We start from the raw sequence: 288358 nt of genomic DNA, 5'->3' as shown, positions 1-288358 counted from the left end.
AAAAGCCAAATATTACAACGGTATGTACTTATGAAGGCTAAATTTCTAGAACGATTTGTAAGTTTGAATTTAACAATGATTTATACATTTAATGCATTATCGATTTGTAATATATTATGCCGAATTATCGTTTAGCGATTTGTAAGATATTATGTATTTTCTAGTGTCAATTTGTGAGATATTATTTTGGTTGTTAATATCGAGTTGTAATATATTATATTGAATTGCCGTATATCAATTTGTAAGACATTATATTGAATTGCCATATATCGATTTGTAAGACATTATGTTGAATTGTTGTATACCGATTTGTAATATATTATACTGAATTATCGTATATCGATTTGTAAGATTATATGTGTTTTCTAGTGTCGATTTGTGAGATGAGGTTCTTTTGTTAATATTGATTTATGTATAAGTGTAGCACACAAATGCCACTGAACAAATCATTGTAATGATAGGCGTTCATAAATAAAAATCAAACAAGTGTTTAGTGTTGTATACAATGAAAATGCCACTCATTTGATTTTACGAGTTGTGTTCTTATCGTGATTTATATAATGATTGATAAACGTCTGAAACGATTTGCACAAACATTGATAAGCGGATGAAACGGCTTGCATAAACATTGATAAACGACTAAAACGATTTGCACAAACATTGATTGTGCACTTTTACCATGATTTGTACTCATGCACAGTGCGATTTTTATCCAGATGTGGCCGACATAGACATCATTGTGTAAATTGTTATATCATCGTGATTTACACAATGACGTTTGTCTTTTAGACAATGAGCTTTGTCTAAGTGAATGACATGTACCATCATGATTTACATAATGACGTATGAAGGCTACGTGCTATCGCGTTTTGCTTTTACAGGCTATGTCTATGTCAACAATATTTCCTAATCGCTTTTACGGTTGATTGTTATGTCTATGTCAACGATATTTCCTAATTGTTTTTACGGGTGATTGGGGTTTAGGGTTTAGGTTTAAGGATTTTGGGTTTTACTTCAACGATACAAATTGAGTTAACTTCTTAAATACAAATTAATTTAGTTCACAAAGACATATCGTTCTCACCGTAACTTCGTAACTACAAATCTACATGATTTACAACCACGTTCATATACAAAAAATATTAGTATTTAGTTACAATACATCGTGACCAATGGTTTGACTTAGATACAATACATGACCATCATAAAGAAAGAAAACTGATATCATCACCAGTATGAAACCCACTTCCAAAATAGTGATGTGCTTCTAATGCAATCTAGGTGCAGGAATGTGGAAAGCTATTTATGGGAGGACATTTTCGTCAAACGCATATCTATCATTTAGAGACTCTCATTTTTACAGAAGATATAACTAAAACATCTATATCGTTCATCGTCGAGTTCATTTTCTGTTGCAAAGCGATTCTATGTACAACTGCGGATACATCCTCTCCAAGAAAATGAGCTCATTAGTAATGGCAGCCCACTGCACCATTTTTCTCAGACTGAGATTGATAGAGACTCTAGCAATGGTGCACCTTGAGAATATGCATCACAAACTTTAGCTATGGCATTGTCCCCTTAAAGAGCCGATCTGCTACATCATAAATTGCTTTTACGTATTTGTCATGAAGTATATCGAAGACAAATACCTAAAAGTGATTTATGATGTAGCTCATCGGCTCCTTCAAGGGGACAGTGCCTGAACTGAAGTTTGTGAAGCATATTGTCAAGAGTGCACCAATGCTAGATTCTCTAAGAATCAACCTCAGTCCAAAAAAAATGGTACAGTGGGCTGCCATTACTAATGAGCTCATTTTCTTGGAGAGGATGTATCTGCAGCTATACATAGAATCGCTTTGCAGCAGGAAATGAACTTGACGATGAACGATATAAACGTTTTGGTGATCTCTTCTGTAAAAATGGGAGTCTCTACAAGATAGATATGTGTTTGACAGAAATGTCGAAGAAGAAGAAGACGAAGGCGGAAGAGAAAAAAGAAGAAGAAGAAAAAGTTGCGCTGCTGCAGAAAAGAGGAAGAGAGGTTAAATAGACTAGGGTTTTACACCTAGACAACGGGTCGGGTCGGGTAGGGTAGGGTTTTATATATATCTATATTTGGGTTTTATATTTTTGCAGGGTTTTACACCTGAGCGCCCATTTTCGACGTCTACTACCGTCGGAGCGTAGTCGGAGCATCGTTGCCACATGAGTCAAAGGTCTGCCTTGGTTATCCGTCAGAGCGTAGCGATTTATCCGATTTATGATTCATGATTTATACATTTAAAGCAACCACGATTTATACATTTAATGTAATAGCGATTTATGATTTACAACGATATGTACTTATGAAGGGTTCAATTTCTACAATGATTTTCAGTTAAATTTATGTGTTGTGCAGGTTAGCAATGACTACAATTCGTAAGACAAGAAAGCCTTCGTCGCTAAAAGAGATGACTCTTGAAGAAATCATCTGCCAATCCGATATATATGAGGGTTATGTAAAATACCAAAATATAATGAACATTGACCATGAAAAAGACATGAACAAATTATTGGATATTTATTATGCGGAGCCTGATCCATCAGATATTGAAGATGAAAAGAAAATGAAGAAAGATGAGGAAGAATGAAGGATGAATAAGAAGAAGAAGAATGACAAAAAGAAGGAAAAGCAAAGGAAGAACGAGGAGGAGAATGAAAACTACGCGCACTTATGAGGCAAAAGGATTTCTTCCTGCCGACCATGCAAAATTAAATCTACATGCACATCATTCTTTATATTATATGGCATGATTGTCAGTTGCATTGCACTATACTATGCATTGACTTGTTATTTACCATGCCAATTAAAGAAACGACTTAGCATATATGTGTGTTGATGATAGTGATTCACGTGACAGCGATTTAATGACAACTACGACATTGTGAAGTGATTTCAATTTTAATAGCTAAATGAACAGCGATTTGAATATGCAAATCGCCATTGCATTCGTGCAACAATATAAATGCCGCACACACATGTTTCAATATCATAATACAAAAATCTTACAAATTGACACTAGCAAAAACATAATATTTTACAAATCGATATACATATCGCATAATATATCACAAATTGATACAAAAATTCAGCATAATAGCTTACAAATCGCGATTTGCGTTATAGTATTCCAATATTTTCTATACAAAGGTAAATCATTATGGCCGACATATACGGCATTAAGTAAATCGCATAAATCATCAATCGGAATCCAGGTCACACAAGGCATATCGAATTTTGACAACGAGCAGGATGTGGAACGGTGTTTATTGTTGAATCCCAAACGTTACAACGATATATACTTATGAAGGTTGCGATTTATACATTGATTTATACGTTTGAAGCAGCAATTTGTACGTTTAAAGTAGGAACGATTTATACGTTTGATAAAATAGCAATGTATACTTGTTAATGATAGCGATTCACGTGACAACTATTTAATAACAAGTACGAAGCTTTGAAGCGATTTCCATAGAAATCGCTAAATGAGCAACGATTTGAACATGCAAATGGCCACCTCATGTCACTACAATGTAAATTCCTCACACACAATTTTCAATTACATACTACAATATCTAACAAATCTACATTAGAAAGCACTATATGTTTTACAAATCGATACATATATACCATAATATAAGACTATACCTAACCCTATACTCTAAACCCTAAACCCTTAATATCTTACTAAACCCTAACCCTAAACCCATAATATATTACTAAACACTAAACCATAAACCTAAATCCTAAACCCTAAATCTAAGCCTAAACCCTAAACCTAAACTCTAACCCTTAATATCTTACTAAACCCTAACCCTAAACCCATAATATGTTACTAAACACTAAACCATAAACCCTAATGCCTAAACCCTAACCATGAACCCTAAACCCTAAACCCTAAACCTAAACTCTAAACCCTTTAACTGTAATCCCTTTAACCCTAAACCTAAACCCTAAACCATAAACCTAAACCCTAACCTAAAGTAAACCCTAAACCTAAACTAAACCCTAAACCCTAAACCCTAAACCATTAAGATATTGTTTTGATTATTAATATCGATTTAAGATATTGTTTTGATTCTAAATATCAATTTTTAAGATATCAATACGAATTTCTAAATCGATTTAAGATATTAATCTGAATCTTAATATCGATTTTTATACTGATTCTTAATATCAATTTAAGATATTGTTTTGATTCTTAATATCGATTTAAGATATTGTTTTGATTCTAAATATCGATTTTTAAGATATCAATAGGAATTTTCATATCATTTTAAGATGTTTTGATTCTTAATATCGATTTAAGATATTTTTCTGATTCTAAATATTGATTTTAAAGATATCAATACAAATTTTCAAATCGATTTAAGATATTGTTCTGAATCTTAATATCAATTTTTATGTTGATTTTTAATATCAATTTAAGATATTATTTTGATTCTTAATATCAATTTAAGATATTGTTTTTATTCTAAATATTGTTTTTTAATATATCAATAGGAATTTCCATATCGATTTAAGATGTTTTGATTCTTAATATTGATTAAAGATATTGTTTTGATTCTAAATATCGATTGTTAATATATCCATATGAATTTCCAAATCGATTTAAGACATTGTTCTAAATCTTAATATCGATTTCTATGCTGATTCTTAATATCAATTCAAGATATTGTTTTGATTCTTAATATCGATTCAAGACATTGTTTTGATTCTAAATATCGCTTTTTAAGATATCAATAGGAATTTTCATATTGATTTAAGATGTTGTTTTGATTCTTAATATCGATTTAAGATATTGTTTTGATTCTAAATATTGATTTCTATCCTGATTCTTTATATAAGCTATCAACAGTAATTTTCATATCGATTTGTATGATATTTGATCATCAATTTGCGTTATACTATGACAATATTTTCATAAAAAAGGCAAATCTTTATGGTCATCAAAAACATCATTATAAAATATTTTATTAAAAAAATTAAACCACTAAAAACGTGAACCGACAAGAAATCTTTGGCGGGTCCCATAAGCATTAAACTCCTCGGCTATAAAAGGAGCTCTTCGTAATATCTCCCCTTAAACGTTCCACAAAAAATCTAATGTTGCATCTTCTTTCGCCGGATCACCCTTTGCCATCTCGATGAGTTTTTGTGTTGTGCAGATTACCAATGGCTTACATTCGTAAGAAAAGAAATGCCTCATCGTCAGCAGGGAAATCTCTTGACAAAATTGTCGAACGGTATGCTTTGTATGAGCAATTAGAAGCGTACTACAGAATAATGAAGATTGAAATGATAAAGAAAGGGAGGAATTACTGGTAAAGTATAGAGTGAAGCCTAATCCGTCAGATATTAAAGATGATAATCCAGCAAATAATGATGAGGAAGAAGTACAGATGAAAAAGAAGAAAAAGAAGAAAAAGGATAACGACGAGAAGCAAAATGAAAGAAAGGAGGAGGATAATGAAAAAAAGCAAAGGAAATCAAGGCAAAAGAATGAGGAGGTGTAGGATAGAGGAAAGAAAAGGAATAATAAGGAGGAGGAAGAGAAGTGAAGGCAAAAGGAGGAGGAGGAGGAGAAGGAAAAGCAAAGGAAGAATAAGGAGAAGGAGGAAGAGGAGCGAAGGCAAAATAAGGTGGAGGAGGAGAGGGAAAAGCAAAGGAAGCATAAGGAGAAGGAGGAAGAGGAGCGAAGGCAAAAGGAGGAGGAGGAGGAGAGGGAAAAGCAAAGGAAGAATAAGGAGGAGGAAGAGAAGCGAAGGCAAAAGAAGGAGGAGGAGAGGGAAAAGCAAAGGAAGAATAAGGAGAAGGAGGAAGAGAAGCGAAGGCAATTGAAGAAGAAGGAGGAGGAAGAGAAGCATAGACAGTTGAAAAAAAAGGAGGAGGAAGAGAAGCAAAGACAATTGAAGAAGAAGAAAGAGGAAAGGCAAATGAAGCAGATTCAGGATGAGGAAGAGAAGGAAAAACAAGGAAGGAGAAGGAGGACGAGAAAGAGAAGGAAAGACAAAGAAAGGAAAAGGCGGACAAGGAAGAGAAGGAAAGGCAAAGAAAGGAGAAAAGGGATAAGGAAGAGAAGGAAAGACAAAAGAAAGAAAAGGAGGACGATAAGGAGAAGGAAAGAGAAAGGAAGAAGAAAGACAAGGAAGAGAAGGAAAAAGAAAGGAAGAAGCAGAAGAAAGAGAAGGAAAGGGAAAGGAAAAAGGAGACGATGGACGCGAAGGAAGGAAGAAGTACAAAAGTAGAAGAAAGGAAGGGATAAAGAGGAGAAAAGTGTGACCAAGGTACGTTAATCGCTATTGTATGACGCAATGTACTAATATAGGTATTATTATGTATAGTGATTACTATGAATAGCGATTACTCTGTATATTGATTACTATGTATAGCGATTATTATGTATAGCGATTACTCTATATACAATTACTGTGATAGCGATTACTATGTATAGCGATTATTGTGATAGTAATTACTGCGATAACGATTTCTATGTATAGCGATTAATTGTGATTTGATATTTTGTGTTATAGGCAAGTCAAAAGAGAAGAAGAGCAGCAGGTGAAAAGCTAAAAGGGCAGTGTCAGTGGCTTGTAGTTCTGTCGTGGTTCAGAAAGGTGAGTGAATATCAGAATGACTGATTACGAAAGATATACTTTGGCAGCCTTCTAGACCAACATTATTTTAAAAAATGCGGGAACACCATGACCTACCTGGTCAATAAGTGGAACCATAAGACGAACATATTTCAGTTTGGGGGTTTTGAGATCACCATGACCCTAGAAGATGTGGCATGGATTACGGGTCTTAAATGCCATGGAAATATTGTCCTAACATGGGATTCAAACTATGACCCAAGGAACAATTGCACGACCATTCTAGGAATGTCAATGGAGGAATGACATGAGTGTATTTCTGGTGGAAGCAATTCTTCATCGATGAAAGTTTATTTTTTCTGTAATAAATGGGAAGGTCGGTCTGCTGCATGTGCATATGAAGCAGCTAACCAAGAGTTGCGCGGCTTCCTTTATTTTTCGATTGTTCTGGTTCGAGAATAAGTTACTTGTGGTTATAGTTTCTGGAAGACTTAGATGAAGTCAACAACTGGGCATGAGGTGATGCTATACTCACACACTTGTATAGTCAACTTTAGTGCGAGTAAGGGTACGAAAACCGTTGGGGGTTTTGGCCATTTGTTTAGGTATTTGTTTATTACATATTTGGTGCTTGTGGACTAAGCTCATTGAATGTTGTAGTCTTACTAATATATTGATTTTGTAGTCCTGGACGTGGGAGCATATTGTCGCATTGCGTCCTCAGTGTGGCCCTACGGTTTGTGGTTTTCTCAAGATCTGCCAGTGGGCTTTAATAAATGTCGAGGAAAATGCTTAGTTCATTTTAGATGGGCTGCAATTAAATGAGGTAAATGGTTTAAAATCATTGTAATGTTTAGCATTCTTAAGTAATCATCATTTTAGGATTTTGTCTTCCTTAGTACAAATCGTTATCTCATTAGCATCTAATTTTCATTAGCGTAAATCGTTATAATGTTTAACATTCTTAAGTAATCATCGCTTTAGGATTTTGTCTTCCTTAGTATAAATCATTATCTCCTTAGCATCTAACTTTCATTATCGTAAATCATTGTAATATTTAGCATTCTTAAGTAATCGTCGCTTTAGAATTTTGTCTTCCTTAGTACAAATCGTTATCTCCTTAGCATCTAACTTTCATTAGCATAAATCGTTATAATGTTTAGCATTCTTAAGTAATCATCGCTTTAGGATTTTGTCTTCCTTAGTACAAATCGTTATTTCCTTAGCATCTAACTTTCATTAGTGTAAATCGTTATAATGTTTAACATTCTTAAGTAATTATCGCTTTAGGATTTTGTCTTCCTTAGTACAAATCGTTATCTTCTTAGCATCTAACTTTCATCAGTGTAAATCGTTGTAATGTTTAGCATTCTTAAGTAATCATCGCTCCTTAGTACACATTACTATCAAAGATATGCAAATCGTTGTAATGTTTAGCATTCTTAGTGTCATTAAGAATACCTTCTAACACTGAAGCCAAGTTTTAAGGTGTAATCATTGTAAAATATGTATGCAACTTCCTCATTATTAAATTGCATTCCCTCTACATGAACAGAGTCAAGTGTACTATCATGTAGACTTGAGGTGCCTACACCTTTGTCAAGTGCACTGTCATGATCGTCTACCTCATTATCGAATTGTATTTTGTTTGTTGGAATATTCAAGTCAAGAGTGAATCCAATACTTGTACCCTTCTTATCATGTGCATCATTAGTGCATATATTCAATTCTTCAGGTGCGTTGATAGTACGATATCCGTTGCTCCATGACTTCCCAATGATTGAGATACATCATCTTCAATGCAACTAATTGATATGCTCAACACTGTCATGAGCAAAATATCAATTCAAGTTAGCCAGTGCATACGTTTACTACGATTTATTCAAAATGCATATAACAACGGCTACTGATTGGTTAAGCAAGTCAAAGAAATGATTGAATGAATCACAGTATCAAAGATTCAACATAATAACTTACAGATCGATATTAACAAACAAAACCATAACTCACAAATCGACACTAGAAAATACATAATATCTTACAAATTGATATACGACAATTCAGCATAATATATTACAAATCGGTATACGGCAATTCAGCATAATATCTTACAAATCGATATACGACAATTCAACATAATATACTACAAATCGATATTAACAACCAAAACAATATCTCACAAATCAATACTAGAAAACACATAATATCTTACAAATCGATATACGGCAATTCAGTATATAATACAAATCGATATTAACAACTAAAACAATATCTCACAAATCGACACTAGAAAACACATAATATCTTACAAATCGATATACGGCAATTCAGCATAATATATTACAAATCAATATTAACAAACAAAATAATATTGAACAAATCGATACTAGAAAACACATAATATCTTACAAATCGATATACGGTAATTCAGCATAATATATTACAAATCGATATTAACAAACAAAAGAATATCTTACAAATCGATACTAGAAAATACATAATATCTTACAAATCGATATACGGCAATTCAACATAATATATTACAAATCAATATTAACAAACAAAATAATATCTCACAAATTGACACTAGAAAATACATAATATCTTACAAATCGATATATGGCAATTCAGCATAATATATTATAAATCGATATTAACAAACAAAACAATATTAAACAAATCAACACTAGAAAACACATAATATCTTACAAATCGATATACGACAATTCAGCATAATATATTACAATAGATATTAACAAACAAAACAATATCTCACAAATTGATAGATGTGTTACTACAACCGCGATTTGGTTACATTGCATATACTAAGTGAATGGACGATACCAGATGGGGTAGAGGCCCTTGCTCGTATCTATAACCAGGCATTCTTGTCAGGAGATCCCACCGCCTTACAAATATCTTCAAGTTTCCAACCGTCAAAACTATAAAATCTACCTGCAATAACAAAACAACGTCTTAATGACACTCACGATGACATACGTTCTTCAACAATAGCATGATGACATGGAAATGTACTAACCACGCTTTAATGACACTTGTTAGAATGTTTGTGCGTCATTATTTTTTTCGTACTGCCTAACGAAAATGAAGAAGAAGAGAAGACTGTAAAAAGAGATGGCCGACAAATCCTCCTTTAACCCCCACCAATGATTGAACCATCCATTTGATTTATAGTTATCTCCACGATGTAGGAACAAACCCGAAAAAGTTTTCTATCTAACACACGGTAAGAATGAGAAGGCGGTCATGTGTTATTGCACAATCTAAAAATAAAGGCGGAACATGCAAATCTATATACGGGGAGCGGGAAGACATTTCCATCAAAAGCATATCTACTTTTTTTATATGTTATTTTATTATAAAGTCATCGTGGACAACATTGACATATGAATTATCATGGGTCCCACGATATTCTTTCGTACACACTGGAACATGTGAATTTGTTTTCGGGGAAGAACACACAACACCCTCCCTAAAGACATACATGTGGACATGCACACATACAGTCACATCCAAATGGATCAAATGCATTTGCTAGAGAAAGAAGTATATTATAGGCTTGAGCATTCCCATCCTGACAATGACACCAAATAAAAAGTTGTGCTAGAATCAGGCAATATATAAATTGCACAAGTACGCAATCAAGGTATAAGAGATTATTTATAATCAGACCATTGACTCTTTCTTTGATGTGTGACTAGAAAGCCATATTTCAGTTACGATAGATGAGTATGCTACGATCAGACAACCACTAATTAAATTATATTAAAGTAGAACACATTATTTACATACAGCCAGACTGAGACTGCGAATTTGCCTGACGGAGCACTCCACTTTCCCCTCTCTCTCTCTCTCTCTCTCTCTCTCTCTCTCTCTCTCTCTCTCTCTCTCTCTCTCTCTCTCTCTCTCTCTCTCAAAGCTTGATTTTAATAAAGCATATGATTCTGTGTACTGGCCTTTTCTGTCGCAAGTGGTGAATCACATGGGATTCGGTAGCCGTTTTTCCAGATGGGTGTCAGAGCTTATTACCAATGCACAAGCCATGGTGTCCATTAACAGGGTAAAGGGTAAGCAATTTTCTTTGCGGCGGGGCTTACGGCAGGGATGTCCGCTATCTCTGCTTTTGTTTAATACAGTGGCAGAAGGACTTGCAGTGATTCTTAGACGCGCGCAGACAAGGGGCTTCTTACAGTCATTGGATATCCAAGGCTTTTTTGGTCATATTATACAATATGCAGACGATATGCTAGTTTTTGGAAGGGCTTCAATACAGCAGATGTTTCGCGTTAGGCTTATTCTCATGTTTTTTGCAGCGTTGTCTGGGCTGAAGCTAAATGAAAATAAATGTTCGATCACGCTTCTGAATGGCGATCCGACCAGTCAAAATACGGTGGAAAAATTTTTCAACTGCGCAATAGGGCCGTTGTCGATCAAGTACTTGGGCCTCCCCCTACAAGTCAAGTCAACCTCTAAAACATCATGGGCACCCGTTGTTGACAAGGTGTGTCTTAAGCTTCAGTCTTGGCGTGCAAGATATTTGTCTCTTGCGGGCAGAATTACTTTGATCAAGCATGTTTTGTCAGCAATTCCAGAATTTTTCATGTCGGTCTGTGTCATGCCTGTTAATGTTGAGCACCAACTGAAGCGCGTATTGTCAAGGTTTTTGTGGCGTGGTGTAAATGGACCTTATAAGAGGCACTTGGTGGGATGGAACTCCATCGTTATGCCAAAGACTATGGCTGGCTTAGGAATTTTTGCTTTGCGTAAAAGGAGTGTGGCATTGGCTGTGAAGCAGTGCTGGTTGGCTCATACGTCACATGATGCATGCACAAACTTCCTACGGCTAAAATATGGTCTAATCGATTCGCTTGCTGTTCGCCGGGGGGCTCGTGGACCATACACATCGCATTTGAGGAAAATGTGGTTTAGGGCATTGCGTTTGTTTCTTGACATGGATTTGGACGTAGGGGTAGACGGATCTTGACTTTAATGGGCAGTCTCGAATGCGGGAGTTTTCCAAGTCCACAAGGTCTATCGTTCTCTTCTGCCTCCAGGTCAGGGTTGGATCTTCAACAATGCTCTATGGGCGAAGGGACCATCTCCGAGGACCAAGGTATTGGCTTGGTTGATTCTTCATGACCGGATACAGACCCATAACAATATCAAGAGGATGGGTTTTCAGTTTCCCAGTTGGTGTGTGCTTTGTCGACAGGCTGAAGAAACTACACAACACCTTTTCTGGTCGTGTGAAGTGTTTCAAGAATTGTTTTCTAAAACTTGAAGGGCTCCATCAGTTGTTGTGCGGGAGGGTTGCTTTGCGTTAGATCTTATCCTCGGCCCTGCTATAAGTAGACGTGAAAAGAAGTGGAGGACTATTTGGAGAGTTTGGTTGTTTACAGTGTGGTGGTTCATATGGATGGCCAGAAATGATGCTACTTTTCGGGATGTCCTGTTCAACCTTAACCGTTTGACCCATAGGGTCTTGGCTGATGTGTATGCTATCTTACGCATATATCTCAAAGACCTGCCTCTGCCACAAACTGATCCTCATATAAATGTTTGTGGTCCTCTATGAGTGTTTTGTTTTGTGTTATTGGTGTTCTCATGTTATGCTGTTGTGTTTGTGCTTGTAGGTCTCAACGCTTTGTTGAGTTTCACTTTTAAGTAACGTTGATGGCTTTTCGGCTCTCTCTCTCTCTCTCCCTCTCATCGTCAGTCGTCACGCAATATCCAACGGCCGGCCGTATCATGGAGGGTCGCGGACATTTGGGGTTTCGATGGAGGGGCTTTGGTTCAAATTGCACGCGGCAACTCTATTTCATGTTTGTTAGAGAAAACGAGGGTCTTCATTGATCTTGCTCACCATAAGGATAAAAATTTATGTTGACATAGGAGAAGATTGAGATTTTCTGTTTGTTTCAATGGTATGTTGTAGTGAGAGAAACCCTACTGTGACTAACCTCATGTTGATGCTGCAATTCAACGCCAAGAGGCCGTTTTCTCCCTCCCTGCTATCCTTCCTTCGATTCTCTTCAATACCCATCTCTTTTTCCTCCCCACCAACCCATCAGGACGTCGCCCATCTCATTCTCGACCAGAAATCAGCGTCCCAGGCACTCCACACCTTCAGATGGGCCTCCAGGGTCCCCAATTTCCTCCACAACCAGACCACCTACAAGGCCATCATCCACAAACTCTGCCTCTTCAGGCAATTCAAGGCCGCCGGTCACGTGCTTTCGGAGATCCCCAACGTCCTCAATTCCCCTCCAGATGAAGATATCTTTGTGAGGATGATCAAAGATTATGGCCAAGCTAGAATGTCTCAGGAAGCAGTAAGGGTTCTAGACTTGATTGCCCAATTCAGTATTAGGCCTTCTTTGAAGATTTATAACTCAATTCTCAATGTTCTTGTCAAGAATGATATTGATTTGGCTAGAGAGTTCTTCAGGAATAGTATGGTTAAGTGTGGGGTGTTGCCTGATGAGTACACCTTTGGGATTCTGATGAAGGGTATGTGCGTGACAAATAGGATTGGAGATGGTTTTAAGCTTCTGAAGTTCATGAAAACACATGGGTTTGAGCCAAACACCGTGATTTATAACACTCTTATCCATGCTTTGTGTAAGAATGGGAAGGTGGGTAGGGGTAGGAGCTTAATGAGAGAGATGGCAGATCCTAGTGATGTTACCTTCAACATTTTGATATCTGGGTATTGCAGAGATGGTGACCCTGTGCAAGCTATGGTGCTCTTTGAGAAAAGCGTGTCGCTCGGATTCGTTCCTGACGTCGTTACCGTGACCAAATTGGTGGAGTGCTTCTGTGATCATGGGAGAGTGAGAGAAGGGGTTGAGGTGTTGCAGAGGGTGGAGGAGAAGGGTGGGGCGATCGATGCTGTGGCTTATAACACATTGATTGGTGGGTTTTGTAGAATGGGGGAAGTTGAGGTTGGGGAAGGTTATTTGAAGGAGATGGCTCTTAAGGGGTGTCTCCCAAATCAGAGTACTTACAATATACTGATTGCTGGATATTGCAAGGCAGGGAAGTTGGATATGGCTTCCGATCTGTTTGTTGAAATGAGAACAGATGGGATCAGCCCCAGTTGGCATACTTATGATACATTGATCAGGGGTTTGTGTGAGGGAGGTAGGATTGAAGAAGGGTTTAAGGTTTTGAATTTGATGGAAGAGAATAAGGGGATGGATAAAAATCAGATCAATGTGTACAATACTTTGATATATGGTCTGTATAAGGAGAACAAAATGAAGGAAGCTCATGAATTTATGAGCAGAGTGAAGGTTTGTTCCCCTAGACTTGCTGATCAGACCCTGAGGATCTTGGGCTTGTGCAAGGTGGGAAAGGTTGGTGAAGCAAAAACTGTTCTTGATCAAATGATTGGTGAAGGAGATGTGCCGAGTGTAATTGTTTATAGTTGTTTGGTTGATGGCTTTTGCAGAGAAGGGAATGTGCAAAAGGCATTTGGATTGGTGAATTCAATGGTAGTAAATGGATTTTTTCCGAACGTTTCAACGTTCAATTCTTTGATTGGTGGATTCTGCAAGCATGGAGATGTGGAAAGTGCAATGAGATTCATGGAGGAGATGGATGGAAAAGGATGCTCTCCTGATACAGGAAGTTATAATCATCTGATTCAAGCATTCTTGAGGAGTGGAAAGTTTGGGAGAGCATCTGAAATTTTGATGCAAATGGTAGAAAGACGTATCATCCCTGACTATTCTACATGGAACTCCTTGCTGCTTTACCTCCAACAATGCAATGAAACTATGGACAATAACCATGGGGCTTATCAAACTGGGCTGTTGCACCAGACTTCTGGGCATTAAATCAACTGGTGGTAGCACCTCTTTTTTCGTTTTAACCAGAGGAAAGCCGCCTTGGTTACTGAGTTGATTGGCCTAAAATCCCCATTCCCCCATGCTCACTGAGGAGTACATCCAGCTTCAGCCTTGCGGCAAGGGATGCACACTTGTGGGTTTAGAACCTTTTATGCTTGCTGATGTTCACGAGTCACTCCTACCGGATAAGCAGAGCCCTCGTAGGCTTGGTGGTAACACTTTTTTGGCGTGACTAAAGTCTGAAAATTTGTGGGCGTTTACAGAAAAAGCCATTCTTGGCATGATAATTGGGTGGAAATTCAGTATAGCCATTAACCAAGCAATGAGAATTTCTTATCATTCATGTTATTATGTCCTGCTATTTCAAGGTTCAAATACACAAAATGTCGTTCCAGTGAATTTACTCAACACCAATAACCACAATTCAATTGTCAACAAGTTTCAAAGCACTAGTAAGGGTGTGTTTGAATCCTTGGGATATGAGATCCAAGGGATCAGCTTTGGCATGGTGTGGCTCCAAACCCAAGCAAATTCAAATATTGAAGCAGAAATCCTCACTTTTTGAGGATTTGAGATTCATCTTTTAGTGTAGATTGGCAAATATCTAGCTAGAGTTCATGAATCTTAGAACTTAGGGCAATTGGGTGCATTTGGCTCTGATAAAGAATCTTAGGATTTTGACCTGAGACCCTAAGATCTCAGATGAGTGGATTTCTGGTCCGACCCTTCAATTAAAATTGGGATCTCAGATATGAGGATCTGAGATGTTTCATTTGGGGGAAGGTCAGTTCTAACGTGAGCCCTCCGCCTAGATACGACTTTGATCCATCGCGGATCTTTGGGTGCATTCAAGTACACCTAACGAGATCTTAAATGATACAAATGCTTTTTGGGTACTTGACACCCAAACTAGTGCTTCAACATAATTTACCTAAATAAGAAAATAAGCCGCATAAGTAAAATGTGTGTGTGCACAGGCATGTTTGTGTGTTTCAGGCCGCAGTGAAGGGTTGAGAGTAGGCAATGACGGTCTACACCATGCTACAAGAGCTTGACGAGTGTGCACACGAGAGAGAGAGAGAGAGAGAGAGAGAGATCCCACTACTTGAGAATCTTAGGAGATAAAGTGATAAGATGCACTTTGCATCCTAGAGAATAAAAATATACAGAAAATGACTGTATTGTCCTTGCAAAATGGTGTGCTTCTCAAAATGCTTACTAATTTGACAAAATCTCCTACATATCCAAAATCATCAATTCTTAACTTTTTTTAAGATATTTTTGCCCTTCGCACTTGCAAACCTACCAAGGTTCTCGTGATATATAAGTATGTTGTAGGAAGTTCACAACCTTTCAATAAAAATGAGATTATGTAAACATCTATAAATATACAAAAAATGATTGTACTATATGTCTAAATTTGACATGTTTTTCGAAATGCTCTACAATTTTTGATATTTTTTTATGTCCAAAATCGCAAATATCTGGATTAAAAAAGAACCTTTCGCACATGCAAACTTCCTCCCAAATATGTGGTTATTTTTGTACAACAATCTTTCTTCTAATATATGTATCTCTCTAAAACGATGTCAAAAACTTATGTTTTTATAGTTGGAAAGCTGAGACACAAAACTATAACTTTCATGTTTTGAGTCAAAACCGAAAACCCTTCTAAGGCTCTCATTTTTTAGTTCCAAAACCGAAATAGAATCTATTTGCAGAGTAGAACAACCAAACAATCTATCTTTAGAGGACGTTTCGACCGATAAAATGAAGGATTTTAAAAATTATAAAAAAAAATAACTAGACAGAAAGACCTTTCCAGCGACACCTGATTCGCTGAAAAATGATGAACGGGCGTTGAGATACTACCCCAACAACGTTTCTAAAATAAGAGATGAACAAGTGTGACTACACCTTTTTTGTTTGTTTTGTGATATTTTCTGGCCAACTGTGCTAAAAATCTGGAAAAAAAAAACAGATCAGATCAGGACATTAGCTTTCCAACGCCACCAATAACACCTTGATCTAATGAACGATTGGGGAGAGACGTTCTCTAGAAGATAAATTGTTCAATATAGGCAAGGATGAAAAAGTTCACATAAAATAAGGAAGTCTACAAAAAATATATGTGAGGATGAAGAAGTCCGCATAAAATATATGTGAGGATGAAGAAGTCCGCATAAAATATACGTGAGGATGAGGAATTCTGCATAAAATAAAATAAAAATCATACAAAATATATGCATAAAATTAAGAAGTTTGCATAAAAATAAGTGTGAACATCTTGTTAAACTCAAACCTCAAAACTTCGCAAATATGTGATTAAGTTTGCATATACCTCAGATGTTCATATAAAAATAGGTAGTAACATCTTGTTAAACTTAGAAAATTGCATGTTTAGGAGGAAAATCACATATATAGGAAGAACTCTGCATATATTTAGAAGAAAATCACATGTATAGAAGAAACTCCATGTATATTTAGGAGAAAACCACATATTTAAGAGAAAATCATATGTTCAGAAGGAACTCTACATATATAGAAGTAAAATCGCATATATAGGACAAACTCTACATGTATATAGGAGGAAAATCACATATATATATTTTATGCAAAACAGTCTCTATTCTCATCTCTCTGATGTGACTTCTAAACTTGCATTTTTATAGCCTTTAGAAAGCTGAGATATAGGCCTATAATTTTCCAGTTTTGAGTAGGAGCCGAAAACCCTCTAGGGTTTCCATTTTTTAGCTCTAAAACTAAAATAAAAGCATGCTCTTCAGACTGGAACAACCGAACAATCTATCTTTCAGATAATGTTTCTCTCCAACTGCTCATCAAATCAAGGTGATCTTCGTGGCATTGGAAAGCTAACATCTCGATCTGTCGTTTTTCATTTTTTATTTTTCTCAATTTTTAGTACAAGTGGCCAGAAAATAGCATAGAATACACAAAAAAGGCATAGTCACATATGTTCTAGTTTGTAGATCATGCTTCTATTCTAGTTTAGAAACTAAAAAATGGGAATCTTAGAAGTGTTTTTGGTTCTAACTCAAAACTAGAAACTTACAGGCATGTGTCTAAACTTTCCAAGGACTATAAAAACACAAGTTTTTGATGTCGGATAAAAGAGATATAGATTTCAGAACAGAGACTATTCAGAAGAAAATAGTCACATATTTGAGAGGAACTATGCATGTGTGAAGTTAAAAAGGTCTTTTTAAAACCAGATATTTATGATTTTTAACATAGAGAGAATAACAAAAATTAAGGGGCATTTCAAAAAATGTGTTAAATTAGTAGTACAATATGATCATTTTTTGACAAATATAGTATGACCTTCACGAAGATACCTTGCAAACCTCACTTAAGTAAATAGTCCTCAAGGAGCTTTGTAAATGTGTGCTAACATTTGCAGTCATCTATTGCGAATGTCAACTTTTGAACTCTGATTTGACCTTCATAAATATAGTATGACCTTTGCGAAGAAAATCTGTGAACCTCCTTTAACTAAATACTCCTCACGTACGTCTATAAATGTCTATTGACATTCAAAAATACCATTTGCGAATGTCCTCAATCATTTGTGGACATCCTTGTGATGTTCGCAAATATCTGTTGTATATGCATATCTTATGACCTCATTTGTGGACTTTTTGAACATTCACACATTGGACACGAGATTTGCTAAATTTCTCAAGACTTTAATATGAATCTCTCCATGTTTTGTGAATCTCGTATAAGCATTAAATGTGATAATTCATTTTTTCAAAAGTGATGGTTCACATTTAAGGTTTTTTTTCATACACTAAGGTTTTTGTGGTCCCTAACCCCTTTTTCCCCAATGTGTTTCCCTTGATAAAATTTTTTGATAATTTTTTGGCGTATATTTTTTGGCAAAATTCTCTGGCGCTATTGCTTGCTCTCTGTCATATGATGGCACTTTGTCGGTGACTTTTTTAGCGTCCAGGACATCATTAGTGGCAAGATATTCCAGTAAGCACATCTTTAATGGTTGAATCAATTATTTTTTGAAATTTTTAGCATGAAACAATTGTTTTTGAAACATCAGCATGAGTCAATTATTTTGTGAAAGAATTGCATGGTTTTCAAATTATCTTTACATGTTCAATAGCTTGTTCAATTCTTTTTATTTATTTCATTTTCATGCGAGTCTATGTTTCTTGCTTTGTTTCCTTAATTTGGTCTGCCTTCATTTTCATGTGGTTGTTTATCTAATGTGGTAAAAAAATTGTATTTAGTGCATTGTTTGCCCTTGATCAATAAATTTGTTGAATATTGTTCTTTATGATAAGTGGTTGTTGGATTATGAATATCTTTATACTTATAAGCTTGTACTTTTTTATAGAACCCCTTTTAGAAAATTTTACATAAGGAAGAGTTTCTAAAAGTTGGCAAAAGGTTCTTGATCTTTTCCTGATTTACATAATTGAAACCATTTTGAACCAATCAATGTCATGATCTTTTTTGTTTTTTGTTTTTTTTTAGTATTTGCTTTTTTGTTTAGTATAAATTGTTTTTTTCTATTGTTTCATGATCATCGGATCGTATACATATTGTTATTTTGTTGGATATCCTTTTTGACCTTTTTAAGACTGATCACATATTTAGATGGTTGTGTTATATCTAAAAAGGAAAACAAAAAAGAAAAAAATATAAGTGAACCTTTTGTCTCCATTTTAATGAATATCTATTGTTTGCTTCATCTTCCTTGTGAGTTTCATTTTCTTCTGGCATTTTCATCTTGCAAATAAAAGAGTAAAAATAAACTAAAAGACATCTTTTTGAAATGCATATGATTAGTCATATGCACTATTTTGCTTAAAGAAAAATAAAGAATAACTCTTATGATTTTATTATTTTTATTTAAGTCCATAGTTTTCCTTTTCTTTCAAAAACTATTTAAGTCCAAAATTGAATTTCCCTAGTTTAAGATCACTTATTGATGTTATTTTTAATGTAAAGAGTTGATGCCTACTTTTGTTAGTTCTATGAAAATGACTTTTCAATCACCAGTTTCTCCATTTTGTTTTTATAGAAAAATCTTTATTTATTTATTATAAAATGACAATTGAAGAGATTGTCATGGAAGCAACAACACCTACACCAATACCTACTTATGGAACAGAGCAAACAAGGCAATTAATAGCTTACTCACTGGTTAATCTGTCCTATTGTGGAGTATGGAGGAGGCTTGACACGTGGATAGAAAGAGAACCTACTTTGTGGTCAAAAGTATGGGTTTCCAACATATTTCATAATAAATGCAGCATTAGTAAGCGAAAACCTATAAATTTGTGTTCAAATTAAGAAGCATTAGTAAGATAACTAGTTTGATTCTTGCAATTCAATCTTTAAAATGTTATATATGTATATGTATGTGTGTGTGTTTGTGAAACATGTTTATAAGATAACTAGTTTGAATATTGCAATTTAGTAATTAATTTAGGTGTGAATTTGAGTTTGAGTTTAAATTTCAAATGAATTTTACATTATGAATTTTAAACTTTGAACAAAATTTGGATTATGAATTAAATTTCAAATGAATTTATAATAAAATTAAATTTTAAGTAATATGTTTTTCTATAAATTTAAATGCATTTATAATTTGAATTAAGAGTTGCTTTTGAAATTGAATTCGAATTAAATTTTTTTAATTTGAATTTGATTTTTAAGGTTTTATTTGAGTTCGAAATTGAGTTATGACCTTGGACTTGAATTTGATTTTTAAATAAAATTATAGGTATTGAATTTCAAAATAAATTTTGAATCATAAATTTTAGATTTTAATTTATGCATTCCGATTTAAAATTGAGTTTGGATTGTGAGTTTTGATTTGAATTGGATTTTGAATTTAATAGTTTGGATTTGTGTTTGAATTTTTATTTGTATTTTAATTTTAATTTTGAAACTGAGTTTGGATGTAAATTAAATTTTATGCTTAGAATATAATTTGAATTATAAGGTTAAATTTGAATTTAAATTTCAAATATAAGTTTGGATTTGAATTTTGGTTTTTAACTTTAAATATGCATTTAAAATTGAATTGTGACTTTAAATTTGGATTTGTACTTAGCTTTTAAATTAAGAATTTGAGTTTAAACTTGAGTTTGAATTGGGTTATGAGTGTAGATTTAATTTAATTATGAGTTTAGATTTGATTTGAACAATAAATTTTGTAATGTGAATTTAAATTTAACTTGAGTGGGTTTATGTTTAAATTTAATTATGAATGGATCAAATGCATTTTCAAAAATTGTTGGAGCCCATACCATGAAAGATTAGTCATAGTCTCATAGATTCCATGGTGCAGTTATAAAATCTGGCAAGTAATTGTTATCATTGCAAAATTTTACTTTTGTAAGTCAAACTGACCTTTGAAAAAAAATTTAAAAATAACTCGTCTCCATTTTTAAAATGCAGGATAATTCCGATGAACGGGACTCTCCTGTCGGTACGAGGTTCAATTGTTCATAGCACCATAACTAGGGGTAATCACACCAAGGATCAATCAAGTGTTTTGCTTTGCTCAACTGTCTAAATCAGTGTTTTATTCTTAAATGCACAAAGAATCTGGCATGTGCTATGAACTTTAGAAAATGCAGATTGAAAATATGATGTATGCTTCAAAGATTGGAAAATACTTGGAAAAAGGGACACCTTGAAAATCTTGAATCACATTTGAGAAAGTACTTTGAAGAAAAGAAAATCAATTTATAAAGAAAAGGCGATCTTTTTGAGAAAATCGAGTTCTGAAGAAAGACTTAGAGAAAATCATTTTTTGTTGAAATTGAATTGGAAAACATCAAAAGAGATGGGCGTGTAGCCCTATGAAATCCTTTTCATGATGCAATCTAACCTAGATGAATGAATGAATGCAATTTACAAAAATATTTTCTGAAGAATTTGAGGAAAATCTTTGAAAAAGAGATTTTTGTGCCTTATAGAATTTAGATGAAATAAATTCTTTTCATATCCCTGACTATATCCATGAATGTACATTAAATACAACTCATTTGATTCTAAAAAGGCGAAATACTTAGAAGAGTTTAGAAAATATGCTATAATTTCTGAAAATGTTTAAGAGTGTAGGCTATTTGTGGCTTAAAAGAAGATGATAAATGTGGATATTATTCGTATTCTGACTATGGACACAAATACAAACTCAATCAAGTTTATTAACACCTTAAAAGTGAGTAAACATGTCATTCATGTAGACCATTATGAATTTGAAATATGCATGAATCATCATCCATCACACATTAACATTATTTGAAAATATATTATATGCAATGTAACCCTAATCTAAGCAGAAAATTAAATTCTTATTCTAAAGTTTACATTTACAATTTATATCAAAAGGGAAAAAAATAAAAGAAAGTACACTCTTGAATAACCTGGCAAAATTAGCAAACTCATTAGTGGATAAATGTCAGCTTTTCTGGATTTATCCAATAATATCTCAAAATTGATAAATTTATTCAGATATAAGCCTTTTTCCATGTTTTCCTAAGATAAACATAATAAAAGATGATGCAAAATTAAATAAATAATAAAAATAAACAACTTTAAAATTTAGAATTTGGGGAAAAATTTCCAAAATGCCCCTAAAAACAAGACTATGGACTTGAAATCAGGGTTTTCGGAAAAGATTTTTGTAAAATACTTGATTTTGGGATCAAACAGATTCAAATCAATACCAAATCGAGTATGAAGCACCCTAGAATGATTATGAACATGAACAAACCCTAAAAATATAAAACCTTTCCTAAAAAATTTGAAATATCATGAAAATAACAATTTTTGTCAGTGTTTTACTCGAATCGAGACTCCGCAGGCATCCTGTTTTTGTGATTTAATCAAATAAAGCCTCAAATAAATTCCAAAATCTGTAAAAATTAACATGGATACTTCTAATAACTTTAAAATTAAAATAGAATTGATAAATATAATTTTTGGCATTATTTTAATATGAAAATTGAATAAAACATAAAAAAAATGTGCAATTTTGCCTACGGGCATGTACCTGTCATAGTGTTAGGCTCAAATCAGGTATCAAATCACTATAAAAATTTATAAAATTTTACAAAGAGATACTAGACAGATAAACAAAAAAATTTCCTTTTTACAGATTAGAAAAATCATCTTTTGTTAGGGAGATATCATTCTGACATTATATACTTGATTCTGGCTTACACGTAACGAGTTGAAATAAATACATCCGGTTTCAGCTATACAGAAATATATCAAAATGTATTAAAAAATTATAAAATTTTAGAAGATGACAGTAGATATACAGATAAGGGTACAAACCTGAGCCTCCTTTGATGAGGTATATCATTTTCTGCCCAATCAGGATAAGGGTACAAACCTGAGCCTCCTTTGATGAGGTATTTCATTTTCTGCCCAATCAGGATAAGGGTACAAACCTGAGCCTCCTTTGATGAGGTATTTCATTTTCTGCCCAATCAGGATAAGGGTACAAACCTGAGCCTCCTTTGATGAGGTATTTCATTTTCTGCCCAATCAGGATAAGGGTACAAACCTAAGCCTCCTTTGATGAGGTATTTCATTTTCTGCCCAATCAGGATAAGGGTACAAACCTGAGCCTCCTTTGATGAGGTATTTCATTTTCTGCCCAATCAGGATAAGGGTACAAACCTGAGCCTCCTTTGATGAGGTATTTCATTTTCTGCCCAATCAGGATAAGGGTACAAACCTGAGCCTCCTTTGATGAGGTATTTCATTTTCTGCCCAATCAGGATAAGGGTATAAACCTGAGCCTCCTTTGATGAGGTATTTCATTTTCCGTCCAATCAGGATAAGGGTGCAAACCTGAGCCTCCTTTGATGAGGTATTTCATTTCCCGCCCAATCAGGATAAGGGTACAAACCTGAGCCTCATTCTGATGAGGTATCTCATTTCCCGGTCACGTTAAGGGTACAAACCTGAGCCTCATTTCGATGAGGTATTTCATTTCCCGGTCAGGTTAAGGGTTAAACCTGAGCTTCATTTTTACACGAGGTATTTCCCGTCCCATCCAGGTTAAGGGCAAAAACCTGAATCTCACTTCTTTTGAAGTAAATTTTTCCACTCTATTCTCCATTTCATATCTACCATTTTCATCAGGGCTAATATTTTCATATCCAGACAGATCCTTCAAACTGGGGCATTTTTATAGCCAAAATATGGTGTGTTTTTCTTTGCCACTAAGCTCGTCTTCAAGCCGGCTTAGTAGCAAAGAGGGGCAGCTGTAAACACCCCAAATTTTCCTCACTCATTCTCAAACAATCCTCCTCAGGCAATGCCAACCCTGTCAGGTCAGTGTAGGAGTCAAACCCCGAGTCAGTTTCAGAAAATCACCATTTTACCCAATTTCATTAGGAAAATTACCATTTTACCCCTAGGTCATCCCGGACCCCAGTCAGTCGGAGTCAACCAAGCTCATTGGTCAGTTCAAGACAGTTAGAATATCAGTCATCTCAAGCTCATCTGAGCTCATAATGAATAAACCATTTTCATTTCTGACCATTCCTGCCAAAATGGGATCATTTCTTCAAAAATGAGCTCATTTCTCACTCGAATCCAAGCCAATTGTCTCAAAGTCAGTCATTCCCAGTCAGTCATGTTCCCCAGAGTCTAACTTGAGCTCACCAGAAGTTCAAGTGCTCCAATTTCAGTTCAAAACCATTTCCAAGTGTCTAGGAGCCCATTTTAGTCCATTTCAGATCTTTCAGCTGAAATTGAGCCGAGTTCAGTCAGTTGAGTTAGTGTTTGAGACTTGATTTTAGTTCATCTCAGTATTACTGACTTTTGTTTTAGCTCAAACCCAGTTCAGGTTCGTAATTCACTTCATTCCAATGACCATTCCATACCATTTCTCTAAAAATGGCAGCTTTTCTTGAAAATTCAGTCGGAAAGGTCAGTTGAGTCAGTGCCTGGTCAGTTCATTTGAGTTCTGAAACTCTAAAACTCAGCTCAATCCAGCTCATTTCAGTTCAATCCAGCTCGAACCTCAATTTTCAGTGTCACTCTGATCCAGTAGAGTCCCGAAAACCATTTCTTGAGCTATTTTGCAAATTTTATCAATTTTAATGCTTTTTAAACTGGTACAGCTGCCAATCGGGGTCTAACATCTAAAATTCTCCATTCAGGGTCTGCATTTCGCATGTCATTTCTCATCATTTCATATCATTTCTTAGCATTTTATAACATTTCATCACATTTCATTTCATTTTCGAAGTCCAGAACTCCAGTTTTATAAATTTCAATCCAGATTGAGTTTTAAAAGTTTTCAGAAATCAATTTCAAACCTCGGGTTTCCAAAATTGACATTTTCACCCCGGGAGTCTAAATTTGGAAATATTTTCTCAAGAAAAATAATCTGGATTTCTTTCAAAATCAAATTTTCAAGTTTTACACTGGATTTGCTTTGCAATGAGCTATTGAACTTTAAAATCTGAGCTCGTTTCAAAAACTGCCAAAAATAGCTCGTTTTGTTGGAAGCATTTTCTCGAGAAAAACAATTTGGATTTCTTTCAAAATTACATTTTCAAATTCTACATTGGATTTGCTTCGCAACGAGGTATTGAACTTTAAAATCGGAGCTCGTTTCAAAAACTGTCAAAAATAGCTCGTTTCGTCTGGAAATTTTCTAAAAAGACTATTTTACCCCTCAAATCGTCAAAATGAATTTCAAAATCAAAATTTGGACCCGCTCTGAGATGGCCCATTCATTTGCATTTTTATTTTATTAAAAAAAAAAAAGATGCTTCTTTTTATTTATTTATTGTTGTTTTTATTGATTTTTATTTATTTTTTTTATTTTTATTTTTATTTTTATTTTTTTAGAGAGGAGGTGGGACCCACAAGGTGGTCACCCAAACCTCCAGCCCTCTCTCCTTTCCTTCCTTTCCTTTTTCTTTTCCCCTTTCTCTTTCCCTTTCTTCTTCCTTTCTTTCCTTTTCTTTTTCTTCTTTCTTTCCTTTCTTTTCTTCCCTTTCTTCTTTCCTTCTTCCCTTCCTTCCTCCCTTCCTTTCCCTCTTGCCCAGCCATTCACGTAAACCTCTTGGAGATTTCTTTTCATTAAACCTAGAAAGACCTAAGTATGGAAGGAATTAAAACCTAAGTTCTAAAACAAAAAGAAAAAAAGAAGGAAAAAAGCCATACGGCTGCTATCTCTCCCCATTCAATTCTCTCTCTCTCTCTCTCTCTCTCTCTCTCTCTTTTGGCTGCAACTCCCAGCCATTGAAGCCACTTTGAAGCACCATCCTCACCACCTGCAGCAGCCTTCTAGCAGCCCACCTTGCTGCACCTTCAACTGCACCAAGGCAGCCACCACCTTCAACCACCACAGCTACTTTGAAGCAGTCTTCAGCATCATTGGCAGCTCCCTTCCAGCCTTCCTTCAGCCCATCTCAAGGACCTCCATCACAGCAACTTCTTCCAGCCAAGGCAGCAGCCACCGGAGTGGAGAACCAACCAGCAGCCACTCCTCTCACTCAGCACCTCCCTTGGCTGCTACAGCCACAACAACCTTCAACCCCTTGTAGCAGCTGCAGCCGCCACACAAGAGATCAACTACAGCCCTCCTTGAAGGCGCTGCCATCTCCTCCATCGGTTCCAAGGTCCTTGCTCCAGCCAACAGCCACCATCTTGAAGCTGCTGCCACCTCTTCAACCTTCTTCTCCATTAGCAATCAACACCATCCAAGGTAAAACCCTTGTCTTCAATCTTGGTTTTGTTAAACTCAAAAGATGATCATGATATGATAAGGTCTTTCGTATGATATTTTCATGAATATAATCTGAAAACATTTCAAAAAATTGGACTTAGGTGATTGAATATTTCATTTGTGGATCTATGAAGACGTAAGACAGATTATTCATGTTCATGATATGTGAGTCAAGGGACCCATTCAATGAATGGATCGGGATCCCACTCACCAATATCCAACATCAAAACTGATCATACCCCTGTCATTTATCATTTTATTTCCGTTATCATAGAGTTTTTATGTTGTATTTAAAAAAAAAAAAATCACTTTCATAAGCATTTAATGTAGTTTTATTGATATTTAATTTAGGTTTGATTTATGCATTGAGTCCAATTATGATCTTATGTGTAATTTCCTATTAAAAAAATCAAAAAAATGCATATTAGTCTTAGTCATATGTCTTTGGTCTACTGCCGAAAATTTGATTCAATTCGGGTTTCGGAACCTATCTAAACTGATCAAACCCTACATCGGGTTTTCTGTCTTTTTGAACTTCCAGTTTCTTCTGTAGCAGACAAGAACCTCCGGCACCACCCTCATGGGAAATCCAAATCGTCCTCCAAAAATCACAGTAGATTCATGATTGAATCTACTAATGATCTGGAAATTTTGAGGTTTTTCCAGTCAGTTTTGACCTCTGTAAAAAAATCGGATTTCTCAGACCCCTGGGAAAATATCGATTTTCTTTCGTCAGGGTATAGACAGACCTTAATGCACCAAGTCCATCCAATCTATAACCCTTCTGCAAAAACTTTCAACACGAAAGTTGTTTATAACATAATTTCCTGTCATTTCCCAAAATTTGGAAATTTTTAGATCTGTTCCAGTATTTTTCCCGGATTTTCTATTTCTGTCTAACAGATTCCAATGTCCAGAAATCTTAGAGATTTAGGTCTCTGATAACAGTATGGCCTTTTCCAAACCGTAACCCGAATCCTAATAGTGTCAAAATATCAAATCTTCCTCTGTTTGTCAAGGACATTTTCCCACAATTTCAGCCATTTTCCCATCTGTCTGCCATTTTTACCACGTTTTCTACCGAAACCTGTCTGTTTCCTTCATTTACTAGAGTCACCGGATTCCGATCCGACTTGCCGGAGTGGTACAGCTCCGACCATAGGTCAAAACCAGAAAGTGTAAAAGGCAAAAATCCTTGTCTTACTGTCATCTGTCATCCCATAAAATGTGGGAAATTTTTATGGAAGTTTGATATCCTAAATCCCCTTTAGAATCAATATTTTAGGCAAAAATCATGGAATTTAGGTTTTTTATTTGAATTTCCATATTTAAAAATACAAAAAAATTAGATTTTCGAGCTCCATTCTATTTTTAGGGTTATTTTAGGTGTCCATGCCAAATTTGGTTTAATTTCAAGTTCATTTGCTCCATGTGTTAGTTTATCTTTAAATTCAGAAGCGAAAATCAGGTTAAATTCGATATTTTATGATATTTTCGCCATTTTAGGGTTTTTATCATGTACATAAGCATGTAGAATCATATTAGGGTTAATTTTAATCTCCTTTGCATTTCATATTTTTCAATTTTGCAAAATTTATTTCAGAAAACCCTGGTTTCAAGGCCATAGTCTTGTTATTGGGGGTATTTTGGTCATTTTGACCTAAATTTCAAAATTTCAATTTCTAATTCTCCCAAAATTTCATGCATATCATCATATTTCATCATATTATGTTTGATTTATTTCATTTGATTTTCAAATTTCCAAAATTTACAAAAATTCTTTTAGAAAACCCTGATTTCAAGGTCATCAGTGGTATTTTGGTCATTTTGACCCCAATTTCGAATTTTCAAGTTTATTTTCAAAATTTATTCATTATTTCTCATGTTTATATCAAAGGGGGTATGATTTTGGGTTTATATCTGAATAATATTCGATAATTTCTCATATTTTCGGATAAATTCAGAAAAACCTACATTTTTGTGCTAACCTTGTTTTCTAGTTTTGCAGGAATATTCAAGAAGAAGATTTTATTTTCTTATTTTATTTCAATTCAATGTAACATCAAATGTAATAATTTGGAATAAGAGTTACATTTCTGCTTAGAATAGGGTTGCATTGCATATAGTTTAATTTCTGCAAAATTTTAATATGTGATGTATGATTCATGCACATTATTTCAAATTCACTATGGTTTACACGAATGGCACGTGCACAAGCTCTTATGGAGTTTATAAACTCGGTGGGATTTGTATTTATGGCCATAGTCAGAATACGAAGAAAACCAAGATTTATGATCTTCATATTAGCCACATTCAGCCTACACACTTAGGCTAACTTCAAAATGCACCGCATTTTTCAAAGTCTTAAAAGGATTTTCCAATTTCTCAATTAAAATTCCCTTTTCAAATTCATATTCATTCATTCATATCATTCAAATTGCATTATTCTCAAATTCATTTTCCAATTTAAATTCCAGAAAAATCAATTTTCTCAAGGATTTACCAAGTCTTTCTCAGGATTTGATTTTCTCAAAATCCTAAGTTTTCAAATGACATTTCAAAGCATTTCCCAAGTTCAAATCAAGATTTTCCTATGTTTTCAAATTCTCAAATTTCAAAATCCTAAGTTTTCAGAAATCGATTTTCTCATATTTTCCAGTTTTCCTGAGAATTTATTTTCCATTTCAAAAGTCATTTTCCAATGAATTTCTTAGATTTTCTTAGAATTCTCAAATCCATTTTCTCAGCAAAGCAATTCCAAATTTCAAAATCGATTTTCCAAAGTTCAAGTTTTCCTGAGAAATCACTTTCCAATGCAAATTTCTGATTTTCAATGAACTTCAATGATTTTCCCAGGAATCCCAATTTCAAGTACTTTTCCAATCATTTTTCCAGCATATTTCAATTTTCCAAAGCAAACATCATGTTTTTCAAACTTGCATTATTTTCAAAATTTCATAGCACAAGCCTGATTCTTTGTGCATTCTAGGAAAAATAGAGCATCATTTAGATATTTGAGTCAAGTTAAAGCACATAATTGATCCTTGGTTCAATTACCCCTGGTAAAGGCGCCAGGAACGGTTGAACCTCGTACCGACAGGCGGATCCCATTCTACGGAATTTTCCCGCAAATTTTCAAAACGGAGGCGAGTAAATTTTCAAAACAATTTTCAAAACTTTGGTCGAGTTTGACTCGCGGAATTCGTTTCTCTCGCAAGGGAGGGGAAAAAATTTTGCGATGATAACAGGTTTGGCGACCGTGATGGGACCTGTCTTCGCCTGATCAATTATGTGCTTTGACTTAGCTCAATTATCAAAATCATGCTCTTTGAACTGTCAGCTTTTAATTTCTGATATCATGTGAACCTAGGAGCCTAGACTTGAACCCAGCTGACATGGATTGCATGTAGACTAGGCATGGTTTGATAGGACCATATTGAGGAGAATTATGCATGCTCACTTAGACTTAGGTCTAAAATACAACACTCTTCAATTTAGGACTTGTATGAAAACAATGTTTGCTTCTTCAAAAAATTTCAAAATTATATCTCTTTAGGACTTAGAGCCCTCTGTTTGCCTGCATGTGATCATATTTCAAAAACCACCCCACCTATGTCTACCCGGTCTTCACGTTGCTGGGCTCTCTTCCAGAACCATAGTTCGGGACAGAGCCTCACAACTGGGCCACTTATTTGGGCTAACGCCCCCCTGCCACGTACCAAGGGCCATAGTCCAACGTATATCGGCAGGCGCTCAAGGATGTTGGGAAAACACAAGCCTAGTCCCGGAGATGAATTTTTATGCAACGTACATCGAGCCTCGGTTCGAGTATATCGGCATAGCATGATTAGACACAGTTGATCTGAGCCTAGAGTCAGGATTAGGGTCCTAAAGCTCTTTCAAAATTGATGCATTTAGAGTCAGCTTCTTAGAGAATGCTGTATGTGCATAATTGTTTGTAATTGAATGTATGATAGTCACTTTTGCCTTATTTTTTCATTTTTTTTTTCAATTTTTCCAAAATACCAAACAATTTTCCAAAATACCTCATTTTTCATCTTTTATGAAATATCTCTTTTTTCTCAAAAACCCTGGACGATTTTTCTAAATTATCCACCTTTTCCTTCAAAACTCCAGGAAATTTTCCATTCTTTCGTTCCTCTGGACTTCGAATTTCCAGCTTTCATTTTATCCTGCCTGCAATTTTCAAATTTCTTATATTTTTCCAAAGTCTAATTCCAGTCTTCTTGTCTTTCAGTCCAATGGCATCCAGTCAGCTCGATTCTGTTTTTCCTAAGGGTCACATCTCCTATGAGGTGCGACAAAGTCTTCCTGAGCATCGATCTCTTAGCACCGGACCCTTCTTCCCCCGGTGGTATTATGTCTGGTTCAAAAATTTCTCTCGTATGTTTCCGGACCACTTGAGCGATTGTGGGTTGGAATTGGCATCTGCAGTGGGAAAGTTGACAGTCAACGGCAATCTGATTCATGCACTGTCGGAGCGGTGGAATCCGCGCACTTGCACGTTCTGGTTCCCGTGGGGCGAGATGACAATACTGATGGATGAAGTTTCAGAGATTATGGGACTGCCCGAGCCAGTCGATCAGCCTGGAGATCCATTAGAGCAGCAATTTCTGATCAATGTCAAGGGTCTGGACCCCAAAGATGTCGTAGCTCGCATGACAGGGGGCAAGTCTTTGCCACTGATTGAAGAAAACGAGAATGAGTACGTGAGCCTGATCGAGATCTACCGACAGCATGGAAAATTTGCAGAAGTCAACTCGCTGTCCAGAACAGCTCAAGAGAGAATTCAACATGCGATGGTTCTATGTACTGTGGGACTTGCTTTCTTTCCAGGTGGACAGAATTAAGTGGATGTCAGAATAGTTCAGCTTTTGAGAAGATGAGGAAGTCGACAGACCAGCCGTCTCTCGATAGCCATGGCTGCGCTTGCTTTTCTATACAGAGGACTGACCCGCTTCACACTTGGAGAGTCCATCTTAGTCGAGGGATGTACTTATGCTCTTCAATCTTGGTTCCTTCAGCATGTACCAACCAGAGCTAGTTCATTCAGATACAACGGTAAGGAGCTCCTTCCAGTTGCGCGGTACCGATTCCTGATCGACTATCTGCAGGAAGAAGAAGTGGTGTGGGACTATTTTGATCGAGAATTATCGCCTCCCAGATACACCTATGCATATGGCAAGAGATTCAAGTTGCTTGGTCCATTCTTCTGTGCTTACTATCATCCGGAGCGGTGTGTTCGACAGTTTTCTCAGAGACAGAAGCACATAGAGATGCGGCTGCTATCTGGAGTCGTGCCAGAGTTCGACCTTACATCAGCACAGTGGTCCGGAGCATACCATTCTGCCATATATGGCTGGGATTCTTTCATCATTCTCACTCTTTTCCTTGGTCCTCGTGTCTCTGTTGATCGTTAAGAGTGGTGACAGACTGTCTATATACTCCCTCTTTCTCAAAGTCCACTATTGATGCAATCATATTTTTCCTTCAATAAAGAAAAAAAAATCCTTCAATTTTCATTCTATCATGGTTTGATAACCTCGCCTAGGTGACAAGGCATATTTGTAGTTGTTCGTTCTCCTTGTAAAGAATGACAACATAATTGTCGTGACTCCAGCGGCGACCCAATCCCTAGTAATGGGATGTTCTTTCAATTATCTATCAAATTCTCATCAAATATTTTTATTATATTCATTTCTATCTTGAATCTTCATCATCGAAATTTAATCATCCATTCTACAAAGAGCATCAGTATTCCCAAGTGGTTCAGATCAGATCAAGCAAGAAGACACCACTGTATCAGGGCATCAATGATTTTAGAAGCAGGCAAGAAGAAATGGATTCTCCAAGATTTGCCAGAAGACAGAGTTTGAATGATAGAGATGGCATTGATCCTACTACATATCAGATGTTCAAGAAAATGATGATTAGGATGATGTCTGAGCAAGCTAAGGACTGTTTCAGAAAGGCTCCCATAAAAAAGAAGACATCTGTCTCCTTCTCTTAGAATATCACTGGTAAGAGTAACGAGCGATTTGGCATGTGTCTGCCCGATATTTTATTATTGCCGATGTCCTCTATCATCGTGGATTCAGTTCTAAATATTTCAGATGCCTAGACGAAGATGAAGCCAAAGAAGTTGTCCAGGAGGTTCACGAAGGCATTTGCAGTAGACTCATCGGCTACCAAACTCTTATCAAGCAAATCATCCGAGCAGGCTATTACTGGAGAACTATGCAACAAGATTGTTATCATTTTGTGAAGAAGTGCGTTCAATGCCAGATGCATGCACCTTCCATTCATGCGCCAGCGACATATTTGCAATCTGTCGTCTCACCATGGCCATTTTCTATGTGGGCTTTTGAGGTTGTTGGCCCCATTACTCCTTCTGCTTCAAATGGCCATAAATATTTTCTTGCTGTAACAGAATATTTTACTAAATGGGTCGAAGCTATCACTTTGCGTATAATAGAAGGTCGACACATGGTCTTATTCATCCACAAGAATATTGTTGTTTCGGCATACCGCACGATATCGTGTCAGACAATGAGAGTCATTTCAAGAATAAGAGAATGAGGACATTTGGCTCGAAGTTCAGAATTCAACATCATTTCTCCGCTCCCTATTATCCTCAAGGGAATGGTCAGGCAAAGGCCGCCAATAAAATTTTGATTCGAATCTTGGAGCGAACCTTGAAAATAGGCCATGACTGGCATGAGAAGATTCATGATGCGTTGTGGGCATACAGAACCACCATTCGAACTCCAACTAATGCTACTCCGTCAGAACTTGTCTACGGAACTGAAGTAGTACTGCCTCTACATGTTCATAAACCTGCCTTGAAGTTCGCATCACTGCTGTAGTTATCGCTTGATCAGTATTAGCAGCAGCGACTGGTACAACTTGATTTGCTCAATAAAAGAAGACTCAGAGCAGTAGAGCATGCTTTATCATATCGTCAGAGGATAGCCAGGCAATATGCAAAATTTGTCATTCAAAGGAAATTCTGAGTCAATGATCTAGTGATCAGATCAACGACCTATCTCAAGCACCGCCCAGGTGGCAAATGGTCATCGAAATGGGAAGGGCCCTATATTGTCGAGGAAGCATTACCTCACAATTCATATCTGCTCATCAATGCCGATGGTGTGGAATTATCAGACCCCATCAATGCTCAACATGTGAAAATTTTCTATACTTAAATCCTCTATTTCACCCTTTGTAATTCCTTAATATATTTTCCTCAATAATGGTCAAATCCTTCTTTCCCAGTTACACTGGGGCATTATTTTGAAAATTTGTCTTCAAAACATTCTGTATGCAGGCAGGATCAAACAAATCTCTCATTTTGCATACATGTGCATTCATTTACATCATTTTGCATACATTTGCATTCATTTACATTTACATGCATTCATTTGCATCCATTTACATTCATTTGCATCAAATTCACTTCCCCTTCAGGTTAAGGGATAAACCTGAGTTTCCCCTTCAGGTTAAGGGATAAACCTGAGTTTCCCTTTCAGGTTAAGGGATAAACCTGAACTTCCCCTTCAGGTTAAGGGATAAACCTGAATCATTTTCCATAATTCTTTAATTTCGACCTCCGGGTCATCCAATTTCTATCCCCGTTCAGGATAAGGGGATAATCCTGAAACCGTTCATAGAAGCAATCCAAGTCTATATAATAGTCCTCGTTCTTAATTGAACCAATGTTGTTCGTAGGCTGAATACCTATCGAACCCATGTCGTTCCTAGTGAACCAATGTCGTTCTCAATTGAACCAATGTTGTTCGTAGGCTGAATACCTATCGAACCCATGATTGTTCCTAGCGAAACCAATGTCGTTCTCAATAGAACCAATGTCGTTCTTAGGATGAATCCCTATAGAACCTATGTCATTCTCAGTAAACCAATTCACAATTTTGACCTTTTTAGCCAATCAATTTCCAATTTCCAATTTCCAATTTCCAATTTCCAATTTCCAATTTCCAATTTCCAATTTCCAATTTCCAATTTCCAATTTCCAATTTCCAATTTCCAATTTCCAATTTCCAATTATCAATTTTCAATTTCCAATTTTCAATTTCAAATATCAAATTTCAAAATTCCAATTTCCAAAATTTGACCCTTTTGGTCATCCAATACCAATTCCAATAAATTTCTCTTGCAAGAGACCCTTTTTATAGGGAGAGTTCGAGGGAGCTCGTTCTTTTCGCATGCTATCCAATTCGTTCACTTAGCCCCTTTTCAGGGAGAGTTTGAAGGGACTCGTGTCTTTGTGAACCGTTTGCAAAACAAAATTACAATTTCATACAAGGAACCCTTAGTTCAGGGAGAGCTTCGACGGAAGTTCGCTTTCCTTGTGACCGCAATTTCAAACTAGGCCATTTCATCATGAAGGACCCTCTTTTCAGGGAGAGTGTGATGGACTCGTTCCTTCATGACCAATTCACCGACCTCATCATTACCGGCCCCCTTTCCATAAGAGAAGCCTAATGTTAGGAAGTTTTGACGAAAGCTTAATTTCTCTTCGAAAGTTCGTTTTGCAAACACCTCCTCTTCAGGGAAGAGAGGAGTAATTCTATTTCCAATGTCTGAATCTTCTCCTTTGGGGAAAGGAGAAGAAATTTTTTGTCATGGATGCGTTGTGTTGTGCTTCAAATACTCGCTTCCACAAAGGATTTCAAGAAAATCTTGTCAATTTGTCATTAAATATTTGTTGATTTCAAAATTTTTATTGCATAAAAACATTACCTCAGAATACCTTCAGTATTATTTCTGAAAGGTCAAAGCTTTCGTGAAAAAGGATTCAAAATTCAAATTCTTTCTATTAGCCGACCAAAAGGATGAAGAATAAATCCTCGATATGGCCAGCAAAGGAAATTCAATGTTGTTGCAAAGCCATAAGTGATCGGTAGTGATCGCAGTCAATGGCACATTTTTAAAGATCATTCTTGGAAAATAAAGCAGTCAAAATATCCTGGGTGATACAGAAAAATCCATTCAATCCCAATATCTCCTCAATCACCTAAAGCTGCAATTAAATATCTGCAAAAGGGATCTCTCAACTGTCGTCAAGATGAAGGCGAATTAGGCGAGTAGACCCCCGGGGCCAAAGAAGATTTGAATCATCTCCAAGATGACGGAGTTTGTGACGGATCCTTCCAGGGAAAGTTCAGAGCACCGTCAAGATGAAGGCGACTGCGATGAGCCTCCCGACAAACCCTAAAGGATATTTAATTTCTGCTATCATCAAGAGATTTCCAACCAAAGAGCCAATAACCGTCAATATAATCCCTGAGAGAAAAGAAGGATCGGAACATCTCTGAGATGAAGGAGTTTGTAACGTACCCTTCTAAAAAAAAAAAGAGAGAGAAAAGTCAAGACATCTCCAAAATGAAGGATGATGTAATCTCCAAAAACCCAAGAGAGCTCTAATTCTGCCAAAAAAAAAAATAGTAGGCAGAAAGATCGTCATGAGAAAGAATTCCAGAATATCAGACTGCCAAATCTGCCAAAGAATCCTCTTTAAATTTTGTGAAATTCTATTATCAATATTCTTTCACAAATTGCTTTCACAATATCAAGAATACTCTCTTTTCTGCTCATATCAGGGAAATTGATAGCTTCCTTGAAAGAAAGCCAATTGCAAGCAATTTGAATTCGAATCTTGATTTTACGAAGTTAAGCCCAATCAGAGATAATACTTCAGGTAGAAAAGAGAGAATATTTTCAAAGCAATGTGCATCACTTTCAATTATTTCGAATCAACAATAATTTTCAACATTTTGACAATATTTTCTAGCTATCCTGGCGTGAAGCGAGAGCTTGAGGTCCATCTTTGGCGCATCCCGACATCAGTTGTTATCCCTTTTAAGGACTTGATAATGGGAGTTTTCAAGATTCCTTCCCTTCTGTTGGTATAATCTGAGCGCATGGGCTCTCGGATTCGCACACTTCCCTGTGTCCCCACTGTCCCACCATAGACAGTCCAATTTCGGCTTGAGGTTAAGCCACCAATCATTTTCTCGCAAAAGGTCACCAATTTCATCCTTTTGCAAAACCCCTATCGGATTCATTGTGCGGAAATCCAAAGGTTCCATCATGGTTTCTTCCTTCGAGGAATCCATTTCATTTTCTGCCCAATCAGGATAAGGGTACAAACCTGAGCCTCCTTTGATGAGGTATTTCATTTTCTGCCCAATCAGGATAAGGGTACAAACCTGAGCCTCCTTTGATGAGGTATTTCATTTTCTGCCCAATCAGGATAAGGGTACAAACCTGAGCCTCCTTTGATGAGGTATTTCATTTTCTGCCCAATCAGGATAAGGGTACAAACCTGAGCCTCCTTTGATGAGGTATTTCATTTTCTGCCCAATCAGGATAAGGGTACAAACCTAAGCCTCCTTTGATGAGGTATTTCATTTTCTGCCCAATCAGGATAAGGGTACAAACCTGAGCCTCCTTTGATGAGGTATTTCATTTTCTGCCCAATCAGGATAAGGGTACAAACCTGAGCCTCCTTTGATGAGGTATTTCATTTTCTGCCCAATCAGGATAAGGGTATAAACCTGAGCCTCCTTTGATGAGGTATTTCATTTTCCGTCCAATCAGGATAAGGGTGCAAACCTGAGCCTCCTTTGATGAGGTATTTCATTTGCCGCCCAATCAGGATAAGGGTACAAACCTGAGCCTCATTCTGATGAGGTATCTCATTTCCCGGTCACGTTAAGGGTACAAACCTGAGCCTCATTTCGATGAGGTATTTCATTTCCCGGTCAGGTTAAGGGTTAAACCTGAGCTTCATTTTTACACGAGGTATTTCCCGTCCCATCCAGGTTAAGGGCAAAAACCTGAATCTCACTTCTTTTGAAGTAAATTTTTCCACTCTATTCTCCATTTCATATCTACCATTTTCATCAGGGCTAATATTTTCATATCCAGACAGATCCTTCAAACTGGGGCATTTTTATAGCCAAAATATGGTGTGTTTTTCTTTGCCACTAAGCTCGTCTTCAAGCCGGCTTAGTAGCAAAGAGGGACAGCTGTAAACACCCCAAATTTTCCTCACTCATTCTCAAACAATCCTCCTCAGGCAATGCCAACCCTGTCAGGTCAGTGTAGGAGTCAAACCCCGAGTCAGTTTCAGAAAATCACCATTTTACCCAATTTCATTAGGAAAATTACCATTTTACCCCTAGGTCATCCCGGACCCCAGTCAGTCGGAGTCAACCAAGCTCATTGGTCAGTTCAAGACAGTTAGAATATCAGTCATCTCAAGCTCATCTGAGCTCATAATGAATAAACCATTTTCATTTCTGACCATTCCTGCCAAAATGGGATCATTTCTTCAAAAATGAGCTCATTTCTCACTCGAATCCAAGCCAATTGTCTCAAAGTCAGTCATTCCCAGTCAGTCATGTTCCCCAGAGTCTAACTTGAGCTCACCAGAAGTTCAAGTGCTCCAATTTCAGTTCAAAACCATTTCCAAGTGTCTAGGAGCCCATTTTAGTCCATTTCAGATCTTTCAGCTGAAATTGAGCCGAGTTCAGTCAGTTGAGTTAGTGTTTGAGACTTGATTTTAGTTCATCTCAGTATTACTGACTTTTGTTTTAGCTCAAACCCAGTTCAGGTTCGTAATTCACTTCATTCCAATGACCATTCCATACCATTTCTCTAAAAATGGCAGCTTTTCTTGAAAATTCAGTCGGAAAGGTCAGTTGAGTCAGTGCCTGGTCAGTTCATTTGAGTTCTGAAACTCTAAAACTCAGCTCAATCCAGCTCATTTCAGTTCAATCCAGCTCGAACCTCAATTTTCAGTGTCACTCTGATCCAGTAGAGTCCCGAAAACCATTTCTTGAGCTATTTTGCAAATTTTATCAATTTTAATGCTTTTTAAACTGGTACAGCTGCCAATCGGGGTCTAACATCTAAAATTCTCCATTCAGGGTCTGCATTTCGCATGTCATTTCTCATCATTTCATATCATTTCTTAGCATTTTATAACATTTCATCACATTTCATTTCATTTTCGAAGTCCAGAACTCCAGTTTTATAAATTTCAATCCAGATTGAGTTTTAAAAGTTTTCAGAAATCAATTTCAAACCTCGGGTTTCCAAAATTGACATTTTCACCCCGGGAGTCTAAATTTGGAAATATTTTCTCAAGAAAAATAATCTGGATTTCTTTCAAAATCAAATTTTCAAGTTTTACACTGGATTTGCTTCGCAATGAGCTATTGAACTTTAAAATCTGAGCTCGTTTCAAAAACTGCCAAAAATAGCTCGTTTTGTTGAAAGCATTTTCTCGAGAAAAACAATTTGGATTTCTTTCAAAATTACATTTTCAAATTCTACATTGGATTTGCTTCGCAACGAGGTATTGAACTTTAAAATCGGAGCTCGTTTCAAAAACTGTCAAAAATAGCTCGTTTCGTCTGGAAATTTTCTAAAAAGACTATTTTACCCCTCAAATCGTCAAAATGAATTTCAAAATCAAAATTTGGACCCGCTCTGAGATGGCCCATTCATTTGCATTTTTATTTTATTAAAAAAAAAAAAAAGATGCTTCTTTTTATTTATTTATTGTTGTTTTTATTGATTTTTATTTATTTTTTTTATTTTTATTTTTATTTTTATTTTTTTAGAGAGGAGGTGAGACCCACAAGGTGGTCACCCAAACCTCCAGCCCTCTCTCCTTTCCTTCCTTTCCTTTTTCTTTTCCCCTTTCTCTTTCCCTTTCTTCTTCCTTTCTTTCCTTTTCTTTTTCTTCTTTCTTTCCTTTCTTTTCTTCCCTTTCTTCTTTCCTTCTTCCCTTCCTTCCTCCCTTCCTTTCCCTCTTGCCCAGCCATTCACGTAAACCTCTTGGAGATTTCTTTTCATTAAACCTAGAAAGACCTAAGTATGGAAGGAATTAAAACCTAAGTTCTAAAACAAAAAGAAAAAAAGAAGGAAAAAAGCCATACGGCTGCTATCTCTCCCCATTCAATTCTCTCTCTCTCTCTCTCTCTCTCTTTTGGCTGCAACTCCCAGCCATTGAAGCCACTTTGAAGCACCATCCTCACCACCTGCAGCAGCCTTCTAGCAGCCCACCTTGCTGCACCTTCAACTGCACCAAGGCAGCCACCACCTTCAACCACCACAGCTACTTTGAAGCAGTCTTCAGCATCATTGGCAGCTCCCTTCCAGCCTTCCTTCAGCCCATCTCAAGGACCTCCATCACAGCAACTTCTTCCAGCCAAGGCAGCAGCCACCGGAGTGGAGAACCAACCAGCAGCCACTCCTCTCACTCAGCACCTCCCTTGGCTGCTACAGCCACAACAACCTTCAACCCCTTGTAGCAGCTGCAGCCGCCACACAAGAGATCAACTACAGCCCTCCTTGAAGGCGCTGCCATCTCCTCCATCGGTTCCAAGGTCCTTGCTCCAGCCAACAGCCACCATCTTGAAGCTGCTGCCACCTCTTCAACCTTCTTCTCCATTAGCAATCAACACCATCCAAGGTAAAACCCTTGTCTTCAATCTTGGTTTTGTTAAACTCAAAAGATGATCATGATATGATAAGGTCTTTCGTATGATATTTTCATGAATATAATCTGAAAACATTTCAAAAAATTGGACTTAGGTGATTGAATATTTCATTTGTGGATCTATGAAGACGTAAGACAGATTATTCATGTTCATGATATGTGAGTCAAGGGACCCATTCAATGAATGGATCGGGATCCCACTCACCAATATCCAACATCAAAACTGATCATACCCCTGTCATTTATCATTTTATTTCCGTTATCATAGAGTTTTTATGTTGTATTTAAAAAAAAAAAAATCACTTTCATAAGCATTTAATGTAGTTTTATTGATATTTAATTTAGGTTTGATTTATGCATTGAGTCCAATTATGATCTTATGTGTAATTTCCTATTAAAAAAATCAAAAAAATGCATATTAGTCTTAGTCATATGTCTTTGGTCTACTGCCGAAAATTTGATTCAATTCGGGTTTCGGAACCTATCTAAACTGATCAAACCCTACATCGGGTTTTCTGTCTTTTTGAACTTCCAGTTTCTTCTGTAGCAGACAAGAACCTCCGGCACCACCCTCATGGGAAATCCAAATCGTCCTCCAAAAATCACAGTAGATTCATGATTGAATCTACTAATGATCTGGAAATTTTGAGGTTTTTCCAGTCAGTTTTGACCTCTGTAAAAAAATCGGATTTCTCAGACCCCTGGGAAAATATCGATTTTCTTTCGTCAGGGTATAGACAGACCTTAATGCACCAAGTCCATCCAATCTATAACCCTTCTGCAAAAACTTTCAACACGAAAGTTGTTTATAACATAATTTCCTGTCATTTCCCAAAATTTGGAAATTTTTAGATCTGTTCCAGTATTTTTCCCGGATTTTCTATTTCTGTCTAACAGATTCCAATGTCCAGAAATCTTAGAGATTTAGGTCTCTGATAACAGTATGGCCTTTTCCAAACCGTAACCCGAATCCTAATAGTGTCAAAATATCAAATCTTCCTCTGTTTGTCAAGGACATTTTCCCACAATTTCAGCCATTTTCCCATCTGTCTGCCATTTTTACCACGTTTTCTACCGAAACCTGTCTGTTTCCTTCATTTACTAGAGTCACCGGATTCCGATCCGACTTGCCGGAGTGGTACAGCTCCGACCATAGGTCAAAACCAGAAAGTGTAAAAGGCAAAAATCCTTGTCTTACTGTCATCTGTCATCCCATAAAATGTGGGAAATTTTTATGGAAGTTTGATATCCTAAATCCCCTTTAGAATCAATATTTTAGGCAAAAATCATGGAATTTAGGTTTTTTATTTGAATTTCCATATTTAAAAATACAAAAAAATTAGATTTTCGAGCTCCATTCTATTTTTAGGGTTATTTTAGGTGTCCATGCCAAATTTGGTTTAATTCCAAGTTCATTTGCTCCATGTGTTAGTTTATCTTTAAATTCAGAAGCGAAAATCAAGCGAAAATCAGGTTAAATTCGATATTTTATGATATTTTCGCCATTTTAGGGTTTTTATCATGTACATAAGCATGTAGAATCATATTAGGGTTAATTTTAATCTCCTTTGCATTTCATATTTTTCAATTTTGCAAAATTTATTTCAGAAAACCCTGGTTTCAAGGCCATAGTCTTGTTATTGGGGGTATTTTGGTCATTTTGACCTAAATTTCGAAATTTCAATTTCTAATTCTCCCAAAATTTCATGCATATCATCATATTTCATCATATTATGTTTGATTTATTTCATTTGATTTTCAAATTTCCAAAATTTACAAAAATTCTTTTAGAAAACCCTGATTTCAAGGTCATCAGTGGTATTTTGGTCATTTTGACCCCAATTTCGAATTTTCAAGTTTATTTTCAAAATTTATTCATTATTTCTCATGTTTATATCAAAGGGGGTATGATTTTGGGTTTATATCTGAATAATATTCGATAATTTCTCATATTTTCGGATAAATTCAGAAAAACCTACATTTTTGTGCTAACCTTGTTTTCTAGTTTTGCAGGAATATTCAAGAAGAAGATTTTATTTTCTTATTTTATTTCAATTCAATGTAACATCAAATGTAATAATTTGGAATAAGAGTTACATTTCTGCTTAGAATAGGGTTGCATTGCATATAGTTTAATTTCTGCAAAATTTTAATATGTGATGTATGATTCATGCACATTATTTCAAATTCACTATGGTTTACACGAATGGCACGTGCACAAGCTCTTATGGAGTTTATAAACTCGGTGGGATTTGTATTTATGGCCATAGTCAGAATACGAAGAAAACCAAGATTTATGATCTTCATATTAGCCACATTCAGCCTACACACTTAGGCTAACTTCAAAATGCACCGCATTTTTCAAAGTCTTAAAAGGATTTTCCAATTTCTCAATTAAAATTCCCTTTTCAAATTCATATTCATTCATTCATATCATTCAAATTGCATTATTCTCAAATTCATTTTCCAATTTAAATTCCAGAAAAATCAATTTTCTCAAGGATTTACCAAGTCTTTCTCAGGATTTGATTTTCTCAAAATCCTAAGTTTTCAAATGACATTTCAAAGCATTTCCCAAGTTCAAATCAAGATTTTCCTATGTTTTCAAATTCTCAAATTTCAAAATCCTAAGTTTTCAGAAATCGATTTTCTCATATTTTCCAGTTTTCCTGAGAATTTATTTTCCATTTCAAAAGTCATTTTCCAATGAATTTCTTAGATTTTCTTAGAATTCTCAAATCCATTTTCTCAGCAAAGCAATTCCAAATTTCAAAATCGGTTTTCCAAAGTTCAAGTTTTCCTGAGAAATCACTTTCCAATGCAAATTTCTGATTTTCAATGAACTTCAATGATTTTCCCAGGAATCCCAATTTCAAGTACTTTTCCAATCATTTTTCCAGCATATTTCAATTTTCCAAAGCAAACATCATGTTTCTCAAACTTGCATTATTTTCAAAATTTCATAGCACAAGCCTGATTCTTTGTGCATTCTAGGAAAAATAGAGCATCATTTAGATATTTGAGTCAAGTTAAAGCACATAATTGATCCTTGGTTCAATTACCCCTGGTAAAGGCGCCAGGAACGGTTGAACCTCGTACCGACAGGCGGATCCCATTCTACGGAATTTTCCCGCAAATTTTCAAAACGGAGGCGAGTAAATTTTCAAAACAATTTTCAAAACTTTGGTCGAGTTTGACTCGCGGAATTCGTTTCTCTCGCAAGGAAGGGGAAAAAATTTTGCGATGATAACAGGTATGATTTGTGCAAGTTGATCTAGGGTTTAGACAATGCACAACAGGTTGATAGAAATAGATTATGATTTCTGATAGAGGAAAAATAGAAAACAGATATATAAAAATCTTAAAACTTTATAGAGAATACTAGACATGATAACAAATACATTGCAACTTACGGATTGTCGATCAGATCTTCGACAAGGGAGATATCATCTCGGCAAGTCGTTCCTGAATCCACATAGCGTTTTCACGGTTCAAGAAATATGGTTCAATTTTTAAATTTTTTGGCAGGGTTACAAAATACAAAATAATCTGATTTTTTTATATGAAATCACTGACAAACGCATGGATACACCGTAAAAAAATTATATTTTTTGACAGAAAATCAAACATAAATTAACATCATTCCCAAAATAAAAAATGCATATTATCGATAAAGCATGTGAGTAAATCTAATTTTAGCATGCAAAAACCATTAAAAAACATAAATATTGCAACAAATCATATTTTGATGCTTGAACATATAAAATAAGCATTAATATGATGAATAAAATAAAAAAATCAGGGAAAGCATGATTGGGATTTGATATAGCCATTAAAAGAGGAGTTCGACCATCGAACGGTCGAACCTCGATCTTTTTCGGGCGTTTAACATAAAAAATATTAATCTAATCTATTCTCATGGATTAAAATTGTAAAGTACATCATAAAATTGTATTAGATCAAGTTCTTAAATCAGATCTGTGATTCTTGAATGCAAAGCATGCTTGAATCCAATGCAAGAGGGGCGACAATGGCTAAAATATTCAAAACAAGTAATAAAATTAGTAAAAAAGTATGAAATAAAATAAATAAAACTCACCTTGGGGCTGCTGGAACAATGGAGGAAGGAAGGGTTGCTGGAGGAGAGAGGGAAAGCAAGAAAAAGAAGGGCTAATGAGAGAGAGAACATGCATGGGTCGACCCTCCCCATTGCACCCATTTAAATAGGTTTTCAAGGATTAATTAGGGAGAATTTTAGTTGGCTTGAAATTCCTTAATTGCATTAAGTAGGGGGGGGACGGTTTTGGTTTGACTTTTCAACCCTCTTAATTATGCCTAATTGAGTCCTAGTTTTTTTAAAACAAGTCTCAAATGTGGCTCCACCTGTGTGGGCCCACATTTGGTTTTTAAAAACTCTAATTATAAGTTTTAAAAATGAGGTTTTAAAAAGCAAAAATAAAGGTTATATTTTGAAATCAATTTTGATTTTTCAAGCTCCTAACCTAATTAAAACACTAACTAAATCTTAAACTAACCCTAATTTTTTCAAATGTTGTGCCACCTACTGTGGGTCCACATTTGATTTTAAAAGCTGAAATTTTAAGATTTAAAAATAAGGTTTTAAAAAGTGAAAATAAATGTTAGATTTCAAAATCAATTTTGATCTTTTTGAAATTCTAATTCAATTAGGACACTAACCAAGCTTGAACTAACCTGTTTCAAATGTGGTGCCACCTACTGTGGGCCCCATTTGAGTTTTCAGAAAATGATTTTTAAAGTTTGCAAATAAAGGGGTTAAAAATAAGATTTTCAAAAAGGGTTTAAAACAAAATGTAAAAATCAAAATTCTAAATCCTCAAGAGTCCTAGATGGATTGAAACTCTTCTAAATGTGGCGCCAATTGTGTGGGCCCCACATTAAGGTTTTGAAAAGGATTAAAATAAAGGTTAAAAGGGGTTTTTAATGCAGACAAAAATAAAAGCAAAAAATAAATTCATAAAAATTAGAGTCCTAAACCAACTGAAACTCCTGACTAGAGTCCTAAAAATTTGAAACTCTTAAATTTTGGTTTTTGAAAGATAAATAAAGAGATTTTGCAAGATTCTCTCAAAGATTAGTAAAAGTGGACAAAAAGACGAAATCAGAGTCAAAGTGCTAACCAACTGGGACTCTAAAATAGAGTCCCAAAATTTTGAAACTCTTAGAATTGAATCTATTTTTACAAAACCAGTAAAATAGAACTAAAGAATGAAATCAGAGTAGAGTTTTGAACTGACTGAAACTCTGGGACAGAGTCCTAAAATTTTGAAACTCTACAATGAAGTCCAGAAATTTTGAAATTTGATTATTTGAAAGATAGATAAAGAAGTTTTGAAAGATTTTCTGGAAAAAATGAAGTCAGGGTTAGAGTCCTGATCCAACCGAAACTCTGGAAAAGAATTCTTATTTGACTAAAACTCTAGAATTCTGACTTCTTTTGAAAGGTTTTGAAAGATTTTCTTGAAAACAGGTGAAAACAACAATGAAAGATAGAGCCCTAATCCTACTGAAACTCTGTGATAGAGTACTGGAATTTTAAAACTCTTTAACTTTGGCCTTTTTGAAAGTCAGATGAGAAGGTTTTTTGAAAACAATTGAAAAACAAGAATAAAAAATGAAATCGGGATAGCGTCCTAGTCCAACTGAAACTCTTGGATAGAGTCCTAATCCAATTGAAACTCTAAGGCTTTGGCCAAAATGAAGAAAATGAACGAGGGATAATACTACATCTGGTTTAAAACCAAAATAAAATTTTAAAAAGGGTTTAAAAGGTAAAAAGACAGATTTTCAAATCAACTAAAACTCTGAAATATCTAAAATTTTGAGTGATTTGAATGAAAAAAGTGATCCAGAAGTGATACCACCTAGATGGATCCCATCTGAGATTTGAAATTAGTTAAAAAAGATGAGTTTAAAAAAATAAATTTAGATTATTTTTCTGAAGAAAATATTTTTGAAATGAGAAATACAAAGCCCTGGGATAGGCCAAATGGCAAAATGTTGATTTAAAACCCAGGTTTTGGAAATTGATTTGGAGGTAAAGATTTAAAATTGAATCTAGATTGAAGATTTTGAAAAACCAAAGTGCTGAATCTTGAAAATGACATGCAATGGCATGCAATGCGATAAAATGACATGCAATGGCATGCAATGCGATAAAATGACATGAAATGATGTGGAATATTATGAGATGATTACAACAGGTAAACCTTGGGCGAGGGATTTGAAGTCCCAGACCCCTGGTAGAGACAAGGAATTGGAAATTTCTGTCTGAAGATGAAAATTGATAATTGAAATTAAGTCAAAATGGGGACTAAATCTTGAAATGTTTGAATTTTGGCAAAATTTGAGCTCTGAATGGCATTGGCTCAGGTGTCAACCAACTGGTTCCCTGAAGAATTCAGAGAATGGGTCCCAGTGGCAGGAGGCAGGTGTTTGGAAATGTACAAAGAAAATTTGGGGTGTTTACACTAACATGTTTAAGTTATCCGATTGTGAGATAACCATCACCTTGGATGACGTGGCATGCATCACCGAACTGAAGTGTAATAGGGAGCTAGTGAATGCACCTCAATTTAGAGAGTTCAAGCACCTATGTCAAATTTATTTAGGATCAATTAAGGCTTCATTCGAAGGTGAAAGGTTAAAGTTGTCATAGTTAAGAAACAATTATGACAATAGCAAGTATAGGAAAATAAAGGGAAATACCTTGTGTTGATGAAAAGGCCGGTCATAGGGTAGATGGGGAGTTTAGGGCATTCTTGCTCTACTTATTTGGCACCTGTGTATTCATCAATACTAGTGAAAAGTTGATCCATGCATCATATGTACAATGGTGCTAGACCAAGATCGCGTCAATGAATATGCATGGAGATATGCTTCACTTGTACACCTATATGCAAGTTTAAATCAAGTGAGGCATGGAAGAAAAAACTTTGTGAGCATGTTGGTGTTGTTGAAGGTACGAATATTGATTTGATTTGATTGATATCTAAACATGATTTTATTATCTTTATGTATTAATTTATGTATTGATCCTTGCATATTTGGATGTGTGAGCACATATCCATTGGAAAGCCCCTTGGACGTGACTCAGGCCCTCAATTTTCATGTCTTGCTATATGAAGTAGGTCACATGCTGGAGAAAACTTAGACATAGAAGAAGGGAATGATGAAAGAGGGATGGGTCCTCGGTTGGGAATGTCCCTTTGTACTACAAAGTTGTGTATGTTGACCAAAACACATGTAAGTATACTTGAAAGAAGTGATTATATTTTTATAAATAATACAATATAGGACTCTAACCATGAATAAAATTTGTGAAGGTCATACTATATTTGTGGATGTCGAATCAGAGTGTGAATGTCAAGGACATTCACAATAGGTGATTGTGAATGTCAACACACATTTATGAAGCTCCTTGAAGACTATTTACTTAAGTGAGGTTCATAGAACATCTTTGCGAAGGTCGTACTATATTTGTAGATGTTCACAAAATCTCCTTTTTATTGAAAGGTTGCGAACTTCCTATACCGTGCCTATATAGCTTGTGAACCTTAGCAGGTTCGCATGTGTAAAGGGCAAAAATGTCCTAAAAATAAGAATCAAAGATTTTGGATATGCAGGAAATTTCAGCAAATTCTTAGGCATTTTGGAAAACATGTCATTTTGCAAGGACAAAATGGTTATTTTCTAAACAAATAAACCTCCTAAAAAAACAAAAATTCAATGATAATTCTATGGTGAAGTTGGCAGAGACCGGCTATACTTGGTTGCTGCTAGAGACAACCAGTTGTTTAGCCAATCCTTTTGACACATGGAGAGGTTCTTAAGAGCCATGGTTGATGCCCTCCACACCTTGTAGATCCCACTGGGCTAACCTCATTGCATCTTATTCCCATTTAAGCATCTTATTCCCATTTAAATACGTGCATTTATATATTAAGCCACGCTTCTTTGCATGTAAATTAAAGTCGATTAGGTAAAATGGCAAGTTACAATGGTAATGAAAAATGCCAACACAAGTCATGATTGATGGATATTTTATATGGTTGTTCATAACTTTTGATGAAATCTATGGATATTCAAATATGACCTTCATTATGTTCATAAACTATTGTTTTGGTATTGCATGCAACTATGACATATGCAAGATCTTATCTTGGTTTTACTAGTTTTGGATGCAGGATAAGCTCATTTGAAACTTTATATAAGTTGTGTCAATTTGGACATGGGAGAAACTTTGTCCTTAAAACTTTGGATACCTTTGATGTATCATATATCAAGTTAGGGGTTAAATTTTGAGTGAGTTGGGGCGATGCAATGTGTCTCCTTTTGTGTTTTTTGTAGTAGGGGCTTCTGAAGATGAGACCTTTAGGAGATGAACCTAGTCAGGATGCCAATATCTAAAAATCACCCAAGGATCGAGCATGAAACCGTGGAGCATGTGGCACACATGATTGCAGTAGACTTAACATTGTATCTCTATTGATTAAGGAATTTGATATGTGCAATGACAGGTAGACCTATTAAGAGGAAATGGTTGACAACCACACACGTTAATAGCCTTTGAGATAGGATTGGCTACGCGAACTTTGGTCTTAGACAATCAATATATCCTTTATTGGTACTGTATGCCTATGTATTGAGTGAGCAAAAGTTTTCTAATGCTCATAACAGTGACTAATGTGAGCACATTATATTAAGGCTAAACTTCTATTATGTTTTTTTTGTGGTCTCGGATAATATACTAATAAATAAGTATATAGTGAGTCAAAGTCATGATTTGCCAAACAAGTTTGTTGTAAATTTTTTGAGACATTTATAAAACTTATGTTGTTGAATTTTGTTTTTGGTATTCTCAAAATCTCTAGAACTTTCTAGAGTCTTGTTTTAATTAAAAATATTATCTCATGAGGGATGAGCTTATTAATTAAGAAATTATTATTGGTGGTTGGCATCAACTAGGACTCATTTTCTTAATGGGTGACTAGAGTCCTCATACTCTATGTACAAAGGGTCTCACCTTAGGGAGAATCAATTTAAGTGCTTCTGGGTAGCCTTGTGCTATGAAGCCAAGAGGGAAACCCATGTCCACCCCATTTAGTGTGCTCCTAAACCTAGGGTGGAGATAAAATCTTCAACCCAATTTTTTTTTTAATGATGGTTTAAATTAACGAAAAATAATAGTACTATCCTTGCAAAATGGTGTGTTCTTTGAAATGCCTCACAATTTGCCAAAATGCTCCCCATATCCAAAATCTCATTCTCAACTTGTTTATAATATTTTTGCTCCTTTGCAAATGTGGTACGACCATCATAAATCATTTTTGTGAATATCACCCAAAAATGTGTAAACCACCTTTAACCAAACACTCTTAACATACATCCGCAAATATGGTACAACCTTCATAAATCATTTATATGAATATCACCCAAAATGTGTGAACCTTCTTTAAGTATATAATTCCAGCGTATGTCTGCAAATACAGTATGACCTTCGCAAATCATGTTTGGGAATGTCCCTAAAATATATGAATCTCCTTTAACTAAACACTCCCGACATACATCCATAAATATTGTACAACCTTTGCAAATATTTTTTGTGAATGTTACAACAAATCTACGAACCTCCTTTAACTAAACACTCCTAATATTTGTCCAAAAATGTGGTATGACCTTTACAAATCATTTTTGTGAATGTCACATAAAATATGTGAACCTCCTTTAACAGTATACTCCCAACCTACGTCCGCAAATATAGTACAACCTTCGCAATTTATATTTGCAAATATCCTCAAAATCTGTGAACCTCCTTTAACTAAATACTTGTGTTCACAAATATTGTATGACCTTTGCAAATTATGTTTGTGAATGTCCCCAAAATGTGTGAATGTTACACTTATTAAATGTGATGCTTCATATTTTTAAAAGGTCAGTTTCGCATTTGAGGGCTATTTTTGCATAAAATTTAGGTTTTTATGGTCTCCAACTTGCGGTCCCCAACTTGTTTCCCCCAACAATATTTTTTGGTAACTATTAACGGCGTAATTGATTTATCTTCATCATGCAGTGGCATATCATTGATGACTTTTTTAACATTTCGCACTCATCAGCGGTGATATATTTTGCATGGTTCTCAAGTTATCTTTGCATGTTCAATAGCCTATTCTGTATTTTTGTTTAATTTATTTTCACGTGTCTCCTTTGCTCATTTTTTTTCTTAATTTGGTATGCTTCTATCTTCAAATTTGGTTATTTATCTGTTGTTTATGTTGTATTATAAAGATGACTACGGACCACTTGCATGATTTTGAAGTTATTTTTGTATTTACAATAGACTATTTCATTTATTTTGTAATTCAATTTCATGGGAAATAGCCTATTTTGTTTCTCCTTTGCCCACTTGTTTACCTCTATCCTTGAATTTGTTTGTGTAGAAAAATGATCATTTATTATAAAAATGATGAGTGTCATGGAGGCAACAACACCTAAACCAACACCTACTGAAGAAACATGGCAAACAGAACAATGCAAAAATTATGTATTAGGTAATCCATCCTACAATGGAGTACAAGAGAGGCTCGACACATGGATAGAAAGGGAACCTGCTTTGTGGTCAAAAGTATGGGTGGCCGAAATATTCCACTACAAATGCAACATTAATTTACGAAAGCCAAAAATGTTGCATTCAAATAAGAAGCATCAAATATATTCAGTGGCAATAAAAAAAAGTTGTTGCATGAAAGGTTGAAAAGGTAGTGTCAAAAATCTTGTCTCCCATTCATAAAGCATCTAAGGAGGGGAAGCAGTCAGTGGTGAAGAAATGCAAGGATCCATTGACTTATGAGTCTTCAGTGGTTGCCAACATGTGTACCTGGTTGGAGAAAGCTAAAGACGTAGCCACTTGCAATGGTGAGATGGAGAGGAAGAATGTGGACATCGTGAGGGTGGAAAGGGTAGAGGAGGAATATCAACAAGGGCAGGGTGTCAAGGCTGAGGTGGAGGAGGAACCTCAAGCAAACAAAGAGGTTGATGAGAGGAAAGAGAATGAATGTCATCAAATAGAAGAGTCAATGGGTGAGGTGGAGAGTGAGAGTGTTGTCGGTGAGAGGGTAAATGAGATTCCTCAGCAAAAGGAGGAGGTTGAGGTGAACTGGATGGAGAAGGATGAGGTGGAAGATCACAACTTGAAGGAGGAAGTGAATGATTTGACGAAGAGGTCACAATGTTCAAGAAGGTCTAATGCTCATGGACAGGTACTTCCTTAATTTGTTAGTGTATGCAATATGTTTACAATCAATTGTAATGTTACATTCAATTATTGATTAAATTGTCATATATATATATATATATGTGTGTGTGTGTGTGTGTGTGTGTGTGTGTGTGTGTGTGTGTGAAACATGCTTGTAAGATAATTAGTCTAAATATTATAATTTAATAATTAAATTATGATATATGTGTATGTTTGTAAGATAAACAGTTTAGATAATGCAATTTATGGTTATATATTCAATGCAATAGTGTATAAGTTATTATGTGTAATTGTATGTAGTTTACTAAAATGAATCAGTATGAGTGTTATATTCAATGATTAAATTATCATATATGTGTGCATGAAGCATGTTTGAAAGATAACTAGTTTGAATATTATAATTCAATGATTAAATTATGATATGTGAGTGTGAACTATATTTATAAGATAAGCATACTGAATATTCTAATTCAATGATTAAATTATGATATGTGTGTGTGTTTATGAAACATGTTTCTAAGATAACTAGTTTGGATAATGCAATTCATGATCATGTATTCAATATAATGGTAGATCAATTATTATGTGTAGTTGTATGCAGTCTACTAAAATAAATCAATTTGAGTGTTATATTCAATGATTAAATTGTTATTTGTGTATGTATATTAAACATATTTGTAAGATAACGAACTTGAATATTTCAATTCAATTATTAAATTATGATATTGTAAAGCATGTTTATAAGATAATTGATTTAAATATTATAATTTCATAATTAAATTGTGATATGTGTGTTTGTGAAACATGTTTATAAGATAACAAATTTGGATAATGCAATTCATGATTATGTATTCAATATGCAATAGTGAATCAGTTATTGTGTGTAGTTGTATGTAGTTTACGAATGGATCAATTTGAGTGTTATATTCAATGTTTCAATTGTCACATATATATGTGTGTGTGAAACATGCTTACAAGATAACTATTTTCAATATTATTGTCACGGGCCTAATTCCTTCAATAGGCCAGCGCGACGCGATGACCCTTCCTCACCGCCGCAAGCCTACTTGTCAGCTCGCTTGCCAATCGCGGAAGCTTGTAATCAGAGTGCAAGAGAGCAAGAGAGAATAGAGGGAGAAGAATTGCAATCATAAGAACCAATCACAATGAGGGTGAACAAAAGAAAACTCAACACATTTAATTTATTCACAATTTTGCCCACAGGCTATTACAGTTTAAGTATACGGACTGCCCCTTCGGTATATTGATTCACCTGAACCAGGCAGCTTACATTAGAATCAACAAAAGCAAAACAGACTTTAGTCGCAACTTTACAATGTAAGTCACAAGGGAACATGCTCCCCCCTTCAACTCATGCACTGTCCTCATCGCCATCTGTTTCATGGTAAGCCCTGACTTCAGTAGGGTAACAAGTGTTCATTCAGAATGCAGGCTCCCATGTTGGTTTTGTTGTTTCCTCCCACTGCACTAGGTATTGCTTTGCTTCGTCTAAGTAGTTGACCTTGTGACGAAGGATGTAGTGCCGCCAGGTCCTGAGGCAATACACAATGACGATCATCTCACGTTCATGCACCATGTAACGCCTCTCTGCATCCTTCAGCTTGCGACTCTCATATGCAATCGGATGACCTTCTTACACAATAACTCCACCAATGGCAAAGTCTGAGGCGTCTGTGTGGACCTCAAAGGGTTTTGAGTGATCAGACAGTCACAACACTGACTCCCTCACTAAGGCTTTCTTCAAGCTGTCGAAGGCATCTTGGCATGCTCCTGTCTAGAGCCATGCCCGATTCTTCTTTAACAAATCTATAAGGGGCGCAGTAATGAGGGAATAACCTTCGATAAAACGCCGATAGTAGTTTGTCAAACTAAAGAATGACTGCAACTCTGGAACTTTGCTTGGCAGAATCCATTCTTGGATGGCTCTTATCTTTTGCCCATCCATATGCAGCACACCACGCCCCACAACGTGGCCAAGGAAGCTGGTCTCCTTCTGCCCGAAGAGATACTTCTCTCATTTGACACAGAGGTCATTCTCCTTCAACACCTGAAACACTGTTCGCAGGTGCCCGACATGTTCCTCCATGTTGATGTAGTAGATCACAATATCATCCAGGTAGACTACCACAAACTTGTCTAAGTAGGGGTAGAAGATCTGATTCATTAAATTCGTGAACGTGGCTTCGTACGCACCATAATAGGTGACGCAAGTTGTCTTTGACTCATCGCTTTCAGCAATCCTCACCTACTAGTAACCCGATCGCAGATCTAGCTTGGAAAAGATACGGGCACTACCTAGCTGATCGAACAAGTCTGCTATCAGTAGCAATGAATACATGTTCTTCACTGTGACCTTGTTCAAAGCATGGTAATCTACACATAACAGTTTGGAGCTGTCATGTTTCATTTGAAATTGGATCGGGGTGTCAAATGGGGCTTTCGATGGACAAACAATGCTTGCGTCCAACATCTCGTCTAGCTGCCTTCGCAACTCAGCTAGCCCCATGCAGTATGGAACCATTACGGAAGGCTTCGCTTCTAGGGTCAACTCAATATTATGGTCGACCTCGCGTCTTGGTGGAAGACACTTCGACAATTCTGGAGGCATCAACCCTTGAAATTCCTCCAATAATGGGTCTAGGGTCGACGACACTGCTGCTTCCACCTTCCCTTCTTTTGTGCGCACGACAACTAAGAATGTTTGTTTTTCATGCTTGACACCCTTCTTCAGCTGCATCGTCGATAACACTGAAGACTCACATTTCTGCGTAATGCACTGCACTGTGTGGGACATATCTGGCCTCATGATCGTCAACGTGTTAAACTTTGACAGCATCATAACATTCTGGCTCCATAGAAACTTCATACCCAAAATTATCTTAAAATCGTCCAGGGGCACCATAGAGAAGTTTGCTTTGCCGGCCCAACTTTCCACCTAGATAGCCACATCTCTTACTTCACCAAGGATGAGTTTGGCCTCAGAGTTTACTGTTTTGATGGTCCTCTGCTTTGGCTCGGGCTTCAAGCCTAAACGCTCTGCCTCTTCTTGCGAGACAAAGTTGTGTGTGGCTCTGGAGTCTATCATTGCTGAAGTAGACTTTTCATTCATAATAACTTCCAAGTACATAAGTTCCTTACTGACCTGCATGTTTTTAGCTGTGTTAATTGATCGCATGACCCCCATCCTTGGTTGCATGGTCTCAGTATCACTGTATTCCTTCTGCGTTGCATTGGCTTGCCCGTCGTCCTTCACGAGGTGCTTTGGGCACTGCCTGGCGATATGCCTATCGCCACAGAACCAACATGTCACAATCGCACCATTATTGTTGTTGTTATGCTTTGTGTAGTTCTGTTTCTTGTCAGATTAATGGTGTATCAACACCTCACCTTTATTGTCATGCCACTTGTCTTTCTTTCCTCCGTGATCAAGCTTCTTCCTGACTTTGGTTAATGGGGTGAAAGGCTTGCACTGAGTGTCAACTAAGCGCTCGACCACCACATATACATCTTCCAAAATACAGGGGTTGCTCCTTTCTACTTCAGACTGTGCCCATGGCTGAAGTTCCATAATGAACCAATTGATCTTATACTTTTCTGGTATGTTAGGCACCTCCAGCATATGCTTCTGAACGTTCTGACATAGTCTTATAACGAATCAATATGTTTAAGCTCACCAACCATCTGGTACGCCTGCCTTTGTGCATTCTTCGGCATAAAATAGTTACGCAGCTCCATTTTGAAGTCATCAAAGGTGTCTATCACGTATTGACCCCTCTTCACGTCACTACGCTTTTGTTCCCACCAAGCAATAGAATCACCATCCAGTAATGTTGTTGCAACCTTAATCTTGAGATTTTCAAGCGTCACACTTTGAATATCCAATTAGTCTTCTACTTGGAACAAAAAGTTCTCAATGGCCTTGCTGTCTCGAGAACCATTGAACTTTGTTGGTCTTGACACATCAATCCTTGATGGCCACTCACCATTTCTCCCATTTAGGATCACTGACCGCTGTAATGTGCGGTTTTTCAACCGAAGCTCCCCTACTTCAGTCTGCAAGTCGGCCACTATTGTCATCAACAAAGTGACCTGCCCCATCAGTAAGTTCACCTGCTCTTGCATGCTCGCCACCATATCATTCAGGTTACCGAATGATTCAACTGTGGTGAAATCACTTCCTCATGCGAAGTCATATCTTTCACCAGCCTATTAACAGTTGCAATCAACTCCTCTTGGCCCTGAGATGAACCCATCTCCTCAGCTTCGGCAACTGCCTTGCCTTTGGTGTTGCACAAGTTTTGATAAGACGCCACGATGTCTTGCTCACAAATCACAGCCTATTAGCGTGTCTATCCACACCGATTCTGGAGTCCATTCCTTAGCATGAGAATGGGCTCTGATACCAATTATCACATGCCTAATTCATTTAATAGGTCAACACATCGTGACAATCCTTCCTCTCCGCTGCAAGCCTACTTGTCAGCTCACTTGCTAGTCGCGAAAGCTTATAATCAGAGTGCAAGAGAGCAAGAGAGAATAGAGGGTGAATAATTACAATCACAAAAAACAATCACAACGAAGGTGAACAAAAGAAAGCTCAACACATTTAATTCATTCACAATTTTGCCCGCAGGCTATTACAGTTCAAGTATATGGGCTGCCCCTTCAGGGTATTGATTCACCTGAACCGGGCAACTTACATCAAACTCAACAAAAGCAAAATAGAATCTAGGCACAACTTTACAATGTAGGTCGCAAGGGAACAATTGTAATTCAATGATTAAATTGCGATATATCTATTTTATATTCAATGATTAAATTATGATATGTGATTGATTTTATGCAAATTCTATTGTGAATGCAGGATATGCAACCACAAAGAGTAGATGATCCAATTCCATATATGAATCAGTTATATTGGTTTCAAGCACATGAGTGGTTCTTAACACTATCAAATGATGTGAATGACTGGCTGGATCAAATGCACTTTTGACAAATTTTGGATGTTACATCATGGAACATTAATCATAGTCTTGTAGATTCTATGGTGCAGTTCTAGAATCCGACAATGAATACATTTCAGTTCTTGGATTTCAGAATGATGATCACCTTGGAAGACATGGTACGCATTATAGGATTGAAATGCCATGCAGAGCTAGTGGATGCACATCAGTTTGGAGATTTCAAGTACTAATGTCACGTTTTATTGAATGCACTTAATTCTGCATTCAAAGGTGAAAGTTTGAAGTTGTCATAGTTGAGAAAGACATATGACAACAACAAAGCAAAGATAATGAAGGAAAAGATGCCCTGTGTTGGAGGAAAGTTTGATCATAGGGTAGAGAAGGAGTTGAAGGCATTTCTGCACTACTTCTTTGGCATTTGTGCATTCATCGATACTGATAGGAACTCTCTCCCTTTGTGACTCAAATGACTTTCTTGCAAGTTGTGAACTCATCTTGATTTGTGGCTTGAATGACTCCTTTGCATGTTGCGGACCCATCTGGCTTTGTGTTTTGAACAACTTTCTTGCAAGCTAATTCATATATATCAAAATTGTATTTTTTAAGTTTTTTTTTTTTTAAAGTTGAAACTAGTCAATCTTAGTTTTTTGACTTAACAAAAATCATGTCATTTTGATATAGGAGCACAAAGTTATAAACAAATTAGAAATGAAAGTTTTGCCTATGAGAAGTTTTCCAAAAGATTTTTTTTTGCTTGTTTGTTTAGCATGAGAAAACAGAATGGAAATGAAAGAGATTTTTTTTTGCTTGTGTATTTGTGCATAGAAAAACTTTCTCGTGCTACATAGAAAGATGGTTATTCCACAATTGGAGATCATTAACAACAACTGAATAAAATAGTTGGTCGACCTGAACTTAAGACATCTTAACGAAGAATTCTCCCTCACTGATGCCAAAGGCCCAAAGTAACCAATTACTATTTATCTAGACCGATTCATTCATCTAGATAAAGGTAACAACCTAGAAGACTTTATTTGGAGAAGTTGCATCACAATTTTCACATTTATCATTTCAGGATACATGTATCATAATTCAAGATACAAGAATCATCATAGTTTCATTTTGAAGAGAAAAATATCCCAAATTATCGTACCTTTTGGGATAAATAGAACAACAAAAAAAATACAACAATAAAACAAGCACAATATAGTTCCTAACACCCACCCACCATTACAAATCAATCATAAAGTCAGAAAGCTAAAACCAAAATCACGATAAACACTTTCATCGTTTCAAACTAACTCAAACTTTAAAGACCGGATGCCCAAACTCCCCTTAAATAGAACAACTAAACCTAATTAGGCAAAAAATACAGCACCATTCATGAAAACAACCAACGATGGAGTGATTCCACCACATTTATTCCGTATCCAACAATTAAAAAAGTCGATTTTGATCCAGCAAATCGATCAATAGAATTTAAAGCACAAAAAAATACTCTAAACCGTTAACATCAGTCCGCCGGTGCCAAGCTCCCACAAAAGCACATGCACCTAAAAACAAAGCAAACACTAAACTACGTACTCGGTCAGAAGACTTAACCACGTCCCCCAAATTGGCACCACCAACAACGCCTAACAGGTCCAATCCGTGACAAACAACTGGGCTCGCCTCCACCGATCCACTTGCAACGGCGTGAGAGATAAGTTTGGGAAGAACCTCTCCGCTGAAAATTTGCCCGTCGGAACCACTCGACCTTCCCCCTCCCACTGCACAGGTTAGTGATCTCTCTCTCTCGCGACTGTACGCTTTCCTTTTGCCGGATTCCGCCAAATCCGGCCGTATCCGGTGGCCGGAAATGCCGTAGCATGGAGGGTGGGCGGAATTTGGGTTTCGATGGAGGGTTTTGGTCTTCAAGTTGCACTTGGCGATTCTTTTTCATGTTTGGTAGAGAAAATGATCTTGATCACTGTCAAAGGGGATCTTCTACATGTTTTTCTCGCCAGGCGTACCATTGAAACAAACAGAAATTTTGATTTTTCTCCTACGTAAACCAAACAGAATATGTTGTTTCTTCTGAGGAAAAAGAAAAAGAAAAAACGATGCGGTTCCGTTTTCATACGAAAGTGAAACCTAATGTGAAATAAATTCTAGTAGCATAAAACAGGCCCTTGAAATCAAACAGCAAGAGAACCAAAATATTCCGGCTCCTGTACCAATCTGCATTAGTTTGTCTTTCTTATTTGTTTTTTTTTAATTTCTTTTTTCAGTTGGTTATAGAAATTCGTTGTTTTTTTTTCATCAGAAAACCCAGAATTTAGCAGAACTGAGAGGTCTCAATGATGGAGGCAACACAATTCCGGTGCACCGTCTCCGATTCGCTGACTGGAAGGAGTTCTGGAGTTAATGCGGCAAGTAGTATTGAGCATGCGCTGTCATGCCGTATTGATGGTTCTGCTTTGAGAAGCAAAGCTGAATCAAGGATTGAGAGATGCTTGAAGCACCCTGTGTTGAATAACAACCCCGGGAAACGCCCGTTTAAAGCGGTCATTACGAGAAGGAACCCTAAGCGGCGCACACCCAAGATCAGTTCTTGCTCAGATTGCAGTGTAGGTCCATACGGGACCGGTGAAAGCCTTATCCATCAGGGAGGGAACTTAATTGATAGCATTAAGGAGGGTTTTAGGTGAGGTTTGTTTGCATGTGTGCGCGTGATGGATTTAGTTTTTAAGCGGTTTATTACAATTTCCTTCTTGCAAACCAGACTCTACGAATGCGATCCCTCCAGTTTACTTATGAGAACAAAGTGTATTTGGCTATGGTTTGTTTATAAATTTTCTAAAAGATTAAAAATTTGCTGCCCATATTGCACCAAAACTTTACACGTGAAGTTTTTTTCTTTGTTGATATAATTTGATCCTAAACAAGCAATGCTAAAACATCTAGAGATTCAGATTCAGTAAAAGAAACCTGCAACCATGACTTATTGAACCAGTTGATTCTGGTCCTTTACCAGTTTGTGTATGGTCGAACAATTACTGTATATACCTATATATGGACACACACATGCACATATTTGTATCTCATCAAGTCTTTTGTATTAACATAACTTTTGATACTTACATGTGGTTGTTGTGCTTGAACATGGTTTGAATGCACTGAATATGTTTCTACTCTACAATAAAGGGGCTTCCCGAGCCAATCTAATTTTCATAATCTTAATTATGTTTAAAGTAAAACAAGATTGAAACATGCATACACACTGTATTACACAATGAGCTGATCAAAGTACTATTGCTTGCTCTTTTGCAACATAAGAAGAAAAAAGGAAAACACATTGAAAGTCCATTTCTATTATCTTGCATTGGAACTATGTTACAGTGAAATGATTGAAATGATTTGAAAACATCATTTTTGAAACCACATTATCCACTATGTTGACTTTTCTTTCCTTTTTATATTCACTGACTTGTACAAGAACTTGTCTAATTTCTAAATAATTGGATTCCATTTGATGCCTGAGTACCTCTGCATCTATGTCACATGGATGTGGGAGCAGAACATGATGAGGTTACACTTGGTATGGTGTGTTAATTTTTGAAAATTAGGACACGGACACAGCCATATACACACGTAACCATGATATGCATCCGGAGTCACCATGTTCCACATCTTATTATATGCTTGTAGGTCTAGGTTCCATACCTAGACAGTGGCCAACCAAAGTTAGCAAGATCTAAAGCATATGCATGTGTGTGTGTGTGTGTGTGTGTGTGTGTGTGTGTGTGTGTGTGTGTGTGTGTGTGTGTGTGTGTGTGTGTGTGTGTGTTGCCAATCTTGGTCTTGCTAATGGTTTAGATAAACAATTTCTCATAATGTTTTCAATTTTCCATAACATATTGAGGAAATCTTATATTATCTGAAAAATTAAAAACAATACAAAAAAGTCCTTTTTTTTCATTAGTGTAAAAAGATAGAAGCATTACTAAGATATAAAGGAACAAGGGACCATATTTAAATTGTTGAAATAAATTGAAAATATCATAACAAGCATCCTGATAATATTTGTTATTTTCATGATGCATTCAAATAGATTATATTACCAGCATGTACCTATAAATATTGGCTTACAAAACAATTATGAAAATATTGTGATGATCATATAAATGTCCTTTTGTGTGCGTGTGCTTGAAAAATTGACAAATAGCTTATTTCTTTCGTATTGCTCTAGCTGTCCTCAATATATTTGCCTCCAAGAATGTGTTTTCACATTTCTCTTCAACCACAAGTCTATTTTTTCTATATTTTAAACTCTTCAACCACAAGTCTATTTTCTATATTTTCAATTCCATGGCTACTAGACCCTACTTTATTGCATGATTGCAGAGTGATATTTGAAAATCTTTTGCATTCACCATTGTTCTAATTAATGGGATCTTGGTCTTTTATTTCCAGTGTGCTGATTGGAAGATCCTATAATAGGTCAACTTTCAACTCTGTTGAAAGTGAGCTCATAGTTCTTTCTATACCTGCAATGGTTGGACAAGCAATTGAGCCATTGGCACAACTGTTAGAAACAGCTTATGTTGGAAGATTAGGTACTCTTTTTGGTCTGTTTTGTTGTGAATGTGGGATATACATTTTGTGTTGTATATATTTCTTTACAATTTATGGCTGTTCCTCATGCATTGTAAAAGACTTCCCTGCAGTACAATTTCAAAATACTCAGCAGGAGTTTTTATTCAAGGATTGTGTTTTACTTTTTCATTGATATGTTGTGTTATGACATTGATTTTTTGAAACTGAAAGCTGCTTCATGTTAGAACACAAACTCATTTTGGTAAAAGTGATGTATTGCATTATATTATATATTCAGGTAAAATTTTCACCATTCATTATTATTGTCCTTTTCTGGCCACCTAGAAACATTTTTGCACTAAATGACTGTCTTTCTTTTGGATAGGTTATCATTTCAAAATATTCTTGCAATAAATAAACGTCTTTCTTTTGGATAATTTATCATTTCTTTGTAGTCCTTGAAGAAAAGTCCTCAAGGGAAAATGCTACTAAAGATTCTGATTGTCTCCATTTGTATGTGAGTATTGTGCTTTTGTTTTTGTAATTACATATTCATCTTCATATAAGGGGTATGCATGTTATTCGTCCTTGAAGAAGCAAATATTAATATCTAGGCATGTGACACTTCATATCAATTATGTTGATGTGTTGAAAGGAGTGAATGCAGGAACTAATGGTGTTCATGGCTGCAATAGACATAAACTGTTCTTTATGTCAGTCAGAGGCTGATGATAATATAGATCTTGTCCCTAATTATCCTGCCCAATATTTCATACAGTTCTTTAATGAAGGAACATGACAACAATCAGCCAAACCAAAATGAAGGGAATATTCAGCACGATGGCAGGGGACATCCAGCTGATGGTATTGAGAAAGCAAAGCTCAATCAACTGGTCACAAAGATGCTAGACTGCAAGCTAGAAGTGTCATAACTTACAAAAGAAGAAAACTTAATGAAGCTGGCAAAATTAATACTGATGCTCGTGTTAAGTCCAGTGCAAAGAAGTAATTTGTAGCATCATGTTGATGGTGATTCCATATCCAATACTACAGTTTCTCAACAAGATCATCGAGTTACTTTAAGGTCAACAAGGCTGAAACACCCCATAAACAGGTTTGTCTCCTATGAAAGTTTCACTTTGGAGTTTCAAATTCATATTAGTGAAGTGAAAGCAAAAGAACTGACAAACTATTCATAAAAAATTAGGGACAAAAGTTAGATAGAGGCCATGCAAGAAGAAGTTCAAGCCATGTATGAGGATAATATTTGGAAAGTTGTTGAGAGACCTGCTGATAAAAAGACATTTAGCAGCAATTGGGTTCATAAAGTGAAATACAAGTTAGATGGGAGCTTTGAAAGATTTAAAGCATGACTGGTGGTGAAGGGCTATAATCAACATGGATTAGATTATGAAGAGACTTTGAATCATGTGAGGATTTTTTCTAACTCTTGCTTTCACCTTTGATAGCCATTATTTCAGTTAGGTGTAAAAAATATCTTTTTGCATCGAGAGTTGAAAGAGTAAGTGCATATGGAGAAGCCCATACTCTTCTACGAAGCTCATCCTAGTACATATGTTTGCAAGCTCAATCAATCTATATATCATCTTAAAAAAGCATCAAGGATGTGATTTGATGGTGGTGTAAGTTTTATGAAATAGATTTTTAAAATGTATTTTTGATAAAAACGTTTGTGAAAGCCAGACACCAAATAATAAAAACTGGCTCACACTAGGGTGAGATCCGGGTCAAACTCAATGAACGAGAGAAGAACTTTGTATTCCACAAAATGACAAGCTTTATTGCCTTTAAAATAAAAATAAATGAAAATAACTAACTATTACAATGTATCACCCTCTTGCGGATGGTTCAAAAATAATAATAAATGGTTTTATTACAAACTCAAATTAAAAATAAATAAATAATCCTAATCTAAAAGAAAGGAAAACGGGTCTTCAGTTGCTTAAGCTTTAGTCCCTTTATATGCACTACTTCCTTTTAAACCCTAGAGTGCTATCATGTAATCTTTAAGGTCATTTACTCTTTGCTCATTTGATGAAACATTCCTCGGGAGGCCCTTCAGGGGACCCACCCAAGGGCTCTTTTGAGGGTTTGAAGGGGCCTTTTAAAGGGGACCTTTTGGAGACCTCAGAGGGCTCTTTAGGGACACTTTTGAGAGCCTATCACACGTCTAATTGCTTCCCTGCAAAACAAAAACACAAAACGAGCAGAACAACGCAAAGAAACTATATCAAAATATAATATTTCAAACAAGAAAAGTAAGAAACTAATATAACAAACTATAACATATTATGTGGTGGACTTAAGCTCCACGGTGGCCGAATCCTTGCTGCACCAACCTGCATCCAAATGAACCCCGACCCGCATCTCTATTGTAGAACTCCCCAAGAGTGTGTACTAGGTCCCTGTAAGTCAAACCTGCCTTCACCTCAGCCCAAACCCACGTCTACACCCAATTGACCCAAACCGATTCCAAGAACCCAACATATTATGCATGCTCAGAATTCCAAATTTGACCCAATTTTCCTGAGTCATATCTCTCTAACTTGACCTAATCTAAGCTTGGGATAAGCTTGAATTTTAGAAGCTTGAGTTAGAAGCCAAAAACATTCGTAATATACAGGTGTAACCTGAGTAGTTTACAAAAACCCAACAATGTTGGTACAAAAGTAGAAGGGAAAAACATTATCCGCAAAACTTGGAGTTCGCAGACTTCAACTCAAAACAACAGGTACTAGTTTCCCTCAGGGACGGCTAGTGAACTGTCTCAAGAATTCCCTCCTCGTGCGCCTGAACTTGCGTCGAGAATAAGAGGAGTGCAGATTCTCATTTGGGACCCTTGGCTCGTGGAGGTGTGTTGTGAGTGTGTTTTTGAGAGAGGAGTCTGGTGCGTAGGTTGGTGAAGCTGGGGTGTAGAATGGAGAGTCAGGTGAAGGCGTGTATGTAGGCGAAACGTTGCCTGAAAGACCTGCAGAAGGAGGTAGTAGCGCATCAGTTCCAGGTAGTCCTGAAGCACCTGAGACTGAGGAAGATGTGTCCTCCAGATCTTGTGCTGCAGACACCTTTCTGTCATATGATTCTTTGAGTTGACAGCCACTCATCGTGTGCCCTTCTTCAGTACAAAAGACACACTCTGCCTGAGCTTGCTAGGGAGACTCTGCCTCGGAGGATTCCAGCACAGTAGGCTGGCTAAGCAGTAGATCTCATGGTACGCGACCATCATCTCGAAAATGCACCACTGCCCAAGTCGTAGCTAGTGGTGCCTGATAAACTTCTGGATCGTAAAGCCCCAAGAATCAGTGAAGGTGGGTGGGGGTGGCTTCTTAATCCAACATTCCGACCAAGTAGTTAGAGGATCATGTCCTTCCACCACATGGCCTCTACCCCTAATCGAGCGACAACGCATTCGTCGCGCGCCTCTGCTCGGCCCACTTCTCGCACCATCAAAAGGGTCCATATGGTTAGTCAGAAAACTTCAATAAAACATGCAAGGTTCTTTTAGCCTAACGATGTAATCAAATTACAACCAAGAAAAAAGGTTTACTTACAACGCGATGTGGATGCTCGATGATCAAGAACAATTGTTTCTTCACGCTCTTATACCAAGTTGTAACACCCTAAAATTTTAAACTTATAAACCTTTTCAAAAAGGTCAAAAGGCTGGAAAGTTACTCTTTTCTCTTCAGAGTTTTTAACAAATCAACGAAAATGTTTTTCTTTAATAAAAAAAGGCAAGTTGACAACCTTGGGCGCATTAGCGTAAAAATCCACACTTCCAACCCATATAACTTGCAAACGCTTTAATAAGCCATTTGTATTAGAAATAACTTCAAGTAGTACAAAATTAGGATTTCCTTAGGAAACCCTTGCCAAAAACCAAAAAGTCCAAGAAGCGAATTGTCAGCAGAAACAGTGGGATCCTGAAATCATCTTGCAATCGCGCTATCGCCTGTCTCACAACCTATTCATCACCTGTGCCCATAAAATGGGCCAGTTTCGTGAAAAACTGATAGGTGCACAAGTGCGGCGATAGAAAACTGAATTAAGTACATTTGATTCAACATGCTAAGCAGTTTAAAGCAGATAACCCGCTGAAGCAGATAAGCAGTTAAAGCAGATAACCCGCCAAAGCAGATAAACAGTTAAAGCAGATAAACAGTGTAACTGTAAAAAACAACATAACGATTTATTCAATCATAAGCTGTGAACTACCAAACAACTAGCAAGTCTTATTACCCATCAAGTAGTGTGAACAAACTTATGTTTCAATATTAACTGGCCTGCGGGTACGCGCAAACGCAAATCGTAGAAACAACTGAGACTAGTTTGGGTGTCTATTATTCTATGTATTTTCAATAACCCGAATAGCTAATTGAGTCCGCTCCTAAGGAGACGACTTTTGGCCGAAAGAGGATTTTCCAAAGGCAGTTGGCAACAGATGCATCCAACTTCTACAGAAGTCTATGGGATCTACCACCTAGGATAATGTCTGGTAGTCCCTTCCCCTAACTCCAATGACTGGGGAGGTCAGATCTTTGCCAATGGGGTGGTTGTTAACAACCTGTCTTAACAACCTGTCCATTGGAGTTTTTGTACCGATCCATCCTCTCCCTTGACAGAAACAAAATGCGAATGAGTGCATTAGGCATTGCTTAACCGACGACCCATTCTACATGCTCTGGTCTTTCAACCATTTGAGCATCTTGCCTGTAAAGGCGATCCATCACCATTTTATGTGAATACAACATTGTGCATTTAGTACTCTTCGAGGTCACATGACCGTCTCATCCGATCATCGTAGTATTAATGAGCAATGCACGTCTACAAGTACTCTATAATGAAAGAGATATAGTTCCTTAACAGGAGCCTCAACAGGTGTATTTCACAAAGATGTAATGTTTCTCAAACTTTACTTTTGACATTCTTTATCTTTCGAAATAGTCGACAACTCGTGCCAACATATGGCATGCGATTTTCTAGAATCTCTTATCCGTTATCGAAGTATCTGCATGCCTCACATGGTTTGATACTGTCCTTGATGAACGGGATACGGGTTTCTCAACAGAATCCCTGCTAAGAAGTTCGTTCGAGCCCCAATTCGGGGTTACCCAATATGTGTTGGATGCACGAACTGAAATAGACAAGCACCTCCTTTCCAAATACGTAGATTTGGGTAGTCTTTGATGTTTTAGCGTAACTCCCAAAAATCCTCAAATCTATTTTGCAGGACTGCTCACTCGAAAAGTCGGGATCCTTGTTAGGGATCCATCTCCTTAGTCAAAGATGTATCGTTTAAGCCCCCGACTCATCTCTTATTGTAAGAGGGAGAGTGGTAAATGCCTGTGCATACTCTACGAGGATGCATCTAATAGTGCATGCGATGAGCGAAATCATGAGCGTCATGTGCAATGGCAAGGCGGTAACGACACATTTGCAAAAGCAGGAGCCTGGACGCAAAGCACGACGACAAAGTAAAGACTAAAAGCATGAGTGCATAAGCAAAGCCTAGGCGCAATGCACAGCGACAAGGTAAATACTAAAAGCAGGAGTGCGTAAGTAAAGCCTAGGCGCAATGCACGACGACAAGGTAAATACTGAAAGCAGGAGTGCAAATGCAAAGCCTGTGCACAAAGCGCGATGACAAAGTAAAGACTGAAAGCAAGATTGCAAACACAAAGCCTATGCGCAAAGCGCGACGACAAATTAAAGACTGAAAGCAAGAATGCGTAAGCAAAGCCTAGACGCAAAACACGACGACAAAGGAAAGACATGACAACAAGTAAATGACAAAGATCGTGAAACCGCATCCTTGAGCTAAATGTGTACTCATATATATACACATATATATATTTAATTATCTTGTTAATTAATTGAACTTAATTTAATTGTCCAAGTCCTCCGTGCAATCGTCTCCTACCTTGGGGAGTTGCGAGCTTGCAGTCGTCGACGAGTGTATGTGATCAACGGCTCGGGCCACGGGGTGGGAACTGGATCTGTCGTACGAGCTGCAAAAGCGAGGCGTCAACAAGCTATCTCAATCAAATAAGTAGAGAGGACAGGGGCACTGCCGCTGTTCTGTCGTGAAAGAAGCAGAGGTAGGGGCAGCATGCCCTTACAGACCTACTGTCATCGAAAAAAAATAAGGAGGCAGGGGACTGCACCCCTGCTTGACGATGGTTCATACAGAGGCAAGGGTTGCACCCCTACCTTCCGAGAGATCGGACAGAGGCAGGAGCTGCACCCCTGCCTTCAGAAAGCGAGAGTAGGCAGGGGTTGTGCCCCTGCTTAACAAGGTGGAAGAGAGGCAGGGGTAAAGCCCCTGCCTAACAAAAACAACGAGGGAGGCAGGTGGGCTTCGCCCTTGCCTGTCGGAGGAGCAAAGAGGCTTGGGCGAGGCCCCTGCCCGTTGGTCACAAAATGGGGAGGCAGGGGCTTCACCCCTACCTGCCGAAATTAGTGGAGGCAGGGGTGACGCCCCTGCCTACTAGAAGAAGAAGGCGCAGGGAGGGGGCTCTGCTGCTCCCTTGCCAAACGAGGGCACCGGGAGTATGCAGGGAAGGGGCTCGACCCCTCCCTTGCATAGAGGGGGGTACATGGATGGGGCTCGGCCCCTTCCCTATCGCTGGAGGGCGCAGGGAGCAGGGAGGGGCGGCTTGACCCCTCCCCTGCCTTCAGAGGGAGCAGGGAGGGGCTTGACCCCTCCCTTGCCGACTCAACAAGAAAGAAAGGGAAGAAAAGAAGACGACAGTGAAGAGGAGGCAGTGCGTACCTAGAGGGGGTCGCCTGCGCCGATCCCAACAGCATGAGAGAGCCAAGAGAGATGTAGGGAGGTAACGGGAAGGAGGCGGTGGCGAGGGTCATCGGGGTAGCCTCCGACGAGCAGAAGAGAGAGAATATGTGGGACTGAGAGAGAAATGAGAGAGCGAGAGGGGAAAGGGTTTCGAATGTGAAACCCTTCCCCTCCTCACTGCTTTAAATAGGCGCGAGAGAGGGAGGGTGATCCGGGGGGTCGGGTCGGGTCCGGATCCGACCTGGTTCCAACTGACTTTTTTTTTTTGCATTGGATTTTATAGAGCTAGCAATCCAGATCAAAGAAATTCAGTTTCAGGATATTTTATTTATTTGGGTAGAAATCTAATATCTTGGAAAAGTTGATAATAGAAAACCATTGTCAAATTTAGCACAGAGGCTGAGTAGGGTGTTGTTACGAGTGGTTGCTGAAATTTCCTGGGTAGAAGTTTCTTACATGTTTTGGATTTGAGAGTATTTAGATTAGTTACATATTCTGATAACAAAAGTGTGGTTTCCCTTGCCACTAATCCAGTGTTGCATGATTGTTCTAAACATTTTCAAATTGATTATCTTTTTGTGAGAGAAAGGATTGACCAACCCTTGTTGATTTTCATCCCCAGGTGGATGGAACCAAAGTTTGTTAATTTTCATCCCCAAGTGGATGGAACCAAAGTTTGTTGATTTTCATCCCCATGTGGCTGATATATGCACCAAAGGTCTCTAAAAGGAAATCCACTTATTATTGAAGAAATGGTTGTACATGATTGAAGACATGCACAACTTGAGGGGAAGGTGTTAGTATGAATACTATGTCACAGGGATTCGGCTAGCAGGGTGCCGCACCCACGTTGACGCGATGCGGGTGCGGTCAACCCGACCCTGGGTGCGGTCAACACACCCAGGGTCATTTTGGTCCAAATTTTCAGACTTAAAAAAATATTTTTGCCAAGATTTTTTTTTAATATATGTCACAGGGATTCTCCAACTAGGTGCCGCATCCGCACCCGCACCCGATGTGGTCAACCTGACCCTAGGTGCAGTCAACGCACCCAGGGTCATTTATGTCCAACTTTTGGACTATATATATATATATATATATATATATATATATATATATATATATATATATATATATATATATATATTATATTTTTGCCGCACCCCCCATCCGGGTTTTTTGGAAGTGTCGCATCCCCGCACCCGCACCCGCACCTGCACCTGCACCCACGTGACATAGTATGAATATATGGAGCATTGAAGGGAAAAAAGATCCTTTCAAGTTACAAAGATCATTAGTTGTGGCATGTTTATAATTTTTATATTTTGTTATTGTTCTTTTGGGCAGGTCACGTATGATATCACTTGTTATAATTTGCTGTTATTCTTGATGTCTTTTATAAACAGCCCTATTAGGGTAATTATAATATATATGAAGCAGAAGTAGGTGCCACCCTTCACCTGGTACAGTTTTATCAGGAACCAGCCATCTCTCATCAATTTCTCTTCATTCTCTCTTATGGATTATGCAATTAGAGATGTGTTTACAGTATTTCTATCTTTTCATCCTGGAATATAGTTTTTTGTGTGTTTACTTTTACCCAGGCATTTTTGCCTAACATTTAAAGCCCTAAAATTAACATATTTTTAAAAAGAAATGACATACACCAAGTTTAACCAGGTTTAAAAAACATTCAAAAGATACTTATAGTAGTCAGTTCAAATGGCTCTACACTCCTATGAAGCAAAGTAGCTTAGACTCATTAAACAGATGCAGGAGTTGAAACCATAATAACTTACATAGAAGTCTCAAAATGAAATAAATCAATAGTGGCCTTAGCTTGCATAATGATAAAATATGAGTACTCTTAGGTCTTTGAGATGATTCCTGTTTTTTTTATCCTGTTTCCCTCTAATTTCATTTAGAAAACAGGATACTGTTTTTATCGTAGCCAATTTAACTAATTTGGACTTCTGTATAAGAATATAATTCCTGTTTCATTTGACTCTGTAAAATAGGTCCACTGGAGTTGGCTTCAATTGGTGTTTCAGTTTCAATCTTCAACATTATATCGAAGTTGTTTAACATTCCTCTATTGAGTGTCACAACCTCGTTTGTAGCTGCGGATATTGCAAAAACATCAAATGTAGATTCTATTGGAGGTGAATTTACGCGGGCAAGTTTCATTTTTTATATGCATCATTTCATTGACTCAATTTGTCATATGAATGGTTGTTTAATGGTTTGGACATTCTAGAAGTAAATGGGAGTTAAAAATGTGAAAATAATAAATTTGGACCTAATGTAGATTTTGATAGAGAGAAGAAACAATTGCCATCCGTTTCAACTGCATTACTTTTGGCAACTGGCATTGGTGCTATTGAAGCATTTGCCTTATATTTTGGAGCTGGAAGTTTCCTCCGTATTATGGGCATACCACTTGTAAGTGCTGTATCTGTCGTTGTCCTACACTTTCTTGCTTTGACATATTTCCAATTCCCCATCACCTATTTAATGAAGCCATCTCATGTAGCGCTGTAAACCAGTGTCTAAAATGCAACAATGTGTAGACCTGCATGTGGCATAGCGCTTGGTTACATGGTTGATCATGCTACAGATGTTCATTACTCTATACTTTCTGTATTATCTTGATTCTTGACTCTGTTCTTGATTACCATTCTTCTTTTCATTTGCCATTGATGTGATTTTACTCATGTTCCTCATGATCTTGTCTTGTCATGGTAATTCATACCTGTGTCTTAGGAATCTAGAATCTTATGTGATATGTATATTTTATATACATTTTGTGATTCTATGATTTCATAAGATGTCTTGACACATATTTCAATATTTATGCTAACCACTTTTCTAGCTAACTGGGCAGCAAATCGGGTTTTTGAAGGTTTTTTTTTTCCATTTTATCCTTAAATCTTTCTAGGGAATGATACGTGGATCATGTTTTTTCAATAAAAACATGATTTTTTTTATGAATTTTTTAGACTGTCTGATTTTTAAACCTTATAAAAACCTACCCGGGTATCGGAATAGGATGATCCAATAGTCGTTTCCTATAAAATCAAGCATGTAGAACACATCTGTACGGTCAGCATTAAGGAAAACATGGAAGAAACCCTTCAATATCCCGGTTAGCTAGAAAGTTGGTTAGCAGCTACCGTCTTCTCTCTCTCTCTATATAAATATGTATATATATCTTATGTGATATGTATGCTTTATATACATTTTGGGATCCTATAATGACATAATATCTTGTGCATATTTCAAAATTTGTGCCCATGCCACTGTTAAATTATATGTATATACATTTATAGCAGTGACATGGGCACAAATGTTGAAATATGTGATAAGACTTTTTGTCATTATAGGAATCCAAAATGTATATAAAATATACATATCACATAATATATACACACACACACACACTAGATCAATGGCCCGTACTCAGACGGGGCAATAAAAAAGTGCTCAATTCAAATTAAAATTGTGATCATATGATGCAAAACTTAATTCAATACATACAAAATTCAAGAAAAAGAAAAAAACAATACCTACAATGTGCTCTTACTAGTTACTCCACATACTATGAATTTTTGTTCAGTCATAATAAGTGATCCTGCACCTAAAACCCCATCAACATTAAAGAGAGTATATATATAATGGAATCAAAGGAGCGATTACAAGAGAGAGATTTAGGCACTAGGTCAATACACAATCCACTATATGTAATACAAAAGCCACTAAGGGCAATACAACAAGAACAAGGCAATAGAAGAGAGAAGAAGAACATTACATGAGTGTTAAGTTATATGTATAATATTATATATATATATATATATATATATATATATATATATATATATATTCAAGATATATGTATATATAACTATAATTAATAATGCAATTTAGGTTACCCACTAGGGGCATTTTGGTCATTTTATACATGTTAGAAATTAGGTTTTTCTTTATTCTTCTTTTAATTTTTTTGTATTTTATCTCATTATATAAGGGCATGCTTGTAAAATGCCTTTTTATAGTCATTGGAAGTACTCCCAATGGTCACAAATATGACCGTTGGGAGCCTCCCAACATCTATTTGGAGGCTCCCTCTTGGCCTTTTCTTGTCTATAAATAAGGGCTTAAGGCCCCTTGTATGTGTAAGCTTCTTTGAAGTTCCTTGATGAATAAATTCATTATTTTTAGGTGTTTTCTCTTTTGATATTGTATGCATTCTTATGCTTGTGTAAGTCTTAGTGCTTTTTGGATTGTCCCATAGTGGACTTGTGCATGTGCACTTTGTGATTGCCATAAACCCTTAGTAGTTTTTGTTCTTTGGACGATTTGTGGGTGTGATTTGTGCATCTTGAGTGAGGTGTGTGAAGACTCCTTGTTTCATTACATGGTATCAGAGCGAGGGTGTTCTTAGACCTTTGAAGTGTGATTATCACGTGATCGTGGTACCCGTGTGGTCGTGGTGATTGTGGTGCCCAAGAGGTTGTGTTATCTACATCTTTCTCTCTCTCTTATAATCTTTCAAGTTAAATAGAGCTACATGATGTGGGCTTCCGTATGTATTCTAAAATCCTTATATATATGACTATTTTTTAGTTCTCTATCTTTAAAAAGGTATTTATATATTTTTGAAAAATTTGTTTGGAATATTATGGTTTTCTTAATTGTGTAAAATGTGTTTTTTTTTTAAATTAAATTGGAACTAGAGTTTGTATTTGGATATTAACTCATAAGTAGCATATTGTTGAGCTCTTTATGATAAATCCTCCATTTTTTACTTTTCTACAAAAATATATATTTTCTATGCTCTCGTATATATCCATTAGTAAATTTGTGTATGTGTTCATTCAAAGTATATATATTTTTTTGAAAATTTTTGAACACTTTTATGATTATTGATAATTTCATGCATATGTCAAGGCATGTTCTTTGAAATTTATGTAGAGCTTTTTAAAATAAGTTAATGCTTCTTGCATGTGTTTATGATCAATAAAATCAATATTTATATCTCTTGTTCTTATTACCCCTTTAGTGGGTGTTTGTGAGTGAATCTTTTTGTGGTTGTTTGAGTATTCTTTTTGGCATTTTAGTGAAACTCTTTTGAGTATCCATTGTTGGTGACTTAGTGTGAGCCTATGTCACATGGGTGCGGGTGCGGGTGCGGGTGCGGGTGCGGGTGCGGGGATTCGGCACTTCCAAAAAACCCGGGTGCGGGGGTGCGGCAGGGGCAAAAATGTAAAAAAAAATTATATATATATATAATTTTAAAGTTTTAACAGTTTAACATTTAACAGTAAACATTGTCATAAACTCATAATATGATTCATCATGCATGCAGTATATCAACCTAAATATCAAATTATCAATCAAATAAGTAAAGCAATTACATAAATCGACCTAAATATCAATCAAATAAGTATTGCATAAAAGAACTAAATTACATACCAAAGTATATCCTGATGAAGTAATGGATGCTAATAATTTTCTTCTTCATCATCAAATGCTGTATTTTTGCTGGTTCGTTTTAATAAAAATAATAATTAATTGTATATTTAAAGAAGCACATGGTTGCATGCTTTTGAACCCTAAATATTTAGATGATCAAGACCATGGTCACAAGTTAATATATCGGCAACTTATCCTTTTCTACTCATAGCACATATCGGCTGTATATATCATGAATTTATCGAGAACCTAATTACTACAAAAATATACACAAAATCAGTAAATTTGAGGCACTAAATCTATTTCATTAACTGCAACCATCAGTTAAGAAAAATAATTTAAACTAAGAATGTGTATATAAACCATATGAAGACAAAAAATTGCAAAATTACGTCTTTTAAAAGGTAATTTTTACTACAACAAATATTCAAGTGAAACAGAAATGAAAAACAAAACCACCGAAATATTGGACGCACAAAGGAAAACTTCGATTATACCAGGAATTAAAGGAGTATTAACTTAAACGAAAAGGAATTATATGAGAAAAAAAAGATAAATATATTGCAGCAAACAAAGATTTGCACGAAATTAAGAAGACTATATACCTCCCATGTATTAATCTCCCAGGCATATATCTCCCACTACGGCAAACCCACCAAATGAAAGGAAAAACAAAGACAGCAAAAAGAAAGATAACATGGAAAACATAAAGGGGAGGGGCTCGGCCCCTCCCCTGTTGACCCAAAAAAGAAAAATATAAAAGGGAGGGGCTCGGCCCCTCCCCTGTCGACCCAATCGACCCAAAAAAAGAGGTAGATGGGGGAGGGGCTCGACCCCTCCTGTGCCGAAAAACGAGGGAGCAGGGGAGGCTCAGCCCCTCCCCAGCCGACCCAAGAAGAGAGTGAGAGACATACCTGTGAAAGGAGAGGAGGAGCCGAGAGGAGGAGTCTGGGAGGCGGAGCTGGGGGCGGCGGCGCTGGGGGCGGCGGCGCTGGGGGCGGCGATGCTGGGGCGGCGATGGGAGAGCTCGAGCTCAGGGGGAGAGAGAGGAGAGATTAGGGCAAAATTTTTTTTTTGCCCTAATCCTCCTCCTTTTCATCGGGGGGAAATTTTTTTTTCGCCCAAAATTTTGGACAAAAATGACCCTAGGTGCGTTGACCGCACCCAGGGTCGTGTTGACCGCACCCGGTGCCGCACCCGCACGCGATCCCGCGTCGCGTCGCGCCGACGCGGGTGCGGCATCTGTTTTGCCGAGTCCCTGTGACATAGGTGTGAGCCCAATTTGTGGCTTGTGAATGTTCTTTTGGTACTTTGTTGGAACTCTTTGAGTGTCCACTTTGTTGTTGTGGTAAATATCTTTTGGAGGACCTTGTTTCCTTTCATTGGTGAACATCTTTGGAGACTTTCATTTCCTTGCATATTAATTCAAAGTATATTTTGGGTATATTAATGCCTTTATGATTATTTATGTATATTCCTATAATATATTAAAAATTATGTTCTAAGTATGTGGTTTATTAAGGACTCTAATTATATGTTTTCTATGCTTCTTCCTCTTTGTTGAACAAATGAAAATTTCATCTTGAGCCTTTTACGGATGCCCCTTTGTGGGCTTTGTTGGTGTGCCCTAATGGACACTTGTTGTGCTTGTCCACTTGGATCTTTAATGAACATTAATTTTCTTGATTTACGGTTGTCATTTATAAAATGTTAAATATTATAGTAGATTTTGTGGCCTTAAAGTTATTAGATTATTGGATATGCGTGAATTTTAGAATGTATTTAGAATGTATCTACTATCCTTGTGAACATGAAAGTCTATATCACATGATGTATCATTTAAGAAGATTTGGTCCTTCATAGGAACACCTACAACATGTTTTGACATGATCTGATAATTTATTAGAAATGATAATCTCTTGAAGAATATCTTTGTGAACAGGATTCACCAATGCGAGGTCCATCACAACATTTTCTCTGCTTAAGAGCACTTGGTGCTCCTGCAACTGTGGTTTCTCTTGCTATACAGGGTGTATTCCGAGGATTTAAGGATACCAAAACACCTTTGTTATGTACAGGCATGTAACAGTCTACTTTATGGTTTCTGCATCGTGTAAGCCGTGCCTTCAGTTTATTTTCAGAAGCATTTTCAATATTCAAATAGTTTCTTGAGGCCACTTACTGTCAAATGGAGTTTTCTGAATTTCTAGTTTGCCATTATGTCAGCTTTTCTGTTTTAGTGCTTTTGGCAAATCTTGCTGGTATCCGTTGAAAACATTGGTTTCTTTAGATATCATTTTCTGTGCACGTACATTCCAGCAGCTGCTGGTGGTAATTGCCTAACAAACAACCTCTTTGCAAATCCAATAAATACACACATGCAGAGGCATGCATGATAAGCATGCATATGCAAAGATATTAGCAGTCAGACAATGTTCCTAGAGATAACAATTTACTTTATGAAAGTGGTGATTCCTTCTGTAGAGATTGTTGAAGTCATTGAAATATATTTAACCTTTGGTTTCAAAAGAATTAAAGTGCCATGACATCTCAATTCCAGCTAAATGTCTGTATAACATACAACATAATTTGCCAGGCTTGTAAAAGGAAAGTGATGTAGAGTGGCATGACGAAACCTTCTGTGTGAGATTTGAGGTACATGATCTCTATACACATTATTGGAAACAAAGTTAGAGAGGCCTTTAATAGTGGTATTCTTGCAATTGGCATGTAATATAGGGGACGTCCCCTTATTCTCAAAAAAAAAAATATAAGGGACGTCCCCTTTGTGGCATATCCTTATAATTTTTGCATTTAATATGAATTGTTTATAATCTGCCCAGTCAGCATATACTAATGAAAAGTATGAGGTGCAGCCCTTCACCAATAACAACAATTAAGGGCTAACCATGGAGTACCTCCTCATCTCTCCTCTACCTTATGTGTTATTGTGTATTAATTGTGCATTTTCATGGTATCAAAGCCATGATCAACTCATTTTTGGTTGACCTAAAGCTTCATTGTGCTGAAAAAGCTTATACTTCTCTCTTCTTACATTCTTTCTTGTTTATCCTTTTAAGTTTTATTCTCTCCCCTCAACCCTTCTTTTCATACCTTCATACTTTTCTTCTTTTTGCCTCTCTCAATCTATTTTCTCTTTCTTCTAAGTCTATAATTTTTGAATCTTGTTTAATGTTGTTGCAAGAAATCCTGATTTCTCCCCTTTTTCTTTACTTCCTATTCTAGTTTTGTTGGTATTAAACTTTGTTTAACATCTTTCTAAATTAAATTGATTTTCCAAATTGTTTAAATAAGTATTCAGATTTTTCTCTTTGTTGCTATTAAATTTGGTTTAACATCTTTCCAAATTAAATTGATTCTCAAAATTGTTTAAAAAAGCATATTTAGCTGCATCTCTTGTTGATTGATTATTCTTTTAATTGTATCTACATGTCATTTTGTTTTGATTTTATCTTCTTTGAGTTCATTAGAAATGGTGTTACTCATAAAATCAAATTTAACAGCAAAATGCAAATGAAAACTCATTTTTAAATTATTTGTAATCTTTGATTATGAAAAAAATTGTTATTAAAGTACATGTGAATTTAAAGCAGTCCATTCGGAAAATACATTGTTGGACAAATGTATAATGACCCCACTGACAACGTTTATTGGGCCTCTAATCGTGGATATTAGTCAGCCCATTAGACTTATCGTAAGGGCTTTATCAGCCCAGTTGGACTTAGTTTTGGGATTTAAATAACCCTTCAATATTGTCCTTGTAAGATGGATTTTTCACATGGTGGTTGGAGTTATCAACCATTCTAGCAGGCTAGATTTTATTGAGTTTTATTCTTTTATTTTTTTGAGATTATGAATTGTTACATATGGACCCCTCAGGAATTCGTATTATCAGCCTATCATAAGCAACATAGGGATTTTTATCAACCTAAATAAATTGTGAGTTTTATCAGCCCTTCAGCTCTAAAAGAGAATGTTTTCTAAAAGTTTAACGAAACAAGAAAAGTGTATAACTATATTGAATTTGAAATGCATGTTTCATAGTTCAATTCAAATTTTCAAAAGTGATTTAAAATATATTTTTCTGTTTTTCATAATTTTTTGTTTAATTGGATCTTTTAGAATCTGCATAAATCCTAATTACTAAAGCTATAATTAGTTGCTTACTAAGCATTATAACTCACTAATCACTAATCATTTACTATTGTCTACTAGGTCCATGTAAGTCAAACCAGCCCTCACCTTAGCCCAAACTCACGTTCGCTCCCACTTGAGCTAAACCGATTCCAAGAAACTCAACATATTCTTCATGTTGTGAATTGCAAAATCTGACCTGACTTTCCTGAGTCATATCTCCCTAACCCAGCCTGATCTAAGCCTCAGATTTTAACCATAGGTGCTCCTACAGGTTCCTATCCTGAAAGGAAACAGGGTCCTCCAAAAGATATTCACCAAAACAACAAAGTGGAGACTCGAAGAATTCCACCAAAGCCCCAAAAGAACATTCACAAGCCACAAAATGGGGTCACACACCCACTAAAGGGGCAAACACAGAGAATAAAAATAATATTTTATTGAACAAGACTATGCAAGAAGCATTACATTTGAGAGGGGTTTCAACCCCTATATATACACAACCATGAGAGTCTCCAAGAGAGTCATTGGTTGTTGGGCCTCCCAATGACTCTCTTGTTGACTGGTTCAAACAAGACCAAAAAATTAAAACTAACCCAACTATGACGCCCCAAAATTTAAAACCCGAAATTTTAAAATTTTACCGAAAATTTAGAATTTCTTTTCTTTTTAAATGTTGATAACAAAAAACAATTTAATGTTGAGCCTGGTTTTGGTAATTTCGAGCGAGCCACAGGGGTGAAGTAACACAGCTTTTATTAGAGTGCAACAAAATATTATTTACATTCCTTTTAACAAATGTACAAAAGGTTCAAAACATGGAAACACAAAATATTATGAAACAAAAAGTGCCAAGCTGGGCCTTGGATCCTCCAGAGAGTGATAGTCCTCGATGCTGCTTGCCCCGCTGCATTCACTGTCCTATATCTGAACAAAACCCATTAAAGGGTTAGACTTCTAACAGTCTGGTAAGTCTATACCAATTCCGGTAATTCAGAATTTTAAACATATTCAGACAATTCAGATAGAGTATTTGTAAGGAAACAACTTTGAATATATTAGGTTCAATAATGAACCAATACACATGCACATGAAGTGCGAATAAACCCACTAAAGGGAAAACACAAGCACATAATGTGCTAACACATAAACCCACAAAGGGGCAAAAATGCCTATAAGGCATAAGTTGATATTATTGAAAAGAGGGAGGGTGTAACACCCATTACATGGAGCAAAAGCTCCTCCATAGGAGTTAAGAATACAAGGGGGAAAAGCCCCTATTTATAAGCCAAGAGAGGAGCCACATAGGGGGCTCCCAAAGGAGTCGTTGGGAGCCCCCAACGGTCACATTTGTGGCCGTTGGGGGCTCCCCAACGACTCTTTGGGGAGCCTCCCTAGGTGGCACAAACCACAAAAAATGAAAAAAAAGGAAAAAGAAAAGTGAAATTACAAACACATTCCAAGTGGAATATGCGTAAAAAAGGTGAAATGACTAAACTACCCCTATGCCTAATAATAGAGAAATATATATTTTAAGTTGTTGTTGTTGTTGTTGTATATATTTTATATATATATAATTAGGAAGATACGTATGCATATATACCATATATGAATATGTATCATCCTTTATATATATAAAATATATATGAGATTACAAAGGTTGAACGATACATTTTAACACCCCCCCTCAAACTTTGCGTGGGGAACAAAAAGATTGAAAAATACAAGAGAAAGAATCGCAAGGCTTCAAGAGTCTTCAGTAAGAATGCCATGGAAATAACAAATGTCTTCCTCCAAAAGTCTTTCTTGGTGAGCACCTTCCATAATCTATCCAAGGTACTCCTTTCTATCTTCAAGATCCTGTGGAACAAACCAAGAAAAGGTCCAAGTAAAAGATATCTTTGCACTTTAATCAAGTAAAATATTTCACATAAGATAAATCAATCAAAAAAATCATATCATATGATTCATCAAAAGTAATGGTGCAAAAAGATATTCTATGCATACAAGATTTTGATAGTACAAGATAATTACTTATGTATGCAAGATGATTTTAGAAAACCAATTTTCATAATCATATACCATGTTTAAAGAGTGCATAATGCATTCATGAGGTCCAATATTGGACAAACCTAACCTCATAATGAGGAATAACACAATGGTCCACTAAGGGACACCACAAGAAGCCTACGAAGAGGCATAAGTTATATAAACTTCATTGAATGAGGGCCTAAAAGGCCAAAATGAGCATATGCATATACTATCATGAAATGAATCAACACTTAAAAGAAACATTAATGAACATGCTCCAAACATATAGAAAGACAAGGGTTATTGATTTTAGCAATTCCTTTGAAAGCGATTTCAAGAGGGAAATGCTTCAAGAGCATAAAAAGAGTGTATGAAGCACAAGATTTCAAAAAGATTTTAAATCCATTTAAGAGGCAAAATAATGAGTGTTATTTGAGTAGAGAACCTCACACTTTTAGGAAAATCTCATTCAAATGACAAAAAAACTCATTTTGTATATCAAAAAGTGGCCAAAAAACCATAAGCACTTAATATATAGATTAAATGCCAAAATATTGATTTGATTTTAAAATATGCATATCAAAGATATGATTCACTTGTATCTAAAAGAAAGCAAAAAATGAATCTAATTTCATAACTTTCAACAATAGTTCATCCACTACAAGCAACTACCTCATTAGTCCTCCAAACCCCATAAATCAAGTGTATAAGCTACTAGATCAAGAATATAAATATAATGTCATTAAAGGCCAAATGACACACACAAATGTGTGCAAAAGAACCTCTTGTCCACATTTAATAATACTTGAAATGAGTGCATCAACGATAAGAACAAGAGAATACACGCCAACATGGACCAAAAACATCTTTTGTCTACGTAAAAATACACTCAAGACCAAGTATGTTCAACTACTAGAACAAGAGTATCAAGTCAACCATGGGCTAAAAACACAATACATCTCTTGTCTACATAAAATGTCACTTGAATTGAGTGAAAGAAGCCAACCATGGGCATACATCTCAGCAACTAGAACAAGGACACAAATGCCAACATGGACTAAAGATCACACACCATGGTGTGAATCAACGTGCCTTGTCTACATATAATAACACTCAAGACAAGTGTGTTCAGCTACTAGACCAAGAGAACAAAGCCAACAAAGGGCTACCAACACACAATGGTGTAATAATATGTCTTGTCTACATATGATGACACTTAGATAAGAGGTATAAGAGGAGAAGACTTTTGAGGCAATAAAACTTTGTAATGACAAACATATAAATAAAACCTTGGACAATATTTTGAAAATAAATATGTGCACATACGCATAACAAGAACACTTGGAACACTTGTGCACAACAGCATGTAAAAGTATCTTTAACAAGATACTATAATCGATGGAACGATATAAATGTAAGAACATACACATACCAAGAACACTTGGAACACTTGTGTACAAAAGCACAAAACACGAAATCACAAATGTGCAAATGCACTCATAAGATTCATAAGCAATAAAAGGTTGGGCAATAATCCCCAACACCCTTGAATTAAATATACCTTAAAACATTTAAGGTTCCAAGACACCATATATCCATCACATTTATATATAAATAAGAGCATTCATAAGATCAATGGCCACAAGAGGAAACACGAGTGACACACTCATAATTAGAGATCATATAACAAATCATTTTAGAGTCCCCAAGGTGCCCATAACTCACCTCAACAACCATCTTTAATATGGCAAGTGGACAATCTAAAATGACATAAGGTGCCCATAACTCACCTCAACAACCATCTCTAATATAACAATAAGGCCATAAAAGGATTGCTGCATCATATAACAACTTGTGATGGATAAAATAAGTGCCATAAAAGGCAAAAATACCTTTTCAACAAACATAATGACATAAAGAAATCATCTTGGGATAATCAAGAGAAGATAATCAAACTTTTAACAAAGACATCACAAGAACCGTAATGGTTCGCAAAGAGAGCTTTAACACAATATCCAAGGAAAAGATATTAAAAAATACTTGAAAATTTATAGAATTAGGATTAAATCCGATACAACAAATTTTAATATTCTTTGATTGTGATGAGATATGCGGAAACGTACAAAGTGCCATAAACATTTACAATGTTTTATAATGATTCAAAAGAATCAATATCTAAATTCATTACACTTTCACCAAAAGAAATGTGCACAAAAGCTCCACAATGTAAAAATGTCTACAAAGAGACAATACGTATACAAGCATAAATACTTTATAAAAGAAGTGCACGAAGACACTCTCACAATACTTGAACAAAATACGCAAAAAGCGTAAAAGTGGCAAACATGCAATAATGCATGTATTTCATAAAAAAAGAACAAATGCTTGAGTCTCTCAAGCTTTAATTATGCAATTATATGCTTGATAAATGCAATTTAAGGCAAAGAAGACCATATTATGACCAATGTAGGCATCCTTAGAGATACAATCAAGAGGTTTTGAAACCTTATGTGAAAAATACAAACAAACATGTTTATAAAGTTGCATCATTAGAAGAAAAATAAAAAATTAATGAAATCTTTTATACCAAAGGATGCAATAGATACACTATCCATTCTATATAGTGTGAGAAGATTTTAAAAGATCTTTCCTAATGAACACAATGGTTCATACAACATATTTATCACAAACAATTTTTCAAAATTCTTTAAATAAACCAAAACCATTGAGAGACTTTTAGGAGTTCATAAATATTTATCATTAACAAGAACTACTTAGGGTTCATAAGAAAAGAGGTAAACTACAAAGATTTAGATGTGAGAAATTCTCATACAAGAATTATATCAAAATATATATATATATATATATTTTGTTTTCACAAAAAAATGCACTAAAAACCATACACAAGAGTTTTTAAGCAAAGATCATTAATTTAGCAAGAAATCATATATAAAAAGTTAACTTATAGGTTAATCACGAAATTCTTATGAAAAAATCATAAATCTCACATAATTGAAAAACAATTTTGCAAAACATAAATTACTATTATATGTGATGATGAATCGATAAATATATAACCAAGAATTATATATTTGGACAATAAACAAGTTTACCAAATTTAAAAGGAGATATTTTAAAATATATGAACACGCGAAATGTGAAAGGAAATGATTCAACTATCAAAAACACCAAATGTACAAAAAATAGTTTCATAATGCATAATATGTTAAGAAAAGAGATACATACCGAAAACTTCTAAAAAAAGAGAGGAACAATGAATACTTCACAATTTCTTGAGCACTACGCTTTCCGTTGCACCAAGAGACAACCCCATCGTAACCTTGCTTTGATACCATGTAAGGAAACAACTTTGAATATATTAGGTTCAATAATGAACCAATACACATGCACATGAAGTGCGAATATACCCACTAAAGGGGAAAACACAAGCACATAATGTGCTAACACATAAACCCACAAATGGGCAAAAATGCCTATAAGGCATAAGTTGATATTATTGAAAACAGGAAGGGTGTAACACCCATTACATGGAGCAAAGGCTCCTCCATAGGAGTTAAGAATACAAGGGGGAAAAGCCCCTATTTATAAGCCAAGAGAGGAGCCACATAGGGGGCTCCCAAAGGAGTCGTTGGGAGCCCCCAACGACTCTTTGGGGAGCCTCCCTAGGTGGCGCAAACCACAAAAAATGAAAAATAAAAAAAGGAAAAAGAAAAGTGAAATTACAAACACATTCCAATTGGAATATGCGTAAAAAGGTGAAATGACTAAACTACCCTTATGCCTAATAATAGAGAAATATATATTTTATATATATAATTAGGAAGATACGTATGCATATATACCATATATGAATATGTATCATCCTTTATATATATAAAATATATATGAGATTACAAAGGTTGAATGATACATTTTAACAGTATTTTCACCGAAAAGTAAGATAAAATATAGAACAAAACTATTTGCATAATTAGGGCATATTTTCATTTCAAACAATGATTCAAAAGGTATTTGTTTTGATAATTAACCATCCACCCTGGTACGTAGGAGAAGACAATCACTGACAACCAAGGCATTCTGGGGGTGTATTATTATGAAGTGTTTTAAACTCAGGTACTTGACTATAGCAGACCTAAAGCGGGCGGTCTGTGACTGGGAGAATCACCGCTAAGGCAGAACAAAAAGTTGGATGCATCTTGGATTGCCCCAGTAGTTAGGGATCTATCACCTAGGACACGTGGATAGCCTCGACCTCCTAAGACCTACGAGTGAGTGAAGACCACTGGGATGCCTCGCTCCCAAAAATCAGAACAAAATTACCCGAGGTTGTACCATCTACCTTCTCAAAGGTAGAGATCAGAACAGAATGTGTCAGAAGGGTTATCTTTATTATAAGGATTATTTTAAGTGCCTTATAATGTGTAGGCCACAATGGGGTTCAGTAACCCAAGTACCCATTTTTAGAGTAATGACCAGAGTCCTATATGTGTACCCAACCCAATCAACACTTCCTCTGTATATACGAGCACTTCTCCAATGTGGTGGACCAATATCTTAAGTTTTGTGTGTAGGCATGTTTTATTTCTCAGATAGTGCTTTGTTTCACACTTTGAGAGTTAATTTATTTCAAGCTCATACACTAGCCAATCTCAGAACGGAAGTATGCCCTACACACTAGTGTGTACTTATGACACCAGAAAGGTCTTTCAAAACCTTGGCCTCTTTTGGAGTACAACCATTTTCTTTTTATTCAGAGCAAACTGTTCTTTTGTTAGTAGGGTTCTCTAAACCCAGAGCTCTATTATTGAGCTAAGCAGAGACACACGTTGTTCTATGCATGCTTCAAATATTTTATCTTTGAAGAGGCGAGTATGCGGAAAGTATTATTTTATCAGAAGTATAATGCGTGCATCTTCAAAATATTTCATTCGAAGTATAATGCGTACCAAACTGTTATTTTATTCGAAATTCGCTATGCATATGTTATTTTATTCAAAAAGGGTGTATGCAAAAGCTATTATTTTATTCAGAACGGGTGTATGCAAAAACTATTATTTTATTTGAAAAGGGTGTATGCAAAAACTAGTATTTTATTATTATTTTATTCCAAATACGAGACATACTAAATTCAAAATTCAAAATTCAATATATATATATTTTGTTCAAAGTACCATGGATATATATCTATATCTATATATATTGTAATCATTCAAATATAAGTGAGCATGCACGTCTCGAAGATATATTTAATTATTCAGAATTTACATGCATTTTGCGATAGAACTTACTTCGTAGAACTTACTTCATAGAACTTACTTCGTAGAACTTACTTCGTAGAACTTACTTCGTAGAACTTACTTCGTAGAACTTACTTATATTTTGTTATAAGTACATACGAGCTTCGTTTTTGACGAACTCACTTGAGTTCTTTTCAGAATTTTGATGTGGTCGCAACCGTGCAATTTAAAATTACAAAATAGGTTATAAAAAATATCCATTTAATTCAATACTTTTGTTTGAGCAAAAAGCCCGAAAAAAAATTTGTCGAGTATTACACTAACTATCCTAACCTAGTTACACATACATATATATATATACATATATGTACATATGTATTTATACCAAAGTCACAAATATCAGTATCAGCTATATCTTGGTGCGCTATTTCTTGCGATAATATAGGTTTGGTGATAAATCTTGGGAAAATCTTGGGGAAATATAGGGGCTTAAAAAATAAAAAACTAACAAAAAAAGTATGAAAATATCATGTTTAGAAAAAATGCATAAATAATAAGAGAAATAAGTAAAAAATGTAAAATAAAGAAGAAAAACATATTTAAAATGTAAAAAATAAAAAAAAACAGAAAATATTTGATATTGTCCTAATATTATCCCGATATTATCATGATATATATAAATTCTTGATATTATGAAAATATCACGATATTTTACCTTTAATATCGTTTTGCCATTGTATCATGTTAATATCAATAGATTTTCAAAATATCAGCGATATCTGTGACTATGATTTATACTATATATATTTACATTTAGTAACACCCCCTCAAACTTATGGTTAGATAACTGAAGGTTTGTCTAAGAGAAAGTGAAATCTATGAGCAACGAAATGCTTGGTGAAGAAATCCACCAACTGGTATTTTGAAGTAACATAGGGAAGATCAATCATGTCATGTAGATACTCCTCTCGTACATAATGATAATCCATCTCAGTATGTTTGGTTCGTTCGTGGAAAGTTCGGTTGCTGGCGATGCAGATTAAACTTTTCTTGTCACAACACATTCGTGATGCTCCTTTAGGCTGAACTCCCATATCTGCCAATAATCTTCTTAGCGAGACCACTTCCATAGTGGTAGTAGGCATGACTCGATATTTTGCATCGGTTGACGAGAGAAAAACTTTCTGCTATTTCTTGCACCTCCATCAAATCAACGAGTCACCTAAAAACACACAAAAACTAGTGGTTGAGTGTCGATTATTTGGGATCACCTCCCCAGTAGCATCAATATAAACAATTAAATCTAAGGAAGAAGAAACATACAAGAAAAGTCCTCGAAAAATAGAAGTTTTGATATATCTAATAATACATAAAACTTTTCCCATATGAACAGTGGTGGGGAGTATGCTGAAACTGGCTCGTTGTGTGAACTGCATGCCCAATGTCAGGCCTCGTAATTGAGAGATATGATAGTGTCCCCGATAAGTTGTCTATAAGTTTTGGATTTTCGAGTGGTTTTCCATCATTAATCTTCATTTTGACATTGACAACTTCAGGGGTGTAAACCTTCTTATCATCTGAAATACCATACCTGACAATAATATGTAAAAAAAAATTTAGATTGAGTCAACAAATACCCTCTAGAAGAATAAACTTCTATACCAGGAAAATATTTTAAAAATTCCAAATCAGTCATTTCAGAATGTATTTTAAAAAACCTTTTAATATGTCCAACTCCTTGTTTATCACATCCAGTGATGATCATGTCGTCCACGTAGAGAATAATAATAATAATACCTGCATTAGAAATCTTAACAAACAAAGCTGTGTCAGTTAGACAAGATTGAAATCAACATCAAGTATAACCTGACTAAACCTGTCATACCAAGCCTTTGACGCTTGTTTATGACCATATAGAACCTTATTTAACCGAAGAACTTTTCGTTTAGGAATAATTATATTAGGCGGCGCCTCCATATATATTTCTTCAATAAATTTTCTATTTAAAAGCATATTCTTAACATCCGTTTGATATATAGGTCATTTCTTTATAGAGGCAATGACTACTGCAATTCTAATTGTGGTCATCTTAGCAATTGGAGCAAAGGTTTCCTCATAATCTATTAAATACTCTTGAGAGTATCCTTTGACAACTAACCTAACTTTGTATCTTTTAAGAGTTTCATCACTTTTAGTTTTTATCTTATATACCCATCGACAACCTATGTGTTTCTTTCCTAGGGGAATATCTTAGACAATCCAAGTATTTGCCTTTTCTAAGGCATCAAATTCTACTCTCATGATTTCTACCTACTCAGAATGTTTCTTTGCTTTAGTATAGTTTGAATGTTCTATATATGAATATATTGATGCAACCTAAGCTTGGTACTTAGGTGAAAAGGACTCATAGAATACAAATTTCTCAGGGGGTTTAGATAATCTAGATGACCTTCTAGTTTGTATTTCTACATTGTTTTCATTATTAGTATATTTTTTTAGGGCACATGGATATTCATAACTACTACACTTGGAATATTGAATAAATCCTATTTTTGAGATTATTCTTTACTCATCTCATTATCATGAGATTCTTCTTTACTTACCATATCATTTATGATATCCCGATCTTCATCACAATCAACATCACACTCACCAAACTTTGGAATTAGATCCAACAGAAAAGAATACTCATTTATTTTCTTAGAATTTTCAAATTCAAAGTTTTTTTTCTAAGAAAGACACATTTCTTGAAGTATACAATTTCTTATTTTTAAAATCAAAGCACTTATAGCCTTTTTGGTTATTTGTATATCCCCAAAAGACACAAAAAATAGCACGAGGACAAAGATTATCATTTTTATTAGTGAAAACAAAACATTTGCACCCAAATACTCTTAATCGGGAATAATCAAGACTAATTTTAAAGAGTTTTTCAACTGGTGATATATTTTTCAAGGTGATAGATGGCATTCTGTTAATAAGATAAACCAAGGTTGCAAGTGGAAGCGGGAAACGATACGGGAAGTGAAAGCGAGAAGCGGTACATTTTAAAATGTATAGGAAGCGAGAAGCAAGGAATAAAAAAATATATCATAATTGAATGAGAATTAAAATAAAACACAAATAAAAACTAAAATAAAAGTGACTAATATTAAATTTCATGATTTTTTTAGTGTAAGAATTAAATTTTTGACAAAATTAAAAAATGATGACTACCAATTTATAGAAAGCATATGGAAGTGAGTGAGAAGAGTGAAAGAAAACACATAAAAACATGAAAAGTTGAGTAAGAGAACATATAAGAAGAATAGATGAAGCGTGTGGAAAGCATAGGAGAAGCGTGGGAGAATTGAGGTTCTCATTTAAGTTACGGAAGCAAGGAGTATCGCGCTTCCGAAGCGAGTTTCTAGGAAGTGAGCTTCCCACCTATCTAAGAAGTTTTTGGTAACTCTGAGATAAACTGCAGTCAATATGGTTTCAGCCCAAAACTCTTTAGGTACTTGATTTGAGATAAGTAGAGTTCTTGCGGTTTTTATGATGTGCCTATGTTTTCTTTCAGCTTAGTCATTTTGTTGTGGAGTGTAGGTACAAGATTTTTGATATGTAATACCATTTGATTCTAGGTAATCTTTAAAATCTTTTGATAAAAATTCTCCCCCTGAATCAGTGAGAAAGATAGAGACATCGTTTTAAAATTTATTTTTGATCAATTTATGAAATGTTTGAAAATATAAAAAGACTTCAAATTTATGTGTGAGAAAATAAATCCACGTGTGTCTAGTAAAATCATTAACAAAGATAACATAATATGCAAACCCATCCTTAGATATAACAAGTGTTGGACCCTAAACATCTGAATGCACCAATTCAAGCGGTCGTGTAAAAACAAAATTCTTTCTTAAAATGGTAATCTTTTTATTTTGTTCAAGAATGCAGTCTTCACATGAAAAATTTTCAAGATTACAAAATGTTTCCATATTTGGAAAATGCTAGATTTTGGATACATTAAGATGGCCAAGTCTTTTATGCCATAAATCAAAATTTAATTTCTTAATATTATAATAAAAGTCATTCTTGGGTATTTCTAAAAAATTCATGTAGTATAAACCTCCTTCTCTATGGCCTTCCCCAATCAGCTTACCTGACTGACGATCCTGCACTCGACAACCAATAAAAGAGAAAGAAACATTATACCCATGGTCAGAAAATTGGGAGACCGACAAAAGATTTAGGTTTAGCTTGAGAATATATCTAATTTTTTGGAATAAAAAAACCTTTTGGAACATTTTCAAAATTTTCTGTTTCCTTTATGTCAAGAGATGTCCCATCACTAGTAAAAACATTTGACCCGCTTGAGTTACGACATTGAGATAAAATATTATCATTTGATGTTATATGAAAAGAGGCACTTGAGTCAAGAAGCCAAAGAGACTTACCAGGGTCAGAGATGCCAACAAAAGAGACCGCCGCTCTGATTGATGAAGCTCCTTTGAGAAGTGGTTGAGTGTCTCTACAAGTCGAGTTAAAGACATGCTCTCGATGTTTGATTCTTGTGTAGCTTTGAACTCACTTGACAATTGTGCAACTGAGGCTACCTTCTTCTCAAAAGGTCTCTTTAATTTAGGACAATATGTCTTGACATGTTCCGGTTCCCAAAAATAATAGCAGATAATTTTTTTCTTCTCAAACTCATTGCCTTGTTTTCCATAGTGGTCGTTGTTAGGTCTCCCATAATGTGGTGGTTTGTAATAATGGTCATTATTTTCTAGCCTTGACATAGCTAGGATCGAATGATTAGCATCTTTAAGTGTCTTCTTTTTTAGTCTATTTTCCTTCATATTTAGCTCTTCCCGATAGTGGGTGCACCACTGGTAAAAGGGGGCTCCTTAAGAGGCTTACCCCTGCAGACCGCTTGTGTGCAAAGAAGTCACACAAGTGTCGGTGGTGTAGTAGGTTGGAAGAAAGTCTGCTTAAAAATTTTCACCTTGTTCTCTCCTTCCTCATTTTTCTGTGTATGGTTGTAAGGCCCTTGCCTACTGGAACCAAGTTCATCCCATCCCTTGACTGCATCTCGGTCACATACCTAAGCCCAAGTGTATCAAACCTGAATTCTGTAGAAACTCAAAACCTTGTCAGACTTCAAAAATTCCCCAACCCAAACCGTGATGAATCTAGGTTTGAAATTTGGATCCTAGATTCTTCAAAGTCTCCTTAGCTTAACCCATGAAATTTCAAGATTTATTGAGTTCCCAGTTATGAGAACTCGACTTTATAATCTCGCTCGTCGGTATCAAAACCTAGTCTGTTCCTGCGTGGTCCCAAATTTCCCTGAACTTCGAAAAATCACAGCTCCCTATTCCCATGGCCTCTGACCTTGAAATTTTAAGTGAACCCTCCCTGGTGTGTTTATAATCATCTCCCAAAAATTCAGAAATTTTCATTACACCATTTGTGAGAACTAGATTTTTAAGTGAACCTGTTCCGAACTAAACCCAGTTAGTCCTGCACCCATCTTGAATTTTCACGTGACTTTGAAAATTCATAGCTCCATAATCCCATGGCCAATGACCCTAAAACTTTGACCCAACCTCCCCTAAGGTGTCTACAACCATCTTCCAAAATTTCATCATTTTAAGTTGTACCAATGTGGAGAACCAAATTTTTTGCGAAGTCTACCTGAAGCAGATCTGCCCGAACGAGCCTGTCCACTTAGCCTAAGACGTTGAACCTAGGTCCCCTCCCAAGTTAGACCGTGTCCAATCAATGGGGAATGATGGAATGCTTGCACCATAACTTCGAAAACCTGTGTATTTGCTTTTCAGTCTCTGACGAAGTTGTGCTTGGCGAAGAACGAAGTAAAAGGACGAGGTCAATCTTGTGATCTGCAAGGCAATGGAAGAAGGTCATGACAACCTAAAGGAACTCGTTCTAAGAAGAGTCAGAGCCAAGGTGTTAGCTGGTGATGGAGCAAAGATTATTTCCGAGTGAATGTGAGATGCACCCTCTTGTACTCTTCGCGCTATGCGGCTTGTCCTGGGAGTGCATGCAAGATGATCCTTCTCATCTCATTTGGTTTCGGCAAAGGGAGGAAGTGCTGCAAATGATGAAATCAGAGTGGCGCAACAGTGGTGTGCTGGGTGCCTCTTCGGAGTGTTCCTTGCCTAAGGGACTTGGCATTTTTTAAGGAGGGGATGATACAGATAATTCTTGCACCGTATTCGAATCCATCGAGCAAGGCCCAACTGGGCCAATCGCCACAATATCGAGAACCAGACCCGGATCCTCCAAACTGTTAAATTGTAATTCATAAGACAATGTATTTTCTATATATATTTTATATATATAGTGTTGTGAAAAACGTTGAGGCGTAGCGAGGTGTTCCACCAAAATCTGAGGCGAGGCGTAAAGCGTAAGCCTCAATTTTTTTTTAAAAACTTAAAAAAAAATATAAAATTATAAATAAATAAAAAGTGCTTTATTGATGAAGCAACAACCAACAAGAACTAAAAATTCTCAAATAAATATTGAAAAAATATGAGATTAACATGTAAAACAGTAAAAGTAACATTAATGTAACAACTTGATCTACATAAGTATCTAAGAAACCAAAATTCTCTCACAGCATGAGATCTTATTTATGTTGTTTTTCAAACATTAGAAACCAAAATTCTCTTCAATTAAATTGATCTCTTGCACATTTGCTGGAAAAAAAAGCAGAGCTAAAAAAACATCTGGAGAATAGCCATCTGTAGTAGAGAAAGCATGGGCCTCTTCTGTGTTCAATCCAATTTCAGCAAGCAATGAAGTTAACTGACACAAAACCGAAGCATAAGTGTTATCAAAATCCAAATAAAAGAACATTTACAGTTCTATACAATCATTCTGATGGAGCTGAATCATTCAACAACAAAGGAAAAAGACCCAAATACTCAAATGTGTATCAACAACTTAAAACACTCTACCAAATATGCAGCAATCACAATTGCATCAATTATTTAGATGAAAATAACATGTATACATCTATGAAGCATCTAAAGCATGTGGTTTTGATATATTTATATGTATATCTAATAAGTGAAAATCAATATTAAAAGTATATCATGTCATTTGTATTGCATCGGCTGAATTTGCTAAAGAATCTAACTTATGTCTACAGACTCAACACAATACACATGCTCTATTTCTCCAACTTCTGTCATCGTAATATATCAGCTGCAAAACACCTTGGGGTTAGCAAACTCGACGAGTTTAGTCCCTAACTAAGATATTGTTTTTTAACTCAGTTAGGGATCGATCTGATCCAACTCAGGCAAGTCACGAGCTGACTCTATGAGTTTGCTAATCATGCTGCAAAGAGCTTGAATCAACCTTTATCTATTGAAATCTATAAAGTGTAACTTTTTTCTATTGAAATCTCGTTGAATCTATAAACTGTCACATAGGTATGCATGCAATAACATAGAAGAGAAGAGGCTGACAGAGGAGAGAGGTTCATAGACAAGGCTGACAGAGGAGCAGTCTTCGTCTTCTATTTCTTCTTCTTAGGTTGATAGATGAGCAAGAGGTGGGAGAGAGCAGTGAGATAAGGGGGATACGAGAGGTGGGAGACGAGCGAGAGGTCGGAGAGAGCCGAGAGTGAGATAAAGGGGAGCAGGGAGGTGGGAGAGAGACGAGATAATGAGGGGCCCTGACAAAATAACCCTATTTTTCGGTCAAATGGGGGCTTTGACCCCCATTTGACCAAAATAAGGTGAGGCGTGTACGCCTCACCTTAAGGCGGGCCTCTCCCTGAGGCGTACGCCTGAAGGCGTATGAGGCGTGCGCCTCAGGGCTTTTACGCCTTATGCCTGTGCCTCAAGGCACAAAGCCCCTCGCCTTGAGGCAAGGCATGCTTTTTGCGCCTTGAGGCACACTTTTAATAACACTGTATATATAAAAGAAGATATATATACTTCTTTTATATATATAAAATATATATTTCTTTCTTGTATTAGCTGTAGGGGTATTTTAGTTATTTCTACATTTTACGCATATTCATGTTTTTGAATATGATTGTAATTATCCCTTTTTAATTTTTCTTTTTTTTGTAATTTTTCTATTTTTATTTTTGTTCTCTTTTTATGTAATATTTCTGTACACAACCAGTACACCAGTTAGCCACCGACTGTTGTACACAGTATGAAATTAGAGACGTTGGGCTGATTCCCAACAGCTAAGGGCTATGTGAGCCCATTGTAAAGTGTAATTGAGAGAGAGTTTTGTCTCCTCACATTTATTAAAATAGTGCATTTACTGCACTTCTTTTCTTTTGTGGTGTAAAACATTTGAATGCTATTTTATGCTATCATTTGAAATATCAAGTTATTTGAAAACTTGATTTTTTGCAAGGTCTTTTTACATGGTATCAGAGCCATTGGAAATTATTGAAGAAGAAAGGTGATTGTTGAAGAAGATCGTGTGCCTCGAAAGGCGTGCACCTACCTTTCTCTTGATCCTCGACTTAGAGATTCCTTGCAATATATATCGAAAGAATCATACTACATCAAAGCCGTTGGGAATCGTTGAAGAAGAAAGGTGATTGTTGAAGAAGATCGTGTGCCTCGAAAGGCGTGCACCTACCTTTCTCTTGATCTTCAACTTGGAAACTTCGTGCAATATATATCAAAAGAATCATACCACATCAAGTAATCTCTAAAGACTCGTTTGTGGTAAAATCCTCTTCACTTTATATTTTCTTTCTTCTCAAAATGGTGGAAAAAGACTCTCACTTCTCTCTTGGGTTCAAACTCAATGGCTCAAATTATCATGTTTGGGTCGGTAATATGGAAGCCCATATCAAGGGTAAAGTGCTTTGGGGATATGTCCAAGGCTCAATACCGGAACCGGAACCAATAATTACCTTGGTAGAAAGAGGAGAAATAAAGATTCTTGAAGGTGAAGAGCGAATCAAAGCACTTGAAGACTATCGTAAGAAACATGAGGAATAAGAGATGAGAAATTTTAAAATCCTATCATGGATCTTCTCATCCGTTGAAACAAAAATCAATGCCAACATTATCAAATTCAAAAAGGCCTCTCAAGTATGACAATATCTTGAAAAAATGTACACTTTAAGAGACTTGTCTTACAAGTACTATCTTCAAAAAAGGGCCTTGATCCTCCAACAAGGCGAAATGACTATTAGAGAGTATTTCACGGAGTTGTCATCTATTTGGGATGAGCTTGCCATGCTTGAGCCCGAATGGAGTGGTGAAGTCATTGAGCTTAGGTATAAACAATTAGAAGATGATTGTTTTTTCAACTTTTTAAATGGGCTTAGACCCGAATTTGAACAAATACGATTATCTCTTCTATTCGCCTTTACTTCCCCTTCTCTTGAGAATGTAATTACTAAATTAAGTGGGGAAGATACTCGTATGGGTATAAGCAAAAATAACCCAAGTGTTCTTGCAACACCTTCCAAGTTCCAACCAAGAAGAAGGTGAATGTGTTAATGTCGTTTTAAGACCGAAAAACAATTTGAGAACCTACAAACCTCCCCACTTCAAAAATCAAAATCAAGGAGCAAGGAAAAATAGTGGGCAAGGCAAAAAAAAAAAGATTATAGCAAAGTTGTGTGCCACTTTTGTAAAGAACCAGGGCACATCAAACTCGTTTGTCCAAAATGGAAGAAGTTACTTGCCATGGTTACCACATCGCAACCCCCAAAAGAAGAAAGTTCATATTCTTCAAATGGAGCTCTTTCTTTGTATCAAATTGTGGAAGCACTTCAATCGCTTCTCAATGAGGAAATTTTCGGAGCCGCCATGTCAACATTCTCACCTCCCGGTAAGACTTCTTGGCTTTTAGATTCGGGTGCCTCCTTTCATATGTCTCTTAGTATTTGTTCCTTTTTCGAATATTCAAAAAATTTCTCTCCATCCTTTGTTTCAACCGCGGATGAAACTTCTCTTGAAATCAAAGGAATTGGAAATTTTAAAAAACAAGGTTTTTTTATCCCAAGAATTAGATTTATACCAAAATTAAACTTAAATTTGCTTTCGGTCTCTCAACTCTCGGACCATGGATGTGATATAAAATTTTCATCTGATAAATGTTGGATACAGGATCGTCAGTCCGGGAGGTTGATTGGGGAAGGCTCTAGGAAGGGAGATCTATACTATGTCGACTTTCTTCAAATTCCAAAAAACCCTTTTTGTAATGTTGTCCAACATAAAGATATTAATGTATGACATAAAAGGCTTGGACATCCCAATATTGTTAAAATTTCTTATTTACCTTTTGTTAAACATCTTTGTAAAAGTGATTTCACTTGTAATGATTGTACTCTTAGAAAGATGAGAAGTTTATCTTTTAATCAAAGATCTATGTTTACAACAAAACCATTTGAAATTGTCCATTCGGATGTATGGGGACCGATACCTGTTTTATCAAAATGGGGGTTTTCGTATTGTGTGATTTTTGTTGACGATTACACTAGATATTGTTAGATATTTTTTCTTAAGCACAAACATGAGGTATTTACGACATTCAATACATATCATATGATGATCAAAAACCAATTTAATGGTGACTTGAAAATTCTTAGAATTGACTCTGGAGGAGAATGTAACGAAGTGCGAAACGAGAGAGGCGAAATCTCCAAGAGTAAGCACGGAAGCACTCACATACACAAGAGGCCACAAATGTGCAAAATAAACCACAAAAAGTGGTCAAATACACAAAGAGGTAAAAAAATATATTTCACTCATAAAATGCTTCATAAGAAGCTTGAAGAATACATGGGGCCATGCCCCTTATTTATACACAGCAAGGGACCCAAGGAGGGGCTCCCATAGGGACGTTGGAGCCCCTCCAACGTCTCTATGTGGACCCCTCTCAAACAATAAAAAAAGAAAAAGTAAAAAACCAAAAAAGGAAAAAGAAAAAAGAAAAAAAGAAAAAGAAGCATATCTAGGATATGCGTGTACATGTGTAATGACAGAATTACCCCTATCAGGTATTACAAAATAAATATATATATTTATATATGTAGATAGACATATAAACATATATATGATGATATATATGTGTATATGTCATAATCTAAATATATAGATATATATGTATACAACATATTTTAACACCCCCCCTCAAACACACAGTGAAATCACCGAGAGTTTGCTAAGGAGAAAGAAGAAGCGAGGCGATGGCAAGGCTTTGGTGAAGAAGTCTGCCAACTGATATTCGGTAGGAACATATAGGAGTTGAATGGTGCCCCGTAAGAACTCATCACGAACATAATGACAGACCATCTCAATGTGCTTTGTTCGTTCATGAAAGGTGTGATTGCTAGCAATATAGATAGAGCTCTTGTTGTCGCAACACAACTTTAAAGGAGTTGAGAATGAGACACCCATATCTTTAAGCAAGCTTCTTAACCATACAATCTCAGTTGTGGTAGTGGCCATCGCATGATATTCTGCTTCGGTAGACGAGAGAGAGACTTTATGCTGCTTCTTACACTTCCATGAGATAAGTGACTCACCAAGAAACACACAATAACCTGTGGTAGAAATACGATCATCGGGGTTACCCCCCCAATCGGAGTCAGTATATGCAAATAAAGTAAGAGGTGAAGAAGCGGATAAAAATACTCCCTTAGTTATGAAATTTTTCAAGTATCTGATATTCCTCATTACTGCTGCCATGTGAACAGTAGAAGGAGCAGTCTGAAATTGACTTGCACTATGAACTGCATGTGAAATGTCGGGCCTGGTGATAGACAAATATGTTAGTGATCCAATCAATTGACGGTAAGGCGTGGGGTCTGCTAAAGGAGTGCCATCTCTGGCTCTCATCTTGGCATTGATCACTTCTGGAGTCTCCACCCTTTTGTCATCTGTCAGCCCAGACCGGGCAATAATGTCAGAGGCAAGCTTCATCTGAGATAGGACATACCCCTTGGGGGAGTATGCAACTTCAATTCCTAAGAAATACCTCAGAAAACCCAGGTCAGACATATCAAAATTTTTCTTAAGAATATTTTTAATAAGGTCAATACATTTCTTATCATTACCTGTGATAATCATGTCATCAACATATAGTAACAAAATTGTTATGTATTCATCAGAAGATTTAACAAACAAAACATTGTTTAAGTATCTGTGTAACATGAGGAAAAACCATTATCAAGAACTACTTTGCTAAAAAGATCATACCAAGCTTTTGGTGCTTGTTTAAGACCATAGAGAGCTTTGTTCAACTTAAGAATATTTCCTTTCCCAATTTCAAGACCGGGCGGAGGGTCCATAAGAACTTCTTCACACAGAGTTCCATTTAGGAACACATTTTTAACATCAAGTTGATATATCGACCATTGCTTGATGGAGGCTAAAGCAATTAAGGTTCGTACACTAGTCATTCTGGCTACAGGAGCAAAGGTTTCTTCATAATCAATCCCATATTCTTGGGCGTAGCCTTTAGCAACCAAGCGAGCTTTGTATCTTTCTAGAGACCCATCATATTTGGTTTTGACTTTATATACCCATCTACACCCAATTGCCTTTTTTTCTAATGGTTAAGGAATAATGCTCCAAGTTTGGGCTTTGTTAAGAGCCTCTAATTCGACTTTCATAGCTTCAATGCAATGTGGATGATCTTTAGCTTCCTTGAATGAGGTAGGCTCATGATACGAATGTATCAACATGAGACAAGTCCTATAATTTGGAGAAAATGATTCATAAGACACAAATTTTTGTGGTGGCCTATTAGTACTAGAAGATCTCCTAGGTGGGTTGTTATCAATAGATTCTTCTAAAGAGAAGTCTTGAGAGTATCTGTCAATAGCAGGTTGATGTTCATTTCCTAACTGTCGGGTGTAAACATTTATATCATTAAGATTTTCATTTTGAGAAACATTATCATGTTGTGGTATATCGTTATAATGTAAGATGCCATCACAAGTAGTATCACAACTAATTGCCTCGAGGGACTCAATTCTAGGAGCTAAGTAAAATAGAAAAGAATAATCAATGTCTTCTTTAGATGTGTGGATATCGAAACCATTTTGTTCTTCAAGAAAGTTTACATTTCTTGACACATACAGTTTATTGTTTCGAACGTCATAGCATCTATAGCCTTTTTGATTCTCACCATAGCCAATGAACACACATTCAAGAGCTTTAGGTGACAATTTATCTTGTCCTTGACTAAGTACAAAGCATTTGCATCCAAAGATTCTTAATCTATTAAAATCAGGAGTAATTTTAAATAATTTTTCAAAAGGTGAAACATTTTTTAAAGAAGAAGAGGGCATACGATTTATAATATATGTTGCGGTAAGAAGAGCTTCGACCCAAAAGTTTTTAGGAACATTTTTAGATACAAGAAGAGTTCTTGTGGTTTCGATTAAATGTCTATGTTTCCTTTTCGCAAGACCATTTTGTTGCGGAGTTTTAGGACAAGATCGTTGGTGCAAAATTCCATTTGTTTTAAAATAATTTTAAAAATCTTTAGACATGTACTCACCTCCAGAGTCAGATCTAAATATGACTATATTGTTTTGAAATTGATTTTGAATAAGAACGTGAAATTCTTTAAAATTAGTGAATACATCGGATTTATTCTTAATAATGTAAACCCAAGTATATCTGGTAAAGTCATCGATAAAAGAAACATAGTAAGAATAGCCCTCTTCAGACATAACGGGTGCCGGTCCCCATACATCGGAATGCACAAGTTCAAAAAGCCTTTTTGACACGAAATTACTATGTGAATATGAAAGAGAATGAATTTTGCCAAGAATACAATCATTGCATGTAAATGTATTTGTATTACAAAATTTTTCCAAAAATGGAAAGAGGTACAACTTGGAAATACTAGGGTGTCCAAACCTCTTATGCCAAGTCTCAATATCTTTAGATTGAACATGATTACAAAATGATTTGGATGACAAAGACAAAAAATCCATATAATAAAGGTCCCCTCTTCTATGGCCTTGCCCAATCCGCTTCCCGGACCGGAGATCCTGCACATAGCAATGGGTTGGTGAAAAAGAGACATTACACTCAAAATCGGTAATTTGAGAAACGGAAAAAAAATTTAGATTAAGTTTTGGAATAATTCGGATTTTGGGAACAAAAAATTCTTTGTTTTGGTCATAAATTTTCTCAAGATTTCCAATGCCTTCAACATTCAAGGATGTTCCATCGGCGGTGGATACATATGATTTAAATTTATTGAGACTTCGTTTTGACAAAAGTGATGCATTTGGAGTCATATGGAAGGAGGCACCCGAGTCAAGAATCCAAGAAGTCATACCTGAAAAAGAGGAGATGGCAGCATCGAAAGTGGAAGGTGAAGAGGATGATGTAAGGGAGTTCATCTTTATAAATTGTTGAAGAGTTTCAGTTAGATGAGCGATGGACTCCTTTATGTCTCCATCCTTCTTTGAGTCTTCATTGATGATTGAAGGAGTTTCACCCACGGAAGCCACCTTCTTTTTGAATTTAGGACAATCCGGACGAATATGGCCCGGTTCATTACAATTATAACAAATGATTTTTCTTCCTCCACTGCCATTATTCTTCCAAAAATGTGGTGGTTTATATGATCTAACATTGTTGCTGGGTCTAGACACAACATGTACTTCATCAACATCTCTTTTCAAGGCCAAACGAGTTTCTTCTTGACATAAGTCGGCCAAAATATCACTTAGAGGAGTAAAGGCCCTATGAAGAAGGGATCCTCTAAGTTGCTCAAATTCAGGACGAAGCCCATGAATAAATTGAAAGAACCTTTCTTTTTCCATTTGCTCTTGTCTCATGGCAATAGCACTTCCTTCCCATTGCGGTTCGAGAAGGACAAGCTCATCCCATAAAGAGGATAAAGCACTATAGTAATCCCTAATACTTATATCACCTTGCTTAGTAGCTCTTACCTTTTCTTTTAGAAAAAAATGCCTAGCAAGGTCTCTTTGGGTGTACATTCATTTCATAAAAGACCAAGCTTCATTAGCCTTCTTGAATTTAGCAAGATTTGCACAAATCTTCAATTTGACATTATTCTTGAACCATGCTAGAATTTTAGCATGCTCACTTTCCCAATCTTCCATTTTAGAAGAGTAATCAAGAATAGCCTTCTCTTTTTCTTCTCCGTTCAAGGTTTTTTCCTCATCTCCTTCAATCTTAGTTAACTTCAATTGTGGTTCCGGAATGGTTCCACATACATAACCCCAAAGTTTTTTTTACCTTTGTGATTATTTTCCATAGCGGCCGCCCACATGCGGTAATTGGTCTCATCCAATTTGAATGAGAGATCAATTTTTGCATCTTTGTTGGCTATTTCTAGAAAAAGAATTTTGAGACAAGAGAGAGGAGAGATATTACTTGTCAAGAGAGGATCCAATGAAGCCTTCGCAACCAAGGCTTTGATACCATGTAACGAAATGCAAAACGAGAGAGGCGAAATCTCCAAGAGTAAGCACAGAAGCACTCACATACACAAGAGGCCACAAATGGGCAAAATAAACCACAAAAAGTGGTCAAACACACAAAGAGGTAAAAAATATATTTCACTCATAAAATGCTTCATAAGAAGCTTGAATAATACATGGGGTCATGCCCCTTATTTATACACAGCAAGGGACCCAAGGAGGGGCTCCCATAGGGACGTTGGAGCTCCAACGATCATATTTATGACCGTTGGAGGGGTCCAACGTCTCTATGTGGACCCCTCTCAAACAATAAAAAAAGAAAAAGTAAAAAAACAAAAAAGGAAAAAGAAAAAAGAAAAAAGAAAAAAGAAAAAAGAAAAAAGAAAAAAGAAAAAGAAGCATATCTAGGACATGCGTGTATAGGTGAAATGACAGAATTACCTGTATCGGGTATTACAAAATAAATATATATATTTATATATGTAGATAGACATATAGACATATATATGATGATATATATGTCATAATCTAAATATATAGATATATATGTATACAACATATTTTAACAGAGAATACCTATCAAACGAATTCAAAAAATATCTTGAGAGTTATGGTATTCTCGATAAAAAATCTTGTCTGAAAACACCTCAACAAAATGGATTAGCCGAAAGAAAACATAGACATATTATTGAAACTACTCGAACCCTTCTCATTTCGCAAAACATACCAAAATTTTTTTGGGCGGAGGCAACTCTCACATTTGTCTATCTCATAAATCGGCTTCCATCCAAAAATTTAAACAAAATTTCGCCTTTTGAAATGTTGTACACAAAAGAACCTGATTATAATAGGTTAAGAATTTTTGAATGCAAATGTTTTGTTCTTACGGACAAGAATGACAAGCTTTCACCAAAAGCTATCACATGTGCTTTTCTTGGTTACTCCGAAACTCAAAAGGGGTTTCGATGTTATGATATTAAAAATGACAAATTATGTGTCCAAAAATGTGAGTTTTCTGAAAAATGTTAGTGGTTTTGAAAAATGTGAACTTCTTGAAGAAAATATAGATTATTCTTTTTTATTTGAGTTATTATCTCAAAATGATGATGCTAGTGATGATGAGTTCCCACATAATGACTCTAGTGATAATGAAGTTGAGGAAAATAACTCTTTACTACACCCATTTACCTATCAAACTATTGATGAAGAAACATCTAGAGATCCAATCACATATTCCCATAGAGATAAAAATAATTTTAGAAGTGCAATAGAAAAATATAACGAATCTAGTGGAACTACCTCTTCAAATAGGAAAAATCCACGAAGAACTGAGAGAAACAGAAAAGTCCCTTCTAGGTTCATTTCTTATGATTCATTCACACCTAAACATAGAGCTTGCCTTAGTGCCATTCACTCATACGTAGAACCCAAAAACTTTGAAGAAGCAAAAAAAAATATTGAATAAATATAAGCTATAGAGAATGAACTTAGAGCCCTCAAAAAAGCGAAGACCCTGAGAATTTCAAGACCTTCCTAAGGGTAAGAAAACTATAGGGTGTAGATCGGTGTTTAAGGTCAACACCAAGAGCGATGTATCTCTAGAAAGATATAAAGCTCGTCTAGTAGCCAAAGGATATAGTCAAGAATACAGGATTGACTATGAAGAAACATTTGCCCCTGTTGCACGGATGGTTATTGTCAGATGTCTTTTTACCATCGTTTCTATTAAAAAATGAAACATTTACCAAATGGATGTCAAAAACGCCTTTTTAAATGACGATCTTAATGAAGAAGTGTATATGGATGCTCCTCAAGAAATGAAGACTCTTAAAGGAAAAGTACTTCGTCTCCAGAAAGCACTTTATGGACTAAAACAAGCCCCAAGGCTTGGTATGACAGATTTAACTCTGTAATGTTGAAAAATGGTTTCTCCTCATGTTTTACTAATAGTAATATTGCTTTTATATGTCGATGATATGCTAATAACTGGAAGCGATTCTAAAGGAATTAAGAGCATAAAATCTATTTTAAAAAATAAATTTGAAATGTCTGACTTAGGATTTTTGACCTACTTTCTAAGAATTAAAGTTGCATATTCACATAGAAGTTATTTTCTATCTCAAACTAAACTTGCTTCTGAGATTCTTGACAGGTCAGGTATTACAGATGATAAAATTTGTGAAAGTCCTGCTATAGTAGAAACCAAAATGAAAATTGATGGTGGAATTCTTCTCAAGGATCCCACTCCCTACAGATAGCTTGTAGGCTCCTTGATGTATCTGAGTATTACTAGACCAAATATTTCACATGCACTTCATACTGTTAGTCAATTTCAACATGCACCAACATCTGTTCATATGAGTGCAATTCTGCTTATCATCAGATACATAAAGGGATCGTTGAATAAGGGAGTAATTTTATCTTCTTCTTCTGAATTAAATTTAATAGCTTATACTGACTCTGATTGGGGAGGTGATTCAAATAACCGTCACTTCACCACTGGTTTTTATGTGTTTTTAGGAGACTCACTAATCTCATGGAGATGTAAGAAACAACAAAATGTATCGTTATCCTCTATCGAAGCTGAATACCGAGCCATGACGACTACTACCATGATGATTGTATGGATTCATCAACTACTAGAAGATATGGGGATTAATGTAGAAGGGCCCACTAAGCTATGCTGTGATAACAAAAGTACAATTTATATTGCCAAAAACCACACATTTCATGAGCGGACCAAACACATCGAGATGGACTGCCACTATGTCCGAGAAGCATATCTGAAAGGAGTCATAGATCTTCCATATATAACTTTAGAATATCAACTGACAGATTTCTTCACCAAATCGTTGTGCTTTCTGCGATTCAACTTCCTTCTTGGCAAACTTTTGGTCATTATGCCCTAAGTTTGAGGGGGGGTGTTAAATTGTAATTCATACGACAATGTATTTTCTATATATATTTTATATATATAAAAGAAGATACATATACTTCTTATATATATATATATATATATATAAAATATATATTTCTTTCTTGTATTAGCTGTAGGGATATTTTAGTCATTTCTACCTTTTACGCATATTCATGTTTTTGAATATGACTGTAATTCTCCCTTTTTAATTTTTCTTATTTTTGTAATTTTTTTTATTTTTATTTTTGTTCTCTTTTTATGTAATATTTCTGTACACATTCAGTAGCTGACGGTGTACAACAGTCAGCCAATGACGGTTGTACACAGACTGAAATTAGAGACGTTGTGCTGATTCCCCAACAGCTCTAATAAGAGCTGTTGGGAATAGCCCAAGGACTCTTTATCTTTAAGTGATTGTAAGCCTTATAAATAAGGGTTATGTGAGCCCATTGTAAAGTGTAATTGAGAGAGGAGTTTTGTCTCCTCACATTTATTAAAACTGTTACTGCACTTCTTTTCTTTTGTGGTGTAAAGCATTTGAATGCTATTTTATGCTATCATTTGAAATATCAAGTTATTTGAAAACTTGATTGTTTGCAAGGTCTTTTTACACAAACTACCCAAGATCCATCTGTGGTCCAGATGGCCCTTATGTGGTCCACTTATGGGGGGCGTCTTGCCCTGTTTATGCAGCTTTGTGGACGTGTTAACTGACTTTAAAAAAATCCTAAAAGTGGAAGGTGGCTTGGCTAATTTTGGCCAAGTCAAGAAGGTTTCTAATAGTAGCTTAAGTAAATTGGGTGTTATCTAGAATTAGCTCGAGTCCTAGTAGGTGATATCCAATTTTAGTTTTCAGTCTCCTAGACCTTTTATTGAATTAGTTTTTTATTTATTTTAGCTTGGTAACTTGTGGAAAGTTGTAAATGGCTCTCATTGGCCTATATATAGGCTTGTACCCCCTTTAATAAATAGGAAAAAAATAATGAAATGAATTGAAGTTTGAATCTCTCTCTCTCAAAATCGTCTCTTTCTCTCTCTCTCTCTCTCTATCTCCTTGACCTCTAGGCCATCTCTCACATGTCTCTCTTGCTGCACCAAGCTCAGACCTTTAGTAGGTTAGGAACTTGAAAACTTGGCCCAAGCCTAGTGTGGTGGACTCAAGCTCGACAGTGGTCAAACCTTTGCTACACCAACCTGCATCCAAACGACCCCCCTGACCTGCAGCTCTGTAGTAGAATTCTCCAAGAGTGTCTACTAGGTCCCTGTAAGTCAAACCAATTCTCACCTTAGCCCAAACCCACGTCTGCACCCACTTGACCCGATCCGATTCTAAGAAACCCAACATATTCTGCATGCTGTGAATTACAGAATCTAACCCGACTTTCTTGAGTCATATCTCCCTAGTTCAGCCTGATCTAAGCCAGAGATTTTAACCATAGGTGTTTCCACATGTCCCCAACCAACCCTAAAAAAATCAACCTTAGATCTTAACCCTGTAGAGAACCGAATTTTCTACTGAACCCTACCGGACCCAAAACACAGTCCAGGTCTGGTATGATCTCGGTTTCCTGCAACCTGATATCGAGCTCATAAATCCTGAACCAAGTGGAGTTTGGCTCTGATATTTTAACATGACCTACTTCCGCGTGTCCTAAACCTCTCCCTAAATTTGCAGCATTTTATTTTTTGTAATTTGGGCGCACTGAACTTTTTTCCAAAACCTGTCAGAACCTAAATTGAACCCGACCATGTTTCTAACCTAGCCAATCTACCTAGAGATACCCTTGAACCCAGACCTACCCCATGGGCCAAAGCACATTAACTATAAATTTAAAGAAGGATTTGTTGGACTGATTTCATATGATCCCCAGTGTATGTCAAAAGGTTTTGTTCGTGGGAATATAAGTCATATTTTGTCGTGTATGTAGATGATTGATCATTCTTTGTTTAATGGGCATTTATATAAGTATTATAATTTATTCTTGTAAATAGCTGATATGCTAGACTGTCAACTCCTTTAGTTCGGCAATTCTTTATTGTATTACTTTCATGAAAACCTAAATGTGAACACGGATAGGGTTCTAACTATAATTATTGGAGGTGTCTAAGCACACTTGGAATCCTATTTATGTGGAAATTTGATTTGGAAGCAGGAAGCGACCCACTTATGAAACAATAAATGGTTATGAATCACAATTCCTATGATTACGAAATAGAGGTCACTAGGCACCTATGATCAGGATTCCTGAAGAAATTGTTGTACAAGTTTACTAAATTTTTTAATAAGTTTATTAAATTTTTTAATATGTTTATTAAATTTTTTAATAGAGTACTATTCACATCACATACTATTTATTAGATATTTTAGTAGGCATTATAGATTCTTCTTTTTATTACTTCGATGTTCAAATTAGGGTTAGTATTTGGTAGATGTCATTCTTGTTCCAAATAATGAATACATAGTTATTGTTTTTGAATATTTCATGTATATTTTCATGTTATTCTATTAATTAAAGTAATCCAAGGACGTTTTAATATTGCTTACGCATTGTCTTGTTCATTTCTTTTTTTTTCCTTGCTTTGTTCCCACATTACTTCACTCACAAATCATATTCCTATACAATTCTGTGTATTGTTTCCTTTTCCCCTTTTCCCTTCTCAAATTATTTTAAGATTCAGCTTGTGTCCTCCCACTTCTGATGCTCTGCATTGCTTTCTGCTTTAAGTGTTAAATAGTCAAGGTTTCCTAGGCCTGGATGGCTTAGGTGCTAATATTCAAGTGAATTTGTAAGCATCACAAAATGAAAATATTAACCAGTCGAGGTAAATTTCCAAACAATTTTTTAATTTTTAGAAATTAACTGAGGTATTTTCTCTTGATGAGAAAATCCTGAAGATGAGATCTGTCACTATGATGAAGATCCAAGTATTTCTAATCAAGGGAGAAAGTTTAAGACCCCTGGTAGAATGTAATTTCTTCATTCCTACTCTCAGTTTCTTTGTTTCTTTCTCAAATTTTGGTATCACAAGAAAAGCCCATCTATAACGGTAAGCAGCTCCTACAGTCCAAATGTGCGGCACTACCCTGGGGACATTTTCAATTTCTTCGATCCAACTCATTGTTGATCACATTATAAGTTTTTACATCATGTAGGAGAATTTGAATGATCACATTTGTTTTATCTCAACATTGTGAAACCTAGAGGATTGGAGTATTTACCTTTTCCCGAAGTTACGGATCCGTTTTGCCGACTTACCAGCATGTACAACCATTCTGCTTGATGCATCACCTCCTAATTAATGGATTTGCATACTCTGATATTTGTTATTGCTATGATTCCCTCACCACTTTTTGGCGTTTACTGTTTAAACAGGTCTTTTCTTTACTGCACATTCCATATTTTTATTTTGATCCTTTTTCCTAATCTTTTTCAATGCTGTGAATTATACTGAATCATGTTATGCTCTGTAGGATTGGGCAACCTTGCAGCAGTCGTTCTATTTCCGCTATTGATGTACTGGCTTCGACTTGGCATAACTGGCGCTGCAATTTCTGTTGTTGTATCTCAGTATGTTATTTATGATTCTTCGCTTTACTCTCATCACCTTCACTTTGGAAATATTATTATGGGTTCAATGTTAACAGGTTGTAAAGCCTCCTCTCTCTATCTCTCCACACACACACATATATATATATATATATATATATATATATAGTTAGGGAATATGTAATATTGATGTGTATTTGGGCTAAGTATACTCAAGTATACCTTTTTTTATATTTACACGGAGAAACCACCCCAGGATCAGAGACCTAGCCACACTGACTTTGCCTGCCGTACTTACGGTCGATGTCCTGGCAGCATAAAACTCCGTGGGCTTACCCCTTGCCCCATGGGAGTCGCCACTCAAGTATACTTGTGGGATTTGTTTATTGTATTTATTCCTTTATCATTCGTCTTGTATTCTAGGTATACTAGACATATACCTAAAGTGTATTGTGTATTTTAGATTTGCAATACTCAAGGTATACCCATTTGGATTAGTTAAGTCTACCTAGTGTATACTTTTAGGCTAGTATTAGGTTTTTTCCTTTTATTTATTTTATTTCTTTATTCTACTTTTTTGTTACCATTAAGATGACCAATCATATCCTTTCTGGTCATATTTTTTTTGACCAGCTAGCTGTTGGGCTATAGCCTAACTGACTAGTTGGAGGAGGTCCAACTAGCCATTAGGCTAGTCCTTTTAAATATGTGTGTGTGTGCTACGTAAATGTGAGAGAGTGATGTATGTGCGTATGTGTGCATGTGCGCACGCGATTGATGTGAATACAAGATGTGTGTGTATGCCATGTATAAGTGTAAATATGTTTTTTTATTAAATAAATATTATATTTTTTAATTCTTTGTTGTTCTTAAAACATTTTTTTGTTTTTATGCCTTTGTTAAATGCATTTTAGTACTCATTTACAATCCTTTATAATAAAAACTTTATTGTTTTTTATTTACATCTTTGCTTCGGTTTTTGTGCTTTTTCAGGACAGTATATGTAGTTTGGAACATTTTTTTTCTTGTTCTAAGCTGTAGATATCCAAAATAATTCAAGTTAAAACTTTAAATTCCAATGTAATGTTCCAAATTCCATTTGAGAATGGCTTTCTATGGACAGGATTTAAATACGTTTATGAATTTGGGATCCATCTTGTTAAAATATATACTCATATATATATATATTGTAAACCGAAATACCCGGCAAGGGTATTTCGGTCTTTCTACTGTAATAGCATCAGCCCATTAGGGGCCGGCAATCTTTTATTCATTTTACTTTTTATTCTTTTTACTTTTTATTTGATTTACCTTTTTCGGTTTTTGTGTTTTGGGGGCAGCTCCAATATAGCTGTTGGAGCTGCTCCCAACGGTCACAAATATGACTGTTGGGAGCAGCCCAACAGCCATATTAGAGCTGCTCCCTAGTGGCTCCATTTGTTATAAAAAGGCCTCAAGGCCTTGTATTGATGTATCTCTCTCAAGAGAGTTTTTCTATTCAATAACATATATATTTGACCCTTGTGTGGGTGTTTTGGCTTTTATTCAATCAAGTGATATACCAGAGTTACCCGAAGCGCCTAAGCAAAAGGGGAAGCGCGAAACGCCGAGCTTCCGAAGCGTGAGGGGAAGCATCCCCCTTTTATGGGAAGCGCGCTTCCCTTTTATGGGAAGCGCGTTTCCCTTTTATGGGAAACACGCTTCTCCCTCGCTTCCCCATTTTTTCCATTTTTTTTCGCTTCCCCCTCGCTTTCGGTTCGCTTCCTAGGTTGCTTCCGGTTCGCTTCCTAGGTCGCTTCCGAGATGGTTCAGAATTTTCTTCTAAGTGGTCCCACGCTTCCCCGCTTCCTAAATTTTTGAAAGTGCCTCGCTTCTCGCTCCCGCTTCCCGTATCGCTTCCCGCTCCCGCTTCCTCGACTGGTAGCTCTGTGATATACTTGATTGAAGTGTGTTCTTGGAAGTCCATAGGTGACGTGTTTTGGTGTTGATCCATTTCACTACATGGTATCAAAGCTTTGGTGCTCTTGAGGCATACTTTCATAACTTCAAAGGGCGGTTCATGATAACACCACGAAGAGGATCGTGGATTGTTGCATCGGGAAGCATGCTACCTCTTTAATTGTGTATTATCCTTCTTCCTCTCTCTCTCTCTCTCTCTTTTTCTTTCCTATCATTCTCCTTTTTCTCTACTCATTGTAAAGAAATGGAAAGTGAAAAGGGAAGTAATGGTTTCTATTCCCGTACGCCTAAATGATACAAACTATGTGATGTGGGCATCCATAGTAAAATACAAAATATGGAAAAAAGGCCTGTGGAGTTTGGTGGATGGTTACGAAAATGAGATTAAAATCATTCTCACCAAGATTGAGAATGGAAAAGAAGTTGCTCTCCAAGGAGAAGAAATGTCTAGAGCCGTTTGTGACTATGAAAAGAAATAGAAAGAATGGAGGATGAGTCATTCCAAGATAATTGGATGCCTCATCAATAGTGTGGACATCCACAAATGCTCTAGTTTGGCAAAATTTGATTTCGCTAGTGATGCATGGAAATATCTTAAAAACATGTATAGTTTTAAAGATATTGCTTACATATGTAATGTCCAAAATAAGGTAAGAACCATGACTCAAGGAAAGATGAGCATTAGGGAATACTACAATGCACTATCTCTTCTTTGGGATGAATTGACTCTTCTTGAGCCAAAATGGCATTGCCCACAAGATGTAGAACTCTGCGAAAATCAAATCAAGACGGAGCATTTCTACCAATTTATTAACGGGCTTAGGCCCGAATTTAAATGAACAAAGGCAACTCTTCTTCATAGAGGAGGGGTACCTTCCATAGTAGAAACACTTGAAGAATTACTTATGAAAGAAAATAGATTGAAGAAGCCTTCTGCTTTAAATGAAGAATCCATGCTTGCCATGTAAAAGCCCGGTAACCATACTAGAAGCTATAAACCCCTTCGTTTTGTAAAAAATGAGAATGAAAGAAACCCCAACTATGAAAGGAATGACAAGAGGGGTGACCATGAATACAAAAAGAGCGAAAAAATTATTTGCTATCACTGTTATGAACCGAGACACATTAAGCCATTTTGTCCTAAAAGAAAGAAAGAAGATCATAGAGATGATAAGAGAGTTACTTCGGTTGAAAGCCATGGTGTTAATGAAGCCAAGTGTATCGGTTCACTATCTTTGGCTCAACTAATGGAGGCACTACAACCGATGCTCAAAGGTCAAACTTCTTCCTTCTCAGGAGCAGCCGTATCTACAAACGAGGACCCTGGTAAGACTTCTTGAATACTTGACTCTGATGCCTCTTTTCACATGACTCCATATTATCCGAATGTTATACTAACTCAAAAGATTCTTATGTTTCGACCGCCAATGAAACATATTTGAAAATCAAAAGTTTTGGAGTATTTAAAAAACAACCAACTTTTAACATACCAAATATTTGAGTAGTACCAAAATAAAATTTAAATCTTTTATCTGTATTTCAAATTACGGATCATGGATGCAAAGTCTTGTTTTCATCTAATGATTGTTTAATACAGGATCTCCATTCTGGGAAGCCGATTGGGCGAGGCCATAGAAGAGGAGATCTCTATGTAATAGACAACCTTGAGCTATCAAAACATAGTTTTTGTAATTTTGTGAAAAAAAAAGACAAAAAATTGTCACAAAAGACTAGGACATCCTACCGTGTCCAAATTACAATTGTTTCTATTTCTTACAAGTTATAAATGAAAAGATTTTGTATGTGAAGATTGCATTATTAGAAAAATAAAATCCTTACCATTTGGACCAAGACATTTTATATCTAAAAATTCATTTGAATTGGTACATTCGGACGTATGGGGACAGACTCCAGTTGTATCCAAAGGGGGTGTATCTTATTATGTTGTATTTGTGGATAACTATAGTAGACACTCTTGGATATTTTTTCTTAAACAAAAATCGGAATTTTTTAATTGTTTTAAAAAATTCCATCACTATACAAAAACTCAATTTAAAATCAATATTCAAATTTTTAGAACTGATTCCGAGAGAAAGTTTGTGTCAAAAGAATTTGAAAATTACCTTGGCCTACATGAGATTGTTCATAAAAAATCTTGTTCATATAGTCCTCAACAAAATGGACTAGCCGAAAGAAAGCATAAACATATCATTGAGACCATTAGAACACTTCCTTTTTCAAGAAATGTTCCTAAAAGTTTTTAGACTGAAGCCGCTCTTACGACAATTTATCTGATAAATAGAATGCCTTCAAAAAACATTAAAAATGTCTCTTCGATTGAAAGGTTACTTAAAACATCACTCGATTATAATCGGTTAAGAGTCTTTGGATGTAAATGCTTCGTTCTTACTAATGAACATGACAAACTTTCTCCAAAAGATATCCCTTGTCTTCTTAGGCTATGCCGAAAACCAAAAGGGATAAAGATGTTATGACATTGAAAGAAACAAATTGTATGTTTCACGAAATGTTACATTTCTTGAAAATGAAAATGGTTTTAGCAAAGAAAAAATCCAAGAGAGGTGATTATTCATTTCTTTTTTATCTTATCAGTGAACATGAAACATGTATTCACGATGTGCATGAGAGTGAAAATACTCATAATGCAAATGGAAATATAGATGGTTTTAGCAATGAAGACATACTATCCAAACCTATATTCAATGTACAGAAGATCATCCACCATGTGCATTGGAAAGATATTCACAAAATCAAGATGTAGATTCTTCTAGTATTAAAAGATCCATAAGAATTTCAAAAGCTCCTAGTAGATTTGTATCTTATGATTCTTTTGAACCAAGGTATAAATCATGTCTTATGGCCATACATTCATATATAGAATCAACATCCTACTACGAAGCTAAAAGCCATCAAGAGTCCATTTCATTACACACCTGACTGGATTCTTAGGTTGTATATTTTTAAATATGTATTATATATATATATATTTTCATCTTAGGTTGTATGCTAGGCATCTCTTGTATATATTTTTTCTTTTCTTTTTCCTATCTGTTTTGGTCATAAGCTTGTACACTTTCGGTATATACACTTTCCTATTGTCTATGTACACTTTCCTATTGTCATAAGTTTTGCCAGGATGACATGGCTTCTAATGTCACAGGCTGTCTGTATGCTTTGAAATGTACCTTATGTAGCTCCTACTATCTTGACAGCTATGACATAGCTGTGTACACTTTATAGTGTACATAGCTTCTAATGTCATAAGCTATGTATGCTTTGGAGTTTACCAACCTATGTGAGCTGGCCTTAGCTATCCCAAACGGCTGGTATCTTTTATGGTCTATTTATATGGGTCTTCTGTCCTCTTTGTAATACAATGCATGTTTTGTGCATTTCAAGTGATTAATAAAATGTTTATTTAACATTTTGACTGTTCCCTTGTGACTTACTTTGTACAGTTGTGTCTAGAGTCGGTTTTGCTTTGGTTGAGTCATGATGTAAGTGTTGAGTCACTTGTAACTTTCTCTGGGCCACCCTTGTACTTTGGTTCAGGTTGATCAATACCTTGAAGGGTTAGCCCGTAGATCTGAACTGTAATGAGCCTTCGGGCAAAATAGTGAATGAATGCAAATGCGTTGAGCTTTCTTTGTTCACCTTCGTTGTGATTACCTTCAAGTGATTGCAATTTCTCTCCCTCTTTTCTCTTTCGCTCTCTTGCACTCTCTATACTCTAAGCTTTTGCAACGGCAAGCGAGCGACCAGATAGGCTTGCGGCTGTAAGGAAGGACCGTCGAGTCGCACTGGCCTGTTGAAGAAATAGGCCCGTGACAAGTGGTACCAGAGCCCATTCTTGAGCTGAGGAAGGGACTCCAGAGTCAGTGTCGAGAGATGCTCCAACATGCCGCGATTTGTGAGCAAGACATCGTGGCTCCCCGATACAACTTACGTGGCACCAAAGGTAAGACAGTTGCTGAGACCGAGGAGATGAGTTCACCTCGTGGTCATAAGCAGATGACCGAGACTGTCAATAAACTGGTGACTGATGTGACTTCGCATGATGAAGCGATTTACGCGCATTGGAGTCGTTCGGAAGACTGGATGATGGGGTATCAAGGTTGCGAGAGCAGGTGAACTTGCTGATGGGGCAGGTTACATCGCTGACTATGACAATAACTGCCCTGCAGACTGAGGTAGGGGAGCTTCAGTCGAAGAACCACATGTTGCAGTAAACAGTGACCTTAAATGGCGGAAATGACGATAGCCCATCAATGATAGATGTGTTGAGGCTAGCAAAGTTCAATGGTTCCTGAGACAACAAGGCCATTGAGAATTTCTTGTTCTAGATGGAAGACTATCTGGATATTTAGAATGTACTGGCAGAGGACCTCAGGGTGAAGGTTGCAACAACTCTGCTTGACGAAGATGCTATAGCCTGCTGGAGAAGGAAACGTAGCGACATGGAAAGATGATTTTGCGTCGTTGATACTTTTGAGGCCTTCAAATCTGAGCTACAAAACTACTTTATGCTGCGAAATGTACAACATCAAGCTTATCGGATGGTGTCAGAATTGAAGCACACTGAAGCCTTGATAGATTACATTAGGACGTTCTAGAAGCTCATGTTGGATGTACCCAATATACCAGATGAAGACAGACTCAACTGGTTTATTGTGGGACTATAATCATGGGCACAATTCGAAGTGGAAAAGAGCAATTCCGAGACTTAGAAAGATGCATATGTGACAGTCGGGCGCTTAGTGGATACTCAACGCAAGACCTTCACTCCATTGACCAAGGTCGGGAAGAAGCCGGACCATGGAGGCAAGAAAGAGGATCAACGCGACAACAAAGGTGAGGCGTCGACCCAACATCACTTCGACAAGAAGCAAAATTTCAAGAAATACAAAAACGACAACAAAGGACGGGTTATGACTTATTAGTTATATGGTGATAGGCATATCGCAAGGCAATGTCCAAAGTGTTTTGTGAAAGACGACAGGCATGCCAATACGGTACAAGTAGAGAGTAGTGATACCGAGGTCGTGCAGCCCATGATAGGGTCCATGTAGACCGTAAACGCAGTCATAAGCTATGTAGTGCAAAGCATACCAGTCAACAAAGAACTCATGCACTTAGAAGTCATTGCGAATGAGAAGTCCGCTATGGCAATGGTAGACTCTGGGGTCACACATAACTTTGTTTTGCAGGAAAAGGTGAAGCGGTTGGGCTTGAAGCCCGGGCCAAAACAGAGGACCATCAAGACGGTGAACTCTGAGGCTAAACCCATCCTTGGTGAAGCAAGGGATGTGGCTATCCAAATTGGGAGTTGGGCTGGCAAAGCCAACTTCTCAGTGGTATCCCTAGACGATTTTCAGATGATTTTGGGCATGAAGTTTCTTCGCAGCCAGAATGTAATGATGCTGCCGAAGGTGAATTCATTGACAATCATGAGACCGAATTCTTCGCACACGGTGCAACGCCTTACTCTTGGAGGTAAGACTTTAATGCTATCTGCGATGCAACTGAAGAAGGGTGTCAAGTGGAGAGAGCATACATTCCTAGTTGCTCTGCGCACCGAAGAAGGGAAGGTGGAAGCAGTAGTGCCGTCGACCCTAGCCCCACTGTTGGCGGAGTTTCAAGAAGTGATGCCCCCAGAACTGCTGAAGCGTCTGCCGTCAAGACGTGAGGTTGACCACAGGATTGAGTTGACCCCGGGAGCAAAGCCCCCAACCATGGTCTCTTATCGCATGGGACCGACTGAATTGAAGGAGCTGTGCAGGCAGCTGTACGAGATGTTAGAAGCAGGCATCGTTCATCCTTCAAAATCACTCTTTGGCGCCCCTGTGCTCTTTCAGGTGAAACATGATGGTTCCAAAAGGTTATGTATGGATTACCGTGCACTGAATAAAGTCACGGTAATGAACAAGTATTCGTTGCCACTGATAGCAGACATGTTCGATCAGTTAGGCAGTGCCTGAGTCTTTTCGAAGTTGGATTTGCGATCGGGTTACTGGCAGGTGAGGATTGTAGATGGTGATGAGCCAAAAACAACTTGTGTCACTCGCTATGGTGCCTATGAATTTCTGGTGATGCCATTCGGGTTGACGAATGCTCCAGCCTCATTCACGACATTGATGAATAAAATTTTCTACCCTTAGACAAGTTCGTAGTATTCTCTCTTGACGACATCGTGCTCTACAACAGCAATATGAAGGAACATGTAGGGCACTTACGAACAATGTTTCGGGTGCAAAAAGAGAATGACCTCTGTGTCAAGCGAGAGAAGTCTCTTCGGACAGGAGGAGATCCAACTTTCTTGGCCACATTGTGGGGCGTGGTTTGCTGTGCATGGATGGACAAAAGATAAGAGCCATCCAGGAATGATGTCTGTGAACCAAAGTGCCAGAGTTACGGTCATTGACAAGGTTGCCAAGCTAGGAAGCGAAAGCGAGGCATTTTAAAATTTATACAAAGCGGGAAGCGAAGTTTCAATTTAAAAGCGAAATATGAATAAAAAATGAAGCAATATGGAATCAAACAAGAAACAAATAAAAACTACAATAAAATTGATCGTTCTTATATTTCATGATTTTTCTATTAAAGAGTTAAATTTTGGTTAAAATCCAACAATGATGGTTACCAATTTAAAGAAAATACATGAAAAGTGTGAGAGAAAATACATGAAAAAGATGAAAAGAAATGTGAGAAAAGTATATAGTATGCATAGACCATGTGTATGAGAAGCATAGAAGAAGTGTGGGGGAATCGAGCTTCCCATGAAGTTTCGGAAGCGAGGAGTATCGTGCTTCCGAAGTGAGTTTCCGGGAAGCGAGCTTCCCACCTACCTAATAAGCTTTCGGTAACTTTGGGTCATTCCTTGGCTTGGCAAACTACTATCGGCGGTTCATCGAAGGCTACTCCCTCATTGCTTCTCCCCTCACAAATTTGCTGAAAAAGAATCGGGTATGGCTCTAGACAGGAGCCTGCCAAGATGCCTTCGATGGCTTGAAGAAAGCCTTGGTGAGGGAACCTGTGCTGCGGTTGCCGAACCACACAAGACCCTTCGAAGTCGATACAGATGCTTCAGACTTCGCCATCAGTGGAGTTATCATGCAGGAAGGACATCCGATTGCTTACGAGAGTCGAAAATTAAAAGATGCAGAGAGGCGCTACATTGTGCACAAATGTGAGATGACGACCATCGTGCACTGCCTCAGTACCTAGCGACACTACCTTCTGGGTGCCCAGTTCGTCGTCAAGACGGGCAATGTCGCCACGAGCTATTTTCAGACACAGAAGAAGCTGACGCCCAAGCAAGATCGATGGCAAATGTTCCTGGTTGAGTCCGACTTCGCTTTAGAGTATAAGGTGAAGAAAACCAATGTTGTTGCTGATGCCCTGAGTCGCAAGGCGGAACTGGTGAATGCAGAAGAGGATCCTTCCGAAGTTCACTTAGAGGGCGCATTGTTAGATCACATCTGCGAAGGTATGCAGCAGGACCTGACAACACATCTTGTCTCTCTGGCACAAACGAAAAGACTTGGTGATTCTGGCTATGGGATGGCCTCCTTGTGACTAAAGGGGGATGCGTCTTCGTGCTGTTGTGGGGAAGCCTTCACCGCGAATTGCTTAAGGAGTGCCATGATACACTATGAGCCGGTCATCCAGGTCAGGAGCGGACCTTAGCACTCCTTGAACGCGGCTATTTTTGGTTGCAGATGAGAGACGATGTGGAGGGGTATGTGCGAACGTGCCTCGTCTGCCAGCAAGACAAAGGTGACCAACCAGAAGATTGCCGGCCTCCTTGAGCCTCTGCCTATTTCAGAACGTCCTCGGAAAAACATTTCCATGGACTTCATTGTTAGTTTGTCGAAGGTAGATGGCTTCAGTTCCATCTTGGCGGTGGTGGATCGTTTCTCTAAATATGCCACCTTTATCCCAACTTTGAAAAGAGTGCCCCACAGAGAAGACTGCGGAGCTGTTCGTGAAGCATGTTGTGAAGCACTGGGGTGTACTAAGAAGCATTGTGAGCGATCGCGATGCTTGCTTCACGGGCAAATTCTAGCATGAAGTGTTTCGGCTACTCGACTTCGATCTGCTGTTTCAACAAGTTTTCACCTACAGACGGATGGGCAGACGAAACCCATCAACGGACTGTTGGAGCAGTATCTTAGGCACTTTGTTAGTGCCAATCAGAAAGACTGGGCGAAGCTTCTGGACGTGGCCCAATTCTGCTACAATATTCAGCAGAGTGAGTCTTCAGGCCATAGTCCGTTCGAAATAGCCACGGGGCAACAACCGTTGACTCCACATATTCTAGCCGCACAGGAGAAGAAAATGCCATCTTTTGCCTATTAGTTCGAGACTGACACGAGCAAACTGAGCTAGCCAAGGCGTTTCTACACAAGGCGACTAAGAGAATGAAAAAGTGGGCGGACAAGCGTCGTCGGCCTGCTGAGTTTCGTGTTGGGGACCAAGTGTTGGTGAAGCTTTATCCTGATTGCATAAGCATCTTCCGTGGACGGCACTGCGGACTAATCAGGAAGTATGAGGGACCATTCACCATTACCAAGAGAGTGGGCAAGCTGGTGTACAAGCTGGACCTGCCCCTGGACTTCAAGGTGCACCCGGTGTTTCACGTGTGCAACCTAAAACCGTTCTATGCGAACGAGGGGGATCTAAAACGTAGCGTGCCAAAACATGCTCCTATCTTGCAGAGGGCCCTGACAACACAACAAGCTGAGAAGCATCTCAGCAAGATCCTTCAACACAAGGTCAGCTACTTGGGCGAAGCGAAAAAGTATTTTTTGTAGTGGGAGGAGACAACAGAATCGACGTGGGAGCCAGTATTCCGGATGAAGAGACGCTATCCAGATGAAGTCAGGTCTTACCATGAAACAAATGGCGCTGAGGGCGACACATAATTTGAATGGGGGAGCATGTTCCCTTGTGACCTACTTTGTACAGTTGTGTCTAGAGTCTGTTTTGCTTTGGTTGAGTCATGATGTAAGTGTTGAGTCACTTGTAACTTTCTCTGGGCCACCCTTGTACTTTGGTTCAGGTTGATTAATACCGGGAAGGGTTAGCTCATAGATTTGAACTGTAATGAGCCTTCGAGCAAAATAGTGAATGAATGCAAATGTGTTGAGCTTTCTTTGTTCACCCTCGTTGTGATTACCTTCAAGTGATTGCAATTTCTCTCCCTCTCTTCTCTTTCGCTCTCTTGCATTCTCAAAGCTTCCGCAGCGGCAAGCGAGCTACCAGATGGGCTTGCGGCGGTAAGGAAGGACCATCGCGCCGCACTGGCCTGTTGAAGAAATAGGCCCGTGACATTGACTGTGTGCTCTTATTACCTTTGTGAGTGCCCTTTGTGATTGCCCCTTTGTGGGTTGTGAGTGTGCTCTTGCCCTAGTAGGCATTGCTTTTGAATTCATGAAGAATCATTACATGGTATCAGAGCCATGGGCTCTTGATCCTTCTTGCTTGTAATCATGATCAAGTATTGGTTCACTTCATCTTCAAGTGCTCGTCATGCTCGAGTGTTTGTTGTGACATATTTGTTCGTGCATCTTTCATCCTTCTTCATTCTCTCTCTCTCTCTCTCCTCATCTATTCTTTTCTCCACATTCTCCATGGCTGAGAAGTATCAAGTGTCATGAAATGGGCTGGACTAGTAAAGCGTACAATAGGAAAAAGGGTTATAAATTCTGTGATCCAGTTGGAGAGAGGATTTGTTTCTCTAGACATGTGGTCTTTCATGAGCATATACCATAATTTTCTCAACTTAAGGATGAGAAGGAGACGGCGGTTGATTTTTCATTTTTGGTATCATTTCCAGTAGAAGAAACTGTTGAGAAGAGCACTAATATTAAGCAAGTTTGAAACCTCTGATAATAGGTTTGGTCAAACCTATGATAGGAGGCAAGAGGGTGTCCCGAACCTACCTTTCATAGATCACATTGAGCATAATGAGACAGATTTTTTAGGCCAATTTTATTCCTCTTTCAACTAATTCTGAGCACACGATTCAAAATCTTATATCTCCCTCTTCTCATCAAGTACGCCGTAGTTCTCGAATTTTTGGTCCTCCTACTTATTTCATATCTTATAAATCTTTTTCTCCAAATCATCGTGCATTCTTGGCTTTGATTCATTCCTATGTTGAGCTCAGTTCTTATGCAGAAGCGACCCCTAAGGAAGAGTGGCGGCAGGCTATGACAAAAGAGCTAAATATGCTGGAGAGAATGAATGTTTGAGATCTTGTGAATCCTCCACTTGAGAAGAATGTAGTTGGGTGTAAATGGGTCTACAAGATTAAAACCAAAGTAGATGGATCTATTGAGAGATATAAAAAAAGGTTAGTGACAAAGGGTTATAGCTAGCAGTTTGGGATTACTTTTGTTGAGACCTTTGCACTTGTGGCACATATGACTACCATAAGGATTTTGCTTGCAGTTGCTACGGTGAGGCAGTTGAATTTGTGGTAGTTGGATGTAAAGAATGCATTATTAAACAAAGATTTAGATGAGAAGGTGTACATGGAGTTGCCTTTGGGATACTCAAATTCACAAGGTAGAGTATGCAGATTGAGGAGAGCCCTATATGGGCTCAAACAGGCACCACAGGCTTGATTTGAAAAGTTTAGCATTGTAATTACTTCTCTTGGCTTTGAGCAAAGATGCCATGATTCCACTTTATTTGTGTCTTTCTCTCTTTATGACAAATGTATATTACTCTTATATGATTATTACAGGAAATGATGTGCAGAAAGTGGAGGATACCAAGAAAAAGCTAGCTAGTATCATTGAGATGCACCTTGAAAATTTGAAATATTTTCTTGGTTTGGAAGTTGCATACTCCAGAAGGGGTCTTTACTTGTCACAACATAAGTATGCAACTGTCTTGTGGTGAAAGCAATGCTAAACGATGATTCTAAGAAAGTTATCTCTCTAATAGAACCAAATTTGAAGTTGAGAGCGATAGATGAAAAGGAGCTAGAAGACCCAGTGGCGTACATGCAATTGGTTGGGAGCTTGATATACTTGACTATATTGCCAGATATCACGTATGATGTACATGTTGTTAGTCAGTTTATGAGCTCTCCTACATCAGTTCATCTTGCTGTAGTTTTTAGGATTATTGGTTATGTAAGAGACATTTTTCATTATGGGATGTTTCCTCCACAAACCTTAGAGTCTTTTGTGATGCAGACTTTGGAGGATCCACTCGAGATCATCTCTCTATTACAGGGTTTTATATTTTTCTTGTGAGCTCTTTGGTTTCTTGGAAGAGCAAAAAGCAACAAGTCGCTTTATCCATAGCTGAGACAGAGTATAGCTATGTCTCAGGTTACAAATGAAGTTATTTGGATAAGATGGCTTCTGGGGGAGATAGGTGTTTCGGCTTGTGGAATAACTTTTGTGTATTGTGACAATATCGAGTGCCATTCACATTGCAAATAATCTAAAGTTCCATGAAAGGACAAAGCAGATTAAGATACATTGTCACTTTACTAGGAGGGCATATGAAGATGAGATTATATCTTTGGAGCATGTGAGCTAAAAATAGCAAATCATTGACATTTTCACTAAGAGCCTTGCCCCATTACACTTTCAGTTATTCCTTTCCAAACTTGGGATGATCCCGCTTGCATCATCTCAAGTTTGAGGAGTGTTGGGAAGTGTAATGTGTTTCACTTTTCAGCATGCTACCCATTCTAATGGACATACTTTTATTTATAGGGGTATACTTGTACTTTTTCTTAGTGTTAGAGTCAACTATTTTTGTCTTGTAGTGCCTTAGAGGGGTTGAGCCCCTTTTTTATTTTGTTGTAGCTATTCTTTTCAGAAGGAATGAAGTTTTATTCCTTCATTGCTATGTCACACAGACTCTTCTAACAGGCCACCGCACCCGCGTCGCACCCACACCTAGGCGGGTGCAACACTTGGACACAACTTCCTTTGTGTTAGGTGAAGTAAACCACATTGAGGTCCATTTCTATCCAAAAGTCGATTCAGTTAACCCTAATCAAGTCCATTTTTATCTATATTATATATATAAATACACACAAATACACATAATGTTAACTAAAAACTGTTAAAAATTATATATATATATATATCTTCCCTGCACTCCTACACCCAAGTTTTTTTTAAAGTGCCGCATCGCCGCATCCGCACCTATGTGACATAGTGTGAACACCCCAAAATTTTCAAAATTTTGTAAATATTCTGTTTTTTTCCTTGACCCCCATTTTCTGAGTAATTGAGTCAATTTCAAATCTCAATTCCAGCTTATTTCTCAGATTTTACTGAAATTAAATTCATTTTATATATCTGACTCGATTTCGGATCCGGATCCAATATCAGAGTCCAAATCTGAGTTTTTTTATCCAATTTTTAAACCAAATTCTCAAAATTACAAAAATAACTTTTGAAAGGCTCAAATAGTTCGTCCAATATCCGTTTGGATCCATCGTGTTGTATTTCTCGATTCGAGGTTCAAAACTTGAATATTTTCTCAAAACCTGGATCCAAACCCGTTTTCTGAATTTTTTTTCCAAAAATAATCCCGACTTCTCAGAAAACCCTTCTTTTGTAAACATTTCTTAAAAATAAAAATAAAAATATATATATATAAATACTTTTAAATCTTTTGTTTTCTCTAAGTTTTAAAATTTTTATTTCAAAAACACAAAAAAAATAGAAATTATAAAACGAACAATATATATATATATATATATATATATATAACTAGAAAAGAAGATACAAAAAGTGGCCTTTTAAAGCCCCTTTTTGAAGATTGAGTTTTGTGAAAAACCGTTCTTTTAAGAAAATCTCTTTGAAAAACCATTATTTTGTAAAATCACTTAAAATGAGGACCCGATCAGTAAGACTCCCCAACGGTCTCTCGTTATAAAAGAGACCGCAGGGGAGTCGATGAAGGCATCCATCATCGCCACGATCGCCCTCTGATCCGCGATTCACCTATTCACTGATTTTTCTCGAGTCCCCTTTTTTTTCTCCTTCTCCGTTTCTACTTCCATTCACCTTCCCATTTGTTTTCCTCCCTCTGGTCCTCCCCTTTGGATCTCTTCTGAAGCCATTGAAAGAACCTTCACCCACTCTTTCAAAATACGAGCAGGCCAGGTAAGAGTTTCCTCCTCCCCTCTGATTTCTTTTTTTGTGAAATTTCTTTTAAAATCTTGCATAAGCCTCGATTGATACCTCGTAATACTGATCTTTATATTGCAAATGCATGTAGACGATTGTCCCTTTTAGTTCTCCTTTCTTCTTAAGACTCGTTACACTTTCAGTAATTTTAATTTACCTAGAATTTTTTATTGCTTCTGTACGTTGAACGTGTGCTTCAGGCTACTGCATGTTATACAGTATCGATATGCCTATGGCATTATCGATCTGTATGTTGCAACATTACATCAATTTCTCCCTTTCCATTTTTCTTTATGTTTTGCTATTTTATATTCCTGTCCATGACTTATGTTACTCCTTTTCATTGGTTGTAATTTCTGAGTTCATGTTTGATCTTTGTTTTGTTTTGTTTTGTGAATAATCGATTGGCATTTGTAAGTTTCCTTTTTTTGTACACATTAAGATTCGGTTTCCTGTTGATTCCTTATCATATTCTTGTAATAGGGTTTGCTCTATCATCAAGTTTCATTCGTTTTTCCTTGTTTTATTAGGATTTTGGTCACAATGCCTTATAGCAGTTGAGCATCGCATTATACCCATCCTTTATATTTGCATTTGATGGTGTGGGTTGTCCATTACACTCCAAATTCCATCCTGATTTCAAATTTCGAAACTGGAATTCAAATCCATTTCAGATTTCATTTCCCCTCCTAAATCCAGGTTCAAAATTTAAATTCAAAATCTATTTTTGACGCGGAAACTTCACTTCCTTTTCTCTCAGCTTCAAATCATTCTTTTCAAATTCAAGATTTATTTTCCCAACTCTGATTATTTTAAAGACTTAGAACTTCAAACATCTTTTCAGATCTATCCCAAGTTCTAAAGTCAAATTCAACTATTCGAAATCATTTCTTCATCACATCTTCTTCAGAATCACTTGGAAAATCTCAGGTTTCCAAAAGTGTTTTTCTCAAAAGCATACATTTCCGCATTTACATTGCACAAACATGATTCTCTGTGCATCCTTAGACTTAGGATAAATTCTTAGATAATATTTAGGCAAGGCAATGTGAAAATCTCTACAAAAAGAGATTGTGTGTAACACCACAATACAAGAAATACAAAGAGTGCACAAAGGCACAAAGGAGAACACTCACAAGTGCACGAAGGCACGGATACACATGCACAACAGCATGAAACAAAATGAACTTCAATTCATAAGTTCCCAAGAGGGGCTTTACAATATTGCATATGCACTCACAAAAAAGAATGTGTTTACAAGGGCCACTAAGGCCTATTTATAATGCAAAAAGAAGCCACAGGTGCAGCTCAATATGACTGTTGGAGCTGCACCCAACGGTCACATTTGTGACTGTTGGGGCAGCTCCAACATCTATATGGAGCTGTCCCTTTCACAACAGTCAAAAAGAAAAAAAAAGTGTAAAAAGCAAAAGTAAATAAAAAAAGAAAAAGTAAAAATGTTAGCTCATTAGGGTGGCTGACACCTATTGAGTAAAAGGACTGAAATACCCCTGATGGGTATTTCAGTTTACAGTTAAAAGAGACATAATATTTTAACACTCCCCCTCAAACTTAGGGTGTCACGACCGAAAGTTTGCCAAGAAGGAAGTTAAATCTTGGAGAACACAGCGCCTTAGTGAAGAAGTCTGTCAGTTGATATTCTGATGTAACATAAGGAAGGTCAATGGTTTTTCTTAAATATTCTTCACAAACATAGTGGCAGTCCATCTCGATATGCTTCGTGCGCTCATGAAATGTGTGATTTTTGGCAATGTAGATTGCACTTTTATTATCACAACATAATTTTGTGGGCCCTTGAACTTGAATATTCATATCTTCCAACAAGTTGCGAATCTAAACAATCTCCATGGTAGTAGATGCCATGACTCTATACTCAGCTTCGGTGGATGAAAGCGTTACTTTTTGCTGCTTCTTGCATCTCCAAGAGATTAATGATTCACCTAAAAAAATACAGAAGCCAGTGGTGGAGTGACGGTTATTTGTGTCACCTCCCCAATCAGAGTCAGTATAAGCAATTAAACTTAATTCAGACGTAGAAGATAGAAATACTCCCTTGTTTACTGTACCCTTTATGTATCTGATGATGCGAAGGATGGCGCTCATATGGACTGTAGTAGGTGCATGTTGAAATTGACTAGCAACATGTACTGCATGAGAAATATCAGGCCTGGTAATGCTGAGATACGTTAGGGATCCAACCAGTTGCCGGTAAGGTGTGAGATCTTTTAAGAGAATCCCATCATCAATCTTCATCTTCGAACCTACTATTTCAGGAGTTTCGCAGACCTTGTCATCTGTGATTCCTGATCTATCAAGAATCTCACAAGCAAGTTTAGTTTGAGACAAAAAATAGCCTCTCTGAGAATAGGCAACCTCAATTCCCAAAAAATATGTCAGAAATCCTAAGTCTGACATTTCAAATTTTGAAGTCAAAATAGATTTAATGCTCTTGATTCCTTTGATATCAGCACCTGTTATTAACATATCATCAACATATAACAATAATATAACAATCCCTGCATCAGATTTCTTAACAAACAATGCAGTGTCAGTATAGCATGAAGTGAAACCATTTTTAGTCATTACATTGTTAAACCTATCGTGCCAAGCCTTGGGTGCTTGTTTCAGTCCATAAAGAGCTTTACGAAGACGAAGAACTTTATTTTTAGGGATTTCCATACCAGGTGGAGCATCCATGTAAACTTCTTCATTAAGATCTTCATTTAAAAAGGCATTTTTGACATCCATTTGGTAAATATTCCATTTTCGAATTGAAGCAATGGTGATAAGACATCTGACAGTAACCATACGAGCTACTGGAGCAAATGTCTCTTCATAGTCAATCCCATATTCTTGACTGTAGCCTTTAGCTACAAGACGAACCTTATACCTTTCAAGAGAACCATCACTCTTAGTCTTGACCTTGAACACCCATCGACATCCTATAGTTTTCTTGCCATTGGGAAGAGATTGAAATTCCCAAGTGTTAGCTTTCTTAAGAGCTTTGAGTTCACTCTCCATGGCTTCTCTCCATTCAGTACATTGTTTGGCTTCTCCAAAATTTTTTGGTTCAAAATAAGAGTGAATGGCACTCAAACAAGCTTGATATTTAGGAGAGAAAGAATCAAAAGATACGAATCTAGAGGGAGTCCTTCTAGTTCTTTCAGTTCTCCTAGGATGAGAATCATGAGTGGAAATAGTCTCACTAGGTTCACTATATAGTTCAATAGCACTCCTAAAGGTGCTTCTATCTTTATGCGAATAAGTGATGGGTTCTCTAGATACATTTTCTTCTTGAGGGGTAGAAGGGTTAGAGTTATTGTTGATCACAACCATTTCATTTTCACTATTATATGTTGATTCATCATCACTAGAGATATCATCATCCTTAGATAAAAGGTCAAAAAGAAAGGAGTAATCAACATTTTCTAAATGAGATTCATTTTTTTCAAAACCACTATCATTTTCCAAAAAAGTTACATTCCTTGAAACATATAATTTATCATTCTTAGAGTCATAACATCGAAATCCTTTTTGAGTTTCCGAATAGCCAAGGAAAGCACAAGGAATGGCTTTTGGTGAGAGTTTATCATTTTTATCGGTAAGAACAAAGCACTTACAACAAAAAACTCTCAACCTATTATAATCCGGTTCTTTTTCATATAGAATCTCAAAGGGAGAAATTTTATCTAAATTTTTGTATGGAAGTCGGTTGATAAGATAGACGAAAGCAAGAGCTGCTTCGGCCCAAAAATTTTTAGGAATATTTTGGGAAATGAGAAGGGTTCTAGTGGTTTCAATGATATGCCTATGCTTTCTTTCGGCCAAACCATTTTGTTGTGGGGTCTTAGGACACGATCTTTGATGGACAATGCCACAATCCTCAAGATATTTCTTAAACTCATTAGAGAGATATTCACCTCCGGAATCGGTCCTAAATATCTTTAAATTACTATTAAATTGATTTTTAATCATCATATGATATGTTTTAAAACATGAAAAAACTTCATGCTTATGTTTGAGAAAATGTATCCAACAATATCGTGAGAAATCATCTACAAAAATCACATAGTAAGCAAAACCACCTTTGGATATGACAGGTGTCAGTCCCCAAACATCTGAGTGAATAATTTCAAAAGGTTTAGTACTAAACATAGTTCTTGGTTCAAAAGGTATACTTCTCATTTTTCCAAGAATACAATTATTACAAGATAAAGTATTTTTACAAAGATCTTTAACAAAATGTAGATATGATAACTTGGTAATGTTGGGATGACCAAGTCTCTTGTGCCAAACATTTATGTCTTTATGTTGGGCCACAATACAAAAGGTGTTTTTAGGAATTTGAAGAAAGTCCATATAGTACAAGTCTCCTTTCCTAGAGCCTTCCCCAATCAATCTCCCGGACCGGTGATCCTGTATTAAACATTTATTAGATGAGAATTGAATGTTACACCCAAGGTCCGTGAGTTGAGAAACGGAAAGCAAATTTAAATTTAATTTTGGTATAAGTGTAATTTTTGGAATAAAGAAGTTTTGGGTTTTAAAATTTCCAATTCCCTTAATTTCTAGAGAAGTACCATCCGCGGTCGAAACAAAAGAAGGTGACACATTTTTAGAATACTCGGAAAGAGATGAAATGTTTGGGGTCATATGAAAGGATGCACCCGAATCTAAGAGCCAAGAAGTTTTACCTGGAGGAGAAGAGGTGGATACGGCAGCACCGGAAATAGCTCCCTTTAGAAGAGGTTGAAGAGCCTCCACAATTTGATTGAGAGATAGAGCTTCTTTTGAAGATTCCTCTTTGGATGGTTGAGATGTAGTTGCCATTGCTAGAAGTTTCTTCCATTTTGGGCAAACCGGTTTAATATGACCCGGTTCTTTGCAAAAGTGACACGAGATTTTGCTATAATCTCTTCTTCCTCCTTGATTTTGATTCTTAAAATGAGGAGGTCTATATGTTCTTAAATTGTTACCGGGTCTAGAAACGGCATTAACACCATCACATTCTTCTTGATTTGTGGACATTGCAAGCACACTAGGATTTTGCTTGCTAATGCCCATACGGGTTTCCTCTCCACTTAATTTAGTTAAGACATCTTCAAGAGAAGGAGAGGTAAAAGAGGATAGGAGAGAAGATCTTATTTGCTCAAACTCGGGCCTTAGCCCATTCAAAAAATTGAAGAATCGGTCTTCTTCTAATTGCTTATGACGAAGCTCTATGGCTTCTCCACTCCACTTGGGTTCAAGCATGGCAAGCTCATCCCAAATTGAAGAGAGTTCCGCAAAATACTCTCTTATAGACATATCACCTTGAACAAGAGTTAACACTCTCTTTTGAAGATAATACTTATGGGACAAGTCCCTAGAAGTATACATCTTCTCAAGATACTCCCACGCTTGAGAAGCCTTTTTAAACTTTATAATGTTGGCATTAATCCTTGTCTCAACGGAAGGGAAAATCCAAGATAAGATCTTAAAATTCTTCATTTCCCATTGCTCATGTTTCCTAATATATTCCTCAAGAGCATTAGTTCTTTCATCTCCCTCAAGGATTTTGATTTCTCCTTCTTTAACCAAAGTAATTTTAGGCTCGGGTTCCGGAATCGAGCCTTGAATGTAACCCCAAAGCCCTTTCCCTTTGATGTGAGCTTCCATATTTCCGGCTCACACATGATAATTTGAGCCATTTAGCTTGAAACCAAGAGAAAAATGAGAGTCTTTCTCACCCATTAGAGAGGAAAGAAGAAAGAAAAGAATACGTACCACAATAAGATTTTAAATCTTTCTTGTTGTAGTAATCTTCTAAAATATTGAATGAAGAAGAGCTTCCACTCCAATCACCAAAAAGTTGAAAGCACATTTTTCGAGGCACTTGATATTGAGAAGAATCACACCAATTTCTTTCTCCAAACAACCTTGCTCTGATACCATGTGAAAATCTCTACAAAAAGAGATTGTGTGTAACACCACAATACAAGAAATACAAAGAGTGCACAAAGGCACAAAGGAGAACACTCACAAGTGCACGAAGGCACGGATACACATGCACAACAACATGAAACAAAATGAACTTCAATTCATAAGTTCCCAAGAGGGGCTTTACAATATTGCATATGCACTCACAAAAAAGAATGTGTTTACAAGGGCCACTAAGGCCTATTTATAATGCAAAAAGAAGCCACAGGTGCAGCTCAATATGACTGTTGGAGCTGCACCCAACGGTCACATTTGTGACTGTTGGGGCAGCTCCAACAACTATATGGAGCTGTCCCTTTCACAACAGTCAAAAAGAAAAAAAAAGTGTAAAAAGCAAAAGTAAATAAAAAAAGAAAAAGTAAAAATGTTAGCTTATTAGGGTGGCTGACACCTATTGAGTAAAAGGACTGAAATACCCCTGATGGGTATTTCAGTTTACAGTTAAAAGAGACATAATATTTTAACAGGCAAAAGGTATAAATTCGATCCTTGGTTCGATTACCCCTGATAAAGGCGCAAGGAACGGTCGAACCTCGTACCGACGAGCGAATCCCATCTCCCAATTTTCCCGCAAATATTTCAAAACGGAGGCGAGCAATTTTTCTAAATATTTTCAAAATTAAGGTCAAGTGAGACCTTCGCAAAAGAGTTCCTCTCTCTCTTCTTTTCTTTTCTCTTCTCTCTTCCTTTTTGTCTTTTATTTTCCCCCTTCAAAAAGGGAAAACAAAGGATAAAAAGGAAAAAGAGAAGGAAGAGAGAGAATATCAGGAGAGGAAAAATTTTGCGATGATCACACATAGCTTCATTGTTCTCTCTCTTTTGTGGTTCTTTCTAGCACTGACAATATATTCCCCTCGTGGATATTTGTTGACCCAAAATAAATTTGCAACTGAGATTATTGACAAGTCCAAAATTACTTATAAGAAAGAGTTGACACTCTAGAAGTGATTAATGCAAAATTGAAAATTGATGGTGGAACACTTTTGGAGAACCCCACTCTGTATTGCCCAAATTATTGGAGCTGTCACATATTTATCTAGCACCCAACTTAATATCTTTCATGCAGTTCATACAATGAGTCAATTTTAGCATTTGCCTATCACAATGCATATGAGCGTTGTCATGAGGATAATTATATATAATTCAAAAAATTGCTTTAAAAGGGATTTTATTGCCATCTTCTTCCCTAGAATTAATTGCTGGTTCTGATTTTGATTGGGGAGGAGACGCTAATGATCGTTGCTCAACTATTTGTTTTTGTATTTTCTGAAGTGACTCGCTTGTGTCATGGTAGTGCAAGAAGGAGCAAAAGAGTCCATTACTTCATTGGAAACTGAATACCGAGCGATGCCTACCACCACATTAGAAATTGTATGGTTGAGACACTTACTTGAAGACATGGAGGTATCTTTAATGTCACATTTAAAGTTGTGCTGTGATAACAAGAGCACCATCTATATAACTGACAATCATACATTTCACGAGAGAACCAAACATATTAAGATGGATTGCCATTATGTTCGAGAGGAGTATTCGAAAAAGACCATATCTTTAACATACATGACTTCAGGGTATTAATTGGTAGGCTTCTTCACAAATGCGCTCTCTTCTCGATTTTATTTTTTCATTGACAAACTTTCGGTGATCTCACTGTAAGTTTGATGGAGAGTGTTAAAATATGTATATTTTTATTCTTTTTCTTTTTCATCTAGGCTAGGCATCTCTTGTATATATTTTTTCTTTTCTTTTTTCTATTTGTTTGGTCGTAAGCTATGTACACTTTGGTACATAGCTTGTCTTTGTGTCATAAGCCGTGTTTGTCTTTGTGTCATAAGCTGTGTCATATCTCCTACTGTCATAAGCTATGTCACAAGTTCAGCCATTATGACGTAGCTGTGTACATTTTGTACTGTACATACTGTGAAGTGTACCAACCTAAGTGAACTGGCCGTTAGGAATAGCTAAAGGCTAGTTGAGTCAAACTAGCCGTTAGCTATCCCTAATGACTAGTATCCTTTATGTTCTATATATATGGGCCATTTGGCCTCTTTGTAATACAATGCATGTTTTGTGCATTTCAAGTGATTAATAAGATATTTATTTAACATTTTGAGCGTGTCCTCTTATTACCTTTGCGAGTGCCCCTTTGTGGGTTGTGAGTGTGCTCTTTCCCTAGTAGGCATTATTTTTGAATTCTTGAAGAATCATTACAGAACATGCCTTCCTTTCACAACCAGCTGTTTTGATCCATGTAAATGAAAAATCTCCTAGCTTTTTTTATCTTTATATAGATTTCAAGGATGGCTTGTATCTTAAGGTACAGAATAGTTTATGAATTACTTTTTTGTGAGGGACTGGTAACTTTTTCTTTTTCAGATACATTATCACTCTTTTGCTCATCTGGTACTTAAGTAAGAAAGTTATATTGCTGCCCCCAAGGGTGCAAGACCTACAGTTTAGTGGCTACATGAGTTCAGGTATGTTTGTATTGGTAGTTTGAAGGAAACTTATTTCTGTTCATGTTTATATGTCTTCTAGTGGATTTTCACATAATCACTTCTATTATTTCTTTTCCATTGTAGATCTGTTTTTCTCAAGCTCCAATTCATGTAAATATGTGTTTGGTACTGGGTATGACACAGGTAGGAAGGGTAGAACACAAGAATTTCAAAAAATGGGCATGGGGGCGTCACTATCATGCAATTGAATAGTTACGGTTACAAATTACAAATAAATCCAACAGTATATAGTTAACTAACTATTACTAATAAATTCAGATGTGGACCTTTAGATACCTATCCCTGTCTGGTAGAATAACATTGCTAAAACCATAGTCATAAATATCACTGATATTTTTAGTTGTTCGTGTTTTTTTCATGATAAATTAACAAAGTGACAAATAAATAAGAATCATAACAAATTGATTTTGTCTCTCTTATCAAATATATTATGTATTTATGGTGATTTTTCTTAGAAATATTATAAAATCATATTATAGTGATACGAGCACTTTCTAAGAAGAGCATTGTTGTAAATATGGCTCACTTTTGTGTTTAATTCATATGCCCCCAATGCCCTAACTTTCACATGCATTACTAAGTCTGCAGTACATATTCCATGATGAATGAAAAAGGGAGGGGGTTTGTCTCTCATATCTCATCAATAGAAGACTAGAGTTTTTTCTTTTTTGAAACCTTTCTTCCTTTGCTATTAATTATTTCACTTGGTTTACATCTATATTTTACTCTAGCACAACTTTTAATTTTTTGTTATTTTTAGTAGTCAAAATTTTATGATATTTTCCAAAACAATTTTTTAAGATTTACCAAGATATTCCAGTTCAAAGAAAGTGATGAGAATGATATTTGTGAAACATGGGTTAAAACATGTCATTGCCTGTCCCAAACTGAGCTTTCAGAATGAGGCATGTGCAGTGCAAAGCTCTATTGTGTGGAAAATACATTGAGTGTAGGAACGTGCGATATGTGTTGGCTTGATCGGTGACGTGCAATAATAGCACGACACGCGATAGACAACGGTATCATCGTTAGTGCATCGTTGTGTGGCGGTACAGATGTGAATCATTATATAGTTAAGCAGTGCCAACAGATTAGAGGATGTTGCCTTTAGAGATTTGGTTAAGTACCTCTTGACTTGGAGGAGTTTCCCACGCGTAGCGTTTGGACGCTCGGGGGTGTGTGGGGGTTAAGGCTAGTTCCCTCTGGGATCACCTTAGGTGATTCCAACCTAATATGGTGACTCGGGGCTAGGCGAGTGAATGCCTAGGCGTCGACGAATGAGTCTGGGTGGTGCTCTTTGTTATGGTGTTCAATCATCAATTGGTCTTCGCACTGGAAGCCGCAAGGTCTTGTTCCTTTAGTGGGGAAGTTTTGTTGTAGCGTGCACATGGAGTTGCAATACACTCCATTGCATGCAAGGCTAAGGAAAGTTTGTACCCTTTTCAGAAGTGATAGCTGGTATGAGACGGCTATGCACGAAGTGGCATGGACTAGATAGAATATACATTTGGAGATGCGCTTGATTAGCTTCCTCTAGGCAGCTCCTCACGAGGTGGTGCGCAGGGCCAATGAAATGATTCACCACATGGAAAAGTGTTGGTGCGTAGCCTTTGGCCGTTAGGTTGGCCAGACTGGGCAGTCTGGCGCGTCGTGGGTTTGTAAAAAATTCTATGCCAGTGACAAATTGGCATCAAAGTTGAAAGATTCATAGAGACCTTGTTGTTCATTGAGTGCGACATTAAAGAGGACAATGATGGTTTATCTTGGTTACGTAAATTTGTGCAACTGAAGTGTTGTTGGCCGAGCACTAAGCATGATGTTGGCAGGGTGATATGGGTCATCTTGTCGATGGTAAGCAAAAGTGTAAGGTTGTTTTTCATTTGTCTAAGGGGGTAAAACCCAAGTTTTTCCAGAAAAAAAACTTTCGGATCCGACCCGGACCCGTAACCTTTTAGGGTTATAAATCGTTATCGCGAGGGTTTTAAACCCTCGCCTTTTTTTTCTTTTCTCCCCACCCCCCGCAGTCGCTCAGTTTCCTTCCTCTCCTTTCTCCCTGGAAAAGGAAACCCCGCTGGGGTTTCCTGATTCACGCCTCCCCCCTGGGCTTTTTAAGAGGTCGTGCGGAGGGGGGAGAGGGCACATGCGCCTCTTTCCTCCTCTCCCTCCCGATTGCCCTTTTCTCCCTCTCGCTTTCTCCTTCGTCCTCATCTTTCCGTCGGAGGAAGTCACGACCTCCGCCAGTGACCCTGCTCTATCCGGCGTGCATAGCCAACGTCGCCCCCCCCCCCCCCCCCCCCCCTGCAAATCTTCCTTATTTCCGTCGGCGACGTCCTTGCGTACAACCAAGCCCCGACGACTGTCGCCCTCTTCGCAGACCTCCAACGATTGCTCCTTGCATGCGATAGTGCCAGCGACACCGATCCTCTCTCCCAGGTATGCATCCTCATCGCCCTTTGTCTTCTATTCTTCGTCTCCTCCCTCTCTTTGAGATTGCCGAAAGGTCGGCAGGAGGCCAGTGGCCCCCCTGTCGTACCTTCCCCTCTTCCTCTGCCTGTCTGAGGGCCCACGGGTGGCTGGTGGCCATTGCATTGCCCTCCCTGCATGCGCTGGAAGGCTGATAGGGAGCCGATGCCCCCTGCCATGCCCTTCCCTCCTCTCGCGAGTCTGATGGAAGGCTGGCAGGTGGCCGACGACCCCCCTGCCACCCCTTCCACCTCTCTCTAAGTATGCCGGAAGGCCGGCAGGAGGCTGGCGGCCCCCTGTCGTGCCCTTCTCGCTCTCTCTGTCGGCTGTAGTAGGCGGTTTCGACAGGGGCCTTTGCCCCTGTCCCATGAGTCTCGGCAGGCCAGCGAGGGGCGACCCCCCCTGCTGTTGTTTGCTTCCCGACATGTAGGGGCATCGCCCCTGGTGCCATGGGTCCCTTGGCAAACAGGGGTACACCCCTGCTGCCATGCATTTTCGGTAAGCAGGGGAGAAGCCCCTGCTGCCGTATGTTCTCGGTAAGTAGGGGCAAAGCCCTGCCATTTCTTTTTAACTTCTCCGAGTAGGAGGCGAAGCCCCCTGCCATTCTACAATATCGTCAGGCAGGCGTAGGATCCCTGCCTACGTGGGTGGTTCGGAAGGCAGGGCTTAGTCCCCTGCCTCTGCGCAAATTTTCAGTAGGCAGGGGAGCAACCCCCTACCGCTTGCATTTTCTGCATGCAAGGGCTCTACCCCCTGTTGATGTTTTCTTGGCAAAGAGCCCCTGTCGTCCAGCAAGGAGCCCCTGTCGCTTTTCAACACGCGGGGCCAGGATTCCTGTTTTACCTCTCTTCCTGCTCTTTAATATTTTGCAGCATATTTAGTGTTCTCCTATTTCACAGACTTTACAACGGATCTCATTCGTGCCCCGCGGCCCGAGTCACACATCACCTACACTCGTAGACGCTCACAGCGATGCAAACTTCCGAGGTAGGGGAAAGTTGCACGAAGACTTTGGATGAGTTAAATAAAGTAGTTAAATCCTGAGATAAGAACAACTGATATTTTCATGCTTGCGTACATATAGATGAATATGACTTGTGATGGCTTGTTCTTTACTTGTCTTTATTTATCTGAAATTACATGTTTCTTGTAGCCACCATATCCTGCACGCATTGGATTAGTTATGCAGTTAGTTTTCTGTCGGTAATCTTCTTTACTTGTTGTTGTCGTGCTGCATATGCCTAGAATTGCTAGTATTAGTTCTAGCTTGTGTTCCCTCTGTAAGTTGCTAGATGCAACTAATTGTACCTCAAGTCGGTTACTCGAAAGGAAGGATTGGATTCACGACGTTCCAAGACTTGGTTGAGATTTTCATGTTTCGTAGTGATTGTGCATGCCAAGTTATATTATTGATTTTATGTCATACAAAACACAATGTTGGGGTTATCCTTCGTGAAGGGGTTCAACCCCTTTTTGTACACAAACAACGACAAAAAAGGCGAGGCCATTGGGAGCTCCCATAGATTCATAAATATGACCGTTGGGGAGCCCTAATGACCAAAGAGCCCTTGGTCTTTGGAGAAAAGGACCAAAATATAAAATAAAATAAAAAAGTAAAAAACTGTCCCTAGAGGACAGATTCTATTACAAGGGAAAAAGACCAAAATACCCCTGACAATAACAGAAAATGAAAAAGAGTTAAAATATACTATATATAAGTGTATATATACATATATTTTAACACCATCAACATGCCCCCTCAGGAACCTAGATTTTTGAAGCAGAAGCAGAATTGGATACTGTTGTCTACTCTTGCCTTCTACTTTTGCTTTCAGAACTTAACCTGCTTCCAGTTCGCTTCCAACAGTACATTTTTCATAGTTGATGCCCAAACAATGATAGTATTGAATACAAGAACTTTTAAGTCCACTGTTAATAATGCATGGTGGACTTTTAAGTCCCAAGGTAACTTGAATGACGGTATTTTTTCTATAGAATGAATACTATGAATAAGCACATAAAATACGCTTTTCCTTGACATTTCCACACTTTTGAAGGTGGTTAGATCCTGCCGTGTACTGATCTTGTTCCTTTCATGTCATGTTCCTTATAAACCTGACTGACTGCAGATTTATTGTGTTTCCTTGATAGTGTATGTGTTAATTGTTAATTTTGCATCATTCAACTATTTTAAGCTTAGTCTCCTCTGATAATTATTGTTTGATGAGCAGTTTTTTTATTTTTATGAAGTGCAGTTTTCATTTGTTTTCTTGCCTTCTGAATTTTCCTAGGCGGCCTTCTTCTTGGAAGAACACTTGCAGTGTTAATCACTATGACTTTGGGTACTGCAATGGCTGCTCGTCAGGGACCTGTAGCAATGGCTGCTCATCAGATATGCCTGCAAATTTGGTTGGCTGTGTCTCTCCTTACTGATGCATTAAGTTTATCTGGCCAGGTAATAGGAATATGAAACATTTCCTGAATAGCAACCAGGATCTCGGTTACTTTCAAGCACAGATCAGAACCAGCAGTATAGACAATGCTAAGATTAATATTTTCATGCTTTTGAATGCTGGTTGAGTTAATGTTTGTCCAAGTGGGTCTAATGTGTCTACATAATTTTCTTGGTTATATCGTTGTTGCTACATGTGTTAAAATAATACTTTGTACATATATATATATATATATATATATATATATATATATTAGATATTATACTATATATACACGGGTTGTATACATACATACATATGTATACAACCCGTGTGGACACTTTGTTCATGCTTCAAGGCTTTTCTTCCTCTCTTTACATGGTATCAAAGCTTGGTGGTGCTTACTCTTTGGTGATTCACATTCAAGTGTTCGTGTATTGCTCTCTTAAAGATTGGTTTGGTTCTTTGGTTCGGGTGCTGTTAAAATGTAATTCATATATATATATATATATATATATATATATATATATATATATATATATATATATATAGAGAGAGAGAGAGAGAGAGAGAGAGAGAGAGAGTTTTTGTAATACCCACTAGGGGTAAAATTTTAATTTCATATATTCACGCATATTCATTTAGAATATGCTTTATTCTTGTTTTCTTTTTCTTTTTTTCTTTTCCTTTTTTATTTTTTCTTTTTCATCATTGAGGGGCCCACAATATAGATGTTGGACCCCTCCCAACGGTCATAAATATGACTGTTGGAGGGACTCCAATGTCTATATGGGTGCCCCTCCTTGGGTCCTCTCTTATCTCTTGTATATAAACAAAGGGTCTTCCCCTTTGTAAATTCAATGCTTTTGTAAGGCTCTCTCTCTCTCATTAATAAATTCTTTTCATGCCTTTGTGCATTTGTGCTCTTTTGTGAGTATTACTTTGTGCCTTTATGCACATATTTTTCATTGAGAATTTGGTGGGTTAATCAAGTCATCCTTGAACTTGATCTTCTTGAAGATATTTTCACATGATATCAGAGCTTGGTCTCTTGAAGTAAGCATTTGTGTCGTAGTCATCGTGGTTATTGCCTCGCAAAGCATGTTGGCTCCTCTTTCTTTGTCTGGATTACATTGTCTTTCTAAAGCTTTTCCATGGCAGAAAAGGACTTGCATTTCTCTCTTTGATTCAAGCTCAGTGGATCCCACTATCATGTTTGGGCCAGAAATATGGAAGCATATATCAAGGGAAAAGGGTTTGGGGGCTATATCAAAGGTACGATTTTGAAACCCGAGCCAAAAATTACCATTGTTGAAAAAGGAGAAATAAAGGATCTTGATGGAGAGGAAATGTTGAAAGCTTTTGAAGAATACAATAAGAAACATGAAGAATGAGAAATGCAAAATTATAAAATTCTTTCTTGGATTTTCTCTATGGTTGAAACTAGGATTAATGCCAATATTTTGAAATTCAAGAAGGAATCTCAAGTATGAGAATATCTTGAGGGGATGTATACTTCAAGAGATTTGTCCCACAAATACTATCTTCAAAAAAGGGCATTAACTCTTCAACAAGGAGAAATAACTATTAGAGAATATTTTGTCGAATTATCATCTATTTGGGATGAACTTGCTCTCCTTGAACTAAAATGGAGTGGAGAAGCTATTGAGCTACAACACAAATAATTAGAGGAAGATCATTTTTTCAATTTTTTGAACGAGCTTAGACCCAAATTTGAGCAAACAAGATCCTCTCTTTTATCTTCTTTCACTTCTCCACCACTAGAAGATGTTCTTACTAAGCTAAGTAGGGAAGAAACTCGATTAGGAATGAACAAATCCAATCAAAGTGTTTCAGCTATGCCTTCAACCAAGGATGAGAATGAAGGAGCCTATATCATTTCTAGATGCGAAAATAATTTGAAAACTTACAAACCTCCTCACTTCAACAAGTTTCAAAATCAAAATCAAAATGGAGTAAGAGAAGAAGGTGGCCAAAATGGAAAGATGGAACCAAGGAAGAGAATATGAAAAAATTATTTGTCATTTTTGCAAAGAACCGAGACATATTAAACCAGTTTGTCTAAAGTGGAAGAATGGTTGGGTGGGAAAGGTTTAGATTGTTTGACAAATCTTTTCAACAAGATTTGGCGGACAAATAAGCTGCCTAATGAGTGGAGGAAGAGTACTTTGGTGCTTCTATATAAGAATAAGGGTGATATACAAGATTGCACAAACTATCGTGGTATAAAACTCATGAGTCATACTATGAAACTTTGGGAGAGGGTGATTGAGTCTAGGTTGAGGAATGTTGTCATGATATCGGAGAATCAATTTGGTTTTATGCCTGGAAGATCAACTATGGAAGCTATACATCTTCTTAGACAACTTATTGAGAGATATAGAGAGAGGAACAAAGATTTGCATATGGTTTTTATTGGTTTGGAGAAGACATACGATAGAGTACCTAGGGACGTTCTCTGGTAGACAATGATGAAGAAATGTGTTTTTCTCAAGTACATTATTATAATTAAAGATATGTATGAAGAAGTAGTAACCAATGTCCATACTTGTGGAGGGGTGACAACCAATTTTCCTATAACGGTTGGGTTACATCAAGGATCTGCTTTAAGCCCTTTCCTATTTGCTATAGTGATGGATGAGCTTACGAGATCAATTCAAGAAAATGTGTCGTGGTGTATGTTGTTTGCTGATGATATTGTTTTGATTTATGAGTCTAGAGCTGAGGTTAATGCTAAGTTAGAATTATGGAGACAAACATTGGAAGCTAGAGGTTTTAAGTTGAGTAAGAGTAAGACAAAATATATGAAATGTCGGTTTAGTAAGCAACGAAGTAGTGATGGGAGTGTAGTGAAGCTTGGTGAGCAAGAAATACCGGTAGATGATTGTTTCAAATATTTGGAATCCGTCATTCAAAAGTATGGAGAAATTGATGGAGATGTAAATCATAGGATAAAGGTTGGGTGGATGAAATGGAAAAGTGCAACTGGAGTGTTGTGCGATCGTAGAATGTCATTGCGGTTGAAGGAAAAGTTTTATAGGACGACAATTAGGCCCACTTTACTATATGGTACAGAATGTTGGGCTGACAAGAGAGATCATATTCAAAAAATGAGTGTAGTTGAGATGCGTATGCTTCGATGGATGTGTGGAAATACAATAAAAGATAAGTTTCAAAATGAGGAGATACGTAAGAAGGTAAGAGTTGCATCCATTGAAAATAAGATGAGAGAGAATCGTTTACGGTGGTTTGGACACATTCGGCGAAGGCTAATGATGCTCCAGTTAGAAGGATGGAGAAATGGGAAAATATATTAGTTAAAAGAGGTTGGGGTAGGCCTAAGAAGACTTGGATGAAAATGATAGGAAAGGATATGAATGCTTTGAACCTCACCGATGACATGACTTTGGATAGAAATGATTGGAGGAGAAGGATTCATGTGGAAGACCCAGAGTGATTTTCTTATTTGGTTCATATCGCTGACCCCAATTATTTTGGGATGAAGGCGTAGTTGTTGTTGTTGTTGTCTAAAGTGGAAGAAGAAGGTATCCATGTCTACAATATTTCAACCATCCAAGGAGGAGGGTCCATCTACTTCCAACAATGGAGCATTGTCTTTAAGTCAAGTTATAGAGTCTCTTCAACCTCTCTTTAAGGGATTCATTTCCGGTGCCGCCATGTCAACCTTTTCTCCTCCCGGTAAGACTTCTTGACTTTTAGATTCAAGTGCCTTTTTTCATATGACTCCAAATATTTTTGCTCTTTCCAAGTACACAAAAAATATATCTTCTTTTGAAATCAAAAGAATTGAAAATTTTGAAAAACAAGGTTTTTTTATTCTCAAAATTAAATTTATACCAAAACTAAATTTAAATTTGCTTTCGATCTTATTAGCTCTCGGACCGTGGGTGTGATGTCAAGTTCTCATCAAATAAATGTTGGATACAGGTTCGCCAGTCCTAGAAGTTGATTGGGGAAGGCTCTAGGAAATGAGATCTATACTACATGAAATTTCTACAAGTTCCAAAATGCTCTTTTTTTAATTTTTCCCAACATAAAAATATAAATATTTGGCATAAAAGACTTGGGCATCCTAATGTCGTCGAGCTTTCTTATTTACATTTTGTTAAAGATCTTTATAAAAGTGATTTTACTTGTAATGATTGTATTCTTGAAAAAAATGAGAAGCTTGGCTTTTGATCAAAGATCTATATTCACAACCAAACCATTTGAACTTGTGCATTCGAATATATGGGGACCGACACCAGTTATATCTAAAGGAGGATTCACATATTATGTCATTTTTGTTGATGAATACTCAGATATTATTGGATATATTTCCTTAAGCGTAAATATGAAGTGTTTGTATCCTTCAAGACCTATCATATAATGATTAAAAATCAATTTAATGGTAATTTAAAAATTCTTAGAACCGACTCCGAAGGTGAATATCTTTCAAATGAATTTAAAAACTATCTTGAGAATAATGAAATTGTTCATGAAAAATCTTGCCTCAAAACACCTCAACAAAATGGTTTAGTCGAAAGAACACATAGACACATAAGTGAAGCTACTAGAACTTTGCTTATTTCTCAAAATATTCCTAAAAGATTTTGGGCCGAGGCAGCTGTTGCATTTGTTTATCTTATAAATCGTCTTCCTTCAAAAAATTTAAATAAGTTCTCACCTTTTGAAATTCTATACAAAAAAGAACCCGACTACAATAGGTTAAGAGTTTTTGGATGTAAATGTTTTGTTCTTACCTACAAAAATGCTAAATTTTCACTAAAAGTTATTTCTTGTGCATTTTTTGCATATTCCGAAACACAAAAAGGTTTTAGATGCTACGATGTTCAAAATAATAAATTATATGTTTCTAGAAATGTAACTTTTTTAGAAAGTGTTAGTGGTTTTTAGAAATACGAAGCTCATGGAGATAATATGGATTATTCCTTTTTGTTTGAGTTGTTATCTAGAAATGATGATATTTCTAGTGATGATGAAATGCTATATAAAGATGATGATTTTCTTGTTAAATTGTATTTTATCTTTTATATATATTTATATATATAGAGAGAGAGAGATACATATACATATATATATATATATCATATATATATATGTATATGTATCTATCTAATCATATATATTTAAATATATATGTATACTCGATAAGGGTAAAATAGTCTTTTCAATTCATTTTATGCATATTCTTATTTAAAGAATATGTATGTAATTTTCTTTCTTTTTCTTCTTTTTTATTTTTTTTTAATTTCTTTTGGCTTTTAGCCATGGAGGGGCCCACTTTATGAGAACGTTGGGCCCCTCCAATGGTCAATAATATGACCCTTGGACGGGCTCCAACATTCACATGAGGAGCCCCTCCAATGACTCTCACATTCCCTTATAAATAGGGGACTTCCCCTTCATTGAATAGTAAGCTTTTCTTAAAAGCTCTCAAGTGTGGCTTTAATAATAAGAGATATTCTTATGCTTTTGTGCATGTGATTTCATGCCTTTGTGCATTTGTGAGTGTTCTCCTTGTGCCTTTGTGCACACTTTTTACATCTAGCATATTGTGCTCTCTTGCACATTTATTTCTATGGAGATTTTCATATGGTATCAAAGCAAGGTGCTTAAAAGTGTAATATTGCGTATTTTCACACTTAGTTAAATTTGAGATTTTCGAAAATTTGGCTAAGTATAGAAGAAAAATCGATAGATTCTCGGTTTTATGTCGATGCTTTGCCGTCTGGGCTTGGCCCAGGTTTCATTGTCAAGGCCTAGACGAGCCACTCAAAACGTGAGAAAAAGTTTTTTTTTTGACTTTTAAATTCAAGCGAAATTCGGGTTATTTTTGGGCGAACTTCAGAATTTATATTTATGTAATATACCGTTGGATGCGTCTCGAAATACCAATCGCAACGACATGTTACTTTTCCGAATTCGAGTTTCGGTTGGCTCAGAAATCACATTTTTTTGAAAAAGGAGCATTTTGTCAGTTTGGATCCGGATTTGGATCAGACTGGATCCGATAGATTTGATCCAAATTAATATGGATCTGGACTCTATACAAGACCCATATTAATCTGGATTTGATCCAGTCCAAAATTCTCTTCGATTTTTGGAAATGGATTTGGATCTTGGATCCAAATCCAAATACATGCCTAACAAATTTTCATGCTTTAAATTCATTTAAAAGCTTTAAATTAGAGTTAACTAAGGTTAAGAAGTCTCCCTAGTTAATTTGACTATTTTTGGAAACTTCTAGATAATTATTAATTAATTAATACTAAATAATTAATTTATTGTATTTAATTTCGAATTTCTGTTTTTATGGTTGTTTATGACTTCTAAATGGAGTCCTTAAACATACCTGAGAAAACTAAGGTTAGAGAAGAGACTTTTAAAAATTTGGAAACTCTGAAAAAGTCAACTTTAGAGTTTCAAAAATTTTGGAAAGTGAGAGAGTTTCAATTAGAGATTTGCTCCAGCCTTCTCTAGAATGGCTGGATGGATAAGAGGGGGTGTCACCCCCCTTTTTCTCTATAAATAGCCGCAAAAAGAGAGAGAAAAAAAAGAGAAAGGGAAAAAAGAGGAGAGAGGAGCAAAAAATAGAGGAAGGAGGAAGAAGAGGAGGAGATAGATTTCTCCTAACCATCCACGTTTTTCCACCATTGTTTTCTTGTTCCTTTTTGATCTATGGTTAAGGTACGAGTTTTCCTCTCTTGAATCAAGTGAAAAATCGAATATGAGATTGGATTTCATGCAATATTTTGATGAAAATCCATACAAAATGAGTAAATATGGATGTTTACCCTAAAATATATGGATGAGGATTTTTGGATCCCCTTCCATAAATGTGTTGATGATTCTTTTCACCTTTTCTCAAAATAAAATTCTGTACATGTCTATTCTCATGCTAAAAAAAAGAATTCATTTAATGATAAAATAGCCTATAGAGTGCTTGTTCTATGCTAGACTTGATTTCCATTGAATGAGCCGTTGGATGTATGTTATTTTGTGAGAGAAAAAATTTTTGTTTATGCATGCATATCACTTTGAGAGATCCAAAAATGCATGTGTTCTAGAATAAGCATACATATATAATCTAACTATGCATATCACGTTCAAAAGTCTGAATTTGCATGTGCTATTGATTGGTGAATAAGCATATACATGCAAGTTGAATATACATATCTCCATAACAATCTTAATGAGGATGTTTGTAGTTTGATGAATCTGAGCATACTTAAAAGAAAATTTATATGTTCATGCTTAAATTCTTTCTGCAGTCTCCTCTTGCCGCACATAATGACAATCAATCTTTATGTGTTTTATATGCGTGAAACTTAGGATTTTTAATAATGTCAATGACTTTGATTATAGAGTAGTGTGGGAGAGGAGAGGGTTCCACTCCCATGTCTCTAAGAAGTCAACCGAGGCATGCAATCTCTATCATGGTATGCGCCATAGCATGTTGTCTTTCCTTTGCAGTTGATAAAACAATTCTTTGTTATTTCCTACAACACGATTATGTCAAGGAGACCCTAGGGAGATTCCAGACCTTGTGGTAGAACATCATGATGCAGTGGAGATCGGTAAACCAGTCAATCTACGTTGATTCACTTATTAAAAAGGAAATACAATGAAGAAAAGAATTGAGAAAAAAACATAACGACTGCAGCAGGAAGCATATGCTGCATAGTGGATTTGGATCTCGGGTCCAGTCCCTGGACCTGAGACTAAATCGATGTTGTTGACACGTTGGACCATCTCATGTGTTGGAACGCTGTCGGCGTGCGTGCTTCAGACCTTCGCTCGCCTGGAATAGGTGCGCAGGGGCACGTCCCTGGATCGTGGTACCGTGCTCGAGGTCAGATCCATTACATGGGTCTGATCTTCCATCCCATTGGTGCTGAGATCCCTGGCCATGCCCAGGTCACTCTGTATAGGCCTGGCCTGGTCCTACTCTGCATCATTCTCCCCTGGTTGGGAAGAAGTAGACTCTGACGACTTGTTGTCACCACAATAAGCATATAGATCAGACACGTTGAAGATAGGCGAATTATGGCAGTCTTCAGGCAGTTCAAGGAGGTAGGCATTCAGACCCAATCGTTGGAGGATCTTGAAAGGGCCATGCTTCTTAGGGCTCAACTTACCATAAGTACCTACTGGGAAACACTCCGGACGTAGGTAAACCCATACTAACTGACCTACTTGAAACTGGACATCACGACGACCTTGGTCCACAAAAGCTTTGTAGGCTTCGTAGCTTTCAACAAGTTTGGCTTAGACTTGTCTGTGAATATCACACATGTACTCAACAACATCAAATGCGTCTGGGTTTGGGTCGTGGAGACTTGATATATGTGTTAGATCTACGACATGGGTTGGTGAACGCCCATAAAAAACTTGAAAAGGAGACTTGTCTGTGGGCCGGTTGATGGAACTGTTGTAGGCGAACTCAGCTTGCGGAAAGACTAGGTCCCATATTTTGACATTCTCTCCAACTAGACTCCTTAGTAGGTTCCCTAAAGTGCGGTTCATGACTTCGGTTTGGCCATCGGTCTGTGGGTGGTATGCACTACTGAACTGGAGCTTGGTTTTCAATAAGGCCCATAATGATTTCAAAAAATGACTCATAAAGCGAGTGCCACAATTTGAGGTGATCGTGTGAGGCAATTCATGAAAACGGGCCACGTCCTTGAAGTAGTATGAGGCTACTAACGAGGCATCAGTGGTTTGCTTATACGGGACAAAGATAACCATTTTGGAAAATCGGTCAACCACAACTAAGATGAAATCAAAATGATGCGAGGTTCTGGGAAGACCCATAATAAAGTCCATGAAAACGTGTTCCCAAGGCCGCTCAGGGATGGGCAAAGGAGTATACAAACCACTATTCTGACGTCGACCCTTGGACACATAACATACTTGGCAACTTTGGACAAACTTGACAACGTCTTTGCGCATTTTGGGTCAAAAATATCGTTTATCTAACAGTGCGAACGTCTTATCATGACCAAAATTCCCAACTAGTCCCCCTTCATGCAACTCAGAAATCAATTGTGGCCTAAGAGAGAAAGCTGACACACATAACTTATTACCTCAAAAGAGGTAACCGTTATGTATAGTGAACCGTGGGTCTATCGTGCTGGCAGAGGAGAGGCACCCTTCCCAGACCTGTTGGAAATCAGGATTCGTCGGGTACAACTCCTTGCACTGCTCAAACCCAATCACTTGGACGAACATAGTCATCAAGAGACTATTCTTCCGACTAAGTGTGTCAAATACCTTGTTCAGAGTACTTGATTGATGGCGAATCGTGAAAGTGTACTCTTGCAAGAAACTGACCCACTTGGCATGTCTAACACTCAACTTCTTTTGGCTATTCAAATACTTCAATGCTTCATGATCCGTATACAAGACAAACTCCTTATAAATGAGATAATGCCTTCAGTAACGAAGAGCTTGTACAACGGCATAGAACTCGACATCATAAGTAGAGTATTGGCACCTCGCCTGAGTCAGCTTTTCACTAAAGAAAGCAATGGGCCTGCGATTCTGACTCAAGACGGCACCAATTCTCACTTTAGAGGCGTCACACTCAACCTCAAAGACTGTGCTAAAATCAGGAAGGGCTAGGACGGGAGCACTAGTCATTTTCTCTTTGATGAGCGCGAAAGCTTTGCCCGTGGCTGAAGTCCAATGGAAACTAGTACCCTTTAGGCATTCCGTGATAGGGGCCATGAGGGTGCTGAAGTTTCTCATAAAACGACGATAGAAAGTGGCTAGCTCGTGGAAACTACGGATCTCTCCTATAGTTTTTGGGGTAGGCCATTCTACAATCGCGCGGACTTTGGCGGGATCCTCCTTAACTCCATTAAACGATACAATAAAACCCAAAAATACCACACTTGACGTCATGAACTCACACTTTTTGGCATTGATATACAACTTCTCCTTCCTTAAAATCTCTAGGACTTAACGCAAATGACTCAAATGTTCAGACAACGAGGAACTATAAACCAAAATGTCATCAAAATATACAACGACGAACTTCCCTATACAAGGACGCAACACCTGGGTCATCATGTTCATGAAAGTACTGAGGGCATTTGATAACCCAAATGGCATGACTAATCACTCATACAATCCATCACGCATCTTGAATGCCGTTTTTCACTCATCCCCCTCTCGGATACGAATTTGGTGGTACCCACTCTTTAAATCAATTTTGGAGAAAATGGAGGCACCGACCAACATATCAAACATGTCATCTAACCGGGGGATGGGAAAACGGTATTTGACAGTGATGTGATTGATCGCTCTACTGTCGACACACATGCGCATGGACCCATCTTTCTTAGGTGTGAGCAGGGCGGGCACTGCGCAAGTGCTCACACTCTCACGAATAAAACCCTTTTGCAGTAAATCTCGCAGATGCCGCAATGATCGACCCAGCCCAAATGAGTTTTCAGCGTGTTGTGTGACGTGAGGGCATCGAGATGGCCTTACAAAGGGATGTGGGTCGCATCAACTCCTTGCAAATAGTACCTCCTTCGAACCCTGTCATGGTCATGGTTGCAGATGCGGTGGAGATAGGTAAACCACTTTGATGCAGTGGGGATCGGTAAACTAGTCAATCTACGTTGATTCACTTATTGAAAAGGAAATACAATGAAGAAAAGAATTGAGAAAAAAAAATAACGACTGCAGCAGGAAATCTCATGTGTTGGAACGCTGTCGACGTGCGTGCTTCAGACCTTCGCTCGCCTGGAATAGGTGCGCAGGGGCACGTCCCTGGATCGTGGTACCGTGCTCGAGGTCTGATCCATTACCTGGGTCCGATCTTCCATCCCATTGGTGCTGAGATCCCTGGCCACGCCCGGGTCACTCTGTATAGGCTTGGCTCGGTCCTGCTCTGCATTACATCATCATTCCCTTCGAGTCACAATATGCTGTAACCTGGAGAGAAAAACACCAATTGAAAAGAATAAGGCATAATGCATGTTGTCTTGGACTAAATAATCCTCAACACAGATGCCATACAAATTGAATGGGGAGCATTCATAGATTGACTAGCTAAATGGACTTCGTAAGTAATATTTGACATGTAAATAGTCAATAAATCAAGTTACCAACAAGCTGACGATGAAATGTAGGGCCACTAAACAATTCTTCATCATCAGCTTGAAACTTTGCATTCACTTCTGTTGGTGTATCCACATTCTTAACATCTAGTCTATCATGTGTGAAATGAAATGGGGATCTTCGAAACACGAGCTTTGATTAACAAGAGCAAGTGTCAAGAATGACACTAAAGCATAACCCTTAAAAAGGGTATAACTGGAAACAAAATAAAAATAAAAATGTATTCTTTATTGATATGAAAAACCAATTGCTTAAGAAGCATTGGAGTGAAATACAAGAGGGGCTGCACCCCTTTATATACACAGCTGAAAGAGGACTCAATAGAGCTGTTGGGCACAGTCCAACAGCTCTATTTAGAGCTGTTGGAATGTGTCAGTCCAACAGCTCTATTAAGAGCTGTTGGACTGTGTCAGTCCAACAGCTCTATTGCTAGTCAAGTCTGGACAGGACTTGACTAGCAACAATCATTCTAGTTCAAACTGAACTAGATGACATAAAGACAAAAAATAAAAATAAAGGAAAAAAAATACAGAAAAGAAAGAAATTAAAAAATGTATTTATATATATATATAATAATATAATATTATTATATATACATATATGTACAGTTTTACATTTTAACACTCCCCCTCAAACTTACGGTACAATGAGCGAAAGTTTGTCTAAGAGAAAGTGAAATCGGGGAGCAGCGAGAGGCTTTGTAAAGAGGTCTGCTAACTGATATTCTGAAGTGACATATGGCAGATCAATTATCCCGTGTAGATATTCCTCTCTGACGTAGTGACAATCCATTTCGATGTGTTTGGTGCGTTCGTGGAATGTTCTGTTACTGGCAATGTAGATCGCACTTTTGTTGTCACAACACATTTGTGAAGCCTTTGTTGCTTCAACTCCCATGTCAGCAAGTAGTCGTCGGAGCCAAACTACTTCCATGGTCGTGGTTGCCATGGCTCTGTATTCAGCTTCGGTGGATGAGAGAGATACCTTCTGCTGCTTTTTACACCTCCACGAGATTAATGATTCCCCTAAAAAGACACAAAAGCCAGTGGTTGAGTGTCTGTTATTGGGATCACCTCCCCAATCAGCATCAGTATATGCAATTAAATCAAGAGAAGAGGAGGAAGATAAGAAAAGTCCTCGTGAAAGAGAGGACTTGATGTATCTGATAATACGCATGACTGCTCCCATATGAACAGAAGTAGGAGCATGTTGAAATTGACTTGCTGTATGAACAGCATGTGCTATATCTGGTCTGGTAATGGATAGATAGGAAAGTGCCCCGACAAGCTGTCTGTAAGGAGTAGGGTCTGCAAGAAGTTCTCCATCATCAATCTTCATTTTAACATTAACAACTTTTGGAGTGTCAACTTTCTTATCATCAGTAATACCAGACCTGAAAACAATATCAAAAGCAAATTTAGTCTGAGATAATAAATATCCTCTAGGAGAATAAGCAACTTCAATGCCTAAAAAATATCTCAACAAGCCCAAATCAGTCATTTCAAAATGAGATTTAAGAAGTGTTTTGATTGTTTCAACTCCCTGTTTATCGCTTCCGGTGATGATCATATCATCCACATAGAGAAGAAGCACAATGATCCCTGCATCAGAATTCTTAATAAACAAAGCAGTGTCAGTTAAACAGAATTGAAAACCAATATCAATCATAACACGACTAAACCTATCATACCAAGCTTTTGGTGCTTGTTTAAGTCCATAAAGAGCTTTTTCTAAGCGAAGGACTTTACCCTTAGGAATACTTAGACCAGGAGGGGGTTCCATATATACTTCTTCAACTAGCTTTCCATTTAAAAAAACATTTTTGACATCCATTTGAAAAATAGACCATTTTTTTATAGAAGCTAAGGCAATTAAGGTTCGGACAGTAGTCATACGAGCCACCGGAGCAAAGGTTTCTTCATAATCAATCCCATATTCTTGGGCATAACCTTTGGCTACTAAACGGGCTTTATATCTTTCAAGAGTACCATCACTCTTGGTTTTAATTTTATAAACCCATCGACATCCTATAGTTTTCTTCCCTGGAGGAAGATCTTGAATATTCCATGTAGAAGCCTTTTCAAGTGCATCTAATTCAACTTTCATGGCTTCTATCCATTTGATATCATTTTTTGCTTGAAAATATGTGGATGGTTCTTCATATGAGTGAATTAATGCAATAACTGCCCTATATGTGGGTGAGAAAGACTCGTATGATACAAACTTTTCTGTAGGCCTCGAGATTCGGGATGATTGTCTAGTTGGAATGTTAGAATATTTCTCAAGTGCACATGGAGTATTAGACTCTTGTCGCCTGGAATATTGAATACTAGTATCTCTATGAACTTCTTCATTTTCAACATTAAGATCAATAATTCTTGGATCATCATCAAAGTTACAATCAAGGTCATATTCATCAGATGTTGATGTTAGATATAGCAAAAAGGAGTACTCAGTGACGTCTTTTAATTTTCTAAAATCAAAGAAGCTCTCCTTTTCAAGAAAGGAAACATTTCTAGACACATATAGTTTATTATTTTTGAAGTCAAAACATCTATAACCTTTCTGGTTTTCAGCATATCCTAAAAAGGCACAGGGAATCGCACAAGGGGAAAGTTTATCATTTTTGTCAGTAAATATGAAACATTTGCACCCAAATATTCTTAATCTAGAGTAGTCTGGAGAAATGTTCATAAGTTTTTCAATGGGAGTGATATTTTGTAACGAAGAAGATGGCATCCTATTAATGAGATAGGTGGCAGTTAAGGCAGCTTCTGCCCAAAAGTCTTTAGGGACTTGATTTGCTATTAATAAAGTTCTAGTGGTTTCTATAATATGGCGATGTTTTCGTTCTGCCAGTCCATTTTGTTGAGGTGTATAAGGACAAGATCTTTGATGTGTGATGCCATGCAATTTAAGATAATTTTGAAAATCTGTGGATAAAAACTCTCCCCCTGAATCTGTGCGAAAAATAGTAATATCATTTTGAAATTTGTTTTTAACCATATTATGAAAAGTTTGAAAGTATGAAAATACTTCAGACTTATGTTTGAGAAAGTACATCCACGTATGTCGGGAGAAATCATCGACAAAAATAACATAGTAAACAAATCTTCCTTCAGAAATTACTGGTGCAGGACCCCAAACATCCGAGTGTATTAATTCAAGTGGTCTTGAAGAGAAAAAGGTTCTGTTCTGAAATGGTAATCTTTTCATTTTGCCGAGAATACAATCTTTACAATCAAATGATTCAGAGTTACAAAATTTCCCTAGATTTGGAAAATGTTGGATTTTGGCTATATGTGGGTGACCAAGTCTCTTATGCCACAGTTCCAACTCTATTTTTTGAATATTATAACAAAAAGCTTTCTTCGGCATTTCCAAAAAATCCATGTAATAGAGTCCTCCTTCTCTATGGCCTTCCCCAATCAGCTTGCCTGACTGGCGATCCTGTACCCAACAACCATGAGAAGAAAAAGAAATATTACACCCATAATCAGAAATTTGAGATACAGATAAAAGATTTAAATTTAATTTGGGAACATGTCTAATTTCTGGAATAAAAAAATTTTTTGTTTTATAAATTTTTTCAAAATCTCCTATTCCTTCTATTTCAAGAGAAGTCCCATCAGCAGTAAAGACCTTTGACACACTTGTTTTATTTTTAACACATTTGGATAGACTTTGATTATTTGGGGTCATATGAAAAGATGCACCAGAGTCAAGAAGCCAAGAAATTTTACCTAAATCAGAAAAAGATGAGGCTGCTGCGCCGGTTGAAGCTTCAGATGAGGAAGAGGCACCTTTGATGAGAGGCTGAAGGATCTCCATTAGTTGGGCCAGGGAAACTGGTGCATCCTGATCTTTAGGCTCCGATCCAGCAATTGCAGCTCTTTTTTCTCTCAGCTCCTTAAGTTTGGGACATTGTGGCCTGTAGTGTCCCGGTTCATGACAGTGATGACAAATAACTTTCTTCTTATCATAGTCACCATTTTGTCGGTTAAAGTGAGGAGGCCTATATGATCGAACATGATTCCCTGGTCTAGACACGGCTAAAACGGAATCATCTTCAATTTTTGAAGAACCTTTCCGGAGACGATTTTCTTCCATTGTTAACTCTTCAATAGTTTCAACAATAGAAGGAATTTTTTCCCGGTGAAGTAGGGCCGATTTAGTGGTTTCAAATTCCGGCCTTAATCCAGTGATAAACTGGTAAAAATGTTAAACATCGAGTTGTTTCTGACGAAGCTCGATGTCTTCGGCACAATGCCACTTTGGTTCTAAAAGGGAAAGTTCTTCCCAAAGTTCGGACAACCCATTGTAATATTCACGAATAGTTTTGTCTCCTTGTGTCATCATTCGAACTTTTTCTTGGAGGTTGCACACGTGTGCAATATCTTTAAGGGAATACATATTCTTAAGGTATTCCCATGCCTTATCGGCATGATCAAATTTGGCAAGACTTGAGCATTTTTTAATGTCAACGCTATTGATAAGCCATGACATTATCTTCGCATGAGATATTCTCCATTCTTTCCATTTCTTCTCGTATGAGGCAATAGCCTTGATTTTCTCTTCTTCCGATAGAGGGACGTCTTTATCTCCCTCCTTTTTAGTAAGAGATAGCTTAGGTTCCGAATCGGAACCATCCACAATCCCCCATAAGCCTTTTCCCCATATATGGTGCTTCATGATTGAAGCCCATGTTACATAGTTCGTATCGCTTAGTTTCATAGGCATGATGGTGACTTTATCATTGTCATCCATCGATTACAAGGAGAGAAAGAATAGGGATAGAAGAGAAACAAGAAGGAAAATGAGAAAGAAAGAAAAAAAAACAATACAACAAGATGTGAAATCTTTTCCAATGAAGTGATAAAACACTTCTCTTCAAGTGGCGAACACTTTTGCAAACGGGCACGGAAACCGAGGCAGCTTTTCCTCAAGATTTAGTACTTCCGCGGCTCTGATACCATGAAATGAAATGGGGATCTTCGAAACACGAGCTTTGATTAACAAGAGCAAGTGTCAAGAATGACACTAAAGCATAACCCTTAAAAAGGGTATAACTGGAAACAAAATAAAAATAAAAATGTATTCTTTATTGATATGAAAAACCAATTGCTTAAGAAGTATTGGAGTGAAATACAAGAGGGGCTGCACCCCTTTATATACACAGCTGAAAGAGGACTCAATAGAGCTGTTGGGCACAGTCCAACAACTCTATTTAGAGTTGTTGGAATGTGTCAGTCCAACAGCTCTATTAAGAGCTGTTGGACTGTGTCAGTCCAACAGCTCTATTGCTAGTCAAGTCTGGACAGGACTTGACTAGCAACAGTCATTCTAGTTCAAACTGAACTAGATGACATAAAGACAAAAAATAAAAATAAAGGAAAAAAAATACAGAAAAGAAAGAAATTAAAAAATGTATTTATATATATATATAATAATATAATATTATTATATATACATATATGTACAGTTTTACATTTTAACAATGTGCAACCAAATCGCCTCCATAGTTATGCTGATAACAGGTATCCTTTCTTGGAATAGACAACCTCCAAACCTAAAAATAGATGAAAACTCTAAGGTCCTTCATTTCAAACAGATCACCAAGTCTATGCTTGACATCTGCTACGGTCTGAGTGTCATCACTTGATGTTATCATGTCCTCTACATGTATCAAGAGCAAACATCTCTGCCTTTGAGCCTAACTGATATAACTAATGAAAGATCTGATAATTCAATGAGGTTTCACTTAAAAAAAAACTAAAATTTTTAAACTATGCTCTCTCGAAGCTTGTTCAAGGCTGTATAGGGCCTTGTGGAACATGCATACTCTTCCCTCACAATCTTTCATACTTGGAGGTTATTAATCGACATTCACTGTTATTATTATCTTGCTCTTATTGTTACTGCATCACTGTTTAGGGTAGGGTTGGTGCTTACTATATCCACAGTTTTGGATAATGTAACTGTTTTGCTATTTTCTGTATCACTATTTACTATTTTAGGTGGTGTTACTGTATCTCTGACTAGGATAGTGATTGTTTACTGACTAGGATAGTGATTGTTTACGAGACACCACATATGGTAACAATTGTAATTTATCCTTTGTATTATTTCTCTATAAACAAGACTCGTGTGTTAGCCCCTCAAGAGGTATTAGCGGTCACATGCCTTATGTGTAATCACTGCCAGGCCCAGCTGACTGGGTCGGCTGGGCTGGACACGAGCCCCAGCCGACCCGGTCGGCTGGGTGCTGATTCAAAAAAAAAAATTCTAAAGGAAAGGTTATATGCAGCTTGGCATGAATATTTTCAAATTCATGCTCATGAAAATAAACTGGTTATGTTATGCATGTTCATGGCATTTGTTTCATGTACATGTGCATACCGTTGGTACCTACTTGAGCTGGTATAGAGATTGAGTCATGCATGTAAAATTTCAAAATATGCTAAGTATATTAGACTTAATCTTATGCATACAAAGGGGTGATATTTCTCACATGCTTAGACTTGCTTTGTGATGTATGTTCGAGATATTGCTGTAAGGATGTTTACATGTGCATGTACATGCATGAAATTGAGATGCTTTTGCATGATCAAAATGACATGATTGTTCGCATGTTTTAATTGGAATGGTTCATGAATAAAAGCGTGTAATTGGCATGATTGTGTGAACACATTGAATATTGAACACATGCATATGAATGTTGTAATTCATGCACATTTTTAGATTGACATATATGAATGTGCATTGAAAAGTCTGTTGACATCATTGCATATATGACATGTTATGATTTTTGCATATGATGCACAATGATCAAAATGGATCGTCATAGGCCTGGTGAGCCTTGAGCATGTATTGCTCATTCTTTACTTGTTTTAATGCATCACAAAAGTCACATTTGATATTGTTTCTCTGTATTACATTGTTTTATGTTTTTCCACGGGCTGTAGTCCCGTGATGAGCCTCACATTTGGATATGCAAATTTGTGTTATTAATTTGGCATGCTGAATTGCAAATTAATGGAATGACTATTAATAATAAGATAAAGAAAAAGAACATTGTAATATACGTTCTGAGATATCTCGTCTTTAGAATAAAACTCTTAGAGTTGCGGTTTTGGGAAAACCACGAGGATACAAAAACTCCGTGTACATTATTGTTACTCGTGAACTCGATATTGAGGTTCCTTTTACTAGCCACGGTTTTAGAGAGTTTTTGCCACTTTGCCCGAGGGTGGTGTATAAACACAGTTGTTGTTTTGGTATACCAAGAAAAGTGACACTTGTAGATGGGTGGTCCCTATTGTCCCGACATTAGATGGGTGGTCTAATGTTCCGAGATTGTTTTGGTCGAAGGCTAAGTTTGAAATTCAGTAATAAAATACAACTTGTGTGCTAATTTATCTTGGGAACCCTGCTTGACCTCGGGAATTCTTACCCGTTTTGAGTATCTGCGGGCAATGAAAATAATAAAAAGTGGAACTTAAATGTGTGTGTGCATCCTAATAGAGACATGCATGTGAAAAAGAATTTTATTAAAGATAATAAATTATTTATGCATGTGCACTGAGAGTATGCATTTTCCTGTTATGTATTAGATCATGCATATTTATTTGTGTTCCTTACTTATGATGCATGGTTGAATTTTATAATATTGCATCCTATTGCGTGATGAATGTCTATTGCTTATGAAATTATGAAAAGTGTTCTAGTAACATCTCTTTAAATTATTGCATGAATCCTGTCTGTATTCTTTATGCTTATTTGTTTCATTGGATGAATTCATACGCATAATTTCTTGGATTCTGACACCCTACTTTTGGTGTTTTTCGCAACCTCAGATGCCCAGTGAAGCGACTTGCTTACGAGAGAAGCTACGAGGGGATCACACCCAAAGTAAATTTGATAAATCGAAACTAAAATTAAGTTTAATTTAGGTATAAATCTAATTTTTAGAATAAAAAACCCTTGTTTTTCAAAATTTTCAATTCTTTTTACTTCAAGAGATGTTTTATCCGCAGTTGAAACAAAGGATGCGGAGCGATTATTTGAGTAATCGGAAAAAGAACTCATACTTGGGGTCATGTGAAATGAAGCACCCGAATCTAAAAGCCACGATGTCTTACCAAGAGGAGAATAGGTTGTCATGGCGGCTTCAGAAATAGCCCCTTTGGGAAGAGGTTGAAGAGCATCCACAATTTGTTGCAATGAGAGAGCTTCATTTGAAGATGATGAGCACTCTTCCTTTTGAGGTTGAGATGTGGTAGTCATGGCTAGCAACTTCTTTCATTTTGGACATATTGGCTTGATGTGCCCCGGTTCTTTACAAAAGTGGCACAAAAGCTTGCTATAATCCCTTTTTTCTCCTTGACCGCTTGAACTTTGGTTTTGATTCTTGAAATGAGGAGGCTTGTAGGTCCTTAAATTGCTCATCGGTCTTGAAATGACATTAACACCTTCATTTTCTTCATTATTGGAAGGGGTTGCTAGAACACTTGAGTTATTCTTACTTGTACCCATACGTGTTTCTTCCCCACTTAGCTTAGTGATTACATCTTCATGAGAGGATTTTGAAGTTTCTCATCTCCCATTCTTCATGTTTTTTGCTATAATCTTCAAGAGCTTTGGCTCTTTCTTCTCCTTCAAGAATTTTTATTTCTCCTCTCTCCATCAAGGTGATTTTAGGCTCCGGTTCGGAAATTGAGCCTTGGACATAACCTAAAGCCCTTTTCCTTTAATATGTGCCTCTATATTTTCGGCTCAAACCTGATAGTTGGAGCCATTAAGTTTAAAGCCGAGAGAGAAATGAGTCTTTTTCACCCATTAAAGAGGAGAAATGAGAAAAAAGGATACGTACCTCAAGAGATTTTTAGATCTTTTTTGGTGAAAGAATCTTCTAAAGTATTGGATGAATGAAAGGATCCACCCCAATCACCAAATATTTGAGGGCACGCTTTTCGATGCACCTGAAAAATGTGAGAATCCACACGATCTTTCTTTCTCCAACCTTGCTTTGATACCATGTAAAAGTATCTTCAACAAGATACTATGATCAAGACCTTAATATTCTTGATGATGAACACGTGCACACATGCACAATAAGAACTCTTAGAACACTTGTGCATAAAAGCACAACCCACTAAATCTCACAAATGCTCAAAGGCATAAAAAGAATGGGAAACACTTTATTAATCTCTTGGGCTTTGACCCAAAGCATAAAGAATTACAAGGGGAGAACCCCTATTTATAAAACCCAAAAAGGAGCCTTGGAGGGGCTCCACTCATAGACGTTGGAGGGGCCCAACGTCTATTTGAGCCCCCCCCCCCAAGGTACCTTTTGGGAAAAGTCAAAAGGGAAAAAAATAAAAAAGAAAGAAAATAAAAATAAAAATAAAAATAAAATGCAAATTACAATCACATTCACGAAAACGAATGTGCGTAAAATTGAGGAAATGACTAAACTACCCCTATGACTAAAATAAGGATATATATACTTTATATATATAAGTGGATAGATACATATACATATATATCATATATGTATATGTATCATCCTTTATATATATAAAATATATAAGATTACAAGATTTGATTACATAATTTAACAGCCCTTAGTGGCATTTGTGTTTGTCGACTTTGGAAACCTTGGTGGACACTTTGTTTGTACTTGAAGGCGTTTCTTCTTCTCTTTACAACTTGAAGTACGTCATGTGCCAAAAAACTTCTCATTTAGAAGTCATTGCAGTTATGCGTGGAATACATAATTGGCTTATTTGTACCAACAAACATTCTGTCCTTGATTAAACATTTGCCACCAAGTCGTTGACAGACTGTAGTTGCCAGATTTACTGTTTTCCTAGATAAGCAGCCATAGGTGGTTTCCTGCTTTCTTATTAGAAAAATGAAAGAGTAATTCTATGTATCTGCTTAATCAATTGAAAAGTAAAGAGGAACACTTTGAGTTCAGGAAAATGCAATTTAGAAAATTACTGAAGGCAAAAATAGCACTTCTAAGTTGACTTCAAACCAATATTATCTTGTCATCCTCCTTAAATTTGAACTTTTGGCAAGTTTTCATTTAATCAAAAGTTTAATTTATTTAACTTATGATTTATTTAGTTATGTATGCTATCCTAGAAATATTTTTACTCATTCCTCAAGGGAATCAGATACGTGCATTCAACTTTCACCTTTTGTTGGTTTTTACCACTTTTTTATTTAGTTTCTAGCATCTTGTTGCTCCTTATGCTTCCTACTGATAGGGCTTATTTTTATTAATCAGAACGCTGTTGATTGATGTTGAATCCAAGTATTTTTCATTGCTTTTTTTTTGTTATAAGCATGTTGGCGTGTTTACTTCCAGGCAATGATTGCAAGTGTTTTTCCAAAGGGAGAATATAAGAAGGTTAAAGACATTGCCTACTGTGTCTTGAAGGTGATCTAGTGCTTCTCTTCAGTTTGTCTTTTGATTTCATTTGCAATTGAATTGAGTTTGACTTTCAACTTTTCCATAAAGTGTACTATGCTTTTAGTGACTGCTTGCAACACGTCAGCAATTGATGGTTCTTGTTCTTTCTGCAGATAGGATTATTTGCTGGAGTTGCTTTGGCAGTAATACTATGTGCATCTTTTGGCTCTATTGCTCCATTATTCACCAAGGATGTTGAGGTTCTAGAAATAGTTAGATCTGGAGCACTGGTATGAACAGATTGCTTGTATCCTCTTGTTTCAAATGTATCCATTGTTTGTACAGTTACTGATACCTTTGATTGTTTGCAGTTTGTTGGTGCTAGCCAGCCCATCAATGCACTAGCTTTTGTGTTTGATGGACTGCATTATGGTGTGTCTGATTTCTCGTATGCTGCTGTTGCAATGGTGTGTTCATTTTGTACTAAATTTTGTTCTGATGTCTTGTCAAGTAGCATTTGCAAGTCTTACACTTAAATTATGCTGAGTTTAGGTTTGCTGAGTTTAGGCTTTTGATGATGCAGATGACTGTTGGTGCAATTTCTTCTGTTTTTTTGCTCTATGCTCCAACTATCTTTGGGCTTTATGGAGTTTGGTTAGGTCTTTCCCTCTTCATGGGTTTGCGTATGGCTGCTGGAGTTTTTAGGTAACTTGGATCTGTTCCAGTAGCAAGCCATGTCAAATTCTTAAGACTTCTCTGCCTTTGCAAAATAGAAGATGCATTCATGTTATCAATAGCTTTTTCAATGCATAGGCGTCTCAAAAAAAGGAGCAAAATCTCTTAAAACTAAAAAATCATGCAAGACGTACTAAAGAAAAAAAAGGGATGAAACACACAAAATGTTGTCAATCTGTGCAGTCTTGCATAAAAGTAATTACTTGTAGCCTGTGTTTATTTTAGAATTCCCACTTAGATATGGTTATGCATATTAACCCCATCAAACCTTGTATTCTCAGGCTAGGGTCAAAAACTGGTCCATGGTGGTTTTTGTGGACTGACTTCCAAAAAGGTGAATTTAGTGGATCAAGCATACAGAACTGAGATATTTGGCAATTGTTATCTGGTATGTCTACTATATACTAGTACTACTCTCTGTTTGTGCATGCTGTAACAATTATATTTTCATCATCATCAAACTTGTGGATTTATTTCTGTGGTCACTTTTTTCTTCATTCTCCATAAATACACTGTATAAGAAGCATTAGTAAGATATGGGGAAGGGTCCCACTTGAAGCAACCCTCCTTTATGCAGGCTGACTGATACCAGGAAGCACAAGGCCCTACAGATGGCAAAGTTTAGATTAATATGCTGCTGATCAGGAATGACTATGAACTCTTACTTGAACTAGAAGGTTTTGTGGGTTGTTTCTATGATACCTAATTAATATCTGAATGCTTGTGCTGAATACTCTGTAAGAGAAAGCATATTAAATTGCTACTGATTGTGATGTAGGTGAAGTGGGCAGAAGATAAAAATATATTACCTATCAGAATTATGAAGTTACCTGAGAACCGTGGAGCCTTCTTCTGCTAGTGCTTCTTCAACCAATACCCCTGCAATTACTCTTTGATGGAACAGTTAAGACACTTCACTTACTGTGTCCTGAGAAGAGATAAAGGACAGTTCAAAAGAGATTAAGCTGAACCTTTTTATGAAGAGTGGTGGTTCGGGATCAAGGACTAATTTGGTGGATTGATTCCACTCTTTTTGAAGAAATTTTTTCATAAGCTGTTGAACTTCCTGCTGCATATGACCTGTGGAAGTCTTTGAGATTCACATGCACATTTTTCTCAAGCAAATATTATGCATTCAAGGCAATCCCTTTGCACTCAAAGTAAAGACAATAAGTCTATTTCTAATTATTTGGGTCAACTTAAAAGCATTTAAAATCAACTTGCTATGATTAATCAGTCCATTAATGAATTGTTAAGATATTGTATATATCTAATATATATTTATATATATAATTCTATATATATGTGAATATATGTTTTTTTATATATTTTATTTTGTATGTAAACTGATACCCATCAGGTGTATTTCAGTCCTTTCCTTTTGTAATAGGGGTCAGCCCACTAGAGTCTGACTTTATATTTTTTGTTTTATTTTTGTTTTCTTGTTTTTTATTTTTTTTTATTGATGTGACTGTTGGGGACAGGCCGTATGACCATTGGTGGCTAGCCCAACCTCTAGTTGGGCTGCCTCCTTTGCTCTCCTTTTTTGCTTATAAATAGAGATCTTCCCTATTATGTATTTAATGCTTTTCTAAGCATTTTGTTAATGAGATTTTTTTTACTTGTGACTCTCTTTGTGCAACTGGAGTGTTGTACGATCGTAGAATGCCATTGCGGTTGAAGGGAAAGTTTTATAGGACGACAATTAGGCCCACTTTACTATATGGTACGAAATATTGGGCTGCCAAGAGACATCATATTCAAAAAATGAGTAGCTGAGATGTGTATGCTTAGATGGATGTGTGGAAATACAATAAAAGATAAGATTCAAAACGAGGAGATACGTAAGAAGGTAGGCATTGCATCCATTGAAAATAAGATGAGAGAGAATCGTTTACAGTGGTTTGGACATATTCGGCGAAGGCGTAATGATGCTCTAATTAGAAGGATGGAGAAATGGAAAAATATATTAGTTAAAAGAGGTCGGGGTAGGCCTAAGAAGACTTGGAGACTTGGATGGAGATGATAGGAAAGGATATGAATGCTTTGAACCTCACCGAGGACATGGCATTGGGTAAAAATGATTGGAGGAGGACCCAGAATGATTTTCTTTTTTGGTTCATATCGCCGACCCCAATTGTTTTGAGATGAAGGCGTAGTTGTTGTTGTGACTCTCTTTGTGAGTTGTTAGTGTGTATCTCGATTGTGAGAGTGCATTTGGTCCATATTAAACACTTTGTTTTTGTATCCCATTGTAGCCTTTGAGGCACTCTCTTGAATTTTTGTTGGTTTCATTACATGATATCTGTAAAGACCACAAATTTTTTTGAATTTCAAAATGAATGAAAAAGAAATTTTTGTGAATTATTCTGACTAAATACCACTTTTTCTAGAAAATTATCGGTTGATTAATTAGAAAATTCATTATCAGTAACATTTTGACATTTATTTGAGTTATTTAATCAAGGAAATTATGAGGTTTTTACAAGGTATTTTATGCTTTGGATCAACCCAAATGGATTTTGATAGGGTCTAGACCCATATCGGGGTTTAAACCAAACATAGAAGGGATTTGGATCCATTTGAGACCCAAATGGATCTCCTTCTAATGTAGAAAGTATTTTGGATTCATTTGAAGATCCAAATGGATTTCACTAATCTAAATGAGTTTTGGATCCATTTGGAGACCCAAATGGATTCCACTAAGAAAAAGACATTTTGGATCTATTTCAAGACCCAATTGGATCCCAATAAGTAAATAAGGCTTTCAGATGCATTTGAGACCCAAATGGATCCCATGAAGGAAAAATAAATTTGTTTGGATCTGGATTCCAATGGGACCTAAATAGATTCTACCTAAGAAAATAAGATTTGGATTCACTTAAGATACAAATGGATCTTACTAAGTGTAGTATGAAATTTGTTTGGATCCACTTAAGGCCCAAACGGATCCCGCTTGTATGGATAGGATTTAGGTCCACTCGGGACCCCAAATGAGTCTAATTAAATATATATATATATATATATATATATATATATATATATATATATATATATATATATAGAGAGAGAGAGAGAGAGAGAGAGAGAGAGAGATAGATATATATATAGGGTTGATTTGGATTTGCTGAGACCCAAATGGGTGTCACCAAAATCCAAATCCAAGTTCATTAGATTTCCCTCCTAAAACCAAAAACTAAATTTCCTTTTTCCCCTTCTTTATTTTCACTTTTCCCCTCTCCCCTTAAAACCAATTTCGAAACTAAAAAAAGATCAAAATTTAAAACCCAAAATGAAATGTTCATTTCCACCTTATTTTTTTTCCCAAAATCCCTAAGTTTCCCCCTTAATTTTCCCTTATAAATACCCACTCTCCCTTCTTCTAAAACCTCATTCACGCAAACACCTCTCTCCTCTCCCCAACTCCTCTCTTATCAACCATGTTCTCCCTCTCCCTTACTCCTTTCTCTCACTCCCATCACCAAACACCACCACTACTGCTCATCTTCACCACCTTACCTCCAACCGAGCACCTTCTCACCACCATCCACCATCGACACCCCCATTCACGCACCACCAACAGCCTTCTCGTTGCCATGACCCGGCTGCACCTCCCAGCCGGCAGCGCCTCCCTGTTGCCTCACCACTTGCCGTTGCCTTTGTGTTTTCTGGCAAGAAGGCGCAGGCCACCCAGCCGCCTCGCTGTGCACAGGCTACCGCCGCTCGCTGTCTCCTTCTTCTCCTTGTGCTTTTTCGGCAGCCACAACAGCAGCTTCAGCTGTTGCTCCTCTTTTCGCCAACAATAGCATCTCTGACCGCTTCTCCATGTCTACCGCCCACAGCAGCAGCCTCGACTGCTGCTCCTCTTTTTTCGGCCACTAGCCAATGCCCTCCCTGCCGATTCTCCGACAGCAATAGCTTTGCCAGCTGCCTTGGCCTGCCACCCCACCAACAACAACGATTCCAGCTGCTGATCCTGCTCCCCTTTTGCAACTGACAGCAGCAGACTGTCTGCTGCACCTCCTTCCAACAGCATCACCAGCACTGGCTGCTGTTTTTCCGGTGACAGCCCCATCGGACGCATCTCCCTCTCTCTCCCTGTTGGGTTTAACATTCCCGCTCAGCCAAGCCTGGCTCGGGCCAAACCGAGCTGCACTCAGCCCGAATCTTTTTCCTCCGCTTCAGTTCTGCCAAGCCGCTGCATCGTCGCTTTCACCGCAAAATTGTTCCTCCTAAGATCACACCTACACCAAGGTAGGTTTACGATAACTTATATACATGCATAGTTTTAGGTTATTTGAAATGTTGGATTTTTGTATGTGAAAAGTTAAACATATATATATATATAGTATATATATAGTTTCCAATAATTGTTCATATTGCATGCTTTAGGAGAAAAGGCTATATTTATGAAACCATTGGATTTTATGAGCAAATATATATGTATATAGAAAATTGTTCATATTGCACACTTTACGAGAAAAAGGTATATTTATGAAATCATATGAGCAAATATATATATATATAGTTTCAAAAATTGTTTATCCACGTTTTAAGAGAAAAAAGGTATATTTATGAAACCATTGAATTTTTACGAGCAAAATTATATATGCGCAAAAAGTTTCAAAATTGTTCATACCCAAGAATTCCAAATATGTTTTAAATGAAAATATGTGTATGTTCAAGTTTATGAACATATTCTGATGAGTGTATTTCAGAATTTTACAAATGTATGTATGTGGTTCACGCTTTTTAATATGCCTATTTCTGAATTATTATGCAATCATATTTGTCTTAAAACATGCATATGAATGAAAGACCAAATTTTGATGCATGAGTACAACAAAGATTTACGATACATGGTATCATACTCATGACATGATGTTTGATGAAATGAATATTGAATGATGTATGATTTGCCTAATGTCCATAATAAAAAATGTGTTATGCAATTATTGTTTTACGAAGCCTCAAGCCCAAATGGGTGGCTCCCGACCTTGTGCACGTTCAACTAGACCAAAATGTGTTAAGTGTTCTAAATGGGTGGCCAAGAATCTTATGATGGGTTAATTGAAATCATAGGTGCTTGAAAATATGTAAATTATGGACGTATGTTAAGAGAATTAAATTAAATGTTAAAGAATGTATTTATTATAGCTTATAATAAGAGGGTAAGCATTTTACTATACTCCGTGGGATATTGTTAAGCATGAAGGGTTGCTTCCCCAGCCACGGAGATAGGGGATATGTGTCATTGGTGCTGCGGGGTGGTAGTGAGATTGTTTCAATTAAAAAAATTGATATATCAGGTTGGAGGTAGTGGAAGCTCTATCTCGACATTGTCGTCCCATACTTAGAATCAGAAAAGATGAGTAATGACAGGGTAATAAGTCACCAATTGATTGAATGTATCTTTTAGGTCGTTCATCTAATTTAGATATTGTCTGTATTGTACCCACAAAGTATTGTGAAAGATAAACAAAAAGTCTATTGTGCATATAGTGAAGCAAGACATGCATCATCTCTAATGACCCCAACTGACCCTCGTAAAAATAGTGATTTTTTTTAAACAGTTGCGAAAACTCTTCCAAGGATCCGGGGCACATCACAGATTTAATATACCAAACCACAAACCATACCATGCATTGAATCAACTTGAAGTAATAAATCAAACTTTATTAATTCATCGAAAAGTTGAGTAAATCTAAGAACATAAAAATCAACTATATCAAATCAAGCCATCCTGCCAGAACTTCGACACCAGTCATAACTCTCGCAATTTCCAGTTAGCTAGTCCAAGACATCACTGAGCATCTGCTCTTGGAAAACAAATTTAAAAAAACGGGTAAGAATTGAAGTCCTCGTACGAATTCTTTTAAAAATTCAAACAGTAAAGGAAATAGTATAAATCAATTCATGCATAAATTTCAGAAGAATATCACAAGCAATAACTTACTACAAATATCTTACTATTCAAGCATTCAACCAAATACCATGCAAAACCAAATAGGCATGAATGCATGAACTAATGTTGAATAGTAAAATAGGCATGGTTCAATGCGCATGCATGAATAACTTAAGTTATTTATCAAAGTTGCTTTTGCATGCATGTCCCTATTAAATGCACATAAGTTTAATTTTCACTTTTTCTTAAACCCGTAGATACGCAAAACGGGAACAATTCTCGAAGTTCAAGTTAAGTTCTCAGTCATAGCTTAACACACAATTTGTATTTTATTACTGGGTTTCACACTTGTTCTTCGATTGATATCAGGAATCAACACCATCAATCGGAACATTAGAAATCAACATCTAATATCAAGACATCAAGGAAATCAACATCCACTAATGCTACTTTTTTAGTATACCAATAACTACAGTTGAGTCAACAATACCACTCCTAGGCAAAATGATTGAATCTCCCTAAAACCGTAGCTGGGAGGTGAACCACCATATCGGGTTCTAGGGCACAATCGCACATAGAGTTTTAGTATTTTTAGAGTCTCCTATGACCGCCACTCAAGATTCTTACAGTGTGAAAGGGACATCAAGGAAGAAATTAATTACACTGTTTGGTCTCTTTTACCATTCCAAATAAATTTCAAGTTCTTTATGTAATAACAATTTTGCAAATCAACATGCAAAAACAATTTTGGGTTCTGTCACAATTTAATAGTGTAATTAAGTTTGAAAAACCAATAAATTTTCAAAAATTATTTTGCTTATAAATAAAATCAACTGCATTGGATCAACATATGCTCCTAGCCTACATGGCCTGCAGTGGTTCACATCTGACCACTAACATATCTCAAAAGTCATGAAAATTGCAAAATTTCAATGAACATGCAACACACAGTTTTCAAACATGCTCACAATGCACCTTCAAAACACAAAATGAATGCACATTAAGCCAAGCACATACGATGCTCACAGACCACACCATTCATGATCAATTTCATGCATATGATCAATCGAATATGCATATGATCACAATCATGCAAACATTAAATTATTTCAGATTCATGCGTATGATATGCACAATTGCAAACTGATCAATTTCGGATCAGATTTATGTATCAACTCATAAAATACATATTCCAATAATAAACATGTACATGACCATCTTCATGTACGCAAATCGGCTATGCAAAAAAATTTCAAATGCCAAACAGATTTATGTGCATACTCAAATCATGTACACAAATCAGCAAAACAAAAAATATCATTGTCCTCGTCAGATTCATGTACATGATCAGATTCATGTACCTGTATCGACCATCAGAAAACTAGCCACAGCTGGTTCAATTCATGTACATACTCAGAATTATGTACATGTATCAACTATATCAAGAGATGTGCAATCCACTGATCAGATTCCTGTACATGATGAGATTCATGTACATGGAGCGACCACTCAAAAATAAACATATCACAGCTGGTCTGATCCATGTACATGATCAAATTCATGTACATGGGTCGGCCAAACTAAATAAACATGTATAATCATGTAAACATTAGCTGGGTTGATCCATGTACATGATCGGAATCATGTACATGGGTCGGCCAAACTGAAATAAACGCGTAACCAGCATGCCAACTGATCCATGTACATGATCATAATCATGTACATGGGTCGGTCAGACCTGTACACACAAGTATACAACATGTTAGCTGATCCATCTCTACCAGACCTGTACACACAAGTATATAGCATACTGGCTAATCCATGTACATGATCATAATCATGTACATGGGTCGGCCAGACCTGTATACTCAGGTAAAATAGCTGTTGATCTGCATATATATGAGTATTGAACTCAATAAAACTGAAACATGTAAATATATTCAGATGCATGCGCATGTAACTCGACAAATATGAATCAAAAAAATATATTCAGATTACAAGAGCCTGGAAACTCGACAAATAGGCATGAGCATGGGAAATCAACAAAACAGGGATACACACAACCATGTATTTCCAATAAAATCTGCAGCTTCAGAAACACATGCATGAGTATGAAATCGACACATCTAAATTATATCCATATTTTCAGATGTATAAGCAATAAGATCGACTAAATCTGAAACACAAGTATATTTTAGATGCATGAACAGTGAAAATCGATAATATGCATATTCCAATGCAAGATCATTAAAATCGACGAATCTTAATATATATATTGTTTTGAAATCAGATTCCCCTTTTCCCAGCTCAACTCATGCTTAAATTAGCGCACACTCTTTTGTGTCTGCACATTTTGCTAACATGATAGATGTAACACCTGTTGCACTGAGATATGTATTAGAGATTGTCACACCATCGAGCAATAGAACTATTGCTTGAAATGAAAGTTATCATTGTGGGGCCGAACCTCTCTGCCAATCTGATTGTGCTGGACATGATTGGGTATGACGTAATACCTATGTCACAGGGACTCGGCAAAACAGATGTCGCACCCGCGTCGATGCGATGCGGGTGCGGTCAACACGACCCTGGGTGCGGTCAACGCACCCAGGGTCATTTTTGTCCACTATTTGGGCGTAAAAAAAAGTCCCCGATGAAAAGGAGGATTAGGGCAAAAAAAAATTTTGCCCTAATCTCTCCTCTCTCTCCCATCGCCGCCCCACCTTCGCCTCCCAAGCTCCTCCTCTCGGCTCCTCCTCTCCTTTCGCAGGTATGTACCCTCTCTCACTCTCTTCTTGGGTCGGCAGGGGAGGGGCCGAACACCCCCCCCCCCCTCTCTCGGTCTGATGTTGGGTCGGCAGGGGAGGGGCTGAGCCCTCCCTGCTCCCTCGTTTTTCGGCACAGGAGGGGCCGAGCCCTTCCCCCATCTGGCTCTTTTTTTGGGTCGACAGGGGAGGGGCCGAGCCCCTCCCCCATCTGTTTTATTTTTTGGGTCGACAAGGGAGGGGCCGAGCCCCTCCCCCATCTGTTATTTTTTTGGGTCGACAGGGGAGGGGCCGAGCCCCTCCCCCATCTGTTTTTTTTTTTGGGTCGACAGTGGAGGGGCCGAGCCCCTCCCCCATCTGGCTCTTTTTTTGGGTCGACAGTGCCCCCTCCCCCCCCTGCTCCCTCTGTTGTCAGCAGGGGAGGGGTCAAGCTCCCCTCACTCTCGCTCTCTTGTTGGGTTGGCAGGGGAGGGGCTGAGCCCCCCCTTCTCCCTGTGTTTTCGAATTGATTTGAAAATTTTAATGTATTTTTTTTGTATTTTCAGGATAAAAATGACGGATAAAGGGAAAGGACTTGCGTCATCCTCATCCCAACATGTGACTTCTGCTGCTAGTTTTGCTGATAGTTGCAGTGGGATTGATGATGTGGGGCCACTATGGGTACATGTAGATAAACTTGCAAAAACTGGAGAAGGAGGTGGTGGAAACAAGAGATTTCGATGTAAGCTCTGCGAAAGAGATTTTGTTGGGTCTTACACAAGAGTGAAGGCTCATTTGTTGAAGATACCAGGACATGGCATTTCAGCTTGCAAAAAAGTTGATGAGGCAATGCGAAGACAATACAAGAAAATACAAAAAGAATATGAGAAGAGAAAGGCAATGGCCGATTCTTCTGCAGTCAGTGTGCCATTTGCAAGTCACCAAGAAGATGCTGAAAAGAAAAGAAAAGTCAATGTAGGAGGTAGAGGAACGATATAAGCAGCATTCAATACATATAGAAGAGAAGAATCAGATAGAAAAGTTGGGAGGTATTTTTATTCTGGTTCACTCCCATTTAATGCGGCTAGAAATCCTTATTGGAAGGATTTAGTAACATCATTGGCAAATTGTAATTTGAGTGGTTATGTGCCTCCAAGTTCAGAAAAAATACGAACCACACTTTTTGCAGAAGAGAGGGCAAATGTGGAGAGGTTGTTAGAGATTAAAAAATATTCATGGGAGCAAAATGGAGTTTCTATTGTGTCTGATGGATGGACAGATATTCAAAGGCGTCCATTAATCAATTTCATTGCTTGTTCGCTTAGTGGCCCAATATTCTTGAAAGCAGTTGATGCATCTGAGGAAAATAAAAATGTAGAGTATTTGAAGGGATTGTTTATAAAAGTGATAAAAGAAGTGGGTGATCAGAAAGTTGTACAAATCATTACAGACAACGCTCCAGTTTGTAAAAGTGCAGCGTTGAGTTTGGAGAGTGAGTACCCTCATATTTTTTTGACTCTCTATGTAGCACACAACTTAAATCTAGCCCTAAAGAGCATCTGCAACCCCAAAGAAGAAGAAAATTCACAAGCATATGCTTTATGTTCATGGATTGAAGATTTAGAAAGAAATGTCAAAAGCATTAGGAATTTTGTTGTTAACCACCATCGTGCTAATGCTATATTTAATAGGCATTTTGATTTGAAATTGTTGAAGGTCGCTAAAACACGTTTTGCGTCCATCATTGTGATGATGAAGAGGATTAAAAGAGTGAAGAATGCTTTGATTAACATGGTGACTGATGAAAATTGGACATTCTATCGTGCTGATGATGATATCAAGGCTCAAGAAATTAAGAAATTCATTCTTGATGATGAGTTTTGGGACAGAGTGGTATACTTCATTCAATTTACGCAACCTATTTGGGAAATGTTAAGAGAAGTTGATAAGGATGAGCTCATGCTTCACAGAGTTTATGAAATGTGGGATAATATGATTGAAAAAATACAAGCTATAGTTTTCATGCATGAAGAAAAAAATCCTGCATTGGATGATTCAGATTTTTTTAATCATATTCATTCAATTTTAGTCAGAAGATGGGATAAGAGCAACACTCTTTTGCATTGCATGACACATTCTCTTAATCCAAAATATTATGCAAATAAGTGGCGGGCTGGTGGTATTAGTCGTGTCCCTCCAAATTTAGACCCAGAGCTATCAAGACATATAAATATGTGTATGACAAGATTTTTTTCATAAGCATATCTTCTACATTCTTAAGTCACACAAGAGTTTGGAAAATTTTCATCTTCCAGATTATATGGACCGACATTATTCGCGAGAGAAGAAGATAATATAGATCCTATCACATGGTGGTCAACATTTGGATCAGAAACACCTCTTCTGCAACGTCTTGCATTAAGATTGCTATCGCAGTCTGCTAGTTCATCTTGTTGTGAAAGAAATTGGAGCACATATTCTCAAATCCACAACATGAAGAGAAACAAACTCACCAGCAAACGTGCAGAGGATTTAGTATATGTTCATTCAAATCATCAATTACTTTCGCGAAGCAATGATGAATACAGGTACTAATTTGCTCTCTTAGTTATTTGATTATTTCTTAGTTTTCATTTAAATATACTTGTATTGTATTTATCATTTTCAAATTGGGTTTATAACGCAGACAAGGAACATCCAAATTTTGGGATGTAAACCCAGAAGAGTGTGACTTCGAGGGAGAACATGAATTCAATGTAACAAACATGGATTTAGCTGAGCCCAGTATTCCTTCTAATGATGCATTTGATGATAAAGAAGAAAATTATTAACATCCATTACTTCATCAGGATATACTTTGGTATGTAATTTAGTTCTTTTATACAATACTTATTTGATTGATATTTAGGTCGATTTATGTAATTGCTTTACTTATTTGATTGATGATTTGATATTTAGGTTGATATACTGCATGCTTGATGAATCATATTATGAGTTTATGACAATGTTTATTGTTAAATGTTAAACTGTTAAAACTTCAAAATTATATATATATATATATATATATATATATATTTTACATTTTTGCCCCTGCCGCATCCCCGCACCCGGGTTTTTTGGAAGTGTCGCATCCCCGCACCCGCACCCATGTGACATAGCGTAATATTGAGAATGAATTGGCTATACGAGTACTACACTTGTGTAGATTGTCACTGGAGACATCCGATTTATTCGTCCCGATTGGCCTGTCCTCAAATATAAGGCCTGGAAGTCTGTAAAGAAGGAAAAGATGATCTCTGCACTGAAGGTTCAACGTTGTGTTGAGAAGGGGTGTGAGGCCTTTCTTGCCAGTGTTTTCTTGGTAGACTTTGCAGGACTTGGACATCGTAAGAGACTTTGCAAATATATTTCTTGATGATCTTTTGAGATTACCCCCTCTATAGGAGATTGATTTTTCGATAGAGTTTGTTCCTGGTACGACCCTGATCCCTAAAGTTCCTTACTGGACGGTACCAACAGAGCTAGAAGAGTTGAAAAACAGTTGTAAGAACTCATGGAAAAAGGATTTATTCGTCCTAGCGTATCACCATGGGGAGCACCTGTGTTCTTTATAAAAAAGGATGGATCGATGCGGTTGTGCATTGACTATTGAATGCTAAATCAGGTAACTATAAAAAAATTAGTACATTCTTCCACGTATAGATGACTTATTTGATCAGCTTCGAGATGCAAAGGTCTTCTCCAAGATAGACCTCAGATCTGACTATTATCAGTTGAGGATTTCAGAATTAGATGTGTAGAAATCAACATTCAGAATGCGTTATGGCCATTATGAGTTTTGGGTAATGCCTTTTGGGTTAACCAATGCACCTGCAACATTTATGAATCTTATGAACAAGATATTTTGGCTCTTTCTAGATCTTTTTATGATTGTTTTTTATTGATGACATCCTGATTTATTTAGAAAGCAAGGAAGATCACAGAAACATCTACACATCGTTCTGGAGACACTTAGAAAGCATAAGTTATATGCAAAATTCTCTAAGTGTGAATTTTGGTTAGAGCAACTCATGTTTTTGGGACACGTGATCTCGAAAGATGGAGTATCCATGATCCCTGCCTAAGTAATTATCTTGCTGATAATTAAATTTCTTAATTTAATTTTTTATTTGGATCGTTATAAATAGATTTCAAATATCCTGATAGGTAGATGCAGTTTTGGATTGGAAGCAACCTAAGAATGTCACAGACATTCGTAGCTTCCTAGGACTTGCCGGTTATTACCGAAGATTCATACATGATTTCTCAAAGATAGCAACTCCTATGATAAAATCGTTTCGCAAGAGAATCAAATTTGTATTGACTCAACAATGTGAATAGAGTTTCCAGTAGTTAAAGAAGAGGCTTATCTCTGCCCCTGTATTTACACTTCCTTCGGGCCAAGGAGGATTTGTTGTGTATGACAATGCTTCAAGAACAGGTTTAGGTTGTATTCTAATGCAACATGACAAAGTGATTGCATACGTTTCTCGCCAATTGAAGATGCACAAGCGTAATTACCCTTCATGATTTGGAGTTAGCAGCAGTAGTGTTCGCTCTCAAAATATGGTGACACTATCTTTATGGAGAGCAATTCGAGGTATTCTCCTACCATAAGAGCCTCAAGTATATTTTCTCTAAGGAGTTGAATATGAGAGAAAAAAGGTGGTTAGAGCTTCTCAAAGATTTACGATTTTACTATTTCTTACCACAAAGAAAAAATTAATGTTGTCGCAGACGCCTTGAGCAGAAAGGCAGGAAGCTTATCTTGTGCCATGAGTAATGAGTAGAAGCTTCTCGAAGATTTTATTGCATGGAAACCTTTTGGTTCCAATTTTAGCAGGGTGAGAATAGCCAGCATGGCTATTTTGACGGATATCATGGATCATATCATAGCTCAACAGAAAGATGATTCGAACTTCTCTAAGATTCTAGCAACTTGCCAACAAGATGAATCAACTTTGCACTGAGAAGAAGATGGTAGTATATGGTTTGGCCAACGATTATGGGTACTTAAAGATCCGTAATTGAGGAAGTATTTGCTTGATGATGCTCATAGATCCAAGTTTACTATCCACTTTGGCAGTACTAAGATGTAGAAGGACTTACAATGCAACTTCTGGTGGAAGAGGATGAAACCTGAGATTGTTGAGTACATTTTGAAGTGTTTGATTTGTCAACAGGTCAAGACTGAACATCAGAGACCAGGCAGTATGATGCAAGCTATAGAGATACCACAGTGGAAATGGGAAGACCTTACCATGGAATTTATAGTAGGCCTGCCCAAGACTCGACATCAGTATGATGCTATTTGGGTTATTGTGGACTTCCTGGTGAAGTCGGCACACTTTTTGCCAATTCATACAAATCAGACACTGGAAAGTCTTGCGGATTATATAGATGAGATCGTTAGACTTTACGGAGTCCCATTATGAATCATCTCAAATAGAGATCTGTAAACACTCCAAAATTTTCAAGTCCATTCCAGACATCTTCATTACACAGATGTCGAACCCCTGCAAGGCAGTGTCGAGTCCCACCCCTAGGTTTACCCCAGTCTAGAGGTCAGTTTATCCCATTTTATCAATGAGATTACCATTTTACCCCTGAGTCATCCTTAGCCCTTCATCTGTCATACTTAACCAAACTCATACTAAGTTCAGAAGAGTTAGAATGTCAATCATTCCTAGCTTTCCTGAGCTCACGATGAGTAGTGTCAGTTCATTTAAGCTAAAATTAGTTAGTTTCTCGCGAAATAAGCTCATTTTAGATTGAATTTTAACCAAACTGTCCTCGAGTCAGTTAAATCTATTAGATCTCATCCCGTGAGTCTAATCTAAGTTCACTAGGAGTTCGAACAGCTCGGTTCCAGTTCAAAGTCCATTAGACCTTTGTTTCAGCTCATTTGAGCTTAATTCAGACCAAATTGAGCTAACTCCAGCTGGTTGAGCTAGTGTTTTAGCTCCGAGTTTAGTTCACCTGAGTATAAATAGCTCCTGATTCAGCTCATTCTGATCATATCTAGTTCAAATTAGTTCAGACCAGTTCTGTATCGTGTTCCTACCCTTGCAGGGCAAAAACAAAAAAAATATAAATTTCTTCATGACTGTTTCTGACATTTTTCTAAACTGGGACAAGTCCCAATTCGGACTCGGATCAATTTCTTCATCTAATATCTTATCAATATCTGAGATCCAATCCATTTCAATTCAAATATTGGATATAATGTTGGATCTGGTGTCTAATTTCTTCCCGGACCTGGATTTTTCATCTTATTCATCCAGAAATCCATGCTCAGAGTCCAATTTATTAATTGAAACCTGCAATATCTCATCAGATATCTAGGATCCCATTAAACCATTTTGAATCCATTTCAGTCTGGATCCACCTTCTGATCCGTTCAGAAGTTTAATCAAATCAATTTCTGAACTCAAATTAATCTAACATCTGAGATTCAATCTCACTTCTTGGATTCTGATTCAAATCAAGATCCAATTCCATTCTCGGAACTGGATCCAAATCCAAAATCCCATTTTTTATTATAAATTTGGGTTTTTTCATTTTCAACTCTTCAGAAATCCATATTCAGGGTTTGATTCCCATTTTCGAACCAATTTCCTTCAAATCGAGATCCAGATTCAATCTTTTTCAAAACTTCGGATCCAGATCCTTTTCAAAATTTAATTTTTATTCCAATTTTAAAAATCAATTCTTGAATTTCAAATTCAAATCCATCATTTTGCAAAAATCTTTTGAAAAATACCCTGGATCCAGTTTAAAATTCAGTTTGGATTTCAAAATATCAAAATGGATCCAAATCCAGTTTCAAAATCCAATCTTTATTCAAAATCAATTTGGGGATTTCAAATTCAAAATCAAGATCCAATTTTTATCCCCAATTTCAAAAATAATCTTTGAATTTCAAAATCCAAAATCAGTATTTTTGCAAAATTTCTCAAAATTCAATCTGGATCCGGTTTTTACCCAATTTGGATTTCGTAAATCAAAATTGGATTTTTTGAAACCAATTATTTCTAAATTCCTCTTTTTATTTTTCATATTTTATTTCACTTTTCATCTTGATTTCAAAATAAAAAATAAAAAGCATTTTCAAAGAAGGGGCGCCACTTGGTATTTTCGAAAATCAAAATCAAAATCGTTTTGAACAAACCTTTAAAAACCCTTTTGCTTTTAAAAACCCACATAAACATCACTTACAAGGTGATGCCATGTGTCAAAATTTTGCCAAACTACCCCTTTTACCCATTTGAGAATTTTAAAAAAGACCCACATGGGCACCCACTTGCAAAAGGGGTGCCACGTGTATTTTTTAACAAATTGCCTTTTTTGCCCATTTGCAAAAAGAGAAAATACCCACATGGGGTTGGCGTCAACTTCGAGAAAATATCTTAAAATTTGATGCCCAAAATGCCCCCATTTCAAGCTATAAATAAACCTCTTGGGGTCTCTCCTTTCATAAGTTGAAATTTTGAGAAAATTGAGAGAATCAAAAGAATTCTCTTTCTCTTTCTCTTCTCTTCTCTTCTCTTCTCTCTCTCCTTCCTTCCTCCTTGGGTTTGGCACCAAATAGGGAGAAGAAGACCCTTTTTCAGCCCAAAAGGTAAGTCCTTTTTCCCCCTTTTGATTTTTTTTATTTCTTTTCCTTTCTTGTTGCTATTTTCGAAATTTCTTAATTAGATCTTTCCTTTTTTTAATTTCTTTCTAATTTCAATGTAGATCTATCTTAGTTCCATATTAATTTTCATTTTTTTCATTCAAATTGCTATTTACTTTGTGTATTTTCATTTTAGCCATTTAGAATTGAGATTTAATCTTCAATAGATCAAATCTCACATTTAATAGGCAAAATCAATTTCAATTTATGCCTCAATGCTTTTAATTTCATGTATTAATGATTTATTTATGTTTTTACATCATTTTCATCATCATCCATGGTTTGAAATGATGGATCTCACATTTTGATCATTAGATCAATTCATTAATGAGATGTTATTCTACTCAATCATGTTTAAATGATATTTTCAATTCTGGTCCATTTTTTATTTCATCATTTTGCATATAATTAGGTCTTATTTTGATTTGATTTTTTTACTGCATTTTCATTAATGTGTTTTTGAGATCTCCACCAAAAATCAGATCAATCTGAGTTGGTTTGATCCCTCAAAAAATTTGGGATTCGGACCCTGTCATTTGGCCTCGTCCGAATTTGACCAGAAATTAGACCAACTTGTTGGAGTGATTTCTCCCTAACCAGAGATGATTGCTCAAATCTGTAAAAAAGGATGTCTCCGACATTGAGTCTAGTTTGTTCATGCCAAATTTCATTAATTTCTATGGTGTTTTCATGCCTGATTTTTGTTTAAAACCGTAACCCTGTTATACTGTATCACTTTTAGGGTCTAGTTTTTAACCCATTTTGTCAGAGTCATGTCTCTCTAATGAGAGATCATTTTTGCGATCTGTAAAAAAGATCTTCTTCATCTGCATGTCTATTTCATTTCAGTAAATTTTCATCTATTTCTATAGAGGATTTCTATTTCTTTTGCATTTTAAGTCGAAACACTGTTTTTGCAATTTCAGGCATTACTCAGACTTAGGATCGATTTATTGCATTTATATCTTTCTAATGGGGGATCATTTTTCAAATCTGTAAAAAGAAAATTCTTCTTTAGAATGTCTAGTTTATGCATGCCAATTTTCATAGATTTTCATTTCCTTTTCATTGGCCATTCAGATAAAAAACCAGAACCCTATTTATTTTCTTTCGCAGGCTTTGCACAGGTTTTGACCCAATTTGTTTGGATTGGATCTCCCCAATGGGAGATCATTTTCTAGATCTATAAATTGAAAAATTCTTCTCTGAATGTCTAGTTTATCTTTGTAAATTTTCAGAAACTTTCATGGATTTTTCATATCTGATTCTGATAAAAAATCAGAACCTTGTCATTTTGCATCATTAAGCATTTCTTAAATTTTATCCAAAATTGTTTGGATGTGATCTCTCTAATGAAAAATCATTTTTGAAATCTGTAAAAAGGTTTTTCTTCAATTTTTGTCTAGTTTATTCATGTCAAATTTCATAAACTTCTATGTTGTTTTGATATTTCAAATCTGTCAAAAACCGGGATTAGTTTCAGAATTTCAATTTCTGTAACAAGTTCAATTCTTGAAATGGAACAGTGACTTCCCAAAGTCACCATTTTCAAACCAAGATTGATTTTCCATTTTTGTAAATTGAAAATGTTTCATGATTGAATTGAGCAATTTCTCCCACAAATTTGAGAGAAATTGAATCAGTTTAGCCTCTGAAACTCCAAAATTACAAAAACTTGTTTGTCAAAATCCAATTTTTTGATTTCAAAATTTATTCTTCAATGTTTCAATCATATCTCGAGTTTTAAAAATGATTTTTAATATCTGTAAAAGGAAAATGTTTCTCTGATGAGTTAGGAATCCATGGATTCATTTTCAGCTCAATTTAAGTTGTTTGAGGCTTTCATTCATTCGAAATACTCTGACAAGGTCAGTTTGCCTGTCCTGACTTTGAAAAATCTTGTTTTGATTGGATAAAAACCCAAAATTCAGGTTTTTCTCCAATCTTTTTCTGCATTTTTCGATTTTAGAACACTTCTAAGGTTATTAGGAACCTTCACATCAAATTTTATAAAATTCTAATATGTTTTTCGATTTTTCATTATTTTTTTGGGCATAAAAATGTCAAATTATGGATTTTCTTCAAATTTTCAATAATTAAAGAAAATTCATAAATGCCTACATTTATTTCTAAAATGTTTTTGCATTTTATTTTCCTTTATTTTTAAATACTTTATGAAAAACATGAATACACCATCTAATAAAGCATAAATAACGCTAAGTAAAGTTTGTATTTTCGGTCATAGTGGGAATACGAATAATACTTAGAGTTATTATTCTTTATTAAATAAAAATTTGACTTATACTTTTAGGTCATTTTCGAAAATCATTATTTTTTTCATAAATAATTCTCCTTTCCTTTATTTGAATTAAAATAAAAATTAATTCAAAATGTATTTGTATCCCTAGTCATGAATATGTTAAAAATTAATTTTATTTTAATTCTATAAAGGCATAAAATATTTTTCTTTATTAGAATTTTAAATAAAGATTAATTTAAAGTATATTTGTGGCCCTTGTCATGAATATATAGAAATTAATCTTGTTTTAATTCTATAAAGCATAAAACTTTCCTTAAAATTCAAATAATTTTTCAAAAAAAATAGCATATTCGTCATTTAATATAGAATTGCATCCTTTTTTTAATTATCCAAGTTATTTTCAAATTTTCAAGTGATTTTCGAAATGATTTTAAAAAATAATTGTCATTTAAAAATTTAAAGTCATTTTCGATTTTCATTTACAAATTCAAAGTTATTTTCCAATTTTCATTTTCGATTTCATTCAATTTCAAATCCTATTTCAAATATTCCTTTTCAATTTTCAAATTTTGATTTTTATTTCTTACTTTCCATTTTTTGAATTTCAAATTTCAACTTTGAATTTCATTTTAATTTCAAGTATCAAATTCAACTTTTCTATTTCTTCCAAAATTCCAAATTTCAAATTTTATTTTCATTTCAAATCCAAATATCAATTATAAATTTTCCATTTTCGAATTTCAAATTTCAACTTTGAATTTCATTTTAATTTCATCTAACATTTTCAACTTTCTTATTTCTTCCAAATTCCAAATTTTGAATTCTATTTTCATTTCAAATTCAAATTTCTCATTCTAAAATTTGAATTCTTAATTTTGAATTTCATTTCAATTCTCAGTTTTAATTCTGAATCAAATTTTGAATTTCATTTTGAATTTCCAATTCTAAATTCCAATTTCATTTCTGAAACTTCAATTTCAATTTCTTTAGTTTAAAATTTCAAATTCAATTACATTCTTTTAATTCCATATTTCAATTCTTCAATTTTTGAATCAGAGTTCAAACTTAATTTCCAATTTCAATTCTAAATTCTGATTTTCAATTTCAATTTCAACATCCAAATTCAATTTCAAAAAAATCGATTTCTAAAGTTCAATTTTGATTTCAAGAAACAATATCAACTTCAAAATCAAATTCAAAATTTCAATTTCAAACTCTGATTTCCATTTCAAAAGTCAATTTCAAATTCCATTTCAGAATCAAATTTAAACTCCAATTTCGATTTTAAACTTCAATTTCAAACTTCAAAATTCCAATTCAAAATAATTTCAAATTCCAATTTCTTAATTCAAAATCGATTTCTAAATTTCAAAGTCATTTCTAAAAGGATATTTTCAAATTCATTTCAAAATCACTTGGAAAATCCAAATTTCTGGAAATATCTCCTAAAGCATACATGTTTTTCAAGTTCAAATTCATAGCACAAGTGTGATTCAATGCGCATTTAGGACTTAGAATAATTTCTTAGGCAAATTTAGGCAAAGCAAAGGCATAAATTCGATTATTGGTTTGATTACCCCTGGTAAAGGCGCCAAGAACGGTTGAATATCATACTGACGAGCGAGCCTCATCTCTCCATTTTCTCGCATTTTCTAAAAAACGAAGTCGAGTAAATTTTCAAAAGGTCAAGTGGACCTTGCGAGAGTTTTTCTCTTTTCTCTAAAAAGGAAAAAGAAAAATTTTTGCAACGATCACAAGATCCGAGGTTTACTTCAAAGTTCTGGGGACAACTACAGAAGGCTTTAGGAACAAAGCTCAAGTTTAGTTCAACCTTTCACCCTCAGACGGACGGACATCCCGAAAAGACGATTCAGACTTTAGAGAACATGCTACATGCATGTATACTGGAATTGAAGGGTGATTGGAGCAAGCATCTGAAGTTGGCAGAGTTTACTTATAATAATACTTACCATTTGAGTATCAGTATGGCTTCATACGAGGCCCTGTATGGGCGACCCTGCAGATCTCCTGGTTGTTGGACTGGAGTTGGTGATTGTACTATAGAATCACCTATGGTACTCAAGCATTACACTGATCAGGTACAACTAATTCACAAGAGACTCTTGATAGCTTAGAGTCGTCAGAATAATTACGCTGATCAAAGCCGTCGAGAACTCGCCTTTGCTATAGGCGATCATGTGTTTGTTAAGGTCTCACCGAAGAAGGGTGTGCTTCGTTTCGACAAGAAGAGCAAGCTCGGCCCGAGATATGTTGGACCCTTTGAAGTTCTGAAAAAGATCGGAGAAGCAACATATCAGATAACACTTTTTCTCCACTTTTCAAGCTTTCATAACGTATTTCATGTTTCTATGCTGAGAAAATGTGTCAGACCCGTCTCATGTCATCCAGTACGAGGGTCTTAAGATTCAAAAAAATCTTACAATCACATAACGTCCCATGGAGATTCTGGATCGACGAGAGCGAGCCTTGTAAAAGAAGACTATTTCCTTAGTAAAAGTACGGTGGCAACATCCCGAAATTGAGAAATACACTTGGGAACTAGGGGAAGAAATGAAAATGAAATATCCCGAGTTATTCAGTGCATAACTGTAATCGAATTTCGCGAATGAGATTTCTTTAAGGATCCATTTGAAAAACGAATGTAAAGTCTGCAATTTTTTCAGAATTTCAAAATTAATAAAAAAAGGATTTTTTTATGAATTATTTTCGCTAAATTCCGCTTTTTCTGAAAATTTATCGTTTGATTAATTAGCAAATTCATTATCGATAATATTTTGACATTTATTCAAGTTATTTAATTGAGGAATTTATAATGTTTTTACTAGGTATTTTATGTTTCGGATCAACCCCATATCGGGGTTTAAACCAAACATAGAAGGGATTTGGATCCATTTGAGACCCATATGGATCCCCCTCTAATGTAGAAAGTATTTTGGATTCATTTGGAGATCTAAATGGATCCCACTAAGAAAAAGACATTTTGGACCCATTTGAAGACCCAATTGGATCCTAATAAGTAAATAAGGATTTCAGATCCATTTGAGGCCCAAATGGATCCCATGAAGGAAAAATAAATATGTTTGGATCTAGATCCCAATGGGACCCAAATAGATCCTACTTAAGAAAACAAGATTTACATTCACTTAAGATCCAAATGGATCTCACTAAGTGTAGTATGAAATTTGTTTGGATCCACCTAAGGCCCAAATGGATCCTGCTTGTATGGATAGGATTTGTGTCCACTCGGGACCCAAACGAATCTAATTAAAATAATATATATATATATATATTAGTTTTGTTGATTTAGATTTGATGTGACCCAAATGGGTCTCACCAAAATCCAAATCCAGGTTCATTGGATTTCCTCCTAAAACCAAAAATGAAATTTTCATTTCCCCCTTATTTTTGATGAGACCTAAATGTGCATTCTTAGTGACCATGGAAGATGCGGGAGTGCTAACATGAACTGCCTCGTTTCAATAGAGTCCTTGCAATTCGGGTTAGGTTTCATCTCGGAGCCCGTCTACAAATTCATGTGCACCTCGAGTAGCCATAGACACCTCTACTCACAAGACTGCACTATGTTGTCCTTGTAATGAAACAAAATGCTCTCAACACCCCTCAAACAAGAGACCAATACAAAGCCCACACAGGGGCAAAAACACAACCACTTAGGGGCTTAGAGGAACACACAACACTAAAAAAATATAATCTTTATTTCATTTACAATGCACACAAAAAGCATGGCTTTACAAGGGGTCTAAGCCCCATATTTATAGGCAAAAAGGGGAGTGAAAGGCACCCTAAAATCTAGCTGTTGGGAGCTCTAACAGCTATATTGTTGTTATATTGTCAAGGACAGAAATGCCCTTGACAATATAGCATATTACAATATTAAATAAAAACAGCCCTATTGGGTGACACCTATTACAGAAAATTATATTAGCAAAAGACCAAAATACCCCTAATGGATAATACATATTGCAATCATGTCATATATATATATATATATATATATATATATATATATATATATATATATATATTCTAACACCCCTCTCAAACTCACAGAATGACAATAGAGAGTTTGCCAAGAAGAAAGTGGAATTTGGGAGATGGTAGTGCCTTACTGAAAAAGATCGCCAGTTGATACTCAAATGGCACATATGGTAGAGTGATGATTATTTTTAGGAACTCTTCACGGACATCATGGCAATCCATTTTGATATGCTTTGTTCGCTCATGAAATGTATGGTTGCTCGCGATATAGATGGCGCTCTTGTTATCACAACATAATCTTGAGGGTGCAGATATGAAAACCCCCAAGTCTTTGAGTAACTGTCGCAACCACACCAATTAAGAAGTCGCAGTGGCCATTGCACGATACTCAGCTTCTTTGGAAGACATAAACACCTTCTATTGTTTCTTGCGTCTCCAAGATATCAAGGAATCACCTATAAAAATACAAAAACTAGTGGTTGAGTGATGATCATTTACATCTCCCCAATCAAACTCAGTTTATGCAATAACATCTAATGAGAAGAAGATGATAAAAACAAACCATGATTGATAGCATTTTTAACATATCTAATTGCTTTCATTACAACACTCATATTTACTGTAGTGGGAGAATGCTGAAATTGACTAGCATTATAAATAACATGAGCAATATCAGGATGAGTAATACAAAGGTAAGTCAAGGTGTCAATCATTTGTTGATTTGGAGTTGGATCTTTCGGAGGTCCTCCATCATCTTTCTTTATTTTTGCATTGATGTCTGGTGTGTTTACTCTCTTTTCATCTGTAAGACCTGGTCTTTCAATTATATTGGCTGCATACTTAGACTGAGACAAAAAATACTCTCAGGGTGAGTAACTTCTATTCCAAAAAATATCGAAGAAAGCCAAGATCTGTCATATCAAAGTATTTTTTGAGAACCATCTTTGATATGACTAACTTCCTATTTATCAACTCCTGTGATAATCATATCATTCACATAGAGGAGCAAAATAATTATACCTGCATCAGAAGACTTAACAAACAAGACAATATCAGTATAACAAGATCTAAATCCTAGCTAAACCATCACATTATTAGAACGATCATACCAAGCCTTAGGAGCTTGTTTTAGACCATACAAAGCCTTTCGTAAACGGTTTTTTTTTTCATGTGTCAAACCTAACCCAGGTGGAAGTTCCGAACTATGGTCATCTTAGCTACTGGGGCAAAAGTTTTATCATAATCTATCTCATATTCTTGACTATACCTTTTGGAGACTAGCTTAGCTTTGTATCTTTCCAACGTTCCATCACTTTTTGTTTTAATTTTATAGATCCATCTACATCCTATGATTTTTTCCTATATGTAAGGATTGAATCTCCCAAGTTTGGGCTTTTTCTAAGGCTTCTAATTCATTATTCATGGTTTCAATCAATTCATGATGATTTTTGGCCTCATTATACGAGGGTTCGACATAGGAGTGTATGGCCATGAGGCAAGCTTTATAGTGAAGTTCAAAACCAGATTGATCTATGTCTTGACTTTGGATATTCCTTTCTAATGCTCATGATAGTTGGCCTTGTGTATGACGAGAATATATTTGAAGTTTATTGTGAGGTTCTATAATAGTCAACGGTAGGTCGCCTATGCTCGGAGGTCGGCGGCGTCTGCACGAAAGGGGCCGGAGACGGGAGACGAAGAGGAGAGAGAAGGTGGTGAGGGGTTTTGCCCCTTGCCTTTTGTGCCTTCGTCTTTTTAAAGACGCAGGTTGTCGAACCTTCGAGAACCCGGGTCGGGCTCGGGTCTGGATCTGGGTCGGCCCCGGATCCGATCCGGGTCTGATACCGCGGGCGAACCTCTGCACCTGTCCGACACTTTTTTTTTCAAGTGGGCTTTACACTTTCAGCCAATCCATTTTGTTGTGTGGTGTAAGGGCAAATTTTTTTATGAGTAATCCCTTGTTGATTGAGAAAACTTTTAAAATCTTTTAACAAAAACTCTCCCCCAGAATCAGATCTAAATATCTTGATGGAAGTTTTGAATTGATTTTTAACATAAATATGAAATTTTTGAAAACACTCAAATACTTCGGATTTGTGTCTAAGCAAATAAATTTGTGTGTGCCTACTATAGTCATCCATAAAAATCACATAATAAGAAACTCCTTTAGAAATAACCGGTGTCGGTCCCCGTACATTCAAATGTATTAACTTAAAAGGTTCTTTAAATATAAATTGGTTATTTTTAAAAAGTAAAGATACTATTTTTTCGAGTATACAATCTTCACTAATAAAATCCTTTTCATTACAATTTTCAAGAAAAGGGAATAAAATACATTCTTGACATACTTGGATGTCCTAATCTCCTATGCCAATGTTTAATACTTTTTTTCTCAACAAAATTACAAAAATTTTAATTTGATAGTTTCAAATTGTCCAGTAGAGGTCACCTCTTCTATGGCCTCATCCAATCGGTTTCTTGGATTATATCCCGTACCAAACAATCATTAGATGAAAAAGTGATCTTACATTTATGGTCGGTAATTTGAGAAACGGATAAAAGGGTGAGGTTAAGTTTTGGTACTAGTCTAATATTTGAGACATAAAATTTTTTATTATTTTTAGATGAATTTTGTAAAGTACTCAAGCTTTTATTTAAAGATGTTTCATGGATGTTGAAACATAAGAATTGTAATATCACGTATTTTCACACTTAGTTAAATTTGAGATTTTTGAAAATTTGGCTAAGTATAGAAGAAAAACCGTTTGATTCTCGATTTTAGGCTGATGCTTTGGAGCATGGGCTTGGCCCAAGTCTCATTGTCGAGGCCTAAACGAGCCAATCGAAATGTGAGAAAAAGTTTTATTTTTTACCTTTAAATTTGAGCGAAATTCGGGTTATTTTTGTACGAATTTCGGAAGCTAAATTTGAGTTATATATCGTTGGATGCGTTTTAAAATTTTGAGCGTAATGATATTTTATTTTCCTTGATTCGGGCTACGGTTGGCCCGAAAATCGCATGTTTTAAAAAATTTAGCAGTTTGTCGGTTTGGATCCGGATTTAAATTAGACCAGATCTGATGGATTCGATCCAAATTAATATGGATTTGAACTCTAACCATGACCCATATTAATTTGGATTTGATCCAGCTCAAGACCCATTTGGATTTTTGGAGATGAATTTGGATCTTGGATCTGAATCCATGCCCAACTGTTTTTTCAACTTTAAATTCATTAGAAACCTTTAAATTAGAGTTAACTATTGTTAAGAAGCCTCCCAAGTTAATTTGGCAATTTTTGAGAGCTTTTGAAAATTTATTTATTATTAATATTAAATAAATAAATAATAATTACTTAATTAATTTAATTCCAAAAAATTAGTTTGACAATTATTTAGGACTCTAAGTAGAGCCCTTAAACCCATATAAAATCACTTTAGAAGTGTTCTGGTTCAATAATATAATTTTTGGAAGCTTCTAGGTATATATTTATTTATAAAAAATAAATAAATAAATAAATAAATAAATTTAATTAATTTCAAGATTTTTTTTTAGTGTTTAGGACTCTTAGTAGAGCCCTTAAACCCACGTAGAAGGATCTAAGAAGGTTTTAGAAAGCCTACTTAAAATAAAATTTTGAAAAGTCAACTTTAGAGTTTTAAAATTTTAGAAAAGTGATAGTCCCATAAGGGGAGAGCTCTCTCTCCAGCCCATTTAGAAGGGGCTGGAGGGATAAGGCCCTTTTTCTCTATAAATAGCCTCAAAAAAGAGAGAGAAAGAAAGAGAAGGAAAAAGGGAGAAAGAAAGAGAGAAAGAGGGAGAAAGAGAGGAAAAGAGGGAAGGAAGAAGAAGAAGAGAAGGAGATCGTTCTTCTCCAATCATCTGGCGTTTCCACCATTGATTTCTAGTTCTCTTTCAATCTACGGTTAAGGTACGGGTTTCTCTCTTGTTTCAAGTGAGAAAAAGGAACATGGATTTGTGTTCCATGCAATGTTTAGTGAAATCCATGAGAGGGAGTGTAAATCTAAATATTTACTCCAATACTCATGGTTGAAATTCATGTTTTCCCCATTCAAAATCTATTTTGGAATATAAATACGTATAGGTACGCTTGTATGGGCATATATATAAGGGTATATTTTTGTATGCAGCCGATTCCTGCAGTTGGACCAATCTGCCATGTTTGTCATGTGCATAGATCTGGTCCAGATTATGTGCCCTAAAATTTTGTAAAGAAAGAAAGAAAAAAAGTTGTAGGGAAATCTGCTTATAGATTGAAGTTGTGTTGGTTAATAAGTTGGATAACAAGTATTGTGTATGTTTTATGGTAAGCATGTTTCTCTGTATAACCCAACGAAGAAACCATTAGAGGTCTGTGTTATTGCATGCTTATTCCCATGCTAAAACAGAAATTTGTTTTCGATTTGCATTCATGCTAGGATAGCATATGTTGCAGCACGTTCTATATTAATGTATTCCTCTCAAAATTATTTGAAAACTAAATGTCAGGCTCTGCATATACATGTATAACTGAATGAGAGAAAATAAACAAGGCATACATATATTATGTCGTTTTGCCGGGCGTGCAGGCAGGCCCAGTTCGCTGTCAAGACCAGCGCGCTGCTAGGCCCAGTAGTCGGCTGACAGGTGCAGGCTTGACAGTCCCTGCCAGGCCTAACTGAGTTGCAGGGACCAGCCGAACCATGTTCGGCTGGGGTCTGGTCGGACCAGACCAAACCTGATCTGGTTTGGGGTAGGCACTCGGCAGCCCAGCCGAGTGGCTCGGCTTGGGTACGGCTGAATGTTTTCTTTAAAAAAAATATATAATATATATATGCTTTTGTGCAAGTTAATCTCCATGCTTTGAAATATCCAGATTTTGGTTCATGCATCGGAAGTCATTTTCATGACATGCTTATGCTCGATTAATTCCAGTTTTGGTACTTGATGAATCCTTTTTAGTTATGCTTACTGTTGGTACCTATTTGGACTTGGATAGAAATCCACTCAATGCACAAATTTTCAGACCTTCTCTAATAATGGATTGGGTTTAATGCATACATAAGAGTGATATATTTTCACATGCCTAGTCTTGTTTGTCATGCACGTTACTAGTATAAATGCATAGTTATTTTTCATGTGCATTCACATAATGAGGGTGATATGCTCGTAGTGGTATGAGTGTCTTCATGCATGTAAAAGACCGATAGTTCTTATATGCTTATGCTTGTCATGTAATGCATGTTCGGGTTGGTGATGCATAGTTGTTTTCTATGCATGTGTATACATGAAATAGATATGTTTGGCATGTATATGACGACATGAATGTTCACATGCTTAGTTGAATTGATTCGTGATTAAAAGCATGCATTAGTTCACATGTTTACTCGAATTGGTTCATGAATGGAAGCATGCTTTGGGTATGGTTATGTGAATGCATACATCTGAATATGAATACATGCTGAAGGATATAGTTATTGGCATGCATTGAAAAACATGTGATATGTAATAAATGCATTGACATGTTCTTAATGGTTTTTGTATATGAATGCATGGATAATCAAGTGGATCATCATGGGTTGTGGGATGCCTTGAGTCGGTGTGCTCCTTATTTTACTTGTTTATGCATTGCAAAGATCTCATTTGACATTGTGATTCTAATTGCACTATTCTATTGATGCCACGGGTGAACCATGAAGAGCTTCGCATGTAGATATGCGAACTTGTGTTATTAATTCTGCATGTTGAATTGCAAATTAAAAGAGATAAATTAATAACAAGATAAAAGAAATTAAAGAACAATATAATTTATGTTTCCTTGATGTCTCTTTTATAGTGTGGGAGTCTTGGACATTGCGGTTTTGGAGAACCGTGAAGATACTAAAACTCCGTGTGCGTTGTTGTTGCCCCTGAACCCGATATTGAGGTTCATCTCCTAGCCACAATTTTAGAGATAATTCGCTACTTTGCCTGGGGGTGGTGTGTAGACACAGTTGTTGTTTTGGTATACCGAGAAAGTGACACTTGTGGATTTAGATGTCTTTGGTGTCCCCGACATTAAATTTGGATGTCTAATATTTCGAAAGTTGTTTCGGTCGAGGGCTAAGTTTGGAACCCATTAATAAAATACAACTTGTGTGCTATGTTACCCTAGGAACCCTACTTGACCTCGGAGATTTTACCCGTTTGGAGTATCCGCAGGCAATGGTAATTAAACAAAACTTAAATTATGTGCATTTAATAGGGAAATACATATGAAAAGACAATTCTGATAAAAGATAATAATTTATTTATGCATGTGCACTAAAGTCATGCATATTCCTGTTATGCATTAAATCATGCATAATTATGTGTTCCCTTAATTGTGATATATTGGTGAATGCATGATGTTTATTCTCTAATGCATGTTAAATGTTTTTATTGCTTAATTTGTAGTCTTTGTTGTTTATTAATTGTTTCCTCATGCTTAATAATTGTTGTCTATTGCATAAATGATTAATTGAGATATGAATTTGTCATAATTGCTTTCATCTAAATTATTGCATGAATCTTATTTATGTTCTTTTTACTTATTTATTTCATTAGAGGGATTCGTACACAGAAGTCTTTGGATTCTGACACCCCTACTTTTGTGTTTTTTGTAGCCTTAGATGCTTAGTGAGGCGACTTGCTTTTGAGAGGAGCTACGAGGGGACCACACGATTGCTTAGCAGATTCTTTTGAACAGCGTGTCTCTTCTTTTTGCTTTATTTATATTTTATTTGCTTATGTCTCAGACTCTATGCATTCGAATAAATAAAGTTTGGTTTGGTTTTGTTTGGTTTTGTTTGGTTTGAAAGATGAGTATAAAATCTCTTGTGGTGGTGGTTGTGTTTAATTATAAAGGCCCCGGGTTTCTGGGAATGTTTCCTCACTTGTTTAAAAAAAAAAATTGCCACTTTTTCATGGGTACAAGTTGGGGTTGTTACAAGAATCGTTGGAGTTAACGAGACATTTGGATAGTATGGATTCATTAGCAGTCATCTGGAAAGAGACACCAGAATAAAAAATCCAAGAGTTCTTACTAAAGTCCATGCATGTTGATAGAGCCACACTGAAGAGAGGAAGATTAGCCTTTGATTAGTAGTTGAAGGATTTTCATAAGTTAAGCAAATGAAACATTCTTGGAGCCTTCATCTACACCACCTCGTTCACTTGATGATCCCATAGACGCTATGTCACATGGGTGCGGGTGCGGCAAAAATATAAAAAGTTATATATATATATATATATATATATATATATATATATATATATATATATATATATATATAAGTTTTAACAGTTAACAACAGTAACACTAATGAAATAAAAAACAATTATCATCAAATCAATTCATCATCATGCATGCAATAAATCAAATTAACAATCTACAATTCTATTCTATATCATAAAAACCAACACCACAATTATAAAAACAATCAAATAAGTAAAGCAGGAAAGAAGTAAATTATATAGTATACTAACAAAAGAAGCAGAAAATGCATAATTACATACCAAAAGTATATCCTACACAATGTATATGACGATGAGGTAATGAATCATAATAATTTTCTTCTTCATCATCAAAGGCATCATAAGGAAGATTGGGCTCAGATAAATCTATGTTTGTAATGTTGAAATCATGCTCTTTCTATAAGTCGCACTCTTCTGGGTTTACATCCCAAAATTTGGATGATCCTTGTCTGCATTACAAACTCAATTTGAAAATGTTAAATACAAGTATATTTAAATGAAAAAACTAAGAAATAGTCAAATAACTAAGAGAGCAAATTAGTACTTATATTCTTCATTGGTTCACGAAATTAGTCGAAGATTTGAATGAACATATACTAAATCATCTGCACGCTTGCTGGTGAGTTTGTTTCTCTTCATGTTGTGGATTTGAGAATATGTGCTCTAAATTTTTTTACAACAGGATGAACTAGCACGCTGGGATAACAATCTCAATGCAAAACGTTGGAGAAGAAGTGTTTCTAATCCAAATGTTGACCACCATGTAATAAGATCTATATTATTCTCCTCTCACGCGAGTAATGTTTGTCCATATAATCTCGAAGATGCAAATTTTTCAAACTCTTGTGTGACTTGATTTAAAATGTGATTCTGGATAAAGTCTTGTCATACACATATTTCTATGCCTTGATAGATCTGGTCTAAATTTGGAGGGACACGACCAATACCACCTTCCTACCATTTTTTTGTATAATATTTTGGATTAAGAGAATGTGTCATGCAATGCAAAGGAGTGTTGCTCTTATCCCATCTTCTGACTAAAACTGAATTAATATAGTTAAAAAATTCTGAATCATCCAATGCAGGATTTTTTCTTCATGCTTAAAAACTATAATTTGTATTTTTTTAATCATATTATCTCACATTTCATAAACTTTGTGAAGCATGAGCTCATCCTTATCAACTTTTCTCAACATTTCTCAAATAGGTTGCGTAAATTAAAGGAAATATACGACTCTGTCTCAAAACTCATCATCAACAATAAATTTCTTAAATTTTTAAGTCAGCACGATAGAATGTCCAATTTTCATCAGTCACCATGCTAACCAAAGCATTCTTCACTTCCTTAATCCTCTTCACCATCACAATGATGGACGCAAAACATGTTTTAGTGACCTTCAACAATTTCAGGTCAGAATTCTTATTAAATATAGTCTTAGCATGATGATGGTTGACAACAAAATTCCTAATGCTTTTGACATTCTTTTTTAATTCTTCAATTCATGAACATAGAGCATATGCTCGTGAATTTTCTTTTTCTTTGGGGTTGCAGATGCTCTTGAGGGTCAGATTCAAGCTGTGTGCTACACAGGGAGTCCAAAAAATACGAGGATACTCACTCTCCAAACTCAATGTTGTACTTTTACAAACTGGAGCGTTGTCTATGATGATTTGTACTATTTTTTGATCGCTCACTTCTTTTATTACTTCTATAAATAACCCCTTCAAATACTCAACATTTTTATATTTCCCAGATGCATCAACCACTTTCAAGAATAGTGGGTTATTAGTAGACGCCTTTAAATATTTGTCCACCTATTAGAAACAGTGGAAACTCCATCTTGCTCCCATGAATATTTTTTAATCTTTAGCATTCTCTCAACATTTGCCCTCTCTTCTGCAAGAAGTGTGATTCGGAGTTTTTCTGAGTTTGGAAGTACGTAGTCACTCAAATTACAATTTGCCAAAGAAGTAACTAAATCCTTCCAATAAGGATTTCTAGTTGCATTAAATGGGAGTGAACTAGAATAAAAATACCTTGCTATTTTTCTATCAATCTTCTCCCTTCCATATGTATTGAATGTTGCTTGTATTGTTCATCTTCCTTGACCTCCTACATCCACTTTTCTTTTCTTTTTTTAGCACCTTCTTGGTGGCTTAAAAATGACACACTAATTGCACAAGAATCACTCAATGTCTTTATCTTCTTATATTCTTCTTGTATTTTTTTGTATTGTTTTCGCATTGCCTCATCAACACTTCTGCATCCTGAAATGCCATGTCCTAGTATCTTCAACAAATGAGTCTTAACTCTTGTGTAAGACCCAACAAAATCTCTTTCACAGAGCTTGCATCGAAATCTTTTGTTTTCACCACCTCCTTCTCCCGTTTTTGCAAGTTTATCTACGTGTACCCATAGTGGCCCTACATCATCACTCTCACTACAACTATCAACAACACTAGCGGCAAAACTCACATGTGGGGATGAGGATGACGCAAGTCCTTTCCCTTTATTCGTCATTTTTATCCTAAAAACATAAAAACATTATATTAAAATCAATTATGCACACAATCAAGATTTATAATATTGAGTGCAAAGTCAATAACATACAATAAGTTCTAAAAAAATATAGTAGTAGTACGTATAAATAAATACCGAAAGGTATAAGAAAAATATATAACAATAACATTAATGATAATCATTAATGCAAAGTGAACACTCCTAAGCAGTAGGAATCCACATTTTAGTAGCATAAATAGCTAATTGGATACACTTCTACATTCAAGTGTGAAGCTTCAACTGTTCAACATGAATTCAAATCTAATTGCTAATTGGATGCTCCTCACTTTATCAAATCCGAGTACACAGATTTGGGTTTGGTTTGGATATCTGACCCAAATCCGAACCATTGACATGCATACTCCCAAGTATGATAACTATTCATGCATATGAATTCCACAAATGCTTAGCCTTAGCCAATGCATACTCTAGGATCAATGGCACCTTTGTGTGCTCAATAGAGATGGTACATAGATGAAACTGCAACCGAACATCTGATTACTGCTTTCTAGAATTAGCTTAGCATGCTGGAGCTATGCTTGAAGGAGATAGAACAACAAAAGCCATCTATAAATTAGTGATGAAGAGAGCATTCTTAGCCGTAGTACTGCAAATAACAAGTATAAACATGAACTGTCAATGCAAGGCAGCGTCCCCCTGCGGATTAGGTCCGACCGAACTGTCTCTATTCCGGTAAAACCAGCAGCTCAGCAACTGATTCTAATGTGCCTTCCTAGTTGCCCAAGGATAATGGCATTGTATACAATGTGTAACAGCATAGTGTAAGGGAGGGCGGGATAGAGAGGGGTTTTGAGAAAGGGTTGCAGAGAGGGATGGGTGTAACAGCATATACAATGCAAAATGTGTGAGAGAAAGAGAAAGGTGTATGGGAGAAGGTTGCAAAGGGGAGGGCGGGATAGAGGGGTTTGGGAGAGGGAAAGAGAGGGTTGCGTAGAGAGGGAAAGAGAGGGTGGGAGAGAGAGCAACAGTCAGAGTGACAGAGAGATTGAGAGTGAGAGACGGAGAGAAGATAGATAGAGCGAGTGAGAGAGAGTACCTGAGGAGGAGAGGTTTGGCGGAGAGGACGTCGGCGGCGTCGGGGTCCGGCGGAGAGGTCGTCGCTGGATACGACTTCAAGAGGAGAGGAAGGGAGGATTAGGGCAAAAAAAATTCCCTAATCCTCCTCTTCGCAGCCCATTTCATCGGGCGTATTTTTTTTTAAGGTCTAAAAACTGGATAGAAATGACCCTGGGTGCGTTGACTGCACCCAGGGTCGAGTTGACCGCACGCGCACCTGCGTCGCGTCGATACGGGTGCGACACTTGGTTGGACGAATCCCTGACTTAGCTTAGATGCCACTTTCTTTTCATTTCTTCTTTTTGGGCAAAATGACTTGATGTGACCCGACTCTTTGCAAAAGTGGCATATTATCTTACCACTTTTTTTTGTATTCATACTCACTTGGATTTCTTTCATAGTCATTTGAGCTATTCCCATAGTCATTTGAGCTTCTTCCATAGTCATTTTGGCTTCCTATATGCTTTGGTGTGATTTCCGGGTCTTGACATAGCAAGTATCGATTCTTCATCTTTGGTAGGAGAGGATTTCTTTAATCTATTTTTTTTCATAGTTAGTTCTTCTAAAGTTTCTACTATGGAAGAAACACCACCTCTATGAAGAATGGCCGACTTTGTCCCTTCAAATTTGGGCTTAAGTCCCTTTATGAAATGGTAAAAGTGCTCCGAATTGATTTGCTTTTTTCGAAGCTCTATGTCAAGTGGACAATGACACTTAGGCTCTAAGCGATCTAATTTATTCCAAATGAGAGAAATAGCATTATAGTATTCTTTTATGCTCATATCTTCTTAGGTCATTGTTCTTTCTTTCTTTTGAAGATTACATACATGAGCTACGTCCTTTAGAGGATACATATCTTGGAGATATTTCCAAGCATCATTAGCAAATTTGAACTTTGCTAAGCTAGGACATTTTTTTATTTCAACACTATTAATGAGTTATCCCATGATTTTGGAATGACTCATCCTCCACTCCTTCAATTTCTTTTCATAGTCGCCAATGAATTTATTCATCTTTCTCATTGAAGTGCAATTTTTTTGCCGGTTTCACTCTTGGTAAGCATAAAATTTGGTTCTTTTTCGAACCATCTACCAAACCCCATAGACTCTTTTCCCAAATCTTGTGCTTCACTATGGATGCCCACATCACATAGTTTGTGTTATTAAGTCTCACAGGTATGGTGGCAACCACTTCTCGTTCATCCTCCATATATACAAGAAGAGAAAGAGAGAGAGGAAGAAAAATATGGAAGCGGAAAATGTTTGGGCACCACAAGTCCACGATCTCACGTCCACACGAGCAAGCTTTACCACAATCAAGATTGTAATAACTCTAATACCATGTAATAAAACAAAGTGCTCTCCACACACCTCAAACAAGATGCCAATACAAAGCCCACACAAGGAGAAAAAAACACAACAACCACTTAGGGGCTTAGAGGAACACACAACACTAAAAAAATATAATCTTTATTTCATTCACAATGCACACAAAAAGCTTGGCTTTACAAGGGGTCTAAGCTTGGGAGTGAGAAGCTCCCCAAAATATGGCTGTTGGGGCTCCCCAACTGCTAGAAATCTAGCCATTGGGAGCTCCAACAGCTATATTGCTGTTATATTGTAAAGGACAAAAATGCCCTTGACAATATAACATATTACAATATTAAATAAAAACAGCCCCTATTGAGCGACACCTATTACAGAAAATTACATTGGTCAAAATACCCATGAAGGGTAATACATATTACAATCATGTCACATATATATATGCGCTTATACAACCCATATTCTAACAGTCCTGCAAACTGGTTCTGCTCTGATCTTTGTCTAAGTGAAAAGATCAACTTCTGAAGGAATTTGGGATTGAGCTCGGTATGGTCTCAAAGTATAGGATGTTGGCTAGGTTTGGTGATTTTTCTGGGATTTTTGGCGAAGTTTAGTTAGGAAAAATTGACTATATAACAGGGTGTTGTTTCTGTAACAGAGTGCAGAGTTTTCAGTCACCAAAAATAGGGTCTGGTAGTTTGGCTATTTCTCCCTATTGGAAGATCAGATGGAGACGAGGTTTATGGGGTTGGAAACTAGACAAATAGTGCTACATGTATGCAAATTTTTAAAATTTTCTGTGGTACGGTTTGGAAGATCACAAGGACACAAGTTCAAGTTTTCTCAGGATGGTGTTCAACTGAACAGAGTATCTTTCTCAGGACAGAGCTTTGAAAGAATAATGTTTGTAAGGCTGTAGGTATCTAATTCAATCCATCTGGATCATGCTACATCACTTATTCTACTAGATCTTACAAGGCCTATTCATTCATGACATCATTCTAGTCTGAAAATTTCTCTCTGCAACTATAGTACAACTATCACCAGAATATTTCTCACAATTTTATGAATCAATCTTCCCCTTGAGATAGATTTTTTGCAACTTTGCTCGCACCTCTCTCCAGAGCACTAATTAACATAAAACAAAAAAAAAATTGATTCTCAATTTCTATATGTCAACAACATCTCATCCTCAAATTGCACATGGGTTTTCCACAGCAGCATGGTCTTTCCAATACTTTTCTTCAATTCAAATAACTATTGCAGAACTGCATCTACTCTTTTCTGGTTCAATTCCCGCCCCGGTAGCTAATGGCCGGAACTTGGCTCAAAAAACAGCACTATACTGAATAATAATATATCTATGTTATGGAAGCTCAATCTGATCTTAAGAAAGGCAAGAGAGCACTCCGGATTACACAGATCTACAAGTAGATAAAAGATCTCACTGGAAAATGCTATAGATTGCCGGAATTTGACTTCTACCACTTCAAATTCTTGACTCTCACCCAATTTAACCAATCTATGTTTTTTTTAGATCTGATCATGAAAGGCAGTTGGCCCAGATGGTATACCTATCGAGGCTTGGAAATGCTTGGGAGAGAAAGGTTTAGAATGGTTGACAAATATTTTTAACTAGATTTGGCGGACAAATAAGATGCTTAATGAGTGGAGGAAGAGTACTTTGGTGCCTCTATATAAGAATAAGGGTGATATACAAGATTGCACAAACTATCGTGGTATAAAACTCATGAGTCATACTATGAAACTTTGGGAGAGGGTGATTGAGTCTAGGTTGAGGAATGTTCTCATGATATCAGAGAATCAATTTGGTTTTATGCCTGGAAGATCAACTATGGAAGCTATACATCTTCTTAGACAACTTATTGAGAGATATAGAGAGAGGAACAAAGATTTGCATATAGTTTTTATTGATTTGGAGAAGGCATACGATAGAGTACCTAGGGACGTTCTCTGGTGGACAATGATGAAGAAAGGTGTTTCTCTCAAGTACATTATTATAATTAAAGATATGTATTAAGGAGTAGTAACCAATGTCCACACTTGTGGAGGGGTGACAACCAATTTTCCTATAACGGTTGGGTTACATCAAGGATCTGCTTTAAGCCCTTTCCTATTTGCTATAGTGATGGATGAGCTTACGAGATCAATTTAAGAAAATGTATCGTGGTGTATGTTGTTTGCTGATGATATTGTTTTGATTGATGGGTCTAGAGCTGGGGTTAATGCTAAGTTAGAATTATGGAGACAGACATTGGAAGGTAGAGGTTTTAAGTTGAGTAAGAGTAAGACAGAATATATGGAATGTCGGTTTAGTAAGCAACGAAGTAGTGATGGAAGTGTAGTGAAGCTTGGTGAGCAAGAAATACCGGTGGATGATTGTTTCAAATATTTGGAATCCATCATTCAAAAGTATGGAGAAATTGATGGAGATGTAAATCATAGGATAAATGTTGGGTGGATGAAATGGAAAAGTGCAACTGGAGTGTTGTGCGATCGTAGAATGTCATTGCGGTTGAAGGAAAAGTTTTATAGGACGACAATTAGGCCCACTTTACTATATGGTACGGAATGTTGGGCTGACAAGAGAGATCATATTCAAAAAATGAGTGTAGCTGAGATGCGTATGCTTCGATGGATGTGTGGAAATACAATAAAAGATAAGATTCGAAACGAGGAGATACGTAAGAAGATAAGCATTGCATCCATTGAAAATAAGATGAGAGGGAATCGTTTATGGTGGTTTGGACACATTCGGCGAAGGCCTAATGATGCTCCAGTTAGAAGGATGGGGAAATGAGAAAATATATTAGTTAAAAGAGGTTGGGGTAGGCCTAAGAAGACTTGGATGGAAATGATAGGAAAGGATATGAATTCTTTGAATCTCACCGACGACATGATTTTGGATAGAAATGATTGGAGGAGAAGGATTCATGTGGAAGACCCAGAGTGATTTTCTTATTTGGTTCATATCGCTGACCCTAATTATTTTGGGATGAAGGCGTAGTTGTTGTTGTTGTTGTTGTTGATCATGAATTTGAATTCAAATTCACAATCTCACCACCAATTACAATTCTACATCAATTTTCACTTTATTACACTAGAACATATACTGTTCCACTTCAATTTCTCTTAGATTCGCCTAGTTCACTCCAGATTGGAGTGAATTTCACTTGATCAATGATTGATGTAGTCAAATTTCACTTTTGGTCGGTAGATTCACAATCAAACACGAAATTCATGAATTTCACCTTAGATGAATGAATCTCATCGTAATTCATGCCAATCTTCACTTCTCTCCTGTGGATCACTTCGAAACTTGCCCGATCTGATCCTTTTAGCTTTGATTTTTCTGAATTTTGTTAGTTCAAAACCGGATTATGGGCAACACAGCTGAATTGACACTTGATCTAGCTGGTTATGACATTGATCTCACCAGAATTGATGTCTGTTGGAATGATCTTCTTGATTGCCATCTAGATCACCTTGATCACCAATTTTTTTGAAGATTTTTGTTTAATGATGTATCAAATCTCTTCTGGTACCAATTGATTGCTGGGTTTTTTTGATGAATTTTGAATAGGAAATAAGGAAAAAGGTTAGGATGGGTGTACTATTGGTTAGGCTTGTAGCTTAGTGCTATTTTCGGCATAGTTTGGGGTTTAAGGGCCTAGTAGTGGGGAGAGGAGTGGAAGAACGTGGGAGAGGGTGGAGCAGAGTTACTAGAACTTGCTTCGGAAGCGCGATACTCCTCGCTTCCAAAACTTCGTAGGAATCTCGATTCCCCCACGCTTCTTCTATGCATCCCACACGCATGGTCTATTCTTCCTATGTTTTTCTCATGTTTTTCATGTATTTCCTCTTACGCTTTCACTCACTTACCATGTACTTTCTTTAAATTGGTAACTATCATTGTTAAATTTTAACAAAAATTTAACTCTTTTACTGAAAAATCATGAAATATAAGAATGATCAATTTTATTTTAGTTTTTATTTGTTTCTTGTTCGATTCCTATTCAATTACCTTATTGCTTTATTTTTTATTCATATTTCGCTTTTAAATTGATACATCGCTTCCCGCTTCCTATAAATTTTAAAATGCCTCGCTTCTTGCTTCCGCTTCCTAGTTTGGCAACCTTGGGGTGGAGCGGAAGAGATGGAGTGAAGTTTATTATTCTATGAATGGAAGGATCCACTCACAAGAGTCGATGGTTTTCCCTAATTAATGGTAAGGATCCACCTAAAGAGAAATCTCTAAAGTAGAGAAGCTCTCACAAGAGTTATTAAAGAATAAGCAAAATACAAGAGCAAACCTTATTTGTAGCCTTGGGTGAGGCTTCTCATACATGCTACTCATTCCACAGTGGATCCAAAATCCAAATACATTACAAGGAAGCAACCCCAAAATACAATGGATCGAAATACAATATTCAAACCCAAAATACAACATAATATCCCAAATAGACCTTATATGGGACATCGACCTTAAAATAAAGATACAAGCTAATTACAACCCGGACCTCCAAATGGTGTATGTAGCACCAGGGAACCATTTGTTCGTGATCATAGTTTTCCCTGCAACTTTCCATGCACCTTGTTTCATTATCTTTCGCATGTCTTCTTCATTGGACAGTTTGATCAAGAAGACTCCATTGCATCAGGAAGAGAAAGCCATTTTTGTCAACGTGAGTTTTCATAAATGAAAAGGAACTTCATATGCATATGGTATGGTTTACTGGATACATTACCTGGAGGATCTATTGATACAGTTTTCTCATCTCCGAATTCCTTGTAGCTGGACTGAAAAGCTGTTGCGGACCCTTCTCTACAATCATCTGTAATGGCTTGGTGAATGAAAGTGAAGGATGAGATGCTCTACCTACAACCTCTGACCAGGATTTTCCCAAAGAATTTGGTAGATTAGGGGGTTTTACCTATATTTGGATGGTGAGGGTTGCCCTTCATTTGACCTTCACCTGATAGGCGTTAGGTGTTTCCTATGTGCAATGATAGACTAGCACTGCTGCCTGTTTATTCACTTTAAAGGTATTAATTAAGCTATGTTTAGCACTTTTTCCACATTACAAGGTCCTTTACGGTAGATACCGTTTTGAACATGTTACATCTTGATGATGCATGTTGCAGGACATGAGTGTTGCTGGCCACCTCATGGTGGTGTTAACCATTGCTTTTAGGTGTTCATCCATCAGATGTATCTGGCGCAGTCTTCTTCGGATATTTCATTCTACACCTTTCTATGTGTGCTCTATTAGATCATTTCATGTCTTAAGTTTCTTGGACTTGTTATTAGTATTTATGTTTTCAGAATTCGTATTTGATGCCTTATAAAAGCTGCAATTCTTATTTTTGAAAGCTGATATAGATTCATTCATTTTTTCAGATTCTAGTCCTGTGGAGGGCTCTTCTGTTTGTAAGAACAAAATATGCAACGAGCAATCCTGAGTGATGCGGTTGAGGTCGGATTTGTCCATTTTTTTTTATTTTCTGCCAGCCTTGAGAAATTTTGGCATTGGAGGGCAGATCTTTAGGAGCTTGTTTTCCTCTTTTAGTTTCTCTACTGGGCAACCAAATTTTGTCATTCTTGTAGATAAATGAACTTTGGGTGGTTTCTAAATTCATCTAGGTACTTTTAATCTATTTATAGGTGCTACCCTTTCAATAAACAAGAATAGTTCTTGGATCTTCTGTAGCTTATGTGGAGGGGAACCATTATTGCCTGTGAAAATGAGTTGTCTCTGTGCATCTCTTCTCAAGACATTGTTTCTTGACCTTCAGGGTACAAGTGCCTGTCAGGGCTCGCTCTACAGCGGATCAAGCTTTTGATCATAAAGTCACCATCTCTTGAACAAGGATAGAGAACAGACTTGTGAACCTCTGACATGTGAGTGGACAGAGTGTCTGCCCAATCAGAGTGAGTGGTCTGACCTTCATCACTTGCATCTGGCACTGCACTTGGCCCTGATTTTTGTTAAATCAAGACCATTCTTTTTAGAATTTCGATACGAATAAAATCTCATATTTAAAATTTTAAACATAAATCAGAAAAATTATGATTTGTCCCTTAACTCTCTTTTTCCCTTTTAAAATAGCATGTATAAATATATATATATATATATATATATATATATATATATATATATATATATATATATATATATATATTTTAAATATACATTTATTTTCACTCAATATGTTAAAATAAGAAATTCCTCTCTTTTATTTATTCAAAAATTCATGGATATTACAGATTAAATCTCTTATTTCAATCGTGTGTGTTTATGGTTTGATTGTAACCCGTCTAAGTTGAATCCGGTATGCTATTACTTTCACTGTGATTAGAAAAAGGGTTAAGGTTAACCACCGATATGGACAATTGTCATTTTTTTTCTTTTTATGCATGCAGATCTAATTCAAGAACTGATCCACTCGTGGATCAGTTCTGAATAGTGTTTATAAATGGTTTAGACCAGTCATTAATTGGGCTGAGACAGATAGAGTTTTAAAATAAAAAAAAATGGTTCGGGTAGTAACGCCCCAGTATGAGCATTTTCCTTTAAAAGCAAAATTTTGAAATGATTTAAATGATTCATCCATTCATGGATCTGTCATGTTACGGTGCTTGACAAGGGTGTGGATCAGTCCCTGTAGGGGCTGGGAATTGACTTTGTTTAGGAAACTAAAGAGAGATTTCTATTCTTGTATAAGCCTACTATGCCTACTCAAGTAATTGGTTCGGTCCTGATGTTAGCACCAAAACTACATACCCTGATTCAATTGGATTTGTGGACAACCAACTAGATGTTAAGATGAACTACTCTTATGTCTGAATTTGATTCGGATCCAATTTAATGAAATTATCAAGGACCCGATTCCTCATTGTCTACGAGTAATACCTATTATCAAAGTAGGACTGTTTATTTTTATTACGTGCGCTATTTATTTTGCTGAACTATGTTTGATTTAGGGTTGTATGTTAATCTATTTTCCGAGTATTTTTGGGTTCTTTCATGTTCTATTATAGTAGCAAAATATATTTATAATGCAGACTGGCTAAGGTCTGCCAACGTTCCAGTCAGCTGCTCTTATGTTGATGCAGGCCACGCTTGCCCAGACAGGCATAGCAGACTAGAGCTGCTGTGTTGGTCAGAGGGCAGTCATGGCTGCACCCATGTAGGTGCAGCAGGCCAGGGTCAACCTGACCCCAGCTTGCATTCTAGTCCCAAGTAACCAACAAGGAGCGACCTTGCTGGTGAACCTTGGCAAAGACTGCAGCGAGCTGCAGCTCAACCTTAGGCTTGCTGCAGCTCAGTTGCAGTCCCCATAAAAAAATATTTATTTACTAGTTTCGATAGCAGCATAGGATAATTACAAAAATATGTGTTAGCATATACTTGCCTTTATTCATTATCACTATGTAGTTGGCAACCGACCACTGGTAAATCGCTTATAACTCCCAAACCATAGAAGGTTTTTGTGAATGGGGTATGGAAGCCGACAAATGAGGGTATCCATGGAATCTGCTTGTGTACAACAGTGTAGCTGTTGTAATAGCTAGGTAAATTCTGCCTAACTGGATCCTTAACTGTGTACGGGCCAGTGCTAAGCATAGGCTTTTGACTTTAATAAAGTGAATGTAATGACATGTTAATATGCAATGCTAAACTTTGGTATTGTCTAAATTCATGTTCTAGATTGTGATAAAGCATGTCATTTGATTTTTGTGTCATTTCATGCCACTGATTTAAATTTTATAGTGAATATGCAAATGCATGTATAATGAAGCGTGTGACATGTGACAATGTAAATGCATGATGTTATTTATATTCAATGTCTAAAATGAATATATAAATGAATGCGAATGATTTACAATTAACATGCATGACATGAAAGTGATAATGGCATTAAAATCATGCATCAAGGTGCTCAAAATTGAGGCACTAACTCTTGAGATAGGTACATTATTTGTGTGCATGAAAGACGATAGAATTAATGTAATTAAAGAATAAAGTATAAACATTAATTTTATTGATGCTTACAATGAGTGGGTAAGCATTACTTTTAGCTCTATGAGACTAAGTTTTAAGCATGGAAGGTTGTTTCTTCCCAACCACGAAGATAGGAGAAACCTTCACAGTAGCCATGGGGTGACAAGTAAAGAATTCATGAGTGAAGTCTAAAATATCAGGATAGAGGTGTTGAGAGTTTTCTTTCGACAAGGTCGTCTCTCACCCACGACTGGTGACTGGTGTCTAGTCAGAGTTAAGTCAACTTGTTTGAATATACTCTTCTTGAGTCGTGATCCTGATTCAAGTTAAGCTTGTGTCAATACCCATAGGGTTAAAAAGTGAAACAATAATTGTGTGTGCATTAACTTAGTCATAGCATACATCATTTAAAAAGAAAACTTAAATAAAAAAAAGTAGTCACACATGCATTAAAGAATTGCATTGGTAAGTGCATGCATTATCTATCTATTCATGCATAAAGTTAGTATTTATTTATAAATTTATTTGTATTATGTTATTGTGATCATGAATGAGTTTAGTATTTGCTTCTAAATCAATTTATGATATGAAATTGTGATTGAAAGTATGTTTAAAATAATTGTCCACATAAAGGAATGCTTGTAAGTGAATGAAGCAAGTTTAGTGTATATTGATTCGATCTACCAGTGTTAGTTTTAGTACACTCTACTGAGATTCAATGAGTCTGACCACAAATATTACATGTAGGTACTAATTGAAGATGCTTTGCGATGGCAAGATGTTGCGGCGGGTCGAGAGCCAAATTTTTTTCTTTCTCGAACACTTTTTGATTAGACATTAATTTGTTATTTTGGATATTATATGGACTTTGACATTATTTTAAATTTATGACATTGAATTAATCTAATAGAAGCGATTGGGAAAACTTGATTTAATTCACTGTGTGGTTTGATAGTTTTGTAATCGGCCCAATCTCTTTAACTGATTTTCGCTCTTATTTTTTAAAAGTATTTAAATCGGATTTTAGCTCAATGATAGTGCTTTCTTGAATTTAGTTTTAAAGAGCTATTAACGTTGGTGCATGCGTAGGCTGACTTCTTAGAGCTTCATTCAAATAAGACAATATCATAGTGAAGAACCCGCATTGAATTACATATTAAAAAAATCATAATTTTTGGGTTAAAATTTTGGGATGTTACAGTAAAGTTCTTGGTTCAAACTTATGTTTTGCATATTCACTAAACAAGAAAAACATCGAGTTCCAAAAACTCATAAATAGTCGTACTCAAGCCTTCTTCCAAAAAGTTTTTTTTAGGGTGATATCATTCTCAACACTCGATAATCCATTGAGCAACCATACAGTTGTAATAAGTGATTCAATCCAATATTTAGTAGGAACTTTGGCATGAAAAATCAGAGCATTTTATTGAGGGGTACATGGACATGAAATATCATGCACTGTCCCATATTTTTGTTAAGTATTTTTGAAATTCAGTGCCAATAAACTCTCCACCCCCATCAGATTGAAAAGCCTTGATATTCTTCCCAAAACAATTCATAACTATTTTGTGAAAAGTATAGAAGCAATCAACAAAATATTTAAATTTAAGCAAAAAGAACCACACCAATGGCAAGCAATCATCAATAAAGATGACATAATATTTAAAACCATGAACAAAAGTCTTAGGTGCAGCCCCCTATAGGTCACAATGGATTTTACCAAAAAGTTTGTTGCAATTCGAAATAGACGAATTAAAAGGCAATTTGCTAGACTTAGGTGTGGCGCAGCTAGTGCAAACTTGCATAGATTATTTGATTTAATGCTTCTAATAAACTTATTATGCTCTAAAAAACTGACAATATCCATGTTTGGGTATCCCAAATGCTTTTGCCAAATTTCATTGGTGGTGTCTCATTGTCTTATTGAAAATAATGCTTGCTTGTCATCATGCATGGGTTTCAGTATAGAGATCCCTGCTTCTATGCGCCATGGCCATCGCCTGTTTATTCTCTCTGTTCTTTATAACAAAATAGTTATAAAAATACTCAAAGGTGAGAAGCTATTAAAAGTTAGTTGACTTACTGAGATAAGATTTTAATTAATTTCAAGAACAAGAATGTTATAAAGTTTTAACTTGTCATGCTCAAGATTTTCAGAATTAGAACCCGTATGAGTAATTTTCAACCTCTCCATTTTCTACCATAATTTTATCACTTCTCTTATATTTGATTCGCAGTTATATGAGAAGTGGCTCCAGGAAACCAAATTTGATCTTGATTATCGAAAACTAACATGGCTGCAAGAGCTTTAAGAATATCACATGCTTAATACATCTGATTCAAGCGATGGTAACACTTGATGGCAGTGTGATTAAGCTTAAAGCGGATTTGACAAATGACTTTATCCTTTTGTTACTACCCTGCATTTAGTTTCTGTCGATTGCCTTGATTAGCTTGACTTTGAGTCGAGCCTTGAGCTTATCGAGATGACTGTTTCCGTACTTAGGTGAACCCATATCCTTTGGACATGAATTGGCCTTGATAGCCCCCTTATCATTATACTTACCCTGACGTTGGGTGAAAAAGGCTGAGTTCTGATTTACAGAACTATTATTTTCAGCATTTTAGAGGTTGTGCAATGTATCATGATTTTGGAGCATGGGAACCAACTCTTTGTAAGTTGGAATTGGCAGCTTTAACATAGTGGTTATGAAAGCCTCGTAGCCAGGCCCAAGTCCATTTAGCAAAAAAAAAAACCTTGGTGCTATCATTGACAGGCTTGCCTATAGCTGCAAGCTGGTCACAAATGTTTTTAAATGCACTAATATATTCAGGAATATTTTGATTCCTCTTTCGCATAGTCTGCAGTTTCTGTAAAAAAGAGCACTCTCGTTCCTGTGAATCAAGAGCGAAGGCTTCTTCAAAGCAGTCCAAACCTGAGTTGCGGTATCTAATCCAATAACAAAGCCCAACACCTCTTCAGAAAGAGTGCATGTAATCCATGCACGTAGTAGTCTGTCTGATCTATGTTAGAGAGCATAGTCGGTGTTCTCGACCTTGCTGCCCTCAGCATTTATAGTTAAAGGTTCTATCATAATGGTCTTGTCATCCAGAAAACCTTTAAGTTTCTGGCTTTCAATGAGCTCGAGTAGTTGCATCCTCCATAAGAAATAATTTGTGTGTTAGCTTTATCGACACTAAGTTGGCAATGTTGAGTGTTGTTGGGTAAGAATACTTTGGTGTAGGCGATGACAATGGCGTGTTTGATGCAAAAGCCATAGCTGGAAAAGAGTCGTCACAAAGGTTCTAATACCATGAACAAAAACAAAAATAGAAGAGAAATAGCGTGAAAGAGGAGACTAGTTTAACGTGGTTCAACGCTTATGGCCTATGTCCATGGGAAAAGATACGTGCATGACTTCATCAGAAACACACTGCTTTAAGGATGCAATAACATGATAATGATAACTATTCCAACATGGCAAATAGTGGTGCTAGCAATAAGAGTAGTTTGACCTCTTCCTTATATTCACCTTTCTCTCTTTTTTGTCTGTTACTTGGCTGACTTGCTTCATTTTGTGTTGCAGTTTCACGTTTCACACCTTAACGATGTGGCTAAGATTCTGCTGCTGGATGATAGCTGGATCCTTATCCATAGCACTAATAAACGAGACCGGATTGAAGTGTTCAAGCTTGACCCATTCTTGTGGCGAACCAAGCTGAGTTCGAGCTCATAATTAGCCCAAGTTAAACGAGCCAAGTATGGGATGACTTGTTTATGAAAAATGCATTGTTTTAGAGCTGAAAGAAATAGGATTACATAAAAATACATGTAAAAATATATCTAAAATATATTTCTTACTACCTAACGAGCTCATATGAGTTGAGCCGAGTTAAGTACCTATTGTTTGTATTCAGTTTGTTGAGCCTACTTTATGAGTTTGAATTGTAATGCTCCAAAATTTTAACCCAAAAATACATAATAAAAAAATTTGATTCAAGGCTTTATCGACGGCATTGCTCCAACCAGACTGAGCACTAGGGGGCAGCTTGAGCGCAAGCGCAAGCATATATTAGCCCTTTAGAATTGAGTTCAAGAAAGAGCAACTAAGGATAAAAAATCCTTTATCAAAGAAAATTGAAAATATAATGAAACATTTATTTTAATTCGGTTAAAATTTTGGGCGGGTTACGGGTATTCAAACACATCGCTATTCACCCATAAATCAATTTAAATCATTCATTAAATAAATGAATAATTCATACAACCAGTCTTAAGATTAATAATCAATTATTCAAAACAAAGTCTCCAAGATTCAAATAGTTTGTTCACATGACACCATCGCAGCATCCCACAATCACTCCAACACGATCACTCATTACCTTTATGTGTATAAAATATAAGAATCGGACTTCGACGAGTCCCAGTAGGAAACACACTAACAGAGCATGTATACACAGTACTAAGCATATGTGTACTCAACATTCTTTCAGAACATATATGATGTAATTTAACAATCATCATACATTTACATGGATAACTATAATAGTTAAACTCAAGTAATGTATTATCTAAACATGTCATTAATTAAACATTAACATTATCAAATTCATGCTTTCAACATAGATATAACATAACTCTAAAGGGATAATAGAAAAGTGTACCTACTCGAATAATGCATTATTTTTCTTGCTTACCAACCTTATCGAGTACGCGAAGGGTATCTCACTCACACAAACGAGACCACTCGGGTGTTTATTATGCCATGTATCTTAGTTTTTCTTGAGTAATTGATTGAGTCAAAAACCCGCTAGGAGCAGTCCACAACCGAGAGTTTCCTTAATAGCAGCAGACAGGATTGATCTTAACACTTCTACAGAAGACAATAAAAATATCGCCTAAGACAAATATTGGTAGTCCGGGCCTCCTACCAACCATAGAATGACCTGGTGAGGTGCAATGTAGCAATACTCTTGCCAAACATATTACTTGGTCATACAAGGGTTGTATCACCTACCCTCTCTAAGATAGACCTGAGATTTTTGGTAACATATATCATTTCTAGGTATACCCAAAATCCTAAATTATAGCTATCTTTATTAAGGTCATAGGTCAATATGGCTTATTCACATGGATAGCCTATTTTATTTAGTACGTCTTGGTTTCCTTTTGAACAAATACTCAACATGCATTCATGAACAAACATGTGCATACATACGATTTTCATAATCACATGCACAAATACAACATATGACCAACTCATATCGACATTATAAATTACATGCCAAACATACATTCATTTGTGCACGTATGGCACCACAATGATTCCTTGAACCACAATCTCATTCATCAACATGTGAATCATGTATTTTTCATGTCTTACAGCACATCAATCATAGGCATATGCAACATATCAAATTCGTACTCACTTAGCACTAACTCGGTTGCTTGAACCATATATAAGTTTATTCATGAGCATCCACCTGTGCAAGCATGCACATCATAATGGTATAGCATATACCATTATGATGCATGCCATAATATCAAATTGCCAATCTTAAGCTCATTATGTAAGTCATATCATGTTGCATATCATATTCTCATTCAATCATATTAGTAAAGTATGGAATTAATTTTAGCATTTTTTACATAAAAATTACATCATACAAATTAATATAAGTTTAAAATTAAAAGCACAACCATATTGTAATATAGTGTATTTTTATACTTAGTTAAATTTAGAGATTTCTGAAATTTGGCTAAGTGTTGTAGAAATATAGGTAGAACCCTCGATGTTAGGGCGTGATAATTGAGTCTGGGCTTGTCCCAGGTCTCATCAACAAGACCGAAATGAGTCAATTAAAAGGTAATAAAAAGTTTTATTTTTAACCTTTAAATTCGAGCAAAATTTGGGTTAAATTCAGACAAATTTTAAAGTATATATAGTTAAATGCGCTTCAAAATTTTGAGCCCAATAGTATTTTACTTTTTTGAATTCGGGCTATGATTGGCTCAAAAATCACAATTTTTCAAAAAAGGCCCGAGTCTGAATTGGATCAAACTGGATCAAATCCATATGGTTCAAATTAATATGGATCTGGACTCAGTCTAAGACCCATATTAATTAGGATAGGATCTAGCTTAAAATCCAAATGAATTTTGATCTTGGATCCAGACTCAACAAAAATACAACTTGAAATTCAATAAATAGGGTTAAATTAAAGGATTTTAAAGTTAAAAAGACTCCCAGTGGGATAAGCTACCCTCTGGAAGTTTTTGGATATTTATTTATTAATAAATAAATAATTAAATAAATAATAAATAATAAATAATATTTAATTTTGAATTTCAAAAGTAACTAACTAATTAGGTTCTCTAGAAGATCCCATTAATAATCTTAGAAAGAGTAGAGTTGTTAAAAGAAAAACAAAAGTTAATAAAAAAGAGAGGGAAAGAGTTTGAAAAAATCAAAAGAAGGGCTTTAAGAAATTAGGAAAGCGGAGTTGGAAATGGACTCCCATATGGGAAGTACAATCTCTAGCCCTCTTTAGAAGGAGATGGAAGGGGGGGGGGGGTCACCCTCTAGATACCTCTATTTAAACTCAAAAAAAAAAGGGAAGAAAGAAAGAAAGAAAGAGAGGAAGGAAGGAAAGAGAGAGAGAGAGAGAGAGAGAAAAGAAGGAAAAGAGAAAAGAAGAAGAAAAAAAAAGGAGTTTCTTCTTCTCCGATCATCTGACGCTTCTTTCATCGTTTTCAAACTTCAAATAAGGTACGGGTTCGTTCTTTTGGATTTGAATAGGGAAAAGAGCCTAAATCTGATTTATGTGTTTTTTTTAAGGAAACCATAAATCTAATTCGGTTTCCTATGCTTAAAATCAAGGAAAAACCGATATATTCATTGTTGTTAAGTATATTTAAGATTTAGGATTAGATTTGGTATTGAAAGCATATAATATTTCAAATTTCAGCATACAAGTATATATATATATATATATATATATATGTGTGTGTGTGTGTGTGTGTGTGTGTGTGTGTGTGTGTGTGTGTGTGTGTGTGTGTGTGTGTGTGTGTGTGTGACATGGCATATATACAAAGGTATGGTTATGTACACCAATTTGTATACAAATAAATATGTATAGATCGAATCAAACATAGGATTCTGATTAAAAATAAATATGGAACTTGTATCCCTAAAGGTTTCAGTCACGCTTTGGATCGAATATAAAAAAAAATGTGGTTGGTGTCCTATTAAGGGAAATCAATAGAATTGGCCATAGCAGCCAGGTAAAACTAGTATTTTTCTTATTTGGAAATTGTGTTCCTTAGATCCACAATGAATCTGTATGACTTTTAAGAATCATCATGGATTTGAGGCTCATAGTGGGTTTTTTTTAAACTAACAGAACTCGCTGTCTTGTTGGGTTTAGGCTATGTTAAACTCTTTTTTTAGAAATCCGTTTGTTTTTCTATCTTGTACACGTGAACAATTCTGAAAGGGGTTCTTTTTATTCACTATGCATATTTAACCAGATTGGCATAGCTAGTATTAACCAAGTCTGTAGTGTTGTGGGTTCTGCAGTGTTACCTATGCAAAAAGAAAAAAAAAATCTGACAGGCCCAACCGATCCACAGTCGGTTAGGCAATCGAGTCTATTTTTGGCCCCAGCCAACTGGTCGTCTGGCCAGTCTTGAGAAGGGCACAGCCCAAGTCGACTGCATTTGCTTGGCCACGTGCTTGAAGATTTTGGAAACAAAAAATCAAAGAGTTTTTTTTAGGTCTGATTTTTTTTTAATTGAGACAGAACATTGGACTGTTCAGCCCCAGCTGACATAGTCGGTTGGGCAGAGCACTGCATTGTTCAGTCCCAACCAACTGGTTCGATTGGGGCTGAAGTTCGGTAAATAATAATAAATAAATAAATAAATAAAATTTTATAAATCATAATTTATTCAATATTGTGCATTACCACTAGAATTTTGAATATCCATTTTTATGCTTGATCAGTGATCTCAGATTTTTAAGGTTTCACATTTTGTTTAATCTTCTCTTATGTGAGTGTTGGTTTCTATCAAGGGTGAGTATTTTGGACATAAGATTGTTATTGCATTTGATTCACATATTGTGGTTGTGAATACCAAGTTTAACCAATTGCATTGATCATTCATCAAAAAGAAAATACTTATTTTTTGCATTTGAAATAGAGAAAATGTGATTTTGATTTTCGATTTATGTATTGTATATAATCTAAGTTTAGACATGATTTCTCACACGCACTTACAAATGTGTGTGTGTGTGTGTAAGGTGAGTGGGAGTGCAGAGAATGGATTGGGTTTGGTTCAACCAGCCCTTTCCTTTAATTGGCCTAGGTCAGGCTGGTCGGACCAGACCAAATCTAGTTGATCTGACCAAGCTTGACCCTCGATTACGGACCTGAACACAGCAATGCTGCTGCAGGGTGCATAAAACCTTGTTGAGCACTGCTGCTGCTCAAAACAGCATGCCACCAACTCGCAGGTTGGGGTCTGCACAACCCCCAGCCTACTGGATTTTGGTTACTGCGATAGACATCATGTCTACCACAACCTACTATATAAAAAATATATAAAACTGGTGGGGCTATGCTTATTTGGTGGGGCTATGCTTATTTGGTGGGAGCATTTAGTGTACATCACCAGATGTTGGGATGTTGCAAGATCAAAACCCAATGGTATATTGTGTACCTGGAAGCATACTTGTCAAAAGAAAATAAAGAGTAGCATCAGGGCAGATCTTAAAAAAAAATTACAAAATCTTACGTAACCCATAGCATAACACTTAGTTTGAATTATCATTATCCATTTATCTCGATTGTTAAATTTATTTTCTAAAAATATTATTTTCTAAATAATGCATTTCGAAGACGATTTCTCTCAGGGTCGGCAGGACCCATTGTCGTTTTGAATATTTTTTTTGTATATTAGATTTCAAACTCATGAAACTAAATTCATATCAATTTATCATAAATTTGTCTGAAATCCTATCTGACTTTATTTCAATAAAATTTATCAATTATTTTATAAAATTTTATCTTTTCAAAAATTTGATTCTGAATGCAAATTTCACTTAAATCAACTCAAATCAACTTTAATTTTCATATGATGTTTCTTATGCTTTATTCTAGGATAATTTACATTTTTACATTTTTTCTTGTAAGAGGTAGCATTTTATTTATTAGAAATATCCTAAAGAATTCATTGGTATTATTTCTAGATTCAATCGAAGATTCAAAATTCAAATTCAACAGAAAATACAAATTATTGTTTATTTTAAACTTGAATTAAGATTCAATTAAGTCTTAATTTATATTTGAATCAAACTCAAATCTAATTATAATATCCAAACATATTTATTAAATTTGAGTTCAAATCCAAACTGATAAAATTTTAAAAAATTTAAATCAAAATTTCAATTAAATTCAGCTTAAACCCAGATTAAATCCAATTAAAAATCAAAACCCTGATTTAGAATGAATTCTCAAATCGAACTTTATTCTAAATCCTAAATAATACTTAAATTATAATTAAATTTATAACTTAATTTTGAATAATATTTTAGCCTTAATTTACTATTGCTTCTCGTAAAGTATCAAAAAATATGAGTTTTATAGGACACTGCGTAGTAGGACGATCTCGTTCGTGAAAGTGCACTAGCATTATCACAGATTGGATGAGTGTACCTGGGAGCTCGAGGCAGATATGCGTGAGCACTACCCACACCTTTCAGTACGTTCTAATTTTATGGACGAAATTATTTTAAGGGGGTATGGATGTAATATCGTGTATTTTTATAGTTAGTTAAATTTAGAAATTTATGAAATTTGGCTAAGTGTTATAGAAATATAGGTAGAACCCTCGATGTTAGGGTGCGATAATTGAGTCTGGGCTTGGCCCAAGTCTCATCGACAAGACCGAAATGAGCCAATTAAAAGGTGATAAAAAGTTTTATTTTAAACATTTAAAATCAAGCAAAATTTGGGTTAAATTCAAGCAAAATTTGAAAGCGAAATTTGAAGTATATACCGTTATATGCATTTCAAAATTTTGAGCCAACAGTACTTTACTTTTCCAAATTCGGGTTACGGTTGGCCCGAAAATCATAATTTTTCAAAAATGGCCTGCCTCGATGGGGCCGGGTCCATATTGGATCAGACTGGATCCAATCCATATAATCTAAATTAATATGGATCTTGACTCAGTCCAAGACAAAATATTAATTAGGATAGGATCCAGCTTAAAATCAAAATGGATTTTGGATATGGATTTAAATATTGGATCGGGATTCAGATCTAAAATCCAGTTCCAATAAAAATACAACTTGAAATTCAATAAACAAGGTTAAATTAAATTATTTTAAAGTTAAAAAGACTCTCAGAGAGATAAGGTACCCTCCAAAAGTTTTTGCATATTTATTTATTAATAAATAATTAATAATTAATTAAATTAGTAATAAATAATATTTAATTCCGAACTTCAGAAGTAGCTAACTAATTAGGTTCTCTAGAAGAGCATATTAGTAATCTTAGAAAGAGTAGAGTTGTTAAAAGAAAAACAAAAGTTAACAAAAAAGAAAGGGAAAGAGTTTGAAAAGTCAAAAGAAGGGCTTTAAGAAATTAGGAAAGAGAAGTTGGAAATGGACTCCCATGTGGGAAGTCCAATCTCTGACCCTCTTTAGAAGGAGCTGGAAAGGGGGGGGGGGTGTCAACCCCTAGATACCTCTATTTAAACTCAAAAAAAAAAGGGAAGAAAGAAAGAAAGGAAAGCGAGAGAGAAAGAGAGAAAAGATAAAGGAGAAGAAGAAAAAGAGAAATTAAGAAGAAGAAAAAGGAGTTTCTTCTTCTCCGGTCATCTGATGCTTCCTCCATTGTTTTCGAACTTCAAATAAGGTACGGGTTTGTTCTGTTGGATTCGAATAGGGAAGAGCCTAAATCTGATTTAGGTGATATTTTTTTGAAGGAAACCATGAATCTAGTTTGGTTTTCTATGCTTAAATTAGAGAAAAACTGATATATTCATGGTTGTTAAATATATTTCTGATTTTGGATTGGATTTCATATTGAAAGCAGATAATATTTCAGATTTAAGTATAGAAGCATGTGTATACACACACACACACACACACACACACACACACACATATATATATATATATATATATATATATATATATATATATATATGACATGGCATACATACAAAGGTATGGTTATGTACACCTATTTGTATACATATAAATATGTATAGATCGAATCAAACATAGGATTCTGATTAAAAATGAATATGGAACTTGTATTCATAAAGGTTTCAGTCACGATTTGGATTGAATATAAAAAATTTTGTGGTTGGTGTCCTATTAAAGGAAATCAAAAGAATTGGCCATAAAAGCCAGGTAAAACTGGTATTTTTCTTAGTTGGAAATTGTGTTCCTTGGATCCATAATGAATTTGTACGACCTTTAAGAATCAGCATGGATTTGAGGCTCGTAGTGGTTTTTTTTTTCAAACTGACAGAACGAGCTGTCATGTTGGGTTTACGCTATGTTAAACTCTTTTTTTAGAAATCTATTTGTTTTTGTCTTGTACACATGAACAGTCCTGAAAGGGTTCTTTTTATTCACTGTGCATATGTAACCAGATTGGCATAGCTGTTATTAACCAAGCATGTAGTGTTGTGCGTTCTGCAGTGTTACCTGTGCAAAAAGAAAAAATAATAATTTAATAGAACCAGCCAATCCACAGTCGGTTGGGTAGTCGAGTCTATTTTTGGCCCCAACCGACTCGTCGTCTGGGCAATCTTGAGACGAGCACAACCTCAGCTGACTGCAGTCGGTTGGGCCATGTGCTTGAGGATTTTGAAAAAAAAAAAGAGATTTTTCTTTATGTCTGGTTTTTTTTTATTGAGACAGAACAAGGGATTGTTCAGCCCCAACTGACACAGTTGGCTAGGCAAAACAGTGCATTGTTCAGTCCCAGCTGACTGGTTCGGCTGGGGCTGAAGTTCGGTAAAAAATATATAGATAGATTTTTATAGATCATAATTTGTTCAATATCATGCATTACTGCTAGAATTTTGAATAGTCATTTGTATACTTGATCGATGATCTCAGATTTTAAGGTTTCACATTTTGTCTAATCTTCTTTTTTGTGAGTGTTGGTTTCTATCAAGAGTGACTTAGAAGTCTGAGTATTTTGGACATAAGATTGTTATTGCATTTGATTCACATATTGTGGTTGTGAATACCAAGTTTAATCAATTGCATTGATCATTCCTCAAAAAGAAAATATTTATTTCTTGTATTTGGAATTAAGAAAATGTGATTCTGGTTTCTGATATATGTATTGTATATAATCTAAGTTCAAACATGATTTCTCACATGCACTTACAAATATATATATATATATATATATATATATATATATATATATATATATATATATATATATATATATATATATATATATATGTGTGTGTGTGTGTGTGTTGGGGGGGGGGGGGGGGGGGGAGTGCAAAGAATGGACTGGGTTCAGCTCAACCCACCCTTTCCAAGAACTAGTCTAGGTCAGGCTGGTCGGACCAGACCTGATATGGTCGGTCTGACCCAGCTTGACCCTCGGTTACGGACATGAACACAACAATGTTGTTGTAGGCTGCACAGAACCCTGTTGAGCACTGTTGCTGCTCACAGTAGCATGCCACCAACTGGCAGGTTGGGGTCTGCATGACCCCCAGCTTGCTGGATTTTGGTCACTATGATAGACATCATGTCTGCCATAGCCTAGTATATAAAAATTATATTTATAACTGGTGGGGCTCTGCTTGTTTGGTGGGAGTAGTTAGTGCACGTCACCATGTGTTGGGATGTTGCAAGATCAAAACCCAATGGCATGTTTTGTATTTGGAAACATGTCTGTCAAAAGAAAATAAAGAGTAGCATCTGAGCAGATCTTAAAAAAAAAATCTGGGTAGTGATATTTACTAATAAAGCCAGCCGACGTGCAGTCTGCTCGGCAAACTTACAACCTGATAAAGCCCAGACGATTATTGGCTAGGTAGATTAACCAAAACAACAAATATATATATATATATATATATAGAGAGAGAGAGAGAGAGAGATAGATAGATACATAGATAGATAATAAACAGTATGGTAAACTGAAAAATAAAATTTTTGGGCAGACTAAACAAAAAATAAAAAGCAATCTGGGCAGATTTTGAGAAAATTTTTTGGGCAGATTCAGGACTATTTGAAAAAAGTAAAACTGCAGGGCAGTTTTAAAAAGGAATATATGTGCATGCTAATGTCCAGATTTACATGCTTCTATACATGACCAGATTCACATGCATGTGCAGATTTACACATGTGTGCAGAATTATACATAATTGCATATTTACAAATATGATCAGATTTAGATGAATAATTAGATCTATATGTTCATATACATATTCTAAATTTACATGTCTAGAATTAATGCTCATGATATAGACATGTTTGTATCCAGATTCATATTTGTTAAATCCTCATAGCTAAGTTTATATTCACGTATATAAAGTGCTCATGTTTAGTTCCAGATTTATATATGATAAATGTTCGGACTTCATGCATGTTAAACAACTAGATTACACATGCTTATAATTGAACTGTTATGTGTGACTTCATATGAACATTGAAATGGTGGTATGTGACTACCAATGTTCTTCTGTGTACGGACAGCATGGTTTGGACTCGGTGGGTATGTGTTGTACTCTGAGCCTGCAAAAATAATTATGATTATGCATGATTAGGACATATAAAATGTTGTTTACATACATATGCATGCAAAAAAAATGAGAATCCTGAAAGTTACATGGTTGTTTTACTAGCATGTTCACACACATTTTTTCATATTGAGCATGAGATAAATCATGAAAAGAAAGTTGCACTTCTACAATCATGTAATAATATGCATGTGAAATTTGTTATTTTATACATTCTTATTTGGAGTGTAAGAATGTGCATTTCAGAGCATGTTGAATGATTGCATAAGTGTCATGCTCATTGTGGTTTTTTCACTTGATGCATTGGTGGTCAAAAGTGAACCACTGTAGGCCATGTAGGCCACGAGCTGGTGTTGCTCTATGTTTAGTTTTTATGCATTACAAAGATCAACTTAATGTTTATTGAATTTTGAATTAACTGCATTGTTCATGTTGTAACGGGCTGAGGTCCTGTGATGAGTTTCACATGCTGATTTGCGAAACGAATGATGTTGTGTTTTGCATATTGATTTGCAAAACAAGTATTGTAAAATAAATCATTTTTTTGATAAAAAGAGAAAATAGTGTAATTAATGTTTTTCCTAGATATCCCTTTCTTTAGTATGGAAATCCTGGACTCTGATTTTGGGGAACTGTGAAGATGTTAAAACTCTGTGTGTGTTTGTGCTCTTGAACCCAACTAGGTGGTTTACCTCTCGGCCACGGTTTTAGGAAGATTTTACCACTTTGCCTGGAGGTGGTGTGTAGACACAACTGTTGTTATTGGTATACCAAGAAAGTGGCATTAGTGGATGTTGATTTTTCTAATGTCCCGACATCTTATATTGATTTCTAATATTTCAATGGATGATGTTGTTTCTTGATATTGGTAAATGGCTAAGTGTGAGACCCAATAATAAAATACAAATTGTGCGTTAAGCTACAACTGGGTACCTAACTTGAATTCAGAAATTTGTTGTGCCCATTTTTTAGTATCTGCGGGTTTTAATGAAAGTGAAAATAAAATTGTGTGCATTTAATAGGGACATACATACAAAAGAAATCTCTGATAATAACTTAATAAGTTATTCATGCATATGCATTGATTCTATGCATAGTTACTGTTCTGCATTAGATTATGCATCTTTACTGCTTTCTTACTTGTGATGTATTGTGTTACATGATCATTGTTCTTAAAATGTATGAATAGTTATTTGAAGTATGAGATAGTTATTTTATTTTCTCTAAAAATGTAGCATGAATCTGATTTATGTTCTTCTTGCTTATTTGATTTATTAGAGAAATTTGTACGCAGGATCTATGATTCTGACACTGTATTTCTCATATTTTCACAACCTTAAATGTGTGATGAGACAGGCTGTTACTGTGAGCTACGAGGACTATAGAACTACTGGACATTCTACTTTGGGACAGAGTGACTCCATATTTTGCTCTACTTGTCTTTCCTTTGCTTATTGACATTAAACTTTATTGATTGATAAGTAAAGTTATTTTGGGTTTGGATAATGGTGGTGTAAGCTCCCTTGTGGTTGTAGATGTGATTATGACTATAAGACTCTGAGTCCATGGGTTTGTTTCTACAACTATTTATATATATATATATATATATATATATATATATATATATATATATATATATATATATATATATATATATATATATATATATTTCATGGGTATGAGTTGGGGTTGTTACACATATAGCCTCATTTTCTTTATACACTACAATTTGTCAAGGTGTGTGTCTATCTGGTCTTGTTCTATAACCAATTCATGTCGAGTTTGTCCTCTTTTCAAACCATGACATGTATGCAAACAAGATTTTCAAATTCGAAATTGCATGGACAAAATTTATTAGTCAATGTAAATTTTACCATGACTAGAATGCAATAAAAATTAAATCTAGAATTTTTACTATAGATGCACATATGTATTAGCTATCGACAGGCAAAAACATAGGTTCAATCTCATTCGAATCATGGGAAAATAAATCTTTCATTAGAACATATTTTCTGTTAATAGAACAGACCTGTCCAATTCAGTATTACTAAAGAAGCATCAACCAACGAAATTATAGAATTAAATAAATTATGTAATTTTTATTATAGTTAGTTTAGTGTGCCTGACACAAGCTTCAAAAGAAATCAGGTCTAAACTTCATACCAGTATATAATTAAAATTCATGTAATACATTTTGTTCATGTTCTTGGATAGATTGTGTTTTATAAATTTCAGGTTCTGAAACACCCTTTTGTGATTTTTAACTCTTAAACCATAATAAATTAATACACAAATATTATATAAAATCACATATAAATATTATCCATAAACATTAAATAGTTTGGAAGAAATAAAATCAACAAAATCGTACAGCCTTCGCAGAATTTTTATTAGGACAAAAAATTTATGTTGACTTACAGAGGTTGTATCTCCCAATCCAAGCCTCAAACGAACCCAAATTGTTATTTTGACTACTCCTATATGTTTGAAACATCCCTCTAAAATTTGAGAATTTTTAGATTCACCATTTTGGAGAACCATAAATTTGTTCAAACTGATCAGAATAGAATTAACAAGACAACATGGCACTCATTAAGCACACACATAATTTCATAATTTTCGTAAATAAAATACCAAATCATACATCTTATGACTTTAAATCAGCATAAAAACATCACATACATGAAAGTGTACCTCTAAGAATATGAAAATCACAGATATCCAATTCATAATATGAACCAAATGCAAAATCCTATGTACTTACATAAGAACATACACTTTATCAAAAAATGATTTTCGAAGAAGATTTTGGGTTTTATAAATACCTCCAACGAGACTTCTAATTCATCAAAACCATATTTCATCAATACATAAACACTACCAACATGTTAAACATGTAAACACAATTCATACCATAGATCTAGATCTATAAACAACCACAAAATCGGTAGAGGGAGGGATTCTCTAACTTTCCTTATCAATGTCCTTCTTTAATAGGTCTCATATATAAAATGTAAATTTGACTTTTGTAACCCTAATTAGCTAGGATTTTTACATAATATATTTAATTAGAACCTCTTTCAAATTAATTAATTGATTAGGTTTATTAGCTTATTAAATATGACAAGAAGGTAAGGACGTCCCACCCAACTTTGATTGGTTTAACTTAATTGGATTTATCTCATAATGAGATCTAAGATCTAGGAGGGGCCCACATAGAATGGCATTCCACCCTATGGCTTCCTACTTATCAATTTTAATCAACTACTATTTTAAGTCAGATTAAATTCCTAATTCAATATCCTAATTAATTTTCATATTGAATCCAAATTTTATTTAAGTTAAATCCACATTTCAATTCAAATCTAAATTCAAATCTCATATCTAAATTTATATTTAATTAAATTTAAATTTTTATTTAATTAAATTTAAATTTTTTAATTAAATTTAAATTTCTATTTAATTAAATTTAAATTCAAATTTATGTTTAATTAATTCTAAATTTAATTAAATTTTAAATTCAAATTCACATTTAATTCAAATCCAATTGAAACTCAAATTTCAAATTGAAAATCACATCACAAAAGAAATTCACTTTAAATTGAAATTAAATTTTAAATAAAATTCAAATCAAATTGAGATTCAAACTCAAATTAATATTTAAATTAAATTATAATTCAAATGAAAAATTAAAACCAAATTTTGAGAGATAAAAATTCATCTTTATTTATTTAATAATTAAAAAAAATGCAGGTATTACATGAATGATCTATTTAATAGTCGTTGGGTTGTTCCCCAGCCCTAACTTTGATAGTTGCAAAACAAGCGGGGTCTGGTCTAGTCAGATGCTGGTAGGGGTGGCAATCAAGTCGGGTTGGCGTGTCAGCATACCTCAACCCGAACCCAACCCGTTTATTAAACGGGTCGGCTGTGGCAAACACGAACCCGACCCGTTTAATAAACGGGTAACCCGGCACGACCCGCCAACCCATTTAATAAATGGGTTGGGTCGGGTAAACGGGTTTTCAGGTTCGCGGGTTGACGGATCGGGTTGGCAGGTAGTCAGGTTGGCGGGTCGGGTTGACGGGTCGGCAGACGGGTTGGCGGGTTGGCGGGTTGACCCACCCGCCTAACCCGTTTATTAAACGGGTCAGCCGGGTTGGCGGGTTGGCATACCCCCAACCCGAACCCGACCTGTTTAATAAACGGGTTACGTGGGTCGACCCGTTTATTAAACGGGTTGGCTTAAGCCCAACCCGAACCCGCCTAAGAGGCGGGTTGGCGGGTCGTGTCAGAAATTGCCACCCCTAGATGCAGGTAAGACCATGCAAATAAATATGTTTGAAACTGGTCATGCCTTTTTACCCATTCCACATGAAAGAACGATGTAAATGACTAGTTTTCAGTGGGGCCAATACACATATAAATTTAGATAAAAAAATCCATTCACACTAATTTAAACTTAATGTTGGACCAAGTTTAACTTATTCCATATCCGACCCGTTTGCATTCCTAGGGGCTGGAGAGCGAGGTTGGAATAAGCTTGGTCCTGGTCAAGTCAGTCCAAGCCATAGTGACTAGTGAGGCTGGTAGGCTGGGTGGTTGCAGCAAGGTTGACCGGGCTGGAACTGGATCCGAAGCTATCCGGTTCCCGGAGCGTGACCCGAGCTTGAGTGGGGCCCTTGACGTGGGCGTGAGCACCGAAGTGGGACAGCGAATCCCCAAAAGAAAGGTTTCATTTCAAGCCAATAACGTCACGTGCGGGCCCCACTTCGAAACTCCAAGAAGCAAAAAGTATGAGAAACATATTTCCGAAGGATTTCGAGCGATCTGACGTTCGTTATTTACAAAATTGTCCATACTCTTCCTTAGAAGTGATAAGATTGTCCCAAACTGAAATTATAATAATACCTATATCTTACAGAGAATTTCAAATGACGAGAAGCAAAAGGGAGTGGGATATCGGATAATATATTGGCGTTTACGTCTTTAAGGAAACGAGGAACTGAAGAACGAAATGCGACTGTATATGATTCACTTTTATATGCATCAGAAAAAATTCAAGCCGTTGCATTGAAAGATCGACGGTTCGTTCTTGAGTCTACCGAGATCTATATGTGCGCGGTGCGCTTGCAGCCATTAGTTTATGTCGTCACTACTCAATGGGCAACAGTGTTTTAGGCCGAATTTTTTACCCTTTTTCAGTACTTTGTAAATTCCGGATATTTAGAAAGCCGGATTTTGTAGCGTCCGTGATCATGATCACTCGTGAAAAGAATCCATGAAAGCATTAAAAAACGCGAAACAGAAAAAGTAGAATCCGAGGGGCTTTTGTTTCTCTTTTTTCTTTTTTTCGCTCCCTTTCGCTGATCGCTTGATTAGAGTTTCTGGTCCTGCTCGGAATTTAGCGTTCCGAAGCTTCTAGGCCTCTCTCTCGTTTACGTATGGATGCGTTGGAGTGTGTTCTAAAACCCTAATTTACTAAGTTTGTGAATTTCCCTTCTTGGATAGATGAGCGATAAGAAGGTAAGGAGGGGGCGCTTAGTTTCTTGTGTTTTTTGGAAACTAATGCGTTTTCTTAGCTTTGTCAGGTGCAGTTAAAGGGTGGTTTTCTTGTTTTCTGTCATTTGGTGTGTGAATTAGCGGGTTGTGATTCGTTGGTTTGATTTTAAGTGCTTTTTTGAAGTCTGTTGCGCTTCATGGTTTTATTGAAACTAGGGTTTTAGTTTTTTTTTATCGGTTTTTTATGTAAGTAATAGTCCGCAATTATGATAAATTTGTGTGTGATTCGTTGTTGCGATTGAATGGTGCTTGGTGTTTTTTCAGTGTTTTTGGTTTCTTCTTTCACTAATTGGTTGGTCATGAGATGAGGAATCAGTTCGTGATCGGGAACAATGGATTTGGTGTCTTAAGATTTAGAAGAATTTCATGAAGTCATGCGATTTTGATGTGAACCAATCTGGTATTTGTTTGAAGATTGAGAGTTTGAGTTGGTCTTTTTGATGCGTCGATCATAAGGCCACGAAACACAGTTAGTTTCTTTGTGAATTGCGTCCGAAATGACGGTTTGAAGAGGCAAGTTTTCTGAGGGAATCAAAGGGGCATGGAGACGACACTGTTTTTGGATCGCTTGGATGCGTTTTGCTTGTTGTATTCTAAATTTACGTTGTGTATTTGGAGATGAAGATATCACCTTTAATTTGTGAAATACTCTCCTTTTGGAGAGAACTTAGAGTGGTAGATCCTTCCTCCGGTTTTGCTTATTGCTAGTCAAAAGTTAGACGAAATATGTGAACCAAGGAGATTCAACATGTGACTTTTGGGATGAATTTGATTGGTTAATTTTTGGGCATTTGGATCTTCGATCTGTCTGTCTTGTTGGTTAAAGATAAAGCTCTGAATTTGAGCATTATGGTAACGTGTTTTTTGGTGCAATTTGGTGTTTATGAATGTTGAGTTTGGGATTTCGATCTCTTATTAGTGATCTGAGGAATGTTAAAAAAGTATTTCCGATGTTGCACTTGTTGGTCATGGTTGTTTAGGATGATGCTTTCTTTGATTATGGTTGTGGTTTTCTAAGTTCAGTGTACTAGAGTTGTTATTTATTAAGTTCTAGAAGAACATTAAGACATCACTCTTAATCCATTGGCAGTGGAGAGTGTTAAATTCTTGACCAATTGCTTGTGCTCGTTGGTTGTGAATATGTAGCTGTCTCTCTTTGAGGTGCGGATTTTCTTGAAGTGAAAATAATGTTCTTGATAAAGTAGCGCCTTTGTCAATTCGGCAGGAAGAGGAAAAAAGCATGGAGGCTCGCCAGTTTCTTGTGGATCCTCTAACTTCTGCATCCTGTTTACCTCCAAGAAAACGCCTACTTGCTGGATTGAGGAGGCAGAATGAATGCGTACCACTTTCATCGTCTTCATCCTCCTTCTCATCTTCCTCTTCATCACCATCATCGTCTGCATCACCAACGCCATCATCACCATCGCCATCATCATCATCTTTGTCACCAACATCTATTTCATCTGTTTCCAGTGAATTCAGTGTCCATATCCATGACCTTCTGAATGGCAATACAAGGCTTTTCTTCTCCCCCGAGGAGGTGATTGAGGTCTCTAGGTCAGCGGCTGTGGCTGCTGCTGAATTTGCAGCTGCAGCCAAGGCTACAGCTTTGGAGAAGGCAGCAGTAGCAGCTAAGGCAGCTGCTGCTGCCAAAAGTGCACTTGAGCTTGTGGCTTCTGCCACTGATAAGTCTTGCATGAAGGAAGTACATAAGAAAAATAAACCCAAGAAGCATGTCCCAATTAAGCTTTTGTACAAGGGTAGGCGTGTGAATGCCAATTGTGAGGATGGGAGGGCTAAAGGCAACAGTAACTCTGTTGTTAAAACTAACAAGAGAAAGCCTAACATGGATGATGGAGAAAGGAGCTTCAACGTACTGGGACAGGATAGAGCTCTAGCAACACAGAGGCATATTGATGACGAAGAATTCGCTCTCCAGCTGCATCGAGCTATGAATAGTTCCCCAAGGATTTTAAAAAAAGCTATGAATAATGTTTTGCAGACTAAAGATAAATCAAATGATTCTGACCATTCCAGGAAAGTTCTGAGCCACAAGAAACATAAAGGACCCAAGTTTGCTTCATTAGGAAAAGTTCAAGTTAACAGTGAGTCTCAAATTTATAAAGGCAATATAACATCTTTATGTGATGTGCATGGTAGTGGACACATGGAGAGTGAACAATCTACCTCTGCTATAGAGACTTCTTGTACCATGGAAGAGAAGGGCTCCAATCATTCTCCTACGGAGTTTCTTTACCAAGAATACAAGAAGAGGAAAAATCTGCATCAAGTAGAGAGAGAAGCTGGCCATTTCATGCTTGATGATAAACAATTGGTTGATGCTCTGGAAACTGGCAATCGTGATAGGCCATCATTTAATCATAAAAAGTTATTGCTGAACCTTGGTGAGATTGGAGATTGTGAGAACCAGTCACTTTCGTTTGAGATTGCTCAAGCTGGAAAGTCTGAGATTCTTCAGCAAGAAGAAGAATTGGAACCAAAAGACTTGCCATCAGCTGAGGCAACTGCATCACAATCTTGTGCTGATAGGCTGAAATCTGAACATGTTATGAGAAATAAACCTTTATTCACATTGGCTTCGTCTGAACAGCATGAAGCATCAAGTGAGCCATCATCCATGTGGAACTGCAAGAAGTTTGTGTTCACACAATCCCAATGTGTAGCGGAAAGCAAAAGCTTGTGCTCCCTACGTACTAATTCTACAATTACTATGGGGTGTTCTTCAATCAAAGTTGACGAATGAGGTAATGTCTTTATATACAGATCAAAGAAAACTTTTTTGTTTAGTGCCGTCATAGACTATAGATGTTACACATTTTTCTTGTCACTCACAGAAGTTAGAAGGATAGAATTTGGATCTGGTTCTTTATTAAATATTTCTGTTTCAAAAGACTTTTTCTGTCATCTTAGAGAATGCCTAGTTCACAATTACTTGAAAGGTGATTACCTAGTTCACAATTACTTGAAAGGATAGGTTAAAGCATGTGGCTTCTACTAATTTCATGATTAGCTTTTCGTATTTTTTCCACAAATATGTTTTTTTTTTCTGAATTTGTTGGAAACATGGAATTTTTGGGCCACCTTTTTCAATGGGAATGAGGTTTATCATGTTGTCTTCTAAATCTTTCAAAACTTGAACTCCCTGGAGTCCTGTTAATTTAATTTGCTTTGGATGGAGCTGGTTGTGAATGTTAAGTAATGTTTTCCCATTCACTAATCTCAAGATTAGTGTATGCTCTGAATGAAACCAACTAATTGAAAATGATAGTACCAGTTTGGAATAATCAGATTTTATTTGTGGAAGACCGCCACATGTTATGACATTTGGTTTTTAAACTTCAAATTAGTAACTTACAAGTTTGGTAATGATCATTATCATTCTTGTAACGATGATACATGATCTCACCTTACCTTGGGAACAATTTGTGATTTGTAGAGCAGCTCAAGAAAGTCAAAACAATTAAGTTTTTTTATTTTTGGGTTCAAGTCGTGGTCTTTACATTTCATTGGATGAGCTATGGGAACTCGTAGTTAATGTGTTAGGGCTTCATACCAAGATAGCTCACAGTTACCTAGAGTGGCCTGGATTTCTACAAAGCACCTGGTTATAAACAGAATCTTGTTAAAAAGGAATTAGATGCTAATATAATATGATGCTGCTTTCACCATTTTTTATTAGGGAAAGTTGGAAATTGAAGTTTATCAGTTATTTTTTAAGGTGTAAATTGTAAGAATCACCTACTGAGCTTATAAAGTGAATCATATTGTGTAGCTATACATAATAGTCAAAATGAAAAAATGTATGGATACATGGCTCTTTAACTCCCAACTATTATTGACAGCAAGGAAATTCATCTTTACAAGGCAGTGTATTCTAAAACCGTTCAGTATTTTTTATTACTAAGTTTATTTCTATCATGCACCAGCACCATTCATTTACAATTTTACACTTGTCTGTATAAATGGTACTTTTGGTCTGATAAGTTAACAATATTACATACCCTTGAATGAGTAGCCAAAATGAGGATAAGCTTATTTATGAAGCCATATTTTGAGCTAACAGTAGTAAAGCCAGGATGCCAGGCTGGCAGGATCTAAGGTTGTACCAGTCAGAGGTCAAGAATCCTAGTCCCCATCTGGCTTTCTAGAAAAATCTCTTTCCTTCCTCTGTCTCAAGTAGGTGAACATATGCAGCTCAATAATTTAATTTCAATCATAGGTTCACCGCTTTGAAGTGGTCTGAGTATCCTTATCTAATTGTAGAGATCATCATGGCAAAAGCTGAGGCATGTATTGCAAATTATAAAAAGAAAAATGCTTCATTGAGAATGCCTGACATTTGGATCAAGAACTTTTGTTTTTACATGATCATCATTGTGAGACCAATCATCACATTGGAATTGAATGTGGCATCTTACCTCACATTCTTTATCAATTGGAATTAACCACTTCATGCAGATAACTATGTGGACGATAGACTTCTCGTTAAAATGTCATGCATTGGAATTTTTTACACTGTGCACGTAATTTGGCTTTACGTTGGGATTACTGAAAATCCAGCTGTGTGGGGTTGAAGGAGAAAAGTACCCAAGCAACTGATGGCCTCAAATGTTCCCTCTCAGGTGAGGGTTGACACCTATTAAGTAAAAAAAACATTAAAAGGGATATTGTGAACACAACAAAATGTTGACTCAAATTACAATGTGCCACTCTTAAGTGGTATGATACATAACAAAATAGTACACAATGTATGCCACTTGTAGGTGATGACAACTATCTAATGACTATAATTTTTGTAGAGCATAATGCAATTACAAAATTGTTGTTACACATCTTAAAAATCTCGCTCAAGTTGCACATCATTCTTGAACATGTATGACTTGTCCAAATAAGTAAAATAATTATGTTTGGCTCTTGAATACCCCTTTGTTAGGATATCTACAATTTGATCTTCAGTCTTGATGAATGTTAGCTCGATCTCCTTTGGTTTAGCACTTTTTTGTACTGTGGTAATCTATTTGAAAATGTTTTACCTGTCATGTAAAACTGGATAGGTGACAAAGCAATTGTACTTATGTAGCCATAAAATATTGTTTGTCGCTGCACATGTATCTTCAATATTGTTTATCAATCTCAGCAACTAGATTGGCCAATGCCCTCATCCACCCTCGTTGCTCTATATTTTTCTGTTCTTGCTCTTCCATGATATGAGATTTCTTCCCAAGAATACACAATAACATGAAATAGGTCTTCTAGTTTCTAGATTACCTGTCTGATTCGAGACAGAAACTTCAATAACAGTTTGAACGTGAGACCTAAGATTGTTCTTGTGATATATAAGGTTGCTATTTGATTCATTTACATATCATGTTATTCTTTTCAATGCTTCCATGTGGACCACAATAGGATTATGCATAAATTCACAAGTTTTATTTACTGCATATGTTAGGTATGTCCTTGTTAGCGTCTGGTATTATAACATGCCTACTATATTTCAATATCTTTTGGATCTTCATCCAACTCTTCCTTGGATAAATTTTGTTCATCATTTTTTTGAGTGTCGACTGATTTGCAATTATGCATGTTGAACCATTGGAATATATCGCAAGATATTTTTGTTGGATAATTCAATGTAGTTTTTTCCTTGTCTACTTTAATTTCCAAATCTTTCATTTTTGGAAGTCTTATCCAGAAAATGTTTTAAATTAGCAATCAACCTTTTTGAACTACCTGTGGAGATCATGTCATCCATGTATACAAGAATAATAACAATTCACGTGGGTCCTGATTATGAAATTGGAGAGTTATCTTTCATGCAAGGGAGGAGCGCAGAGTGAGCATTAGAAAGAACTTGTAACTTCCCCACTTCTTATTCCTGGTTACCTTCTGTTAGAAGTTCCTTGTGGAATCCTGGCTCTTGATGGCACTGTAGAACCTTCCGTACCATACCAGTGAAACCTGTTTTACATTTTCTTCTGCAAATTACCACATCCTTGATGTGATCACTGCTATTATGCATGCATTATATTATTGTCATATGTGGCCTACACTTTGAATAAATTTCCCTCTTACTTGGGTTAAGAAGGTGAAAGCATTGTTTCCTTACAGTGTCTGCAACCAGCTCTTATTGTGCTTTGGTCTTAAATCCTTTTATGAAGTGTTGACCTTCATTATCTTCCTTTAATGAAGTGTTAGTTCATGTGTGAGTTGGACACACTCTGTTCATTGATATGGTTCATGTGTCCATTCATTGAAGCTATGGTTTCCATGTGACTGCGTTGTTATTCTAAATTAGGTATATATTTTTGACATGGTTAATGAGTGAAGAGGCTATCTAGTTGTGTGATTTATATGCTTTTTTTTATGATGAGGAACCCTCATCGAGAACCGGATCACTTAATGGGCCCACCCGCCCCTCTACGAGGTAAACCCCGGGTGGGATCACCGACGCCCAAGCCCTTACGGAGCCCACCAGTTAAAGGCACCTGCACACCCGACGAAGGGGTCAGCACCTTCTCCCTAGGTCCACTACCACTCAGGCAACCTGGGCGGGTGTGTTTTGTGATTTATATGTGAGAATTTTTTTGGCTATGGTGTGATATAGAAACCATGTTGTGGGTGCTTAATCATTGAATGTGACAGAGTTGATTAACCATATATGGCAACCTGGGTGCTTACTTGACTGTTAGATAGTGCATCTAATCTTGACTGGGTTGAACACACCATGTCACATGATGCTACTGGCAGTGCGTCTGTTTGCCTTTTTTTTCACTCGATTTTATAATCTGGCTATTTCCCCAAGTTTATTTTACTATTCCAATCTGATAGACCAAATATTTATTTTTGTAAATTGCGTGAGGTTTAACTTTTACCCCTTGTGTTTAAGGAACAGTGTGTTTTCCCCTAGCTGCTATTGATGCTGTGAAGTGGGCGAAATTTATCGTGTGTGCTACAAATTATTTAGTGTGAATGTGTAGACAAATGGCATGTTTAACATGAAAGACCTCATGTGGCAACATATAAATTTGCAAACAGTGAAGGAAAAATCCTGTTTTTGTCTTGAATTTGAGTTATCAAAAGTTTTATCTTCGAGCCACTTCTGTATCATGCCCAACTAAGCTTGAAACTACAGGCTTGTAAGAAACAGATATTTTTTGTAACGTTTTATCTACTCCATTGTGGGTGACGATGGATACCTATTGATCCCTAAACACTACAGGCATGTGAATCAGAAATATCGCATTAATTCAGCTTCTGCTGCAAGATCACTGAAATGTTTGGAAATTTGTTTCTTATTAAGAACAAGTGTCTAGCTTTGAAAAGGAGTGCATAGAATGAAATTTTTCATATTGCATTGTTATGCTTATTCATGCTTGCTTCAGTGCAATATTGATTGACCTGTGTGTGTGTGTGTGTGTGTGTGTGTGTGTGTGTGTGTGTGTGTGTGTGTTCATGGATGTGATAGAATATTTATCCTCTCTTATGGACTGGTATATTTCAATTTTGCAGATTGTTTTTCAAGTAGCAGTAACTTCAGGTTGCAACTGCTACTGTATCTAATATGTGTATCTCATAGACCAAAGAGAAAAAGAAAACACGGATCTTTGCTTTTTAGTTTTGCTCTTTCATCTGCTGGACCTCTACAGATGGTGTATGTACTCATTCTGGTCGCTTACAAGACTTGTATGCATTACATCAGAAAACAAAAGTAGCTATGCAGACAAGCACCGACTGTGCTCAAAGCGAGTTGTTGTTGTACAATCTTGCTGGTATTACCATATGGAAATATTTCGGTTCTTTCTTTATGTTATGATGTCATGTAATCAATTATACTATCTTACAAGAATGAATGATTGATACCTTATTAAGTGATCAAAATCTAGTGTTTTTTATAATAATATGATCATCGGCTGTTTGTACAAACAAATGGCTCGACTTGAAAGAAAATTAAAATATTTCAAACAAGTAAAAAGGCCTTTGGTTCTTTGTTGGAAATGAAGAAGTTGGTAACAAATAACAGAATGGTTAAACAAAGATCGCCAAACATCAAACTTAGAGATCAATCTTCTATCCGAGAATAGTCTTCTAGCGTTTTCTGGGAGGTGTTTTTGTGGCGTTTTGTCTGGCTAAGAGAGGGAGGAGGGAAGGGAGAGAAGGGAACACAAAAATGCAGATGGACACAGCACAGGAAGGGAAAAGTTTTGGTCCTCTTCAAATTTTTGATGATTTGAAATGGATGTCAAATGCAGACTTGATGAGATTCTCAAGGCTGCACTTGTCCTCTAATGTTGTCTCTCACTAACAGCAAGTTGCTGTGAGGGGGAATGTATGGTATGGCCTCTCCATAGAGGCTTATGACCAGGTTCGGAAGTCATTTTTACAGGTGTGTGTCTTTGGACACGAATCCAGTAATTCTCCAGAAACAGGTTTGCGTCTTAAATTTTTGTTTTTGGATAACAAAAAAAAAACTCAACGCTCCCGAGCTCATTGGTGTAAAAACCCTAGGTCCCCCTTGCCACATTAGGGAGTACACTCAGCTTTAGCCTCATGGCAAGGGATGCTTACTGTAGGCTTTAGAACTCACGACATTCTAGCTTGGTGATGTTCACGAGTCACCCCTACGAGATTTCAGAATCTTCATGCAGCTGACTGTTAATTCTGGGTCTGGAGAACTGGGTATATATATATATATATATATATATATATATATATATATATATATATATATATATATATATATATATATATATATATATATATATATATATATATATGTGGAAATTCGCTTTTTTATCTACCTTGTTATTTCTTCTCCTATTACGTGAACCACTTTTAAGAATGAAACATATATCCGTTTTTGAATTGAATCTTAAAATGGAGGAAAAATTAAGAGTGTGGTTTGAGTGCACCTGAAGATTTGGGAATATACGGGTCATAGTTGGATCTGGTAAAAGGCTCATGCCCGATCTGATCTTTCCTCAAATGCAGGAACTCAGATATTTAGATTTGATATCACAAATCTCAATTCCAGGTGCATTTGAATGCACCCTCAAGGATAGGAGCGTTAAGGAAATAATTTTATTGGGTGTTAGAGAGAGAGAGAGAGAGAATATACGTATGTTTTATTATATTGTTTACTTTTTTCTTTTGGTCTTTTTGTGTAGGAAATAAACCCTTTTTCCTATTTTTGTATGGTCTAAAGATGGAAAAGACATGAATTTTCTTGTATTTTCTATAGTATTCTCCTTGACCAATAATTATTTACAAAATGAGCAGCCGCTACTGCTGCGACGTAATGGTTGCAACTTTTTTTTCAGAAACTTCGTTTCGGGTGGTTTTGAAGACGCTTCAGTGTTAGGGATGGTAATCAAGCCTAACGAATCGAAGAAAAGGTGTTTAAGCTCGTGACATTCTTGTGTTGAGTCGAGTCAAGCTGAGATCGTACTCATGGCGAGCCTGACTTAAAAGAGCCGAGCTTTAATTGGCTACATATAAAAAAATAACTTTTTTAAAAGTGAAAATTAATAGACATTGGCCTCTGAACATACTGAACCAAGCTCAAACTGGCTGATTTACAAAATAAATACACTGTTTTGAAAGCAATAAGCAATAGGAATTGAACTCTAAACTTATTGCTTCAAAGCCAAACGCTTCAACCATCACCACCTGAGATTTTCTTAAAAAAAAAATAGATTTTTAACGATATTGCAAGTTTTTTCAAAGGGAAAAGTTGTGCTTGTTTGCTACAGTTCACGGTGCAATTTTAAAGCACGAGCCCTACTCTGAGTAAAACAAATTAAGAAGAGGAAGACACAATGTTTAACGATGATAATGGTATAGGAATAGGATCTTTGCCTTCACAGGCTTGCTGGTTTTTCTTTTTTTCGACATAGAAAGCTGGGGTTAGGCGGACCCCTACCTGTTTATTGAAATGAAAACAATATGCACATATTTACAGTGGAGGAATCCACGATGCAACCAATGTCTATCATCACTAGTTATAGACTTTGACGCAAGGATTTTGGCTTCCTAGTTAAAAGCTTTTTTTTTATAGAAACAAAATCTTAGATGATATCCTGCACACCCTATGATAGCTGGCTCACCCTTATCCTGATCTTCATTTCACATCATCCTGCCATCTTTCCTTCAACCTGCTTCGGGCATGATTATCCAATATTTTTTTATACTGTTTCCTTAACATGCAGCACTGGGGATTGTGATCATCGCTTCGTAACAGTTTGAGACTTGTATGTGTCGGTCGGCTGAGATAAATGCAAAGTAAATATTTCTGCCGGCACTCAAACACACCAGTGCTGTCTCTGGAACGATGAAGCATGCCTGAATCCCGATCGTTATCTAATTTAGAGAGAACAGAGTTTGAGTTTCAAGGGAGTGCTAATTTTTGTTGGTTGAAGTTGGATTTTACTATCTTTTTATTTTATTTTATTCTTGAGCCAACTAGGCCATGGGGTTCTCCGGCTCGTGGAGGCAAGAGTTTCCAAAGTGGGGTCGGCTATTAGATTGGTATAGCGGTATAGGGCTGCAAACAGATCAGATATGGACTGCATCTTGTTAGATCTAAATATGAACCATATGCTAGAAAATCGACTTTTTTGGACACATCTACATTGTCGATACAATGTCATATCGAGTCCGAGATCTCTAATTGTACATGCAAACAATTAGTGAATTTCAAACCCACCTTTTAATGTAACTTATAACCATGAAAAGGCAAATGCAAGAAGTATATATACTTTAAATGCATATCATACCATTGAAAAGAAACATAGAAGAGTTGAATGAGGGAGACATGAACTTACTTGGTTTTTGTAAATGATAATTGAATGTGGGGATTGTGGGTGATAAGGAGAGGAAGACTACAATAAAGCATGGAGAATGAGAGGTATAAATAAAGTAAGTAACGTCATAAATTAGTTGGCTAAAATAATTATAGTATCTTTCTTTTAAGAGAGAGAGATCCTACAAAGTTAGTTTTGGATAAGAGTATTTTTTATATTTTAAGAAAGAGATAGGGAGTCTGTTTCCTAGAGAAAGAGGGAGGGATTTTTTTTTTTTGGATAGTTACTTAGTTTGAGAGAGATCCTACAAAGGTAGTTTTAGATGGGGTAACTTTTATAGTTTAAGAAAGAAGGGAGTCTGTTTCACACAAACATATATATCATAGTAATGATACGGAGCACCTAGATTTTTTGAGATCAACAGTTGTGATGCATCTTAAATATACTTTCTTAAATCTTAAGTTGTTCTCCCTCTCTCACACATGCACACGTGGACCTCTCTCTCCCTCATGACATGGATGATGGCATGCACAGACATGCATCCATGTTTATCCACGTTGCCATCATGCTCACACATGAATGCATAGAGGATGGCATGCTCACACACGCATCTGGGGATGATGGCATACTCACACATGTATTCATGTCTAACAACCATGTCCAATGTGGAAGGGCATGGATGCATATGTGTAATCATGCTATCATTTGTGTCTACCCACATATGCATGTGTGAGTCAGAGAGAGAGAGAGAGAGAGAGAGATCATCATCCATGCATGTCTATCCACATGTATGTGTGAGTGAGAGCCTGAGAGATCCACGTATGAGAGAGAGATACGTAATATTTAAGAAAATCATTTTCATCCTTAAAATAGGCCCCATTGATTTCTCTTTTAATGAGAATTTAGAAAGCATGCAAGTCTCATTTAAATAAATTGCATGCATATTTAAGTTGCATCATAGTCGTTGTATCTCAAAAGATCCAACAACTATTACAAGGGAGTAGATGCTCGACAAGCATCGTATCATTACTATATATATATAGGGTCACTAAAATATGTGAACGGGAGTATAAACCGAGATTTTTATGGATTTTTTTCTTAAATTTTACAGTACGAATGTGATCTAGATGCTTGGTTTTATAGAAATAGACTCTTGGATCATCCGATTTCAATGTATAAGAAGGATCTTTTAATGCTTGAAAATTAACGACTTAGAACTTTCATGAATATTTGAGCATCCAAAAATCACATTTTTTCATAAAAAATACATGATCCAACAATCGATTTCTAGCAAATGTACCATGTTGAATGCATCTACAAGGTTGGATTTGAAAAAAAAGTGCCAGAAATAACTAGTTCATTGTAAAACCCAAGATTTTCTTGATAATTAAAATGAATAAATGATGAATTAATGATGCACTTATGACTATAATTGTGAATTCTTGATTTTCTTAATTTTGATCAATTATGAACCTTTGTCTCAAGTTATGAATAATATTTCAAAAACAATTGAAAAAGATAAATTGTGAAGATTATATGAGTTTGGTGTAGTTTGGATTTTAAACTTCGGTTCTGAATCTAAAATCGCCATTTGGATCCAAGATGGATCTGAGATGGAGTTTGGTTTAGATTCAGTTTAACATATAAGTGGATCAAATGCTTATGGATTGGACCTCATAGGGGATGTCCTATGTGGACCCCCATTTGGATCCAGGAGTCCATCTGAATTAAAATATTATCTGGTTTTAAATTCAGACCAATAAATTTAATAGAAATAAAAATGATAATTAAAATTTTAAATATCAAAATCTATTTAAAATCATGCAGCAGATGAGAGGGGAGCACAACCTCGGAAAGGCTTATTAGTCGAATAACCGTGTCCATCCGTTCATGTTGCTAGTGTGAGGCAACGAAGAAGAAGAAAAAAAAAATAGAGGAGAAGACCCTTTACCTATTTGGGTGGTCGCTGACGAAGTTAGTGCCAGAGGAGACCCCCTGTGGTAGCATCAAGGGTGGCATCACTACACTTCGGCGGTCGGATGGTGAAGATCTCGAAGATTGTTGGTGATGACATCACATTGAAATAGTAGCTCCCGAACGAAGACCTCGATGCGCTCATATTACTTGTGCATATTGCTTCTAGTTTGTGATGGGTTAATGCGCATATTGCTTCTAGTTTGTGATAACTTAATGCATATATTACTTAAATGTAATGCATTAAAAAAGTGAGAGCTGAATTATAATTTTACACATGCATGTGAATATATTTTATTTGTATATAATGATAAATAATCATTATAAGTGATGTTGCTTATGGTTTATTTTATAAATGCATAAAGAAAAACATTTCATGCCTTAAAAGCTTTATGCATGGTATGCAATATGGTGATATTTATACTTTTAAGTAATTATGATTATTTGGATCTGGATATATATCAATCTAAAATGATCAGGTGGTGTTTCTTGATGAGAATTTAAGCATATTGTATGTGATGATGATGCACATGGATAGTGTGAGTATTAACTATGGTGAAAAGTAAAAATATTTGTTATGGTTGGCAAATCATACTTTATCATGCATCCATGAGTTGATAAAATTTATATTACATCACTAGTATGCATGTGGATATGATGATGTCCTATGGTATGGTCATAGAAGAGTCATAAGAATCTCATGACTTACTATGTAAGTAAGACCCATAATATGATATACTTATTTGAATATGGTATTATACAATAAGGGTTATAATTTAAATTATGACATGATGAGAAACTTATAGGGTTATGCAAAATTAGTGCATGCAAGGACAGTGTCATGGCTAAACCTATACCATATATAAAAAGAATCATGACTTATATGATGATGAAAATACCACATGACTATGTAAGAAATAACACATAACATGTGTGAAAAATATCATACTTGAAAATAAAAGAAAGTGCATATAGCTATGTATGAAATAACCATAGCATGTGCGAAAACCTCATACTCATACCTGAACATAAATGATGAAAAAATACATATGACTATGCAAAAAATAGCCCATAGCATGTGTGAAAACTTCGTATTTGAAAAATGAATGATGGAAAATGCACATGACTATGTGAAAAAATTACCCATAGCATGTGAGAAAAACATCATACCTAGATAGTGATATAATCCAAAGAATTGTGCACGTTTTGTCATAAAGTGTATATGCAATACATGATGCACAAATTATGATACAATGTAGGTGTTCGCCCCATATGGCCAAGTGAGAGATGTTGGACCCTAGTACGGATCCAGTGTGGCCATTGGGTCTCACTCATAGAACCCATATCTCATATGTTAGACCTAGGTATTAGTTCTAAAATATGAATTCAGGTATTAGATTCAGAATGTATTGTTGGATCTCATAAGAGAATCCAATGATGCAAATTAGTGGGTCAAGAATCTAATGACCCACTTACGTGATGGGTCCTTGAGTTATGAGCCACTAAGATAGTAGTGGGCTGACAACTCATTGGATTCTTAACATGTTTGGGAATCTAATGAGATAATTATGTTTGGGAAACGACTACCCAAGTGAGGCTATATTTGCCCAGCCCCTTCACCCTTCAAGACAGTTCGATATTTGTATCGATTACATCTCCCTTGAAGCGGACCGTTTACCAAATTCTTCAATTTCCCTTCTCCTCCGTCAACCTGGAGCTCCCCCTCACTGCACACACCTTGATCATGAAACCCAACAAGACCTTGTACTTTTCCTTACATCCAACTTCTTGGGAAAGTTATCTATGAAATGTGAAGCAAGAAGCTACTGTTTAAAAACGCCCAAACTTTTGAAGCATGAAAAGTTTAGAAAATATGTGGGGAAGTGCGTGAAGAAACAACAATAGAAAGGAGTAGAAATTAATGTAAATTAGAACCTCTGTTTTTCACTTAAAATGAATTTTAAGTCTTATTATCAATATATGTAGTTTTCATAAATAGAAATATAAATTGTAAACTTTAGTATCAATATTTGTAGTTTTCATAAATAGAATTATAAATTGTAAACTTTATGAAACAGATTTTTTCACTAGCAAGCAAGTTTCTTTTTCTAAGCCAGCTTTCCACTTTTTGAAGTAAGCTTCTTGTAAGGTTTAGAAGCGTCTAGTTTTAGAGGGCAGATCCGGCCCAATCACATTGCACAGGCTATCAGCTGTGGGGCCCAACAGTGAGATGGAGGGTGTTCAGGTGCAGTTGTCACTCCACTTCAACTACTTGAATTTCAAGTTAGTCAGCTCTAAACCAACTCCATTTGGGGTCCAAGAATTGGCCATGAGGTATCCAAGTCCCACATGCCATGTATATCCAGATGTGTTACATCGAATTATTTTCAAATTCCAATCAGCACTTTAGGTCAGATCTAATTCAGACGATCAAAATCCAATCGGATTGCATTTTTCACATGTAAAGAGCTTTGTTCTTACTCTCTTTTTTCTTCTACCAGATCCAGTATCACCACGAATATTTCAAATTCAGGTTAAATTCTATTTGATCAGGTCCAATTCAGATCCAAATTCATGATTGCATTTCATATTCATATTCGGATCTGGCATGATCCAGTATCCATTCCATTTGCACCGTTATGCTTTAACCAGCCTGCCCTAAGACTATTTAGTACTATGACCATGAGACCTATGCATGGGCCAATCCAACCCGATTCGGTTCTGTGAGGGTCCATTTTCTCTCTATCTTCGTTGAAAATACTCGAGGATACTATTTTGTAGTCGTGGAAATGGATATCATCTGAAGGTACAATACAAGAACCAAAAAGGGCCTTCCTGGTTTATCCCATTCCAATTTCCATTTCCCAACGGCTATAATGGCTACCTTGTTGCCGCCACGCCTCTCTCGGCCTCCCCATCTCTCGCTCATGAATTTCGACTCCTCAGTTGAAATCTCCACTAATCAGAGGAAATCCACCTCGGAAATCCCATCTTCTCTGATGCCCAACATCAGGAGGCGGTCGATCCTCCTCACTGCTCTCTCCCTCAACCTCATTGCACCCTCTCCTCCTTCACTGGCTAGAGAGCGCAGGGTGAAGAAGGCAATACCTATTGAAGATTACAGTCTTAGCGGTAAGGCAATGCCCATCTCAGAATTCCCGTCTTCACTGCAATTCCATATGGTTGCATTTTTCCATGAATGTTGTAGCATTCCGCAACTCTCTTTTGGATAACCGGGTAGAAAACCGCAAAGGTGATTCATTAGTCAATTTCTTAGTGCTAAGATAAAGTTTATGATGAAAAAACAGCAAATCTAATTCCTTTTCCAGATTCCATCAAGATGAATATGTGGTTAGATTTCCTTTTGTTTTTTTCTGAAATTTCTGTTTATGTGAACAAGTTCTTGAACTTGGTTGAATTTTCTGGGGTAACCCAAACATGTTCTGTGTGTACTTGTGAAATGAAACAACCTATTTGGCAATTTGGGAAATAATTCCTGTGATTTTTTTATTTCTTATGATCCAAGCATATTTATCTGGACATCAATTGTTTGCTTCCATTGAAGCGTCTACAATAAATTATACAAAAAAGGAAATAGAATTGCTGTTGTTTTTTGTAACTGTTCTTTTATATAGTAGAATAATGGCGTCAAACCTAAAGTGGTTAGAAGAGATGAGAAGTTGATTATAATCAAGTGATTTCCTTTGTATCAATTTGATGATCAGGTCCAAAGTTCTGAAGCATTCTTTATTGTTTAACACAAACGAAATATTTTCTGCCTAAAATATCTGGTATTTGTTGAGCATCAACATGTTTGCATTATACAGAGCTTCTATTTGTGACTATTTGATTTTCAATCAATCTTTTCTCCCTCTATATGTCTAGTCTCATGCAGTCATGCTCATAAATTTCCAGTTAAAATTCCATTGGAGCAATTAGTTCAAGTTTCGATCGGTGACTGATATCCCATTAGGACTTGATGACTTTACAATCTAAAAAACGATATTCATGGAAACTCCAGTTTTCAGTTTGTACATTAGCATAAACCAAGGGTTTACATGTACTTATAAGTTTTATAAGAAATCAGGATTTATCCATTCTACCTAGAAATTCTGAGGCATAAGTGCTTAGTCGTCGACTTTTCAAGGAACTAGGAATGTGCATCACTAGTTTCAAGATCAAGTCTATGATTTCAAGATCAAGTGTAGTGTTCCAATTGGCAAGGGAGATGCTTCCAGCAATGTGGGGTTAATTTAGGTTTTTATTGCATTTTTTAAAACTATAAACTGATGAATTTTGAAAGGATATGAAGGATTTATTCATTGATAGATAACTTTGATATAATTCTTGCTTTTGGAGCACCTTTTTAATTTGGATGACTTAAGACAAATTTTTCTATGGCTCAATGCTCAGTGGTGGCTAAGTGAGCCGGTCATTTTAAGTTGTAGGCAATCAAGCATTTCTGTCATCAATTAACTTTTTATTATATTAAAACCAGCTATGTGTGTATATGTGCATATTTGTGTATGCATGTATCAGGTTGTTTCATCTAACTATGAGGAAATCAAATCGTTAAGAAAAATAAGAAAGGAAACTATGTGGCTACGTGTGCAGCTCTGATTCCCATTCCCCTCTGTCTCAGTTGTTTTAATTCGTGTATGTTCTTCAGAAAAAAAACATCAGTGTCCTTTGTTAGCGCCACAAAAAGTAGTTGGTTAATTCGGAGTCCTCTCCTGAAGCTATTTCCTTCACATTGATGCCAATGGTGAATAGGAGAGATAACAAATGACTCCAGCTCCCACCACCACACATTCATCCACATACACATAGAAAATCCATTTGCCCTCGATGACCAACATCTTGTGTATTTCCTATGTTGCACTTGAAGGATGTGTATTATGTTGCAAGTATTCCAGAATGAACAAGAAAGATGCAACATTTTGTAATGACCCTTACATTCTGGCATCCTGTGGAAGTCCTATAGTTTTCACATTGATTTTGACTGGTAGAATGATCTTATTGGTCATAGATTGACTGCATGATTGTGCATCTGTTCAGTGATTTTATTTTCTTGGCAATGTCAGAAGCATAATAGGATTTCATTATTATTTACTTAGGTATAGTGCTATGGCCTACTTTGATGAAATTGTTTTATTACATTTTCTGTGCAGGATATCATTCTTTTGGTTTAACCCTTAGTTCCCTTGCAAAATAGAATTAATATTTTATTCCCAGATAATAATACTTCTCAGGAATACAATAAAGTTTTTGGTGTGATTTTCACTCTCGAGTTGTTTCATGATTTTTTTTTCTATATATATATTTTTTTGCTCAAAGATTCAGTTGAGCTTTGTCTAAGTTTCTTTCATCTACTACTTTTTTTCTTTCCAAGTAACTCGTAATGTTCATAATTTGTTGGAGAGGTTTTGTAGCATTTTAAAGCAACAAATACTCACGGTTTCTGATGTTCTATTGCATCTTAGATCTCCTTTTTGAATCCATGTATTAAATAATTAATCATTCTCTTCTATCTTGAACACTCTGCATATTGCTTCTATCAACTTACAATTCAGCCGATGGGTTGAAATATTTTGATCTCATTGAAGGGAAGGGCTCTGTGGCTGAGAAAGGTTCAACCGTCCGGGTATGTTCCTGAACATAAATGCATATCTCACTTTTTCCTCTCAAGTACTTGCTTTTGTTGGTCCTTGTTTTTTCCCTTTTTTATTCTAGTGCTAACTCACTCCATCTCTTTGTTGTTCACACCAATTGCAGGTGCACTTTGACTGCATTTATCGTGGTATTACTGCAGTATCAAGTCGTGAATCAAAACTTTTGGCTGGTAATCGCGTTATCGCTCAGGTTATCTTCTTTATTCTAAAGAGCTATAATTAGGACTAGGAGTGATGGATCCTAGGGCACGCAATATGCTATGTCACACGGACTCGGCTCCAAGGTCGCCGCACCCGCGTCGACACGGGTGTGGACACGGGTGCGGCTCGGACTCGGTCAACCCGACCCTGGGTGCGGTCAACGCAATCAAGCTTCACAACTCATCACTTGTACCCTAATGGGCACAACTTTGACCGAGTCTTATATATAGCTGAGTCCCTGTGTTCAAAATTTTTGAAATTGCGCCGCACCCGTGTCGCACCCGCACCCATGTGACATAGGCAATATGTAATGATTCAAGGAAGCTTCAATCACGAACCAAAAGTCCACCAATCTTCAACTTGAGTGTATAACAAAAGTGTTCTTTAAGGAACACACTTACAACACCCACAAAGGAAACCATAAAGTGTTATAAAAGAATACACTCACAAATCCCACAAAGGGGATACACAAGAAGACAATATAAAATATATATTTTATTCAATAAAAAGAGTGTGCTCAAAAGCATATATTACAAGGAAGAGAAGACACCTATATATACACATTCATAAAGGGGAGTTAGAGGAAAGAAGACAAAAAAAAAAAGGAAGAAGGCCCATTCCCAATGGCTAGATTTCCAGCTGTTGGGAGAGCCCAACGGCTAAAAATCTAGCTATTGGGGGCTTGGGGACTTAGTCAAAAACAGTCCCAAAAATAATAACTAATAAAAAATAAAATGTACATATATATATACATATTATTGTATATGCATAATATATATAGTACATAATTATCCATGTACAGTTTAACACTCTCCCTCAAACTTAGAGTAGAATAACCGAAAGTTTGCCTAGAAGAAAGTGAAATATAGGAGAAGAGAGAGGTTTGGTGAAGAAGTTTGACAATTGGTACTCTGATATGACATAAGACAAATCAATGATCCCTTAAAGGTATTCCTTTTGCACATAATGACAGTCCATCTTAATGTGCCTTGTTCTTTCGTGAAAAGTGTTGTTGCTGGCAATGTAAATAGCACTCTTATTGTCGTAGCATAACTTTGATGCTCTTAGTATAGGGACTCCCATATCAGCCAGCTGTTTTCTCAGCCAAACCACCTCTATTGTGGTTGTTGCCATAGTCCGATACTCGGCTTCAATTGAAGAAATAGAGACCTTATGCTACTTTTTCCACCTTCACGATATTAGCGATTCACCTAAAAAAGCACTGAAACTTGTGGTTGAGTGCTTATTGTTGGAATCTCTTCCTCAATCTGCATCGATATATGCAAGTAAGTTTAGTGCAGACGTAGACAACATAAAAGGGCCTCTAGAAATAGAATTTTTATGATATCTAATAAAACGCAAAATAGCTCCCATGTGAACAGATATGGGAGCATGCTGAAATTGATTAGTTGTGTGCACAACGTGTGTTATATCAGGCCTCATAATAGATGAGTAAGAAAGAACTCCAATAAGTTGCCAATAAGTGGTTGGATCATCCAGAGGCTCCCTATCATCGATCTTCATCTTGACATTTGTCATTTTTGGAGTGTCAATGTTTCTGTCATCTATGATTCCAGATTTGTGAATAATATCAAAAGCAAATTTAGATTGAGATAATAAATACCCTTTAGGGGAATAAGTGACTTCTATATCGAAAAAGTATTATAAAAAACCTCTCAGTCATTTCAAAATTAGTTTTAATATTTTGAGCTCCTTGTTTGTCGCCTCTAGTGACTATCATATCATCTACATAGAGCAGCAAAATGACAATACCTACATTAGAATCCTTAACAAACAAAGTAGTGTCAGTCAAGTAAGATCTAAAACCAATATCAAACTTATTTTTTCTAAATCTATCATAACAGGCTTTAGGTACCTTATGTAGGCGAAGAGTCTTTCCTTGAGGAAGACTTATATCAAGGGGTGCCTCCATGTACACTTCTTTTATAAGATTTTCATTTAAAAAGATGTTTTAAACATCCATTTGGTGTATAGACCAGTTTTTAATTAAAGTCACTGCAATAAGAGTTCTAATTGTAATCATGTGGACAATTGGTGCAAGGGTTTCTTCATAATCAATGCCATATTCTTGCAAATATCCTTTTGCAACTAACTTGACTTTATATCACTCAAGGGTTTCATCACTTTTGGTTTTCATTTTATATACCCATCTACAACCTATGGGTTTCTTTCTTGGTGGAAGGTTTTGAATAGAACAAGTTTAAGCATTTTTCAAAGCTTCAAGTTTTACCCTCATAGCTTTAACCCATTCAAGTTGTTCTTTGGCTTGAGCGTAAGATGAGGGTTTTACATATGAGTGAATTAGGGCTATGCACGCTTGGTATTTTGAAGAAAACAAATCATAGGATACAAACTTTAATCGGGGTTTTGATACTCTAGATGATTTCCTAGTTTGCAATTCATCTTTATTAAGGTTAGAAAACTTTTCAAGTGCACATAGAGGATTTTGATTTTCCTCCTAGAATATTGAATACAAGTTTGACCATTGTGGGGCAATTCATCAAGTGATTCAAAGTCGCTAGATTCAATAACGTTGTTCAAATCATGCTTGCAATCACAGTTGCCAATATCTTGTTTTGAAATAAGATCAAACAAAAAACAGTACTCGGTTACTTCCTTCAGTTGATCCTTATTAAAAAAAAATATTCTTTTTCCAATAAGGTTACATTTCAAGAGATGTATAATTTTTCATTTTTAGAATCATAAAACCTATATCTTTTTTTGTTATCTTCGTAACCAAAAAAGGCACAAAGAATAGCTTTAGGAGAAAATTTATCATTCTTATTGGTAAAAATAAAACATTTGCAACCAAAAGTTCGTAATCTTGAATAAAGAGGTGAGTTTAAAGAGTTTTTCTACCAGTGAGATATTGTGCAAAAAAGAAGATGGCATTATGTTTATAAGATAAACAACAGTCATGACAACTTCTGCCCAAAAATCTTTAAGCATATAGTTAGCAATAAGTAAAGTCCTTGAAGTTCCAATAATGTGTCTATGTTTTCTCTCAGCTAAGCCATTTTGTTGTGGTGTGTGTGGACGAGATCTTTGATGTGTGATGCCATGTGAGTGAAGATAATTTTTAAATTCATTTGACAAAAATTCTTTTTGTGAATCAGTACAAAATGTAGAAATATCATTTTCAAATCTATTTTTGACCATCTTATGAAAATTTTGAAAATAAGAAAATACTTCAAATTTATGCTTAAGGAAGTAAATCCAAGTATGTCTAGTAAAGTCATCCACAAAAATAACATAGTATGCATATCCTGTCAAGAAATGGTGCAAATTCCAGTGCACTCCATGATGATCTCCAAGACTCAAAACATTATACATTTAACACATCAAAATGTAAATAAATAATTTTATTCATAATAGACATTAAAAAAATATAAAATAAAATTACTTTCAAGCCTCACTATAATGCACTGAAAAAAATAATATACAACCCTAATACTGCCCATCACTCTCTCACTTTACAAAGGCACACATCCACCCATATTTATAGAGAAAGGTAGAGGAAAAAAGGGGAGAAGAAAATAAATAAAGTGGGGAAGACCTCTCTCATAAAAGCATGGGAGAGAGCTCCCAACGGCTAGAATTCTAGCCGTTGGAAGCAAGTCAAAGCTAGTTTAACTTGACTCCCATATATATATTATATATATTTACAATATATATAATATATATTATTATAATATATATATATACGTATACATATGCATATATATATATATATATGTATATATTATATATACTTATATTACATTAATCTTAACACCCCCCTCAAACTTACAATGTCTCAGTGTAAGTTTGAAATTATAAAAGAAGAAACTCATTACTCAAGACATTCTCATAGACTTCATAAAGTTCTTCTATTTGGCGCCTCTTTAATGGGTGCTCAATCATATACTCTATTATATAAAAGATCTTCAATATCATCAATCCTTGATATTCTCGAAATATCTTTAGAATCAATCATACCGTCAATATTTAAAGAACCTGTAAAGAAAGAAAAACAAGAGCAATCTAACAAGAAATATATATATATGTATATATATATATATATTATGGAGAGAGAATGGCCAAACACAGAAACATAAGATACTTACAAAATAAGTCAATTTAACATTTTTTTCAAAATCGCTAAAAGTAAGAATATAGTCATTAACTACAAACATGATAGTCATTGACAAACTCGACCATAATAGAATAATATTAAGAGAGATGCAAACAATGAAAATCATGCACATATATATTTATCACAAAAGACATTGATGTATAGAAATAATAGATTTTCATCATTATTAATACTATGAAGGAATAACTCAATAACAAATAATCTTTTCATAGCCGAAGATATAAATAGGCATGGATAAATTAAAATCAATATTTAAACCAACAACTAATGTATATATGAATAAATCATGCAATAATTTAGAACCAATGAATAAGTCACATATGGACCAATAATCAATAAACAATCTTTCAAGAACATATGCTTGGAAATAAGCAAAAAAAAAGAATCCCAATAAGGATTTACACAAATACAATAGAAGTGCCCAAGCACTCAAAAGCAATCAAATGCACATAATAGTCACTATGGGCATACACATAGAGCCAACAAAGGGCAACACGAGCAAGTAAAAAATGTATTCTTTAATAAATATATGCTCAAAAAAAGCATAAACTTATATAAATTATGCAAGACAATCAATCATAGAATAACTCATGCAACTAAAGCATAATACAAAATGCATGAAAATATTTCAACAACCATTTTTCATAAAAGAGCAAATGAGTTTAGGAAAAATTATGAAGAGATTTTAAAAAATTTCACTCATCGTAATGAATGAATTTTGCAAATTAAAACATTAGTTTGACCACCACAAACAATCATCTCCTAGGCCTCCAAACCTCAAACATCAAGTGTATCATCGACTAGAATAAGCGCATAATGTCAACGAAGGGCTAAAATCATACATGAAGGTGTGAATAAACATCTCTTGTCTATATATAATGACACTAAAAAATCAAGTGTATCTGCGACTAGATCAAAGGTATAATGCCAACAATGGGCTAAAATTACACACGAAGGTGTGAATAAACATCTCTTGTCTATATATGACACTTAAAAATCAAGTGTATCAGCGACTAGATCAAGAGTATAATGCCAATAATGGGTTAAAATCACACACGAAGGTGTGAATAAACATATCTTGTCTACATATAATGACACTAAAAAATCAAGTGTATTGACGACTAGATCAAGAGTATAATGCCAACAATGAGCTAAAAATACACACGAAGGTGTAAATAAATATCTCTTGTCTACATATCACACAAAAATTAAGTGTATCAACAACTAGATTAAGAGTATAATCTTAATGCCAACAAAGGGCTAAAAACACACACGAAGGTGTGAACAAACATTTCTTGTATACATATAATGACACTTAGATAAGAGGCATAAAAAAGAGAAGACACCCGATGCAAGAAGGCTTATAATGGAAACACACTAATGTCATCAATAAGAATATCAATTTTAACAATCTTTTGACACACCATGGTTTAAAAAATAGATAAACATCACAGCTAGACAGAGTTATAAGCATCCATAATAATAATGGCCATACAACAAATAAGTGAAACACCACACTCTGATCCAAAGATCAAACAACTGTTAGTTAAAGCCAAACCACAAGTTGACAATCTAAATTGACATAAAACGAAGTGCACACAACTCACCCCAACAAACATCTCTGAATCAACAAAAGCATATATAGTTTCAGAGGCCAGTCAACTATTAATCAGATCTAAGACTGGTATCAACACGACACATAAACTTTGAAAATCTAGATTGATAAGATGACATGAGGTGCATATACAACTCACCTCAACGGCTAACCCTGACCCAACAACAAGTCCAAGAGAAATGATGCATTATATAAAAATTTGTGATGGACAAATCAAAATGTCATAAAAAGGCAATACATGCTTACATAATTCAATTTCCAAATAAGTGAGTTCATATCAAATATCCGATTTGAAAAGATAAGTTTCAAATCAAATCCAAAAAAAGTTAGGTTAGAACTTTAATATAAAAATTAGTGCAATCATATGCACAACAATATGTCAATGAATGCAATTATATGCAATACAAGATGTCTCATGACAATTTTTACAATCTTGAATAAGCAAATAACGAGTGATGCACAATATAAACACTCTTCATAGAGGTGGCGGAATTATGAAGTTTAAGAATCCTTCAAAAAATCATAAATCCACCAATGAGAACCAAGTGAACTAAGCACATCACATACAAAAGATCAATAAATCTCATTAAAGAGAACAACACATATGACTAAGAAGTTTGAGATAATCATAAGTCTATTATGAAGCAATTGAAGACAATCAAATGAAGATTCCCAAAGAGCTATATGGATCCATATATATGTGATTACACTAAACAAGAGATTTTTCTCATAATGTAACATTTTCAATAAGCATGATATAGAATATCAATACGCAAAAGAGAAATCACAAAAGATAAACACATTTTTTATACGATAACAAGTCGTGCTTATGCCTTTCAATAATTAAGGCATATACCAAAAAGAAAATCTTAGTCCAACACGTGTCATTTGAAAATAATCTCTACTTAATAGAGCAATATTGCTCAAATATATATGAAATAACATATTCAAAAAGGCCTCATTAGAAATAGATCACGATAAAAGATTATGCTTGATCACATCATAATATATTAAAAAAATTTAAAGATAGTCCATACATATGTTAAGAAATATAAATTTTAGTATTTTGCAAAATACATAATATTATAAGAAGCCACATATTCAACTTGGGTAGATAACTACAAAGGTGTTCTCTAAGGAACACACTCACAATACCCACAAAGGGAACCAAAAAGAGGTGTTTTACAAGAATACAATCACAAATCCCACACGAGGATATAGAATAAGGCAAAATATATATAAAAAAGAATATTTTTGTTCAAATGAAATGAGTGTGTAAAAGCATATGCAAAATATAGTTTTTCACTACACATCCATAATCTAAGACATATTAAAACATCACAAAAATATTTATTTTTAATATAACTCCTTTTTTTAAAACTTACCCTACGTATAAAAAACAATAAGCCAAAGATACATACCAAAATGTGAAATCTTTGAATCCATTTCATTTGTTAATACGAATCATTTCCAAGATCTCAATGCCTTGCTCTGATACCATGTTACGAAATGGTGCAGATTCCAATGCACTCTATGATGATCTCTAAGACTCAAAACATTATACATTTAAACAACAAACTTAAGAATTAAAAAACACATATCAAAATGTAAATAAATAATTTTATTCACAATGGACATTAAAAGAAATAAAAAATAAAAGTACATTCAAGCCTCACTACAATGCACTCAAAGAAAAAATAATACACAACCCTAATATTACCCATCACTCTCTCACTTTACAAAGGCACACACCCATCCATATTTATAGAAAAAGGTAGAGGAAAGAAGGGGAGAAGAAAAGAAATAAAGAGGGGAAGACCTCTCTCATAAAAGCATGGGAGAGAGCTCCCAACAGCTAGAATTCTAGCCATTGGGAGTTAGTCAAGCTAGTTTGACTAGCTCCTAATGGCTAGAGTTCTAGCTGTTGGGAGCAAGTCAAAGCTAGTTTGACTTGACTCCCATATATATATATATATATATATATATATATATATATATATATATATATATATATATATATATATATATATATATATATATATATATATAATATATTTTATTATTACAATATATATTAAATAATTTATATATATATATGTATATATATACTTATAAATTATAATACACTAATCTTAACATATCCACCATTAGACACAACTGATGTTGAACCCCAAACATCCGAATGAACCAGTTCTATCTTTAAATGACAATCTTTTCATTTTTCCAAGAACACAGTCTTCACAAGTGAAATCATTAATATTATAAAAAAAATTCAAACTGGAAAAATATTGGATTTTAGATAAACTAGGATGTCCTAATCTTATATGCCACAAATTTAAATCTATTTTTTAGACATTACAAGAAAAAGCATCTTTCGGTATCTCCAAAAAATCCATATAGTAGAGACCTCCCTCTCTATGGCCTTGCCTAATTAGCTTCTTGATTGGCAATCTTGTGCCAAACATTCATTTAAAGAAAAGGAGATATTACAACCATAATCAGATATTTGAGATACGGATAAAAGATTTAAATTTAATTTAAAAATGTATCTAATTTTTGGAACGAGAATTTTTTTGGAGTTTGAAAAATCATTTTCAAAACTTCCTATTTATTTGATTTCAAGAGACATACCATCGACCGTGAAAAAATTTGACACACTTGAGTTGCTATAACATTTGAATAAAATATCATAGTTTGGGGTCATATGAAAAGATGCACCAGAATCAAGAAGCTAAAGAATCTTACCTAGGTCTAAATAAGATGATATTGTCGCCCCAACTGAGAAAGATGATCCTCTAAGAAAAGGTTGAACGGATTCAACTAATTGGGTTAGAGGCATGCTTAGAATAGATGATTCTTGGGTTGTGGCGATATCCTTGTCTTTTAACTCTTGTGGAGAGCCAACCGAAGCAACCTTCTTTTCAAATGTCCCTTTTAGTTTAGGACATTAGGGCACAGTGTGTTTCGGTTTCGGTTCATGACAATAATAACAAATGATTTTCTTTCTCTCATATTCATTTTCTTGTCTTCTATAGTGAGATGACTTATATGCACAAACATAGTTTCTCGGTCTAGAAATGGCTAATACCAAGTCATCTTCACTTTTGCTCACATGCTTTTTCAATCTATTTTCTTCCATACTCAACTCTTCTATAGTATCTTCAATAGAGGAAATTTTTTCTCTATAGAGAAGAATAGACTTTTATATTCAAATTTCAGTCTTAGACCATTAATGAATTGGTAAAAATGTTCTGTATCTATTTGTCTTTGGCAAAGTTCTATATCTTTGGGACAATGTCATTTTAGCTCTAGAAGAACCAATTCTTTTCAAAGTTTGGATAGGTCATTATAGTATTCTCTAATAGTTTTATCTCCTTGGACCATGGTCTGAACTCTATCTTGTACATTGCATATATGTGCAATATCTTTAGGAGTACATTCTCTTAAGATAATCCCAAGCCTTGTTAGCATGCTCAAATTTTGCAAGACTTGAATATTTTTTCACATCCACACTACTAATAAGCGAAGAATTGATCTTGGCATGTCCCATCCTCAATTTCTTTCACTTCTTCTCATAAGTTATTATAGCCTTAGCTTTCTCATTTTCGGTTAGAGGTACCTCTTTCTCACTCCCTACCTTAGTGAGAACTAGCTTGGGTTTCGGATGAGATCCATCTACTAGTCCCCACAACCCTTTTTACCAAATAAGGTGCTTCATAATAGAAACCCATGTTACATAATTAAAATCATTGAGTTTTATGGGTTTAACAGTGACATTATTATTGTAATCCATTTTTTACAAGGGCTAAGAGAGGAAGAGCGAAAGAGAAGGATAAAGAAAGAAGAGAGAAGAGGAGGAGAAATGAGAGACAATATGAGGAACACAAGCACTCCTCCACCAATGATTCACATGATCACTTGAACACTTTTAAGATCACCAAAACATTGAAGAAGAGTCTTCAAATGAGCGTTAATACTTCCAAGTTCTGATACCATGTAATGATTCAAGGAGGCTTCAATCACAAACCAAAAGTCCACCAATCTAAGCAACACACTTATAACACTCACAAAGGGAACCACAAAATGTTCTAAAATAACACACTCACAAATCCCACAAAGGGGATACACAAGAAGACAATATAAAATATATATTTTATTCAATGAAAAGAGTGCTCAAAAGCGTACATTACAAGGAGGGGAAGACCCCTATATACACATTCATAAAAGGGAGTTAGAGGGAAGAAGAAAAAAAGAAAGGGAAGAAGGCCCATTCCCAACGGCTAGATTTCTAACTGTTGGGACTTGGGAGAGCCCAACGGCTAGAAATCTAGCCGTTGGGGGCTGGGGGGCTTAGTCAAACTTAGTTTGACTAAGTCCAAAACAGTCCCAAAAATAATAACTAATAAAAAATAATATATATATATATACTTATTATTGTATATGTATAAATATATATTTATAGTACATAATTACACGTGATCATGACCTATATGTCTTAGATGTGTTCAGCATAGCAATGTGATCATTGCTCTTTTCAAAAGAATGCATGTACTTGCAAGTGCAGGCCGCATGATTCCATGTTAAGAGTTACCATTGTTAGCACGTTAGAGATTGGTAAACCAACTTAGCGCTTTGATTAGCCTTAAGTCTATTCAACTCCAAACATGGCAAGGTGGAACCTGCAATGGATTTATGCCTGCAACGACTTTCTGAGTATTGTCAACCAAGACAGAGGTTGATTCCAGGTTATAATGACTTGTTCCAACTTTGCCATCTCTCAGACTGAGCCACCAATTTAGCCAGTCCCAGACTGTCAGTCAAAACACCCAGTGTGAGTCGGGCCATAACCCATGAATAAGTTGTCAAACTTCCCAAAATATTATGCTTTTCTGGAGCCGATAAGTTGATGCCAAAAGTACTAATGAACTGTCCTTTACTTCAGTGATTGTGAAATCACTGTCAGTCTTATTGAAGAGCAACGTTACTCAGATGATGCCCGTTTTGTCTGGCTGCATCTCTCGGACAATTTAGGGAAATTGAGATCATGGTCAATAGCTAAATCATCTAAGTTTCTGGGCTGTCAAATTGTGGTGGTTATTGCTAACTTGCTGTGAAACTACTGATGAATATGTTCTGTTCTTGAGTAGCCATATGAATTCACTGTTGGAGCACCCCCAGGGAAGGAGCGGAAACGAGAATATGTAGACAATGCCAATGGTCTATTTTCTGCCCAGGCTGCTCCAAAGCCACCTGCTGCCATGTACTCAATAACTGAAGGGATGAAAGTTGGAGGGAAGGTCAAAATTATCATGCACCATAGTCATTGATTAGAAATTCATAATTGTATTTTGAATATTTTTGTTCCTAATCAATACCATTTCTTCCTTCACTAATGGAAAAGATGTACTTGCAGAGAACCATAATCGTCCCTCCTGAGGCTGGATATGGTAAAAGGGGAATGAATGAAATACCGGTAAAGGCCAAGATATTTGTTTGCATCAAACTATTTTGAAATTTTTCTTGGACTGTAGAATATCATGAGCAAATTTTGCCTACCATTTGCAGCCAGGGGAAACTTTTCAAATGAATGTGGAACTTCTAGAAGTAATATCATCACCCTCAAAGTAGTTCAGATGGTAAATGCTATGGTTCTTTTCTTGATGGCCTATTCTTTCTATATCTTTAACTTTTATTGGTGAGTATATACATATTGACTTTCATATTCTGCGGGATTTGCTGCTAGGAGTGCTGCTCGAAGATTGGTCAATTGTGAAATCAAATAATTTGAAGTTTTGTCAATTGTTCAAATTGACTCTGTCAAAGCGTATTCGTGAAAGAAACCTCGCCAGGGTTGAAGAGCCAGTGCAATGCATAAAGGCCCAACTCTTTTTATTTTGACTGAGAAAGGCTGAATTGCTTATTTTATTTTTATTTTTTTCTTTGGACTTTCCTTGTTGAACTTGTTCATTCAAGTTTTTTCTTTTGTTATATTTTTATCCTCGGTCCCAAAAAAATTACTTTTGAATAAGATGTTTGAGTGCATTAAAATGTTGATGCTTCTATTGTATTTGCTTTAACACGTGTATACAAAGATGATATTTCTGGTTGCTTCATTTCACTTGTTCAATGAACAGATATAATAACTAAGAATCCATAATAATATTTGTTCTATCCCTCGCTCAGCTCAAACTAAGCATTTTCCATTTTCTGGTGGAAGATAACTAACTACTATTTGATCTACGGAAGAATATAAAAAGAGCAGCATTCCTTGTCTCTCAAATTTTGCAAATGACTAGTTAAAAAGCAACTATCCAACTGCGATCAGAAAATTTAACTGCACCCTATTGATGGAGAGAATTTATAAGAGGGGGAGACATTAAGGCATTAGCAAGGCCAAGTCTAAAAGTGGGTGCTGCTAGCGGGGAATGACCTTTGACCCAAATCAATTTGTGCATAGGAAAATTCACACCTTTAACACGAAATAGATTCCCAGACTGCTTTAGAGGTGGCAGTGGAGGATGAGTCCCACAGCCATAGATCCCTGTTAGCATTGCAACTCAAGGCCTGATTCACCATGATCTCAAGTGTGGTGGGAAGGAGAACAAGCTGAATATATCGCAAGACATCACCATATTCCTCAACCACTTCTTTCAATGAAATAAGATGCAACAGCTTATAAAGTTCCAAGCTAAGGTGTCGTTCATATAGACTAATGAGCGGAAAGTTACTTACCCAAGGATCAAACCAGGATTCTACGTTTTTCCTATCACCAACTTGCCAACGACCTTTTGTCTTTTTAAAAGCAGAAATCCATATTTTCATGATTTTCCATCCCCATGATCCACCAGTAGATTTGCAGGGAAGCCATATAGATTCCAAACTTAGATACCTTAGCCTGAACTAAATCCATATAAGAGTGATGAGTTTTGGAAGCTGCATGCCATGCACTTTTAGCTAACAATGCCATATTAATCTCATGGACCCAATCCTCCTTGAATAGGTTTGCAAACCATTTCCCAGTTTATTAAATGGATATGATGAATAGCATCATGATCACTGCAGAGAAACTTCTACATAATAGATTCCATTTTGTTAATAAACTAGATGTGGCAATCGGGAGTGCGTCATTCAGAAAATTTGAAATGAAGACAACACAACTTTAACAAGGACAATCCCCATAGCCATGCATGGACAACAAACAACTTTGCCAACCTTCAATCCGACATTGAAACTTAGAAATAAGAGTGTTACAAAGAGAAGACTTTGAGGCGCCCTTGAAAGATAGGCATATCTAAATATTTATAGGAAGAGAAGTAGGCTGACAAGAACAAAGCAACTAAATCTGCGTAAAAGAGGATACATGAAAAGGCATAAAGAAAGATTTTTGTGTATTTACCAACAGACCAGATTTTTGCTCAAACTTGTGCAAATAAGTTAAGGAAAGCATTTATTGAAGTGCTCTTATCACGAATGAAGAACAATACATCATCTGCAATAAGACTGCAGCTCCATGTAAATGAACCCACGCACAACACATGGCCATATAGAACCCCTATTTTCTTTTAACTTGCATACACCGGGTCAACCACTCCATAACCACCAAAAAAAAAGATACAGGGGAAATGGACTGCCCTAGAGTTTGCTCGTTAATTGGCAAAGAAAAAGAAAGTTTTAATGCAAACCAAATTTTTTGAATCCAATTCTTCGAAAAACCAAAGAAGTCGTATGGAGTGCTTTAAAAAGAACCAATTAATCTTGTCATACGCCTTCACTAAATCAATCTTGAACATAAAGCTAGATTTTCAGCTCTTTGCTAAGAAATGAACCATCTGAAAGGCAATTAATACACTTCATATATATATTTCTTCCACACAAAAAAGCCCTTTGATTATGAGATATGATATGTTGAAGGATCAACCTCACACGGTTGGCTATAATCTTAGAAATAATTTTCTAAAGAAAGTTGCAAAGACTAATGGGTCGAAAGTCAGACAAACTAGTTGTTTGCTGGATTTAGGGACAAGAATGATATTAGTAGTGTTAAGACTTAAAAAAGGTTAATAATTGATGTTATTTTTCAAACGGTTATTTTTAAACAAATGGGTCTACGTAACGAGTGTTGGGTCGGTGACTCTCAAACCAGATGGCTTTAGGGTACCAAGTGTAGAACACTCCTCGGGCTTACTTGCTCGAACCCACCAAGCCATAAGTGTTGATTAGATAAAGAAGTTTGACCCACCCAGTTGCCCTATTTGCATGAGCGCAAACAATTTACATTGTGCCTGAACCCAGCTACTAAGGAACAACTACAAAATTCAAGACAAACTACATATGTGCTCTTTTATTTTTATCACTTTATATTTTCACAGCTTAGTTTTTTCATAAAATAACTGTTTATATTCATTCATGCAATTCAAAACGAACTCTAACAATCATATCCTATCTTTTCTTCGAAATCGACATAAATAACCACTATTTCTACATTGGATTCAGAAAAAAAAATTATGAGGCTTAAAAAACCTCTAAATTATTAGATCATGTAAAAACGTTCATATAATGCTAAATCTTGTTTCTCAAAAATCTAACTTCATGAGTTTTAAAAAAAAAACAGATATATGGATAAAAAAAATTGTAGTGTGCATCTTGATGCCACTTTTTCAATAAAACATTTTAAAAATATATTTTCAATAAAAAAGTTTGTGCAAACCGTGCATCAAATCATAAAGACTAGTTCACACTAGTGGTGAAGTTTTGGTCGAACTTAGGGAACAAAAAAAGAACTTTTGTACCCCATATAATACTAATTTGTTGCCTTAAAAAGAAAATTAGGGTCCTTCCTCGCGCTACCACTAGTGTCGCTCATGTTGCCTCCCTTTTTTCTGTGATCCACCCTTGAATTGTTCTCACTCCTCGTTTAGGATGGATGCATACTCAATCACATCATTGAACGTCCTATGATAACTCATCATCACACAAACCTGAAGACTGTCTTTCAATCCACGCACGTACTTCGCTTCCCTCGTCGTAGTGTCAGCAAACAAGTTTGGGCAGTAACGCTCCAAACTCCAGAATTTGGTGGTGTAGTTCACCAAACTCATGTTCTCCTAAATCAACTCAAGGAACTACTGTTGCATACACTTTCGGGCATAAACAGGAAAGTATGCATCCATGAACTTCTCTCTGAATGTATCCTAGGGAATGTCCTCCTCATCTGTGTACTTCACCCATCGTTGGGTGTCCCACCACTTCTTGGCATCACCCTTTAGCCGGTACGTGCAAAATCTATCTGCCTGTCTCAGGCACAGGCAGGACACAGAACACTCACTCTATGTCCTCGACCTAGTTCTTAGCTGCCTCTGGGTCGGCCTTTCATGAGAAGGTTGGGGGATCAACCTCAGGAACTTCTCAAACATGATTGTGTCGGTGTTCAGAGTAACCTCGGCAGGATGAGCACACGTCGTCTACTGCGTCGCCTGCACCTGGATGTGCGTGGTCAACGTCGCTAGCAGAGTGTTGAGGGCATTCATAAGAAAATCCCTCTGCTCGTGCCAGTTAGCTGCAACGCCAAAAGATGAAGCTTAGACATGGGTATATATCTATAACACGAAAAGTTATTAGAAAAATCGTAGCGTGATCAAAACTACCCCCTTAGGATTGATCCCCACAAAAATCATAATCATGTAATTACATCAAATTTTTAATTCACACAAATGGAATTAAATTAAATTATTCCATTGTTCACAACATAAAAATTTAGAAATTTCAAGACAGTAAGGACCAATGCACAAAGTAGCTCTCACCAATGATGTAGACTCCTTCTAGATTATGAGTTGTGACTTTCTAACAATGGTTCTGACATGGCTCAAATACCAACCATGTCTTATACAAAGATAATTTGGTATGCCAAAAATGATTCAATACAAAATTTTATGGTCTGGCTCTGATACCAACTGTATAAAGCCTCAACTTATCCTCATGAAAAGTGATTTTTTTGTTTTAAACAATTGTGAAAACAAAACCCAAGGATTCAGGGTTTCACAGATTTAACAAATACCAAAACCACAAGAGATAGTGCATTGAATCAATGAAGGAAATAACCAACTTTATTAGTCAATATAATGAATGTCAAATAAACAAAAATAATAAGAGACAGAGCTACTCTATCAAAAACTCAAAACACTTCATGTTAAACTCACAGGTTCCATGTAATAAGTCACCTCATCACCTAGCTTCCAGTCCTAAAAAACATTTTAAAAAAAGAAGGTAAAAACAAAAGTTTTTTTGTACAAATTTCTCTAAAAATTCAAACTGAAATGAAAGAGCATAAACCAAATCCATACATAATTTCAGAGAAACATAACAACAACAATTTCATAATCAACTTACCATTCAAACATTTAAAACAAGTATCATGCAATAACAAATATCATGCGAGATAGAATAAGCATGAATGCATGAACTAATATAGAACAATAAAGATGCATGATTCAATGCACATGCATGAATAACTTATTAAGTTATTATCGGAGTTTCTTTTGTACGCATGACCCTGTTAAATGTACAAAATTTTAGTTTCCACTTTTACTTAAACACATAGATACATAAAACGAGCACAACAATTCTCAAATTCTAAGTTAGGTTCCTAGTTGTAGCTTAACATACAATTTGTATTTTATTACTAGGTTTCATACTTATTCCTCGACTGATACCAAGAATCAGCATCGTCCATCAGAACATTAGAAATCAATATTTAATGTCGAGACATAAGAAAAATCAACATCCATCGACGTCACCTTCTTGATATACCCAAAACAATAATTGTGTCAATAACAACAACCCCAGTCAAAGTGGCTGAAATCTCCCTAAACCATGACTAGGAGGTGAACTACCACATCGGGTTTAAGAGCACAATCGCATATGGAGTTTTAGTATATTCACGGTTTCTCCAGAATCGTCATCTGAGATTCTCACACTATGAAAGGGACATCCAAGAAGAATTAATTACATAGTTTGGTCTCGTTTATCTTTTTAAACAATTTCAAGTTCTTTGCACAAGAACTATTTTGCAAATCCACATGCAAAATCCAACTCGGGCCTCGGCCTGCCACATTTTAAAGTGCAATTAAATTGGAAAGCCAACAATTCTAGAAACAAATTTTGCAATGCATAAAAACAATTTTGGAGCAACACATGCTTCTGGCCCACATGGCCTGCAGTCGTTCACATCTAACCATAAAAGCACTTCAAGTGATTTATGCTCTTTTTTGCAAAATTCGATAATATACCTATACAATGATCACTAAAATTGATAGATCTGAATATGCTTACACATATTTATACCCTTTTTTTTAATATGAGTATTTAGAACCCAACTAATGCCAAAATCGGTAGGGCTAAAAATTCATATATATATATATATATATATATATATAAGTACACGTATTCAACATAAAAATAAGAATTAGAAGTAGGAAATCAACAACACAAACATCTACTCAAGGATACTTCATGTTAATCCCTTGATTAAACCTAGAAATCATTTGTAAGATTACTTCATCCAAGGATTTACAAAATCGTGATTTAAAGCATAAGTTTAAACATGATTTCAAAAATCAGATTTTATTTTTTCCTTGAAAATCTTACGTGAAATTGATTTAAACTCGTTTCTTCCCATTCGAGACTAAAGAGAAACCCATACCCTAGTTTGGAAGAGTGCAAGGATCGAAAAATTATTGGATATAGTGTGAAAATGACATATAGATTCCTCTTTTCTCTTCTTCATCTTTTCTCTCTTTCTTTTTTTCTCTCTCTAGAATATTGATTCTAGGGAGAGAAAAAATTCATCCCCTTATATATCTTGCTTCTAGAAATTCTATTTTTTTATTCTCTTGTTTTTTTATTTTTTATTTTGTTTTATCTCTAAGAGGATCCTCTAGAGGACAACACCCCCTCTAGAGATCTCTATCTTTTATTGGATAGAGTTCTACCAAGTGTAAAACTTTATCTCTCTCTAACACCTCTTTATTATCCTCTTATTATCTTATTTTTTTATATTATTTTAATTAGAGGTCTATCTAGAGTGTAACGCTCCCTCTAGAAGACCTATCTAGATAGAGTTCTATCAAATGTACAACTCCACCTTATCTAATAAATAAAATTTTGAATTTTATTTAATTAATATATTTTATTAACTATTTTATATTTAATTATTAAATAATTAATTTTAAGAATATTTCAGAGGGTGTCGTCTCCCTCTAGAAGTCCTCTCATAATGAAATTCTTACTCAATTTAACCTTTAAATTGATTTTAAAGTTTTAAATTAGTTATACTTGGATTTCAGTTACAGATTCAGATCCAAGTTTAAATCCATATCCAAGGTCCTGGACTGGGTCCAGATCTATATCAACTTAGATCAAACGAATCAAATTGGATCCAAACCAATCCAGAAAAGGTAAAAATAGAGGCGGGTCATTTTTGAAAAATGCAATTTTTGGGCCAACCGTAAACTAATTTTAAAAAAATGACATACCAATGTTCTCATAATTACAAGACGCATTTAACAATATACTTATTTGATTTTTGCCTCTGAATTTTGCTTGAATTTAACCTAAATTTTGCTTAATTTTTGCTTAAATTTAAAGGTTAAAAATAAAAAGTTTTGCAAATATTAATCGTCTCATTTTGGTCTTGTCAGTGGGCTCTAGGCCATGCCCAAACCCAGTTGATGTCACCTACTTCCAAGGGTAATTTTCATCATTCTTATCATATTCAGAAAACACTTAGCCAAAATTTCACAGCTTTCAAATTTAAAAAACATGAAAAAACACACGATATTACAAAATCAACCCAAAAGCGAATCAAAAGAGGCTGATTGAGGGTCGATTCAACTAGTATCTTTTCAATATTTTTTAGGAGATTTTTTTTTTTACATTTTTAACATTTTTTTTTAATACCACTTGTCATCCTATAGTGAAAAAATATAAATTCACACCGATTCGAGTCAATTTCAGTCGATTTTAACAAAAAGGTCCTTTGAATTATGGCAAAAGGTAGGTCTCTAAATTAAAAATTTTGTTTGTTAATATAAATCCATTTTAATCATGACGCCACACAAAGGTCCACCCAACCATTTTAGGATTAAAGCTCAAGCTCGGCTAGTTTATCATCCAACTTAAATGAGTCGAGCTCAAGCCAAGTTCGAGCTAGCTGGGATTATTGTGCACCCCTAGATTAAACTTCAAAAAACCGTCTTCCATATACTCAAAGTGAAATTTCTAAGTGCACTCCCACTGCCTCGGGGCGATCTTTTGGAATGGGCATATGCAGTGCGGAGTTCCATTAAGTGGAAAATGCATCGAGTGTAGGAACACACGGTATGCATTCGCTTGATCAGTGATGTGCGGTGGTAGCATGACATGCTATAGGTATCAGTATCATCGTTAGTGCATTGCTGTGTGCCGGCATAGATGTGAAGCATTGTTCGGTTAAGCAGTGCCAGCGGATCAGAGGATGTTGCCTTTGGAGATTTGGTTAAGGTCCTCTCGACTTGCAAGAGATGTTTCCCACGCGTAGCAGTTGGATGCATGGGTGTGTGTGTGTTAGGACTAATTCATTCAGGAATCACCTTAGGTGATTCCAACTGAGTATGGTGACTCAGAGCTGGACGAGTGAATGCCTAGGCACTGGCAAATAAGTCTGGGTGGTGCCCTTCGCTATGGTGTTCAATCATCAACTGGTCTTCGGACTGGGGGCTACAAGGTCTTGTTCCTTCAGTGGCAAGGTTTTGCTATGTCGTGCGCATGGAGTCGCAATACGCTTCATGGCACGCAAAGCTAAGGCAAAGTTTGTGCATCTTTTCGAAGTGATAGCAGCTATGAGACAACTATGCACTAAGTGACATGGACTACATGGAATGCGCATTTGGAAATATGCTTGATCAGCTTCCCCTAGGTAGCTGCGCATGGGGTGGTGCGCAGGGCCAACAAATATGATTCAGCACATGAAAATGTGTTGTTACGCGACCTTTGGCTGTTAGGCTATTCAACATGGGCAGCTTGGCACATCGTGGGTTTGTGAAGCATTCTATGCCCGTGACAGTGACAAGTAGGATTTGCGGCAGTAAAGAAGGACAATTGCACCACATTGGCTTATTGAAAAAAAGTAAGCCCGTGACAAATTGGCATCAAAGCAGAAAGATTCATGAAGACTTTGTTCTTCATTATGTGTGACACTGAAGAGGACAACGATGGTTTATCTTGGTTACATAATTTTGCATAGCTGAAGTGTGGTTGGTTGAACACAGAAGCAAGATGTTAGGAGGATGGTACGAGACATTTTGTCGATGAAAAGCATAAGTGTAAGGTTGTTGTTCAGTTGGCTAAGGGAACATAGATAAGCCAAAGTTTCTTAACAATTGTGTGTTAGGCTCGCAGATGGAGTGTGGCGTTTGCCTTGTGCATGCAGAGAATGCACGTTGGATTCGGCTGGATGGATTTGCACATTTGGGTATGAGAGACTCAATCAAACTTCTAGATTCTCTTCCAATATTATGGGTTAGCGGAGTGCCCACGTTGAGCAGAAGGCTTGTTGCTTTGTTCTCTTGAGTTGACAGATCTTCAATTGATTGTGCATGTAGAAAAAGTTATTGTTCGTGGCTTGTTGATTCCTGCGAGAACGTTTTGCTGAATGTGTAGTGCAACATTAGGGCAAAATGCTCTTGTGAAGACGAGTACCCAGAAAGACACTTTGGAGGACCACATTGAGGTGATACACAAGAAGGCATCCTCCACTTGAGGACTAGTTTAGACCAGTGGAAAATCGCAAGTTGGTGCTTAAGGGAGTTTATATCCCTTCGACACACATTGGTGGTCGTCTTTCTCTGTGAGGACCACGAAGAACTTAGATTTGCCCTTGCTGGGGTTGGAAGACACCCCAACCATGAGCATCAAGATGATAAGTTTTTCGTGCGGGCGAAGAAGACCCGCTTGTTTTTGAGACTGTATTGGGGTCTTACGAGAAGAGAATGCTCGATGTTGATAGAGTAGAAGATCGTCGTCTAAGTGATCAGTGATGCGTTAAATGTATGAGACTTGGCATGTTAAAGGTTGTAGAGATGGTGGATGTAAACCAGAACAAGTTGAGTAGGCTGAAGAAAAAGAGTAACCAAAGATAAGTACAAAAGGAAACTAGCATATCAGTGAAGGTTGTGTTCTTACTTGCATCAGCATTGTCGATGATGATAATGGTTTTTGGTGGGGGAGAATGTTTCGAGGCGATCTTTCAGAATGTGTATGTGCAGTGCGAAGCTCTATTGAATAAAAAATACATCGAGTGTAGGAACACACTGTATGCGTTCTCGCTTGATCAGTGATGTGCGGTAGTAGCACGACATGCGATAGGCATCAGTATCATCGTTAGTGCATCGTTGTGTGGTGGCACAGACGTGGAGCGTTGTTCGGTTAAGCAGTGCCAACGGATCAGAGGATGTTGCCTTTGGAGATTTGGTTAAGGACCTCAGCTTGTAAGAGATGTTTCCCAAGCATAGCAGTTGGATGCACGGGAGTGCGTGTGGGTTAGGGCTAATTCTCCCAGGAATCACCTTAAGTGATTCCAACCGAGTATGGTGACTCGGGGCTAGGCGAATGAATGCCTAGGCGCCTGCGAATGAGTCTGGGTGGTGCTCTTTGCTATGGTGTTCAATCATCATTTGGTCTTCAGACTGGGGGCACAAGGTCTTATTTCTTCAGCAACGAGGTTTTTCTATGTCATACGCATGAAGCCGCAATACGCTTCATGACACCCAAGGCTAAGACAAAGTTTGTGCCTCTTTCGGAAGTGATAGCTGGTATGAAACAATTATGCACTAAGTGACATTGACTACATAGAATGCACATTTAGAAATGTGCTTGATCAGCTTCCGCTAGGCAGTTGCACACAGGGTGGTGCTCAAGGTCAATGAATATGATTCATCATATGAAAACGTGTTGTTACGCGGCCTTTGGTCGTTAGGCTGTTCAACTTGAGCAGCTTGGTGCATCACGGGTTTGCGAAATATTCTATGCCCGTGCCACATTGGCTTATTAAAAAAAAAGTAAGCCAGTGACACTCACTCTCTTTCGTTTTGTTGCTCGTCTGAATTAGGTAACGCTAGGTGACTCCTTTGGGAGCAAGGGTGCACCATGGGTTTACAACGTCGAGCAGCTACCATAAGTACGACAGGCATGACCAGCGTGATGTGAAACTTAAATTATTAAAAGTAGAGTCTAAATGAAATAACAAAAATGATAAGAATTTTTGTAAATACTAATAAGGTAGGTGGTTTTCCACAAGTTACTCAAGAAAGAGTACTTATATGCATTACAAAAGAGAGAGAGAGGGGAGGGAGGAGGATCTGAGTTGCAGAGGGAGAGGGAGAGAAGAGAGAAACCAAAAAAAAGGGGGAGGGATAAGGGATGCGTTGGAGCACCAACGTCTCCAGAGGATGGTTTATCTTTCGACGTGGTTTCGATATATAGCCCACAAGTTGGAGTACTCTGTCTCTCTCAGTTGGAAGGTTCTTTTTTTTTCTCTCTCATGCTGTAATTTTCATTTCATCTTATTATAAACATGGATGTTCTTGCATTCCCTCTAATTCCGTTCTACCCATCCCCCTTTTTTTTTGCATCAAAATATTGGATATCTTGTTTTTTTGGGTTACGTTTTGTCCTTAGTTTGTAGGTTTTAGGAGTTTTGTCTTTCTTATTTTTATGCTAGGATTGTTCAGTTGTATCTTGCTTGATAACCCATGTTTTACTTATGGGTATCGTACAATACTGGGGAATTTTGAGTGTCCTTGATGTATGCCATATGGGGGATTCGGGTCTAGGGTTTAAGGAGATGGTTGCATGTTTGAAACTTCTAGTTTTCTTACAGGATAGTGATTTTTTTGAATAGTTTGGCAACGATGATGATTTGATTCAGTGCAGACAGAGAAGCTGAAATTTGATGGTGTGTTGAGATCAATGTTGTTCTAATAAGTTTCCCTTGAAATATGAGTCGGTTTTAGGTCGGTCTTTGTTGTTGTGATCGTTTGCTATTCAGCATATTTGCCTAGGTAGGCATGTCCATTTGTTTTTCACCTTGTTGGCACGTCTCTGTAGAGATGCACTTGCAACATAAATATCTATACCTCTGGGAGGACTCTGCATATGGTTATTTAGGCATTTGATCTCATTCCCTTTGTTTTAGTGGTTTTAAAGAGTCTGCCATAGACATTTTGGGCCTTAGAATGTTCAGTCATCGGGCACCTGCTTATGGTAGAAAGTGCAGACATTCTAGGTGCTTACAATGTTGCATAGTCGAGAGCTATTGGTGATTACGTTGATGATCTGCCTTATATTGGCAAACTAACAAATGTAATGTGCTGAGCGTCAGACTTATCTTGAGCTATTGCATATTGATTAAATTTGTCATCGTGTTGTTGTTTAATACCAATTTTGTGGTTTTGAAAAACCATTATTGACATGTCAGAATTGATAAATTTCAGATTATGTGGATCTCATCATTGGTCCTTATTCTGTAGCTTGAGCATATGTTGTTGGATTGGCCTTTGCATCTTTTTTTTTGTATTTGTTTTGCTATTATACCGCTTTTTCGTTCTTTTTGAATTAAGAGTTGTTTTTTTTCTTCATCTATCTTATAATATGAGCATCCTAAGATTACTTTTAAACTGAGAGAACAAGTTGATGAACATCATTGCCTCATTCTGTGCTAGATTATGGGTCTCTGGTAATGTGATTCCTTTATTCATGCCTGCTGATCACATTTTTTTGAATTTATAACCCGAAGAAACCTCACCCGACATGAAGACCTGGTCACGCTGGCTCAGCCTGCCATACCTACGATCATCATGCCAACAACGTAAAACTCTGAGGCTAGAACCCCCGCCCCCAGGGCGTATGCTACGCATTGGCTTACACAAAGGGGAGAAGCCCATGATAATCGAACCTTGACTGCCAGTCTAGCAGCCAAGGCTCCACCCCACTACGCCAACCCCCCTTGGGGCGCATGCTGACCACATGAAGGATACATTCTCCATCATGTACATACTTATTTATGACTTCAAGCTAAGGAGTTGGTATCAAATTCTATCTATATTTATGTGCATATCTTTTTGTTTCCTTGATGGTACAATTCTTTCTAGTGTCTCTGTAATGCTCCCAAAATCTCGGACATGTAACTTTTTATAAAAAATTTGAAAGCTTTGTAATCATTCATTTTTTAAAGTTTAAAATAGTAGTTCAACGAAAAGTGCTCTTTGAAATAACAAGTCATCTGACGTTGGGCGCATTACAGGCGAACATTCCTTTACACAACAGATTTGTATCTCTGTATAATCATTGAAACCATATAGATTTAAAATGAGGTTTTTAATAATTTAGAATTTATACAAAAGAGGAATTTTCAAAGAAAATCTTTATGCAAAATTACAAAATGTCCTCAAGAGCGGAATGTCAGGAAAAGAGTGAAATCTTGATATCATGACATCATCATGCTATCACTTGTTGTACCGACTTAATCATCACCTGTATCCTATGAAACGGGTCAGACTGATAAAAAATCGGTAGGTGCATAGATATCAAAATTTAAAACAAAACTAATATGTGTGTTGTTTCTTTCTTGATATGCAGTTCAGAATGAGCAAAATGAGCATAATAATCTTGTTTCGATATTAATTGTCTTGAGGGTACACACAAGAGAAACGTAGAAATAACTGTGACTGCCTGAGAGTTTGCTATTCTATGTATTTTAATACCCCGGATAACTAACTGAGTTTGCTCCTAAGGGAATGACCAATAATCGAGAGAGAATTCCCCATAGATCACTTGTTCAAGGAGATGCATCCATACTTCTGCAGAAGTCATTGGGACCTACTACGTAGGATTATTTTTTGGTAGCCCAGTCCCCTAACTCAGATGATCGGGGACACCGAGTTCAATTGCTACTTGCTCAGCAACGTACTTGCAAAAAATATATATACAAAACAATACAGGGAGGAGGTTCGACCCCTCCCTGGCAAAAAAAAATTAACAAGGAGGGGGCTCGGCCCCTCCCTTGAAAAAAAAAAGAGGGGGTCGAGCGGCCTCCTGCCTCCTGTAGGCCACCCAAAACCCGAAAGAGAGAGAGAGGGGGGGAGAGAGACGCGACAGGGGGTCATCGACCTCCTGCCGGCCTCCTGGTAACGAAACAGAGAGAGGGGAGGGAACTGTTTCGGATTGTCGGGTCTCCGGCAACCCGAAACAAAGAGAGGAGAGGGCACGACAGGGGTCCGACAATCTGAAAGAGAGTGAGGGGGCGAGAGACGCGGTAGGGGGGCACCAACCTCCTTCCGGCCTCTCAGCAACGAAATAAAGAGAGGGGAGGGAACGATAGGAGTTGTTGGCCCTCCAGCAACTCGAAACAGAGTGAGGGGAGGCAAGAGACGCGGTAGGGGTCCGCCGGCCTCTTGTCGGACCCCGACAATGAAACAAAGAGCATGGAGGGCACAACAGGGGTTGTCGGCCCTCCAGCAAGACGAAATAGAGTGAGGGGGGCGAGAGGCGCGATAGGGGGCCACCGGCCTCTTGCCGGTCTCCCCGCAACGAAACAGAGAGATGGGGAGAGCACGACAGGGGTTGCCAACCCTCTGGCAACCCGAAAGAGAGTGAGAGGGTGAGAGACACGGCAGGGGGCCACCAGCCTCTTGTCAGCCTCCCGACAACGAAACAGAGAAAGAGGAGGGCACTGTTTCGAATAACCCACCCTTCGGCAAACCGAAACACAGAGGGGAGGGCATGGCAGGGGTTACCGACCCTCCGACAACCCGAAAGAGAGTGAGGGGGCGAGAGACGCGGCAGGGGGGCACCGACCTCCCGACAACAAAACCGAGAGAGGGGAGGGCACTGTTTCGGGTTGCCGGCCTTCCGGCAACCCGAAAGAGAGTGAGAGGTGTGGGACCAAGAGGAAGGTGAAGAAGAGGGGTGCGGGGTCACCTCCGGTTGTCGGACAAGAGGACGACGACCGATGGGTGGGCGATGGAAGGATGCGGGGTGGCAGGTGGTCGATGGGAGGTCGTGGGGCGGCAGGCGGTCAACGGGAGGTCGTGAGGAGGCGGACAACCGACGGTAGGTCGACGGGAGGGCGACCGACGAGAGCTCGATGGCCGACGACAGAGAAAAGAAAGGGAAAAGTGGCTCGAATTAGGGATTTATGGAAAATTTAGCGACGGATTAGCGATAGCAAAATGCATCGCCTATTCCGTCGCAACTGTGGGACGGAGTAGCGACAAAATTGATACGTCTCTAATCCGTCGTTACGTAGTGACGGTTTGGCGTCAGACTAATTTTCGTCGCTAATTTCATAAATAATTTGAATGGTAGCGACAGATATTTTGCTCTCGCTAAGCCGTCGCTAATGGGCGACCGAAAAAATTTATCGCCAATATCCGTCGCTATTTGGAGTTTTTCTTGTAGTGTTCAATTACTTATTATCCTTGTAACTTTAACAAAACAATGTTTGTGGGTTTTCACCAAATTTTAATTGTCATTAGCGAACTAAGCGGGTCTATCGTCTCCAACAAGGACTTCACGATGGTGAGGGTAAAAAGACAAAACTACCACTCAAGTAGATATCTATTTCAATGTATATAAGGCATTGTGGTCAACAAAAACAAGTTTGAAAATATGGATGACACGATATAATGTTAAGCAACACATACGCTGGTGATGAATATTGTTAGAGATTGCTTAGATTAAATGAGAGAAATTGGAAAAGTATACGATGGCAGTGTAAAAAGGCAAACCTATCCTTGTATGACAAAACATTAGGAAAGACATTCATAATCCCATATACAACAAGATGAATTGTGGAAGTGTCATTGACAAGGTATGATGTTCAGTTACATATAACTTAAAACTCTAACAATATAATGCATGTGTGTATTCATCATACTTTAATTTTGATGCGATCGTTTACAATGAGTACTTTTATTGATGGCAAGTATGTGAAAATACATGCAAAAAGTGATAAATAACAAGTGTACACATCAGTGGGGTAAAAACACAAAACCACCCCCAAACTGAAAAAGGATGTTGATGTTATGTGACACTATGTTCAACAAGATAAAGCGTGAAAGTGTGAATGATAGGAGATGATGTTCGAGAACAAGTATTTTGGTGATGGGTCCTGTTGGTGATTGACTAGGTGAAATGAGAAAAATAAGCTGGCTACACGAAGGTGGGGTAGAAAGACAAACATACCTCTATGTGAGAAAACAATGATAGGGTATTGATGATGTCATCTTTAGCAAGACAGAAAGTAAAATTGTGTGTGACAAGACATGATGTTTTGTTGACTGAATGTGAAATTGTGCGTGACAAGGCATAATGTTCCGTTAGTTATAATTAAGGAAATTCTAACAACATAACTCACGTGGGTATTCACCGTACTATAATTTTGATGTGATTATTTTTAATACGTAGTTTTATTGATGTCTAATATGCTAAAAACATGCAAAAATTAATAAATATCAAGTCTACACATCGAAGGGGTAAAAACACAAAACTACCCGGAAACTGAAAAGGAATGTTGGTTTACAGGATGCCATATTCAACAATAGAAATTATAAAAGTGTGAATGATAGGAGATGATGTTTGAGAACATGTATTTTGCTGATGGTTGTGGTTGGCGATTGACCGAGCGAAATGAGAGAAATGAGGTGGCTACACAAAGGCGGGGTAGAAAGACTAACATAACCCTATGTGAGAAAACAATGATAGGGTATTCATGATGTGATCTTGAATGAGACAAAATTTGAAATTGTGTGTGACACGATATGATGTTCTGTTGACGAAGTGTGTGACAATACACAATGTTCTGTTAGTTATAATTAATGAAACTCTAACAACATAACCCATGTGGGATTTGAGCACATTTAATTTGGTAATGCGAATTGAGTGTGACGTTCGACTCCAACAAGTACTTTTATTATAAGTTGCATGATAAATGGTTGTGTAAAAAGATATAAATAGCACGATTACATATTTTTAGGGTAGGAAGACAAAACTACCGGTGAAATAAATATGTATGTTGATGCATAGATGGTGTTGTGTTCAACAAGATGGTGTGGAACTGTGAATCACAAGATAAGATGTTCAACAACTAGTACTCTCGCGATGGCTACAATAACAACTTGTTTATATAAAAGAAGAAAAATTGGAGCTGCACGATGTTGGCGTAGAACGACAAACCTACCCTTACGTGAAAAAACCACAAGACATTCATAATGCCATCTTCAACAAGATGGAATATGAAACTGTGAGTGACAAGATGCGATGTTCATTTAATTATTGTCCTTAAAACTTTAATTATATAATGTTTGTGGGTTTTAACTAAGCTTTAATTACCATTAGTAAACTTAGCGGGTCTCTCATCTCCAACAAGAACTATACGATGGTCGGGGTAAAAAGACAAGACGATCCTTGAATATGATTTCTAAGTCGATGTATAAATGGTGTTGTGGTTAACAAGAACAAGTTTGAAAATGTGGATGACACAATATAATATTTAGCAAGAAGAACATTAGTGGTGTAGAAAGATAATCCTACCCTTATGGTGGTGGTGTAAAAGACAAACCTTACTTAAAAAAATAACAAGTCATTCAGAGTGCCATCTTTAACCAGATGGAATATGAAAATGTGTGACAAGGTACGATGTCCAATTACTTATTATCCTTGTAATTCTAACTAAATGATGTTTGTGAGTTTTCACCAAATTTGAATTATCATTAGCAAATTAAGCTGGTCTATCATCTCCAACAAAGACTTCACTAAAGTCAGTGTAAAAAGGCAAAACTACCGCTCACGTCGATATGTATTTTGATGTATACAAGGCATTTCAACCCACAAACATTATATAGTTAAAACCCATTGAAGCTTAGTTAAAACCCACAAACATTATATAGCTAAAGTATTTTTTTATAGTTGCTCAATAGCAATTGGTCAGGACGGGTTAAGAGTTCAGTACTAGTGCGTATTCTTATCCGCATAAAATCGATATGATTGACGCTTGAATTGGCTATTTGTAATAAATATAAAAAGAATGCATAATTTTATTTTTTAATATTATTTTAATAGCTTTAACATGTGTCATTTCTGATTGCCACATAATATTTTTGAGTTCTTCTTGACTGCGCCGCAGGTAAATGACCGCACAACCAAAGAATTGTACAATACGAAATGACATGAAAAAACTAAATTACTAATTCTGCAATAAAAAATTTGTGAGGCTGACTAATATTTTATGATCAAAACTCCATAAACTAAAATTGTCATATATGGTATTCTTTGCAATAAAAAAAACTCGCTTTTAATTTTTAAGTAAAAAAATTACCATTTTTTTCAAAAAATGTAAGGAAGAAAAGTTGATTTTTATCACGAGAAAGTGGCTGCCGATATTTACCCAAAAAAGCGTTTAGTCACTATGCTCAGCACCATTATTTTCTGTCCTGATCCAAATCTGATTGGATCCGTCCGAGACTGGCCTAAAAAAGGCTTTCTTCAACCCACATTAGTACCGATTTCATTCGATCCATACCCGCACCAGAGTTTACACCTAAAGCGTACTCGATACGGGTTTTCTTGATAATGACAAAATTATAAATTCCGCCCAATTAAAAGCCTTTATTAAGCAAGTACTCCCGCCAAGTGCCAACCGCCATCCGCAAGCCAGATTTAAAACTCGTTACGTTACCTCTTTCACTCTCTAATCCAAGAACAAGAACCAGAACCAGAACCAGAACATCGACGTCTCTGGAAGCTCCCGCTGAGCGCATCGTCGTCCTCCCCCTTTCCCCTCGAGAACCAGAGACGATCTGAGATTCTCGGTCCATTCGAAGCCCTAATCTCGCCGTCTGCGTCCTTCGTCGTCTGCCGACTCTCGTCTCCGTTCCCGCGTGGCTTCTGCTTCCCTTCCGCTCCCCTCTCCACGCTCAGAGCTCGGCGATGATCGTCGAATCGAGGCGATTCGTCTCGAGATCTCCTTCGTTGTACGCGAGTTCTAGGCTGCGGAGCTGCGTGGTGTGTTTCTTCTTGCGAAAGGAACCCGACCGGACGGAGGATTCCTGGGAATGTGCAGAGAGGGAGGTCGATCGCGTCCCGTTTGATCTCAACATCTTCGTCGTTCTCTCTGGGTTCGCCTTCTGAGCGTACACGAGCCCGCTTATGAGTTTAGCTGCGTTTGCCTGCCTTTTTATTTCGATTTTCATTTTTTCTTACTCCGTTTTTGGTTTTTGTGGATCTAGTGTGCGATGGTTTTGATCTCAGCGTGGTTTCTTGCTCGTTGAGGCAGGAGGACACGGGGACGCATGAGATTGGTGCCAAGTTGAGGCAGGAGAACGCGGACGCGTGAGATTGGTGCAGCGGAGTGCCAGACGGTGTATCTCTCCGAGTAAGACGGTTTGATCGTTTGTTATTTTCTTTTTTCCCGATCCATTTGTTTTTAGCATACGCACCCCCAAACGCCTTTCTTGATTGTAGTCGAATTCGTGTAGGAAATTCATGATCTATTGTTTCGATCTTCTTTTGGAATGATTTGTACTCAAGCGAGGTTGTTTCCATTGGTGAATTGTAGGGTTCTTTGTGTTTTAGATTTTGCATGTTCTCTTCAAAGAAGTTCTGGGTTAAGTGATGTATGTGTTGTCTGTGAAGTTGACACGCTTTTGTAAATTCATTTAGTTGTTAAGATAGTCTTGGATGCTTTCTTGTTTGTCGATTCTAACCCTTCAAAATATTTATCTGACCAGGCAGTTCCTTCGTGAGGTTTATGATGGGCAGCTATTTATCAATTTGAAGAAGGGTGTGGATTTGCCTGCCATGGATCCTTAGGTCGGTTCCTTTTCTCCTTTATCTTTATTGATTCATTTTGTTGAATCTGAGTTTGCTGCCTAATGGATTTGGAGAATGTAGACTGGTCTAAAACGTTTTCCATCTTTCTTTTATGTTGAAACTGATTTTGAGTTGACCAATATGATTGCGTTAGTAATTTGAGTGAATATTGGATGAGAAGTGTTAAAACTGTTGTGAAACCCGATGATCCTGACAAACTAGACAGTGGGCCCTTCTAGTTAACCTGGGTCAACATCTGCATTTTGATATCCCAAACAAATAGAATTATCTACCACAATGCACATTAACACCTACTCGGTCTTTGGACATAGAAAATCACTTTGGATGGAGTGATAGAAGATGAAAAGGAATCTTTGCCATCTAGGGTAACTTCAGTAAGGCACTCAGACACCTTTGCATGGTCATGAAGATGAGATGCTCGTTTCTTTTTATCATGGCCTCATGTGGAGTTTGTATATATATGTATATATGTGTATGTATGCATGTATGTATCCACGTATGTATGTATGTATGTGCCATTATCTTTATTATCTTTTTTGTATTTTTGTCTGAATCCTTGTTTGGTGTGGTTAGCTAACCCTAGGCATTTTAGCCATGTGAGATTGAAATATGGGTTTGTAAATTCTGGTTCATCTCTTGATCATTAGAGAAGAATAAGCCATTAACACTGTTTGGGTGAGGCTTTTTGGTCACAGTCTTTTTGACCAATTTATATGGAAGTTCTGGGTGGCTCTGGGCTATATAATGTTTTTTCTCAAGAAAAAGCTATCATGTGAAAATAGTTTCTAACAAATGCATTTTTTACACTCATTGGCAGTTCCAGTAATGTTCCATTTTGAAAATAATGCCACTTACTGATACAAAATTTCCAGGAACAAGCGATCTTTATGCAGTCATACAATATGACAACTAGGTTGTGAAATGCATGCCGAAATGATCGTAAGTTTCACACTATTCCTTATTAGCACCAGTTGGTATGTCAGTGAAACTCAAAATTAGTTTCCTTTTTGAATTAGAATTTTCTGGGTTCTGCAGAATTGCTTATTCACATGCATGCTATTGGAATCTTTTGATTCAATCTATGTTTAACATGATTTTATTGGGTTGTTTATAGTTTACCCTTGCCTCTTAAACTTGATTTTCTTAAACAGGAAAGCTTATCAGGTTTTTTTCTGAAAATTTTGGTCATTGGAGATCAAATTCTCTACCTAGTGTTTAACACATCATTGTCTAACTTCATTTTATTACACTATTATGAGTGCCTTTATCAAATGTTCTATTTATCTATACTAAGAATGATATTTATTGGATTGAATGTGATATCATGGTCAGTAAAACTGCTATCAGCTGAAGGGTCCAGCTTGGCCATCAAAAGAAAAAAAAGCGGCACTGTTTGCATTAAAAAAGTGGTACACTTGTGATTTGCACCCAACATCACAAATAAATCATGTTAGTCTTTACCATTCTCATGGTATTATCTGTTATAATAGTGTCTGGTGCATGTCCATTTGGCAAGCCTGATTGAGAAAGCAAATCAAAGTGCCTTTTATCTGGTAGCTTTACGTGCAAGAGTGTGTAGCCTTAAGGCTTGATCAGTCTGAATTGGCTCTGTGCTTGACCTGCTCTAAACCAGGTTATACGTTATCATTTTGATTGCATGGTTAGTGGTTGCTGAGTTGGCTGATTATGTCTGAGATGCCAGTCATTATGTGCAGAGAATATTTTTCTGCCTGCTATGAGAATACACATGCTTGGGCATTTCCAAGAAACTGAAGTTGTATGAGCGTGTAAAATACGCAGCTCATGACAGTTAAGTTTACTTCTTTGTTAAAAAGAAGGTGCTTTTTCCTGATTTATATGTTGTGCATTTTATCAAGGATTGGTTGCTGCCAAAGTATCAAATTTCAAATATAATGCAAGTTGATCTTATGCACAGAGCAAAACATACATAACACTACATACCATGCACGTACGCCCGCTACAACTCATGCTCCAGGGTCATGCAGGTCATCTTTAGTTGCCCTTGACTATCTGCACAGTACCCCAATTCCAATTCTAGTAAAGCATGTGCATGATGTAGGAAGTTTTTGTTAGTCAGAGGCAGGGATTTGTGTAGATTGGATATTTTCAAGCCCCATATAAGGACTACTTGGAGTAGAAGAATATTATGTAGTTGTTTTTAACGATAGGTATCTATTGATCAAATATTTTCTAGCTCGATATAAAGACAATTTGGAGTAGAAGAAAATCATATCATTACGGTTAATGATTGTTATGGGTCGGAAGTGATGGAGGCAAGGCGGATGGTTAAACTGCAATTCTTAGTTTTCTAAAGAAGATTATTGGAAATGTTAGCAATACAATTTATTACACTGAGTCTAAAAGGGCTGCAATTTGATTTTGACTGATGTTTAGTCATTGTTTAGTATTTCTAAGAATACTATTTGTGTTTTCTTTGCCCCTCATCCAACAAGTACTTTTATAAGTAGTACAACTATACAATTATGGGGTAAAAAAAGAAAACTAGCCATGAGATACAAAACTATGTCGGTGTGTACACTGTGTTGTGTTCAATTAGAACATGCGCAAAGGTGTGAATGACACAATATGACGTTCAACAACAACTATGTTGGTGATAGCCATTTTTAAAGATTTATCGTACAAAATGAGAAAAATATCCCATGTGGGTATTAACCATACCTTAATTTTGATGCGATCATTTTCAACGAGTACTCTTATTGATGGCTAGTATGCGAAAAAACATGCGAAAAGTAATAAATAGCAAGTCTACACATCTGTGTGGTAAAAACACAAAACTACCCCCGAATTGAAAAATGATGCTGATGCTTATTTGATGCTCAAGTAGTTATTGTCCTTAACACTTTATCTATATAATGTTTGTGGGTTTTCACTAAACTTTAATTATCATTAGCGAACTTAGCGGGTCTCTTGTACACAAGGACTATACGATGGTTGCAGTAAAAAGACAAAACTACTACTGAATTTGATTTATATGTTGATGTATACATGGTGTTGTGGTCAATAAGAACAAGTTTGAAATGTGGATGACATGATATAATGTTATGCTACAATTCCGTGGTTGATGGATATTGTTAGAGATTGACATGATGAAATGAGAGAAATTAGAAAGCTACACGTTGGCAGGGTAAGAAGACAAACCTATCCCGGTATGACAAGTACTTTTAACAAGGCAACAATTATTCTGTGATGCCATGTTCAACAAGATAAAGCGTAAAAGTGTGAATGATGGGAATTGATGTTCGAGAACAAATATTTTGCTGATGGCTGTTGTTCGTGATTGACTGCGCGAAACGAGAGAAATAAGGTATCTACATGAAGGCGGGGTAGTAAGACAAACGTAGCCCTGTGTCAGAAAACAATGATAGGGTATTCATGATGTCATCTTCAACAAGACAAAATGTGAAATTGTATGACAAGACACAATGTTCTGTTGACGGAATGTGAAATTGTGTATGACAAGACAATGTTCTCGTAGTTATAATCAATGAAACTCTAACAACATAATACGTGGGTTTTGAGGATATTTTAATTTGGTAATGCAAATTGAGTTTTGATTTTCGATTCCAACAAATACTTTTATTATAAGTTGCATGAGAAAAGGGTCTGCCAAAAATTATAAATACAATGACTACAAAGTTTTGGGGTAGGAAGACAAAACTACCCGTGAAATAAATATGTATTTTGATGCATAGATGGTGTCGGGTTCAAAAAGATGGTGTGGAAGTGTAAATTACAAGATAAGATGTTTAACAGCTAGTACTCTCGTGATAGCTACAATAACAACTTGTACGTATGAAATAAGAAAAATAGGATAGCTACACGATGGCTAGGTAGAAAGACAAACATACCCTTTCGTGAGAAAACAACAAGACATTCTTATTGCCATCTTCAACAAGATGAAATATGAAATTGAGTGACTAGCTACGATGTTCATTTAGTTATTGTCCTAAAAATTTTAACTATATAATATTTGTGGATTTTCATTAAACTTTAATTATTATTAGCGAACCTAGTGGGTCTCTCGTCTCCAACAAGGACTATACGATGGTCGGGGTAAAAAGACAACACTACCCCTGAATTTGATTTCTATGTCGATGTATACATGGTGTTGTGGTCAACAAGAACATGTTTGAAAATGTGGATGACACAATATGATATTAACCAACAAGAACATTGGTGGTGTAGAAAGACAAACCTACCCTTATGGTCATGGTGTAAAAAGACTAACCCATCGTTACATGAAAAAATAACAAGTCCTTCTTAGTGCCGTCTTCAACGAGATCAAATATGAAAATATGTGGCAAGATACGATGTTCAATTACTTATTATCCTTGAAACTCCAACTAAACGATGTTTGTCGGTTTTCACCAAATTTTAATTATCATTAGCGAACTAAGCGGGTCTATTGTCTCCAACAAGGACTTCACGATAGTGAAGGTAAAAAGACAAAAGTACCCTTCAAGTAGATATCTATTTCGATGTATATAACACATTATGGTCAACAAGAACAAGTTTGAAAATGTGGATGACACGATGTGATGTTAGGCAAGACGTATGTTGGTGATGAATATTGTTAGAGATTCATCAAATAAAACGAGAGAAATTGGAAAAGCATACGGTTGTAGGGTAAAAAGACAAACCTATCCCTATATGACATAACAATAAGAAAGTTATTCATAATTCTATGTACAACAAGATGAAATGTGGAAGTGTCATTGACCAGGTACGATGTTCAGTTACCAATAACTTGAAACTCTAACAATATAACACATGTGGGTATTCACCATACTTTAATTTTGATGCGATCGTTTCCAACTAGCACTTTTGTTGATGGTTAGTTTGTGACAAAACATGCGAAAAGTAATAAGTACCAAGTCTACGTATCAGTGAGGTAAAAACACAAAACGAACTCCGAACCTAAAAAGGATATTGATGTTTACATGATGCCATGTTCAACAATATAAAACGTAAAAGTGTGAATGATAGGAGATGATGTTCGAGAACAAGTATTTTGGTGATTGCTGCTGTTGGTGATTGACCAGTTGTAATGAGAAAAATAAGGTGGCTACACGAAGGCGGGGTAGAAAGACAAACATACCCCTATGTGAGAAAACAATTGTAGGGTATTCTTGATGTCATTTCAGCAAGGCGGAATGTGAAAGAGTGTGTGATAAGACACACTGTTATGTTGATTGAATGTGAAATTGTGTGACAAGACACAATGTTTTTTTTGTTATAATCAATGAAATGCTAACAAGATAACCCATGTGGGTATTCACCATACTTTAATTTTTATGCGATCGTTTCCAACGAGTACTTTTATTGACGTCTAGTGTGCGAAAAACATGCGAAAAGTAATAAATAGCAAGTCCACACGTCGATGTGATTAAAACGGAAAACTAACCTAGAACAGAAAACTGATGCTGGTTTGCATGACGCCATGTTGAATAAGGTAAAGTTTAAAAGTGTGAATGATAGAAGATGATATTCGAGAATAAGCATTTTGGTGATGGCTGCTGATGATGATTGATCGGGCAGAATGAGAGAAATAAGGTGGCTACACGATTGCAGGGTAGAAAGACAAGCATAACCTTTACGTGAGAAAACAACCAGACATTCTTAATGCCATCTTCAACAAGATGGATTATCATTAGGGAACTAAGCGAGTCTATCGTCTCCAACAAGGACTTCACAATAGTGAGGGTAAAAAGGCAAAACTACCCCTCAAGTGGATATTTATTTTGATTTATACCAGGCATTGCGGTCAACAAGATGTTTGAAAATATGGATGACACAATATGATGTTAAGCAACACGTACGTTGGTGATGAATATTGTTAGAGATTGATCAGATGAAATGAGAGAAATTGGAAAAGTACACGATGGCAGGGTAAAAAGACAAACCTATCCATGTACGACAAAACAATAAGACATTCATAATCCCATGTACAACAAGATGAAATGTGGAAGTGTCATTGACAAGGTACGACGTTTAGTTACCTATAACTTGAAACTTTAACAATATAACGCTTGTGGGTATTCACCATACTTTAATTTTGATGTGATCGTTTCCATGGAGTACTTTTATTGATGGCTAGTGTGCAAAAGTGATATATAGCAAGTGTACACACCAGTGGGGTAAAAACACAAAACTACACCCAAACTCAAAAAGGATGTTGATGTTTATATGACGCCATGTTTACCAAGATAAAGCGTAAAAGTGTGAATGATAGGAGATGATGTTCGAGAACAAGTATTTTCGTAATGACAAGAACAAGTTTGAAAATGTTGGTGACACAATATAATATTAACCAACAAGAACATTGGTGGTGTAGAAAAACAATCCTACCCTTATGGTGGTGGTGTAACAGACAAACCTATCACCACTTGAAAAAATAACAAGTCATTCATAGTGCCATCTTTACCCAGATGGAATATGAAATTGTGTGATAAGATACGATGTTCAACTACTTATTATCGTTCTAACTCTAACTAAACCTTGTTTGTGGGTTTTCACCAAATTTTAATTATCATTAGCGAACTAAGCGGGTCCATCGTCTCCAACAAGGACTTCACAATAGTGAGGGTAAAAAAGACAAAACTACCCCACAAGTAGATATCTATTTCGATGTATACAAGGCATTGTGGTCAACAAGAACAAGTTTTAAAATTTGGATGACACGATATGATGTTATGATGTTAAGCAACACGTACGTTGGTGATGAATACTGTTATAAATTTATCAGATGAAATGATAGAAATTGGAAAAGTACCTGGTGGTAGGGTAAAAAGACAAACCTATCCCTGTATGAGAAAACAATAAGAAAGGCATTCATAATCCCATGTAAAACAAGATGAAATATAGAAGTGTCATTGACAAGGTAGGATTACCTATTACTTGAAACTTTAGCAATATAACCCATGTGGGTATTCACTATACTTTAATTTTGATGCAATCATGTTATTGATGGCTAGTATGTAAAAAGTGATAAATAGCAAGTCTACACACTGGTGGGGTAGAAACATAAAACTACCCTGAACTGAAAAAGGATGCTCATGTTTATATGGCGCCATGTTTAACAAGATAAAGTGTAAAAGTGTGAATGGTAGGAGATGATGTTCAAAAACACGTATTATGGTGATGACTGCTGTTAGTGATTAATCGGGCGAAATGAGAGAAATAAGGTGGCTACACAAAGCCGGGGTTGAAAGACAAACCTACTCTTATGTGAGAAAACAATGATAGGGTATTCATGATCTTATCTTTAACAAGACAAAATATTAAATTGTGTGTGACCAGACACGATGTTCTGTTAATGGAATGTGAAATTGTGTGTAACAATAAACAATGTTCTGTTTGTTATAATCAATGCAACTCTATCAAAATAACCATATCTGTTTTGAGCATACTTTAATCTGGTAGTGCGAATTGAGTTAGACTTTCGACTTCAACAAGTACTTTTGTAATACGTTTCATGAGAAAAGGGTTTGCAGAAAGATATAAATACCTTGACTACAAAGTGGAGGGGTACGAAGACAAAGCTACCCTTAAAATAGATATCTATGCTGATGTATACATGGTGTTGTATTCAACAAGATCATATTGCAGTATGAATCACAAGGTATGATGTTCAACATTTAGTACTCTCGTGATGACTACAATAAGAGGATGACCATATGAAATAAGAAAAATAAAAGATCGACACGATGGCGGGGTATAAAGACAAACTTACCCTTACGTGAGAAAACAACAATAAGACTTTCATAATTCTTTCTTCAACATGATGGAATATGAAGTTGTGAGTGTCAAAATAGGATGTTCAATTAGTTATTATTGCCAAACACATTAACTATATAATGTTTGTGGGTTTTCACCGAATTTTAATTATCATTAGCGAACCTCCAGGGTCTCTTGTCTCCAACAAGGACTACACGATGGTCTGCGTCAAAAAGACAAAACTACCTCAAAAGTAGATTTTTATTTCGATGTATACATGGTGTTGTGGTCAGTAAGAACCAGTTTGGAAATGTTGATGACACAATATAATGTTAAACAACAATTACACGGTTGTTTGATATTGTTAGAGATTGACCCGATGAAATTTGAGAAATTGGAAAGCTACATGTTGGTTTGGTAAGAAGACAAACATATCCCGATGTGACAACGCAATAATTGGGCAACATGTATTGCGTGTCATCATTTTCAACAAGATAATGCGTAAAAGTGTGAATGATAAGAGATGGTGTTCAAAAACAAGTATTATGGTGATGGCTGCTGTTAGTGATTGATCAGGCGAAACAAGAGAAATAAGGTGGATACTCGAAGACGTGATAGAAAAACAAAGGTATCCATGTGTGAGAAAACAATAATAGGGTATTCATGATGTCATCTTCAAGAAGACAAAATGTGAAATTGTGTGACAATACACGATATTCTGTTGACAAAATCTGAAATTTTGTGACAAGACACAATGTTCTGTTAGTTTTAATCAATGAAACTCTAGCAACATAAACCATGTGGATTTTGAGCATACTTTAATTTGGTAATGTGAATTGAGTGTGCCATTCGACTCCAACTAGTATTCTTATAATAAGTTGCAAGAGAAAAGGGGCTGCGAAAAGATATAAATACCACGACTACAGAGTGGAGGTATAAGAAGATAAAACTACCCCTCTAATAGATATGTCTGTTGATGCATACATGTTTTCGTGTTCAGCAAGATCGTGTAGAAGTGTGAATCACAAGATAAGATGTTCAACGGCTAGTACTCTGGTCATGGCTACAATAAGAGCTTGGCCTTATGAAATAAAAAAATAGGTGAGCTAAACGATGGTAGGGTAGAATGACAAATCTACCCTTATGTGAGAAAACGACAAGACATTCATAATGCCATCTTTAACAAGATGAAATATGAAACTGAGTGGCAATGTTCAGTACGAGAAATCGGAAACCTACTTGATAGGGTATGATGTTCGAGAACAAATCTTTTGGTGATCGCTCTAGTTAGTGATTGACTAGGTGAAATAAGAAAAATAAGTTGGCTACACAGAGGTGGGGTAGAAAGGCAAACGTACCCCTGTGTGAGAAAACAATGATAAGGTATTCATGATGTCAATTTCACAAACACTGAAATTGTCGTCAACAGGAACAATTGTTAAAATGTTGATGACACAATATGATTTAAGGAACAAGACATCGACAAACCCAAGCTTATGGTGGTAGTGTAAAAAGACGAATCTATCCTTATATGAGAAATCAACATAAAGCCATTTATAATGCCATCTTCAACCAGGTGGAATATGAAAGTGTGAGTGACAAGATACGATGTTCAGTTGCTTATTATCGTTGTAACTCTAACTATACGATGTTTGTGGGTTTTCAGCAAACTTTTATTATCAGTAGCGAACTAAGCAGGTCTATTGTCTCCAACAAGGACTTCACGTTGGTGGGGGTAAAAAGCGAAAACTTCCCTTGAAGTAGATATCTATGTCGAGGTATAAAAGGCGTTGTGGTCAACAAGAAAAAGTTTGAAAATGTGGATTTCACTATATGATGTTAACCAACACTTACGTTTGTGATCGATATTGTTAGAGATTGACCAAATGAATTGAGGGAAATTAGAAAGGTACACGGTGGCAGGGTAAAAACACAAACCTATCCTTGTATGACAAAACAATAAGGCATTCATAATGCCATGTACCACAAGATGAAATATGGAAGTGTCATTGACAAGGTACCGTGTTAACTTACTTATAACCTGAAACTTTAACAACTTAACGCGTGTGGGTATTCACCATACCTTAATTTTGATGTGATCGTTTTCAACGAGTACTTTTATTGATGACTAGTATGCGAAAAAACATGCAAAAAGTGATAAACAACAAGTCTATGCACCGGTGGGGTAAAAATACAAAACTACCCGCGAACTGTAAAACAATGTTGATGTTTACATGACGCCATGTTAAACAAGATAAAGCATAAAAGTGTGAATAATAAGAGATGATGTCCGAGAACAAGTATTTTGTTGATGTTAGTGATTGACCGGGCGAAATGAGAGAAATAAGGTGGCTACACTAATGCTTGGTAGAAAGACAAACCTAACCTTATGTGAGAAAACAATGATAGGGTATTCATGATATCATCTTCAACAAGACAGAATGTGAAATTGTCTGTTAAAAGACACAATGTTCTATTGACGGAATTTGAAATTGTTTATGACAAAACACAATGTTCTGTTAATTATAATCTGTGAAACTCAAATTACCTATCGCATGTTGGTTTTTAACATACTTTAATTTGGTGGTGCCAATTGCGTGGGACTTTCGACTCGAACAAGTACTTTTATAATAAGTTGCGTGAGAGAATGGTTTGCAGAAAGATATAAATACCATGAGTAAAGAGTGGTGGGATAGGATGACAAAACTACCCTTGATTATTATTCTAACTATATAATGTTTGCGTGTTTTTACCGAACTTTAATTATTATTAGCTAACTAAGCAGGTCTATCTTCTCCTATAAGGACTTCACGATGGTGGGGTTTAAAAGAAAATACCACCCCTGAAGTAGATATCTATGGCGATGTATACAAGGTGTTGTGGTCACCAAGAACAAGTTTGAAAATGTGTATAACACGACATGATGTTAAGCAAGACGTACGTTTGGTGATGGATATTGTTAGAGATTGATCGGATGAAATGAGAGAAATTGGAAAGGTACATGGTGGCAGGGTAAAAAGACAAACCTATCCTCGTATGACAAAACAATAAGAAAGGCATTGATAATGCCATTTATGACAAGATGAAATCTAGAAGTATCATTGACAAGGTACGATATTAAGTTACTTATAACTTGAAACTCTTACAATATAAAGTGGTGATGGTAGATGATGTTCGAGAACATGTATTTTGGTGATGGCTGTGGTTGGTGATTGATTCGGCGAAACGAGAGAAATAGGGTGGCTACACAAAGTTGGGGCAAAAAGACAGACATGCCCTTATGTGAGAAAGCAATGATAGGCTATTCATGATGTCATCTTCAGCAAGACACAATGTTCTGTTAGTTATAATAATTGAAACTCTAATGACACAACCCATGTGGGTATTCACCACACTTTAATTTTGATGTGATAGTTTCCAACCAGTACTTTTATTGATGGCTAGTATGCGAAAAATAATAAATAGCAAGTCTACACATCGGTGGGGTAGAAACACAAAACTACCACCGAATTGAAAAAGGATGTTGCTGTTTATATGACGCCATATTCAACGAGATAAAACGTACAAGTGTGAATGTAAAGGAGATGATGTTTGATGGTTGTTGTTGGTGGTTGACCGGCCGAAAAGAGAGAAATAAGGTGGCTACACTAAGAGGGAGTAGAAAGACAAACATACCCCTTTGTGAGAAAACAATGATAGGGTATTCATGATGTCATCTTCAACAAGATGGAATGTAAAATTGTGTGTGACAAGTTAGGTTGTTCTGATGACGGAATTTGAAATTGTGTATGACAAGGCACAATGTTCTCTTAGTTATAATCAATGAAACTCTAACAACATAACCCATGTGGGTTTTGAGTATACTTTAATCTGGTAGAGTTAATTGAGTGGGGCTTTCGGTTCCAAAAGTACTTTTATAATAAGTTGCACGAGAAAAGGGTCTGCGAAAAGATATAAATACCACGACTACACAGTGGAGGGGTGGGAAGACAAAACAACCCGTGAAATACATGTGTTGATGTATACTTGGTGTCCTATTGAACAAGATTGTGAGGAAGTGTGAATCACTCGATAGGATGTTCAATGACTATTTCTCTGGTCTTGTCTACAATAAGATCTTGACCATATAAAGTAAAAAAAATAAGAGAGCTACACGATGGCGGGGTAGAAAACAAATTTACCCCTACGTGAGAAAACAACAACAAGACATTCCTAATTCTAATCTTCAACAATATGGAATATGAAACTCTGAGTGTCAAGATAGGATGTTCAATTAGCTATTGTCCGAAACACTTTAACTATATAATGTTTCTGGGTTTTCACAAAACTTTAATTATTATTAGTGAAACCTCGAGAGTCTCTCGTCTCAAACAAGGACTTAACGATAGTCAGGATTAAACGACAAAACTACCCTTGAAGTAGGTTTCTATTTCGATGTATACATATTGTTGTGGTCAATAAGAACAAGTTTGAGAATGTGGATGACACGATATAATGATAAGCAACAATTTCGTGGTTGATGGATATTGTTAGAGATCGACCAGATGAAATGAGAGAAATTGAAAAGCTATACGTTGGTAGGGTAAGAAAACAAACCTATCTCGGTAAGACAAGACAATAACTGGTTAACAATTATTGGTTGACGCCATGTTCAACAAGATAAAGCGTAAAAGTGTAAATGATATGAGTTGATGTTCGAGAACAAGTATTTTGGTGATGGGTGCTGTTAGTGATTGACTAGTCGAAACAAGAGAAACAAGGTATCTATCTGAAAGGCGGGGTAGAAAGACAACCGTAGCCTTGTGTTAGAAAACAATGGTAGGGCATTCATGATGTCATTTTCAAGAAGACGGAATGTGAAATTGTGTGTGATAAGACAATGTTTTGTTGACAGAATATGAAATTGTGTATGACACGACAATGTTCTGATAGTTATAATCATTGAAACTTTAACAACAAAAAGTTTGAAAATGTCCATGACACGATATGTTGTTCAGCAACACGTACATTGGTGATGAATATTGTTATAGATTGATTAGATGAAATGAGAGAAATTAGAAAAGTACACGGTGGGAGGGTAAAAAGATAAACCTATCCCTGTATGACAGAACAATAAGGGCATTCATAATCTCATGTACAACAAGATGAAATGTGAAAGCGTCATTGACAAGGTACGATGTTCAGTTACTATAACTTGAAACTCGAACAATATAATGCATTTGGGTATTCTCCATACTTTAATTTTGGTGCAATCGTTTTCAACGAGTACTTTTATTTATGGTTAATATGCGAAAAAACATGCCAAAAGTAATAAATAACAAGCCTACACATCGATGGGGTAGAAACACAGAACCAACCCCGAACTGAAAAAGGATGTTGATGTTTACATGGTGCCATGTTCAACAATATAAGGCATAAAAGTGTGAATGATAGGTGATGATGTTCGTGAACAAGTATTTTGGTGATGTTGGTGATTGACCAGGTGAAATGAGAAAAATAAGGTGGTTGCACGAAGGCGGAGTAGACAGACAAACGTACCCCTTTATGAGAAAACAATGATAGGGTATTCATGATGTGATCTTGAACAACACCTAATGTGAAATTGTATATGACAAGATACGATGTTCTGTTGACAAAATGTGAGATTGTGTTTGACAAGACACATTGTTTTGTTAGTTGTAATTAATGAAACTCTAACTACATAACACTTTTGGGTTTTGACCATATTTTAATTTGGTAATCCGAATTGAGTGGGACTTTAGACTCCAAAAAGTACTTTTATTATAAGTTTCATGAGAAAAGGGTCTGCGAAAAAATATAAATACCACGACTGCAGTGTTTTGGGGTAGGAAGGCCAAACTACCCATGAAATAAATATTTGTTTTGATGCTTAGATGGTGTCGTGTTGAACACGATGGTGTGGAAGTGTGAATGAAAAGATAAGATGTTCAACAATTAGTACTCTCGTGATGGCTAAAATAAGAGCTTGTCCATAGAAAATAAGAAAAATAGGAGAGCAACACGATGACAACGTAGAAAGACAAACCTGCCCTAACGTGAGAAAAGAACAAGACATTCATAATGCCATCTTCAACAAGATGGAATATAAAACTGTGAGTGACAAGATACGATGTTCATTTAGTTATTGTCCTTAATTCTTTAACTATATAATGTTTGTTGGTTTTCACTAAACTTTAATTATCATTAGTGAACCCAGCGGGTCTCTCGTCTCCAACAAGGGCTACACGATGGACGGGATAAAAAGACAAAACTACCCTTGAATTTGATTTCTATGTCGATGTATACACGATGTTGTGATCAACAAGAACAAGTTTGAAAATGTGGATGACACAAAATGATATTAACCAACAAGAACATTGGTGGTGTAGGAAGACAAACCGACCCTTATGGTGGTGGTGTAAAAAGACAAACCTATCGTTACATAAAAAAATAACAAGTCATTCGTAGTGCTGTCTCCAACCAGATGGAATATGAAAATGTGTGACAAGATATGATGATCAATTACTTATTATCCTTGTGACTTTAACTAAATGATGTATGTGGGATTTCACCAAATTTTAATTATCATTAGCGAACTAGGCGTGTCGATCGTCTTCAACAAGGACTTCACGATAGTGAGTGTAAAAAGACCAAACTATCCCTCAAGTGGATATCTATTTCGATGTATAGAAGGCATTGTTGTCAACAAGAACAAGTTTGAAAATGTGGATTACACGATATGATGTTAAGCAACACATATGTTGGTGATGAATATTGTTAGAGTTGATCACATGAAATCAGAGAAAAAGTACACGATGGCAGGGTAAAAAGACAAACCTATCAGTGTATGACAAAACATTGAGGAAGGCATTCATAATCCCATGTACAACAAGATGAAATGTGGAAGTGTCATTGACATGGTACGATGTTCAGTTACCTATAACTTGACAATTTAACAATATAATGCATGTGGGTATTCACGCTACTTTTATTTTGATGCGATCATTTCCAACGAGTACTTTTATTGACGGCTAGTATGCAAAAAGTGATAAATAACAAGTCTATAAACCGGTGGGGTAAAAATACAAAACTACACCAAAATTCAAAAAGGATGTTGAATTTTATATGATGCCATATTCAACAAGATAAAGCGTAAAAGTGTGAATGATTGGAGATGAAGTTCGAGAATAAGTATGTTGGTCATGGCTGCTGTTAGCGATTGACCAGGTGAAATGAGAGAAATAAGGTGGCTACACGAATGCGGTACAGAAAGACAAACATACCCTTATGTGAGAAAACAATGATAGGGTATTGATGATATGATATTCAATAAGACAGAATATGAAATTGTGTGTGACAAGACACGATGTTCTATTGACGGAATGTGAAATTGTATGTGACACGAAACAATGTTCTGTGAGTTATAATAAAAAAAACTCTAACAACATAACCCATGTGGGTTTTGAACATACTTTAATCTGGTAGTGCGAATTGAGTGAGACTTTCGACTACAAGTACTTTTATAATAAGTTTTATGAGTAAACGGTCCACAGAAAGATATAAATACCATGACTATAAAGTGGAGGGGTAGTAAGACAAAACTACCCTTGAAATAGATATATATGTTGATGTATACATGGTGTCTTGTTCAACAAGATCATGTGAAAATCTGAATCACAAGGTATGATGTTCAACAACTAGTACTCTCATGAGGACTACAATAATATGATGACCATATGAAATAACAAAAATAAGAGATCTAAACGATGGTGTGGTCTAAAAACAAACCTACCCTTACATGAGAAAACAACAATAAAACATTCATAATTCTATCTTCAACAAGATGAAATATGAAGCTGTGACTCTCAAAATAGGATGTTCAAATAGTTATTATCCTTAAAACATTACCTATATAATGTTTTTGGGTTTTCACCAAACTTTAATTATCATTAGCGAACCTCCATGGTCTGTCGTCTCTAACACGAACTACATGATGGTTTGGGTAAAAAGACAAAACTACCCTAAAAGTAGATTTCTATTTTGACGTATGCATGGTGTTGTGGTCAGTAAGAACTAGTTTGAAAATGTGGATGACACGGTATAATGTTAAACAAGAATTACGTGGTTGTTGGATATTGTTATAGATTGACCCGATGAAATTAGAGAAATTTAAAAGCTACATGTTAGCAGGGTAATAAGACGAACCTATCCCGGTATGACAACGAAATAACAAAGCTACAAGTATTGGGTGACGTCATGTTCAACAAGATAAAGCGTAAAAGTGTGAATGATAGGAGATGATGTTCAAAAACAAGTATTTTGGTGATGGCTGTTGTTAGTGATTAACTGGGCGAAACGAGAGAAATAGGGCGGCTACACGAAAGTATGGTAGAAAGACAAACGTACCCCTGTGTGAGCAAACAATAATAGTGTATTCATGGTGTCATCTTTAACAAGACGGAATGTGAAATTGTGTGTGACACGACAGGATGTTTTGCGAATGAAATCTGAAATTGTGTGACAAGACACAATGTTCTGTTTGTTATAATTAGTGAAACTCAAACTACATAACACATGTGGGTTGTTAAGATACTTTATTTTGGTAGTGCCAATTGTGTGGGACTTTGGACTCGAACAAGTACTTTTATAATAAGTTGCATGAGAGAAGGGTTTGCAGAAAGGTATAAATACCACGATTACAGAGTGGTGGGATAGGAAGACAAAACTGCCCCTAAAATTTTGTGTTACAAGACACTATGTTCTGTTGACGAAATCTAAAATTGTGACAAGGCACAATGTTCTGTTAGTTATAATCAATGAAACAAACAATATAAACCATTGTGGGTTTTGAGCATATTTTAATCTGGTAATGCAAATTGAGTGTGACTTTCGACTCCAACAAGTACTTTTATAATAAGTTGCATGAGAAAAGGGTCTGCGAAAAGATATATATACCACGACTACAAAGTTGAGGTATAGGAAGACAAAACAACCCCAAAAATAAATATATATGTTGATGCATACATGGTGTCGTGTTCAACAAGATCGTGTGGAAGTGTGAATCACAAGATACGATGTTCAACGGCCATTACTCTGGTGATGACTACAATAAGAGGTTGATCATATGAAATAAAAAAAATAGGAAAGTTACATGATGGCGGGGTAGAAAGACAAACTCATTCATAATGCGATCTTTAATAAGATTGTGACCAACCCTTACACAATATGAAATGCAAATGTCATTGACAATTATGTGACCATATAAAATAAGAAAAATAGGAGAGCTGTACTCGTAATGTCATCTTCAACAATATGAAATATAAAAGTGTGAATGAGAGGTTTTGATGTTAAGTTACTTCTTATCCTTGCAACTCTATCTATATGATATTTGTGAGTTTTCACATCATTACCAAACTTAGTGGGTCTCTCGTCTTCAATAAAGTTTACAATACCACGACTACCGAGTTTTGTGGTAGGAAGACAAAACTACCCTTGAAATAAATATGTATGTTGATGCATAGATGGTGTTGTGTTCAACAAGATGGTGTGGAAGTGTGAATCAGAAGATAAGATGTTGAATAGGTATTACTCTCGTGATGACTACAATAAGAGTTTTTCCATATGAAACAAGTAAAATAGGAGAGCAACACGATGGTGGGGTAGAAAAATGAATCTACCCTTACGTGAGAAAACAACAAGACATCCATAATACCTTCTTCAACAAGATGGAATTTGAAACTGTGAGTGGCAAGATTCTATGTTCATTTAGTTTTTGTCCTTAAAACTTTAACTATATAATATTTATGGGTTTTCACTAAACTTTAATTATCATTAGCGAACATAGCAGGTCTCTCTTCTCCAATAAGGACTATATGATGGTTTGTGTAAAAAGACAAAACTACCCCTGAATTTGATTTATGTGTCGATATATATATATGGTGTTGTGGTCAAGAACAAGTTTGAAAATGTGGATGACACAATATGATATTAACCAACAAGAACATTGGTGGTGTAGAAAGACAAACGTACCCTTATCGTGGTGGTGTAAAAAGACAAACCTATCATTACATGAAAAAATAACAAGTCATTCATAGTGCCATCTTCAACCAGATGAAATACGAAAATGTGTGACAAGATACGATGTTCAATTACTTATTATCCTTGTAACTCTAACTAAACGATGTTTGTGGGTTTTCACCAAATTTTAATTGTCATTAGCGAACTAGGCGGGTCTATCGTCTCCAACAAGGACTTCACGATAGTGAGTGTAAAAAGACAAAACTATCCCTCAAGTAAATATCTATTTCGATTTATACAAGGCATTGTTGTCAACAAGAACAAGCTTGAAAATGTGGATTACACGATATGATGTTAAGCAACACTTACGTTGTTTATGAATATTGTTAGAGATTCATCACTTGAAATCAGAGAAATTGAAAAAGTACATGATGGCAGGGTAAAAAGACAAACCTATCCTTGTATGACAAAACATTAAGGTAGGCATTCATAATCTTATGTACAACAAGATGAAATGTGGAAGTGTCATTGAGAAGGTACGATGTTCAATTACCTATAACCTGAAACTTTAGCAATATAACGCATGTGGGTATTCACGATACTTTAATTTTGATGCTATCATTTCCAATGAGTACTTTTATTGATGGCTAGTATGCAAAAAGTGATAAATAGCAAGTCTTCATACCGGTGGGGTAAAAATACAAAACTGCCCCGAGCTGAAAAATGATGCTCATGTTTATATGACGCCATGTTCAACAAGATAAAGCGTAAAAGTATGAATGGTAGGATATGAAGTTCAAGAACAAGTATTATGGTGACGGCTGTTGTTAGTGATTAATCGGGCGAAACGAGAGAAATAAGGTGGCTACACGAATGCGATGTAGAAAGACAAACGTACTCTTATCTGAGAAAAAAATGATGGGGTATTGATGATATCATCTTCAATAAGATAGAGTGTGAAATTGTGTGTGACAAGATACGATGTTCTATTGACGGAATGCGAAATTATGTGTGACAAGAAACAATGTTCTGTTAGTTATAATCAATGAAACTCTTACAACATAAACTATGTGGGTTTTAAACATACTTTAATCTGGTAGTGCGAATTGAGTGAGACTTTTCGACTTCAACAAGTACTTTTATAATAAGTTTCATGAGTAAACGGTCTGCAGAAAGATATAAATACGACGGCTACGAAGTGGAGGGGTAGAAAAACAAAACTACCCTTGAAATAGATATATATGTTGATCTATACATGGTGTCGTGTTCAACAAGATCATGTGGAAATAGGAATCACAGGGTATGATGTTCAATAACTAGAACTCTCATGATGACTACAATAGGATGATGACCATATGAAATAAGAAAAGTAAGATATCTACACGATGGCGGGGTATAAAAACAAACCTACCCTTACATGAGAAAAGAACAATAAAACATTCATAATTCTATCTTCAACAAGATGGAATATGAAGCTGTGAGTCTCAAGATAGGATGTTCAATTTGTTATTATCCTTAACACATTAACTATATAATGTTTGTGGGTTTTCACCAAACTTTAATTATCATTAGCGAACCTCCAGGGTCTCTCGTCTCTAACAAGGACTACACGATGGTTTGTGCAAAAAGACAAAACAACCCCAAAAGTTGATTTTTATTTTGATTGTGTTCATTAAGAACCATTTTGAAAATGTGGATGACACGATATAATGTTAAACAACAGTTATGTGGTTGTTGGATATTGTTATAGATTGACCCGATGAAATTAGAGAA

The 288358-nt window shown here is 36.3% G+C and overlaps 4 protein-coding genes and 1 long non-coding RNA gene across 11 annotated transcripts; all 5 read left to right on the top strand.

Moving 5' to 3' along the window:
• The first annotated feature begins 12594 nt into the window (after positions 1-12594).
• LOC149835768 (Pentatricopeptide repeat (PPR) superfamily protein) lies at positions 12595-14861 on the top strand. Its single transcript, XM_090010656.1, has one exon. The coding sequence runs from the start codon at positions 12624-12626 to the stop codon at positions 14499-14501; it is 1878 nt and encodes a 625-aa protein (XP_089866782.1). The 5' UTR covers positions 12595-12623; the 3' UTR covers positions 14502-14861.
• A 42930-nt stretch (positions 14862-57791) lies between these two features.
• On the top strand, positions 57792-201032 carry LOC149835767 (MATE efflux family protein). 4 transcript variants are annotated; one of them, XR_016432366.1, is made up of 16 exons: positions 57792-57881; positions 58410-58790; positions 60560-60702; positions 69512-69655; positions 69802-69935; positions 74908-75043; positions 106214-106310; positions 129818-129918; positions 134715-134878; positions 156412-156483; positions 156630-156746; positions 156828-156923; positions 157040-157161; positions 157473-157579; positions 197493-197568; positions 200845-201032. XR_016432366.1 is itself a non-coding variant. In XM_090008738.1 (15 exons), the coding sequence occupies exons 2-15, from the start codon at positions 58444-58446 to the stop codon at positions 200853-200855; spliced, it is 1737 nt and encodes a 578-aa protein (XP_089864864.1). In that variant the 5' UTR covers positions 57792-57881; positions 58410-58443; the 3' UTR covers positions 200856-201032. The 4 variants fall into 4 exon arrangements, 3 of the variants coding, with proteins under 3 accessions (XP_089864864.1, XP_089864862.1, XP_089864863.1); XM_090008738.1 differs by lacking the exon at positions 197493-197568 and having other exon boundaries at positions 157473-157525; XM_090008736.1 differs by lacking the exon at positions 197493-197568.
• An 18179-nt stretch (positions 201033-219211) lies between these two features.
• LOC149835766 (uncharacterized) lies at positions 219212-227350 on the top strand. Of its 2 annotated transcripts, none has more exons than XM_090010652.1 (3): positions 219212-219415; positions 220677-222216; positions 226982-227350. In XM_090010652.1, exons 1-2 carry the CDS (start codon positions 219401-219403, stop codon positions 222213-222215), a joined length of 1554 nt encoding a protein of 517 aa, XP_089866778.1. In that variant the 5' UTR covers positions 219212-219400; the 3' UTR covers position 222216; positions 226982-227350. The 2 variants fall into 2 exon arrangements, with proteins under 2 accessions (XP_089866778.1, XP_089866779.1); XM_090010653.1 differs by lacking the exon at positions 226982-227350 and adding an exon at positions 226365-226487.
• Positions 227351-235024: 7674 nt separating this feature from the next.
• Positions 235025-249937, top strand: LOC149835765 (FKBP-like peptidyl-prolyl cis-trans isomerase family protein). 2 transcript variants are annotated; one of them, XM_090010654.1, is made up of 7 exons: positions 235025-235377; positions 237819-237889; positions 238021-238107; positions 249037-249186; positions 249303-249362; positions 249455-249525; positions 249633-249937. In XM_090010654.1, the coding sequence occupies exons 1-6, from the start codon at positions 235122-235124 to the stop codon at positions 249515-249517; spliced, it is 687 nt and encodes a 228-aa protein (XP_089866780.1). In that variant the 5' UTR covers positions 235025-235121; the 3' UTR covers positions 249518-249525; positions 249633-249937. The 2 variants fall into 2 exon arrangements, with proteins under 2 accessions (XP_089866780.1, XP_089866781.1); XM_090010655.1 differs by having other exon boundaries at positions 235029-235377; positions 237852-237889.
• A 17749-nt stretch (positions 249938-267686) lies between these two features.
• LOC149835764 (uncharacterized) lies at positions 267687-269073 on the top strand. 2 transcript variants are annotated; one of them, XR_016432365.1, is made up of 3 exons: positions 267687-268048; positions 268207-268352; positions 268708-269073. It is a non-coding gene; the product is annotated as an uncharacterized LOC149835764 (long non-coding RNA). The 2 variants fall into 2 exon arrangements; XR_016432364.1 differs by having other exon boundaries at positions 267687-268095.
• The last annotated feature ends 19285 nt before the right edge of the window (positions 269074-288358 follow it).

The sequence above is a fragment of the Nuphar pumila genome, chromosome 6, assembly GCF_984573655.1.
Source record: "Nuphar pumila chromosome 6, dmNupPumi1.hap1.1, whole genome shotgun sequence".
Lineage (NCBI taxonomy): Eukaryota > Viridiplantae > Streptophyta > Magnoliopsida > Nymphaeales > Nymphaeaceae > Nuphar > Nuphar pumila.
Note: the sequence above shows the minus strand (reverse complement) of the source record. Positions and strands in the feature narration are given on the sequence as shown.

Coding starts and splice junctions, on each gene's coding strand:
- LOC149835768 (XM_090010656.1), top strand. CDS start 12,624: ATGTTGATGCTGCAATTCAACGCCAAGAGGCCGTTTTCTCCCTCCCTG.
- LOC149835765 (XM_090010654.1), top strand. CDS start 235,122: ATGGCTACCTTGTTGCCGCCACGCCTCTCTCGGCCTCCCCATCTCTCG. Junction 238,108..249,036: donor GTAATCGCGTTATCGCTCAG/GTTATCTTCTTT, acceptor GTTCTTGAGTAG/CCATATGAATTCACTGTTGG. Junction 249,187..249,302: donor GGATGAAAGTTGGAGGGAAG/GTCAAAATTATC, acceptor ATGTACTTGCAG/AGAACCATAATCGTCCCTCC.
- LOC149835767 (XM_090008736.1), top strand. CDS start 58,444: ATGATGGAGGCAACACAATTCCGGTGCACCGTCTCCGATTCGCTGACT. Junction 60,703..69,511: donor AGCTTATGTTGGAAGATTAG/GTACTCTTTTTG, acceptor TCTGTAAAATAG/GTCCACTGGAGTTGGCTTCA. Junction 69,936..74,907: donor GTATTATGGGCATACCACTT/GTAAGTGCTGTA, acceptor CTTTGTGAACAG/GATTCACCAATGCGAGGTCC.